The 288358-nt window shown below is 38.9% G+C and overlaps 5 protein-coding genes and 1 long non-coding RNA gene across 10 annotated transcripts; 4 read left to right on the top strand and 2 right to left on the bottom strand.

Annotated features, from left to right (window-relative positions):
- Window positions 1–8246: 8246 nt before the first annotated feature.
- Window positions 8247–20788, top strand: CYBRD1 (cytochrome b reductase 1). The gene is made up of 4 exons (XM_087709152.1): window positions 8247–8562; window positions 14532–14740; window positions 17133–17287; window positions 17390–20788. Exons 1-4 carry the CDS (start codon window positions 8376–8378, stop codon window positions 17664–17666), a joined length of 828 nt encoding a protein of 275 aa, XP_087565278.1. The 5' UTR covers window positions 8247–8375; the 3' UTR covers window positions 17667–20788.
- Window positions 20789–55783: 34995 nt separating this feature from the next.
- On the top strand, window positions 55784–95422 carry DYNC1I2 (dynein cytoplasmic 1 intermediate chain 2). 4 transcript variants are annotated; one of them, XM_014068207.2, is made up of 17 exons: window positions 55784–55978; window positions 58858–58975; window positions 61065–61179; window positions 65322–65466; window positions 71932–71991; window positions 73362–73477; window positions 81755–81844; window positions 82296–82458; window positions 82558–82657; window positions 82827–82952; window positions 83676–83822; window positions 85414–85527; window positions 87635–87768; window positions 88703–88847; window positions 90345–90485; window positions 92883–93008; window positions 94762–95422. In XM_014068207.2, exons 2-17 carry the CDS (start codon window positions 58868–58870, stop codon window positions 94873–94875), a joined length of 1944 nt encoding a protein of 647 aa, XP_013923682.1. In that variant the 5' UTR covers window positions 55784–55978; window positions 58858–58867; the 3' UTR covers window positions 94876–95422. The 4 variants fall into 4 exon arrangements, with proteins under 4 accessions (XP_013923682.1, XP_013923685.1, XP_013923684.1 ...); XM_014068209.2 differs by having other exon boundaries at window positions 55785–55978; window positions 65376–65466; XM_014068210.2 differs by lacking the exon at window positions 71932–71991.
- Window positions 95423–97632: 2210 nt separating this feature from the next.
- On the bottom strand, window positions 97633–148731 carry SLC25A12 (solute carrier family 25 member 12). The gene is made up of 18 exons (XM_087709114.1): window positions 148407–148731; window positions 146087–146140; window positions 138638–138780; window positions 135217–135332; window positions 130694–130833; window positions 130183–130329; window positions 127848–127986; window positions 125573–125666; window positions 124265–124349; window positions 118479–118563; window positions 115410–115568; window positions 114135–114187; window positions 113794–113874; window positions 105834–105974; window positions 102656–102794; window positions 101088–101246; window positions 100245–100335; window positions 97633–98248 (listed from the first exon to the last, which is right to left on the bottom strand). Exons 1-18 carry the CDS (start codon window positions 148416–148418, stop codon window positions 98059–98061), a joined length of 2028 nt encoding a protein of 675 aa, XP_087565240.1. The 5' UTR covers window positions 148419–148731; the 3' UTR covers window positions 97633–98058.
- Window positions 148732–161726: 12995 nt separating this feature from the next.
- On the top strand, window positions 161727–197987 carry HAT1 (histone acetyltransferase 1). Of its 2 annotated transcripts, none has more exons than XM_014054182.2 (11): window positions 161727–161858; window positions 166048–166119; window positions 167539–167614; window positions 173713–173833; window positions 178768–178947; window positions 179157–179278; window positions 179782–179886; window positions 180173–180279; window positions 195357–195508; window positions 197163–197279; window positions 197589–197987. In XM_014054182.2, exons 1-11 carry the CDS (start codon window positions 161852–161854, stop codon window positions 197754–197756), a joined length of 1227 nt encoding a protein of 408 aa, XP_013909657.1. In that variant the 5' UTR covers window positions 161727–161851; the 3' UTR covers window positions 197757–197987. The 2 variants fall into 2 exon arrangements, with proteins under 2 accessions (XP_013909657.1, XP_013909658.1); XM_014054183.2 differs by lacking the exon at window positions 161727–161858 and adding an exon at window positions 162134–162155.
- A 3578-nt stretch (window positions 197988–201565) lies between these two features.
- On the top strand, window positions 201566–282118 carry METAP1D (methionyl aminopeptidase type 1D, mitochondrial). Its single transcript, XM_014054184.2, has 10 exons — window positions 201566–201696; window positions 240660–240823; window positions 242556–242705; window positions 254469–254617; window positions 255426–255468; window positions 261439–261602; window positions 278720–278817; window positions 280387–280434; window positions 281635–281713; window positions 281860–282118. Exons 1-10 carry the CDS (start codon window positions 201651–201653, stop codon window positions 281936–281938), a joined length of 1020 nt encoding a protein of 339 aa, XP_013909659.2. The 5' UTR covers window positions 201566–201650; the 3' UTR covers window positions 281939–282118.
- LOC148049358 (uncharacterized) lies at window positions 206002–286966 on the bottom strand. Its single transcript, XR_015695902.1, has 6 exons — window positions 286911–286966; window positions 219304–219407; window positions 215923–216127; window positions 214790–214827; window positions 210503–210560; window positions 206002–206985 (listed from the first exon to the last, which is right to left on the bottom strand). It is a non-coding gene; the product is annotated as an uncharacterized LOC148049358 (long non-coding RNA).
- Between the last annotated feature and the right edge of the window lie 1392 nt (window positions 286967–288358).

Here is a 288358-nt window from a genome sequence, read left to right as displayed (position 1 = left end):
TTTGAAAATTACTCTGGACAAATTCCTTAGCAATATAGGCAAAGTTGTTAAGAAAAAAATGGGCTTCAACTAATGAATAATTGAAGTTTTATCAAATAGTTATCAAATAGTTTTATCTTCATGAGAATCGGGAGAAGGCTGCCTGATACTTTGTGCTACTTTCATGGTCTGGACTCAAGCCTTGTTTAGCTGATCATTGCCTTAGTGGTTGATAAGCCCATTATCCTCCAAGGACATTTCTCTTTATTCACTACAATTGTGAAATCCTGTGCAATCCCTCTAATTGGATGTGCCAAAGGAATAATTGAGCCAAGCTGAAATGGACAAAATTAGTTGGAAAACTAGGAAATTAATGACCATCAGTGGTGGGTTCCTACCTTTTCGGGCTGGTTTGGCGACCCAGGCCTGCCACGCCCCCAAACTGTTTCTCCCGGCAGCACCATGGGCACCGCCATCTTGTTTTTCTGCTTCTGCGCCTGCTCAGAGCAATTTTTATTACTCTGCACATGCGCGCACAGTGCATATCAAGCGCGCCCACGAGCGAACAGCCAGTAGTGACTGCCGGAACCTCCCCTGATGACCATATATCATGTGCTTCACCCAATAAACGACGTTTACACATATAGTAGCAGTAGAAAAGGAATGTAAAAAACTAGAATAAGAAAAATACAGTCTGAATGACTACATCAGGAAAACTAAAGAGGTTCTGCTTACAAAAGATTGTAAAGAAAGGCTCCCAAAGACAACAAAACCTAAACTGGAATTTAAAAAATAAATAAAAAATTAATATTTGAAAAAGAGCCAATTTATATCTAAACATTAAGTTTATTGACTCGAGGTCCCTGGAGATTTGATCCCAGTTTTATTTCCTTGTAACTTTCTACTAGGAAAGGGTCAGTTTTCCCAATTTATATACAACTCCATTAAAGTGGGAGTTAGAATTGTTTGTGAATATTCCAGCATCTTGATGGAACTTGGCTGTAGCTGCATTAAAGACCTTAGCAAATAATTCAAAGCTATGCCTCAGCCAGGGAAAAGAGCGGTTAGAGACACGTTAGCTTCCTAAATATATCAATACTCTTGATGTTACAACTTTGAATGCATAACTTCCTTAATAGAAAACCTGCCTTGTAAATGTCCCTGTAGTACTAAAATTTGTATCAAGATTAACATGAGCCTTATTTAGCTTCTATCATTAATTGCAGCTTGATTGGAATCCTACATACAGAGGGCAGACATAATGTGATCCTCAACCATCTTGCTAAACCATGGGTTAAATAGCAATAGCAACAGCAGTTAGACTTATATACCGCTTCATAGGGCTTTCAGCCCTCTCTAAGCGGTTTACAGATTCAGCATATTGCCCCCAACAACAATCCGGGTTCTCATTTTACCCACCTCGGAAGGATGGAAGGCTGAGTCAACCTTGAGCCGGTGAGATTTGAACCGCCGAACTGCAGATAACAGTCAGCTGAAGTGGCTGCAGTACAGCACTCTAACCACTGTGCCACCTCGGCTCTAAAGAAATGCAGCCTCGGCTTATGTGTGAACAAGTAAGCTGTAACTAAAGAAGCTATCAATGGTTTCTATATTATGCTAACAAGAAACACTTTGTATTCCTCCTGGAGAAAAACCATGGTTTGTTTTAGTAATCTTTATTTTGTTTTGAACAGATCAGAATCCCTGGCTTTCCCCGTACCATAACCTTGTGCGCAGACATATTGATATTTTTTTTAACTCAACTCATTGCTTACTTGCTGTTAAGTAAAATGCATTATCAACACTCTGAATATCACCAGATATATATCACCATGTTATTTTGCTGTACACAGAACAAGTGGTATAGAAAGAAAATTGGCCTGGAAAGAGTGGAAAATAGAATTATTTGCAAAATGTATAAAAATCAAATATATTTTGATAGAATAATGAAACAAAGTTATGCAAAAAGTAATATTGCCAAAGGTCTTGCAATTGACTTGCAAAAATTGTATTTGTAGAAATCACTATAACTAGAGGACTGAACAAGAAGGAATTAAAGTCCCAAGTTATTTTCAAGGCACTGAGATAGTGATTATGTGCCATCAAGTCATTTTCAATTCTTAATGGCTACATAGATAAGGACCACACAGATTCTCCACGATGATCTACCACTAACTTTTCTTTCACATCTACTAACCTCCTAACAGTGCACTCATGCCTCTGTTGTTGAGCCTATCCACCTCGTCCTCTTCTCTTTCTGTGTTTCCTAGAATTACAGCCTTTTCCAAGAATAGGTCTTCATATGGTGTATCAGAATTTGTACGAGTGACAATTATGGGTTAATTTGTTCAATGAGCCATCTTGGCTATTCACAAAATACTCAGGCATCTTCTCCAATACCAAAGTTCAAAGCATTGATAATCATTCCTATCCCGCTTCTTTAAACTCCAACTTTTGCTTCCATAGAGGGTCACAGATATAGCAGTAGAAAAAAAAATACATTTCAGAATCCAAAGCAATTCCTAGTGAAGCAGAATCTGGTTGGATCCTGAAATCACTTTGTCCTCAATCATGGGAGAAAAATAGACAAATATGGTTCTAGGATCCAATTGTGTACCTCTTAAGAACTATACTGAATCCAGAAACTCAGATCCAACAGGTGGTGTTAATATTTTTGTTGATTTTGTAAGAGAGCTCTTGTTAATACTACTGCCTAAACTACTCTTTGAATTTAAAAACTGGTTGGAAGCCATGTTTTAATGAAATGTCAACAGCTGTGTTCTCTGCTGGAAATACATTTAACTGTAGTCTTGTCTACAGAGCAAGCCTAATGCATATAGTGTTTGCATCGGGCTAGTAATGTAAGTATGTATAATTTATGTTTGAATTTTTTCATTGCATTTTTACTGTTTTCCATTGCTGACTGATATTTGCATTTTAATTTATTTCAAGATAAAAATTTAGACAGTTTAGAATGGATATGAACTCCATAAAAATGCTTAACTTTTGGCTGAAACTAGTACCCTAATATATATTTTTTTGTTTAAAGGTTTTTTTTTGTTTTTTTTTTTCATTTTGAGACTTTCATTTTTCACTAATCTGTGAAAAATAAAAAGTTAGGGTTTTTTTCCTGTGCAATCATACCCAGCAATCAGAGATTATATTAAATGGAGAAAGCTATTGTAAAAAGAAGAGATGGAGAAAGAGACATAGTCAGAAAGTTGAGGTAAAAAAGAGATCCTGGTTTGGGGTGAAAATTAGGGCCTGAGGATGTCTGAAAGTGGTTAACTAATCAAACACTCCTCTCTCTTTCAATGTTCTACAATGTTCTACAATGTCTTCTTTAAAAGTTTCCACCTCTTTTCACCTCACTCCTACATCATGCTCTTATTTCTGCTAGATTTACCTTTCCATGTTCTGAAGGACTACCTTGTTTTTTATTAGGGATTATTCCTTTCTCATTCTAAGCCTGACGTGGATATATTAAGATGCAACCAGACTTTTTTTTGACAGGCCTCTAACTTTAATGTCTTGCATATTTAAAGCTTTAAACTAAACATTCTTCAACCGTCTTAAATATCTTGTGCTACTCATAATAATTTTATAAAATCATATACCCTGTGCATTCGTGTGTCTGTGTGTGTACATATACATACATAATAAATTTAACTCTTTAACTCCCAAAAGTCTGGGTGACTTTTAATACCCAACTATAAAATTAGAACAGTTAAAAGCATAAAATAAAACATATCAGCCCTGTTCAAAAACAACCTTAACAATGAAACCATAATACACTACCTTCAGGCTTGTAACGGATCCAGATCATCAGAGCTCCTGGAACTCCAGGAGAGCAGGTACTCTACGTATCTCTGATGGATGTTGTTCCAGGTAGGGGCAACAATACAGAAGGTACAATTCATGGTCCCTAAATGGTGTTTAATTGAAGGGACCTGAAGCGCATTCACTCTACCTGAACACACCTGGTGGAGAGAAACAAATAGAGATAGGAGGCCTTTCAGATAACAGGCCCTAGGCCACAAAGGGTTTTATAGGTAACAATTAGCATTTTGAATTTCACCAGAAGCCAAGTGACAGCCAACTCAGCTCACGTAGCAGCAATGACACATTGACATAACAAGTGCCCATTACTGCTCTTGCTACTGCATTTTGGGCAAGCTGTAGCTTTTGGTCTTGGGAGTCCCAGGTAGAAAGACTTCAATAATCCAATTGTGGGTTGATGATGAGAACATGAGTCTGATAAAAACATGAGTCTGAAAGGTCTTTTGGCTGAGGAAAGGGTGCATGTGATGCACAAGAAGAACCAGTGCAAAGGTCCTCTTGGTCATGGCTGCCACCTTCTCATCAAATTCCTGAAGATTCTCAAGTTGAACGGGGAACTGTGACACATTTTTAAAGCTTTCCTCTTCATCCTTATATTTAAGTAAGAAGGTAGGTTGCAGCAATTTTGTTCTCACAATAGAGTTCTAACTTTCTGGAAAAAGGATAGGAGCTGAAACTATCACTAGCATGTACCTTTTCTGCAAATAAATAAATAAATAAATTCAAGAGTAAGAAAAAAAAGGTGTTGCAGTAAATGATTCTGACTTTTTGCGGAGGCTTAGATGGATGAAACTCTGCATCTTATCTATATCCACTGATCCAACCCTAAATACCTTATTAAGCACATAGGGTTTCCTTTGGCTGGGTTCACACAACTCACATCCTCAGGTGAAACGACACCATTATTTTCTTAATTCAACTTTGGAAGCTGAACAAATCAGTGTTTGCATTGCATAAGTTGGAATCACATAACAGTTTACCTAAGATGTGGTCATTCTTGGTTCAGTTTGCAATATAAACAGATATGAATTAATCTAAAAGCTATATTTTGTAACAGCTTAAATTATTCTGCTAGATAACATAAATAAATGGATGGGAATGAAAGAATACAGAAAAACTTGACAGAGATTTGGGGGATCTAAGAATGAATGACAATAGTGATTATTTTGTGTTTAAGCTTACATACAAATATCAAAGGGAAAAGCAGTTGAAAACAAAACTGGTTTAATATAAAGAAAGAGTTAGTGAAGGATAGAAAAGAATGACAGATTCTCAGAGTAAAACAGACCAATTTCTGGTGGGGTTAAGAGTGAAAAAGAGAGAAATTGTTGGAAAGGAAAGAAATGGGAATGAAAGTAGAACTGCAAGAGAAAAAATGAATCTATAAAAAGTATTAGAAGACAAATTGCTGTCAAAAAAGAATGAATGGTATGCAGACAAAAAAAACATGGAAACTGCTTGGAACAAAATGAAAACAATGGTACAGAATGCCAAGAAGTGTGTTGAATTGCGCTAATGGAAAAGTTGAAAAAGGATTTTTGGTAGAATGATCAAAATGAAAGGAAGAGAAAGATTGCTGCTAAAAAAATTAGAATGACAGACAGAAATCTAATAAATATGTTTGCAAACAACATATTTAAACAGAACAAGAAATACATGTTTTGGAAACAGATGAAACAGTTATACAAAAGAGCTTCCAGCAGAGTGATTAAAATTAAAAATGAAAGTGAGAATATAATTTGGAATGAAACTGGAATAAGGAAATGTTGGAAGGCATTATTTTAAAAATTTGTAAAATTAATTATATTTATTTTTAAAAGTGGCTTTGAAATGAATACTATAAATGCTAGCATCCAATAAAACACTGATGAAAAGCCAATTATAACTACTATAAAAATATTGAAAAATGGTAAAAGTAATATAGCTTGAGAAATGATAACATACATGTGTGGTTGGCTTGCAGAGTGGCAGTAAGATTTGTTCACTGTGTATGTACATATGTGTGAAAACTGCTTCTGTACCTGACACTTAGAACAATAACCTTTGGGAATTTTTCTAAATAGAAACGTAGCAAGCATGAATGTAAAAACTGCAGGGGAATAGATTTGTTTATGTGCTCAGAAAAATGTCCAACAAAATTCTGACCAAAAGGTAACAAAGAGCAAAGTCTGGAAAATTAGGCAAAGGGGTTTGCTTAGCAAATGATTCAACATTATGCATGGACTTAGTCAAGCATTAGGCTTACAGAATAACAAGAGTTGGAAGGGACCTTGTAGGTCATCTAGTCCAACCCTCTGTTCAAACAGGAGACCCTGTACCATTTCTGACAAGTGGCTGTCTAGTCGCTTCTTGAAAGCCTCCATTGATGAAGCACCCACAACCTCTGAAGACAAATTGTCCCATTGGTTAATTGTTCTCACTGTTAGGACATTTATCCTTAGTTCTAGGTTGAATCTCTCCTTGATCAGTTTCGATCCATTGTTCCTTGTCTGGCCTTCTGATGCTTTGGAAAATAGGTTGTCCCGCTCGTCTCTGTGACAGCCCCTCAAATATGCATATTCACTTGTTCATTTATAATTTATACAGAAATGCTTGTGATGGGGGCCACAGGTGTGTTTGGTTTAGACAGGAATTTGTGCACAAATGATGCTATGCTGGTCAAACATCCAAGTGATTTGAAGCAGATATTAGATTGTGTGCTGCAGCAAGAGGTATGAATCTGAAAATTAATGTATCAAAGACCAAGATGGTTGTGCTTGGTAGAAAAAATGGAGTGAACAAATTGCAAGTTATATATGAATACCAAACAGCTAGAGCAAGCTGATTAAAATGTATATTTTAATACTGACTAAAAATAGAAAACCATGAAAAATGTTTAAGGATCGTTCAAATGTATCGTAAAAAGGGAATAGGTACTTTATGGTCTGTTGGAAGGAATGTTTGTCAAGCGAACAAAAAGGATTGTGTAAAAGAGTGTACTTCTGCCTCTTTGTTATGGGAAGAGTTGGTTTATGTCAGGAGAAGGGGAAAAAAATAAGTTGAATACACAGGGTTGGATTCCAGGTGTGTGTCTGTTAAAATAGGAAGTGGTAAAAATGAATTAATGTGGAATGCAAGTGAATTGAATACAAAGTGACAGACCAATAGCAAAAGCATACAGAATGCTAAATTAGTAGCTACCTAATTTAAGTGCGGAGTGAATGAAAGAGTGGGACAGGCTGAGATGAAATAGAAAACTGAAAATAATAGCTGGACTTGATGCGATACAAAGGGAAAAAGTGCTAAGATTAAAGAGTAAAAGATAATGTACAAATGAGAAGGAAGCAAGGATACAAGGGCATTAAGAAGTATAGCAAGCTCTGTTGGTGTAAACCAGATTTTCCTTTTCTTTTATTTCATGCTCTTTATTCCTAGACTTATAATTGAACTTTTTTTCCGTACACGGAAGAGTAATACACACCCCAAAAGGGAACTTAGCTCAGTAACGAAGACACTGAGCTTGTCAATCAGAAAGGTCAGCAGTTCGGCGATTCGAGTTACTTGTCCCAACTTCTGCCAAACTAGCAGTTTGAAAGCATGTAAAAAATGCAAGTAGAAAAATAGGAACCACCTTTGGTGGGAAGGTAACGTTGTTCTGTGCACCTTCAGCGTTGCCGGCCACATGACCACGGAGACGTCTTCTGAGAGCACTGTCTCTTTGGCTTTGAAATGGAGATGAGCACCGCCCCCTAGAGTGGGGAATGACTAGCACATATGTGCGAGGGGAACCTTTACCTTTATAGTATGCATATTTGTACATATGTGCACAGCGAACAGGGCCAGTTTTGGGTCCTAATCCTATACCAAATACTTACAAGGTGTGGAGGGATTCTGGCTACATGCTAGAATGTCATGGCAGAAATAGATCACAGGAAAGGCTGACAAGTCTGCATCAGAAGATAGACGGCGCAAGGGAGGGAGCACAATATTACCTGAAAGCCACATAACATCCAAGCAGCTTTCGGTGCAAAAGGTACGGTAGCTTAGAAGAGCTTATATTGTGTCTTTTAAGTAGTGTCTTTTGGGCACCTACAACCCTACAATTTACTCCTCAATAGCCAACCACAGGCTTGAGCTTGACGCTGCCGTTTTCGGGTTACCGATATCAGCTCCGCCAGCCTCCGGGGGTGGGGGACAAAAAACCGCCTGGAGAGCCTAATAGTTCTTAAGCCAAAGCAATTTAGAAGCGCAAACTTTTGAGTTCGGCCGATTTCAAGGCCGGGGCGGGGGAGGGAGAGGAGGTGCCAAAAAAAGCGGCGGGTAAGAATGAGAAAACAGAGGAATCGAGTCTTGAAAGTCCCTGCCCGGTGCCTGAACTTCCTTCTCGATGTCCTCGTCATTCTCCAGCCCGGTCCAAGTGGGAGGAATCGCTTTGCTCGCTCTCACACCCCTTTCTCTCTTTTCCCTCCAGGGTACGAAAGAGGAGGCCGCGCCCCGCCGAGCGATCCGACTCCCGTCTCCGCCCCGCTCCCGAGTTTGTTTGGGTCCTCCGCACTTTCGCCCTGGTGTGGAGGAAGATGGAAGGCTACAAACTGTTCCTGGCCTTCCTCGCCTCCGCGTTGCTGCTCGGCGTCCTCTCCGTCGCCTTCGTCCTGGTCTGGGTCCTGAACTACCGCGAGGGGCTCGCCTGGAACGGGGACTTGCCCGAGTTCAATTGGCACCCGCTCCTCATCATCACGGGCTTCGTGTTCATCCAAGGGATCGGTGCGTAAAGGAGGACGGAAAGTGTGGGTGGGTGGCCTGGAGGACAGCCGAGCGATCAGGGGCGGGGGTGGAGAGGGAGGAGGTCGCGAGAAAAGGCTGCTGGGCGTGTGGGGGGGGGGGGGCTTCTGGCAGACTGACGAGGGTCTGTCAGCTCTCGTGTGTGTGTGTGTGTGTGTGTGTGTGTAGGGGTGGTGGGGGCTTCTGGCAGACTGACGGGTGTCAGCTCTCGTGTGTGTGTGTGCGTGCGTGCGTGCGTGTGCAGGAGTGCTGGGGGCTTCTGGCAGACTGGCGGGGATGTTAGCTCTCGTGTGTTTTGTTTGTGCGTGTGTGGTATGTGTGTAGGGTTAGGTTTAGGTGGGGGCTTCTGGCAGGCTGACAGGGGTGTCAGCTCTCTCGTGTGGGGGGGGGCTTCTGGCAGACTGATGGGAATGTTAGCTCTCGTATGTTTTGTTTGTGTGTGTGTGTGTGTGGTATGTGTGTAGGGTTAGGGCTAGGTGGGGGCTTCTGGCAGCCTGAACAGGCGTCGTCAGCTTTCCTGCCCTGGGTTGCCACTGCAACCTGAAAAGGCGGCTTGGTGGCAAGCGGGCGCTCGCGAGGGCTGCGGTGCCAAGTTTAGAATCGCAACTCCCAAGATGAGCAGATCTCCCTTCTCGCTGGCCCGTGCAATTGGACCTTCCCCAGGATGAGAGAAAATCCCGCAAGAGTTCCGGGAATTCTCTTGCCTTGGCGGACCGGTCCTTCCGCATCCTTGGTTCTGAAGCGGGCTCTCCAGACCCGCTGGCCCGGGAACGGTGCCTCATAACGCCTTTTAGCTAGAAAGCAAGCCTCACGCCCCCATTGCGTCCAACGGAAGGAATAATTCTGAGCTTTGCAGTGGGAATTGGAGTTGGGGAGTCCTTGGCGCTCCCCGAGTTTGCTTTGCATACGTTTCATTACCCAACAGGGGAAAACACAATTAAGAGGTGTTGCAAAACTGCCAGCCAGATTCCGAAAGCAGACTGTCGCCTTTTCTGTTTACCCGTATAATTGACCATATCTCTCCCAGAGCAAGAAGGGCGTGGGGTATTCAGGCCTCCCTGTTTTGTTTCCCCCCCCCCTCAGTGACTCTGCATTTTTAATAGCAGTTTTTGGAACCGTTAATTCTCTGCGGCGACTGTTTCACTGACGCCTTACCTGAGTTGAAAACTGCAAACGTCACAACTCAAAACTGCTAGTTGAGAAGCAGTTGTAAATATGGGCGGGGAGAGGGAAGATTGCTACAAAGGTGACTAATCGGGATGGTGCAAAAGAAACGACAGTGTCTGGTTTACTGAACAACCCCATTGTGTTCTGATGACTATACACTTGCTTCACTTTCTGTAGGATTGTTGTGTATATTTGACCATCTTGATTCTAGTTTGGAAGCTTGCAATAATTTTATTTCACTGATGATGCAGGAATCAGCTCTGTGGAATACCTTGTAATTTATAATCCTCTTGCACTAAATGCTAGTTTTTGAGTTATTTAAAATAGATTTAATACTGCAATGGGAGGAAAACCCAGCTAGGGACTAAACACTTGGTAAAGTAATATGAATGGTGAAAGAAAGGAGTCTTAATGGTAGAAAAACTCTAGTAGGAGAAAAAAAACACCCTAAAAATTAATACACATACAGTGCATAGTATTGATACTATATGAGGTTTATAGTTTCTGATAAGTACAGGAAATCAGATTTGGGCTTCTAAATTAATTGTACAAGCTGGGAGTTGTTAGATCTTCAGAAGAAGAAAAAAACGAGATTTTAAAAGTAAAAGCAAATCGTAGAAAAAGTTGTGTGCTTAATTTTAACAAATACACTTCTGTTGATGGAAGGATCAGTGTGCAATTTATCATTCACCTGTTAGAAGGCGTAACTGCTAAATCTTTTAAACTACAATATGCATAAGTCAGGCACTAGATACTTCATACCTTGCCCATTGGCATCTGGTTATTCTCACACCCAGATCTGAATTGATTCTTCCTTCTGACATGCTGCGCAATGCCTCCCTGATATTATATTCATTTTCAAGAACACCTTTGGAAATCAGATATTTTTTAGAAAAGAAATGTGGTATGTTGCAGTTTTGTATGAAATTACGCTCACCTATCCAGAAACAAATACAAAGAGAGGTAGAACTGTGCATTCTCAGACTAAAGGGGAACAAAAAAGCACAATTTACTTCCTGGTAAATAGGAGTGTTGCCAGTTGCAATGTCACAATGGCATAGCCATTATGAAAAATTTACACAGCATATTCTCATATATAGCCACTAGATGGGTCCCATTTCATCATTGCCTGATCTTAGTTCTCTTTATTTCTCTTTCTATACAGATACACACACACACACACACACACACACATTCATTGGGGTTAGAAAGGCACTTTAAGCAGATATGCTGGCAATAGTTAACATTCTTAAGGGATCCCCCCCCATTCAACTGGATTTTATTTTGTTTTCCCATTGTTACATAAGCAATATCCATTGTGTATTGCTCCCAATATTATTTTACCTGTACATTATTCATGCCAGTAAAATAATTTGGTGGAACTATTGCAAGCCTGTGATGATGTAAATAATTTGGCAGGTGTGTTTTATCCTGGATTTAAGATCAGGGATTACTGTGATACTGAAGTTGGAGTTTTTTGGTCTTGGTTTCTGTTTGTTTTTATACACTACCCAGGTCTGTGGGGACTGGGGTAAATTATAGGCACTGTTAAAAAAAACAAATAAATACTCTATAAATTCATATAGGAATAAATTTGTTGAAAGTTGACAGAAGTGGATTAAGTTTATAACACTTATCACACTACACAGTGGATTACTGTAAATATATAATTCTTAAGTACTAAACATAGTACCATACATGTAATAGAAGCTATTTGCACAAGTTAACGGAAGGAAATGTGCATAGCATGATTGTGAAAACAAAGAGTTGTAAAAAACAAGAGCATGGGGAAAATAGCTAAGTAGTGAATTTTTTGTAACAGTTTATTTTCAGTTCAGCAAAGGTGCTACTATTTAGGAAAACTTGTGATTCCAGTTTTTATTAGTATCAACTTTTATTATAATAAGTATATCTTGGCAAAATCATACTAAAAAGGGAGAGTCTAAATATTCAAATGTTATGAGTATTGGAGGACACATGGGCAGAATTACATAAGTATTTTATGAATGCTTACAAAACTTCATATGGGGAATACATACCAGAATAAAATATATATACAGGAAGTACAGATTTCATAATTGGAATCATAAGTTCTTAAGTGAGTCATGCCCAATTTTATAACCTATTTAGCCACAGATGTTAAGGAAATCACTGCCTTTGTTAAGTGAATTGCACTGTATTAAGCAAATCTGGTTTCCCCATTGACTTTGCTTGTCAGAAGCTGTCTGGGAAGGTTGCAAATAGCAATCACATGATTCCGGGATGCTGCAACTATCATAAATATTTGCTGATTTCCAAGCGCTTGAATGTTGATCATGTGATGGCACAGTCTTAAGAGTGAGGCCCGGTTGTGAGTCATTTTTTCCCCAACACCATTGTATTTTATTTATTTATTTATTTACTTATTTACTTATTTATTTATTTATTTATTATTATGTAACTTTATTTATTATTATGTAACTTTATTTATTATTATGTAACTTTAAGCAGTTGCTCAATGGATGGTTGTAAGTGGTAAGTTGTTTTATGCTTTTTTACATAATACTTATTATAGTGGTGCTAATAAAAAGCAATTGACTGATAAATCAAAATATTATTTGGTAGCAAAATACAAACTATTTAAAACCACCATTTTCCCTATCAGCCTCTTGAAAGATTTTAAAGTAAGATTATCCCTTTTTTTTCATTTTGGGAAAAGCTATGAAACTGGAGTGTATGCAGTTAACTTAAACGGTGTCAAATGTCAATATTATATTTCATATAGGCATGGGGAAATGGACATTGAGCCTTTTCCCAGGACATTCCTTTTGGGGACAGAGATTTATTTAGGACTTTTATAGCACAAGTCCTTGGCACAGGCAACATGCATGTTAATAAATATTTAAAGATATGGCGCTTAAAAAATATGTATTAGCCCAGATGGAATACTTCATTTCTTTCTTTTTGTTATCAAGAAGTTTAGCTTACTGTTAATATCTACCTATTCATGTACTATGACCAATGTATTATGGGCTGCAATTCTCTTTGATTTTTTTTACTGCCCTAATTAGAAGATAAATAAAATAACGTACTCCGGTCATTCTGTGACATATGGGCCAGTGGTGAGATTCTATTTTTTTTACTACCGGTTCTGTGGGCGTGGCTTGGTGGGTGTTGCGTGGCTTGGTGGATGTGGCAGGGGAAGGATACTGTAAAATCTCCTTTCCCACCCACTCCAGGGGAAGGTTACTGCAAAATCCCCACTTCCTCCCCATCAGCTGAGACTCAGGAAGCAGAGAATAGATGGGGCAGAGCCCATCAGAGGTGGTATTTACCGGTTCTCCAAACTACTCAAAATTTCCACTACCAGTTCTCCAAAACTGGCCAGAACCTGCTGAATACCACCTCTGATATGGGCTGCATAAGATACACTTTTATTCAGTCACTCTTTCTCAGCCCACACCTCACAGGATTGTTGTGGGGAAATAAGAGGAAAGAATATGAGGGATATTTGCCACCCTGAGTTATTTATAAAAATAATAAAGTGGGGTAAGAAAGTAATCCCACCCATGTAAATTTTAGTGGAAGAATGACAGTGCTTTATCAGGTTGCATTCTGCGGCTTCCTCCCCCAGAAACCTCCTCTCAATGGGTAAACTCAGGTTTCCTTCCTTTTTTTGCATATTTCACTATGTTGTCTTAAGGCAGGGGTAGTCAACCTTTTTATACCTACCGCCCACTTTTGTATCTCCGTTAGTAGTAAAATTTTCTAACCGCCCACCGATTTCACAGTAATGGTGATTTATAAAGTAGGGAAGTAACTTTACTTTATAAAATTTATAAAGCAGAGTTACAGCAAACCCCTACCGCCCACCATGAAAGCTGGAACGCCCACTAGTGGGCGGTAGGGACCAGGTTGACTACCACTGTCTTAAGGAATCTATTTGCAGAAGCTTAAGCCATTTATTTCGCTCCAAAAATCCCCCAAAGTTCTTCTGGCCCAATCCACTTCTAGAAGGTAGCCATTTACTTGCTATGCATAATCCAGTGAGGTTAACATGCATACAAAGTGCCTACTTCTGCCTTTTTTAAGGTGAAATGTGGACCAGATTTGTTTATTTTTAACAGAGTTCCTTGTTTTATGAAAGATGGACGTGCTATCTGATTTCCACATAGCATTTCACCCAAACAGTTTAGTAAATTGTCACAACTATAGATTCTGGTTTGTCAATCCCAACAATAACATCTCAGAATATATAAATTGGTTGAATCTGGTTTAGAAGGAGCACACTAAGCCAGGAATTTTAATTTAAAAAAAAAAACAGAAAAAGTTTTTGTTCAATGTGTTGAGTCAGGTCATCTATCTTATCTAGCATGTTTGCCAGTCAGTCAAAATCTGACGTACATAACTTCATCACTCGATCTCTGAGATACACCCTTTTTCTTCTAAAACAAGATCATTTTAAAAAGTGTGTGTGTGTGTGTGTGTGTGTGTGTGAGAGAGAGAGAGAGAGAGAGAGAGAGAGAGAGAGAGAGAGAGAGAGAGAGAGAGAGAGAGAGAGAGAGAGAGAGAGAGAGAGAGAGAGGAGAGAGAGAGAGAGAGAATGGGAATATTTTAATTTCCAATTAACCTGAATTCTTTCCTTCAGAAAAGGGATAAACAGTAAAATGAGAATGCATGACCTATTTGTTGAAGGAAATTCTCAAAAATGTCATTAGAATAATGCAAGAACAATTTTAACGTTCCTAATAAAGTTAGTTTTTTTTTTTTAACCTTAATAATTCTTCCTTATTTCCCAATTGCAGCCATTATTGTATACAGGTTACCATGGACCTGGAAATGCAGCAAATTTTTGATGAAATTAATCCATGCGGGGTTACATACCGTTGCTCTGACACTTGCTATTATTTCCCTGGTGGCTGTTTTTGATTTCCATAATTTTAAGAAGATTCCTAACATGTACAGTCTACACAGTTGGATTGGATTGACTGCTGTAATTCTTTATGCTCTACAGGTTAGATGTCATTTATAAAGTATACTTAAAAACAGAATAAGATTATTTTAACTTCAATTAAAAATGTGCTGTGTGTACATTAATTTTAACAAGGGATTTTGTATTTTGCAGTTCTTAGACATAAACCTTACAACTCGATAAATTAACCTTTGTCAAATGAAGGCGAATATACATGTCCCAGGATAATGTTGTAGGATCCAATCTGGGCGGTCACCAGCACTGAAGTTTTGTCTTCCAAGCTTAAGACTTGTGCTGGAGCCTCTAGAGAGAAATTCCCTGAAGATGGGCTCCAGCACAAGCCCGAAAGCTCAGAAGACAAAATGTCGGTCGCAGTGATTAACCCAGATTGGATGCTTCATTAATCTTTGTGTTCATTGTAAACAAAATAAGAGATATAAGGTATTTTAACTTTAAGCAATTGGCATTCTGCTGCAGAAATCTGTCCAGGAGCTTAGCTTCTTAAAAAATATGATAAGGAACAAATTATTTGCCAAGAAACTAAGCCAGCATAAGTGTTGTGAGACAATCTTTCTCACAAGAGGTAAATTTAAAAAGATATTATACACCACGTTTTGTGGATTCAGTAGTCCCTGAAAACATTCTTTCTATTTTGAGTACTTTTAGTAAGGAACTTTTTGATTCTCCAGCTTTTATTAAATTTTTGAGAATGCTGCTCTTTCTATATTCAGAAGTGTTTCATTTTACCACCTTTGTAAAGTGTCTTTCATATACTGTAATTTTTACAGAGTATTCTAGAAATACATTCAGAATTTCTTGTTTTTAATAGTAGGGAAGGAAATGTATATTGTTTAATGTAAAATTTTAATATATACATTGGGGAAGCCGTTGCTTTCTAGAAGAGCTCCATGGTAATGGTGAGGAATGTAGTTTACGGTAGTTCAACAGAATTTGGGGATTCAAACATCCTTACTTCTTCCCTAAATCCACTTAGAGAAGAGGATAGGATCCAAAAGGATGATTGCAGTTTTGAGCAGTTTGACCCAATAAGCAACTAATTGCTCACTGTAGTAGAAAGCACACATTTTAAAAAGGTGGCAAAAGATTTGGCATTGGTAGCCACTCCCAAGTTTCAGGATTGTGGCCCAAGACCACAAATTTAATGGCAGTATTTTAGAGAGTTTCTATTCTGATTCTGTGGCTTGTAAGATGCAAGATTTTGCAGCCTGGCGTATCAAAATAATACACACAGGCTATTCAATTTTTTTATATTTATCTGTACTTCATGCCAAATGTGTTAAGATAAATGAAAGAAATAGGAAATAAAAGAAATGAAAGTAATATCAAGATCATTTTTTAAATAATAATAATAAAAAGAAGAAGAAATAGCCTCTGCTCTTTCTGTTTAGATCAGCCATAGGACTCTTGGCCTTTTAGAAGAGTATAAAGACCAGGCTCTGCCAACTGCCCCTAGGGTCCAAGAATGCTATGCAATTCTGCATGTGGGGCGGGTGGGGGAGGTTAGGTTTGATGAGCTGAAGGTTCTCCCTCTGCCTTTTAGCTTACATACCATATTTTTCAGACTATAAGACACACTGGAATATAAGACACACCAAGATTTTGAAGAGGTAATTTTAAAAAAAAATGTTTTTGCCCTCCCCGGACCCCAGGAGCACTCTGTAGGCCTCCCAAACCCTCTGCACATCTCATTTTTTGTGAAAAGGGGACATACAGATAGTTTGAGAAGCCTGCAAAGTGCTACTGGGGGCGGGGGAGGGCAAAAATGCAATGTGTGGGGGGTTGGATGGTGAAAAATGGACCTGTTTTTCGCAAAAACGGGGCGTGCAGAGGGTGTGAGGCCTGTAGAGTGCTCCTGGAGGCTGGAGACGCCAAAAAAACTATTTAAAAATGGCGGGCGTGCAGAGAGTTTCGAAGGCCTGCAGAGTGCTCCTGGGGCTTGGGAGGGCAAGAACAGCCCAGTTTTTGTGAAAAACAGGACCATTTTTCACTCGGTTTTGCCCTCCCCAGCCCCAGAAGCACTTTGCAGGCCTCCCAAACCCTCTGCGTCCGTTTTTGCTAAAACCTGGATGTGCGGGACAGGGTTTTGGGAGGCCAAAAATGTTGTATTCAGTGTATAAGACGCACCCAGATTTTCAGCCTCTTTTGGAGGAGGGGGGGAAGGTATGTCTTATACTCCACAAAATACGTTAGTTTTCCCTTTTAACTTCATTTTAATTGGCTTTTAGCTTGTTTTTAACTATAGCTTTTATATCATCATGTGATGAATGGTATAAAATATCCCGATAGGTTTTCAAAGATTTCAGGAGATAATTTAGGAATCAAATTTGGCACTGCCCCATAAAGATTTATTTTCATGCTTGTTTTTCAAATAATGGATACCGTTGCCATTTACTAAGTGTTATCTGTGTATCAGCTTGTTTTAGGCTATATGGTCTACCTACTTCCCTTTGCCCCAACTTCTCTCCGGACAGCTGTTATGCCAATACACACATATTCAGGTCTTCTCATCTTTGGAGCAGGAATTGCCACAGCCCTAATGGGAATTACAGAAAAACTTTTTTTTGCTCTGTAAGTATTTATTTGCATGTCACTAATTTTTTTTTACAATAACATTTACTAATTGAGCATTGTTAATTTGTTTCCTTAATTTTAACTTTTTTTCCCCTGAAGGGTAAAACCAGTCCCCTATAGCCAGTCCCCAAAAGAAGCTATTTTTGTCAATGTTCTGGGTGTCCTGATTGTCGCCTATGGGGCTGTAATTTTGTGGATAGCTACAAGGCCTCATTGGAAGCGCCCACTCGAACACGTTTTCGTAACCCATCAAAGAATTGGAGAAGGATTCGGTGAAGATGACTGTCATAGTCCAGATTTGGAATTCAACAGTGATGCAGCTGCTAGGAAAAGAAACCCCAAATCTGATGAAACTGGACAGAGATCAACTATGTAAAGAAAGTATATAGCAAAATTTGCAATGAAGAAAACTCACTCTCCCTTATTCTCTCCCAGCTCTTTGACACACTATACTTTGCTTTATTAATATTGTTAGAATTTCCTGAATAAATGAGAAGAGTTAGTAAAGAGTTTAATTTTAGAAGTATCTATTTTCATATGGTGCCACTATGGTAACTTGTACTGTATTTCTTGATAATTTTGAAAAACAAAATCTGGAATTATAACCAGGTCAACTACAATAAACGCTTTTTCATTGATTTTGACTGATGGAAGTACAAGATGAACAATTAGATTTCAGATATTGGAAGAAAGTTATGAGAAAGGGAGGACTCCATTGAATAAAATGGCTAAAACCCTTGATATTATTTTAATGTTGTTCAAACTTGTTTCCATAACACTATGGAACTTCTGGCCATCTTGGAAAGCTGAATGATTGATTCCACAATTCATTATTTTTCATTTTTTCTTGATTTCTGATGCTGCCTTCCATTGGCACTGGAGAACTATATGTTTTGCAGTTCAATATTATGATTATGGTGGCCAGAGAGAGAAGGGAGAGGCAAAGCAGGTGGTTGTGTGGATGATAATTTGATTACCCTGTGTAGCTTCTTTTTTCACATAGGTGCCAGCTTCTCATACAAACACATCATCTGGTATCACAGCAGTCTCAGACATTATTGCTATAAGGTAATCATTGTTTTTGCACAACCACATTTCAATGAATATTGGCTTTATACAGTAACTCCATTATTTGGAATAGATACTGTGTTGGAGTGTTTACAGTTGGTTCAGATTATAAAGCAATGTAATCTTGACTTGACTAGACTAGACTAGACTAGACTAGACTAGACTAGACTGGAAGGGACCTTGGAGGTTATTTAGTCCAGCCCTTTGTTCAAGCAGGAGAACCTGTACTATTTCAGATAAGTGACTGTCTAGGCCAGGGGTATCAAACTTGCATTGACACAGTGCTATCATGTGACATATCACGACTTTTATCTCCTTCGCTGAATTAGGCGCGTGTAGCCAGCGCATGCCACATCCGAGCTGTGAGTTTGACATCCCTGGTCTAGACTCTTCTTAAAAACATCCAGTGATGCAGTGCCCATGATTTCTGGAAGCAAGCTGTTCCACTGCTTAATTGTCCTCACTGTTGGGAAGTTTCTCTAGACCTAACTAAATTAAAGCTGTGTGGCTCTAAACACTTACTCTTAAAGAATGCCATTTCAACATGTACATTCAGGAGTTTTGCAGGGGAGGAAATGATTTTTTCTTGGGCAATATATGGCCAACATTGTGTATATTTGGCAAAGAGCAAGCATTCTCTCTGATCTCATTTTCCTTAATGAACAAGTGAAGCTGTTGCATTCTTTTAAATTGATGGCAGTTACTACCTATTTCGATAAGCTACTTATTTTTAGGAGGAGGAAGAACATTTCCTTTATTTTATGCATAGAATTCAACAAGCTTTCTTCAGAAAAACTATACAGTATTGAAAGTAATCAGGACATTCAATCTCCATTTTATGAGATGATGCTGTGTTTTAGGATTGTCCAATTTTTCCAAGGACATTTAACACAGGCTTATTTATATAGAGGATTCATGGCATTTTATTTATGCTCTTCATAACTTTATTTAGAAATTATTGAAGTTAAAAATGCTATCTACTTTTACTTTAACAATAAAAAACTCTGGACCAGAGGTATCAAATTCAAGAACTGTGGGATTGATCTGGCCAATGGGGTGTTTAGATCTGGCCCATGGGGCCACTCTGGAAACAGTGAAGGACCAGCCCGTGGTGTCTCTGCCAGCTCTGTTTTTGCTGGCAGTGGGTTGCAGAAGGCCATCACAGCCAAAATGGAGCTTGGGAGGGGCGCTTTCGCTGGCAGAGTGCTCAGGCCACCACAGGCACCCTCAAAACGAATGACGTTGAGTTGGCCATGCCTACCCTGGTCCCCTGAGGTCAAAAACAACCCTGATCCGGCCCTCAAAGAAATTGAGTTTGACACCCCTGAGCTAGACTTGGTGGAACCCTTTAGCTATTGTTATAGAGTATGTTATACAAAATAAAAGATGAAACATAATCTTATTCTAGGCAATATTGAGAAAATATGTTCAGCACATCCTTGATTACGTTTTGAAAAGAATATATCTAAAAGTATATTTGGACAGTATGGCATGAAGTACAATATGTAATTGGACTTTAGGAAAGCTAATCCGATTTTTGAATTATCACTGCAGCTCATTTGGAGAAAAGATCAAAACGGCAGCAAACGGAGAGCCTTTTAAACAGTACTCTTTTCTCAATACTTTTAACTGACTTCCCAAATCGGTTTGGCTTTCACTCTAATTTGTTATGTAAATTAAAACATTCATTCTAGTGACATCTCAGAAAATTACTTAGTTTCTGAAAGAAAACAAGAAGATATTTCATGTCAGTGTCCTTATCTTGACTAGCTTGCTATTGTGGACAGGAAAAGAAAGTGAGCAGTCAACTTTCTGTGCCAGAAATTGTCTTTTCTATCCTGATTTGCTGCTGGTTGCAGTGTTACTGTGAGCCATTATAAGAATGATCTTGGGAAACAGTGGCCCTTCCTCAGACTTGCTTTTCAGACAAGTTGGGATTGCAACTTCCAAAATGAAGGATAATGAGTTAATATCTCAATATTAAGTAAGAACTGCTGTACTGTAGATGATAAGCCCCATCCCAAACATCTTCATAGCCATTTTCTATGATAACAGCTTTAGAGAACCCAAAGGCTCTCAGCATATTAGCCTGAATGCTCAGTAGGGTAACAGTAGAAGATATTAAAACTTGGCAAACACCGATCTCTATAGAAGGCAATGGGAAAGAAGAATGTGCATTATGATAGCCTTTATATTTTGAAATTTTAAACTAACATAGCAGAATTATGGACACCAAAGATTGTCTTGTGGACATCGTAAAATTGCCAAGGCTGAGAAACACGAGTTTTCTATATCAGCAGCTGTATGTGATCCACATTTCTTAAAAAAATGTATGCTGAACTATATATTTGAATATGTGGGATCGGTAGTACTTTGTAAAGTAAAAATTTTGTAACTATTTTTATATTACAATAAAAGATGTTTGAAGAATTTACAGTGTTCTGTGCTAGTAACAATTGCTGTAACCGTATGCTGATTTGAAATAGAAGGTGGAAATTGCAGAGGGTGAGTGACAAGCATTTTTTTCTCTGTTTGAATAAGTGGCAATTCCTTCTTATCTGATATTATTAAGATCTATTGATTCCTGAGCCTCTGAGTTGATTTTGAGGATAAACAAAGGGAGAACTCTGTTACACTAAGAGTTTACTCGGGCAAGGTTGGATTTCTGTCCTAGACCTAGAATGTTTCAGCTGAATTCATCATTTAGACACATTATTTTTTTCCAATTTATAGGAACCATAAAAAAAGATCCTGTTTGCCAAGGAGTCATGATACCACCAGGATCTGAACACAATGCATAGCAACCATGGCTAGTTAGGCATATTGAATATTAAACACATGGGCTGTTCAGGAATTAATACAGGCAGCATATTAAGATTGTTAAAGTTATAATACCAAAAGTAATTGGAGACACTTTTTTTCAGCTGGTGAGAAAGAGATGGCAAAATGCCACTAAAAAAAGATAATATATATTTGCTGATTTATTTTCCTGTAATGAAAAAAAAAACCTTACTGGCAATCATATATTAAACTGGATATTAATTTTCACACAAGAAATTACAAGGAAACAAAGTAACCCAGCAGTGTAATAAACTACAGTGATTTCCATTCTACCAGCAGTGTATGGTAAGTGGACCACATGAAGATAATTAAACTGTCAGTTATTTATCATACCAACTCCCTTTATTTTCACAGTTGCAATTTAAATAGGTTAAAGTACAATACTTTTTATTGTAGCAAAAAATTAAGAAAGCGATTTGAGTTTATTTTGCATTGATCATATGTAATCTTTCGGAAATCCCAAATAAGGATTTTTCTCCAGGGGTAAAATTAACTTACCTTCGCTACCAGTTCGCAAATGTGAGCATGCACGCAGGACCTTCCGTGCATGTGCAGAGCATCAGAGCATAAAAAAACGGGACGTGATGATGTCCGGGTGGGTGGGCACAGCCTCCTGCCACCACCACTTCGCCCAAACCGGATAGAAATGGCTGAATAGCACCACTGATTCTCTCCCTATATTGAGTAGAATCAGGGTCATGACCTTTGTGATTATACCGTATATATACTTACAAAATGTAAACTCTTAATCAGGATAACAGCAGAATGTAAATGATAAACTTACAGTCATAAAATTCCCTTGCCAAGAAATCTTTATTGATATTTTGGTGCCTGAGGAAGATTACCCCATCCCACCCTCCCCCAACAGTAGGGCTCTAATGTTTGGACAAAAAGGCTGGGCACTGAGAGAGGAGAATTACTGTAAAGGAAATGGAGAGCAAATAGAAGAGGACGGGAGTATGACAAAAGGAAGCAAAATGACGCAAGGATATGGAATGAGGAAGAAGCTGCACACAAACTGCTCCAGCCTTTTTAAAACAGGCCAGCAATCCCAGGCATTTTGACTGCTTTTAGATTCCCAGTGAGTCTTAAAAGTGCACTAACTGGGAAAAGTTAGTGCAAATTAGCACTAACAGATCAGCAAATCTGATCTGTCTCCCAGAGTTGAAGGCCACTTCGTAGAGCCAAGAATAGAAAGAACCCCAGAGATTGTGGGGTGTGAGTCTCTCCTCTTGAAGTTGGACCTAGGGGTTCAATTGGGCTTGTTCTTGACGTACCTACCTCCCAGCTGCGTCACAACAGCCCTGCCTGCGCTCCTAGAGGCAGTAGCCGGGTTGGCGGTGGAGTTCCCCAGACTAATGGTACTGGGGGACTTTAATCTGCCATCTCTTGGTGAACACTCTGACGGGGCGCAGGAGTTCATGGCTTCCATGACAACGATGGACTTGACCCAAGTAGTTCAGGGTCCAACTCATAGAGTGGGACACACACTCGACCTTGTATTTCTCTTGGGGCAGTAGAGACGTGATCTTGAGTTAAGGGGAATAGAGATCTTGCCCTTGACATGGTCAGATCACTCCTTGCTGAGGCTTGACTTTAGGATGCTACTCCCCCATTGCAGGGAGGTGGAGCCGATTAAGTGGTTCCGCCCCAGGCGACTGATGGACCCGGAGGGACTTCAGAAGGAGATTGGAGGGATACCTGACTCCCTTGTCCACAATCCGACGGAGTCCTTGGTCGCTGCCTGGTATGTTGCGGCGGCTGAGGCACTGGATCAGATTGCGCCTTTGAGGCCTCTCCGCGGCAGTGGATCCAGGAGGGCACCTTGGTTTATCGAGGAACTCCGGGAGATGAAGCGCCAAAAGAGATGCCTAGAGCGATGCTGGAGGGCCAGTAACTCCGAATCTGACCGGACACTATTAAGAGCCTTTATTAGGACTTATTTAGTGGTGATACGGATGGCAAAATGTACACATTTTTCCGCTCTTATTGCATCCACGGAATCTCGCCCAGCTGCCCTGTTTAGGGTGACCCGCTCCCTCCTGAAAGGTGAGGAGGTGGGGGAACCCTTGCAGGGAAGAGCTGAGGAGTTTGTTCAGTTTCTGTCGGATAAAATCACTCAGATTCAGACAGACCTGGACTCCACTTGGACAGTACCAGCTGAGTTGCCAAGGGAGAGTCTTAATTGGACTTGCCGGGGTGAGTTCGAGTTTGTCACCCCTGAGGAAGTGGACAAGGCCATGGGAGCAATGAGTGCCTCTACCTGTTTACTGGACCCGTGCCCCTCTTGGCTGGTTTCGACCAGCAGAGAGGTAACACAAGGCTGGCTCCAGACGATTACGAACGCATCTTTGCAGGAGGGGTCCTTCCCGCAACCATTAAAGGAAGCGGTGGTAAGACCCCTCCTCTGTCTCCAACCTTCCTTTTTTGGGGAAGGTTGTCGAGAAGGGGGTGGCGCTTCAACTCCGACGGACCTTGAATGAAGCGGATTATCTAGATTCCTTTCAGTCTGGTTTCAGGCCTGGGTACAGCACAGAAACTGCACTGACCGATGATCTCTGGCGGGCTAGGGATAGAGGACATTCCTCTATCCTGGTGCTTCTTGACCTCTCAGCGGCCTTCGATACCATCGACCATGGTATCCTTCTGCAACGGCTGGAGGAGGTGGGAGTGGGAGGCACCGTTTTACGGTGGTTCTCCTCTTACCTCTCTGACAGGTTGCAGTCAGTGTTGGTCGGGGGGCAAAGGTCGATCCCTAGGCCCCTTAAATGTGGTGTGCCACAGGGGTTGGTCTTGTCCCCCCTCCTATTTGACATCTACATGAAGCCACTGGGCGAGATCATACGACAGCACGGGGTTAAGTACCAACAATATGCAGATGATACGCAACTATCTTGCCAGCTCAGTGTAGCGGCGGACGTGATGTGCTGATGCCTGGAAGCTGTCAGGATCTGGATGGGGGTGAACAAGCTTGTACTCAACCCCGATAAGACTGAGTGGCTTTGGATGCTGCCCCTGAAGGACAGCCCAGACAGTCAATCCTTAACCTTGGGGAGAGAAAAATTTACGCCCCTCAGAGAGGGCTCGCAATTTGGGAGTCCTGCATTCGCAGCTGACACTGGAACACCATTTGTCGGCTGTGACCAGGGGGGGCCTTTGCCCAGGTTCGCCTGGTGCACCAATTGCGGCCCTATTTGGACCGGGAGGCACTTCAAACAGTCACCTCAAGCCCTTGTCACCTCAAGGCTAGATTACTGCAACACGCTCTACATGAGCTACCCTTGAAAAGCGTTTGGAGACTGCAGCTAGTCCAGAATGCAACCACTCAGCGATATTGGGTGTACCGAGGTACACCCACGTTACACCTGTCCTCCGTGAGCTGCACTGGCTACCAATTGGTCTCCGGGCGCAATTCAAGGTGTTGGTTATTACCTTTAAAGCCCTACATGGCTTAGGGCCAACATACCTGCGAGACCGCCTACTGCCACATACCTCCCTACGGCTGGTGAGATCCCACAGATTAGGCCTCCTTCAGACGCCGTCAGCCGGACAATGTCGGCTGGCGGCTCCCCGGAGGAGAGCCTTCTCTGTGACTGCTCCGACCCTTTGGAATGAACTACCCCCAGAGATCCGGACCTTACCCACTCTCATGGCCTTCAGGAAAGCTGTTAAAACCTGGCTATTCCGGCAGGCCTGGGGCTGTTGACCTCATTGTTGAGGTCCAGCCCCGATCAGAATGAATGCATGTGTGGTAATTTTACATTTGTTTTTTTTTTTCTTTTCATTATCCCTTTTTCCTTCTTTTTGTAAGCCGCCCAGAATCCTTTGGGATTGGGCGGCCTATAAATTTTATTAATAAATAAATAAAATAATAAACAATAAACAATAACAATCCCTTAAATGCAATGTCATGGCACAGAAGAGTTAACAAAGAAAATACAGCCAGCATATACCAAGACGCTCTAAGAAAATATCCAAAAAGTTAAAACAAAGAAATACAAGCACAGATCTTGGAAAAATGTGGGTATATGTGAAACCACAAATATTTTTGAAAGAGAATATTTGGCACTCAGGGTTGGACTGTGGAGTCCTTGGGCACACTCTGAGCTTGGTTGTTTGCTTGCAGACATTTCATTACCAAACTAATTAACAACATCGGTACTAGGAGGGAATGGGATTTGCTCTCATTTTTTATACTATGACTTGCCCTGTCAATGTTTTTGGGAGTCAACTTGGTGTTGATGAGACTGTTGTTTACTAATAACTTGTTTGTGTGAATTCATAGTTGCTTGATTGGGGTATTGTTTTCTTCTTGATGTTTGACCTAGTGTTGATCTTGTTTATAATCTCTGTTCATCAGGATCTTGATTACTGGCGATGAAGTGTTTTGATCTTTTTGCTTCTTTTTGGCTTTTGATTATCTTTTTTGAATGTCTGGATGCCCAGCCCTGCTTTGGAATGCTCTAGCAACAGAGAATTCCGGAAGCCTGACACTCAGACAAATCAGCCATCAACAAGCACATAAAGATAAACAACATCTACATACCACTCAAAAGAGACAATCAAAAACAGACAAAAAAGCTATCAGTAAACAACAGCCTAATCAAGGAATCACCAAGAATTCCCCCACCAACACTGACAGGGCAAGCCACTAGTAAATAAAAACAAAGCAAATCCCGCTCCATTATAATTAATTTTTAAATCACTATCTCATCTTTTGAATTTTCACTTCAACCTTCACCTTGGTGCAAAGGTTATGCAGCAGCAATAATATTATTAACAAAAAAAGCATAAATAACAACGCAGATGAGTTAGGGACTATAGTATTATGTGTGTATTTATATATGGATATTGTATCATTTCCCCTTTTAGTTTGTTATACCTAATTTTTACTTCAATTAATTAAAGACAAAAATTGGGGGATGGAATATGGAGTAGATGAGCAATTAAACAATTTCAGTATCTTCATTATGCCGAATGTGTATAATAAGGCAGATCCCATTCTCTATAATCCAGCAAGAACCAATTCTCTTATTTCAACAATACATACCTTCAACTTGTATTGACAGTGAGTGAACTATCCTTTTTGCCAACAATTGAGATATGAACTATCCCAACAGTTAAAATAAAATCTAAGACGATGAATCTTTTCTTTTTCACTTAAAAATAGTTCTCTCCATAAACAAAATTCAACATAGACTGAGGATCAAACAATATGAGTTTGATAAACATAATAATTTCTCCTGTTAAGTTATCTTTGGCTTCTGTCTGTGGTGAATTTCCCAAAGCAACATGCCTAATATTCTAATATTATTTCAATGCTTCATGTGATTCAGTCATGATTGTTAAATGAAACAACTTGTGTGACCACAACTTGCGACCTCCTGCCAACTTCCTCGTTGATTTTGCTTGTTTGAAGCCAGGTGGGAAGGTTGCAAATGATAATCCCATGTTTGCTGGTCAGTGCTACCACAATAAATACACAATGGTTGCCAAGTATCCAAATCATGATTATGGGGCCACGGTCGCAAATGTGAGATTATAATTCACTTTTTTCAGCGCCTAACTTGAACCTTAACTTCAAACACTCACTAAATGAATAATCAGTGAGCAAGGACCCTGTTTCAGGTTTACTTTGCTGAATTCATGGGTATATTAATAAAGTTTTCTTGGAGATGATAGAAAAGTTGTCTCTCCCTTCTTACACAGGCAATCCTAGTTTAGCAACTGCCTTGGTCAGCAACTGTTTGCAATTACAATGATGACAATGTAACTTTGCGATCAATTCTCACACATACATTATTTGCAATCATTAATTAAAGCAAAGGAAAGCTGAAATAAGATTGTAAGCACAGTTGATGACTGAGTCCCCAGTCCCAAGGGTGGTAGGCTACCTGCAGAATGCTTTTAATCAACTAGTTGGCAATTTTGACATTTCTTGGTCTTTCCTCTAAGGTCTAAGCATTAAGAAAAGGTACTTAGCATTCTGATATCAAATGATATCAGCAAAGAATTCCTCTTCACTTGTATGATTTGCTTGTGAAATACATCCTAAAACCCAAGTTGGTAATCTTTTTAGAATTCCTCTTCTCCCAATTGTTCTTTTTTTTAAGGCCTGCAATAGCACTACTGTTTTTTTAAATAGCTTCTCTGTACTACTTAATGTATTTTGTTATTGTATTTTTTACAGTAATTTTTTTTCCATGTAGTGTATATATAAATAATATCCACTAGATGGCAAGCATCATCAAGCTTCTTTGTCAGCTATCTCCAGCCTTCAGAAACCCCTGCTCTTGAAACATCTTATGGTACAAAAAAGAGAATTGTTACACTAACATTTATAGGGGTGTATCTATAAATAATCCACTGCTCTCCAAATGTTTTGAGTCGCAATACCTACAATCCTTTGTATCTGAATTTTCTGAGTAGGATTGATGGAGAGTGAAGTCCAAAACATCTGGAAAGCATCTGGTTGTCTATAACCCTGGCCTATATTTTGTTTGTTTGTTTGTTTGTTTATTAATTTGTCAAACGTGCAAGATAACAAGTATAAATATGAACATGGACACGAATGGAAGAAATGAATACAAATAAATATGGGCAGTAGGACAGGGATGGTAAGCACACTGGTGCGCTTATGCACACCCCCCCCCTTTATGGACCTTTTAGGAATGGGGTAAGGTCCACGGTACAAAATTTAAGTTTGAAGCTGTGAGGGTTTGAGGATATAACAACGGAGTCGGGTAGTACTTTCCAGGCATTGACCACTCTGTTGCTGAAGTTGTACTTTCCGCAATCGAGTTTGGAGCTTCCATTTTCTTTGGAAGGATAAATACTGATGCTAAAGCTCACTGAATTGGCCACCAAATGAGAGGAGAGCACTCAGTGGAAAAGACCCTGATCTTGGGGAAGATTGAAGGCAAAATGAGAAAGGGATAGCAGAGGATGAGATGGTTAGATAATGTCATTATGCAATGAACATGAATTTGGACAAACTCTGAGAGACAGTATAGTGCCGTGATGGCAAACCTAGGGCACGCGTGCCAGAGGTGGCATGCAGAGCCCTCTCTGTGGGCACGCACGATGTTGCCAGCTGCTCTTCTGCCAGCTGGTCTTTGCGGGCGCTGGAGCGCCAGAAAAATAGCCCCCAAAATGCACAAAAAATAGGCCATTTTCCGGACCTTTTTCAGGCTATTTTTCAAACCATTTTTGGCCCGGAAAATGGCCTGTTTGGGGGGTGGTTTGGGGGCGTTTTCAGGGTGCTTTTCAGCCATTTTCACCCCAAAAAACCAGCCTGAAAACGGCCCCAAAAAGGGTCTTTTGGGGGGCATTTTTCAGGCCATTTTCCGGCGCTCCGGCACCTGCGAAGATCAGCTGGCTGGCATGCATGCACATGCGTTCCGTTTGGGCACTCAGTGCTGAAAAGGTTCGCCATTACTGGTATAGCGCATAGAATGCCAGGACTGGGTGGCCTGGAGTGCTATGATCCATGGAGTCACGAAGAGTGAGAAATGGCTTAGCAACTGTACAACAATATATTGTCTATTTATGCTTCTTTCTTCATAGTTGGAATGTCAGCTGCCTTCAGGATACGTTTAGTCCAATGTTCTTGATTATGTTGCTTGTATTAGTCCATGGGAAAGGAACCCCATGTGTGAGATGGATCAATGAAAATATAGTTGAACTATATGATTTAGTTGAACACTCAAGTGAAAAAATGAAGTCAAATTAGTTTGCAGATACCGTATATACTCGAGTATAGGCCGACCCAAATATAAGCCGAGGTACCTAATTTTACCACAAAAAACTGGAAAAGTTATTGACTCGAGTATAAGCCTAGGGTGGGAAATGCAGCATCTACCAGTAAATTTCAAAAATAAAAATAGATACCAATAATGTTTTTGAATATTTATTTCAAAGAAAAACAGTAAACTAGCGGTGTATTCAATGAAATACTTCACTCACCTCATGATGCTGATGTCCCGCTGTGATGATGATGTCCCGTGCAGCCGCGGGAGCGATGTCCCGCCTCCTATGACACACGGCACAGTGATTCCTATCATTGGATCACTGTACCAGAGGAGGTGGGACATCGCTATGTGGCTGCTTGCCATAACAAGGAGGAGGTGGGACATCGTTGCAGAGCGGCAGGAGGGGGAGGAAGAGGAATCCTAAGACAGCCCTGCATTACATTAGAACGTGAGGAGGGGGGATGGTGCGGTGCGCGCTGCGCGGCAAACTGACACAGAGGGAGGGGAAACTCACAGGGGCGCCGGGCCATTCACGAGCCTCACCCAGCGGCATGGCCCCGCCCCTTTTTCTCCTCCATTTCGGGCAAATTTTTCACTGACTCGAGTATAAGCCGAGTCGGCTTTTTTCAGCCCAAAAAGTGGGCTGAAAAACTAGGCTTATACTTGAGTATATACAGTAAGTATGCACACCTGACAGAGTGATTAAAAACCAGGCTACTCTGGATTACAAGAATGTCTTGATTTAACACCAAAAAGAAATGGGCATACATCAGTGCAGTTCCCTATAAACAACTACCAAAGTAATAGAACATGGGTGTCACGTTGCCGTCACGTGATATATCACGACTTTTTTCCCTTCACGGAGCTGGGGTGGGTATGGCCTACATGTGATGCATCCAGCCTTTGGGCCACCAATTTGACACCTCTGTCATAGAATGTATATTTTAAATAGTTGTCTTTTTGACACTTTGTTATCTCTCAGGCGTTGTCATTTTCTGCACTCTACAGTGTTTCTTACTAGTTTTAATTCCACCACTTTTAAAAGTTGTTTTAATTGATAGGGATTTTTTTTATTATACCTTACTACACCCATTTTTTGACTTGTTTTTATTCTGCCCTTGAGAGCTGTAATAGAGCAAAAAGATGAATAAGTAGCTTATCATATTTTAGAAATCTATGGTAATCTTTTAAAAGGTTAACACCTGAGCATACATTAAAAAAAGAAGAAACATGAAAAATCAGTTACCGTATTTTGGGACTATAAGACGCACTGGTGTATAAGATGCACCAAGATTTTGAAGAGGCAAATTAAAAGAAAACGTTTTTGCACTCTGCAGACCTCCCAAAAACGGCCTTTTATTCCCGCAAAAACGGGCCTGTTTTTTGTAAAAAAAAAAAAAAAAAAGGGCATGAATAGCCTTTAGGAGGCTTATAGTGTGTTCTGTTTTTCGCTCATTTTTGCCCTCCTCAGCCCCCAGGAGCACTCTGGAAGCCTCCTAAAGGCTCTGCATAGCCATTTTTACAAAGGGGGCGGGGTTTCAGAAGGCCAAAAATGCTGTATTCAGTGTATAAGATGCACCCAGATTTAATACGGTACGTAAAAATAATAGTCATCCTCACCATTACAGTGTTATATCTATCACTTACATATGCATACACATATATCTGCTTTATTTAAATTTAATGGCTAGTTCCATGCTTGCTGTATATTACAGTCTGATCACATTTTTAGTCCAAGGAACCCCACTGAAATGACAACAGTTACAAATGGTTTTATGCAGAAATGAAAATTGTTCCCTTATTAACCTAGGCCACCAGTTCCAGATCCGAGACCTTTTTTCTGGCTTTTATTAGATGCAGCAGAACCCAAAATTGTGGCTTGTGGAAAATAATTGAATAGAACAATAGTATTGTTTAGCTCCCGCTCTATTTGCTTTTATTCTCTCCCTGGGGGAAAAGTCATTAGGCATCGTTCTGCTCAATAAAGTTGCTCCTTCTGGCAGTCTTGTAAATCTTGGCATCTCTCTCCGAACAGAGCAAGTTAAATCAGCGGGACGTTTCTTCTAAGAGCAACAGGTAGCGCAGAAAGAAATGCCCAATCTTTCTCAGTGTTTCATTTATGTCTGTTGAAAAATAAAAAAAATCAAAGCACCTTTCTTCCTGGAGACACGTAGATATTTGGGGGGGGAGGGGGTAAAGCCTTTGATAATCAGCTTCAGGGGAGCTAGAGTCTCTGAAATTTTGGCATCCCTTCATTTGAAGCTATTGCAGTTCAGATCAGTCAATAATAAGAAAGGGCTTCCTTTTTTGTGCAAGTTCTCAGCCAAGTTACCCAAACTAAATTCCCCGCCCTGATGATAAAAGAGAAAAAAACAGTGTGGTCCTGAATTGGATAGTAATTACAGTATCAAGACTACAAAGGAGAACCTGTTAATGCTGTCAGTTGATCACCACGTAGAAAAAAAGGGGGAAACCCTTGGGGTACCATGGTAGAGGCTTGTAGCAAGAAAGGGAAACATTCTGGCTGGATTTGCACAATTCACACTGATTTAATTATTCAATTCATTAACTTATTTAATTTATATTTGAAACAGGCTTTGTTTTGTACCATGTTGTATTCACCCCCCATATTATACCCCCCCCACACACACATGTACACACACACACACACACACACACAGGTACAGACACACACACACACACAATTTAAACAAAAAATAAAGGAACCTTGATGCAAAAACAAAACAAAATACTCAGCCCAGATTCCATGATCCAGACAATACAATGAACCATAAATTAATCCCAAGGGTTGGGTTAGCAAAATACATTAGTATCAAAGGTACTTGGCTTTTTTTTATAGCTGAAAGTATTTCATGGGTGTAGTTACTTAATGTAATGGAATGAAAAGGAGAGATTAAATAAAACACCAAACTGAGAAAAATATGAAAGTCATATACTGGCCATGAGGCGAGGCAGGTGTCAGGGCGTGGATGCCTGGCTGTGAAGGCCCTGATGTAAGCCGGTGCAAGGCACATGGGGCAGCTCCACCCCCCGCCTCATGGTCGCAGCACCAGCGCATCTCTCAGTTTCCTGCTTCGTTGAGGCTGTGAGCAAGTGGAAGAAGTGGGCCGGCAGCTACAGGGGATCCTGCTGGACGGAGCTGCTAGAGTCGCTACTGCGAGGTGAGGCAAGTATCAGGGGATGGGTGGCCTGGCTGTGGGGTCCCTGAGGTAAATGGGTGAACTCCATCCACCACCTTGTAGGTGTAGCACTGGTGTGCCACACAGCCTCCGCCACCCTCTGCGAACAATCAGAAGTGGGTCTCCTGTACATGGGGAAAATATAAGACACCCCCCAAAATAAGCTTTACTCCTTATTTGGGGACTTAAAATAAAGTAAGACCCAGTCTTATTTTTGAGGAAACACTGGTAATAATTTTTCAGATATGCATCTGTAGGCAGTTAATAGTAGGTCACCATGATAAGTATTTAATTGATTAATAAAAAATGAGGTTGTTGTGCATTTATTCTAATATATTACAGCTATTATTTTGTGCCTGATGTCAACAGGATCATTCATATTTCCACAAAGCATCAGTGGTTCTCTCATTTTACTGAAAGATAAATAGTTGATAGCACTACTAGTAGTGCTACACTACTAAACATATACCCAATGTAACTTTTTAAATAAACAACTTGCCACTGTGGAAATCCAGCCACACAGAGAAAAGAAAATTACAGAATAAAAGATTTGGAAGGGACCTTTGAGGTCTTCTACTCCAACCTCCTGCTGAAGCAGTAGCTCCTGTATCATTCTGGACAAATGACTGTCCGATCTCTTTTTAAAACCTCCAGTGATGGAGCACTCACAACTTCTGGAGGCAAGCTGTCCACTAATTCATTGTTCCCACTGTCAGAAAATTTCTCAATTCTAGTTGAATTTCTCTTTGATAAGCTTCCATCTGCCTATGGGTCTTTGGAGAATGGGTTAACCTCCCTCCTCTTTGTGACAGCTCCCCAAATATTGGAAAACTGTTATCATGTCACCTCTTGTCTCTTCTCTTCATTAGACTAGACATACATAGTCCCCTCAATTTTCATTGTATGGTTTAGCTTCCATTAAACCATTAAAGTCTCAGTCTTTAGCTTTTAAGAAACGAGGTCTTCGTATTATTTTTCCAAATTGCAATAATAGTCCAGGTCAAGATAATGCACATAACATTTAAACTTCATCTTTAGTTTAAAGCACTGTAGTAATTATAGATTCAGGAAAATCTGAAATAATATCTATTTTGCAATGTCAGTTATAATAGAAATCACACTTATACACTTAGAGGTATACTTATGGTCTACTAAGACAACAGTAAATGTACAGCTTGCTGCTCAAAGAATAAAGTAAAGATTTCTTTAAAAATATTTTTGTATTAAATCCTTGGGCATATAACCTCAGTGAAAATTATAGGGCATCCACCATGTATAACTTAGATTAGAGGACATCCTTTACTCTATAATTACATTTTATACAGTAATGCACTAAGTGTGTAGGCTGAGAGGGAAAAGTTAATAAAGCTATTAATTCAACTTCAAAATTTTATGCTTGCCAATTATCAGCAAAAAGTGTCCTAGAATTACAACTAATAAATTGTAAGTAAAGCAAATTCTTTTTTTTTAAAGTACTCCATATTGTTGATCCACTTTGTTTTACAAATATGAAATTCTTTGAAACAGCAAAAATGGAAATGAATGCCTAATGATTTTAAACATTGTAAGGAGTGAAATCTGGTATTCAGACTGATAGTTGTGATGTGTCCATGGTTCTAATAAAGAGAATCAATAGCTTGAAATTATTTTACATATACATAACCTTGAATACTACCAGGGACCAGATAGGACAAACACCTAATCTAAATAAAGGCTGTCTTTTGATTAACACTCACAGCCCAATCCTCATTCACTTAAAAATGCCCTGGGACTTTAACACTGGGACTTAAAGAAAGTAATGCAGACATGGGTTGCTCCCGGTATGTACTCAGCCATGGTGACAAGAATGGAATGGTTGACTGAATGATATGTTGGGTCAAACTGCAAATATCCTAGAAATAAATTTAGCAGAGATACTTCCAAAGTTGGCAACATTTTTTGCCTTCTTTTATCCTTGGAAAAGGGATGTGGTGGCTCAGTGGCTAAGACGCTGAGCTTGTCAATCAGAAAGGTTGGTAGTTCGGCAGGTCGAATTCCTAGCACCATGTAATGGAGTGAGCTCCTGTTACTTGTCCCACCTTCTGCCAGCCTAGCAGACTTGCACACAGAGAACCTCTCACAAGGCTTTTACAGAGGTAGGAGATGATGTCCCTAGAGTGAATTCTGTGACCACAAGGAAACATTTGTGGAGAGGGGGGGAGGGAGGGAGAGGGAGAGATAGAGAGAGTCTCCCTCTTCATTCAGGAAGTTGGAGGGGTTGAACTCATTGGGAAACTTCCACTGAGATTCATCACAATGGGCAGACTGGATATTGACAAAACCATGGTGTCCTGCAGAGGTCAAAACAATAAGGTTATCTTGAAGAAAACCCTCATTGTCAGACATGGCTCTGGATGAACAGAAAAAACCCCATTGAGATGAGGTTGAAGACAGAGACAGAGACACAGAGAAAGACACACACACACACACAAAGAGAGACAGACAGACAGACAGGCAGACAGACCCAGAGAAACAGACAGAGAGAGAGACAAGAGAGAGAGAGACAGAGAGAGAGAGATCTCACATCAGACAACTACAGATTTGCCTGGAGAATCACCAACACTACACTCAAAGGTTTCTGCCTTTACCTTGGGAATTTTGTTTCCAAAAGTTGCACATCATTAATAGTTTTACGAGATAGTCCAAGTGGAACAATACTTGATATGTGTTGGATTTCATGAATGACATCATTTGTGTAGGCAACCTTACACAATCCCTGTGTTTCAGTCTCGCCTTGTTTCCCAGAACTGTGTCTATTTCCTTCTAGCATTTCTCTGAGGAACAAACAGTTCACTTACCTTCACTTACCTGGAAAACATTTCATTGATTTTAAGTAGACATTGGTTTGCTTCCAAGTACTGTACACAGTTCAGTGAGTTTCCTGCCATGATACTAACTCCCTTCTTCCCCATTTTATGTAATTGGTGAAGATATTACTATTTCTACTAAAGAGCACAAAGAAAAAGTATCTATTTTCAACCTTTTTCAGTGCCATTGGTTACTAAATGAATGGTTGTAAATGAAGGACTACCTGTATTGAAAAATTAGCAAACAAACATTCATTTTGAAACTTCCTTTTGATTAATTAATTCTAAAATTTCAACTGATCACTCCTTCTCTTATTTGAGAGTAAGTAATGGTAGCACTCAGAGGAAAAAGGAGAGAGGACATTAGATAACAAAACAATTTTTTCGGAGTATAAGATGCACTTTCCCCCCTCCTAAAATAGCTGAAAATGTGGGTGTGTCTTATACTCTGAATGTAGCCCCGCCCACCCACCGGCCCCTACCCTTTGGCCTCCACGCGTCCTCTTCCTGGCTGCAGAGGTTGCCACCAACAATGGCTTGTGTTTTTGGGTTCCGCACGCTGCATTTTCAGCCTCCAAATGCTCGATGCACAATGCCCAAAATGGCTACCTGGAATAGCTGCTGCCTTCTTTTACCTCTTCCCCGCTTTGCCTGCTTTAGTCACTGGAGCACCCTCCGAGGATCTGCTGTGCTTTTGAAGCTATTTTTCAGCCCACACACGAGGAAGTGGACAGAGGAAGTTTATTCCCTCAACGCTGGGAGAAGATTGGGTAATTGCACATTCGACGGTGTAGCTGGGACCAGGACTTGCTTGTTTTTCATGTTTTAATCTATTCAGTTTTATAGTATTAATATAGTTTTGTAAGTTTTATCTTTTATTGGGAGACTTCCCAGCAGAGATGGTATTCAGCCAGTTCTAACAGGTTCTAGAGAACCAGTAGCAGAAATTTTGAGTAGTTTGGAGAACCGGCCAATAGGCTGGCTCCCAGCCTCCCAGCTGATCTTCTTTTGTTGCCCTGAACAGGAGAACGGAGCTGGAAAGCAGGTTAGTGAGACACCGCCTCCTGCCAATTACCTCCTTACGACCTATTAGATCACACAGATTAGGCCTCCTCCGAGTTCCATCTGCCAGTCAGTGTCGACTGGCAACTACGCGGAGGAGAGCCTTTTCAGTAGTAGCTCCGACCCTCTGGAACGATCTCCCCGTGGAGATTCGCACCCTCACCACCGTCCAGACCTTCCGCACAGCCCTCAAGACCTGGCTATCCCGTCAGGCCAGGGGATAAAGATTCTAATCCGTCCCCACCCGAATGATGAATGAATATTGTGTTCTATTTTTACTTATGTACTGTCTCATGTCTTGTCTTGTATTCCCCTCCCCATAAATTGTAAGCCGCCCTGAGTCCCCTCAGGGAAAAGGGCGGCCTATAAATAATAAACAAATTCAAATTCAAATAGTGGGGTGGGGAGGGAATGGGGATGTTGCAGTATCCTTCCCCTGCCACCAAGCCACACCCACAAAGCCACACCATGCCCACAAAGCCACGCCCACAAAACCGCTATTAAAAAAAATTGAATCCCATCACTGCAGTAATGGTATCCTCAGTTCGGTAGCGGGAGTGGACACTGGGCAGAAGGTCCATGATGACGTCTGGGTGGGTTGGCAGAGCCTCACACCGCCCCCACTACTGGTTCGCCCGAACCAGTGCAAACCGGCAGAATACCACCTCTCCTTAAAGATAACATAGATTTTCTTTTATATCATCTTTGCAGTACAGGCTGATCTCAACTTATGGCCACAATTGAGTCCCAAATTTCTGTTGTTAAATGAGACATTTAAGTGAATTTTGCCCCATTTTATGACCTTTCTTGCCTAAGTTGTTAAGTGAATCACTGCAGTTGATAAGTTAGTAACCTAGTTCTAAATGAATTTGGCTTCTCCATTGACTTTCCTGCGAGAAGGTCGCAAAACATGATCACATAACCTTGGGACACAGCACACACTGCCCGCTCCGCTCTCACCAGCCAAAGTTGGGGCTCTGCGCCGCCTCCTCCCAGCTGGAGCACCACATTTGTTTGCTTTCTGGTCGTCTCCGAGGCGGAAACTGTGCTCAGGCCACCCAGGCCCCTAACAGGATCCAGGTTGGAGTTGTCTTATTTTGCATGGATCTCTAACACTTGGCTTTGCCTGCCAGCCCAAGTAGTTGGATTCACATGACACATGAAGCTGGTCAGGAGAACACAGACAGACAGACAGACAGACAGGACAAAGAGAGAGAAAGAGATAGGGAGGGAAAGAGAGAGAGAGAAACAGAGGGAGGGGGAGGGAAAGAGAGAGAAACAGAGGCAGAGAGGAGGAGGGAGAGAGGGGGAGGGAGAGAGGGAGGAAGGGAAAGAGAGAGGGAGGGAAACAGAGAGGGAGGGAAGAAAAGAGAGAGGGAGAGAGAGGGGGAAAGAGAGGAAGGGAGGGAGGGAAAGAGAGAAATGATATTACAAAAGTTTTTCTTTTTTATTGTTGCTAAACATAATATTTCAAAAGCAGAAAAAAGGAAGGAACATAAAAATGCATTTATCACGTTTTTCTTAAAACAATTAGCTGAACTCTGCCTTGTTTATCATTATTTTAGGTAATAAAACCTAAAAATTCTGGTCAAATTGCAGTGTTGGCACTTTGCAATAAATAAGTGGGTTTTGGGTTGCAGTTTGGGCACTCAGTCTCTAAAAGGTTCACCATCACTGGTCTAGGTATTGTGTGTTCTGTTATGCATACCCTTGGATTACCTCATAAGCCTCCTTAAAACACCTTGAGAAAGTAATGGCCAATTTGTTGCCAAGTGGGATGGCTTCTTTGATGCTTTGCTCCAGGGATGTGCAGTCAGGGAAGGAAGGGGAGGCAGGGCCTCACCACTGTCATCATGAAAAGAAAAGAAAATGTAAAAGGAAAAAGGCTGAGGTAGTTGCTGCCAGAGTCACAGTGGATGACTCTGCTTAGTGCTTAAATGTGTAAAAAAGCCTCTAAAAAAGTGCCCTCTGCAGGAGGAGGCGAGAGAACCACATGCCTCATTTAGTCTATCTTTATGATCATTTGAGCAGAGTTAAACAAGGGTTAAAATCCGAAAAATTCCTTATGTAGATGAGGCACGTGGTTCTCTCCCCTACTGTACAGGGCGTTTTTAGAGGCTTTTTAGAGGCTCTGGGAGCAACTACCTCTGTCTGACCTCAGAGCTCATGCCTTTTTCCTTTTACACTTTTTTTTTCTTTTCATGATGGCAGGCAAGAGCAGCGTTGAAATCCTCTCTGAAACAGCTGAAAAAGGTCTGTGTGTGGGAAGGGGGGGAATCAAAAATTTTGATTGCATGCAGAGCCACGTTGCCTTTTCAAACACACACACACACACACACACACACACACACACACACACACACAGAGCTGGATAAAAGTATATAAGCCCAGCTTCACTGATTACAAGTTTGAAAAGGCAATGTGGCTCCACCTGCAATTAAAGGCTCGGATTGGAAGGCAGCAGGGGAATGTGGGGGGGTATGGCAAAGGAGTTGCTTTCAAGCCATTGGAAAATATATCCAATCCAACTTCTGTGTTTGTTTGAGAGTGAATGAGTGAGAGAGGCATCCAACTTCTCTGTGTGCATGTGTCTGTTTAAGAGAGGGGGGAGGGAGGGAGAGAGGGAGGAAGGAGTGGGAGGGAGAAGAAAAAGAATGAAGGAAAACTTATTTCACAAGGGGGAAAAATGCTGTCACTTTAAATCGGAACTGAGCATGCCTGGCTGTGGAATTCTGGGAGCTGAAGTCCACAAGTCTAAAAACATTTGAAACCCCTGTGTCAGTGCCTCACCAGCCATAAACCTCACCGCACATCACTGCTTTGCTCTGTGTTATCCACATGGATTTCAAGACCACAATCCTCCTCAGTAATTACAATTTTACTTGTGAGATATGCCTGAGATAGAGCATCTGTCATTGTGAAATCTTTGGTGGAGTGTTAATTAAAACTAATTTTCTTGTCAATATGATGATCTTCTGTTTAATGATTTTCTGCTATAAATTTCTTCCAGATGGAAATGAAATTGTTTGCATCCAAACTGTGATCCAAGTGCCTCTTTTTTATGTCAGCAGACATTTGTTCTGTAAAAGTCAGTGCATACGGTGAGGATATGAAAGGCTTTTGGTGTTCCTGGAATAAAATAGTATCAAACTACCGTCGGACTTATATAAAATTGCAGAACAGGTACTCTTCTTGGTACATTATTTCATGTTTATTTTTATGCTTATTATTATGCTTGTTCTATTTGCCCAAACGAATGTCGTAGTCTAATTGAATAGGCGTTGATTTCAGTGATTCTGATCATAGCAAAGAACCGAAGAGACTTGGTAGAATCACCATAAAATGTATGCTGTTCCAAGTAAGCTCAGCTTTTGCAAATCCTTATGGTATTGCACTAAGAGCGTCAATTGCAATCGGTAGGACAATCAATTTTTTCCTCTGTAATACTTCAACCTCAATTTGTATATCATGATATTTTGTTATTTTCTCCTGCTGTTTTTCATCAATTCGACCGTCTCCAGGTATTGCCACATCAATGAGCCACACATTTTTTTCCCCTATAACAGCAATGTCTGATGTATTATGCTCTCAGTTTGAATTTTGAAATCTCACACTTCGTTCTCATTTTGCAAAACTTTTTCAGGTTGCAGGGTCTCAATGGTTTTTGCAAATGGTAAAACAAAATCAAATTTTCCACATAAATTGCGGTGGACAATTTTTGCAGTCCTATTATGGTGTTTATACTGTGTTTGAATGATTTCACCATTGCCATTAATGAGATTAGCTACAATGCTCTCCTTAATTTTACATAATACATTCCATTTCAACTTTAATAGTATTGATTTGCAGAGCTTGTTCTTGATCTGGCATGATTATTTGTTCAGTTTCTTTTTTAAATATTCCAGATTTCATTTGCAATCAAATTTTGATCTGTTTTTAACTTTCAATGGCATATGCTATATATGACATAATTTATTTGTTTTCAAGAACTAGGTGATGGCTAATCCGGTATGGAAACTATTCTCTGATTTTCACCATCGTTAATGGGTTGTGAGGTGGTATGGTGGCTCAGCAGTTCAGATGCTAGGCTTGTAGGCTGGAAAACTGACAGCCTAGGTTTGAGACCCGAGCTCTACATGATGGGATGAGTTCCCAGTCTTGCCCTAGCTCCTGCCCACCTAGCAGTTCGAAAGTATGCAAATGTAAGTAGATAAATACATACCACTTCAGTGGAATGGTAATAGTGCCCCGTGTGCACCTTTGGCATATAGCCATGTTAGCCACATGACCACGGAAATACTTTCAGCTAGCACTGGCTCAATAGCCTTGAAATGGAGATGAGCACCGCTCCCTACAATTGCCAATGGTTGGTGGAGTACAATCCGTAAGGCCTCCTTTACCTTTTTTATTTAATCGGTTGTGGGATGCCTTAATCTTGGTTCTCAGTTGAGCTCTTTCTGGCATGAGTGAACTTCTAGGAGTTAAGGTCTCACCAACATCACCAACATCACTGGATCATGCAAACCCACTACCACAAAAAGATTTTTCATAATATTAATGCTACTGTTATTATTTTTACTACATGTATGACGTTCTACTTCCATAGACTCCGGGGGGCTTACAGTAGTGAATATAACAAGATAAAAGCCAAAATCAATTATAAACAGAAAATCCAACATGCCACCATTGAGAGGTTGTATAATCTTATCTATCTCCAAATACCTTTTTGAATGTTTTGCTTTTATAAGAAAGGCCACTGATAATTGGAAGTAAGTGGTTCCTATAAGAAATATGAGAAGAAAGTTTGACCAAAGTTTTTGAAGATTGTCCTCTGATAGAGCTATTCTCACCTTCTGGTCAAGTTGCCTTCTCTGTGGGAGCGCCTTCCCTCTGGAATGAGCTGCCCCCGGAGCTTCGTATAATCCCCGACCTCCGGTCCTTCCGATGTGCCCTAAAAAGTTGACTTTTCCAGCAAGCCAGCCTGGCCTGAACAAAACAAAATAAATTATTGATCATTGTTAATTTTAATTGAATTTTTTTTAAAAATGCCATTGTTAATTCTAATTGGGTTTGTTTGAGATATTCTATTTAATTCTTTTTAACTTTTGTAATATGTGTTTTTTTTTAACGTTGAGTCCTTGGGAGAAGGGCGGCATATAAATTTAATAAACCAAACCTAATAAACCAAACCAAACCATTTGACCCTACATCTTGTTGGGCCTGCAGGAGAAATTGCAGGAATAAATTGGTCCCTGAAAGGGTTCCACCACAAAACCGCGGACGACAAAATCGCGCTCGACGAAAGCGCGCATTTGACATCATCACAGCGCGACGAAAACATCGCGCTGTGATCGATAAATGTAAAAATAAAGCGAAAACCTTACCCTAACCCCCCCCAAACCTAACCCTAAACCTAACCCTAAACCTAACCCTTAACCTAACCCTAAATCTAACCCTAAACCTAACCCTTAACCTAACGCTAAACGTAACCCTAACGCTCTAAACCTAACCCTAACCCTTAACCTAACCCTAACCCTAACCCTAAACCTAACCCTAACCCTTACCTTTATGTGAATCGGCTTGCTTTAATTTTATTTTTATTTCAATTTTTAATTTTTTTCGTCGCGCTGTGATGACGTCAAATGCGCGCTTTCGTCGAGCGCGATTTTGTCGTCCGCGGTTTTGACGGGTCACGCCCTGAAAGGCATCTGCCGGATGAAGGGCTTCATGTATATACACAAAGGTAGATGATCACTTTCCAAGTGAGGTAGGATTTCAAAATTTTCTACGTAGTGTAATAAGTCCATAGAAGTTAGGATATAATCAATGGCATTAGTTTTGGACCCTGCCATAAATGTAATCTTACCAGGATAGTTGCCAGCCCAAGAGCCGCTGGATATAAAAAAGTTGAGTTTATTCACCATCTTTGCAAGACAAGAGGCCAGCAAAATTTTCTCTCTTGCCTTTAGAGAGTTATGTGAGGGAGGAGCTGGTTCTTATGGGAACCTCCGATGGTGGATTATGATGATATTTCATATATGGTGTATAATCATCTGCTTCCAATCTAGCATTGAAGTCTCCCCCTCCTCCTTCAACAAGACTCCATCTTACAACTCACTAGAAGTCTGCCTTGGAGTTTTCAAACTGCTTTTTTTTAAAAAAACTTCAGACTATCTTAACTCATCATTTTAATTGTTTTCCCTTACACCAGGGGTGTCAAACTCAAGGCCCGGGGATTGGATCCAGGCTGCGGAGTGCTTAAATCTGGCCCGTGGGGCCACTGTGGAAACAGTGAAGGACTGGCCTGCCGTGCCTCTGTATGTGGTCCTCCTGAGCTCTGTCTTTGCTGGCAGAGGGTTGCAGGAGGCCATCGCAGCTGAAAACGAAGCTCGTGAGGGCTGCGGGAAGCACTCCCAAGTTCCGTTTTCACTGACAAAGGGTTGCAGGATTCCATTGCAGCCGAAAACGGAGCTCAGGAGCCTGTTTTCACTGGCAGAGCAGTTGGGCTGCCACGGGGGCCCCCAACATAGCCTAAATCGCATTTTGCCACCTTCTGTACTAGAATATCATGAGAGACAATGTTGAGTATTTGTTGAAATCATTTTGAATGGGAACAAATAAAGATACCAATGAAATTATTTTTTCACTATTCCCAGTAAGGCCATATTTTCTGTATGATCAGAAAACCAATGAAACAGTGAGAATAAATATACTGAATTCTATGGACTAGACGCTGCTACCAGTTAACAAAACATTAGCGCCGCATCAGGAATCTGTTTCCAGCTGCTATTGATTTATTCAGCAACCTTCCTTCTGGGGAAAATACTTCCCAAATAGACCCAAATTATTTTGCCATGAAACATTGATGCGTACAATGTCTCCAGGCTAGAATGTGCCAAGCCCCCTTCCTGTTTAATTGGTGCTACAAATTTTAATTCAATTTCAATACTTAACTGGTCTCTGGGTATCCATTATGACATTGTCACCCACCACTGAAGCACTACTGATGATATGTCGTTTAAAACAGGCATTTTAAAAACCCATGGGATTAGTTGGGTCAGAAATTATGCACTGTGCTTCATTACCATATTATTGGAATTACATGCAGTCTAAACATTGTGTTTTTCCTCATATATATATATAATCACATCACGTTAAAGTTTGATTCTAGGAGACTTGGCTAATTAGTTTTCATCATCTTCATCTTATGTTTACATTGCCTCGTTGCTGCGACATGTCTTATGTCAGCATTTTTCCAAAGAGTTTGTCATATGGAATTAACCCTGCCTTTGCTAGTTGCTTTCAGAGAATTGTGTGTATTTGCTTCAGAGTCAAGTTTCTTTTCCCAACCTCTCATTCTCCAGGTGAGTTTGACCACAGCTTCCATAATTACATGAATCACGTGGCTTTGGAATTATGGACATTATAATCAATGTATCTGGCAGGGTAGATGATTTTAACTAGTCATGTCTATCTATCCTAGGCTACAATGCAAGATTCATTTAATAAAAAGCACTACCACATATATGTGGTATTCAGTTCATAATTCACCTCCAGCAAATGTTCTGGCATGCATATAGTGAGGTAGTGAAATAAAATAATTTGATTTGTATCTATTCTACTATTCCTTTCTTGTCCTCACATCTCTTACATTTGCTTGGGCAAGTGGGAAAACAGTATGGAACATGATGGTCTATACCTGGGATATCAAACTTGATTTCATTGAGGGCCGCATCAGGGTGGTGTTTGACCTGGGGGGCCTGGCCAGGGTGGGCATGGCCAGCTCGACATCACTCCTGTCAGGGGGCACCTGTGGTAGCCAAATGCTAAGGCAGGACTTCCCTCAGACTCTCCCTCACTCTCATTATAATATCCTTCCTCTCTCCCTCCCTTTCTTTTCTTCTTCATTCTCCTTTCTTCTTCCTTCCCCTTTCCTTATTTTTCCTTCCTCGCTCACTTCCCAACTTTCCTTCTTTTTCATTGTCTTTCCCTTTCTCCTTTCCTGTTCCTTCTTGCATGCTCAAATGCAAAAGGGGAAACATTTCTCCTTTTGTTTTGTTTTTAGTTTGTTTTGCTAGCCCACTGCCAGTGAAAACTGAGCTCAGGGGGGTGGGGTGCATGCTATTTTTGCTGGCAGAGGCACTGCAGACCAGTCCTTTGCTATTTCCAGGGCGGTTCTGTGGGCCAGATCTAAGCACCCCATGGGCCATATCCGGCCCATGGGCCTTGCGTTTGACACCACTGATCCAAAGGTTCTCTTGATTCAACAATTTCAGTGATAATATTTTGGTATTATTTACTCACAGCTGATACTTGCACAACCAAGTTTTTGTTTTACAGGCCCTGCTCTAAAGAAAGAATGAAAGAACCGGTTAACAAACCAGGAGGCTAGAACATCACTGAACAACTGGAATATTACACTGTGCAGCAGAACAGATTTGAAAGACTGCCTTTACAGGTGGTCTTTGACTTATGACTGGTTGCTTAGAAATCGCTCAAAGTTACAATGGACACCCCAAATGTTACTTACAACCTGGTTCCGGAATTCTAAAGGCCCACTCGTGGTCACATGACTGCATTTCGGGTGCTTAGCACCAGTCTGCATTTACAGCCGTTTGCAGCATCCTGTGATCACATTTACATTTTTGCCAAAAACTGGTGTTTACTTCACTCCATGGCAAACAGTGCATTCGCTTAATATTGCAGTGCTTGCTTAACAACCTTAAATTCACTTAGCCCGATGTTTTCCTTAACGAGTGCCACAAAAATTGTTGCAAAATCAGGTCGGTAATGACCTCCTTTAAGACTGTCACGACCTACCACCATAATGGGCAGGCTCCTCTTCAGTCCTAAGTCTGGGATTACCTGTACTTTTCCCCATGGTAAGAATGGAATGAAACAGAACGGAACGGAACAGAACAGCGACTTTATTGTCACTTTAAATGCACACTAATCAGCATACATTAAAATGAGATTTTGTTGCATTCAGCTCTCAAAAGATAATCATTATGTGTAGACACCCCTCACACACACAGACGTATATGACCTAGAGAAACATCACAGACTAGTTCAAATGTGTACATATACATGGTGTAAAAAAAGAATCCTGTCAGTTTACAAGACAGATGGCATAAGGAACAAAGCTGTTACGGTTTCTAGTATATAGTCCTGCTATAGATACTTCAAACCTCCTCCCAGAGGGGAGCAACGGAAACAAACCATGAAGTGGGTGTGTGGGAGCTCTAAGCATATAGCGCTTATAAGCAGTATCTTGGATAACAGGCAGAGAGCTAATGTAGTATAGTGTAGTGTTTCTCAACCTTGGGAGCTTTAAGATGTGTGAATTTCAATTGTCAGAATTTCCCAAGGTTGATTAAACACAGTTTATAGGGGTTAAGCTATTAAATTAAGGTTAGAGACCCCCAGTTACCAAAACTACCACGGGATGACTGTGGGCCAATCACTTTCATTCTGGTATATTTTCCAGCTTGTTGTGGCAGGGATAAAATGAAGAGAGAGCCTTACTGAACCAACTTCAATTCCCAAAGAAAGAGTTGGATGTAAATCTAACAGCAACTAAAACAAACAACAATTCATGTATGGAGGAGGCATTAGAATGGGGCAAAATTCATTTAACAAATGTCTTGCTTAGCAACAAAAATTTGGGGCTCAAATGTGGTCGAGAACTACGTGTATCATTTGTACAAAACAGAAAAAAACAGTTCAAGGTTTATTTTGTGCTGACCAGTGAAGCCCATCCAAACCCACATATGTAGAAGAATCATTCTTAAGGTCAAGCTGCTAATATGATAGCATTAAGGGCAAGAGATCAAATATTGCTTCTTTCCAAATACTATTTGTTGAGATGCTGTGAAAATAATCAGAATTACTGATCTAAAGTGTTTTTTTTAAAAAAATCCCAACTGTATTACATGTGTGTGTTATTTACAGTATATTTTCATTGTTGGTTAAATTGCTTGTCAGTTTTCTGACACAGTAATTAGATTATGGTAGATCAGCCTCACTTGATGAGAAGCAAATGTTCAGACTCTGATTGCTTATTTAAGCAAATTAGTTTGGATTGGAAATAAAATGTTGGTGCTGGCTTACACTTTAAAATAACAGTGAGGAAACATGCAAGAAAAACTGTAGTTCTTGCAGTACTACAACAAATACTCAATGGATTTAGGAAATCTTATTGCCAAATTAAGCTTCTCTGGTAATGAATAGCACATCCAGAATGGTTTAAAACCAGATCTTCTTAACAGATTTGGTGGGGTGGAACTAGGCAAATATTTTGTCCATCTGCCAAGTAGCCACATCAAAAATAAATGTATTCATATTTCTATGTACATGCATATACTGTGTTTCCCTGAAAATAAGACAGGGTCTTATTTTCTTTTGACCCCCGAAATACGCGCTTGGCCTTATTTTCAGGGAGTCTTATTATTTTTCAGGTGCGGGAGGCAGCGAGCGTGGTCACCTCATAGCTGCTGCTGTGTTGCAATATTTTCAGGGAGGGCTTATTTTCGGGGGAGGGCTTATTTTAGCGCATGAGCTCAAAAGCCTGTTTGGGCTTATTATCCAGGGAGGTCTTATTTTCAGGAAAACAGGGTATACATATATAGCACTGAGCATGGTGGCGCCCAACAGAACAGTATTGCAGCCAATCTTGAGCTAGAACATGGCAATCCTTCCCAAATCCAATTTTGGCTTGCTCTAGGCAGAAATAGCAATGCCAAGGCCTGTGAGTTTGAAAAGCCAACAAAGAGTGGCTAATAGCAAGGCCATTATCTCAAGGATGATAAACGTGTTATGCCATGATGTCAAAGATTGCCTCTCCTGCCAGAAACCGTTACTTTATTTTAGTGCATAATGGAGACTCATGATGAACATTGCTTGATTTCCCTGTTGCAATGGTGTTGAAATATTTCTTCCTTTCTAAAGGTCTATTTGTGTAATAGAATGTGCGGATGACCTTGGGGAATGAGGGGAAGAGACGCTGCCTAGAAAACAATAAGACAACAGGGGCAGGAGCCCTTAACAGATTAACCGTCAATGGAAGAAACCTAGGAAATATCTGCCATCATGGATCAAGCAGTTAAAAGTGGCAGTAGGAAGTTTCCGTGGCACATCAAAACCATGGTCCACTAAAGCGCGCCCGATTAAAGCACGTACGTGACATCATCATCAGCGCGACAAATACAACCGCGGAGAAAAAAGGGCGCTTTAAAAAGCGCTTTTAAAGCAAGCCGATTCATGTTAAGGTAAGGTTTAGGTTTAGGTTTAGGTTTAGGTTTAGGGTTAGGTTAAGGGTTAGGGTTAGGTTTAGGGTTAGGTTAAGCGTTAGGGTTAGGGTTAGGTTAAGGGTTAGCGTTAGGTTTAGCGTTAGGTTAAGGGTTAGGGTTAGGTTTAGGGTTAGGTTAAGGGTTAGGCTTAGGGTTAGGTTTAGGGTTAGGTTTGGGTTTGGGGGGGTTAGGTTTAGATTTATGCGTTAATTTTAAGTTTTAAGCTCACAGCGTGCTGTTTTCGTCACGCTGTGATGACATCACGTACGCGCTTTCGTCGAGCGCGCTTTAGTCTACCACGGTTTTGTGGTGGAACCGGAAGTTTCTGCTTCCAGACTGGCAAGATTCTGTTAATGAAGCCTTACAATAAAGTGTCTGGTTTACTCAGGAGGACTAACAAGTACAAATTGTAGCAAACCATTCTGATTATTTTCAGATTAATATTTTTATACTGATGCCCAGTCCTTTTTTTGGAGAGAAAAAATTGGAAATAAAAGCACAAGGGAAGATGTGGAACAAATTCCTTTTGAAGAAGCAATGGCATTGCAAATACCCCTGCACTAAACCATTAACCACAATTTACCAGCCATGTTTACATAGTCCCACATTTACAAATACCTGTGTTGATTGAACTACAATCTGGTTTAATGGTTTTGCTGTTTAGTCCAGTGTACTGAACATCATGATGTAAGACTTGATGGAGATCATGGGACACCCCCACACACACATATAATGTAAACATTAGCAGACATAACAAAGCCATATTTAAGGTGGACCCCAGAAAACGCTGGAAGCCATTACAATTGCAGATAAATTGCACAAAACACAGTCCTGGCAGGGAAGGAAATAAGCTACAAGGCGCACAAACTGTGCAAGAATTAGAAACAAGCTTTCTGTTCAAACTGCTGCCTATTACAATTCTAAAAGAAAGAAGTGAGAAAGAAGCAATAACTATCTATAATAAAGGATAAGGCTGTTCTTATCTAAATCAACTACTGTGTATTCCCAACGAAGTATGCAGGAAAAGGTAATGAAATGTTTGAAAACCAACATGATAAATTGCTTGAACACACTATGATCACTGATCGATAAACTTCAAAGCTCTCTTCAGCTGTTGGTTTTATTGCATTTAACAACAGGAAAGTTTTCCTTCTGAACAGCTATAACCTCCCACCATAATTACACTAACTAAATTATTTGATGGGGTCAATTGATTCTAATGATACTATTATTAATTACCACAATAAAAAGCAGACAGTATCTGTATTGGTACTTGTTAGTTAATGATTTTGTATGATCCAGCCTCGCCAAATTTGTTACCAATAACTATGTAATGAATCAAAAAATCAGGTCTTTTTTTAGACACACTACAAGTAGGGGGGGAAAGACAGTTTAACATGTGCAAATTTATGCTTATAAGTATGTCTCTATATGTGTATATATAAACATACATGTGTCCTTGTTTACCAATTACTCTTCAATGATTGTTCACTTATATGTGAATAAGGGGCAGGAACTACCTGTAGATATAGGTATGATTTATATAATTGCCCAATCTCATGGCTACGACTCAGCAACATCTAAAGACTAAAATAAACCAGGAAAAGCAACAATCTACATAATAAATGTTTTGAGGCCACAGATGTCAATAGTCCAAATCAGTCCTCTGCAGATCGATGGTTATTTCACTAAAGGTTATAGACCATAATATACCACACACAGGTGCAGATTAATAAAATAATTTATTTTTACATCCCAATGTAGAGTTTAAAGAATAATAAGCCCCAAATCATCCAGCACTTCCATGCCTAAAGGCAGAGTAGAACCTGGGTTTTTCCACTTCTGATCCAGTATCTTAACTGCTGCACCTTACACCTTACCATACCTACGCTGTCTACATACAAAAATATATACATACAGAGACCCATCTCTTTCCCTCTTTCTCTTTTTCATATCCACCCTACAGTATACAAAATAGACAATTGATGCTATGGGGTTGAAGAAACACTCCAATCACTTAAGGAAAGCCTTTGCTTTTGAATGTAGATTAAATAATGTGCACTCACCAATAAATAATGTAAACATAAAGAATTTTCTTCATTGCTTTGTAGAAATATTAACTCCCAAATACCCTGATTCACATACCAGAGACCCAAACATCTCAAGGTTACTGGAGTGAATGCTGTTTTACATCAGTGTAAAAATCAATACAGCTAATGGTGAAAGGCAAATTAATATCAGGAGAGCCTCACTGTTTCTGGAATAATTATGTTGAAATAATCAGCATTTGCTGCTAGAGAATAACGAAGCAGAACATCTCCTTATGACCCCCACATTCACCAGCTTATCCAAGTAAGCTAATTATTCCCAAATATTTCCTGCTCTATATTCCATTCAACCCAGTAAAGGATCAGTTTCCTTTGAAGCCCGGCAAAGCATATTTCACATCATCTTATGCAAAGCAATGACCTTACTGATTCAAATGCAAAATTCACCGGGACAAAGTGTTCAGTAGAAAGATTTCATTTCCACTGAGGCAGAAAAGTATTTGCCAGTTTCTCATAATGGCTCTGCTATAAACAACCTGGATTCTAATCAGCATGAAGATAGAATGGCAATAAGGTTCTAGTTGAGGTGTTGTCATCTGAAACATTACCTACCCCCCCCGCCCCCCACCATATACATCTATTTCAATAAAATCTTGACTACATTTCAGGAAGAAAGAGAAGGAAATAACTTTCTACTCATTTTAATGTCAAAAATGTGATGCGTTTAGCAGTCTCTACTTTACCTGAGAACTGCAGATGTGCAACCGAGGCACAAAGGTTCCGTCATTTATGTTATTTCCAGGAAAAATGAAAAGTGCTCAATTCTCTGAACTGGAACTGGTCCATCAATTTCTCCCACCTCTTACACTTCCCTTGTTATCATTACTATGGCGTATCCCTTCTGGGATGCCTTTGATTCTTTCTGTCAAAAGTAATTTGTCCCCTTAATGGAAATATATAAAATTTGTATTAGTATTATAAGTTTAAATGAAAGGTCCTCGGGAACATTTTATAGATGACATTTCAAGAAAATGCCCAGATGGAGTATTTTCAAATACCTTGGTTCACAGTATTGTTTAGCCCCCCCCCCCCCCGGCAATTGTCTGGGAGATGCGTGGAAGCCTTTTTAACATATTCTTTGTTTTTAATATTTATTTAGTCAGATAGCAAGAACTACAAGAATTAAGTCAGTAAAACAAGTTTGCAGTTTTTTATAAAAAATTTACGAGATAATCAGGTTTACAAACAAAAGTGCTTTAAACTTTATGAAGGCTTAACAGACCTATTTTTGCCTCATATCCTATTGAAAACAAGGGGGAACATGTAGTGCTACTGAAATTTTTTGGTCAGGGCAATCAATTATTCATACTCCAGCAAATGTTCATTAGTACATAAAATATCTATCTATATACTACTAAAACTCTGTTTGATAGTTTGTAACCTTTATGTGGGGAGAAAACGCTGCATCATAGGACAAAACAAAGGTATCCCAAATGGAGTAACTTACAAAACTCTGAGACCCAGAACTTCTGAGGGAATGATATTTGGAGACTTTTCTGCTTCAGCAGCTATTCAGTACGTGATCCTCCTTTTCAACGTCCACTGACAGCTTCTCATAAGTCAGTAGGAAACCCAGAGGGAACTGATATGATTGCTGACGTTCTGTGTCACCTTCCCATTTGTGGGAAGCTTGCAGAGTGGAGAAATAGTGCACCCTTCACCAGTTCCTCTGTGCTCACATCATGTTGACCACACACACAAACACACTTCTTCACTCAGTCCTCCAGTCAGTAGTGCAATTCAGCCAGTTGCATCTGGTTTGGGCGAACCAATAGCGGTGGTGGCAGGAGGCTCCACCCACCCACCCGGACGTCATCACGTTCTCGTTTTTGACATTCTGCGCATGTGCGGAAGGTCCTGTGCATGCGCGGAGGTAGTGCAAGCGCCCACGTTTGCGAACCGGTAGCCAAGGTAACTTGATTTCACCCCTGCCTTCAGTCCTCCACCTGGCAGCAGCCACTTACCTGCCTGGTGGAAAGAGGAAGGGAAGGAATGGGAGGATGGAGGGAGGAAGGAAGGGATTTTCAATACTCTCTGCCAGTTTCTCACAAGGAAACCCAATGGGGAAGCCAAAAGGAAGTGAGAAGTCATGCCTGCTCTTACTGGATTTTGCCCAGCCACGGTTATACTATTTCTCTGTTTAAATAAGGAAATATTTCTGAAATGTTGTCATTTAGTAGTAACTAAAAATAATGTTCCAATCCAATATATTTACTCAAAAATAAGGACAAACGGTTTAAGTATGTCTTCCTAGTATCTGATTTTAAGATTAGAAATTATATCCACTATTATGGAAGTATTGTTACAGACACATTGATTAGGTTAAGTATTTTCTTGCAGCAGTTTTAATAATTTCAGTAATAGAAACCTAGAATCAGTTGATACCATTTAAATTCTACAAAACAATATAAATAGGCAGAAATCTAGACAATAATCTAGAGGAAATAAAATGACCCATGAAAGGGAAAGGTTAATATTTGACTTTGTGTTGTCCGTTTCCTTCATAAAGTTTAATAAAAAAATTCTGGTGAATAAACCTTTCCTTTCCTCTACCAATAGCTTCTTTCCACCCATAAAAAAACTTGTGGATCAGCACCAGCTGAACCTTCATTATAGGATTCCTTGTAATAAACAAACATTTCATACCAGTATTTAAATCATATTTCTTCTGTATGCAGAAATATTATGGTGGGTGATGATGACAGACTCCACAATACCAAATATCATATATAACCATTTATAGAAAATGATGGACAACTGAATTCTTGACATGGTAATAAAGCTACTAACACTGTCACAAAGACTGACAATGTTTAAAAGATATTTCTTCAACCGACACCAGGATTACAGTTGCCTCACCCTAACCAGAAGACATAAAATGCTTTTCAATATCTCACTGTCATCCTGCTTTTAAACAGTATTAGCTGCCTACTAAGGCAAGAGAACAAAAGGATTGCCAACTATTTCTGGCATTGTCATCCAAGGTTATTTCCCTACTGCTGACACAAATTATTTTTTGTGAAGGTCAAAATATGTAATTTTCAATTCTGGTTAGTTAGTTTTAGCATATTTAAACATCTTAACAAAATTTAAAGCTAAGATATTGAAGCAAATGTTCTGAAAAGCCCAGGTCATTTGTTTGGGTTTGTCTTAGTGTGCTGTGTAAACCCAGCCATTGTGGTTTGTGAGCCATTATTTATGGTTTAGCATGTTATATGAACCTGACCAATAAGATATTCAACAAACCATGTATAAGCAAGCCATAACTTTTTAGTATACCCATGTTCCACAGCTCCTTTATTAGATCTCTTCGAAGATAATCAGCATCCTAAAATATTTGTAAAACCTGAACTCAGTTGTTGAGAGTTCTAGTACTACCACAAAAGATGGTTTTTTTCACTCCATTCCTGGCCAGGAATTAATGGGGTAAAATTGCTCATTAACTATGATAACTTTTTGCAGCATATAGTCTGGAGGCATTTTAAAGATTTATGATGATGATGAAGTGGTTAATCTTTGGTGAGATTCACAGCCTTTGGGGCTGGTTGGTAGCTCAGCAGCTCGAGTCCTAACCATGGACCTAGGAACTGTTAAGGTAACGTCGGAGGATATAAGCTGTTCCAAAAGTAGGGTGGTTTTTTGTAAAATCAGAATGTTCAAGTCTGATAAATTTAAAATTTCCAAATAGCGACGTAGCCCTTTAGGTATTGCTCCAAAGGCTCCAATTACAATCGGGACAACACACGATTTCTTTTTCCACAGTCGCTCAACTTCAATTTGCAACTCCTGGTATTATTATATTTTTTATTATTATTGTCATTGTCGTTGTTGTTGTTGTTGTTATTATTATTATTATTATTATTATTATTATTATTATTATACAATTGTATCACAATGGCCAGTTGTTTTGTCTTTCTTTTAAATAATCAGCCAGTGCATGTTTTTCTTCTTCAACTGTTTGCTTCACTTGTAATAATCCTCTGCCACCTGATTTTCGGGGCAGATATAGTCTATCAGTATCACCACGTGGATGTAAACTGTAGTGCATTGTCATTAGTTTCCTGGTTTTTCGGTCCAAAAGGTTCAAATCAGCTTGTGTCCAGTTAACTATACCAGCTGTGTATCTTATAACTGGTATTGCCCAGGTATTTATGGCCTTGATTGTATTTCCACCATTCAATTTAGATTTCAAAATTTTCCTAACTCTGTTGGTGTACTCTCGCCTGACAATAGTTTTTACTTCTCCATGCTTAATGTTATCCAACTGCAGAATGCCTAAATATTTGTAGGCTTCATTTTCTTTTTAATTAATTGGCCATTGGGCATTTCAATTCCCTCACATGCAGTGATTTTGCCCCTTTTTATGGATACAGTGGCACATTTTTCCATGCCAAACTGCATTGAAATATCGGTGCTGAATAATCGGACTGTGTTTGTCAATGATTGGATTTCTATTTCTGACTTTCCATAGAGTTTCAAATCATCCATATATAGTAAATGCGAAATTTTTTCAGCTTCTTTGGCTGTTTGATAGCCTAATTTCATTTTTTTTAAAATTACTGATAGTGGGATCATTGTGATGATGAAGAGAAGAGGTGAAAGTGAATCACCCTGGAAAATTCCTCGCTTGATATTAACCATTCCGTAGATCTCATTCCCTACCGCCAACTCAGTTCTCCATTGTTTCATCGCCTTTTCAGTAAAGGATGTAATATTTTTGCTAATGCCAGTTGTTTCTAAGCATTTTATGATCCAACTATGTGGCAGTGAGTCAAATGCCTTTTTGTAATCAATCCAGACCATATTATTATTATTATTATTATTATTATTATTATTATTATTTCATAAGCACAAAACATATTTAGAAATGTTAATCTTGAGAAAAGGCATAGTTGACAATGATTTGCTCTGTATTATTGGTTTCACTTCTGTCCTACATAGTATACATAATATCCATATAATAAATTGCAAACTTCTGAATGACCCGGATTATTAGTGTATTACCAGTAGCTAACATTCTTGCAAAATTTTACCCAGCATTGGCAGTGTGATTTTTTGAAATGGTTAATGTGAAGAATTCTTATAATATTATTTTGCTTTGAAAGTTAAAATACTGATGGTTAAGATTCCAGTTAAAAAAACAATATAAACATACTAAACAACATTATTGGGCTGGTGGATATATTTGGGATGTTGGCAATATGCCATAGAGGATATAGGTAATTAAAAAAATTAAATCTAAACAAAGGATAATCCGAGATGCTAACTTCTACCAATCTATGGTTGCATCTGGCATTACTTACAGATGGATGTGACTACTGATTTTTATAAATAAGATTATTTACTCCTGTTATATGCTATTGACACTTTTCTGTATAGACTCAGTTGAATACAGAAATATTATTTTTGGTCCACCAAACAGCCCCCAGAATTTCAAATCCATGATTTGTTAGCTCAGAGATAACCATGTTAGGATGAGGAGGTTCTAGATGCAGTAACTTTAGCTTGTAGGGACAAAACTTTAATATCAAAGCCAAACATATTTTTCTTTCTTTCATATTTTTCTTTCTGTGTCCAATTCTCAGAGATTGCCTGAACTAGTCCCTGGAGTTTTTTTGGCAAGGTGTTATAGAAATACCCCTTGCCTCCTTCCCAGAATTGAGAATGAGTGACTGGCTACGATCACCCAGCTGGCTTCCTCCCTAAGGCAGAAGTAGAACTCACCGTCTCCTGTTTTCTAACCTGATGCTTTAATTATTACACCAAACTGTCTCTCTTGGTTGAATTTACTTCTGAATAAAGAAGTAATACAATGGCTTGAACTCATAGACAAAAATCCTAGGGGAGGGGAGATAAAAACCCAGAAGCACTTATCTACATTTGCTGGGGAAAATTTCAGAGAGCCCCTAGCAAAACAAACTTTCCAATATCAGCATATCACATATTTCCAGCAAAGACGGAAGATGGGCTCTGAATTCACATTGTCAAGCCGGCTACGTAGACGGGGCCGCAGGAAAAATCCCATTGACAGCATTGACTTGCCGCATCGCATGCCGGGAACTGTAGTTCTCTTTCCGCATCGAACTTATAACATTGGAGACATTCGTGGACATGCTTTTCTTTTCTTAATCTAACCGTATTTCTTCGCTTCTTTGGAAAAAGATGTTTAAAATAATTAACAAACTCCCGGCCACTCGTGAAATGTAAAACGCCGTCCGCAAGGCCCGAAACGAATAAGGACGAATTTCTCCATTCCTTGCGCATGCGCCCTCATCCTATGTATAACTATGCGACCGAGAGCCATGACCGACCTCCTGTTCCGTCGACACCGGTTATTTCCGCGCATGCGTGCTCCTTCGGAGGATGCTGAGCTGTCGCCTGTAAGAGACCCACCTACACGGCGGCTTTCCCCTTATTTGAAAGTCCGGCGGCGGCTTCCTCTTCCGTCCCTTCCCGTTTTTGTTGAAGGAGCGCCTGGAAACAAAGCGGCAGCGGTCTGAACCAGAGGAGGGCCTAAGTGACAGGTTAGCCTCGGGCAGGATGAGCCAATGCCGGTTCGCTAAAATCAGTGCCTCGCGGGCCCAGGGTGGCCTCTAGCAGTCCCGCATCGCCCAAGTGGCCCCTGGATGAGCGGGGCCCTAGAGGATGAGGAGGACGCGAGCCACGGCCGTTGGGGTGGGAGGGGGAGGAGGGATAAGGCGGGCGGGGTGGGGGAAGGGGCGGGCGCTTTTTACGGGCAACGCCCGGCAGCCGACCCCTCTGTTTATCTCGGCCGGGTGTCTTTGGGGGTGATTCCTCCGGTCATTCCCGTTGAGTTTTTTCCGAAGAGGCCGCTGGGTGAGGCCTCCTATCTCGCCTCCTTCTGGGAACTCTGTTCACGGCTCTCCTCTCACACTCGCGCGCGCGCGCGCGCACGCGCACACTCACACACACACACAGAGACACGGCGGAAACACTCCTAGTTCTGGAGCGTTTTTTCTGAGGGAAATACAGCTAGTCCTCGACTTACAACAGTTCATGTAAGGACCTTTCAAAGTTGCAACGGCACTGGGGAAAAAGTGACTTATGGCCGTTTTTCACAGTTATAACCTTTGCAGTATCTCAAAGGTGCTTTTTCAGAAAGCAACTGGGCTTTCTTGTTTTTTCTTTGAAGAAGTTTCACTTGTCATCCAAGAAAAGTCTTCAAAGAAAAGAGAAAATAAAGGAATTCCAGTGGTGTCCTGAAAAAGCACCTTTGGGACAACCATTACCTGGATGACTGAGTATAGACTTGACCTTTGCAATATATTCAAAATATGTAGATATATGCATATTTTTTTATTTATTTTGTCATGTTTCTGTAGTGTACATCGGACCCTTTGCAAGCTGTATGCAACGGAATTTCATTTTAATGCATGACGATTATTGTATATTAAAGTGACAAAGTTAGTCTAACTCTTAAGTTTGCAGCATCCCCATGATCATGCGATCAAAATTCAGATGCTTGGCAAACTGGTTCATATTTAGGACATTTGCATTGCCACAAGGTGATGAGATCACTTTTTGTGACCGTCTGACAAGCATAGTCAACGGGGAAGCCTGATTCACTTAACAACTAAGTTATTAATTAATCAACTGCAGTGATTCACTTAACCAGTGAGGCAAGAAAGGTTGTAAAATGGGGGCAAAACTCACTGAACGAATGTCTCACTTAGCACCATAAATTTTGGGCTCAGTTGGGATCGTAAGTCAAGGACTACCTGTAGAGCCAAGTGTCTTGAGCACTTAAAAGAGCAACACAGTTATGTCTTTAATTACAATTAAAATATATGTCAACACTAGGCGTGGAGCAAAAGAGATCCCAATAAACATCTAGATTCAGAACTGGGAACCAGACAGATCCAGATGCCAAATGTATTCTGTAATTTACAGCCACAATATGATGGGACACTGGTTTAACAAAACATCAATAGTAATGTATGATTAGGGTCTGAATGTTTTACCCACTACAGAATGAAAGTGCTGCCTACCCAGTTAGCTGTCTTTGTTACTACTAGTCCCTACTATCCTGCCTCTGTTGGCTTTGTCTCAAGGCCTATGGTCACAATCTGGAGAAGCACAAACCATAAAGGAAACTGTGTGTTTTGAGTTCCTGGAAGGATGATTTATTAAGTCACCTTGTTTAAAAATGTTGACCCAAAGAAGTTTTCTAATATCTTTGCCTAATAGTAAGGGCTTCTTTGCAATATGTATTAAAGGAAAAGGATACGTTTATGGCAAAGAGAGATTTAACTGAATTTATATATATATATATATAAATTCATATATGTATATGTATATGTTGTATTTGTGCTGATAAATAAATAAAGGGAGACTAGTATAGATCTATTTCAAGCTATTTAGCTCTCATCAGCTAGCCATACCCTTACTGGGATTTGAACCTGGGCTATATTACATATTAGGCAGACATCTTAGCCATTAGGCCACAGGCTCTGATCCGTTATCAGCCAAGCCAGGGTGAAAGGTATCTATTAGATTTTACAACCCCCGGTATGCCCAAATATGGGAGGAAGATCACTACTTCCATTCTCTGTCCTTCGGCTCGTCACAAGAGACCATCCAGGCAGAAACCCAATATTTTTTTACTGTTGCCTTTTTGTTACATTTGTTGTATTTGTGCTGATAAATATAAATATATATATCACAAAAATATTAGCTGGCCTTTCAGAAACATTATTATAAATAACTTTTTAAATGAAAGTAAAATATTCCCTATTCATCAGGGTGGATAAAATCAAATGATTTTTTTTTTAAAAAAATCAAAATATTTTTTTGATTTAAATCAGATTTTTAAATTTAAATTGGATTTTTTTATCAAATTTATTCTAATAAAATGCTTTTGGAGTAAACATCTATCTAAATATAGTTTTCTATTTAAGATACATTAATAATTTAGTTTATTCAGCATGAAATGGAGCTTAGTTATGTAGGATGAGGCTGCAATATTGTGACTGGGTCACAGGAGGAGCAGCTGCGGAACAGATGATAGTTTCCCTTTAAAAATTATGATTTAAATCGAGTCGATTTAAATCAAGCCATTTTACTAGTAATTTAAATTATGATTTAAATCATGATTTAAATTGACTTGATTTAAATCAAATCCACCCTGGTATTCATATGCTATTTTGTCATCCAGCTTCATCTGTTTCTAATTTTTATGTAGCTTCTCTGCATTTTTATTAAATTCATCTAGAGATAAATATGTTTACAATTTACAGTTTGGTGCCAAAAGTTTGTTTCAAACCAGGTGGTACTCCTTCATACATTATTTCCAAGGAACCATATTTTGTAGTATGCCTCTTTTATTTTAACAAATAGATATAGAAAAATACTTAATTTTGTATTTGATTCATGTTATTGACAGGATTCTAACTATGTCTGATAAAAGTGAACTGAAGGCAGAGTTAGAACGTAAGAAACAACGCTTGGCTCAAATAAGGGAGGAGAAAAAAAGAAAAGAAGAAGAAAGAAAGAAAAAGGAAGTAAGGATTCTTTTTTCAAATTATACCTAACAGATAATTTGGTTACATACTAAAATTTAGTAATAGTAATTTTTGTTAATAACAGTATATGTCAAGTTTTGAATGCAGTTAGCAATCTTATCTTTCAGAAACATCAGATAAATAACACTAATAATTTCATAGAATCATTTTTCTCCCCAGACTTTACATAGCTCAATATATGCATTGTTTTATCTGTATCACTACATTACTACTAGTAATTAAAATATTTCTGATTAAATATAATCAAGGCTTTATGCTGATTTATGTTTAAAAGATATCTATTTTTGTTTCACACTTGAGTTCTTGGTGCCAGTATTTTTTCATTCTTAATTTGTTAAGGCGGTTCAAAACTACTTATATGCTCCCTGTTTGATTCAGTTCTTAAGATTCTCTTCTTGGAAAAAATAGGATTCTTCTCTATAAAAACAAATGCAAAGAGCTCTGCAAACTTCTTTAAAGTTTTAAATCTATTATTATTTGCTTTTCATTCACATTTTTAACCAATATTCTGAGATATTTATTGGCTATATTAATATGCTTAGCAATATACTCGGGTGGGGTGGGGTTCCGTCTTTTATCTGTTTGCATTTCTTGCTAAAGTTTTGTTCTTTTCTATTTCTATTTGGCCAATATTGAAGGAAATCTTACCAATTTTTCATTTCTACAAAAAGCCTTTTTATCTTACAATAGCTTCAGTTAGTGACACTTCCAAACTGACATCATCATGCATCTTAGTGGTATACTTCCTGACCAGCAATATTCTTCTGAGATGAGCCACTCTGATTGCTGTATTGAGTAATTTTTAAGGATCCTATAGATACACGAGAGTCTTTATATTTCATTCAACTCTTTTTGATTTTTGCATTTTAACAAGTGTTAAAATTAACACTATTTTTCTGTTTGGCATAATATTTGCTGTTAATATACAGCTGATAAAGTCAGTTAAAGCATACATGAATTTATATCACAATAAATTGGAGGTGATCTTCATGAATAGTGATAATGGATGAAATCTTTATGAACAAGTTTAAATTCAGATTGTTTGAAAAACTTAAGAATTATTATTGATATTAAATTCCTATGAGATCTCTTTCTAAACTGAGGACCAGGATAATAAAATTTGCTATGTCAGAGCAAAAGAAAATAAATATTTCTAGATTGTGGACAAATTAATTTGTTACTAAGACTTGTTCCATAGTAAAATTATCTTTTTTACCAAATTCTAAAAACTCATGGGAACTTACTAGGAAAAAAAATTTCTACTTATAATCAATAAACTATATAAAGGTCGTATGAAGGAGTTTTTGAATAACTATAACTGGTGGCCTGGAATATATTTTTGTTTGGCCATGTACGGTATTTTACTAGTACAAATACTAATTTACAGTATATCAGTAAATTATTGGTTGCAAGTCTACCTTAGTTCTTATTACTGCTATAGTAATCTGGAAGCTGAGCCTATTTTTCTGCATTGATCTTTAGAAATAAAGTGTTGAAAGTGTTTGTCTTGGCTTATAATTATATCATCCCCACTTACCTCAGCATAGTTACTAAGGATGTGCAGTGTTTCAGCTTCAATTTGGAATAGGTATTTTGGAACATATAGTACCTCTGTGAGTCATTAAAGCAGCCATATCTTATTTCCATTCTATGGAATATCTGTGTTTTAATGAATCACATTAAAGTGGCTTCTTCACAGGTGCTATGTTTGCATTTCTGTGTGTTCAAAAACAATGCACAGCCTGAATTATTATGTTCTGCTTTTCAAAAATTGGCTAAAACTAATATAGTCCTCTATTTCAATTTTTTAAAATACTTTCTGTTATCAATTTTAACAATACTAAATCATAATGCAGAATAATATAAAAATAGAAAATAAATATAAAGTGTAAAAGAAAAGAACCTTTCTCTTCCTTCAAATAGGATTGTTGCTATAAAATTTATTATCCAGATAACAAGGTAAGACTTTTAGTAAAATATTACAGATTTATTATCACCAAATATTTTTGTTTTAAAAACATTTTTTTAAAGATGTGAAATGACATATTCATTTTAATAAAATGCATAGACTGATCAGAAGAAAGATGCCGTTCCTGCACAAGATGAGTCTGACCTTGAAAAAAAGAGACGGGAAGCAGAAGCTTTGCTTCAGAGCATGGGTTTAACACCTGATACTCCCATGGGTAAGAAGTGTACAGAACAAAATGTCATGTAAATGTCTTTCATGCAATTAAACCTTAGCATGAAACTTGAATTACTCACTCATGCATGTACCTGATATGTGTTCATTATCACTACAGTTAACTTAGGAAACTTCTCAGAACACATTGTTCTGTCTGATTTAGAATTATTTTATTAGAATAATATTACTGATTTCTAATTCTTGCATCTCTTTATATTTCATCAACTAAAACTTTTAAGACTATTCCATTAAAATATAAAAATCAATGCAGCAAAAGGATTGTCAGCCTAGACCTCCAGATGTTTTTTACTACATCCAAATTGTTTAAGATTGCTACTCCTAATTTAAATGTTGCCAAATAAATATTTTCATTCTTCTTTTTCTAAGTAATTGAATGAAGAAAGGACCTATCAGTTCATAGAGTAGAAATATGATCCAGCAGAGACTTTTATTAGAGTTTGAGAGGAAGCTGGTTTTAGCTAAGTGTACTTCAGAGTTGAGAGAAACTTTTGAAGAGATTGTACCAGAAAGAACGGATATAAATTAACTCATTTTATATCATTTTCTCCAGTGGAAGCACGATGACTCCAATTCTATTGATAGAACCCCTCTTGTGAAACCGACATTTCTATTTGAAGTTTTTTAAAAGTTATTTTAAAATTCGCATCAGCCTAATACTCTTTTAAGTAAAATAGTTAACTAGTGTAGATAGTTACTGCCTATTAGCACAGAGTTAGAACTATGCCACAAGAGGGCATTGCAACATTGCAGGAAACTACCTCATTCATTTATTCATTCAATTTCCATAGCCACCAATCTCAGACAAGTAACTACTACTTGTTCAAGTTGTTTGAATGGGCCAATTTCTTAATGAATAAAGTAGTTTATTTGGGGTGCAAAAATGATTTATTTCTTTTAATATGAGTCTTAAAAATGAAGGATGTAATTTGGAAACAGCTGTCTAGAAAAATAGCCATATTTTAAAAAACAAAATATAAAATTCTATTTTTTTTAGCATTAGAAGCATTTAGGAAATCTTTTAAGCATTGGTTTCAAAAGTATACATTTTGTTTGTTCTAAAAATTATTTATTATCTGAAAAAATAGTCAAAGATAAATTGACTATAGTTCCAATTTCAAATATTATTTGGCTGTGACATTTTTAAATGTTAGATTAGAAACTTGGGGAATTTCACTGCAAAAGGTAACATTCCTGGTTATCTTTGTTCATGCATATATATAATATCAGGATAATTAAGAAATACCAGGGCTATATATATTTGAATATAATATGTTACCTACCCTGGAACTTCTAAACTCTGGAGCTTATTTTCAAATGTGTTAAAGTATTCTAATTAAAAGGAAGTTCTCAGCCTTCATTAGAGCACCAGAAATTACTGTGCTTGATTTCTTTGGATCATAATTAACTACATAATTTTCTGCATCTTTATTTGGAAGTAAACATTGCTTTGTTTGGTAGTCCTTATTGCTTAATAAGTTCTGTGAGGGCAAATATTTTTGATCCCTTATATGAAATATTGTCATTACTTTATTATTTTAGTTAGGCAATTCATATGCAAGAGCACCATTAACTACATATGGTTCCCATCTGTTAATGAGGGTTCTCATTATCCTTAATACCAGGAAAAGGAAAATATTGAAGCAAATAGCCAAAGTTCTACCTATAGAGGCCAAGAACCATAATCCCATAGTAAGCAGTTTCATATCAAAATGAGAGATTTAAATTTTAAAAGTTTAGTTTTTAGATCATGCATTAATTTAATTTTAGTTTTTAGATACTGCATTAATGTAAACTAATCTATTAACTGTTTAATTTAATAAACAATAGTCAATTGTATTAACCCTTACTGTAAGTGCTAATTCAGCAAGATCTTTCATTTTGCTTTGTTAATGCAAATTTTCAATATGTTTTGAAATTCTAAAAGCAAAACTAGTATGCAAATAAAATAATGCTATTTCCACTTGGTTGCATTTTTTAGTATTACTTATTGTTAAGTAGACTCCCTACAAATGTGAAATTTCCATTCAGAGTGCCATGAACAATAGAAAAGCTTTTGAAATTGAAAAAAAATCACATTGTTAAGTATTTTAAGCATTTCAATCTAAAAATATTTCATGAGCATTACTGGGAATGAGAGAAGCTTAGTTTACTATGAGATTATTCCTACTAATATAAAATAACCAGTAGATGGCAGCAGTGACTAGTTAAAATATTTAGAGTTACAAGGCCTCTAATTTGACAATGACAGAGTATTGTACAGATTAAAAACATATAATATAAAAAAACAAAAAATAAACAGGAGTATATGTAAGAGGAAAACAAACATGCCCTAATCTGAACAGATACTGCACACCAAATAGTTATACCATCCTATATCAAAGCTTGGGGGGGAATACAGATTTTCAGAAATCATTTAAAGGCTTGCAGGGGCAGGACACAGGACCATCCAAACCTCTATTCCAAAGAGCAGGAGTCATAACAGAGAAGGTCCATTTCCTAGGTTCCATCAGATAATTGATGCAGCTCATGTGACAGAGGACGTATATGGGCAAATCAGCATGTAGCCATTATTGCTTGTACTACTGAATTCTAGATCAGTTGCAACTTCTAAGTTATTTTCAAAGGCAGATCAAGTAGAGTAAATTGCAATAATTCACATATGAGATGACCAAGACATAGGTTCCCGTGAGAAGGGATCCTTTATCCACAAAAGGTTGCAATTAGCCTGTGAACTAAATTTGAGTGAAGGCTGTCCTAGCCATAGATATTACCTCCTCTTTAAGCAGGATGTCCAGGAGGATGCCCAATTGTGTGTTGGTTCTGTATGGGGAAATACCACTAATTTAGAACCAAAGATGAAAAATTTTGAGCTCCAGAAAGATTATGCACCCATAGTCTCTCAGGCTTATCGGGGTTGAATATCCTGCCTATCCTACCCTCACCCGTATTCCAGTTTTAAACAAGGACTCTTGACTTTAAGTCAACTGTCTCTTTTTAAAGTAATCAAATAATTAGTTGAACTAATGCTGGTGGTGAGGTGGTTTTTTTTTTCAAATTATCATTTAAGGTACAGTGGTGAAAGAAATAATGTATGCAAATTTTGGTAAGATTTTATCAATTTCATCAGTTCTATAGTAAGTTTCAGCTATTTAAATATATTTCACCCTCCATCGGTACCTATATTTTAATTATCTCATAATATTGAGCAATGCTGCATAGTGCAACACTGGAATAGGAATTGGCTGTCTCCCTTTTCTTTTATTGAGGCATACTGTGAGTATGACTTTTGTAAAAGGACACTGTAGATCAAAGCCAATACATTTAACCACAATAATGGTGAAAATATGTTTAGTGTACAAATAATTTTCTGTGAAAAATTCTGTTTTCTCTAAAATCAAAACAGTAAAGAACGTACAATCCTACTCTCTTCAGTAATTAAAAAAATCATTTAAGGCTAACCACTGCCACTTGACATTTCAGATTTTTTTAAAATTAAAATTAAATGTGAGAACTGGGAAACAGAATGGACTGAAAATAAATTATTTCAATACATAATAGAACATTTTACAAGTCCTTATCTGCAAAATGCCCTAGGATTCACCATCAACCTCTTCTAAAACTAATTGCAGAGACGTAATTTTCATAGAACCTGTAAGCCGCCTAGAATTACTCTGTAGAAGAGATGGAGGCATTAAAAAAGCAATAAAATTAAAATAAAATAAAATAAATAACCTTGCCTGCCATTCTGTTGTTCTTGTGTAGCAGTTTTTCAAGATAATGTCTGGAAAGGATAATAATCTTAGTTCTTTCTCTCCTGATTCTTTCCTCAAAACATATGGGAATTCTACGCAATGCATTGCATTTTTAATTACTTAATTTCTAAGAAAAGGTTATTGCCATTATATTAATAATCTATATTTTCCTTGCATTTTAAGTAACATCTTTTAATATTATCCCAAAATGCATTTAATACTGCATGAATCTCCAGCATGATATGTTAACATTGTCTTTTCCCCTTTTTTTCTATTGTTCATTTTCATCCATTTTATTTATTTTTGTTTTCTTTTGTTTACCATCACTTTTTAATGCTTCCATGTTAAATTAATTTGGAAACATCCTAAGCTGTGCAACCTCTACGACTAGTAACAGCGGATACCTGTCTGTTTCACTATTTAGTCCCTCCTCCTATGTCTCCATCTTCGAAATCTGTGAGCACACCAAGTGAGGCTGGAAGTCAGGATTCTGGTGATGGTGCTGTTGGTTCAAGGTATGGTTCAAGGTTTTCTCGGAATAATTGATATTGTGAAGTATAAAATACTTTGTTAGGGTATTTTTCAGTAATATAATACACGTATCAAAAGATATAGCCCATTCTTCTTGGCATGTCACAAGACATCCCAATGGCTTTCTCCTCCCTCTATTCAGCAGAATTTGTTTGAAAATGGAGGCCAGTGCTTTTCAGTTTCTCAAGGCAGCTTCTTTTCCATTAAGCATGCTTGCCAAAATGTGTCTTGAATTGTACTAAATTCTCAGCTAAAACTCTGGAAAATCAAATAAGAAAATGAAAGTGTTTAAGTTGAGATAATGACAGGTATGCCTATACTAAGGAAAGAGAGTCCATGTAATATGTAATTTTCTGAAGGTTCCTAATGTTTCTAATTCCTCTACTGATATTTTCCTAATGTTGCATCTTGGATTGACACTCATTTGAATAAAATACAATTTAATTAAATCATTATGTTCTTTCATTTCTACAGGCAAAATAAATAATCAGATATTTATTATCAAGTATATTTTTTTGCTGCTGCAGTATGTCAAAATACTCTAATGCTTGGTTTCACTTTATAAAAAAGTTAGTATGTCTGATAATCGACAAAATTGTTATTGGCATGGGGTGAGATGGGAAAAGAGATAGAAGCCTTGGTAGCTTACTAAATAGATTTGAAAATAATACTATGTTTTCTTCTATGGCCTTCTGCTGCTTTGTATTTATTGATTGTGGTGATATCTAATTGAGTGTTCTTCTCCTGTTCATCATTCCTTGTCTTTTTGAGTTGTGCCATTAGATTTCTTATTTTAATGTCCCAGGTTTCTACATTTCTACCACTGTACTAGTGTTTCTTTCTTTTAAGTAGCTGTCTTAGAGGTTTAAAGGATCAGTTAGAGCAAATTTTGCAAGAAGTAAAAAGGGAGAGAAAGGCCTGCTTCTATTAGTGTAAGTAGCTATGTTTCATAGTCTACAGGTTGAAACATAATGATTACTACTTGATTTTTTTAAATCTCTGGTTTACTATTAATAAACATAGTAATCTCTAGATTTATTTAACCACAGCCAGTTTAACATCATCATGTGGTCAGGTTAATATGTAGAGTAGGAGTTAATTATGCCTTTAAGCTATAAGTTTCACTTGTACCTATAATACTTGTATGAGTAGAAGACAGGGTGTGCTGCAGGCAGATGCTATGGAGTATGAGTGGGTGTTACAGGCAGGCACTATGGAGGGCAGGTGAAAAAGCAGCAGGAACAACGTGCAACCTCCTCCTGACTTCTGCCTTGATTTGGTTGTGGGTAAGTCAAGGAACATTGCAAATCACAGATCACATGAACACAGTTTGCTGTGATGTTATAAGCTGGGCACCAAGTGCTTAGACTGGGAATATTTGACTTTGAGGCTACTGTGCCAGTCAGAACTCTGAGGACTGATTGTAACTCCCAGTCATTCAACACCATTATAACTTTGAATTGTTGCTCAACTAATAGTTGTAATCTGAGAGCAACCTGCAGCCTGATTTCTTTGTATTAATTGGTGTTACTACTTACATCAAAGTTCTCTGCCACAGGATAATATCAACAGGATGTGTTTATTGTAGGTTTCTTCTGATAAACAGTATATAGATTCAAATGTTATAGCAAGTACAGTTCTGAAGGTAGTATATATTCTTAGTATTTTGGTATAAATTGGGGGAAAAAAGCTTATAGATTTTTTTTAAAACTACCATTATATTTGCTTAGAAATGCTAAATAGAATGCATTTCTAAGCAAATATGCAATAGATGCATAAGAAATTGCTGAATTTTATAGTTATAGTTGTAACAATCTTATTAAATTTAGTCTAGTTTGTCTAGAAAACCCACTATAATCAGTCTGGAAGCTAGTTAAGTGTATAAGAATGAATTGGTTAAAAGGCACTTTAATCCTGCAAGATCAGCTTTTAAAAGAATCTTGTGGATTATTTAAGATTACCGTGGTGTTAAATGTATACAACAAATAAAATATTGATAGGGCCCAGCATAACCTTACAGGCATTCCTAAAGACTCTACTTTTAAAGTTTTTTAAAAGTATTTATTTAACAAAACTAAAAAACATAAAACTAAAAAAATCATACATATTGACAAAAAAAGGTGAAATACATAATTTGAAAAGATTATTAAATATAAAGATAACAAAAACATATTTAACAATTCATTTACCAATAACAAGAAATCAGGAAGGTGACAGAAGCATTAAACACTAGTATTAATAATAAAAGATTTTAAAGAAATGGCCTATACAGCTGCAAAATTATAAAAATGAATTATTCATCTTATCTTTTATTGCATGTTGTTAGTAAAATCTCCGAATACACAGTCACATATGAATTTTAAATTGCCCTTGGGAAGTTTTCAGCTGACTCAGAAAGCTTTCTTGTCACTGATATGGTTGATTTGATAAATTTGAGTGATCTTTCTATGATTGGTGCCAACATCTGCATGACTTGGCATGATTGCTGCCAACAGTATTTAAAATATGCCCTAGATAGATAGAATTTATTATGACCAGATTTCAAAATAAAATGTTAGAAACAATGCAGGGTAAGAATGTTACATAAGTAATGCTGCATTTAGCAAAACATGTGAATATTTACTTTCCTCCTGATTTTAAAACTGCAGCGATGAGTGGAATCATCTAGGCAGTTGTATGGTTGGGCAATATCCTAGTGTAGGTTGCCATCCTGTCCAACAGTTACTGGGAAACTACTGTATTTTTCTGAGTATAAGACCTCCCAAAAACAGCCCGTTTTTCACGAAAATGGGCCTATTTTTTTTTTCAAAAAAGGGCATGAATAGCCCTTAGGAGGCTTGTAGAGTGCTCCTAGGGGGGTGGGGGCAAAATTGAGCAAAAAAATTGTCCATTTTCTGCTCATTTTTGCCCTCCCCAGCCCCCAGGAGTTCTCTGAAAGCCTCCTACAAGCTATGCACGGCCATTTTTGTGAAGGGGCGGGGTTTCAGGAGGCAAAAAATGCTGTATTCAGTGTATAAGATGCACCCAGATTTTCAACTTCTTTTTTGAGGGGAAAAGGTACATCTTATACTCTGAAAAATACGGTACATGCTAAAGTTTACCTCAAAGTCTTAGACATGTAGATCAGTTTGGCAAGGCTTCTTTGCCCCAGCCACCATTCCCCCCTCAATCTTTACCAGGAATTCCCACTGCTTTTTGCTTAATAACATGCACATTTTAGGGTTACAACGGCAAGCAGGATTGACTAGACCAATAAATAATGCAGTTGGATGATGTCTCACTTTACAAACAGATAGTTTAGCAATGGCATCCCAATCCCAATTGCCATCATAATTCAAGAACCAACTGTTCATTTTTGGGGGTGGCTAGTCAGAAATCCAGTCTCCCTAGAGAAGAGCCTAATGCTGGGAAAGATTGAGGGCAAAAAAAAGAAGGGGACGACAGAGAATGAAGTGGCTGGATGGAGTCATTGAAGCAATAGGCATGAGCTTAAATGGACTCTGGGGAATGGTAGAAGACAGGAAGGCTTGGAGGAACGTTGTCCATGGGGTTGCGGACACGACTTTGCAACTAACAACAACAAGAAGCCAGAAATTACATAGCTGATTCCTTGCCATTCTTCAATAAGATTTGCTTTGTGTTTTTCAGTGCAACTAGGAAGTAAAATGCAATTTATAGAATACTTGGAAATAATCTTACTTGCTTACCAGCCTTACTTTGTCCTATAGCGGTAAGCATATTGCAACCATTTCATCCACAATATTTTATCCAGTAGAGATATTCAAGCCTGATAAGTCAGCTTTTCAATAGAATCCCACTAAAATATGTAGTCTGCTATGATTTATTTGCTAATTATACATTCATATAATAATTCTCTTTTAATAAACTTGTAATTCATCAGTTTCAAAGATAATAATAATCCTGTCTTACTGATATAGTTTCTATGAATTTATTATATTAAGATCATTTGGCTGCTGATAAATTTACAGTGATTTCACTTGATGGTGCAGCTTGGGCTGTCAGGCTATAATATGTCATTTTTTCCTTCTCTTTGTGTTTTCCACAAGTGCAGGGTCTGCTTTTTTTGGATCAACCAAATGTTAATCAATTGGTTGCAACTGGAATTGATCAAATAGCTTGTTGCCCAAGCCCGACATCATGAGCTAACAGTAAAATGACTCACCCTAAATCACCCAGCTGTCTTTCATATTTTAGGCAGGACTATAACTCACAGTCTCCTGATCTCTAATCTGGTGCCTTAACCATTAGACCATACTGGCGCTCTTACTGTAATAAGCCTTCTCAATTCATATTCATTTAAATTAGTAGAGAGTTAGGAATATTTACAGAACAAGTCAGGATAGTGTTTGACCTCTTAATGTCCCCAGAAAGCACAGTAATGTAATCTCTTATTAAAAAAGCGTAAATAGTTCTATACCTGCTGAAAGTTTTAAGATCAAAGAAATCATAGAGTACTTACTGGTAAGCCACCTGCTTGATTTTTTCAAATATAGGTGAATTAATTGAGTTTAAATGAATAAATAAATGTTTCCCTTTTTTGCTACTAACAAAATTGATTAAAAACAAGATTTAAAATATAATAAATATAATAAAATTGAAAATATAATAAAATCAAGATTAGACACTGCAATGTATATTCTTGAAACTTTGGGTAACTGGGAGAATGAGAACTAATGAAAAGTTTACCTACTATGTATTTACTGTAATGTTTTGTTGGTTGCTTGCTTTTTGTGAACCTTTATTAAGATCTCTTAAAGAATATACATGAGAATTATTGGATTTAAATTTTTATAGATTTTGAATAATGGAAAGTGTAAACCAGTTATACTCAATATACATGAGTCTCAAATTATTTTCAGGTTGCAGAAAACCAATTTCAATATTTATAATAGGGAAGAAAATCTGTGTATTCAGAGTGTAAAGCTGGTCTTTTTGCATACATTAGAGGAAATGGGAGTTAAAGAGATAATTGAACACTCCTTATACTGAAGGTAGGACAGAAAGCTAAAAAACTGTGAGAAAGAGGCAGAGTAAAAAAGGAAACAGAAAGGTAGAGGATTTAATTAATTAGGATTTAATTTAATAAAAGAAAGAGACACTAGTTGCCTTTGAGAATAGTGTTTTGTGCCTTATTATTTATAAACAACTGTTCCTCTGAGTAAATGAGAGACAGAAGGTAATAATTCTACCCAATAATGACAATGACATTCTTCAAAGAAAAAAGCTGATAAAAAGTAACATTAATATAAACACTTTTTTGGGGGCCTTGGCAACATGATTATATCCCAATAATAATTTTTGGAATAATTATGCCATTTCTGACTCCAGACTATTGGCAGTATACATAAAAATAGTTAATAAAATGCATATGCATATTTAAAGAAAGTATTCAAATAAATATATTAAATATATTTGCTTTTACATTTTCATTGCAATATGTTGCATTGTATGTTTATTATATGAATATACTAGCTTCTGCATCATGCTCTAAGACTACTTTTGATTCACTGGAATTTAAGCATATGTAGAATAAGTTTATTAAACATGCTGTTTTCTTGACATTGGATGTCTTGGGTTGGTTTTAAATTAAATGGCATAAGCCCAAGGCTGTGCTTAACCCGTAATTATAGCAATGTCATGTCTTGGAAACACTAGCAGTAGTATATCCCAGTGGAAAAGCATTTTTTCTATACCCAAAGGTTTATGTGTTGACTCATTTCCTTTACCAATATGACAATTTCCTGAACATATTTCATGCTTGGGGCAAGATTACAATATGTTAATGAAATGGATCAGATGGCACAACTAAATCTGTGTATCTATGTTATCAATGTGCTAACATGTTTTTCATGGTTTTGAAATTATAATTCTTCCAAAATATAATGTATCTAGTAATACTATCAATTGCACCTAATTAAAGAAATCTTTGTTGGCTAATTTTAAAACATTTACTTTGCATGTATTTTGACATGAATAAAATTGATGAATCACAGATTTTATAAATAATTAATTTATTTAACATTAATACTTTAAAAATGTAGCATATTAATACGCTTATGAAAAGGTACTGTAAACTATTTGATTAATATAATATTGCAGTCATAATTAGGGGTACCATATATGGACTGCAGAAATCTAGGCAGCAGCAAAAAGATACCGAAAACAATTGGTTTTCAGATGTTGTTAGCCCGTATATGATATTACTAGCAATGCTAATTGTTTGTATTTTAATTGATTATATATTGCATGTTTTCCTGTAGCACTGAATGTCTACTTGATTTTCACTAACTGACCTTTTGGCATTTCTTTGTTTTTGAAACCATAATATGAGTAACAATAGCCTTAACAATTCATAGACTGTACTTGCTTCACTAATCTATGGCCTTTTTTACTAATGCTGCATGGTTGTCCTTCAACCTATGTATCAGGACGCTGCATTGGGATACTGATCCATCTGTTCTACAGCTCCACTCTGATTCCGATTTGGGGTACAGCAGAGTTTTTTTTATCTTCCATCTTTATGTAGCAATTGTTTATATATGTTCAAAGTAAGATTCTTAAAAATAACATGTGAAACCATTTTTCTTGTGATTATGTTTTAGTAAGTAATAATATAGTGTTGAATTTATTAATCAGCAGGTTTTTAGAATACATTTCCAAACAGTAAAAAGCTAGAAAATATGTGTTTGGGAAAACTGACTAACAGAATTGGAGGGGAAAAAAACCTGTAAATACAACATAAATTACAATTCTGGATTGTCACTTTTGAATTTACATTCAGCACTTTAAGTTTTACTTATTTACTAAATCTTCTTTCTAGTTTTTAAAAAATAATTTATTACCTTTTGATATTTGTAATAAAGTATGACTCTGCAAATAAGTCTGTTTACAAACTTATAGTGCAGCAATTAAATTGGCCTATCATATAGGAGTAAAGAATAAACAATTGCACTGGGAAGAGTATAATATAAATATTATATTTATACTTTATTACAGTGGGTGAAATAGAACAGGACTATAGAACAGGGCTTTTCTATCTTATAACATGTTTGAGAAGCATAGGTGCATTATGACCAAAATACAGTAGACATATATTCAGATGCTTAATGTGAACTATCTCGTGATGTATTATGATAGTGCATGCAATACTTTGGATTTAGTTTTGAAGAGGTACTTTTCAGGAATGCAAACATGGCTCTTAACTGCAGCTCCCTAAAGATGTCTGGTCTGTTTCTATGATCACACAGCTGTAGCAGGAGCCCCCCTCTCCCCTGCTCAATAGTTACATGTTCCTTTGCATTCCGGCACACCTCTCTCAAATCAAATCTGTGCATTCCTATCATGAAGTTCTTCAGGGATTTCATGAATCTAATTCAAAAATCATTGCACAATGGTGTCTTAATTATAATTGATTTCAACATGATAAGATACTTTATAAGCTAAATTATAACTATTGAGTTAACATATAAAGCACATGCTTTATATTAGGTCTTGCACATTATTTATTGTTGTTATTAGCATTTCTATATGGCAGAATAAGAGAGAAAATAATCAAGTAAAAAAATCAGTTATCCTGTAGTGATGTTTTAGAATTCTTTGAAGGTATTTTGAGAGTATGGGTCTGTACATGACCATCCATAAAATTCTGGAATGAATCCATTTTATTTACCTTTAATAGCAACTTATCCAAAATCCACTAATATTTATGCCAGAAACAGTATAAGAAATTGTGATCGATTTTAGTATAGTTATATTGATTTTCTGTCAAATTTTCACATAGAACTTCTCCATAGAATACTTGTGTTGGGCACGGTGTTGTAAACACATTCCTTAAAATGTCCCACTTCATTTTCTTTAGACGTGGACCTATTAAACTTGCAATGTCCAAAATTACTCAAGTTGACTTTCCTCCTCGAGAAATGGTCACATATACAAAGGAGACCCAAACTCCAGTTATGACTCAGCCTAAAGAAGGTAAATATAAATATCATTCTTACTGTTTCCTTATACATCAAGAACATATTTCTATAAAAAGACTTATATGTGACAAGGTAAGTATCATAAACCTTGATATCGAAAATAAATTCAATACTTTTATTGTGGAAAATATTAAAAAATATTTGCAGAAAGGAAAACAATTGTGTCAAGAAATTTGAATTGACAAAGAATTCTGGCTTATTTCTTAGATGCTCTTACCTTCATTTGATATTTTGATAAAGTATCATATACAGGTATTTTCCTCTTAGAGAAATAAGGCTTTGCAGAGTTTCCTTAACATAAAATAAATTGTAGAACCAGTTAGGGCAACAAAAGGCACATTTATAGACAAAGTGGCCATGCACAATTATAGCTTTAAAAAAGTTTTTGAAAAAGTTAGCATATTTAGAACATGCAAAATGGCTTTCTATTTTGACACTGGGATGTGCTGTGGCAAAAACTAAAAACAAAACATTTTTGACATTTTTTTTTTGACATTTTAATTAAGATTTATAGGCCGCCCTTCTCCCTGAGGGGACTCAGGGCGGCTTACAATCACAGGGAAGGGGGGTGCAATAACAAAAGACAAACAGTGAGTGAACAAAATAAAATAATAAAACACAACTTGCATTCTACAGTCAACACTCGGGCGGGTAAATTAAGAGCCTATCCCCAGGCCTGCTGGGAGAGCCAGGTCTTAAGGGCCGTGCGGAAGGTCTGGATGGTGGTGAGGGTACGAATCTCAACGGGGAGATCGTTCCACAGGGTCGGAGCTGCAACAGAAAAGGCTCTCCTCCGTGTAGTCGCCAGTCGACATTGACTGGCAGATGGAAACCCCTGGAACTATGTCTCTGCATGTTAAAAATGTGTTCTAAAAGACTGGGTAACTATCTAGAACACGGGTGTCAAACTCACATTGCTCTCACATGACAAATTGCAACATTTTCCCCCTTTGTGAAGCTGGGGTGGGCATGGCCTGCATATGACGCATCCGGTCCATGGGCTGCCAGTTTGACACCCCTGATCTGGAAGAAACTGGATGGTATGGGAGTGAGGTGCAATCATAATTGCCTCTCATCATTCTTTCTAGTTTGTATGCATAACAATATTTAGTTCTGACAAAAAACACATTTTCTCTCCCTCCCTCCCACTCCCTCCCCCCCTCCTCAAGGCAGCAAACGTGCCTAATTTTTGACCCCCATTTTTCCACAATAAGCCTTTGAGGAGTGGGGATGGGGGTTGGACTGAGAGTGATTGGCCCAAAGTCACCCAGTCAGTTTGTGTGTTTGTGTTTAAAACTTACAATATCCTGGTTTCTTGGCCAGCATCTTAACCACTGTAATAAATAGGCTTTGTTATAATTAACAATTAATTCCCTATATAGATGGTCCTCAGTTACCAATCACTTGTTCTGCAACTGTTCAAACAACAATACTGAACAAGTGATACTTATGATTGTTTTTGAAGTTCTGGTAGGTGCAGTATCCATGCAGTCACATGATTATGGTTTGTAGCCTTCCCTTCTGGCTTCCCACAAGCAGAGTTGGAGGGGAAGCCAGCAGGAAATCAGAAGTTGTAGTCATATGAAGTCCTCATTTAATGACCCACAGTGATTAACTTAACAATGGTAAGCTAAGACAGCTTTGCTAAGCAACATGTTCATGTGATATCACACTTTACAACTGCATTACTTAGTGACAGAGGTTCTTATCCCAATTATTTTTGTTAAGTGAGGACTACCGGTAATTGTTCTCTGTTTCTTGTCATAGATAAACAGATCCAATTTTTATGTATGTGTACTGATGTAGACATGTAGACAAAATTCCATAGAAAGTGTTATGAAGGTTATGGTTGGGTACTTGAAGAGAAAAATGGACGTTGGCAACAGATTCATAGTGCATCGGTATGGTTAGGAGAGCGCTGACTATTTGAGCCTTCCCTGTTTACATTTTGTGATAAAATACATAGCAAAATCCCATTGGGGGGGAAACCCACTTAGGGTCAGGTCAGCGTGGAGTCAGAGAGAAAATTGGACATAGGTGTGTATAAATATGTAGAATGATTGCTCTTTTAATTATCAAGTAGTCTGGTTAGACTCTCAATATGGATTACAAATCTATTTTAAGATTAAAAAACACTTCTATTTTTCTTCTGTTCAATTGTGCTCATTTCTTGGAGACCACCTGGACAAGTCCCTGCACTTTTCTTGGAAAGTGTTTTGAGAAGTGGTTTGAAATAGCCTTCTTTCTAGGGTCTGAGAGAAAGTGACTGGCCCAGCATCACCTAGCTGGCTTCATGTCCCAGGTGGGACTAAAGTACATTGTCTCCTGGTTTCTAGCCTGATGCCTTAACCACTATTTTATTTTATTTTTTATTTATTTATTTATTTTTATTTTATTTATTTTATTTATTATTAAATAAATAAATAAATAAATAAATAAATGTCCCAGGTGGGACTAAAGTACATTGTCTCCTGGTTTCTAGCCTGATGCCTTAACCACTATGCCAAACTTGCCCTCAAATATGTCTTAACTTTATATTAAAGAGTTATACTAAAAGGTGTCCTGCAAAATATAGTTTTTATGCTATATATTCTATTTATTTATTCATTTGTGCATTATTTATATATTCCTATTAGACTAAGAACTAAAAAAAAATGTAGAAGGCAGTGGTAAACTTCTTCCTAACTGTTGGTTACAGGGATTTTGAGTCAAACTCAACTCAAGAATTAAAGTGGGGGAAAAGTAACAAAGTATCTTGCACAATGTAAAAAAGCAAAAAATAAAATAAGGAAGTAACAGGTCAAAAGAGCAGCTATACGAGAATATACATATAAGAGATCCAAACATAAAGAAAGGAAGGAAGATTACCTTTCTTGGGAAGGAGGAAGGGGAGGTTCTGTTTTGAATCTTACAGTTTTCCCAGAATAGCTTATGAACTTCAGCAGAAGCTGTAGGGAGCAGATTTGATGCTCAAAAGGCATATGATGCATGCCCATTGCATGGTCTGCTTGAAAAATTGTCTATAAAAGCAAAGATGTCCCCTTTTTTAGAAACTGAAAATGATTAGGAAGTTGTAAAGACTTGGTTCATTAATTATCTTCTCATTCTTAATATTTTCAGGTTTTAACAATTGGAAAACAATAACTCCATAATTGCTCTATATTATAGCTCTATATTATAGATATATTTGAGCTTCCATTTCTGGATGTATTGTTCAGTATGAAAGTACTAAATTATTACCTATACTTAATTCTTACAATGTTCCCATAACAAAATAATATATATGGACAGAATATTGTGTGTTAATAATTGTAATTTCCAGTCTTGTACTCTATTGTATATGTAAGACACAGTAGACCCCTGATATGAATAAATAGTCCCAGAACATAGGGAAAATAAAAGTCACCATACGTACTCCTTTTTCTTAATTGCCTGTGCAATGTTTTATAGTACTTTAGTATTGATCAAACTGAAGATTCAGTAAAATATTAGTCTCATGTGTTTCTGTACTTCTTTCCTGAAAGAAAAATGTATACAAAGGAAAAGTAGTCAAGTTAACACGTAAGTTAGAGGTTTGATTGTTGATGTGTATCTTCAAAGTGACTTCAGATTGCCTGTCTGTTATTCCCCAATACAAGTAACAATCAGTTAGCTTCCATTGAATGAAAGCTTGTCGTTATCTTGCAGTATTACTGATAGGTGTCACTGTCAGGACTTTGATGCATAGGATTTTTAATAGAATGAGAAAAGAAAGGTAAGCAGGGATGCAAATGAGGCCTCTAGCAGAGAAGTGAATCTAACCAAATTATCTCAACTTAGTGCTTTAATATTGTCAAACTTTTATCATTTGAAAAATTCTAAATCTAGAAAAATTCTAGATGTAATACAAAAAGATTTGTCCTTCCTTCTACTATTTTTAAGAAGTATCTGCCAAAAACAAAATAAAACAGATAGTAAATGTGATCTGAAGACACTTCGGCTTAACAAAAGACACCCATTTCACAGATGATTTAACTTTGATTAACCTACTCTGCAACAACAGACCACGCAGACAACTGGAACTTCATTCTCTTAGAGTTGTAGCAAGGCGCTGTCTAATTTACAGTCTGCTTTTCTTCTCATCTCAACAAAATATAGCACAATTTTGATGTTAACACTAAGTAAAAATTCACTGGTTCATTTACCATTCATTGAGAAGAGATTTGGCATTTTTAAAGTAACTGCTACTTTTACAGATTTTTAATGCTTGCCTTGTAACCTTAGATCCTCTGTCAAGGAAAAAAACATAGTAACCACTTAGTATATTGTAATAAATATTCATCAGTAAAATGATTTGACATGTAGTTTCACTCCTCATTGTTATGTTCTTGCGTGGCAGTGTAGCTTTTAATGTGAAATAAATAAAGCATTTCTGCACCATTGGGGTAAATCTTGAATGCTGAATAATAAAAGAGATTACAGCAATGAAATAAAAGAGCTGGACATTTTTTCAAAATATTTTTCTGGGCCTAATCCAGAATGGTACAACTGGTGCATATATATTAGATTGTAAGCAATACTGTTCAACTTTTGCTGCTGTTTAGTACTCTGATTTTAATTCATACATAATACTGTATTTGTAACACCTTGTACATAAAATATTAGTCATGAAAATTGCCATTTTAAATAGTACATTCTATAGGACATATATATTGGCAAGAAAAAATAAACCTGTATGACAATTTAATTATAAAGTTTGGATAATTTTGCATTTTTATTCTGTGGTCCGTTTTTAGTAGAACCATTGATGTATATGAAGCTTTATTGAGAAGCAAACAAAAATGGATACTTATAGCTGCACTTGAAGATGGAAGAGGGAAGTGAGATCAATAAGGGAAAGATTTTGTGTTCATTGATATATGAATAGGCTTTCTTTTAGCAAGGCAAGAAATTAAAGTAAAATTGAAACAAAACAGGATATTGGAAGGAATGAGAACAATTGGTATGAACGTTAATACCTACATTACGAATGAATATTATAGTATGAACAATAATAAATATACCCAAAAGAAAGGATATGTTAATTTAAGAGAGCAGGTGTCATTTGGATACTAAGGTGACAAAGTTGGAGAAGTAGATTTTATAGATCAGTATATATGGGGGTGGGGATTAAGTAGGTCTATATTTTCACAGTGTTGTACAGGATTAAGCAGCTTAATTTGGCAATGGGTTGAATACAAGGAACAAAGAAGGCAGAAGCAGCAGGAATTTCAGATGTGCTTGCCATTATGCCAGCACAACTGCATCATTTAGACTAGTGAGTAATAGACAGAAACCTCATCTCTTGGATCACAGTGATGTTTAAAAGCATCAGGCACTGCTTGAAGTACTTCAAAGGCTCTGTGTACTATTGGGTAAAAAGCAGGAATAGGACTTTTGACAGCTAGAGAATTTTCTGGTCACATAGTTAGCCCAAATTTGTTGACCTGCAGAAGGATGATTTAGAAAAAGCTATGGCTTCTTGCCAGAATAGTAGGTTGTTCTAAAATAAATACCGTGTGTGTGTGTGTGTGTGTGTGTGTGTGTGTGTGTGTATAATGAAGAGAATTTATAATTCTGCTGATTTGTTTCCATATCAATTTAAATTTAAACTACCAAGGAATAACTATTCTTGGCTATCCACTTAGTTCTCTTAATTCCGTTGTTAGTGCGCTATTAAGTGATAAAACATAAGATTAATAGGATTAAAGTTTGTTATTTATTTAGTGGTGTTTGCATATATCTTAAAAATAAGTATTAAACTGAGATGAAAAATTGCTCCAGTGCTTGCAAGTGTATTTATGTAATTGCGGAAATACCATTTCTAGGGCTGAGATTCAATAATAGTTATTCCTAAGCGTTGACAATAAATAAAGAATAAGGACGAGGAGGAATTTGTTTATACATCTGTCATCTACACTAAAAATGTGAAAAGGAGGAGGGGCAATTGATTATCAGATTTCATCTCTGTAATATATGTAAATAACCAGATCGCTTGGGCAGTAGTAGAGAGCTGCCCATCTGCTTTTGACAAGGATTTGACTTCTATCACAGAAAATGGTACTTAGAATTAGAATGGAATGGCAGAGCCAGGAAACTGAGATTTAACTTCTAAATGTATGGAATTTGAGCTTTGAACAACTTATAAAGGTTAAGGGGACATTCCTGTTCTGAAGTCATAGTGACATTGTTTGTTGTAGCGTGTCTACATACAAAAAGAGAAGTCCACACTTAATTCAACCAAATTATTTAATCTAGTCATTGCTTTGTAATTTGCTATTCACAATCTCTCATTATTAAGAGAAAATTATGCATTTATCAATTTTCTCTTCCCCAATGCTTGGGTGGAAATCTAGTCTCTTGTTTGGGGCACATGGCATAGAATTGCTCTGTTATCCAGTTTTCTGATTAATAGTCCATTGTATGTACAAATTCATCTAAAAAGGAGCAGTGTCTTTCCGTTTCTCTGTGTGATTATTTTGTCCAAAAAAGCTTTCATTTTTTTTAAGTAGCACAAAAGCTGTAATTGGCAGGCTTTGTAAGGAAATGTCAATGTGCAAGAGAGTGGAGATCACTAAGAATTCTTTTACGCGTTCTTTCCCCTTTGCACCACCGCCTCCTCAGCAGGGTCACTGAGATCACTAGCTTTTCTTGAAATGGCCATTTTCACTGGCAGGTGCATTATACCCTGTATTTTCAGATTGTTTTTCCATTCTGAATGTTTGGCAGGTTGATTGCTCTGGCTGCATTGACGGAGAAAGGGCTGACAAATGTGGTTGGGCTGGTTGAAAAGACAGTGATTACTGTTTTCCTTTGTGGCTGATTGAGGCCCTTGAAAGGAAAGATTTTAACCTTCACCATTTGGTTCAGAAGTATGAGCATATATTGAAATTGTTCATGCCATTTATCCTAGTTCTGTAAACTTGTCAGAACGTAAAAATCACTCGATTTCATATAATGTGGGATTGGCATACGTCATTATCATTTTGATTAAGTTGGAGTTTGTATTATTGTATGCATTATATAGTGTCATTTAAGACATTTGTTCCTTCAGGTATAGATTTATATTTTTATTGACTAAACTAGAGTTAGAAAGATTTTTTCCCCCAGATTTTGCTTCAGCCTATCACTATGTGTGTGGCTTGGCAGCTGGTAGAGCCTACAAGCTGTATTTTTGTTTGCAGGGTAAAGGCTTGTCTCTGGACCTCCTGGAGAGTTGGTAATTGCACAGACTTGCCATTGGAGAAAAAACATAATTGGAAGCAGTCAAGCAGAAAAATGCTGTGCCATCCCATTGCCACCTCAGAGCAGGGATAGACAATCCCAGCAATACCATCTGGTTGCTGCTGTCTAGTCAGCTGGCCTGGCTGCTGGGACCATAGCTTGGCAGCTGGTTTGTACCTCTTGACCACTCTTCCCCCCCCATGACTTTGAACATGGGTCAGGGGAATGGCTGTAACAAATAAACCCCTGTTGAATCTTGCCTCATTACTTGTAAGAAGGCAGGATGCAGGCTTCTGCTTCCATTCTCTTCTAGACAGATGACATAGCTGGTTAATGAATGAAATAAGTATTTTAAGAAAGATACTCTGAGAAGCAGAACAAAAAGAGGCAGGAAACATATTCTACAACACCACATTGCTCTTTTTTAAATTTTCTAGGGACTAGTACTATTTACAAAATGTAACAATGCAAAAAATGCTACATATATTCTCAGTATTTCAAGGCGTCAACACTTCGTACAGCATTCTACTTTTAAAATGCTCACTGGCAAACATAATGATAATGTGACTTGTAGTTAGAATGATAAGGAAAAAAAGATAATTTCTCTTGCCATTGTCTTAGCAAAATTTCCCTTTCCAGCTAGCATCATCAAAACTAAAGCAACTTCTTTCCCTTATGAAAAACTTTTTGTTATTAAATCTATATCTAAAGAAGTTCTGAGGAGCTGTGTTAAGATGCTTGATTTTCCTTATTTTATGGCAGGTATATGTGAACATGCAGTGTAAAATCACATGGATGAATGTTTCATCTGCAGTGACAAAGCTGGATAAAAGTTAAGAATTTAAAGTGACAATCTCTGAAAAGCTCCCCTGTACTGTATGTTTAGTTCTGATGCTGTGTTAGAAAAATCACTAGATAAAGTTTACTGACAGTGACAGTATATTTGACTGATTATTTTTTTTGCTATTTAATAAATGTAATCCCAGATTCCAACTGGCCAAGCAATTATTGATAACTTTCCTCTTTACAGACGAGGAAGATGAAGATGATGTAGTTATACAAAAACCACCAGTTGAACCTGAGGAAGAAAGCATTTTGAAAAAGGAAGAAGAGGAAGAAGGTATAAATATTTTATTTCTTTACATCCATTCATATGCCATTTTTTCTAACAACTCTAGGTGACTTTCAGTATATAAAACTAGAACTAACCATAAATACTAAAGCAATAAAGAAACAATTAACTATCATAAATAAAAACTAATCCTGCCAACAGGAAGTTTCCCTACTTCGGTATTCTCTTAAAGAGTGTTATGTTCCTCATTTTTAATATGAAGGAGGAAGCATATCTGACACAAATTTCTGTTTTCATTTTGTTGTGTATATTTCTCTTTACTGTTTGAAATTTGTATTAAAGTTTAAAGACTAAAAACATTAAATAAAATTGCAGCTGTTCATTACTGTTGAAAATCTTAATACCACACACACACGCACACACACATATCATTCTAATCATTAAATATATTCATTTTAGTCTCTTGGTTATAAGTCATATTCCAAATCTGTCTCCACAGTTGCCCCTCATGAACTAACAGAAGAAGAAAAGCAACAAATTTTGCATTCTGAAGAGTTTTTGAGCTTCTTTGATCAGTCTACAAGAATTGTAGAAAGAGCTCTTTCTGAGCAAATTAATATTTTCTTTGACTACAGTGGCCGGGACTTAGAAGACAAAGAAGGGTAATATGGGAATTTCAAAAATATGTTACTCCATTTGTTTTAATTTTACTGGAAATGATCCTAAATCCACCCTCTTTTATTGTTTTATTTTTTTCCCAGAGAAATTCAGGCAGGAGCTAAACTATCCTTAAACAGACAGTTTTTTGATGAACGTTGGTCAAAGCATCGTGTTGTTAGTTGCTTGGACTGGTCATCTCAGGTAACTTTACTTAGCCTAATAAATCTTCCTTAGTAGATATTATTTTCCTTACTCTTTTGTCAAAATAGATTTCCAAGAAATAAAGTTGTGTTCAGTAACTTAATTTGGATTTATTTGAATGTGTCTTATTTAAAGCCAATAACAGAGAATCTCTTATTTTTTTATCTAGTACCCAGAATTGTTAGTAGCATCTTACAACAACAATGAAGATGCTCCTCATGAGCCTGATGGAGTGGCCCTTGTCTGGAATATGAAATATAAGAAAACAACTCCAGAATATGTCTTTCACTGCCAGGTAGTGCAAGTTCTTATCTTGCAGGGTTAAAGATTTGGTATTAATGAAAGTGGACAAGACTTGCCTTTTAATTATCACCATAATGATTTAATTGAGGAGACATGAACTTCAAATGTAACCCATTCTAAACACATGTCTGAAGGATCCAGCTATCTTCTTTTTAGCATAATATACCTTATTTAAACTTACACAACCTCATACTATATAAAAGATGACATGACGTTCTGTGCATTAAGTACAGAATCAGCATTTATTATTAAAAATATATAATCACATCTCAACCCAATTTGTATGTTGAAAACAAATATACATAGCCTAAAATTTAAGGGAAATAAAGTTAATAAATAAAAATGATCTAATGTAGATGTACAAGTTGGCCTCAATATAGGCTACTGTAAAATATTTACTTCTAATGAAACAACTAGTAAAATAATAAATGTAAGACATAGATAAGATAATATGACAGCTGAGAAAAACAGAACAAACTCATCTGGGCTCAACTATCTTCCTGACCCCCATGCTTACGAAAGTAACCTTCAGCATAACAATGAAATTTCATTTCCCTGTGTTATATATTTAATATGATATAACATTTCATAGGTTAAAAGATGATCCATTAATGTGCCTTTTTCTGATATAATCATTCCTGAAGTCATTTCGGAAATATTTCTAGTAAACAGTCATATTCAGAAATAACATTTACATTCTTTTTTCACTTTACAGTCAGCTGTTATGTCTGCTACATTTGCAAAATTTCATCCAAATTTGGTGGTTGGTGGCACATACTCTGGACAAATTGTGCTCTGGGATAACCGTAGCAATAAGCGAACACCAGTTCAGAGAACTCCCCTTTCAGCTGCTGCTCACACGGTAGGGAACAGAAGATCCATATATCTTCATCACCCAATTTCCTTTCAGGATAAACAGTGTTGTGCAAAGTGCACAGAAAGAGTGTGAAGTAGTGACAAAAGAAACTAAGGCAAGACATAAGAAAAAATTATTGATTTATTCAGTAATCTAGGATAGTGTTGGCTTAGAGCATGATGGGATAAAATTCAGAATGTGTGAAGAAAAAAAATATAACATTCAAGAAATGAGTGTCTTATATAAAAGATACTGTAATCCTATTTGAATTAAACTTTTTGCTGAAAGGATCAATTCACCATTTCACATTACTTAGTTCTATGGTATTTCCTGTCATCTATATTTGTCTCTCTCCAGGTTCCAAGATGTCTGAATTTTTCATTATGAATAGGAGATCATATATTACTTGTTCCTTAGCTCTTACTTTCCCTTGAGAAGCACATTTTCCCTGCTGGGAAAACATGTAGGCCTGAAATGAAAATATTAGCTATTCATATTTTCAAAATCTAGACTGTCTGGTCATTCCTTTGCTCTGTGCTTAGGAATGTTGATAGGTATACCATGCTTTTGCATCACTATAGCTGTTCGTGCCATTTCCTTTTGTTTTTCTTTTGTTCTATTTTTATTAATGTTCAGCTTTTCTTTTGGCATAACTTCACCTCCTAATGTTGGCTTAGAGGTAGTATTCGCTTACTGACCACTCATTCATCGGTTGTTCAAAATTATAACAGTGCTGAAAAATAACTTTAAGGCTAATCTGCGATCATTTGCAACCCTTTGCAGCATCTCTCAATCACATAATTGCCATTACTATAAGTAGACTTTGTGATGCACCTCACCTTTGGATTTTTTCCACCACACACCCCCAAGCACTTTCCAGAGAAGAGAGATTGGAGTGGAAAGGATTACAAGAGTAACCTATTTGCCCTTCTAACTATCCAAAGCAATGCAAGGATCAGGCAAAGATTTCTTGATTGCATAAAGAAATCAATCGTTTCCCCCACCCCACCTTATAGAGCAGGGAAATTGGAGAAGAAGAGATTTCAAGAGAGTACTGTAAACTATTTGCATAGTGGCCCTACAGCTCCCAGCTTTGGGCTGCCATGCAGTCACATTGCTTTCAATGTGTACAAGAGAGTAAACAGGCATTCAAGCATTCTAAAGGGCAGGGGAGTGGTTAAGAGGCAAACAAAAGCCAAAGATGTGGAACTGAATAGTCTTGTCTTTTTCCAGCTTGAAAGAACAGTCACATAATTTCCCATTTTGTGTCAGAGTTGCTGGTCCAAATTAGTATCAGTGGGTGAGGACTACCTGTATTCCAAGAATGAACTTTCATCCTTCCTATACCAGCACTGGTTTTTGTACTTTCAGAGAAGTGATTAATCTTGCAGGAATGCTAAGCAACCAAATCTAGATCTTAGTTTCTGGGGAAGATTTGATGATTAGCTGTAGAAAACAATAGGTTGTTAAGTCCCTGGATATCTTTCTTGTCCTTCTTGTCTGATCATTTAAAATTTAGATTTGCATTTGATATTTGAAGATATTTGAAGATATCTTAAACAGTTTTGTTAAACTGTGCTATATGATTTTACCTTAGCATCCTGTATATTGTGTAAATGTTGTGGGGACACAGAATGCTCATAACCTTATCAGCATTTCTACTGATGGGAAGATTTGCTCATGGAGCCTGGATATGCTATCACAGCCGCAGGTATATTTCTTATTAAATATGTCAATCATGTATTGTTACATCTGTTTCAGGAAAGTTCTGCAGATAAAATATATGCTACAGCATATATGACTGATATCCCAAGATTCGCGCTTAAGACAGCGGTGGTGAGACCCCTCCTGAAGAAGCCGTCTCTGGATCCAGCTATTCTTAATAACTATCGTCCAGTCTCCAACCTTCCCTTTGTAGGGAAGGTTGTTGAGAAGGTGGTGGCTCTCCAGCTTCAGCGTACCTTGGAGGAAGCTAACTATCTTGACCCCTTCCAGTCTGGCTTCAGACCCGGTTACAGCACAGAAACCGCTTTGGTCGCATTGACTGATGATCTCTGGAGAGCTAGGGATGGAGGCCATGCTTCCATCCTAGTTCTCCTTGACCTCTCAGCGGCTTTCGATACCATCGACCATGGTATCCTTCTGCGACGACTGCGGGAGATAGGGGTGGGCGGCACTGTCTTGCAGTGGTTCTCCTCCTATCTCTCGGACAGGTCGCAGTCGGTGTTAGTGGGGGGGCAGAGATCGTCCCTGAGGCCCCTAACCTATGGGGTGCCGCAGGGGTCGGTCCTATCCCCCCTACTATTTAACATTTACATGAAACCGCTGGGCGAGATCATCCGAAGGCACGGGATAAAATATCACCAATATGCGGACGATACACAGTTGTATCTGTCCGCCCCGTGCCAACTCAATGAAGCGGTGGACGTGATGAACCGGGGACTGGAAGCCGTTAAAGACTGGATGAGAGCGAACAAGCTGATACTCAACCCAGACAAGACCGAGTGGCTGTTGTGTTTCCCTCCCAAAAATTTGACCACCATACCATCACTCAGGCTGGGGGGACAAAATTTAAACCCCTCAGAAAGGGCCCGCAACTTGGGAGTCCTCCTGGATTCACAGCTAACTTTTGACCACCATCTCTCAGCTGTGACCAGGGGGGCATTTGCCCAGGTTCGCCTGGTGCGCCAGTTGCGGCCCTACCTGAATCGGGAGGCCCTCACAACAGTCACTCGAGCCCTTGTGATCTCTAGGCTGGAATACTGTAATGTGCTCTACATGGGGCTGCCCTTGAAGAGCATCCGAAGACTTCAGCTAGTCCAGAATGCGGCCGCGCGAGTGATCGTGGGCGCACCACGGTTCGCCCACATAACACCGATCCTCCGTGAGCTGCACTGGTTACCTGTTGGTCTCCGGGTGCACTTCAAGGTCTTACTCACCACCTATAAAGCGCTCCATGGTAGTGGATCTGGCTATTTGAGAGACCGCCTTCTGCCAATCACCTCCCTGCGTCCCATCAGATCGCATAGAGTTGGCCTCCTCCGTATTCCATCCGCCAGTCAGTGCCGACTGGCGACTACTCGGAGGAGAGCCTTCTCTGTTGCGGCTCCGACACTATGGAACAATCTCCCCGTGGAGATTCGTACCCTCACCACCGTCCAGGCCTTCCGTACAGCCCTCAAGAACTGGCTAACCCGTCAGGCCTGGGGATAATCTTATTTTGCCCCTCCCGAATGCTGAGTGAATGTTGAGTTTTATAGTTTAATTTACTTTGTGCACATTTCTTTTTTTGTATTGTCCTACACTCCCCTTCCTTTTTTGATTGTAAGCCGCCCTGAGTCCCCTCAGGGAAAAGGGCGGCCTATAAATAAACTACAACAACAACAACAACAACATTCTAAAGATTCTTTTTTGAATTCTGAGAGCTGGCATACAGTTTAAAGTAGTATAAAATTTGTACTGAGGATATTTCAGTTCACATGCTTGTTTAAATATAGAAGCTCATTAAATGATTTTAAGTGATAAACTTTCAGTTTAAATTATGTCGCAGAGCATCTGAGAAATATGTAGTACATTTGTCTTACTGTAGATATTAATAAAATATACATTCCATAGGTTGAGAAAAAAATCCTACGTTGTCATCATCTACTCTGTGTTGTTTTGTTGTGTTAAATACTTTCAGCTGGATAATATGAATAAAGCAAGTATATAGAATAAAAATGTTTTGTAGAAGTCTAGTATCAGAAATACTCCATGATCTTAACAGAAAAGTTCTTTGGGAAAAACAGAAAACAAAAATATGATATCCTTCTCTCCAGGATAGCATGGAGTTAGTTCATAAGCAATCCAAAGCTGTTGCTGTCACTTCTATGTCTTTCCCTGTTGGAGATGTCAACAACTTTGTCGTTGGAAGTGAAGAGGGCTCTGTCTACACAGCATGTCGCCATGGCAGGTGATTAGACCCTGGGATTTCATTTTTTCAGCCACAAGGTGTTGCATCTTGGGTCATACTTTAAGGAACATTAATTTTGGGATTACTGCTCTTTAATTGTCATAGGATGATTATATACAGTTGCACTTCTCTAAAAGAAATTGTGTAAGGATTTTAAAAGAGTATTTAATAATTAAAACTTTCAATTAACATCAGCATCTCATTTTTTTCTAGATAGGAATAGCTTTTGAGCTTTGATGCGGAATACGCTGATTAATCAAATTTGGAGGGGAATGGTGACAGAATATCCCAAATTCTTGGTTTTGTTGATAATTATACAGTACTATCACGCACCAGTCATAAATTGGGCAGCTTGTCTCCTGCTGTTCAATCTGTTTTGAAATTGTATAGCTGTAGCTTATCTATTGCTTTCTTAAATGAAATTGAGACTCCAGTCTCTTCTCAAACACACATCAGCCCATGCTGTCCAGTGCTTTGGGTTAGAACTAACCAAAATTGGTAGTTTACACTGATACGGTTGAGGGTTTATCATCCCTGATTTCAGACTGAAAATTACCCAAGGAGGAAATGCATCTCTTGGGAAGCTTGATGGTTCTTGGAAAACAATAATGTCTTAATGTTTGCGGCCCTAATATTTAGTTGGAGTTTGAAAAAAATAATACACCTATTTAGAATATGTAATATTTTGTAAACATTATCTTTCAAAGTATATGTCTAGTTATTTAATTAATACAGTTTTTAATTTATAGTGCTACTGAGCTTAATTCCATTCCATGGATGATAATGTAGAGATAATTTGATAATTCCAATAATGTAGAGATAATTTGTGATGCACTTTGTGAACTGTTAAATAGTACTTTGTATCTAGAGTTTTGCATCAGTATTTTTTTTTGCTTTTAGAGTAATTATTTTTCTTTGTATGCATTTTAAACAGCAAAGCTGGAATCAGTGAGATGTTTGAAGGCCACCAAGGGCCCATTACAGGTATCCATTGCCATGCAGCAGTTGGACCTGTAGACTTTTCACATCTATTTGTAACCTCTTCTTTTGACTGGACTGTAAAGCTTTGGACAACTAAGGTATCAGTAGATAAATATACACAATCTTGACTTGTATAAAAACCCATCTTATGGAAATTGTCTATGTAGAACTAAGTTTTCTGTCAAGAAGCTTCATTGAAGCATCCATGTCTTAAATCATCAGTTCCATAATTCAGTACATGATTGCAATATAAGAGTAAAATGTGTACGGATCAGATCTATCCATTACTCAGCCTTCTTATATTGGCTGAGGTAATTCTCATAAATATAAGATCCCTATAACCATTGTAGCAGTTTAAAGTTGCTGTTAGTATGTTATGTTTACATAGTGCATAACAGCGTGACACAGACACTACATGCACACACACAAAATGAAACAGTAGTAACTTGTTTGTTTCATGAATATTATCAAATTCTGCATGATTAAAGTGGAGGTCTTCTAGTATGCCCCCCCTTCCCCCGCTCAAGCTAGAAACACTATACTATGGCTAACCTTTTTGTCCTCAAGTGCCCAAATCGTGGGTGTGCACACACCCACAATGTAATGCACCCTGCCACCCTGCGCATGAGTGCAGACCCCCCCTCCCCCTGCGCATGCATGTGACCTCGCTCCCTGCTTTTGGCCTAGCAGGCCTTCCTGAAGCCTCCTGGGACCAAAAACGGGGCACAGGGGACAACTGACCCCCCCATGCTCCTCCCACCCCTACACATGCACGCGATTCCCCCTCGTGCATGCATGCATGCATATCTCCTGCATGCACAGTAGAGACCCGAAAATCAGCTGGGAGGTGTGCACACATGCGTGGTGGAGCTGAGCTGGGCGATGAGTAGTGTGCCCACAGAGAGGGCTCCGTGTGCCACCTGTGGTATGCGTGCCATAGTTTTGCCATTACGGCACTATACCATTTCAGACAAATGGTTGCCCAAGCTCTTCTTAAAATCTCTTCTGTGTAAGTTCTGGGGAAATTAAAAATTGCAGCTTTATTAATATCTACTGTTATTGTTAAAATTACATTACTACACTTATATAATCAAATTTAGTATAAATCTCAAGAATGACTCACTATTTTTTCAAATTGAGAAACTTTAAGCATTTATTGAAACTTTGCTACTAAAAGAATTACTTGATGACACACAATGAATCAACAATCAAAAGACAAATCATAGCTAAACTTTGCTTTGATGTCCTCAGGATTAAATACAAGCATTGAGTACCAGAGGTTCATTTTGTTCCTAGCTCATTTCTTCAACCAACAAATTGTGTTACAGATAGTCAGTTCGCAGCACTGTAATACTTTTTTTCTAATTTGAGTACTAAAAGATGTGTTATTAACTCCACTACCTCCAAAATACACAAACAGGATTCAGTATTCCATATCCTCTCTGCTGACCATCAGCCATCCTTTGGTTCTGAAGCCAGAAAATGTAATTTAATAATAGCGATTCCTGACTATCACAAATCTTGCCACCGTGCCTTAATTATTTTTGTATTTTACAATTGCAAGGTATATTAATGCTAAAGGATTTTTTCCCTAGAACAACAAACCTCTATATTCCTTTGAAGACAACTCAGATTATGTTTATGATGTGATGTGGTCACCCACTCACCCTGCCCTCTTTGCTTGCGTAGATGGAATGGGAAGACTTGATCTATGGAATCTCAACAATGATACTGAGGTAAAGCAAAATTGGTTTGGTATCCCAAGACTGCATGGTAATAGAGCATATTTTCAGAAAAATATTATGTTAAAAAGTTGTACATTTATTTTATCTTCCTTGGCTCTTCACCTAATTACCTCACAAAGAGGTCTGTATGCTAAACCTTTAATGTTATAACTGGATAGTTTTTCATGGAATCAGTTGATTTGGATTATCTTGATCCTTTTCTGTTAGGATACAGACTGGATATGGGATGGAAACAGCACTAGTCCTGCTTTTGGAAGACTTCTTGCATGCCATTCTTGACCTCTCAAAGACTCTTGATCCCCTCAACCATGTTATCTTTCTCAGACGGCTGGGGTGGGTGGCATGGTGTTGTGCTGATTTGCCACCTTCCTTTGGTGTCAATCCGATTTGGTGATAATTAGGAAGAAAAGGTCCCATTGTCAACTATGTGGGGCAGCCCAGGGTGGTACTTTCTCCTTTCCTTTTTAACATCTACATGAGGCCAGTGGGTGAGCTCCTGCATTGCCATGTGTACCAATTGTATATCTCTGCCCCTGGCAAATTAAGTGATGCCATGACCCTCTTATCCTAGTGCCTCGAGACTGCAAGAGTTTGAATGGGGAACAATAGGGTTCAATTGAACCTTGGCAAGACTGAATGGCTTTGGGTTTTGGGACCCTCTGATTCCAGGACTATGCCATCTTTGGTGCTAGATGGGGGTCCCTATAGATTCACAACTCATGCTCTCTAAACAGATTTCACTCATGGCAAAAAAGGCCTTTGCACAGCTTTGCCTTGTGCACCATCTGTGCCCCTTCCTGGATCAGCAGGCCCTGCTTACAGTCACTCTTGCCCTAGTCACCTCCAGATTGGACTACTGCAATGGGCTTTACATGGAGCTGCCCTTGAAGAATATCTGGAAGCTTCAACTAGTTTAGCATGCAAGGGTGTGGACAATTATGTGCACTCCTACAGTCCATGTTAGACATCTGCTCTGTAAGCTGCACTGGTTTACTTCCAGCTCCAATTCAAAACGCTGATTTTAACCTATAAAGCCGTTACGGCATGGGCCTGGGCAATTTAAGGCAGAAGCTTCCAACCTTTTGAGCACCAGGAAACAGTTTTGCAGAGAGAGGTTTTTCCATGGACCGGAGGAGGAGTGGTTTTGTGTACTGTTTGCATTCCGTGCATGCACAGATGAGGCTTTGCTCATTTGTGCAGCCTGGGTTCTGGTGCACTACAGATCAGGAGTTGGGAAGCCCGATCTAAGGGACATCAGCCCTTCTCATCAGACTTTGCAGAAGAGGCATATTGCGGGTACCTTCAGCTACAGATTTACATTTGGTAGATGTGTCTTCTCTATTGTAGTGCCCATCTTACGGAACAGTTCTCTCCCCCCCCCCCATTAGATTGGGTTTTGATCCCTTTTGATATGCTGTAAGATCTTTAAGACTTGGTTATATGACCTGGTCTGGGCTTCTAACAGAAACAGAGACTTGGCTAGACGGCTCCATTGTGAGGGGGGCATTTTTTTATTCTCCCTTTGCTTCTATTGTATTTTTTTTTAGGGTATTTAATACTATTTTTTATATTTGTCTTCTCTGTTTTGATATTTTTATCTATTGTTGCATCTAGAGTCTCCCTTGGTGAGTTGGACAGCTATATGAATTTGATTAATAAAATTAATAATATGTTTTAAATGACCCGAAAATGAATGACTGTACATGTGGCTTATGCTGACAGGAATATGTCATGACATTGTTTCACCTAACTCTAGTACAGGGAAAAACCAGGGCTTTTTTGCTATCTGGCATGAATTCAGGTTCTTTATGCTACCACATGCATCGTATCAACCTAACAGATAGTTGGAACAATTAAGCTTCATGAAGCTGGTATTCCATGTATTGCTGAAGAATGCAGTGCTATCAGTTGCTGAGCACGGAGCAAAACCTAGGCATGATGTTCTCATTGAATGCTTTAAAGCATCAGACTCTGAGTGTATTTAGCACTACTTTTGTGCAGCAATCAGTTTTGCTCCCTATGATGTGCTTGAGTGGAAGAGTATTACCTATAATAAAGTAATTTTTCCAGTGTAATTCAAACTCAGCATATCCAGGCAAGGTTTTAGCCAAGCAAGGAAGAACTCAGTAACTTGGAGCTGTCATCTTTGAAGGCTTGGGGCTCTAATTCCTATCATTACTAAATCCATCTTCCATTGGACCTTGTGTGGGTATATCAGAGAGATTTATATTGTTAAAGGTAAAATATTTCCTTCTCTGTTGTGTTAGGATAAGGGACAGCTAGATAACTTTAATGGTCATATTGTCATCTGAATATTTGTGACAAATCTAGCAAAATTCCAAAGAGGGCATTAATCATGATGAAGCATTGTTGTTTGAACTGGGATAGGTACCAACAGCAAGCATTACCGTAGATGGAAATCCAGCCCTTAATCATGTAAGATGGACAAATTCAGGACGTGAGATTGCTGTGGGAGATTCCGAAGGACAAATAGTAATTTATGATGTGGGAGAGGTAGGTAATTTTCTAACTTATTTTGCTTTGCTTCAATAATAAAGAGTGCATAGGAGTCATGTTTTTTTTCAATTTAGAAAGTGTGTCTCTATTTAAAGTTTGGGCAGATTTAAGTGCGAGTGTGTGTGCGTGCAAAGATGAAAATTTAAAGAAATTATCATGAATATAGTTTTGTGAAGCAGCCTAAGACTACTTCAACCCGTCCCCCTATTTCTTGGAAACTACTGCCCAACTCAATTTCCCATAATGCTGCTGCTCATTCACCATTCCTTTTTTATTCTGGGGCATCTGATGGCAACAATTGGCAGGACTTTCAAATTACAAACTTTTTCAGAAAAGATTGCAAGTTATCCAAAATCTTTCATGTTGCAAAGTAATGTAAAAAGTTCTCTGTATCCACCAAGTTTAAAACTGGAGAATATGAAAGGAGAGTTACTATACAATACAACAAAGATACAGTTTGTAACTGAGTTCAGGTCAGAAGGCCAAAAAGAGTTGCTGTTTGACTGCTTTTGTGTCACTTCAGAATCCTTTATATTTGAGTTTGGGGAAATACTCCAGTGCTTTCAAAGTTGTTCAAACTAATAGTTGTGGCTTAGGTTTGCTTTACTGGTTTGGACAAGTAAATAGTTTTCAAATTTCTTTTTCTTATATATGGTCTTAACCAGACAGTAGAGCAGCAGGTTGGAAGTACAATTCTTCTAAAAACAGAAGAATGTGAAATATATTATGAACTGTTTCTGTCCAGTTAGACACTGGCTAGATGCTATTGCCTAGATCTGGGATGGCGAACCAATGGCACACGGAGCCATTTGTCATGGCATGCGCGCTGGCCAGCTGAGTTCACCATTTTTAAAGCCATTTTTCACCCTCCTCAGGCTCCAGAGGCTTTACAAGAGCCTGGAGAGGGCAAAAAGAGCTCCCCTCCCCCCCCAAGGCCCTCTGGAGGCTTCATGAGCTTCCCTGAAGCCTCCGGAGCACAAAAAAACGGCCCTATGGGCAAACCGGAAGTTCGGGAACAGACTTCTGGTTTGCTCGGAGGGTCGTTTTGACTGTTCCGAAGGCTTCAGGAAAGCCTCCTGAAGGTCCCTGAAGCCCTCAGAGCGCTTAAAACGACCCTCCAAGCAAACCAGAAGTGACTTCCGGTTTGCTCAGAGGGTCATTTTGACTACTCTGAAGGCTTCGGGGAAGCCTCCTGAAGGTCCCTGAAGCCCTCAGAGCGCTTAAAACGACCCTCCAAGCAAACCAGAAGTGACTTCCGGTTTTCTCGGAGGGTCGTTTTGACTGCTCCGGAGGCTTCAGGGAAGCCTCCTGAAAGTTCCTGAAGCCTCCGAAGGGCTTCGGGGGGGGGGGGAGGCCTCTGGAGCCTGGGGAGGGCAAAAAAAGCTTGCAGAAAAAGGGGGGTCATGTCTGTAGTGTGCACATGTGCACTGGGGAGGTAGCGCATTGCATTATGAGTGCGGCATGCCTGCACACGACCCCCCTGTGCTCCCCCTACTTATGGCACGTGAGCCAAAAAAGGTTCGCCATCGCTGTCCTAGATCTTTGTTCACTATGATTTCCTCATTGTAATAGTCATGGAGCCTACTCTTTGTGTTGAAATAAATGTTTCATATGCATAAAAATTCAGGGAACCTAGAAATGTATGTTTGTTTCAATTCTAAATTTTGGGTACAAACCAATGATTTTTTTTAAAAAAAATCAGCATATTCGTATGTTTACTAATACCTCCCATATAACTATTTCTCCATAGCAAATTGCTGTTCCCCGAAGTGATGAGTGGACCCGTTTTGGTCGGACGTTAGCTGAAATTAATGCAAACAGAGCTGACGCAGAAGAGGAAGCGGCAACTCGAATTCCTTCTTAAAATTTTACAGTGAATTTTGGAATGAGCTACAAGAGCTTCAATGTAGTAGCATGTTCTAGCCTGCAGCAGCAACTTGAACGTGAAAACGGGCAGTCAACTATGGATTTGAAAGATTACTGAAGCAGATCTTGTGAAGTTGCTTTTTAAAAGCTAAATCACATATTCTTAATCTAATCTGCATAAATTAATATTTATCCTAACTTGGCAAATTGTATCATCAGTTGAAACACTACTTATATTGTATATTTAAAGTTACTTAGGCTGTCCAACTTTTAATGGGATTTAAGTAAGTTATGTAAACCTATCTGGGATTGGGGGGGGGATTATGGAACTGCTTAGACTTAGTTACACATGTATCCGTTCACAGCAACCTTTATCCTATATGTTATACAGTAGGCTCCCATGGTGGTAGATCATGAAAAGGAATAAAAATAATCTATTAAACTTTTTTTTAATTAATGGAAAATTTCTAAAATCCCTTGAATTTTTTGTCAAATCTGTGTAGTTAATAAGAATTCTTTATAAATAAAATACGACATTTTTCTCACATGTATCCATTTAAAAGACTTGGGTTTTTTAATAGGATTGTGTTACAGGCTAATAATTCACACGAAATTTGTAGGGGGAAAAGGAATCTAAAATGTACTTTCTATTTATGCTTATAATAAAAATGAAGGGTACAAATGATTTTTAGATTTAAGACTTCATCTTAAATTATTGAAATGGATATAGCTTGCACAATTCTACCCAAAAAGAAAATCTTTTTGAAATCCATAGAATAATCTCTAATTTTGTAGGCACTTTTCTAAAATTTAAGAAGCAACACTTCATTTTTGTATAGTAAACTCGCAATCTCATGTAACCAGGAATAGAACAATTTCTCTAGTTTCTAGCCAGTTTAGATTACTTGTAGAAATATTAAAAATAAAGCTTCAAATATTTTAGTACAATTGTAACATTTTGTAAATTAACCAGCAAATTGGCCGTAAAGTAAGGCATCTTAACCTTCAAGATTTTGCATTGCTATAAAGTTGATTTCGCCATTGATGGTAGTTTCATTTTTTTGTAAATGCCAGTTACTGTCCTGTGCAATAAGACTTTTTTACATTTGTAATTTAAATGCTTTGAAATAACTGCTTACAGGCTTTTACATATAGTTGCTTAGAATGAGTGGGCAACCTGTGGCTTGAATGTCACATGTAAACCTTTTCCTGTTCCTTCTCTCCCCTCCCTCCATATACCTGATTTGTGTTGCCTTAATTGAGAAGTAAAATGGCATATTTCAGGGATATGTTTGGGAGTGGGGAAGAATGTGTAAAATAAGTCAGTATATATTGGAGAAAAGCTGCATATAGTCACACAGATAAGTCCATTGGCAGATTTGCTGACTCTGAAATTTTTAACCCAAATGTCATGAAAAATGTGCCTACCCTCAATATTTTTGTATGATTTAGTTTTCACAATTGCCTTATCAGCAGTTGGTGCATTTTTCATGATATTTGGGTTAAAATTTTGAGGATCTGCTCATCCAGATTAGAGTATCTGCAAGTATATGAGAGATATATGGTATTTTAAAGAAGTTGTGGGAACAATCTAAAATACATAGATATAAAATCTAAAATATACTGACAGATAAGGCCATCTGCAGATAAGCCAAAACTATTTTTGGGGGTGGATTTTCGTCCCTAAACTCTTGCGTTATCTGCCACTATATACAGAAGGCTGAACATTTCAATCCTGTTTCTCCCATCATGGCATCATGAGGCACTCTGCAGCCATCAGTGTTATTAAAAAAAAGGGTAGCCATTTGAAGAATAAAGTTGCTTACTTCCAAGATAGGACACAGGATAGTCTCGTTCAGGTGGAACCTTTAAAATGATACGCATAGATACAAAATATTGTCTATAACAGACAAATATTTTAAAAATGATTTTGTATTAGTAATCAGATTTTCCAGCCTTTGGGAAGGATGGGGTTTTTTTTGCAGGCTTTTTGCCCCATTTTTCTATGAGGCTTCCTAAGTGTAACAATTGAGAAGTGAGGGGAGGGAGTTGCCTTACAGTTCTGGACTTGAGGGTAGTTGGTGGTGATTGGCAGTTTCCTTGGAGGGATCCATTAATTGGTTGCTGGGAATGGTGTCTCTATTTTAATGGGTTTACTGCATTCTGCCTGAGATCTGGATCAGGCATCTGAGTGAGTGGTAGATTTTAACCAGGTCTATTGAACCGTTGATAGTTCATTACCTCAGTATTGATCTCCCAAAGACAGAGAACCTCATTCTAAGTCAGTCTTGCATTTTGTATCTAGCACTTTTATATTCTAATTTTTGGAACCTGTGTCTGCCTACAGGACCTTATGGATGGGCCTTATAACAGAGTTCCTTTTGTAGATAAGCCCCCAATTAAGGAGGAAATAGTCACATGGGTACATTGCCTGAAATTCTGTTGCCCTTGCATATTGCCATGACTTCATCAAGTAGCTCTCCTTGCATTCACCTAATTACTGGCCAGACAATGAGACCCCATTTCCAGGTCTTAAAAACATGCTTCATTCCCCCCCCCCTCCATCTATAATGGGGTGACCAGAGAGATTACTAACTCTTCAGCTTCTTTGGGCTTTTTAAAAATTGTACACATACTCCTAAAAAAACTCCCTAAACATCAGAGTATTAGAATATTATTGAGCAGTAACGTTGGTAGGTTAATTTTACCTTCTTTAAAACTTAGTCTCTTAAAGATTTGGTGTCAAAGAAAAGGCTCTGGTTTTAAATACATTTTATTGTCACATGATTTTTAGTAAAACACTTTCAAAACAGTCTGTACATTTCAAACTATTTAGAACTGCAATATCTGTTTCTAGAAATGCAACTGCAATTTCAATGCTGTAATGATGTCTCTGTACAAAGATGTACAATATGTACAGTAACATGGAGTGCAAGCTGTGCAAAGCCAAGCCCTGTGTACTAATTCAAGCCATCAGAAGAGGAGAAACAATCAATAGCTTGATCGTAAAGCCCGAATCAATCTCCCATGTGTGAACAACAATTGTATCTTTGTATAGAAAGAAGCAATGATTCAGTCTCCGTTCAGTAAAGTGTCATGCAGCTGGCTGGAGAGCCAAGGATCTGTTCTCGGAACTGTCCTTTGTGACCGCTTTTGTCTGCTGGAAAAGTCAGCTCGGGATTCAAGCCGCTGCTTTGGTTTGCACAGGAGTGGCACTCACTGCTCGAAATTTTGGAAGAGAAAGCCCAAATTTGTTTTCAATTCCAGCAAAAGTAGCTGTGGCAAGCCGGTACCCACCAAGGTGATCAGGATTAACAGGAGGCAGGCCTGAGATTCGAGACTTGGGATGAGGTTCGGAGCCGGCGGGCTTGCTAGTAAGAGAGAAACAAGCAAACATTGGCCACATTCAGCTACTGTTAGTATAACTATTACAGTATGTTCTGTTCCTAGTTCACTGACTATAAGAGTGGCTTGGCTCACAAGTATATACAACCCAATAGCCATGGTTTACACCACCAAAACCAATAATTTGAATCGATTTTTTTGTCACTAAGTTTTACACTTATGGCTTGTTCGCCAGGTGTGTATTTTATCTGAGGTAAGTAAATCCAGGCCGGGGGAATCCCTTAGGAAATTCATAGCCACGCTAATCTATGTAAGATCAGGCCAAATGTTAAAACTACCTTATTTTTCAGAGTATAAGATGCAACGGTGTATAAGACACACCAAGGTTTTGAAAAGGCAAATTAAAAAAAAAAGTTTTTGCACTCTGCAAACCTCCCCAAAACGGCTCATTTTTCACAAAACACCTGTTTTTGTTTTTTTCTTCAAAAAAAGGCATGAATAGCCTTTAGGGGGGCTTGCAGAGTGCTCCTGGGGGGTAGCCCCCCCCCCCAAAATGAGCAAAAAACAGCCTGTTTTTCATGAAAACGGTCCCATTTTTTGTCAAAAAAATTGCACGCATAGCCTTTAGGAGGCTTATAGAGTACTCCTGGGGGCTTGGGGGGGGGGCAAAATTGAGCAAAAAAACGGCCCATTTTTCACTCTGCCTTCCCCAGCCCCTAGGAGCTCTCTTGAAAGCCTTCTACAGGCTATGCATGGCCATTTTGGTGAAGTGGGCAGGGTTTCGGGAGGCAAAAAAAATGCTGTATTCAGTGTATAAGACGCACCCAGATTTTCAGCCTCTTTTTTGAGAGAAAAAGGTGCGTCTTATACCCTGAAAAATACAGTATGTGTTTCTTCTTTCCCTGAAGCACTGTTTTGAACAGATGGTTTACATCAGTGGTAGTCAACCTGGTCCCTACCGCCCACTTGTGGGCGTTCCAGCTTTCATGATGGGCGGTAGAGGTTTTGTCCGATACTGAAGCACTTTCCTTTTTTAAAATTTAATTGACCTCCCTACTTTATAAATCACCATTATTGTGGAACTGGGAGGCAGTTAGAAAATTTTACTAACAGAGATACAAAAGTGGGCGGTAGGTATAAAAAGGTTGACTACCCCTGGTTTACATTAAAGCTGCGGAGGTTGACCCAGGCAAAACAGCAAGAATAAAATAAGCAAGCTCTGATCAATTTCATTTTCCTTTCTGCAGCAGACAAGCTGCATACAAAATATCAGTCTGCCTGGAATTTTTATTTCATGTCCTTTTTCCATGAAATAGGAATGAAAACATTTTATGGAGTCCTTGGTGCTCTCTGAGCGTGGTTGTTTGCTTGCAGATGTTTCAACAGCCAACTAGATAACATCATCAGTGCAAGTGAGTATAGGGTTTGCTCCCTGTTTATATACAGTAGCCTATCCTGCTGTTTTTTTGGGGGGGAGTGTGTTTAGTGTTGGGTGTAAATAGCCTTAACCATTTTCTGTAATTCGAAAGTACACTGTTGCTCTGTTCTTCATTTATTACCTGACTATTTATCCATATTTATAAAGATTCTATTTAACTTCCAATAGCATTATGACAATTATCAAATCTGGGGATGGAAGTTCTTCAACCTTTGTCATTTTACAGTTGTACTTCACTCTGTGGCACTACAGAACCATTGTCGACAAATTTTGACTTGGAATTCTATCCAATCCAGTCCTGTTTTAACTAGCTGGTTTGCCGTACTATGGCACCATGCTCATAAAAGCATTTCATGAAACATTTAATTGTATACTCTTCGATACAGGTGCTGCTCTCTATGAATAGGAAAGCTCCCTCTGATTCAAATTGATTATTTGAATCAGATTATTAACCTGATTATTTTCTGTACTTATAAAAACAAAGAAAAGCAGAAACACTAGACAATTTACTGAGATGCATCAGTGTTGTAATGAGCTGGTACATGTCAACATCCTTTAAAATTTAGAAGATCGCTTATACTTACATGCCTCCAAAATCCACATAGAGCCAGCGCTGCAGAAGTTCATAAGTCACTAAAGTAACACCAAATTGGGGTGAGGATCTGAACACTCGGGCTGTTGGGAAAAACAAAAAAAGTTCAATGTAACACACATATACCGAAAACATTATTCCCCTCTTTCATGACCACTGTTATGGAAAGCATAAAAAGAACAAGAAATAACAAGCAGAATAAAGATAACAGAGGAGAGGGGAGGAAAGTTAAATTTAGTTTGCATGACCACTGTTCACAAATACCCCTCCATAGTTTTTGGTACTTGAAACTGCAGTTGCTTTCACCATATCCATAAACCACTTCATGAATTGTTTTTCGTCCTTTCAATTTCTACTTCTGTTGCTTGGTATGTGTGGATTAATATCAGATTTTTATTATTTATGAGGTTTTTATTGTTTTGTTTTTTTTATGAGTTTTAATCCTCTGCTGAGATAGGCAGATGTATTAATGCCTTAATTAATAATGACATTCAACTCTCTTAATAAAAACAGTAGTAATCAATCAGCTTCTATGCGTATTGGCCAGCATTCAAGCACAATTAAAGCCAAATTTTAACCTAAATCTCTTTATGGTGTTCTGTGAAAACCAGAATCTCTAAATCTATCCTGCAAATTCGTCATCTTGTTTTCCTCATTCCCACCAATGAGGCTGTACATTCAAAGATATGAAGATGGCTCTGAAGTTGCCAGAGGTGGAAACAGCTGCAAGACTGGATCCATCACTCTCACAATTTTAATACCATTCATTCATATACGTTTCTCTACTATTAGTAGACGTTTCTCTACTGGTCAAGATGTGAAATCCTTTTCTTGCCTGCAGCTCCCTTCCAAAAGGCAGAAGGTCCTTCTTCCCGAAGTATCTTCACAAAGCAATCAATAACTCCATTGTAGGTTGTCTGACCAGCACGAGCAGCCACTTGCAGTCTTGTCTTGATGACATCAGCAGGAGTCACCAAAGAAGCCGCAGGCACACCTGTGGGAGAAATGGACTTCAGCTGAGTCTCAGTACTACCAAAAGTGAGCAATAGTGCCTAGAAATACCTCCGGGAGAGGTTTTAGAATAGCTTCAGGGTTTCATTCAGAGCTGTGACAAAGGAGGAGTTCCCCATAATTTTGAATAACACTGACAGGTTTTAAATAGCACTGTACAGGTAGTCCTTGACTTACAACAGGTCACTTAATGACCGTTCAAACTTACAACATTGAAATAAGTGACCTAATGACTGTTTTTCACATTTACAACCGTTGCAGCACTCCCAAGATCATTTGATTCAGGTGCTCTACAGCTGACTCATGACGGTTGCAGTGCCCCGGAATGATATGGCCTTCTGACAAGCAAAATCAATAAAGAACCCAGATTCACTTCGCAAGCATGTTGCTAACTTAACACCCGCACTGATTCACTTAACAATTGTGGCAATTTTTTTAATAAAATGGGGCAAAACACACTTAATAAATATCTCACTTTGCAACAGAAAATTTGGGCTCAATTGAGGTCATAAGTCAAGGACTGTATTGGACAAGGATGAGCCTACAAAATGTTTGGGCCACATTTCTCCTCCCTCACCCCCACTCTGAATATTTTTCACTGCAAATCTAGCAACACAGTAGATTGCGCCAATTCTAAAGAGCAATTCCTCCAAGCAAATGTCAGTCCTTGCTTGCTCTCAATCAGTTTGAGTGCTGTATGCACACAGGCTTAGAGAGGAGGAGGTTGCTAGGTAACCATATATGAAACTTAGGGGACCTCACATGATCAACAAGAACTGGCTTAATATATTGTTCCTAACTGAGTGGCAATGCGCCTAAATGAGAACTGCCAGTGGAACGGAGGGGAGAAACTTCAAATAGACAATAAGTGTCATTTTTTTCCACACCAGGAACAAGGACGAATTTCCTTCCTTCTTTTACAGAAATATTTTAAAAGTTTCTCCTTCCAACTAATATGAGTCCAGCTTCCCAAAACTGAATTGAAAACTGCCTAAATTGGGTCTTTCACTTTGCATATCCTGCCAAAATTAAGAATTCTGCACCAAAACTTAGGAAAGGGGCATAAATTAATTCTTGCTGCCTTCAAAAATGGTCAACCAAGCGGAGAGCTTTGAAACCAAGGGCGAGCCCCAGCCAACCCGCCAACCCAATTTGACTACATGTTGCTGAGCTGCATTAAGCTGTTTATCCACATTATGCAAATGTAATTAGCCATCATCAAAATTAGGCTACCACCCACCAAGGATAAAGGTGATCAAATTTGGATTAAGTTAAACACAATAGTATATTAGCTTCCTCTACGTGGTCTAATGAATATTAAATGTTGCTAAGAATTTAAATGGGGGTGGGTGGGTGGGTGGACTTATTTTGCCAATTACTCAACAAAGTTACCTGCAATAGCGCCAGCTGTAAGGAGATTAAACCCTCCCACGTGACCATTTTCATCTGCAAGCATCAGTTTACAATGAGCGTACACAGGAAAATAGATGCCAGAAAAGGGAATGTCTCGGAGAAAACAGGCCTTGGCTCCCTGTCACGTGAAAAAGAGAAACAACGAAGGAGTCAGTCACGCATACAGGAGAAATTCTCACCGCCTCTGCTCACAAGGGGACAGGGCACACCTCTTCTATGGAGATGTGGGAAGTGCAATTTATTATAGTGCCTAGAATGCGTTGAGCAAAATGCTTTTGTGACCCAGTAAACCAGCTCGATGATCTTCAGCCCTGTGGATCTAAGAAAGTCCCAAACAACTTAAGATACAAAGATGGTACCAAAGAAAAGGCTTTGTGCTTAGATTGTGTTGAGACAACAAGGCAAGGAACAGGAAGACCTTCTTGTCTAGCTAAAAGAGTTTTTAAAGGTATTCTGAGATGGCAGGTCTCTTTGGTCATTTGTTGGATGGAAATAGAACATGAGAGAAGAACAATCCCATTCTAAAACCAGAATGGTTTTTTGGGAGGGCAATATGGACCAGATGGAGCTTACATCTTTTTGCCACATTCATTCATGTTTGCCTCGGTTTGACACATGAACATTTGGGATGAAAACTCTACTTGAGATCCTCCAATTATGCACACACACACACACCTCAAATCCAATTCATGTACATTGATTCTCTATCATTCTTCTAATGCACTACAGCCAAATCCAAAACTCAACTGATGGGAGAAAGATCTTCAAAGCAGGAATTATGGGGTGCTTAGGCCAACACCCATTGGAGTTCTCCTCTTCAAAATCCATTATTTCAGATTAAGAAAGTGGTAGGGTGAGGAGTCCTTAGTGCTCTCTGAGCTTGGTTGTTTTCTTGCAGACATTTCATTCTCTAAACTGGGTAACATCATTAGGATAGTGATGATATAGCCTAGTTTGGGCAATGAAAAGTCTGTAAGAAAACAAGCTCCAAGAACACCAAGGACCCCTCATTTCAACCCTGAGCCACAAATATTCTCCTTTATTGAAAGGAGCAGGCTGACAATCTCTGCAACCCTCCTTTCAGATAACATGCAAGTAAAACAGGGCATTGTTCACATGCTTTTCCTTAAAAAAAAAAAGCAAACTGCAGTGAAATGTTGTTTGAAATTGCCCTTAAGGAAAAAAAATAGTCTCTGCGTGAATTTTAAGTTGAAAGGGAAGTGGCTGTGCAACATTCTTGTGCTGTCGTCACAAAGCCATGTACTAACGTGGGATTCTATTTTATATCGAACCAACAAATTCTATTTTATAAGAGCACCATAGCTGCTACTATCCGCTGAATTTACATATTAGCCCTTTGCCCTGGCGAAGGGTAAAGGGATACCTCTCCTGGTGTAAGAAAACGAATAGCTTTTGCTCCATTACCTCTTATTTGCAATGATGGAAATAAGCGGACCTGCAGGGAAAGAATCTTGCCTAGCATCTTTCTAAAGAGCAGGGCATCTTGGGTCTGGCTATTTTTTTTTAATTCATTCTAGACAAATCCCTCCACTTAACTCCTAAAAGATTTGAATCCTGCTAAATGCTACTACCACTTTGCTGTCGTCATATTAAGACAAAGAGAGGAGCCTGCTGTGAATACAACAATAGAGACAGCATAGCTATAACAGAAATGTTCAAATAATTTGGGGGCTGCACAACAAATATAAAAGAAAAGCAAGAAGAGTCTTTCTTTCTTTCCTCCCTCCCTCCTTCCCCAACCAGAAATGGAAAGCCGCAGAGCAGTGTCAATATCCAGCAGGTCGGCCATATTTCATCCCTATAGCATTGGGAGAAAGTGCCCATGGAATAAAGCGGAGGAGACTTTCCACACACGCTTTGGCCACCAATATAGAGGTAGCCAGGGGTGGGTTTTAACCAGTTCGCGGCGGTCCCCGCAAACCGGTTGGTCAGCGAACCCGGAAGTAAGTAACTTCCGGGAACAGCGAAGGGCCCACCCGCGCTCCTTACCGGTCTTTGAAGGCTTCTGCGCTTCCACGCAGGCGCATGGCACATACAGCTCCTGCACGATTCTCCACGAGCAACTGGATGGCACATACAGCGCCTGTGCGTGTCTCCGCGAGCAGCTGGAGCATCGCACAGGCGCTAAGACACATGCGTGAACTGCACGCGTGCACGAGGACGCCACCGGCCCCGTTCCAACCGAACCGGTTGGAACGGGATTAGCAATCCACCCCTGGAGGTAGTCTTCAACTTACAATCACAATTGAGCCCAGAGCTATGGTCATATAGCATTGTGCTCATTAAGCAAACTGGCCATGTAATCCCAGTTTTCCTTGTGGTTGTTATTTAGCGCATGTGGTGCCTCAGGGGATAGAAGAGAGTAGCTGGGTAGCTGAAGGAACAGTGGGAAGTCAAGGATCCCCTGTACAAGTGGATTTGTTTTCTCCCATTCTTCCCGTGCCGAAAGAGAATGTTTTCAAATGTGAAAAGATTCCCCTATAGCCCATCACATATAAAAGTTTCCTTGGGATGGAGGGGGAGATTGTTTGTTTCTTCCAACAGCCTTCCTGGCATAGTGTTATGGCCCGCCGTGGCCAGCGGAGCTGGCAGTAGATTCGGACAATGAGGAGGTTGGGGGGGAACATGGGCCAGTCCTGGAGTCTGGGGAAGGCTCTGATGAGGGCTCCGTGTCGGAGGCAGAGAGGGGGCCAGAGCCCTATGCCAGCTATCAGCTGCCCTCAGAGTCAGACCTGGAGCCTATTCCCAGTGTGCATATGATCAGAGTTACCAGACTGAAGGGTACAACTAAAGAACAGGGGTAAATAACAGATGATGAATGGCCCCTCACAGAGGAAATAAAAGAGGAGCTAAAGGGGAGTGGAGTTTGCAGGAGACAATCAGTTTGCTTAATTGGTTCGTGACTCTCTGAGACTCCTTGCCAAGTTTTGCAGATATCAACCTGTCAGCTCTCCAAGCCAGATAAGGTCTGTGACCGTAAATCCTCCTTTGAAAGACTTTGCTGGATGTGAACGAGCAGAATTCACAGTAAATCAATAAAAGAGGTTTTTGTCAGGAAAAAGGAGTTTGCTTCATGCTCTTGGGAAGCCTATATATGATAAAGAGAGGGAAGAAGCAAAACCAATAAAGGATGTACCTTATACAGTCCAAAAAGCCCCAAGTCCTTCAGAACGGTGAGGGCGCTAACTCTGGGTCCAGTGGTGATTTCTCCTGCTACTTGCAAGCGGATCTTGACAATCTCCAGTGGGTTCGTGAAGATGACTTGTGAACCTCCTGCCTGCAAAACCGTAAGAAAGGCAGCTCAGATCAGCTTCTTCCCAAGGTCTGCTACTTCTGACCAAGCTGCCAGGCCTGTGCTTGTAGATGCAACCGACTGTGTCAAATACACTATCAGGAAGTGGCTAGGAATCCCATGCACCTTGTTAACTCGAATGAGAGTCTGTAATTCAGGATCAGGGTAATTTTGCAGGACCAATAGGAAAGGAAAAAAAATCCATCTACATCTCAGATGCCTGTGTTTATTTTAAACAATTGGTTCCATTACTTAACAGCAGCATTTACATGATTTAGTTATTCCAAATGATTTACCCCAAACCAATAATGCAACAAGTTTGACAAAATTGCAAAAGCTACATTGGTCGCCGCATTATAAATTAAATCAACCAGTAACTAAAACAATATGAATTGTACTAGTACAAGTGGGATTCTTTCCATCTGCAACAGTGTTTCTCCATTTTGACCATTTGATTTGAAGACATGGGGGCTTTAGCTCCCAAAATTCCCCAGCCAGCAAGGTGTAGAATACTGAAGAAAAGCCCAAGGCAGGGAATAAAAACAGCCAGGTATTGGCTGGGTCACAGGCTTAATAAAGGTAGCAAGTCAAACCCATTGTAGGGCCATTGTAGAGCCTCATGCTGGCTCTACATGCAGACCATATTCAGTCCCTGGAGTGAGGAAGAGTGGAAACATTGGATATGTAGCTTACCAGCTATTCCAATGAGGAGTTTGCTGCCACCTATTTTAACAAAGATGCAGAAGCAGTCACAACCAGTGTTGAGCAAGCATATAATCACTAAGTGAGATTTTGATATTCCAGTATGCCACCTTTGTGCTAAAACCACTCACCACAAGGGAGAATAGCAATAGCACTTAGACTTATATATCACTTTCATAGTGTTTTAACGCTCTCCTTAATGAGTTTACAATGTCAATACATTGTCCCCTACAATCTGGGTCCTCAGTTTACTGATCTCAGAAGAATGGAAGGCTGAGTCAATCTTGAGCCAGTCAGGGTCGAACTTCCCAGCTTTGGGTAGAGTTAGTTTGCAATACTGCATCCTAACTCTGCAGGACCATTGCAAAATAGTCCACTGTCAACTTCCTGTCCTTCTGGAGCCAGGCACAAAACCATCTCAAAGACATACCACAATTCTTGACAGAGTGCTTCAAAATCTTACATGGTTTTACCATGTTTCCTTGAAAATAAGACAGGGTCTTATTTTCTTTTGACACCCCACCCCCCGCAAAAAAACCCCCTACTTGGCCTTATTTTTGAGAGGTCTTATTTTTGAGATGCAGGAGGCAGAGAGCATGGTCACCTCATGGCGGCTGCTGCTGTGTTGAATATTTTTGGGGAGGGCTGATTTTCATGGGATGGCTTATTTTAGCGCATGCGTTCAAAAGCCTGACTGGCTTATTATCCAGGGAGGGCTTATTTTCAGGGAAACAGGGTATTTATTTGTCATATTTAAGACCCACCCATTTCTCTCACAGACATCATCCATGAGAGGACTTCCTTTTTCCAAAACTGCACTGGAGGTTTCCCCAACTCTCTGCAACCCATGGCATGGAAGAAGATGTCACAGCAGGTTTCACTGAAGAACTGATCTACCAGTATTCCCTTTTCTGTAGGTGTCCAGAAACCCCTGGGTAGGAAACCAGGACATGTAGTTGTCATGACAGATGGAAGATGAAGATGGTAAAAGGATAGCTTGACTTCCCCCCCCCCCCAGTATCTAACCAACCCGTTTGATAGTTAATGACGAGCAGAATCATGATGACATTTTGTTATTTTAAATAAGTGGCATGGCTCTTAGGCTTGCCTGTGAAGCTTTTTACCATTTCCCCCTGAAAATTCACTGTTTAATAGTGAATAATGGGTGCATCTCCATCACCACATCTGTTACAATAAAAAAAACCAGAAATGTCTGTATGTGTGGGGAGGAGGGGTAGATACAGACAGAAACAAACACACTTTAACAATTTTTTCTAGTCTGGACATGACACAAATTTAACAGCTGTCAAGTTTTTTTTTTTATATTTCATTAGTAGAGCAGGAGCATTACCCCTCGCAAGATGTTGCTGCATGAGCTATTCCCTCCTAAGTTGTGCATTTTAAGCCAAGGCATCCACAAAGCTGCATTTCAAATTTCACAGGAAGATTTAATGTGACAGTTTTGCTCCAGAAGCACAGAAACAGACCTGGATGGGGTACGTTTGGGCTCTCCCTTGGTAAGATTTACTCCTGGCAAAATGGAACAGATTATGGGACCTCCCCACCTACTTCAATAAAAACCCTTTGTTGTTTTCTTAAATGTATTCACCAGCTTAAAGCATGCGTGGTGCTCTAGTCGGCCCCAATTAGTTAGCATTTTTTTCTGTTCTGATTGAAAAGAGAGAGAGAGAGAGAGATGCTTTATTTGTATGCCGCCCTTTTCCCTGGGGGGACTCAGGGCGGCTCACAACTCAAGGGGAGGGAGGACAAACAAGTCACAAACATGAAAAATGATACATCATTAAAAAACACAACAGTCATGCAATTCGAGTGAGGTTGAAATCTTTAGCCCCAGGCCTGTCGGGACAGCCAGGACTTAAGGGCTACGCAGAAGGTCTGGAGGGTGGTGAGGGTACGAATCTCCACGGGGAGTTCGTTCCAGAGGGTCGGAGCAGCCACCGAGAAGGCTCTCCTCCGGGTAGTTGCCAGCCGACATTGGCCGGCTGATGGAATTCGGAGGAGGCCTAATCTATGGGATCGTATCGGCCTAGTGGAGGTTATTGGCAGTAGGCGGTCTCTCAAGTACCCAGATCCAATACCATGTAGAAACATTTCTCAACTTCTTTACACTGAGGGTTGTTGGAGTGGAGGGGGGGGGGGGAAATGGCATGTTTGTAGAAATAGGATCTGATCAATACGGATCTTTCACTGATCAGACAGAAATTACTGTAATTTTTTATCTTTGTTGATTAATGCCATTCTTTTATTTATATGTATATTTTTATACGCACACATACACACTAAAAAAATTTAACAATGACTTGTTGCTTTTAAAACAAGATGCTTAGTTACATAAAATGAATGAGCTGAAAATTCTTACTTAACAAATACAGCCTTATTTGATTCTGCGAGGCCTGTAAATTCCTGCCTATTGGCTTTGTGTTTTATTTTTGCCTCTTTCTTGTTTTTTTTTTTTTAAATTACGTTTCCTTCCTAAAAATATTCCATAATTTTTCTTCCCTCCCTGTGTCTCCTGGTCAAAAGCAGGAATAAGAGCTGGCCTGCATAAACAGACCGTCATCCATTTAAACTGTTGCTAGTCTATATTATTCACACTATGGGCAGTGGAATAATGTGCCATATTGGTCTCAGCATGATAAGGCATGGCTCCTGCCAATGCTTGAATTAAAAACTGCCTAGGAAGTCTATAGCCCCTGCTTGAGGTCTGTAATAGAAAGCAAGTGTGAAGTAAATAACTCCAGAAATAAACCAGCCCTTTTCAAATGGGACATTCTCCATCACACGCCTAGCCTAAGCCTCCCTATTTTCACACGAAACGCAACTCCTAAACTTGTCAGACAGCGTTTAAGGCTGCACATGACAAACTCAATTCTGAATGGAGGTTATTCATACCACTCAGGCATAGGAACAATCCACAGCCTTCCTTAAGTTAACCTCCACGTCGTGAAAAATAAAGTCTCCGCTGCGAGGAACAAATAACAAAGAACTGGAGCTGACGGCAAAGGTTACGAGAGGAGATGCCGCCCCAGATCCACCATAGACACTTCTCCACATGCCAGAGGCTGAAGGAAACGCACCAGTGACCTTGCAACAGGAGACCTCTTGCCCTTTCCAATTCCATCCCCGAGGCACCAGCCACAAGAGACAGGAGGGTGGACAGTGGGGGGGCCTGTTCCCAGCTATTCCTCTGCTGCTGCTGCTGCTGCTGTTCAGGCCAGATCATCCCAGGCTAACGTATTTTCCCTGCACAGGAAGTAGATACTTCCTTCAAAGGCTTCTAGGTGCTACATCCACTGCCTCCTCCAAGCCCTGGAGTCCCTCTCTCTTTTTCAGAGGCTCGAGTAAAAAAAAAAAAGTGACAAGGAAACATTTCAGAACAAAGTCAAGTTATTTGGAATAGGCAAAGTCTTTGCAGCTCCTGCATCTCTTGGGAGGGTTTCCGAAATTCAAAAATCAGCCTTTTTTAATGTTTTAAATTTTTTTTCCCCTAGCCTGCCCCTTCACCCATTGAGCTAAACCAATTATATTTTAGCTGGGGTGAACCCATTCAACATAACCTTATGTGTATTTTAGCTGTGTGTGGGTTTTTTTACTGGCAATTATCCCATGAGCTGCTGTTATATGGTAATTAATGCTTTTATGAATAAGTAAATAAACTGCATATTGCACATCTAAACATAGGTATATATCCTTGTAGAGCTCAGCATTTTTAAAATATAAAGTAGGATCCCCCTGCCAAAATTTTTACTTGTCTATTACCAGCTATAGAGCAAGCATGCCACACACATCTACACACACATACACACACACCATCTGTTTGTCTGTGTACTTATCTATCTATCATCTATCAATCTTTCTACTACCTACCAACCTACCAACCTACCTACCTACCTATCTACATCTATCTATCTATCTATCTATCTATCTATCTGTCTGTCTGTCTGTCTGTCTGTCTGTCTGTCTGTCTGTCTGTCTGTCTGTCTATCTATCATCATCTGTCTGTCTCTATCTATGTATATACCCTGTTTCCCTGAAAATAAGACCTCCCTGGATAATAAGCCCAATTGGGCTTTTGAGCGCATGCACTAAAATAAGCCCTCCCCAAAAATACTGCAACAAAGCAGCAGCCATAAGGTGACCTCGCTTGCTACCTCCTGCACCTCAAAAATATCAAGACCTCCCCCCAAAATAAGGACAAGTGCTTATTTTGGGGGTCAAAAGAAAATAAGACATGGTATCTATGTATCTATGTATGTATCTATGTATGTATCTATCTATCTATCTATCTGCCTATCTATCTGTCTATCTATCACAACTTTTTGACTTCTCACTTCCGCCATTTGAGTGCCAGGATAAAACATTGAACTGGTAACTGGGAAGTTACTTCATGTTTGCCATACAGGATGCCATAATCAGATAAAAGTAATCCAAAGCTCAGCATTTCTGCTAAAGGTAGAGAGAACTAAGAAACATCTTAATTATTTTTTTTTGCTGGATTTACAATCCATTCCCAGGTTGGCAAATTATGGAGAAGGAATGGAGAACATGCTTAATGGAGGCTTTGCTAAGTGTGAAACATATTGTGGTACAAAACGATATTAAGTTAGGAGCCTTGATTATCAGACTTCATTACAAAAAATGAAATTGCTAACATTTGTGACTGAACACAAGTCACAGCAGGGGGGGAAATATCCTAATGAATGCATACCTGAAAACATCTTTAAGCTGTTTTTTTTTAATATGAACCCAGTCTAATTTAAATGTGCATATATTTCCATAAAAATTGCACTGCTTTTAACTGTGCAGATTTCTTCACACAACCTCAGCAGACCTTTCCTTCCCCCATTACCCTCAGCAATGCACCCAGTTGTTAGAGCAGAATTACAAAGGGGAAAGGGTTAGCAGATGTGCTGAGCTTGGAAATACTTTTATCTGCAGCATGGAAGGGATTCCGATGTATATGATGGAGACATTCAATGGGCCTTCCAGAACAGATGAGATTCTCTCATAGTAATGAAAGACCGCTTGTTTGTTCCCTTTCCCCAAATTTAGATTTACAAGTGGACAATTAAAAGACTGAAGTATCAATAGAACTGCCACTCATAATCAAGAAAAACAAAAAAGCAAGTGTTACTTCAAGGCTGCCTCCTTGAATTTACAGTTGGCAAAGGTCAACAGCTTTCTCATCCAAAGTTTAGATAACAAGCCAAAGCAGTTTATGAGAAGACAGATATTTTCATTCCATATTGTTACTGAAAAGGATATGTACTACAAATAAGTTAATATTAACATAAGAAAATTGCCAAGGTTTTTAATGTTGATTTTGTATTATTGTATTTCTCTCAGTTTAAAATCACTTTTGTGGTAACTGTGCCTTTTGAAATTTGCCACCATAAAACCATTCTCATTTACACATTAATTGCTATGGTACAAATTATTGCTCACCACCCCCACCCCCGCAAAAAAAAACCACCAGTTGTAGGTTGTAGAAATAAAAGTCTCCATATCAGCACCTGCCTATTTGTATTCTTTTCCCCCAACTACTTGGAGAATGGTATTGCTTTATATTTTAAATCATGCATACGTGTTTGTCTATATGTGCATAGTCTACAAGTTGCCAATCATTGGAAAACCTGCTTTAATTACATGTCTCCAGAAGTTGGAGAATGTTCAGGTCAAGCTAGAATCTGATTTGATCCTAATTATTTGTCCAATTTGTCTTAATTGTGGATTAATCATGGGATTTAATGGTGATATATTCAGACAAAAATCTCCAATCTTTGTGATTCTCTCAACTACCCAGATTTTAGTGGGAGAGTGGGAAAGACCCAGAGGATATAAAAGTCAGCATACTATATGTCCCTCATTGATAATAAAACTTGTCAATTTCTTATTGGGAAAAGAAACCCCAGAAACCAAACATGTATATGAACAATTGCTTTGATTAATCTTCCTTCTGCAATAAAAGCTGCATAAATACAGATATAATTCATACCCCATATTTATTAATCAAATTTATGTATTAATCAAATTTATGTATTAGTCAAATTTATGTAGTAATCAAATTTATGTATTAATCAAATTTATGTATTAATCAAATTTATTTAGCTGCCCATCTCAAAAGTGACTTTGGGCAGTGTACAATAGTAAGTAAAAAAGAACACATATATAAAAACACACACTAAAAATAGAAAAATCAAAATTAAAAATGGAGACGATTAAAACTAAAAATATGTGAAGAGGGAGGGTGAGTATATCTAGGTACCTCAATAATGGACCCAACTAAACAATCTATGATTCCTGGGACCCTTGATAGCCTAACCAGGTCTTGAGGGGACATCCAGGACATTAAAAGGGATGGAGCCCATCTAATGTCTGGTGCCATAGCAAAGAAGGTCCACCATCTGGGACCCATCAAAACAAGGTCCTTGACAGATGATATCTGCACCATGTCTCTCTTCTGGATCTAATGGGATAGCAGTAGCACTTAGACTTATATACAGCTTCACGGTGCTTTACAATCCTCTCAAAGCGGTTTACAGAGTCAGCCTCTTGCCCCCAACAATCTGGGTGCTCATTTTACCCACCTCGGAAGGATGGAAGGATGGGTCAACCTTGAGCCTGGTGAGATTTGAACTGCCAAATTGTAGTTAGCCGGCAGTCAGCAGAACTGCATTCAAACCACTGCGCCACCACGGGATGATACAGTCTGAGGGAGGCATCCCTCAGATGACACAGTCTTGTCCATGAAGGACTTTAACAGTTAAAATCAGCACCTTGAATTGGACCTAGAAGCAAACTGGCAACTCATGAGGCTTGTAGAGCAGAGGTATAATATATACTAGGAGCACACGTAACTGCCCGCACTGCTGCGTTCTGTACTGGTTAAAGCTTCTGAATACTCTCCAAGGGCTCCTATTTAAGCATCATTGTAGCACCAATAGGAAACGCTGATTGGCACATTCTCACCTTGAAACTCTAGCAGTTCTTCCCATGATTTAGTTAATATCTGTATTAAGCTGTCACTGCAATACAAACAGAGAGCAGACAGCGGAATCCTTTCTACAACATTAGTACTTACACAGCTGCCTGCGAGGATCTCTGCAAACAGTGGGATGGAACCATCTTTCTGAGTGAATTTATCTCTGACAAAGTCATTGACCTAATTAAAAAAAAACATACATTTTATACTGTTACGCCGCTTCCCATAGTTTTCACTTTCAATTTAATACATTAAGATGACCTGAAAATCAAAAGCAATTCCTTTTAAAGATAGATTACAATATTTGGGGACTATGTGCATGTGTATTGCAGAGGTGTAAACCCCAATGAATTAAATTTCTGAATGAATGCATATATGTAGCATAAATCTTTCTAAAAGAAAAAGGGGAAAGGAATTTGTTTGCTCTTTAACAGACTTACTGTAAGCTTTATGGCTTTTTCTGGAGCAACACCAATGAGCTGTGGAAGTAACCCTGTATAAATAAAAAAAAGATTTATCACAATCATTGTACCTAGACATACATAGACAGCACAAATGTTTGGGTTTTCAATTAATCCATTCACTTCCATATGAAGAACTTCCATGGACAATTATCTTCACAAATATGTTGACATAACTTTTTTTAAGAAAAAATTCTCACTGTAGTACATCTGGCAAGTCTGTTGTTTGTAGGTAGGCAGTCTGATGATGTATCAGTTCCTGCTGAAATCAACTACACTTCCTTCCCCCCAGGATTTCCAAACTCTTCTTGCAACATATTCTCCACATACATTACAATGCTCTTTTCAACAGAAAAAGACTCCTTGTTAATTTGATCAATTGGCAATCAATCTTTTGGAGACTTCATTCATTCCCATCAAATTATGACTTCTTTTTTTTTTGACTCGGAAATAACACAACAAAAGTCCTCTCATGTTACTAATTTACCAGATAACAATGGTGGGGCTTGAATTCCGGGAACCAGAAGTCATTATACAATCCCTGGTATCCCTTTGCTACCCTGAACAATGGGGGTGGGAGGATTGGGAAAGCTCCAAACCAGCAAAGATCTGCTAAACATCAAGTTATTTTGTCCAATTTGGGACAATTCCTTCTTTCTACCGTAATCTTCCCTAGCCTCTTCTACTACTAAGGAGATCGGTCCACTGAACCACTCAAGGTTTTGCAGATACTGTGACCATGTAGTAAACAGGAAGAGACGGGAAGCATCTTCCATGAGGAAAACCTATTAGGTTTTTGAGACGCTGCATGTTTGCTACAGTAGCCTTTCAGACCAATACAATATATTAAAAGGTAGAAGGTTTTCATGAGTTCATGTCATCATTTGAGAGGGCATCTGAAAAATTGCCTTTTAATAAAATGGGCTAGTCTGAAAAGGTAGGGCCAGATTCCATTCGATTATTTTGGCTACCAGAGACTAACATTCTACAATGTGCACTTTACAAAAAAGGAACTGTTTACAAGAGGACACCAGGCCAAAGAAAAAAAGATATGTTACTCATGTTCCCCCCACTCACAAATCAGTTTCTATAGTTATTTGGTGATGAGGATGTATCCTAATGATAAAGCAGCTCAGTGTTTTGCAATCTTTGCCAAAGGCCCAATCCCATTAAAATAGGTGTGATTGCTCCATTTCAATGATGCCCTTCAAATCCCCTGCAGACAAATTTGAAACTCGCCCATTGCTTCCTTACCTCTGTAAAGGCCAAAAAAACCCTCATAGCGCAAAACCTTCTTAAAACAATCGAAACTGTTTTTGTACATCAGCTCTCCTACCACCGAGCCAGTGGAGCGCTGGTTCTGCATGCGAGTCTTTACCAAGTCAATAGGATACACAGCGGTAGCTCCCACAGCTGAGAAGAACAAGCAAAAAAGGACATTCTGATTTCTCATTGTGCACACCCACAAAAATAGGTCCTAGCCAGTGTTGAAATTCAATTTTTTTACTACTGGTTCTGTGGGCATGGCTTGGTGGGCGTGGCAGGGGAAGATTACTGCAAAATCTCCATTCCACCCCATTCTGGGGCCAGCCAGAGGTGGTATTTGCCGGTTCTCCGAACTCCTCAAAATTTCCACTACCGGTTCTCCAGAACCTGTCAGAACCTGCTGATATTCACCTACGACCTTAGGTGACTGTAATCATGCCAGCCTTTCTCCTTTCTCCACCTAGTGTCTAGTTCTTTAATACTACAAATCCCATCACCCCAGACATCTCTGGAGAGCACCAAGTTATGGGAAGTTCTTCTGAAGCAAGAAGGAAACCCAAGGAGGAAAAAGCAAGGAAGGTTTAGGAGAGTAGAAAGTGAAATGGCTGTTTCTGAAATCTGCTTCTGAACTATAACCCTAAACAGTTTAGATTCAGGGTAAATATTCACATTTTCTATTTCATGTTGCTTCTGAGATCTGGCATTAAAATGAGGTTCAGGTGCCATATCTCAGACCAAATTAAACCTGTGGCATGGCCGAGGAATGAACTTGCTTCAATCTTCTAATTTTGTATGGAGACATTTCTATTTTGGGGGGAAATTCTCAGGTCACATGGAAGTCATTTGATATTAATATTATATGGATCCCCTTTTTCTTTCTATTTCTGCTTTTTCCCCTTAGTTTTTTTTTAAAATCACTGTAATGCATATATTTGCTACCCTTAATGAGTTTTGATTGTTTGCTTTTACTAACACAAATATAAAAGGAAAAAGTGGGAGGGAACAGCAGATGGAAACTCTGGCTTTACTTGCTGAAGAAAGATAGGTCTTTGACCGCATTTCTCATTTTCTAACAAATTAGAGAGCCAGTTTGGCATAATAGTTAAGACATCAGTCTAGAAACCAGGAGACCATCAGTTCTACTCCCATCCTAGGCACAAAGCCAACTGGCTGACCTTGGGCCAATCACTGTCTCCCAATGAGGCGATGGCAAACCACTTCCGAAGAAAAAACTTGCCAACAAAACTGCAGGCATTCTCTGAGAGTCAGATATGTTTGAACTGAAGGCAAAGTTTAAGAGGTGACTGCCTTTGTACTTTTTGAACAAGTACCCCAAATCTGGAACGTCTTGTCACTGGAGGTGAGATCCACAATCACCCTTTTGGCCTTCAGGAGAGCCCTTAAAACCTGGCTTCCAAGATGGCTTGGGACCCCAACTGACAATGTTTTTTTGCTGGAAAGGATTGGTCGAGTGATAGATAAAAGTCCTTGCCCATATCATTCATGTTTTTGATCTTTAATTTTAATTTAATTGTTGTTAATTTTAATACTTTTATATTTATGATTTTTATGACTCTGCAATAGTGGTGGGTTTCAATTTATTTTACTACCAGTTTGCTTTCTCGTGCTCGCGCAACATTTCTGCGCATGCATAGAAGTGTCCAGCCAGGTGGGCGGAGCCTTCTGCTGCCGCCACTACCGGTTCACCCGATCTGGGGTGAACCGGCAGAAACCCGCCTCTGCTTTGTAAGTCACTCAGAATCACTGCAGATAGTGAGATGGGTGGCATATAAGATGAATGAATGAATGAATGAATGAATGAATGAATGAATGAATGAATGAATGAATGAATGAATGAATGAATGAATGAATGAATGATTCTTTTTGAAGATTTGGGGCCTCCACATGTGGCTTTTGTACCTATAATGGGGATTGAAATGATGCCACTAAGTTCCTAGGATGTCGTCAGGCTTCCACATTTCTTCTTAGATGTGTCAATTTACTTCCTCTGCAGTATTAAATATGGAGGAGCCATCAGAGTATTAATTAATTAATTAGTTCCCAAATGAATTTTCAAATTAAGTGACCATTTCTCCCCAGGCCTTGCTGTAACAACAACAAACACAGCAAAATGACTCTGAAACTGCACCTGAGAAGATTCCTCACGTCATTCCTCAAGTTTGGCTTCAAAAATAGTCAGGAGCCAGATCTACTAAAGCCACAGTCTTCAATTATTATTTTTTTAAATTATATATATATATATATATATATATATATATATATATATATATATATATATATATATATATATACATGTGTATGTGTATGTGTATGTGTATGTATGTATGTATGTATGTATGTATGTATGTATGTATGTATGTATGTTGTATTTGTGCTGATATATATATATATATATATATATATATATATATATATATATATATATATATATATATATATATATATATATATATATATATATATATATATATATTTGAAAGAAAGAAAACGAAAGAAAGAACAATTCAGACTTCTCTTTAGAGCCCTGGGGGCACATTGGTTGGAATGCAGTATTGCTAGGCAAACTCTGTATTCCACATTCTAGAGTTTGATCTTAACCAGCTCCTAATCAGCAATATGCTGACTGTAAATGGCTTAGAGAGGGCTGTAAAAGCACTATGAAGCAGTATATAAGTCTAAATTGGTGATTCCCAATGTGGGGCCCACACCCCACAGGGGGCAATTTGATTTTTAATGGGGGTATTTGAATCTTGTTTAAACCAAGCTAATGATCTGTTAGGCTTCCTCCATGTGAGTAGAGTTCACTTTTTGAGTAAAGTAAGAATTATATGTTAGGGGGTGGGGCATCAGGATTTTAAAGATGCTTAGGTGGGGCATGGCCATAAAAAGGTTGGGAACCACTGGTCTAAATGCTATTGCAATTTATAGCTTTATCAATCTGGGGGAGCAACCAACTCTATCTCATCAGATCTACAACTACACTAGCCAGATAATAGTACAACAGTCTTGAAACATTCACAGTCACGTGTTACTTACCTCCAGCAACTGAGCCCAAAGAGAACCTGTAAGCTGACTCAGCTATCTGGAGCCAGATAGGCCTGCCCCGATCGCCATAAGATTGCTGTGGGTGAAGAAAAGAATAGGGCAGAAACAGAGAGAGCAAAGGAGGAAGGAGTGGGGGAAAGGAGAAGGCAAAGGTAAGTAAGAGTCATATATGAAATTGGTCAAAAACTAATTAAGGGCTAAAAACAGTTGTGGCCTGAGTGAAGGTAAATATATTTTGTTTAAAATCCATTGAAATAATTGCCTTTCTTTCAAGATACAGTATTGAATCACAGCTTTATTTTTTCATAGCAAAAGTAATATCTTTCAAAGATAATAAACCTGACTGGGACTAAGAAATAGGCACATAGTTAAAGTACCGGGGCTTGCTCTATTTTGTAAAAAAAAAATGAAATACATGCTATAGACCAGTGGTTCCCAAACTTGGCAACTTTAAGACTTGTGGACTTCAACTCCCAGAATTCTCCAGCCAGCTGGCTGGAGAATTCTGGGAGTTGAAGTCCACAAGTCTTAAAGTTGCCAAGTTTGGGAACCACTGCTATAGACAATAGTCTGATCAACATTAAACCAACTTTGCTCCAAAAGAAGGCTTTTAAATATATCTGATGAAAACAGCAAATAAAGATTCTTCCAAACAGGTTTGTTCCCTATTCCTGTGATAATCTTAGTCATCTGTTTTGTGAAAAAAGGGTCAACTGTTTCACAGTTGACAACAGTTGGGTTTTTTTTTTATATTGCCTTATAAACAAGGAATGTGTGAATATAAGGTTCTGGATACCTCATATCCTTTTACATTCCAGCTGAGTTAAACCCTTCACATTCCTGAGAAAAGATTTGACGTGATACTATCAGTAGCAAAGTTTTTATCCCAAGACCTTCATATGCTATGATACTTGTGTAAAATTCCTACACCCAGCAGCCTCTCCACTGAACATATCCACAAGGAAGATAGCACCACTTTCTTCCCTGGAGGGGCCATTCTTCCATGCAAGAAGACTCTAAGCCAGTGTTTCTCAACCTTGGCCACTTGAAGATGTGCGGACTTCAATTCCCAGAATTCCCCAGCCAGCGAATGCTGGCTGGGGAATTCTGGGAGTTGAAGTCCGGACATCTTCAAGTGGCCAAGGTTGAGAAACACAGCTAAGCAATCATCTGGATTCAAAGCAAATGTGATGCCTGTTAGGAACAGCATGTACTTGTGCCAATATGCCAGAAAAGAAGTACTGTAATCTGTACACTACTTGAGTTACAATGAACATATGAAGAACACTGAGAAATGAAGAACCAACATGAAGGAGTGGGTTAAGAGGCTAGACGGGACAGTGAGAACCAGGTTCAAATCCATCTTCAGCCATGGAAACCTCATCTAAAGATCTAAAGTCACCCTTCCTCAGCCCAATCACTCTCACAAGTTTCTGGGAATGAAATTAAGAAGGGCCATCATGAAGGGCTGTGTTTCTCAACCTTGGTATCTTGAAAACGAGTGGACTTTATGCTGGCTGAGGAATTCTGAGAGTTGAAGGCCACCTATTTGAAAGTCACCAAGTTTGAGAAGCACCGGTTTGGAAAATAAGACATGATAGAAATGCAATAACAGAGAACAAAAAAAAAAGATGCCATATGGCTGGGAACTAACAATCTTTACAACAGTGGAAAGGAAGAAGTAATCCTAAATGGGAGGTTTTTTTTCCTGATTTCCCCTTTCTCCATCTCAACCTTGTTCTCAGTGCAGCCTCATTTCCTAAGGTTACTACTCAGGCAATAAAAGAGCTATAACAATGCAGATACTCTTTTTTCTTCTGATGCAAATATAACTTACAACCTATTTATGAAGGTGCTTACTACATCCCACGTATTGCCTGCATTCAGACAGAAGATGCAAATTAGTAAAATTAACACTATGGCTTTCAGAACATGAATATTTATAAACAGAAAATGACTGTGACAAGCATCTCTCCACAAAGCTCCCCGCACATGGATATTAACCAGCAAAACAAAGACGTTTTTCCAGTGATCATGTCAGCAGCCAGTGTGATAGAAAGGCCGGCTTCTATTCTTGTTTTGCACGTAAAATAGCCATAAAAAGTGGAGAATTCATCACGGATAAGCAAGTTCGGGCTGCATTCTGCTCCCTATTTCTTTGTTCAAAAGCCACTCCACAGAGTGCAGAGGGTGTTCATCAGTACTAATCAGAGGTCCCCCACAAGGCCTGCTCCCCCTCGCATTGCAGCCTGAGCCTATCCAAGAAGCAGTCAACAGTGCTATGACACTGACATAAAGTTCGCACAAGGGTCTTTCCTGAAAAGGCAGAACACAACAGAAATGAGGGAATCCTTGGTACTCTCTGAGCTTGGTTATTTTCTTGCAGATGTTTCATTACCCAACTAGGTAACATCATCAGTGCTAATCAGAAACAACCAAGCTGAGAGAGCACCAAGGACCCCTCATTTCCACCCTCGGCTACAAATAACCCCCTTTACTGGTACAGCACAAATATCCTGGGTGTCAACTCATAAAGTTGCCATGGTGAGGAAAGGCGAAGGAGCGCATTCCACGCATACCTTTGGCTCGAGTCAGATCTCAGATTACTACAGCAGGCTTGTGAGGGGTGCACCTCGTTGGAAAATGTGATTTATGACACAGACTGAGGGGAGGGAAGGAATGGGGTAAAGTTCAGCCATAATTCAAATGAGGCTTAGATCTGAATGCAATACGGTATTGCTGGAATGGTGCTCCTAATAAATGACTGGGGTTTTTTTTGAAACTTGGTTCGAGGCTCATGAATCAATTAGGGCATCTTTCGGAAACCTGACACGGGGTTCATTCTATCTCAACCTGAGACTGCAGTTTCTAACAAGTCACCCTAACCATAGGCCACAATAGGAAGCCCTGAATGACGTCTCTACTGCCTACTGCAATTCAGTCAGGATTAAACTTGGGGGCTCTGCCTCCATTAGTTAACATGACTATAAATCCACTGTCCATCACTTGCTTTTAGGTGAAGGTGTTGTTCAAATCCAATGCAACTCTTCCCAGCAGGAACAAGCAAAAGATCTAACTTTCCTTATCTGTTTTTTTTTTCCAGCCAGAAGATATTTACGATCAAATCCAATAGCAACGTAGGAAATCACTCAGAAAGGGTGCTTTGTAACCCCATATCTCTCAGAGGAGACCATAAAATAAGGACAGTACATGGCTAAGCCATGAACTGAAGCCATATTGTCCAGAAGTATGTCACTCACTCCACAAAGCAGAACTAAATGAAAAAAATAATTCTCTCTTCACTAAATGTTTGCTCCAAACAGCATTTGTATGAAACGAGCTCTATAAAAATCAATGAAAACAAATCACTTCTTTGTCCCGTTTCTCGTGCTCTCAAATGTGTTAATTTTGCATAAATGGCAAAAGACTGCATTTTACCTACTCATTCATTGGAAGCATTAATTGCAATCTCTACTTTCTCACATTAGGTATTCTTCCTGCAGACAACATAGATGTTGTTAGTCCTTTCCTGACTCACAAATCTATCTAGTGGCTGCTTCCAGAGTGACCTGTTAATGGGGAAAGCACATGGTTCAATATAATAATTTCACAAGGGATCCAGACATATTACCTGCCTTTAGCTATCAACCCATATTATTTCCCTTTATGTCCTTTGTGGCTTAGCAGAGATAATTTGTTTAGGCAGAAAGACCCAGACCAGAAAAACAAACCTCAAAAAGTATAGATATTCAATGCTAGTATAAAACTGGATGGGTGGAGGTGAGGGGAAAGCTTAAATGTGAATAGTCATATTGATCAGCTGCTTCACATGTTTTCACTCCTTTGAATGCCTCAGTTGTGAACAGGATTTAACAGTGATTTTTGCACCTTTCTACAATACTGGGATTTTCAGAATTTTGAAATGTTATAAATTTGCTTTGAAACTAGTTTTCATCTCTTCCCTGTTCATCTTTTCATCTTTCATATTTAAAACAAACAATATTTTCCTGATATTACCGTTTCCCTAAAAATAAGACCTCCCTGGATAATAAGCCCAATCGGGCTTTTGAGCACATGCGCTAAAATAAGCCCTCCCCTGAACATAATCCCTCTCCAAAAATATTGCAACACAGCAGCAGCCATGAGGTGACCAGCTCGCCGCCTTCTGCACCTCAAAAATAGTAAGACCTCCTTGAAAATAAGACCAAGTTCTTATTTCGGGAGTCAAAAGAAAATAAGACCCTGTCTTATTTTCGGGGAAACACAGTACAAGTATGAACCTATCTACTAATAAAAACTGCTTCTTAGCAATATACCTTTACATTGTGATGATGCACAGGAAAAATAATATGGCAGTGGTCTCTTAAGACAATGACTTCATGCAGTTTTAAGGTTTTAGTGGAAATTACACATTGTTTCGTTATCCGGAATCACGACATGTATCATTTTATAGGAGGGATTGACAAGATGGATTTACAAATCTCCATTTAATATTGTTTTTAAAAGTAGCTGTGCGAGTATCAGAAATGAGTGTGCAACTTCACAACATGTACAATGCTTAGAGAAATTAAAAGAGGTGAATAAAACAAACAATCAAAATAAATTCCAGTACGATCTGTCCATTAGTAGCATTTACATTAAATCACCCTGAGTCAGAGCCAAGCAATGCTGAATCCTTTACTGAATTCAATAAAATAATACAGACACCCAATCTATTTTATGTAGTTTTTCATCTCAAAATGACAAGCAGAACGCAGAACATACATTACTATTCATTTTAATACAACCAATTTAAGCCGTGTTTTCCCACAATGAAAGTTTAAATAATAAATGTGTAGCATTGCTATGGCAACAAGTTTTTTTTTTAAAAAAGCTAGCAAGTAAACCTAAGTAAAATTCAGAAAGACAGTCTCGCTAAATTGTCCTGGTCAATCTCCATGATAATTAGTTTAACAAATCTTTCATATGTTGATTGTTAAAGTATAATAACTGAGTGGCATTATTGGCCAACAACAGAAATAAACTGAAATATTACAGGCAACTTAATTTTGAAAATGAATTTTAACACAAATAGATAATGCAGTCATTTGCAAACAGAGGAACTGGCATAACACAGACTCATAAAAATAATTCCACTAGCCTGTGTTTTCTTCCAGAACAAATCACACTCTGGCAGTTTGATTATATGCTGTGAGAGCTAGATTTATTCCTTTTAAATGATCACCTCAGAGATATTTCTGTTATTGGGAATTATTGGTTTTAAGAAATATAAAAACGCAAGCTTTTGCATCCACAATTGTCAGAGGTCAGGAAGAAACACAACTGCTTATTTTGATGATAAAGAGCAACTTCCTTGAAAATTTGGGTTGGGGGCCTCTCATCATCTGAGAGTTGTCTACATCCTCCTGTAGGCAGCTACCACACCTCAAAGGCTTAAAAAATATTAAGACTGGCAGAAGAATTGTTTGAAGAGCTCCTTAAAAATATGGATCAGCTTTGCTTACGCCATTCACCACTTCAGTCAATCCTTTTATTATTGTTATTATTATTTGGAACACTATGAGAAGCTGTTCATAGTAGCCATAGCAGTTTTAGTAGTTGAGCAGAGGGGTTTTTTGAAGAAAAAAAATCAGTGGAATGTGCATTTTTTCAACAAACGTCAATACAAATGCCATGTAAATCTTTAAATGGGGAGGTATTTAACTTAATCTCAGGAGTTTTAACGTCCAACCATTTACCAGAATTAATAGACTCAGCTTTTCCCTGAAAGTACCTACCTGCCTCTGCAGTTCTGCCAGGTTGTAAGGTAGGGCTCCTTCAGCCAACGGTGCAATTCTCTCAATATCTGCCAGTGTCAAGCGTCTACATATAAGTGCATGGAAAACAGATCACTGTTAAAGAGAATTGTAAATAAAAGGTACGGTATATTCATTCCAGCACCCAGAAAACCGTTACTTCAATAAGAGTTTTCCTCCTAGTCTATCTGTCTTTCTTGTAATGCATACAGAGCCTCTTATATGACAGTAATATTATGATATGCATTCATTACCTGTAATTCATAACTAAAAAACTCCAATCAGACTAAAGCTGTCTCTCAATAACCAATCTGCCATGGCTATATACCAAAGAGCCGAGGTGGCGCAGTGGTTAGAATACAGTACTGCAGGCCACTTCAGCTGACTGCTATCTGCAGTTCAGCGGTTCAAATCTCACCGGCTCAAGGTTGACTCAGTCTTTCATCCTTCCAAGGTGGGTGAAATGAGGACCCAGACTGTGGGGGCAATATGCTGACTCTGTAAACCGCTTAGAGAGGGCTGAAAGCCCTATGAAGCAGTATATAAGTCTAACTGCTAAAACATGAAAGCCTATGTTGTAGTATCCCCTACTTGTTGAAAGGTATAAATATTCTGTATTACACTTGTGTAACAGGCCCATACCTCAAAATCTCTCAAAACTCATCAACCTCCCACAAAACCTTACAAGATGGTGCGAAATCCATTTCTTTCATTCTGTGATATCAAGGATAATACAAAAGATGTCGATTATGCAGGAAAGCTATCTCTCAAGCTGCTCCCTATGTTCAATTCAATTTATTAAATTTCAATTCAATTTATTAAATTTATATGCTGTCCTTTTCCCCCGAAGGGGACTCACTATGTTTCTTTCATAATTCCCAACCTATAAGGTCTTTGCCCAATTGTGTAGCATGCAACATCTAAAGGGTATAAAGTTAGGGAAAAGTGCAGTGAAGAATATTGTGGGACATCAGATCTCTAATTTTTAATATTAGACAATCAAACAAAATTTTGTTTAAACAAATTTGCCAGCAAAAAAGAGTTTTGCATACAGTAAGTTTTCAATCTTTCATGCATGTAATATAAAATGAATCACAACACAGACTGAATGTCCATATTGCTCCCCTTTAACGTGGGGGAAGGAAGTAGGAAAGTAGATGTGTTCTTGTGTATTATTGTCCCCATGCCAAATTACATGTACTCTGGCTAACATCTTGTCTTCTCAACATTTCACCATTCTGTGCCACCATTCTATTTTCTTTCTTTTTTTTAAAAAAAGTTCAAGATTACCCAGTAGCATTATACAAGTCAGACATCTGGTAGAGAATATCAATTTCCAAAGGTGTAACTTGTCCAAATTTGATGGCAGACTGAGAGAATTCCTCTGTTTTTAAGATATTTTCAAAAAGAGAGAGAAAGAACCAATTATTCATAACGGTTAGATTATGCACAATCTAAACTTTATCACTTAGAAATTCTTGGTATTGTTCTTCAAACACATTGCTTGATCTCTACCATTTGGCATACAAATTTATACATCAAAATACAAAATTCACAAAATGAATCAACCAAATAAGCATTGAATACTATACAAAAGGGCAGCCTTGAAACTCTGAATAGAACTGACTGTGGTTAACATAATGTAATCTCCTTCAAGTATATGTCTATGGAGATTCTCAGTCATCCAAGTCATGGTTGTCCCAAAAGTGCTTTTTCAAGAGGCAACTGGACTTTCTGGATTTTTTTGAAGATGTTTCATTTCTCATCCAACAAGCTTTTTCAGTTCTGAGCTGAAGAAGCTTCTTGGATGAGAAGCGAAACGTCTTCAAAGAAAAACAAGAAAGTCCAGTTGCCTCTTGAAAAAGCACCTTTGGGTCCTTCAGGTATAGTAAGTGCCATGTGGCAAAAGTAGGAAGCATAAGTTTAAATATAAGTCTCACAGAATACCTGACACAATCACATTCATTTATGTTTCACATCATTCTAAAACTGCAAAAGCAGAACTTTCTATCTAGCAATATGATCAGTATTATTCAATATTTGGCTTTATTTGATTCATATAAAAGTCAATTGAGATTGTCCTTCAAGGGAGGACAATCTCCCTTGACAAAGGAAGGAAACTTCTCAAACGCCAAAATTTGTAGCAGCCAGACATTACCCTACAAAGAGAAAACTTCCAAAGGAGTATATACCCATTGTCCAGGATCTGACCTGGACATTATGACATCACTGAAGGGGTACAGCCATTTTCAGCCTGATATTTGGTAGTCTTGCAAAACCAAAAATGGATTGTTCTGAACCTTCTAAGGGTACTTTGGAGGGACAAAAGCAGGGTTGAGGGGGCCATCAACTTTTTGTAAAACCCGTCTTTTTTTTAAAAAAAAAAAATCACAATACAAATAACAGGGGAGAATGCAGATGTCTGTCTTTTGGTTTCTCTCAGGATGACTCTATTAAATGTGTTGTACTAAGTAGATTTACGGGAGAGGGAAACACACTGTTCAATAATGTCACAGGAATTATCCGGTTCTTGCGAGACAAATCCTTCTTGCAGAGGATTCATGTTTTAAAGACAATTTTATGTGATTGATTGATATAGTTGCCCATCTCACACACATGACTCTAAGAGGCCTATAGTAAAATAGACAAAATACATAATATTAAAGAAAAACACATAGCAGTCAGGCACCAGCTCAACAACTATCAACACAATCAGGAGATGGGCTCTGTCAACACCCCCCAAGTCCCCAGGGTCAGGCACAAAACTACGTTTTCAAGGCCAGCATGGATGGGGCCAAGCCAATCTAATCTCAGATGATGTTTCAAAGGGCAGGCAATTATATAATATGATTTGGATTCAATTAAGCTAACTGAAGTCCAAAAGATCTGTATCATCTCTCAAACTTATATACGAGCCAAGGTGGCGCAGTGGTTAAATGCAGCACTGCAGGCTACTGCTAGATCAGCAGGTCAGCGGTTCAAATCTCACCGGCTCAGGGTTGACTCAGCCTTCCATCCTTCCGAGGTGGGTAAAATGAGGACCCAGATTGTTGGGGGCAATATGCTGACTCTCTGTAAACCGCTTAGAGAGGCCTGAAAGGCCTATGAAGCGGTATATAAGTCTACTGCTATTGATATACAATCCCAAAATGTTTCCCATATTCCCAGACAACTTAAAATATTTAGAAATGGAGCTTTATTCTGCCAGACCCACTAATTGTTTGGGGTACAGCCCCCAAATCAAGTATGGTCCCTGTACAATCCTGATTTGGCTCTTTGACATCTCAGAGAGAAGTCTTTCTCCATTAACAGAAACTTAATTATCTTAATTTAATTAAGATAATTAAACCAAATAGTTTCTCCAAATACATAAAAAGGGCAAAAAAGGGTTGAGAATGCACATTCCAATAAAACTCTACAGGAGACTTACAGGTTGGGTGGGGTACCATTTACTGACCATTCCTGCCCTTAGGAGTCTGGCGTTAAAGATAGGATGCTCCAGCTTTGTTTTCTATATAGCATTAAACGTCAGTAATCTAAACAATAATGAGGTTGACTCCTTTACCTTTTGTAACTTCTACATCTTTTCTAGTGCCTGCTAGGAGACTGTATATCTTTCGAACAAGTTCCATGTTGTTCAGCAGAGCATTAAAAGCATTGAAATAGGAAAAGCTGACTTGATGCGAGACAGATCCACCTGCAGCCTTGGAGAAAGCAAAACACAGTAAAATCACACAGAGAAAAGAATTATCATCCGTTTAGAACAAACTCAAGGCCCACAATGTGGTTGGATCCGATCCAGGGGGCCATCCTGGTCTACTGATTATGAAAAGGAAAGACTGGGCTAACATGGCTTCGTCCCAGTCTACCTAGTGCAAAGAGGAAAGATCAGGCCAACATAGCTTTGGCCCAGTGTATCCAGTGCGAAGTGGAAAGATCAGCCCAGTGTAGCTTCGTCCCAGTGTACCCAATGAGAAGAGGAAACACGCCAGCAGTTTGGAGAGTGTTGTCAGGCTGGCCACACCCACCCAGTCAGTCACACCTACCCAGTCAGCCACCCCGCCTAGCCGCGAGGTCAACCACAGTCCTGATGCGGCCCTCAATGAATTAGAATTTCTCCTTACATTTCAATTCCCAAATAAGCAGGGAATGAGAAGATTGGAAATACTGTGACAAAAGCAAATTTCATTCGGTAATAGATTTATTAACAGACCTAGAACGTGCTAAGATATACAAGGAATTCCAATTAAAGGAATTTTTGCTACTGAAAAAGAGGCAAATGAAAGCCCTCACCCCCACCAAAAAAATTCTTGGATAATTAAAAATTGGAACAGATATCTAAACCAACTCTCAGAGGGTAAAGTATACATCTGCATATTATTGTGCTCAAAGCAGAATAGTGAGCAGAAAATCCTTTAGTCCTTTATAGGAGAAGGGCAGGCAGAGCTGGAGAGTGGAGATAAACCCATCATCAGTTTAGAGTCCTTGCATTGCCACAAGAGATCCAAGTCCAGACCCCCTTGAATTCCTTTGGCCATTTTCTAGTGCAAATTTAGTGCTGACTTTTAGCTGCTCAAATTCTTATGTACAAATGTGAGCAATAAATCTTTCTGAGCTACAACTCAGGCTCTGGCTCCAATCCTTCGAGCCTAACACTAACATTTAGGCCAGTTAGGAAAATCTGTGGAATTTTTGTATTCCCAGAAAAGTCCATTCCACCCAATCAACTAGGTAAATGGAAGTGGTTCTTCAAAAAGTATCTAGAAAGTCACTGAATGTCTTCTCCAGATTAAATGTGCTAGTCTTCAACTCAATGGTCTGACATTAATTAGTGACATTCTAACATAACAGTTGTCATAAACCATACAAATGTATGTTAGGAAATATGAAGAGGAGGATTTGGGTGGCTGATTGATCCCAAGTCTGAAAAAAATTAAATGAAAAATTTTTAGTAGTGAGATTATATACAAGCTTTCAATTTTCATTGGGGGGAGGGGGGTATTAATACTTCAAAAACAACAGACGACTCCAAAATGTTACATGGGGCAGCCCTTGAAGAGTGTTTGGAGACTTCAGCTGGTCCAGAATGCAGCCGCGCGAGCGATTGTGGGTGTGCCTCGGTACACCCACGTTACACCTATCCTCCGCGAGCTGCACTGGCTGCCTATTGGTCTCCGGATACGCTTCAAGGTGCTAGTCGTCACTTATGAAGCCCTACATGGTATTGGACCTGGGTACTTGAGAGACCGCCTTCTGCCAATTACCTCCCATAGACCCATTAGCTCCCACAGATTAGGCCTCCTCCGAATTCCATCTACTGGCCAATGCCGGCTGTCGACCACCCGGACTAGGGTCTTCTCTGTGGCTGCTCCAGCCCTCTGGAACGATCTCCCCGTGGAGATTTGGACCTTCGCCACCCTTCAGGCCTTCCATATAGCCGTTAAGACCTGGCTGTCCCAGCAAGCCTGGGGTTGTTGAGTTCCACCCCTACTCGAATTGGTTGTGCTTGTTGTTGTTTTTTTAATTGTTTGTATTGTCTTATTTTTTGTCTTACTTTTTTGCATTTGTTTCCTCTCCCCTTGGCTTTTGTTCAGCCGCCCTGAGACCCTTTGGGAATAGGGCGGCATACAAGTCGAATAAATCCAAATCCAATCCAATCCAATCCAGTTTTATTTTAATTGTACCAAATTCTAATTGAAAACGCTTGATTCTCCCACCAATATTACCATTCTCCTATTTTCTAGTTCTGCAAATTTGTATCAGCGTTGTTATGATGGCCTCATTAAAACAATCCTAGTAGGGCTAAAACAATGTTGCATCAGTGATAGATTCTTCTTTATTTCCAAAGACAACCATTACAATCTGAGCAACAGCTGATCCAGAGATTGCCGGCTACTTACTGAGACTAGGTTTTCTTCCACAAAAGGAGTAAGCATGTGTGGACGGATAGTAACCATGATCTCACTGAAATCTAGGCCGGTGATTAAGCCAGATTTGTTTTTGTCTTTCAGCGCAAATGCTTGTCTTGCGTGTTCTGACTGCAGCTCCTGAAATCATAGTACAAGGAACAATGTTTGGTAAATCTTATTCTAAAAACCTATGAGAATAATGCATAGAATCCACACTGATTTTTCTCTGGTAACTGTAACCTTGCATTCTTCCAACCAACCAACCCACCAACCCACCCCACTAAAACTAATAGAAGAAAGCTACACATATGGAGTTCATCATCATGTGTTGTCATGTTGTAAGGATAGCAAGATTATTAACAACCATTTTTCTATTTGCATTAAAATGTAAAATACTGAAAACTGAAATAGCAATGCAATTTATTACTATTTTGCAAATATGATCTTGTGTTCAAGAAACATACATTATGTTACAGAGAAAAATAAATAAAAAGCTACTGACCTGCAAAAACTGAGTGAATTCTGAGTATGTCAGATGTTTCTTTCTATTATGTCCAAAGTGCAATCGAATGAATTCACAATCCCAGTTAAAAGGGATGTGATGATGAATAATGGTCTGTCCAAATATTTCTTTTACATTTTCTTTAAAAAGAATAAACATGTTAGAAAATAAAAAGTCAGCCCTGCTTTACTTTCTTTTAACAGAAAATGAAATTACTTTTCAGGAGCTGTTCAGAGTTTTTAAAAAACATATAGAGGTTAGAAAGCTATTTATTTTTGCAACACAAAAACAAACTTCATATAGATTATTTCCAAATTCCACTTCTATGTTTATATTATGCAGATCCGTGAGAACCATGATTTTTCCTTGTTCAACTTTAATTAAGGAGCAATTTATTTTGTTCATTAGAAATACCTGGCATGCTGATATAAAATCAGTGTTGTGTTTCTTGATTCTCCAATGTGTCAAATTAAGACCTTATTGAAAAGCAATGAACACCCATATTTCTGTATACCACAATATTTTCCAGGCTATGCGTGCAGTGATTGAGAGTTGATTATCGTATTCACGCTTGTGCAAATGCCACTATTATGTATATGTATATGAAACGTACGGCAAATTGTGTCATTAACAGCATGAAAAATACATTAACTGTTTCAGATGATTGCTCTGAAAAAACTGACAGAATGTTATATAAAGAATCAAACTATAGTAATATTTAAAATATCCCATTATTGGGTCTATTTTGCCTTGGTCAGTGAGATGGTTGACACATAAATGTAATAAATAAATATTTGCTAAAGAACATGAATTTTCAGTCCTGTAAAGTATGTTGGGATCTCACTCTTCAGGTGAAATCTTCATTATATCTGATCCAAGATATTTTCTCAAAGTTGCCCATCAAAGCATCTTGCTGGGCATGGGTTTGGGTTAGGGAGATTTGTCTGTCTAAATAAATAAAGAATGGCCTACATACAGTTGTTTTGTGTTGAAAGAGGATGCATAGGAGCTAGAAACTATTTTATTTCTGTTATACTTCCATACTAATCTCACATTAAGCTGTCATTAATGTCATGTGCTCAATGAGCTTCATATTATCACCTAATATTTCATAAGCGAAGATTCTTACCTCTTCATGAAAGGGACTGACACTAAAATTACACAAGTGACAGTACAGAAACCTCAACTTGTAAACATTTTCTTTTAAGGGTTTTTCTCCCTCTTTCAAAATATTAAACTCCAGAGTCCTCCAATGAAGCTGGAGTCAGTATATACACTGACCTTCATTAAACCTTACAGGTCTCTCTTCAGAGACATAATTGTTCAAAGGATTAATCTGCAAGTTGATTCATTCTCTTGAATGACCTGTCCAAACCAACTCATGAGTCCAAATGTCTGAAATTCATGCTTAAAGTCACAGCTACCTATTTCTGGAATTGTGTTCAAAACGGCCACAAAAGTCACAGAATCACGAGAACAGGATCGGAATGGAAATCACAGTGAAAATGTTGAGAACTATTGGAGCCCCTTTACTGAATATAGTACTTCATCACACCCTGTGGTGAATGCTGGGTGCAGCTGCTTTGTTTTATTCAATTTGAAAAATATACTGTGTCAGAATAAAATATAAACAATATAAATGTAACTATATGCTCAAATTAAGCCTGATGGTGTTAACAGGATACAGCCAGGCCCTTTTCTGGCAAAAATTACAGAAGTCGTTCACCTGCCCAGGAATAAAAAGGCCATCTAGTGCCTCAACCAATCATAAAACAAAAGAGTTGGGGAGAAGCAGGGAATCTGGAGTGCACCGAGATTTCCACGGGTGTGTTGAACACTATACTGACAAACAACTTCAATTTTTTCAGCTAGCTCAGATATACTTCTTGTTCTTTGCAGTTTTACATGCAACTGACTATGAAATTTCCTCAGAACTTTTTCTTAATACATTATAATGTACAATTGGAATTATAATTTCATGTTATCTTGTGATACTCTATGTTTCCAAACAGTACACTGGGACTTGACTCAACTTGTATTTCCTTCAGTGAGAAAAAAAAAAAAATGGAATGTAAGATGTGCCCACAACTATAATCCTGTCTCAGGGGGAAAAAATGAGCTGAATGAGAAGAAACCTGCCATTGTTTTTATAGGTCACTTCATGAATTGGCAAACAAATAGGAGGGAAATATCTCAAATTCTTCATCAATAAGCCTGGCCGGATTATTTTTAATCCACAAACTATGTTTACTTGATTGAAGCAGCCCATTCCCAAATATACATTCAAAACTAAAACTTCTGAGGGCCTACTGGAAAAAGGAACGCATTCTGCTGCATATAAATTCAACAATGCTCCCACCACTTCATTGTCTTCAAACAATAAAGGTAGGAATTATATACAATACAGAAGTACCCCTGAATTCTTTCCCAGCAAATTATCTCCAGCAAAGGTGCCTTTTCATCCTGGCAGCCACAAATAATACTGAAACATTCTGAATGGTATTTGTTTCATTATTCCAGCATTTTACAGAATGGACAATCAAAGTGAATCAGTTTTGAAGTCAACTCAAACTACACTGTTTTCTGCAAAGTTACCAAGAGTAGTAAAAATGCAATAGAAATATAAGGGATGCCTGATATTTTAGTAGTTTCTAATATTTAATGAACCAAATTACACCTTTCTTATTCTCTTTTAATGTCAGACTTCTCTATTTTACAGAAATTTCCATTCCTAGAAAAGAAAAGGAATTATTGCACTATGGTGATTGCACAACTACTATATAGTGTTCTGTATCTTACATCAGAGTTTCTCAAGGTTGGCAGCTTGAAGGTGTATGGACTTCAACTTCCGTGCTGGTTGAGGAATTCTGCTAATTGAAGTTCACACATCTTCAAGGTGCCACTGTTGAGGAACATCTTCTTAGATGTACCGCCCAGATGTCTAACCTCCTGGCCTTCTAATGTGGTGAGACAACAATTTCTAAATCCAATCTTGCGGTTCTAGAACTGTACATTTAACTCATTGAAAAGTTTGATATGGCTTGTTTATGCTTTAGAAGAGCCAAGGTGGCGCAGTGGTTAAATGCAGCACTGCAGGCTCCTGCTAGATCAGCAGGTCAGCGGTTCAAATCTCACCGGCTCAGGGTTGACTCAGCCTTCCATCCTTCCGAGGTGGGTAAAATGAGGACCCAGATTGTTGGGGGCAATATGCTGACTCTCTGTAAACCGCTTAGAGAGACCTGAAAGGCCTATGAAGCGGTATATAAGTCTACTGCTATTGCTATATTGCTATTGTTTTGTTGTAACAGAGCAACTAATTAGTGTGGAAGTCTTCAGTAAGGGAAATCTGAAACTTGTGCAGACAGCAACAATTTCAAGAAAAATCAGTAGAAAGCATATCAAATACATGGTTAAAACTATTTTTTTTTCCTATTTGGCATACTTAATTAGGAAAGCAAGCATGTGCACAAATCAATCTACTTAGTACTAGCATGTGAACACAATTTTTGTTCTATATGCGTAGGGACTTTGATCTCTATAGCATGATTAAGTTGCATTGTATGCAAAAAGAACTGGAAAGGGAGACACTCAGGTGGACCTCCCATTCCTGGTGTTTCCCAGCTGTGTTGTGCCAATTGGACAGGATAAATGGGACTGGTTCTTTTTACACACGTATAAAATGTTCAGAGGGGACTATTAATACAGAAAATAAGTGACTTACATCCTCAAGCATAAAGTGTGGTACCTTTAACAGAAAACATTGGATAATGCCATTAATTTAATTACATTATAGGCCTATCAAAGCCATTAACATTCAATGTTTACCATCATAAAATACTAGCCAGGAGCAAAGCCATCTGAGGTCTGATTTTAGTGTTAATGAATACATAAGAGAACAAGTGAAAAATGCAAAATAAACCCAGAAACAAGACAAGAAACTCCATACTAGCAAAATATCCAGAAGGAAACTTGACATGCTAACTTTCAAAGTTTTGAAAATGTAGCCCATTCTTATTTCTTGCCTTGTTTTTAAGCATGCTTCTTTCCCTTCTTCCAATTTAAAGCAGCAAAAAAGACCCATCTTTTTTTCTTTACACATGGATCCATCAGTACTATGACTGATGTCGTGAAAATGGAATGCTGGGGGAATATATTTCTGGGACCTTTGCAGAGCAGGGGCAGTAAATAACATCTCACATCAAACAGCTGGTGTTTTGGCAAAAAATGAGTTGATAAGGAAGCTTTCAAATGTTATTCTGGAAACTCAGGGAAAACTAATTACTTGAAGCTAGATTGGCCCAAAGACAAGCTTTGTACCAGTTATTTTAGGAATGTTCATGCACTGCAGTTAGACTATTATGTTGTGTTTTTAGAATGACTTATTACATAGGTCCTGCATTTAAATCTAAAAAGAAATATGCAGTTTGTCCTGCAATGTTTATTCTGAGATTTCTGAAATAAAAACTCAAAATATTCTCCTTTCCCATGACATAAATAATATTTAGCCCTAGATAAGCTCTTACCAAATGTCACTTCGCCATTGCCACTCTTGTCAAACAACTGGAAAGCAACAATGAACATTGCATCTGGTGTACATAAAACTGACTCAAAGGCCAAGAACTCTTGGAAGGAAATTAACCTGTGAATCAAAAATCACAAATTTTAGAGCGAAAGGAAGTGCAAAGATGGGGTAGAAAATATTTCAAGAGGTTCAGTTATGAAACAATCAAATCTTATCAAATCTAGACGCTGGGCAAAATGCAGCAAATCCTAGGAAATTCAAACTCTAAGCAACTAATCAAGAAGTGGAATGGGATAGCTCACCACAGCCAACTCACTGTGGGACAATTTTAACAATTCTATATAATTATTTAAAAGAAATGAAAAATATTTTAATTTTTGCCTTTCACGTGTCATTCTGTCCCTCCTTTTGCATCCTTTCTTTAGTGATTCTACTCCACCATTTCTTTGATATAAGTGTAACTTTTGTCCTGCAGCGAATTGCCACAGACCCAATCAGAAGCAGGAAGGTTTTCTTCCTGGTTTGCTTTTAAAAAGGGACAAGGCAAATTCCACTTTGGCTTTGACCTTCCTTCCAACAGCTTCTACTGGATAAGGAACACATCCCAATCAGGAAAAAGGCTAGAAAATCATTTTAAAAATGACCATTTATTGAAAATATGGAGCTAGATACAAATTAGCATCCTTTTAAAATTTATGTTATGGATTTATCTGAGCTGGAGTTATTTGGATCTTTAGTCCTCCAGTATTTTGTTCTGAATTTTGTGTTTGCCTAGATGCATATTTGTCCTGGAAATTTAGATATTTAGGCCTCCAGGATTTAGTGTACTTTCCCTTTTCTTTTCTTCAATTGTCTTCAATTTTGCATTAGCTCCTTACTCTTAATCTACATAATAAACAACACATATCTTTCTATTGAACTCAGCAGTTGTATTCCCTTACAAATTGGCCTTATCGCACATCTCAGCCACTCCACTTGCTATATATAGCAAAGAAGAGGAAGGGGAACACTGAAGTAAAGACATTCAGAAAATTTTACTAGCCTATAGAAAAGAAGGCAGAGTTCTCCTTTAAGTTTGTAATGAAGCCAGAGACAAATCAAATTTTTAAAAAGTGACAAAAGAACAGAAGTTCCCAACCTGAATTCCTAGAGACAACCCAAAGGCCCAGATACAGCCTCCAGGGACTTCCAAAAGTTGTCCCCAAAGGTAATATTCAAAATGAATAAATACATAATTGTTCATATTAAATTTAAATCAGATCAAGCTTAGTCTTTATTCTTTAGCCAATGACTATTTTAGAGATATAGCTACCAATATGTTAATAAAAGATGAAATGCAACTTCCAGCCTCTCAAAAATGCACTTCTATGTAAAGGAAGAAGAGAGGGATAGGAGAAAGGGCAGAGGGGGGAGAGGAGGAGAGAAAGAAGGAGTGGAAAGGGGAGAGAGGAGGAGAGGAAGGGGAAGTAGAGAAGGGAAGTACTACAGAGGGAAGAAAGGAAGCACGGGGAGGAGAGAGGGAGAACAAAGTGATGGATAGAGTAAAAATACGGTGTAAGGAGACCAGAAGAGACCAGAAGAGCCAATAATTGTTTTGGGGAGTTGATGTTAAGACGAATTGATGTAAACATTTAACAATATGATATGATGTTGGTTATGTAATATTATACATGTGGTTATTTGTTATGAAAAAGAAAAAAAGAAAAAACTTTATTTAAAAAAATGTACCTCTATCCTACAGCAACATTTACAGCCCCAGTAAGGAGATCTAAGAAGAAAAGCCAGCATGTCCTTTTATTGCAGTGATAATAAGGCGTCATTTCTGGCATGGTTAGAAATTAATTTAACTCATCTACTTGGCAACTTATAGCTACTTATGCTTAATGAACAACACAATGAAAGAAAGAATAATTTAGAATAGCAGCAAAGGTCATATGTGCCCACCAAATAACCCTCAGGAATTTAAGAGGCTTTTAATTTTACAAAAATGAAATTTAGAGATATTTATTCTGCCAGTCACCCACAAAAAAAGGCTACATTTAACTTTGCAAGTAACCTTTAATTGCCTCTCTATCAGTGTCCTCCAATGGTATTAGTGGCCTTTGCACCCCACTGTGTTTAATTCCTGAATATTGTCCAGAAACATCTGCCCTTCTCGAAAATAAAATTGGAGATCCAAAGAAAGCAAAATGAGAAAAGGACGCCTGCTGAGCTGCTCTAAAACTGCATGGGTTAAAAGGTTATGTCTGAAGAGAATGGATAATCTGTAAATTAGTTTCCATAAGCAATTTAAAAATAAAAATATTGTTGGCAAGAAATACTTAAAAGAAGCATTAACTCTGATTCGGCAAATAGTTTTCTTGCCACGTATAACAACATTTGTGATTCAGACTCCAGAAGCTTAGCTTGTCAAATTATCCTATCTTTTGAACGCCCAGAAATGTTATGGCATCACTAAAATATGCAAGGTTTTGGTAATCTCACGCTGAGGCTTGTAAAGGAATATCAAAATCCAATAAGCTGTTTTAAGATTTCAGTACTTTTACAGTTTATCAAGATTTTGGCATTTTTTAAAAAGAGTAATTTTAATTTTAATTCATTTTAATTTAACTGTAGAGGAGACCCAGGGCCACTGTTTCAGGATAATATATTGTCCCAACATCTGCTGAGACTGGGTAGTTGATCCCTACCTTAGAGACTATTATATCATGCTGTTATTTACTCTATTTCCCCCCTATATTCACATGTCTGCTCACAGAAACAACAAGCACAGTATGGGTCCTCATTTATTAAAGAAGTAATCCAAAGATGTTACATGTATTCATAATTTAGACCATAGCATCTAATGGCTTAATCTTCAGTTTTTAAATTGTTCATTTATTAGACTGATACCTGGCTTTTCAAGCAGCGTGCATACACCTGTCTTCTCCCATATTTCCCCCCAACAATTATTTAAGACAGGCTGGTCTAAGGAAGAAAGACTAGCATGAAGTCACTCGGAACTTCTGTGGCTGAGGTTGATCTAGAACAGACATGACCAGCTCATCACCCATGTGTTGCATGTAGCTCTGGATAGCTAGTAATGTGGCCCCATAAAATTGTAACTCATGTGATTTTTTATTAAAAGCTAATATACTATATATGTTATACTTAGCCCAAGACTATTCATCTTCATTCAATGCAGCCCAGGCAAGTCAAAAGGTTGGATACGCCTGGTCTAGAGCCTGGGTCTCTCCAGTCCCAGTTCAACCCCTTAACCATTATAGCTGAAGTGACTGTTTTGAAAACTAAATAATAGTTTCTTAAACCAACAGAAACTGCTGTAACATGTGATAACCTTCACACGCTTCTCACTTTTGGATTGCAATTTAAAATGACATCATTCCCTATCAAAGGTTACAATTAAGTGGTAGATTGCTCACCCATCTTTTGTCTGATCTGCTACTCCTGCCAATAAATCCACTGTTTTAGGATTAAAATGAGGTTCAGTATACAGTCCCAAGTATCGCCGGACAAAATCTTCAGGTGTCATGTAACGTTCTCCACTTTGTTCAACAGTGGCATACTAAAGACAAAATCAAATAGAATTATTGTATACTTTTTCAGCGAATAGAATAGAATAATAGAGTTGGAAGGGACTTTGGAGGTGTTCTACCTCCTGCTTAGGCAGGAAACCCTATAGCATTTCAGACAAATGGTTATCCAACATCTTCTTAAAAAATTCCAGTGTTGGAGCATTCACAACTTCTAGAGGCAAGTTATTCCATTATGATTATTTGTTTTAACTGTCAAGAAATTTCTCTGTAGTTCTAGGTTGCTTCTCTCCTTGATTGGTTTCCACCCATTGCTTCTTGGCCTGCCCACAGGTGCTTTGGAGAATAGTTTGACTCCCTCTTCTTTGCGGCAGCCCCTGAGATATTGGAGCACTGCTATTATGTCTCCCCTAGTCCTTCTTTTCATTAAAACTATAGACATACCCAGTTCCTGCAACCGTTTTTCACATGTTTTAATCTCCAGGCCCCTGATGATCTTTGTTGGAAATAGAAATGTTAATATCATAGTGCTGTCATTAAGGTTATGCAAACTGCTTTTGCATAACCTTAATCTCTCTTTTTAAAATCTCTCTTTTTAAAATTATTAGGTAAATATCAGTGCTTCATGATCAGAAATCAAGCTTTCCCTTTTCTACTCCAGGCGAAGAAGTGATAGGAGAGATGTCTAGAGTACTGCAGGATGGTAAAGAATAAATCTGAGTTAACAAATGACTACAGATTCCAGTTGGATTAAAATCCAGTAAATGTCATAAAAAAGAAACAAATATAAATCAAATCTGTACAATCTATCAGTCTGAAGTACAATATTATAAACTGTTTTGCATTAAAGGTACAGAATTAAGACTGAAGCAAACAATAGAAAATGGATGACATACATTACAAATGAAAAAGATACTTCAATTTCAGGGTCAAAGAAGTTTCGACTAAAAACACTTATTGGCTTCCACGCAACATCAAATTCTTTTCTATCAAGTTCTTGGTTACATGGAAAAGAATGCATGCATACACAATTGTTGCCCTCCTTCAGATATTGTTGCTATATGTGGATCTTCTGAAAGAAACTGACATCATCTAAATAATGTTGGCAGGAAATGGAATTTACCATATCTGTTGGCCTGAACAGAAACCAAAACAAATGTTCACATTTTGTTAAGCAGTCCCTAAAAGTTGAAATAATCATTCTTCTTCAAACTGAAGACTCCTGGATAGAAAATGCAAATCTTGAAGTGCCTAGACAAATGAATATAACTAAGGATATTTATGTTCTGGAGGCGGGCTGGGAGAATCCATGTAAACAACATGTCAAGTAATCCAAACTATACAGAGTAAGTCACATAAACCAAGAAAGTAAACCAAGTGATTTTTTTTTACACTGTTTATTCTGCTGCTGAGGCCCAAATCAGTTAACAAACATGACCAGAAAAGTTGTAAAATGAGGCAAAACTTTTCTGGTCATATTTGTTAACTGAATCATTGCAGTTGTTAAAATGAGTAACACGATTGTTAAATGAATCTGGCTTCCCCATTGACTTCACTTCTCAGAAGGTTGCAAAAAGTGATTACATGACCCCACAGCAACCATCATAAATGTGAGTCGGTTGTCAAGCATCTTAATATAAATCACGTGACCATGGGGGTGCTGCAATGGCCATAAGTGTGAAAAATGGTCATAAGTCACCTTTTTCAGTGTTGTTGTAACTTCAAATGGTCGCTAAATGAACTGTTGTAATTCAAGGACTACCTTTATGATGTTTGTCCACGTTTCTGTGAGTATTCCCTGCCACTTCACCTGCAGTCACAAGCTCTGCCTCTTTTCATTCCACATGCAGCTTATATATTAGTTGAACCGCGTTCAACATGCAGCTTATATATTAGGAAACAAACTGGTAAGGGAACTTCTTTTTCAATTGATGACAACATTTCTTCTATTGAGACTGCATAATGGGGGGAAGGAGGAATCTGAAGCTAGAACAGGAGCCGAGATGGCGCAGTGGTTAAATGCAGCACTGCAGGCTACTTCAGCTGACTGCAGTTCTGCAGTTCGGCTGTTCAAATCTCACCGGCTCAGGGTTGACTCAGCCTTCCATCCTTCCGAGGTGGGTAAAATGAGGACCCGGATTGTTGTTGGGGGCAATATGCTGACTCTGTAAACCGCTTAGAGAGGGCTGAAAGCCCTATGAAGCGGTATATAAGTCTAACTGCTATTGCTATTGCTAGAAGTGTGACTAAATCTCTAACAAACTTTTCTTTCTCTCTCCCATTCAAGTAGCAGGCTTTTAGAGAAGGGACAAATAATTTCTTACCAGAGATTCAAATCAGTCTTCAAGAGAATTTTGGAAATCATGACACGGCCCAAATGAAAATAAGCTCAAGGATGCATGACAGAGACTTAACATTCACACTCCAATTGAAAAGCGATTTGTGTGTTTGTGTACTCCATCCAAATAACGTTTGTTCACTTTCCACAGTTTTAAATCTTTTACTTGAAAGACAGGATGTGCAACTTAATAAACAATAATGAATTAAAGCCATATTTGAAATGCACAGCTGATTTGCAGGAATGACAAGGGCTCTTAGCCACCTTGAATGGATATTGTATTTAGAAGTATTCAAAAAAATGAGAAGAAAAAAAAATACAGTGGCCTTCCTGAAGCAGATTCCCTTGTACATAGGTCAGACTGCAATACTTACCATCCCATTCATACCAATGGGAGCTATCATCCAACATAATTGGTAGGCCCCTGGGAGAAAGCTGATGTACAGTGATATGGTAAGTCCAGAACCTTTTTCTGGACTTACCATATCACTGTTATTGAACCAATAACCCACATATTAAATGGAAAGTTACAGAGAACTCTGTCTAAAAGCTAACTACTGAGCTTTCCGCTGATCCGATTAACACTCGCTCACGTATGAAGGTGATTATACATGCCCCCAGGACAATGTTGCAGGCTCCAATCTGTGTCGGTCATTGGGGCCAAAGGTTTTGACTTCTGAACTCTGGACTTATGAGTCACCTCTGGTCCCGGTTAGTGACCCAAATTGGATCCTGACTAACACTCACTAAAATTTCCCAATACAACTGGAGCAAAGCATTCGATTTTTCATTTAATCTGATCTACCATATTTTTCGGAGTATAAGATGCACCTTTTTCCCTCAAAAAAGAGGGGGAAAATCTGGGTGCATCTTATACACTGAATACAGCATTTTTTTGCCTCCTGAAACCCTGCCCCCTTTGCAAATATGGCCCTGCATAGCCTTTAGGAGGATTCCAGAGTGCTCCTGGGAACTGTGGAGGCCACAAATGAGTGAAAAACGAGGCATTTTTTGCTCATTTTTGCACCACCACCCAGTCCCCAGGAGCATTCTATAAGCCTCTTGTGAAAAACTGGCCTTTTCTGCTCATTTTTGCCCCCCCCCCCCTAGCACCCCAGGATTCTACAAGTCTTCTAAAGGCTATGCCTGCCCTTTTTTTGGAAAAAAATGGGCCTGTTTTCGTGAAAAAACGGGCCAATTTTGGGAGGGCTGCAGAGTGCAAAAACTTTTTTTTTAAAATTTACCTCTTCAAAATCTTGGTGCATCTTATACTGCGATTTATACTCTGAAAAATACGGTATTCTGGTTTAATTTAAATGGCCACTCAACTCACGAAATGACTCCAGGCAGCTTACAAATTATATACAAGCTGAAGAGAAAAGAAAGATGTACGGGTGCACCTGCTCCTTGCTATGCTCTTCCAGCAAGAGTCCTAGAAGAGACCTCAATTGCTTATCATTCTAATGGAATGCAAGCCTTTCTATTCTAAAGGGGAAAACCCCCAAGACCTCACAACTCACAACCACTACTATCCACACCCCAACAGCCTCCAGACCAGAGGTGGTATCCAGCAGGTTCTGACCAGTTCTGCAGAACCAGCAGCGGAAATTTTGAGTAGTTGGGAGAACCGGTAAATACCACCTCTGACTGGCCCCGCCCTCATCTATTCTCTGCCTCCCGAGTCCCAGCTGATCGGGAAGAAATGGGGATTTTGCAGTATCCTCCCACTGCCACGCCCCCCCCAAGCCATACCCACAAAACTGGTAGTAAAATTTTTTGAATCTCACCACTGCTCCAGACATCAAGAAATAACAGCATTACTTGACTGGCTTATGGTAGAGATGAACAGCTGGTATCAACAGCCTTTGGATGATACCTGAGTCTATCATTGGAATGGATTACGCTAAACAAGGCTACTGGATGCAGCAACCATAGAAAAATAGCTAGATTTCGCCACTCTTATTTCTCCAATGTAATTTTAAGAAATAATTTTAACCTTACTCAGTCAAATTTACTCTTTACCATCCTCCTGCAGCATTCCACATCTCTCTTCTATGACTTCATTGCCTGGATATCTCAGAAAGTCAAGGAGCTCTCCAGGATTTTCATGAGGAAAGACTCCGCACAAGTCCAGTCCAAGGCCATGATTACCACCTCATTCCATGGAGCAATCAGGACATCAACTGAACTATGTATCATAGCCTCAGGAATAGCCCCAAGTTCCTTCTGAAACCCAGTTAGGTTCATCAATTGGGCGCATCATTCAAACAGGCGCTTCCTCGGTCTGATGAAGTGTGGCTGTAGAAAATTTGTGGCTTAATGGAGCCATTTTGTTGCTCATTGAAGCCTGCATATTAATTAATTATAAAAGGAACAAACAATGCCACCCAAAATGGGGAGGTGGAGCGGGGAGAGAATCTGCACTGATAGAATACATAGTTAATTACAATTACAATTCATTTAATAAATAATTCAATATTCAATGTTTGGATTCTCATCTTTTTCCTCACACACCAAGATTATATTTATTAATGTGCACATTTACTTACTAAATTGATGCATTGTATTTTATTGGTGTTTTTATAGGGCACTGGAAAGAGTAAAGTATTAAATGGCCCTATATAATTAAGAACACACACACACACTCATTTCAAAAGATTACAGCTTGCAAAATACCCAGTTTCCCTGAAAATAAGACCTCCCCGGATAATAAGCCCAATCAGGCTTTTGAGCACATGCTCTAAAATAAGCCCTCCCCTGAAAATAAGCCCACCCTGAAAATATTGCAATACAGCAGCAGCCATGAGGTGACCACGATAGCTACCTCCTGCCGTTCAAAAATAATAAGACCTCCCCAAAAATAAGGCCAAGTGTTTATTTTGAGGGTCAAAAGAAAATAAGACCCTATCCTATTTTCAGGGAACACGGTATTACACAATATGATTAAGGTTAATAAAGAACAAGAACATCAGTCACTTAATGTACTACCCATGGTACAACAATCAGGAGAGATATGGTATCTGAGTTCTTCCTTTCCCTACTTTCTGGAGCTCCCCAAGATGACCCCTTGTAATTTTGTGACAGATCATAAAAATAATGCCTAAAATAAGTATGTTAAACAGAAGTGCATTTAATGCACATGTTTTGATTAAAACTTCCAGAATGAAAACATCTGCCCTGAATGAAGCAGATGTAGAATTGAGGGGAGCCACTGGAGTGTGTGTGTGTGTGTGTGTGTGTGTGTGTGTGTATGTATATGTATATGTGTATATATATATATATATATATGTATATATATGTGTGTGTTTTTTTTATTTGTGCTGATAAATAAATAAAGGGAGACTAGTATAGATCTATTTCAAGCTATTTAGCTCTCATCAGCTAGCCATACACTTACTGGGATTAGTGGTTAACACATCTGCCTAATATGTAATACAGCCCAGGTTCGAATCCCAGTAAGGATATGGCTAGCTGATGAGAGCTATATAGCTTGAAATAGATCTATACTAGTCTCCCTTTATTTATTTATCAACACAAATACTACACACAGACACACGCACAGATATATATATGTATACACACACACACACACACCCCTATGGAATGCAGATAACATTGTTGAATTAGACCAAAGATTTAACAAGATTAGTGTCGTATTTCACAGTCACCAACCAGATGCATTTGGAATCAGCTCTAGTGAGCCAAGGTGGCGCAGTGGTTAAATGCAGCACTGCAGGCTATTGCTAGATCAGCAGGTCAGCGGTTCAAATCTCACCGGCTCAGGGTTGACTCAGCCTTCCATCCTTCCGAGGTGGGTAAAATGAGGACCCAGATTGTTGGGGGCAATATGCTGACTCTCTGTAAACCGCTTAGAGAGGCCTGAAAGGCCTATGAAGCGGTATATAAGTCTACTGCTATTGCTATTGCTATTGTTAACCATATTACAGTATTGATAAAGCCTGGAAGCTGTAGTTATTTATTAGTAGCTCCATTGAAATACCAATAAATCACTAATTAGTTTTTTTCTCTTGACATGCTATAGTTCTAGAGGTTGTCCCCTATTGTAAGGAACTCTTGCTTTCCACTGCTGCACAGCCGCTTTTCTCATCATTTATTCTCCATATTTTTACATAGTGAAATATAACAGCCTTGAAAATAACTACAAGTTGGTTTCACACTGTTTTGGAAGGACTGGAATATGAAAACACTGGTAGAACTGAAGCACCCAGAGACCAAGAAAATGTAAATTGAAACAAAACAGAATAGCACTGAAAAAAGATTTGTCTACAAATATATCAGAAAACAGGTACATTCCAGAAAAGGATACGGGTAAACGTGGACTTTGAAATCAGAGAAAAAGATAAATAGGGACAATTTTCGGTTAGATGCAAAAGACAAGAAAGAAAAGTATGTAATAGAAATGGATCTGAAATTTCACACATATGAATGCAAGTATAAAAGGAAACACTGTGTTAATGTGTAATGTCATTTTTTTTCATGTTAATTCTGTGGTTCTCTCCATCTGACTTAGTAAAAACCTAGACCCTGTATTTACTTTACCACTGCAGATCATGGATAGAAAGGAGACATATGTCTGCAGTCCCATAATGCTTTAAAAACAGCCCCCTTCGTCGTTTTGTCTCAGTCCTGTCTAGACAGGAAAGGCAGACAGATATTCTTCTTGGATGCTCCCAAAAGAAGTTAATCCCTATGGTGTCTAATTGATAGTGCCAGTATCAAATTGAGCAGAATACCTCATTGAAGCTCTTTCTGCATTATCCTTTGTAGAAATATATTCACTAATTTTCTGGCATGCCACCAGAAAACAGCACATAGAAAAAGGTAAAAATATAGAAGCCTGCAAACATCAAACATTATCTGCATCTGATGAAAGAGATTATACTCTAAGAAACCTTATAAAATGTTTAAGGACTACTAGAAGTCTCTGCATTTCTGTTATCCACAGCTATCACAACTCTCTCAGAAAAAATATTACTCACCTGCAAAAATACGTTACGCAGTTCATTTGGATCTGCTCTTTTGGTTGCCTGAACCTATAAAGACAATATTGGGGGAAAAAATTAATAGTTCACTGGTCAAGTTATTCAACAACCAAGAAGTAAAGCCTCTCATAGTACTCTTTGATAAAGGCAGCAAGTTTCTTATCTAAATGATAAAATGTTTACAATATTTATATACAGATTTGTTTTATTTAACTTAAAGGTGCTCATATAATTGTCAAACTCAAAAGGAATTGCCAAGAAAAGAATAGACCGTGTAACAAAGAAAAGTAACAGAATCAACAGGATGCTTCTTGATGGCCTTCCTGATGCTATCAGTCAAACCACATTGCATTGCTATTTCATATTTCTCTTGAATTGACTTTTTGTGGAAACAAAATAAAAATAGAACTGTGAAAAACAAAGAAAAATTTGACAGTAACATCTGGCCTGCAATATAAAATTCGATGAACAAAGTAAGACGGGGTTATGATGAAGTCTCATGTGAAATTATCAAAATGTTCTAAACAGAAGGCAGCTGTGTTCTCAGGCAAAGACAACAGAAACTCAAACATGATCTTGTAGATGCCAGAAAGGACAAGCAGGCTTCCTCAAGTAAATTAATCTCATTCCTGTTCCAAGAAGCAAGATCATATAACCTCTGCAATACAGCATGTGTGAGAGAATATTTTTCTAGATGGACTTCAACTGAATAACCTAAAAATCTATAAAATGACCTTACACAGTCTTTTGCATTAGCCACCTACAAACTTTGGGGAGAAGAGAACATCAAAATATCCATGTTTGTTATGCATTAGTGACCATTTCAATCCTAATTCTTTTTTTTCAGAATCCCCTTTCTGTTCAGAATCACTCACGTCTTTACATTACTCTTTATCATGTGGGTGTCTTCCAAGATATGTTGAACTACAGGTCCCAGAATTCCCAGCTACATTGGCCAAGAATCATCTAGGCCAGGGGTCTCCAACCTTGGCAACTTTAAGCCTGGTGGGGAATTCTGGGAGTTGAAGTCCGCCAGGCTTAAAGTTGCCAAGGTTGGAGACCTTTGATGAAGGCATCCCTCCAAAAACCAATCAAACCATAGAGTAGGATTGGAGGGAGGGGCAGGGGTAGATATTGTAAATTGAACTCTCACCTTCTTCTATATTAAATTAGAAAATAAGATGGTTGGTTGTTCAGTTCCACATCCAAAAAATGCAACATAGCTAGCATGTATGTAGGCTGCGAAAATCAGATTTGTTTCCCTTACAAGACTATCCAAACCTAAATTGCTAAATGAGCACAAAGCTTTACTTTTATAGATCAAAGACCACATGGAGCATTAAATAAAAATTGCCAACTCCCCCCACCCCCAATAATCCACACCTCAACATTCCACTGGCCATTAAATCAGATTAGAGCACTACTCCATTATGCCCACAAATCTGAGGCTGTGAAGAATGTGCTGTGTGCAAGAAGAACCTGGACTCAAACTCAGGTGTATCCAGAGGCAGCTTTTAAACACTCCTCCCTGAATCTGCTAAGAATTCCTTACAGTTCGGGAGACTGGATACTGAGCTAGATGAACCACAATTCTTTAAGCCATCTCGATGTCAACCAGGAAAACCCCAAGAGGCAAAACTCTCAGGGAATCCAGGAGAGGCAGGGAGAAGATTATTCCACCTTCTATGGTGCATGGGTGGATTTGATCGTTACACCACACTTTCCACTAAGTAATGGGGAATGGCACATATACAGTTTACTACAGTTACTAAAAGCAGGCTGCAAGAAGGTGCAGCTTAGATACATTTGGCAGCTGAGAAACCAAGTCATCTGGAGTTCATGCTTAGCCAACGTGTCCTCCACCAGACCTCTACGATAACCTTCCCCAACTTGGGACTCTCCATATATGCCAGACTTCAACTCCCAGCCTCGGGGACGATCCTATTCTGACCAAAATTCCCGGAAGACACCGGTGGGGAAAACTGCTGCCCCTTCCCTTGGCTCCAACGGCAGGACACCGCGCACCCCCCCCCCCCGTTCTTTCTCTAGGGTCATTTTTTAAAATGTCCGGTTTTTGATAGAATCCACCGCCGTCCCTCTAACTAAAACTATTCCCCTTCCCGCTGCGAGGGGCCCAGGAGCAGGGTGGGGTGGTGGTGTCGAAGCTCTACTCGGGGCTGGCGGGACGGAGCCTCCTGTCCCCCTCCCCGAAAGGCGCGGGTTGGCCCCGAACAACCTTGCCCGCCGGCTGGAAGAAGCCGCTCGCGCCAGCCGGCTTCTTAAGCAACAAGCAGAGAGAAGGAGAAAGGGGAGTCACCTTGACCGCCATGCTGCGCTCGGGAAAGCGGATGGAGGAGGTAGGGGAGGAGGAGGAGGAGCCTCTCGACGGCGTTGTCAAGCAGCGGGCCGCGCCGCCGCCGCCGCCCGCCTACCCTCTGCGAAGGAGGCGTCTCTGCTAAGTTCGGGCTCCGAGCTTGTCCCGGGGTGACCCCGGCTTTGGCACTCCGTCGCCGGAGCGGGCTTGGTTCTAGAGTGTCGGCGTCCTGGACACTCCGCGGAGTGGGACCGGCGGGGAGAGAAAATCCCGAAAAATACGTTTGCTCCGCATTCCCAAAACGTTGAGGCCCGCAAGTCGATTAGCCTCCCGAGTGCCACCTGGGCGCGGAGAGGGCGTTGTCGCTCCAGTTGCATCTGGAATGCAGTGGGAATGCCGAGCCCTCATGATCGGCGAAGGAGGAGGGTCCAGATGGTTGAGGGCAATAGGCTGACTCTGTAAACCGCTTAGAGAGGGCTGTAATGCACTGTGAAGCGGTATATAAGTCTAAGGGCAATTGCTATTCTGCTTCTCTCTCTCTCTCTCTCTCTCTCTCTCTCTCTCTCTCTCCCTCCCTCCCTCCCTCCCTCCCTCTCTCTCTCTCTCTCTCTCTCACACACACACACACACACACATACTTTATTGCTGATGGGGGGAATCAGCTTCGGTTTATGTAATGAGGCTTTCATCGAAGATGGTGTGCTGGTAAAACCCACATGATCTTGTGTGGATTAATGCAGTTGTGCCAGGATTATCATTGGGATCTCAAGTTTAATGCTCACTGTACAATGTCCACTGAAATTGTTTCCACACTTATACCCAACTTTTAAAAAGGTCACATTCAAGGGCAGCACTACTACATTTAGAAGGTTAAAGATCACTTCCGTTCAGAAAAGCTAAAGTGTGATGGTCCCGTTCCATAAAATCAAAATTTGCCTCGCTTGAAAAATAATACAGTTCTATCAAACAATCATGAAAAGCTGTAGCAGCAGCAAATGTGTTGGTTTTTATTTTTAATATGGTAAATATTAAATATAACTTGTATAAACAAAAGCTCTTTTAGGCTCCTCCAGCATTTTTTAAAGTGCAGAAGGTCCTGAGAGAGAAAAATTAAGAATCACTGATTTAAGGTATCAATCAGGGCCTTATCCCCCTACCTTGAATCTAGCAAGCCTTTGCAGAGGCTTAGATAGTTCAAGAGTCTAGACTAATAGAGACCAGTAGTTAAAGTACCTCATTTCCATTGTTCATTGGGAGGGATTCAAACTTGCAAGCCAAGGCTTTTGAGTCATAGATGCTTTTCCCACCTGCATTTAACTATGGTACATATATCCCCAACATCTTTATTCTCTCATGTCCCAATGATGTATGTATTTATGTATTTATGTACTCTGTGTGTGTGTGTTTGTGTTCATTTATAAAATGTATTAACCATCCATCTTACTTCAGGGTAACTCTTGGCAGCTTACATTCATAAAAACTGCAAAAATAAAAGCACAAATAAAATACTACACACAGCCAAATACAGCAATTGGAAGATGGGGAGAGCAGGAGCAGGATGGGAGAGAGGTGGGATCTATTGTTAATCAACCCCTACCTGTGATTCTACTGTAATGCTCCCCTATTGGAGTCCGAAGTTAACTGGCAGAGCCAGGTCTTTGAAGGTGTTGCCTTCATTTCATCATCAACTTGTGTATTAGACAGCCTTAAGCAGTCCTTGGTTGTGATTTCCCTTAGACCAGCAGTAATCAGTACCAGTTCTGGGGAATATCAACTCTGATAACATTCATGCTGTCAGTAAGCCAGTCACATGTCCCACAAGACACAAGGTCCCTCAGTGTCTGTTGGCTATCTCAGGCTGATGTAACACACCTCTTCCCCTTTCATCCCTGGGTGCTTTCTTCCAATGTTGTTCCATTGTTCTCCTCCGGATGCAAGGAACTGCAGAGGAGCTAAGTTTTGAATGAGTCACGCTCTCTTGGAAACTTGTGACAAGGGTTTTATGAAAGCCTCAATTTCTGGAAACCACACTGAACAGCTATTTGGCGGGCTTGCCCATACACATGTTTATAATAATTTTAAAAATTCTTTAGAAAGCCAGCCTCCTGGTGAATCTACTGGATTGTTCAGTTGACTTGCCGATGAGCGCAGTTTTGAGAGAACTGCACTTTCATGCTGTTGAAAAGGTGTGGGGAGGCTGGGAATTAGAACCAAGCTATCCTGCTTTCTCCTGCTTTACCATCCAAGGCTTCTCATCAGTTCTGCAAACCCTCTGAAGAGCTCTTCATTGGGCTTCTTGGGGTTCTCGCACATCAAAAGTAACAATGTGATAAAAGATAACAATAAAGGTTCCCCTCGCACATACAGTATGTGCTAGTTGTTCCCAACTCTAGGAGGTGGTGCTCATCTCCATTTCAAAGGCAAAGTGCCAGCACTGTCAGAAAATGTCTCCATGGTCATGTGACCGGCATGACTAAACACTGAAGGCGCATGGAACACAGTTATCTTCCCATCAAAGTGGGTCCCTATTTTTCTACTTGCATTTTTACATGCTTTCAAACTGCTAGGTTGGCAGAAGCTGGGACAAGTAACAGGAGCTCACTCTGTTACGCAGTGCTGGGGATTCGAACTGCTGAACTGCCGAGCTTTCTTATTGAAAAGCTCAGTGTCTTAGCCACTGAGCCACTGCGTCCCTCTCAACAATTTGATAGTCATTAGCAAAATAAGGATAAAACAGGAGCTGCATCTCTTGGCCAAATAATAGTTTCCAGCCCTTTGCATGGAACAAGTGGGAGAAAGATGTACAGGAAACCTAAATGTTAATTGTTACACAGTGACACAATTTCATAGCTTCATAGGTTTGCTACATTAAATCTTTCTGATCTTTGTGTTCTGGGAAATATATTGTTATTACATTTTGCATCCAGCCAATTACAGTAATCTAGCAACCTTTTCATGTTATCTTCACAAAATGCAAACTTTGAGTTTTCTTGACCCAGACTATAGCAAACTGACTCTCTTGTCATGCCTTTGACTGCTTTAGCACTGAAACCAGAGGTGGATTGCCAATTTTTCTACTACTGGTTCAGGCATGCTGGTGCGCAGAAGCGTCCAGGTGGGTGGGCAGAGGCTCCTGCCACCGCTACTACCGGTTCGCCTGATCTGGGCCGAACCGGGAGCAACCAACCTCTGACTGAAATCATATTATTGTCCTAAATAACTATATGGTGCAAGTCAGAGGTCGGTTGCTAATTTTTTTTACTACTGGTTTGGGTGCGCTCCCGGCGCGTGCACACGCACACAACACTTCTGCACGGAAGCTTCTGGTCGGGTAGGCGGAGCCTCTTGCTGCCGCTACTACCGGTTCGGCCGATCCGGGGCAAACCGGCAGCAACCCACCTCTGGTTCAAGTAAGGAACCAACCAGCACACCAAATATGACGGATTCAGGAATTGTCAGATTCTGCACAACTTCCTGTGACAATGTTGCTTTGTTCCTGGAATTCCTTGCCAGATATAACTTATGATGCTCCAAAGACCCTTATTGCTCTATGACAGGACTGTCAAACTCACAGCCCGCAGTCCAGATGCATCACACACTGGCCAAGCCCATGCCCAGTTTAGCAAAGGGGGAAAAAGTTGTGATACATTGCATGATGCCACCATGATGTGCATTTGACACCCTTGCTCTATGAGATATATTCCTGACAATATCAGTTTTCTGAATTTTATTACTAACATTGGTACTGTATTTGTAAACGTTAGTGCCTTAATTTAACTCCATCTTAGAGAAAGTCTCAATTTTATATAAATTTTTTAGTATCTGTAGTTACAAATGCCCGGGTTTCTAAAATAGCATATGTCTGTCAAGTGCTCGTATCTCCTTCGTTATCGAAGCTGTTTAATTCTGCTGGATCATTGAAGGTGATGAATGGAAAGTTCTGAACTGTAAATAAGATCAACCATAGTTTGCTGCTTTCAGATCTTCAAAACCTAAGGACTGGAGATTTTTACAATTTTAAAATTGTGTTATCTATCTTCAAAATTAATTTCTTGTCCTGTAGCTTTAAGGTGCTGAAAAAGGGAGGAAGTGGCACAGTGTTTAGAGTGCAGTACTGCAGGCCACTTCAGCTGACTGTTAGCTGCAGTTTGGCGGTTCAAATCTTCCGGCTCAAGGTTGACTCAGCCTTCCCTCCTTCCGAGGTGGGTGAAATGAGGACCCAGACTGTGGGGGCAATATGCTGACTCTGTAAACCACTTAGAGAGGGCTGAAAGCCCTATGAAGCAATATATAAGTCTAACTGCTATTGCTATTGTTTTTTCTTTTTTTCTTACTGCGTTCTTGTGTTCTACGATGTGTGCATTTATTCTCCTGTTCGTTTGTCCAATGTATGTTGCAGGGCAGATTTTGCATGGTGTTTCGTAGACTCCTTGGTTTTCTAGCTGGATTTTGTCTTTGGGGTTTCTTAAGATGTTGGCTATTTTTTTGGTCAGTGCCGGAGGCTGTCTTGATATTGCATTTGTGGAGAATTTTGCTGATTTTATCTGTGGTGCCTTTGATGTAAGGGAGGCGGGCGATGCCATTGTCCTGTTCTGTGTCTCGGTTCTTGGGGGGAGTCTCCCTTTGGATTAGGTTGGTAATTGTTTTTCTTTGGAATCCATTGGAGATTAATACGTTTGTGAGAGTATGTAATTCAGTTTTCAGGTGGTATTTGTCGGCTAGGCATTTGGTTCTGGAGATGAGGGTCTTGGCTACAGAGTTGATCTGTGCAGGGTGGTGATGGGATTGTGTGTTTAAGTAGCGGTTAAATCTAAGAAAACACACACACACACACACATATATATGACACTCCTTGGGATGTGTGTTCTGTTAAGATACAGCCAGTTGTGCCTTAAAATGGCTTGTACTCTACTGCCGTAAAATGGCTTCTACTGTACAGTGCAGTGGAGTTGCCATGGTAATGGCTGCACAGTAGTCCACAAGGGGTCTTCCTCTGGTAAGGGGGAAAATCCAACATTAGAAATTACATTTGGTCCAGACATTTCCCCCCTATAAATAAATACCCAAGCAACACCAGGTTATCAACTAGTTTTAAATAAATACATATTTTCAATCAACAGTGTTATGTGGAGAAAACAAGAAAAGTAGAATCAAGAAATCAGTAATTTGAAAGCAAGATTTGATATGTTACCAAATCAAATTCTACAAGGCAAATTGAGAAATATTCCACATATTAAAAAAAAAAACTACCCCTGTGAAGCAGGAGCAATTAAAAATGAAATCCATGTGCTTTTGTATCGTAATTTATATAGAGATAGTTTTAGGTACTGGGCACCAGTTCAGTTGGCCATTATTTATACTTCCTTTGTTCTTTCATATTTCATCAGATAAAGATGAACCCATTAATCACAACATGATGAAAGTTTGTGTTACAGTCCATAATGTCAGAGAGAACAATGGCTAATGCTCTTATAGTGCACGTTAGTAGATTATACTGTATGTTAATTTTTAAAATAAGGATTTATTAATTAGCAATCAATAGTTGTTTTAGTTTATTAAAAACTGGATGGATAGCTTTTGATTGTGATAATAATTGATTTGAACTGTACAGATCCATGGGTACAGCCCTGTATAATGAGAACTCAAAGGCTTGAGGGATGAAATTACTCTCTGGGGAAGAATTACAGATCCTTGCTTCAATTCTTCAAATTTCAACATTGGTCCGAGAGACAAAAATAACAACAATCCTGCCTTGAAGTCTGGAGAAATTCTGATGATAAACATCCAACCTTTTCTAACCTCTGTCATTTAATCCATTCCTACTCAATAAGCAGTCTTCTTTAATAACCATTAAATCATGAAAGTTGTAGAAAACAAATCATGTATTCTATGTTAGGAAGACAGCTTAACTATTTTTCTGTGAACACTGTAATTGTTAGACTGAACATACTCTTAACAATTAAGAATTTCTACTGTTTGTAAAAGACATGATTCCTTTAGTTTGCATGACCCTTTTACAGTACTTTGTCTGAGAGACGATTAGGCTTCATGTTCTGACCTTCTATAACTCTTCAGCCAGTAGATCGTGGCTGTAGCAATATGATTAATTTTGAATATATTGGAAAGGAATAGTATAAAAGTAGCATGTGTATCGTTTAAAAAATACCAAACTTAAAACATATTCTAAATTCTGCTCTATGTGTATTTAAAGCCTCAAGTCTAAATTATGGTCACGTTTAAGCAAACATTTATACAGTAACGGCATTTAAATACAGAATTAGCATATGTTATACCTTCAACTGCATTTCCCAATTTACTTCCCATTATTGCTCACTTGTATCTTTTTCATTAAAAAAACTATGCATTCCATATTCATAAATTTGTTACTGAAATATTCACATCATTATATCTCCATTTGTTATTTCTTCTTGAATAGTGTTACTTGTGATTGGCATATTATCCTACAACATCAGATGTCTTTATTACACTGGATTGGAAATTCAGTAGGAAGATGAAGTTTAAGTCATTTCAACTGTTTAATATGCACATTAAACACTAATTTCAGCCTTATCAAAATGATCCCATACCTATGATACTCTTGTTCCAAAATAACCGAACTAGAGCAAGTATAGTAATCAGAGAATCTGACTGGTTTGCTTAAGTATGTTGCCATTGTATGCAAAGAGATGTGAATAATTGGAGATCTCTGACCTTTAAGTACAGGTAACCCTCGAATTACAACAATTAATTTAGTGACCGTTCAAAGTTACAACAGCACTGAATAAAATGACTTATGGCTGTTTTTCACACTTACGACCATTGCAGCATCCCCATGGTCATGTGATCAAAATTCAGACACTTGGCAACTGAGTCATATTTATGACGGTTAAGTGTCCTGTGGTTATGTGATCACCTTCTGAGACCTTCTGACAAGCAAAGTCCATTGAGAAGCCTAACAACCATGTTTCTAACTTAAAAACTGCAGTGATTCACTTAACAACTGGGGTAAGAAAGGTCATAAAATGGTGCAAACCTCACTTAACAACTGTCTTGCTTAGCAACTGAAATTTTGGGCTCAGTTGTGGTAAGTCCAGGACTACCTATATAAAAGACTTGTGCTGAGGCAATTTATCGTTACACTATAGTTTGTAGTGACATGAGGCTTTTGGACATAGCGGCAAGGCTTTTGGACTCCCTGGCGCTGTGTCCGCCATAGAGGCAGGACGCCTCTATGTTGGACACAGCGGCAGGGCTTTTGGACGCCCCAGCGCTGTGTCCGCCATAGAGGCGGGACACCTCTATGTCGGACATAGCGGCAGGGCATCTTTTGCCTGCTTTCAAGCGCCGGGGAGCGCGCTATGTCTTTGTTTTTGCCTCACCAGCCATAAATCTCACCGCACATCACTGAAATCGACATACCATCTATTTCACCAAGAGGTAAATATAGGTGGCTTAAAACCAGAGGTGGTATTGACCTACCTTCCCTACTGGTTCGCAAATTTGAGCGCGCGCATCTGAGAATTGGCAAATAAATATTTCTCTTCTCTCTTGCCATGTAGACAGTAGTTTAGCATTTTCTGTTTATGTCTACTGTGCTCTTAGTTCAAGATGAGTGTTTGGATGGTTTGTTCCTTTCTACTGGTTATTGCAATTATTCTCCTGCTTTCCTACTATACCTACCAACTCTTGCAGATCCCTTCTTCTACCAAGGGTAAGTCCAGAGAAGTTTGTCCAGGAGGGTTTGTTTCTACCACCCTTTATTACCAGTAGCTACTAGTAGGTTTGACTTTTTCATTGGCTGGCTGTTTGGGGAGATATTCCTGCATGGGGTCAGCAATTGGTTCTTGTTTGCACTGCTGTTCCCCACTTGTCCCAGCTTTTTGGATACCAAACCGAGTTAAGCTCTTCTCCCAACTTCTTCCTATGAAGCTTTAACTAGTCTGCTTTGGTGGCCTTCAGTTCTTTGGCACTGCTTCAGCCTAAATGATAGACCATGTGTCTCAGCTGCTGCCTCAATGCTCAGCAGTAGAATTCACTGTGTGGGAGGAGGTTTGTCCTCCCTGAACACTACAACAAAAAATCTATGCATGTCTTCCTCTGGATCTGTGTCTTCCTGCAAACTGTTTTCCAAATCTTCATATGCCAATACTATACCACCATTTCAGTCCTTCCCTGAGTATAAGAAACTCAGCCTTTAAAGACTTTCAGTCTTAGATATGCTGGCCTGGGTGCAATCCGAGACTACATGCTTTGTGCAGAACTGCGCAGGTATTTCCAGTTGGAAATGTTGACATAAATTTAGTCCTTATGAAATGCCTGCGGCCATGATTTTGCAACTACAGTAATTGCAAAACTACTTACTGCACTTCTCATCCTATATTAACCTCAACTATTGACACTTTGGGGGCAGGGAATCACTATTTTTTTTTACTTTATAAGCAAGTAGATTTGCAACAGCAAAATCCACTATATGTGTTTGAGGATATGATTTTCAGGAGAACGTTCTTAATATTTTCTCCTTGGGACACGGGGAATTGCATTGAAATGGCTCTCTCTATATTCCTCCTTCCCTCAGGGAAGAAGATTTATACTGTCTTTTGGCAATAAAACTGTTGGTCATTTTGGATTTTTTCAGAAATACAACTTTTGCTCCAACATTTTTTGGTAGCCTTTCATCAGAGATTTTAGAGGCATGAAATCTTCTCTCTCTTCTTGTCACATTTGCTAATATCCTAAGCCCGTGAAGGCGAACCTCTGGCACGTGTGACAGAGGTGGCATGCAGTGCCCTCTCTGTGAGCAAGTGCACTGTTGCCAGCTGCTCTTCTGGGTTCCAGCTAGTCCAGCATGCATGTACACCGGCCAGCTGCTGTCTTCTGGGTTGTGGTGCGTGCATGCACGGCAGACAAATGGTCTTTGAAGACATGTGCGCACTGGAATCCGGAAGAGAGCAGGTGGCCAGTGCGCATGTGCGACAGACCAGCTGTTCAGCATGCATGCACGTGACAGAACCCAGAAGAGCAGCTGGCTGCCACACACATGTGTACTGGTCAGCTTCTCTCTTCCGGGTTCCAGTGCATGCGCACTTTAGTTTCAGCACTTAGTGACAAAAAGGTTAAGTGTCCTAAGCCTTTAACCACGGAACCAATTGGACTGTTACATCCTCTGATTTCCCCGAACTTACGGTAGTACAACAACATCTAAAAAAAAAACCTATGAAACTACCTAGATCTTGTCAAGGCTACTTTCAAACGTATGGCTGTGATTGTCACCTTCAAAAAAGGCCTACTTTTTTTCTCTCTCTCTCCATTAATCCTTCTAGAAAATTTATTGTTCCCTTTTCTCATAGAAGTTGAATAGAATCATGAGGGAAATAGATCACTTTCCATTCAGAAAGCTGCCAAATTGCTGCACATTACTTCGGGGGGAAAAAACAACCATTTATGTTATATAAAATATATCTGCATTCTATGACCCAAGAATCTGTTAAAGGTTAAGATGCTCAGGGTTGCCTGAACCATAAGATAGGTATCAAATAAAATTGATAAATAAAAAAAATAAAGAAGTTACGTTCTGGTGCCAGTCTGAGTTTGCAAGGAAACCAGGATGACTAGATAACAATGGTTTGCAAGCCTTCAATTCTAATTGAATTCTACCCTGCTTTCCCTGAAAATAAGACTTCCCCAGATAATAAGCCCAACCAGGCTTTTGAGCGCATGCACTGAAATAAGCCCTCCCCCCAAAATAAGCCCTACCCAAAAATATCGCAACACAGCAGCAGTCATGAGGTGACCATGCTCGCTGCCTCCTGCACCTCAAAAATAGTAAGACCTCCCTGAAAATAAGGCCTAGTGCTTATTTCGGTGGTCAAAAGAAAAGAAGACCATCTTATTTTTGGGGAAACACAGTAATTCCTACACTGAATTCTTACAATTTCATGGCTGGCTGATATTTGCTTAAAAGGATCCTTGATGTTAGCTCTCAACTGTTACCAAATTAGCACTTTGCCCAAATCAGGATTAGCCGCAATCAAAGGTTATCTGCTTTGCAGATTCCTTAGTCTTATACAGCAATTAGGGTTATCACAAATCCTATCCAAACCGGATTTCTTGAGAAAGTCTTCCTATCTCAGGGAGTTTAGAACTTACCTTGATTAAGGAAAGCAGTAAATTTGGCTCTTCCTCGTTTGTCCACAAAAACATTTCTGTCCATCATTGAATTTCATATAGCAATTGATTGAGTTCATTCATTTTGGCTTCCTTGCAGGGGTGGGCTGCTGGGGGTTCGCACACAGTCCATTTTGGATACAGGTAAGTGAGGGGCGCACACAGAGGCTCAGAAAGGGTGAAAAACAGGCCTACCAGAAGTTCGGGAAGGCCAGAAGTGGGCCCGTTTCTGGCCTCCAGAGGGCCTTAGGAGCCTGGAGAGGCCATTTTCGCCCTCACGGATGCTTGAAGAAAGCCTCTGGAGCCCAGGGAGGGCAAAAAATGCCCCCCCCCGGCCTGGTGCAGGAGGCCGACTATGCCACGCCAGAATGGGTTTTTGCTGGTTTGCCCTGGATCGGACGAACTGGTAGTGGTGGCAGCGGGAGGCTCCGCCCACTCACTCGGACATTTCTGCACATGCGCACAAGCAAACCAGTAGCAAAATAAATTGAAACCCATCACTTGGTCATGCCCACCATAGCCATGCCCACGCAGCAACCGTGTGAGAATCTGTTGCTGAAATTTTTGAAGCCCACCCCTGCAGTGCCTTGTGCTCTGTTTCCCACCAAATTTATTGGGGTTACTAAATGATGATTGAGAATTATCTCTGCAGTTTTCTGTACTCACACTATAATTGCAATAAGGATTTCACATCATTCAATTACAGTGGGGGTGGACATGACTTTTTGGACAAGAGATTTTAATCTAATTGCAGACAAAAAAGGAACAAGGGCTGTAAATTTGCTGAGATTTTTATATGTATTTGTCTGATAACAAAGCAAACTTTTGATATTGAAAGGGTTTTAGGAATAACAGTGGTAATTGCTCTGGTAGCAGCTGCAGAATAAGCTTGTGCTCCCACAGTGGGTGACAGCTTATGGAGTTAGCTGATTTTATCTGCTCTTTTGGGTTAATTGATCCATCATCTGAGCTAGTTAGTTCACTTTGATAGCTTTCTGAGTCTAATATTGATACTTGCAACTTAATCAACGGTTAATAATAGTTCCCAGGAAGTTGGTAGCCATTATTCACATTGTAAAGTAATATTTGAATAGTAATGGAAGATAAGGACTATCAAAATGACACAGTCATTAAGGCTTTGAAACAATTTCCCAGACTCAGCATGATTTGCCTAGGCTCTAGGTTGATATATATTCTGTTTAAGGCTCTCCAACATTTGGCATCATTAGATAAGAATCTTTATTACATAGTAAAAAGAAGTCACTAAAACAATTGCTTTCTATCAACATGAAAGTTTAATTCCGGTTTGTTTTTTTCTGCCCTTGCCTTGCAGTTTATCAGACTATTTACCCTATGCTTCTTAGCCTCAAAGCTGGATTACTATGGATTGCTGTCATAATTAAAATCTCCTCTCTGAAGAATTCTGGATGTTTACATCTGTAACGGGGCATCTCCAGAGAGCACCTGGCGAAACATATATTTTACTCTTTACATGTGCAGGAGTGTAAGCCACTAAAATATATATGAGTGTTCCAAAAATGTCACTTAATGTGGGAGGAAAACACAGCTGAGCCTTATCAAGAGCAATACCTAGAGCAGTGTTTTTCAACCACTGTGCCGCGGCACACTAGTGTGCCGTGACATAGTATAAGGTGTGCCGTGGGAAAATTACTTTATATATAGTCAATATAGGCACAGAGTTAAATTTTTTTAACATTTTCTAATGGTGGTGTGCCTCGTGATTTTTTTCATGAAAAAAGTGTGCCTTTGCACAAAAAAGGTTGAAAAACACTGACCTAGAGCTACAATCCCTTAACAGTTGATATGTCGTTACAGTTTGCTCTCAACGTATGACCACAATTGAGGCCAAAATTTCTATTTCTAAGACATTTGTTAAGTGACTTTTGCCCCATTTCACAATCTTTCTTGCCACAATTAAGTGAAACACTGCAGTTAGTAACAGGGTTGTTAAATGAATCTGGCTTCCCCATTACTTTTCCTTGGCAGAAGGTCACAAAAGAGAATCACATGACCTCAGGACAATGCAACCATCATAAATATTAATCAGGTGCCAAGCATCTGAATTTTGATCATGTGACCATGGGGATGCTGCAATGGTTGTAAGTGTGAAAAATGGTCATAAGTCACTTTTTTCAGTTCTGGTTCAAACAATTGTTTGTTACAACAAACAATCATTTGTTGTAAGTCAAGGACTGTCTGTACAGGTAAAAGCATCATGCTGCCCAAAAATATGAAAATGTCAATGTGTGTTGCCCTAAAGACAGGAAGACAACAATTTTGATGAGCAATAGATGCCAGCAACTATCCCACAAGTAAAAAAACTCCCAAATCTCAATTCTTCCTTTAGCCATGGCTTGTACCAGAAACATTGCCATGATTGGTTTCTGTTTCAGAAAGGGATTCTGCATTCTCCATCAGAACAAGTTGGGGTTATATCTCCCAGCTTGTCCCCCAGAATCCTGCCTGTGAAGCCAAGTGCCTCTTGAGCAACTATTATTAAGCAGTCAGGTAAGTTAAATAACCTAGAGGACCGCTCTGAGTGTACATAAATATATATGCATGCACATACAGAGAATTCCTTCTTTTTGCAATCTGTGTTACCGTTATTTATAGATATATATTTAAATTTATATTGAAAGAAAAACAGAAAGTCGAGTTTGCCTACTTTAAAACAAAAACACCTTTGGGACAACCATGACCTGGATGACTGAGAATCTCCATAGACATTTACCGTATTTATAGCTCACCCAAAATTTACAGTATATAATATAAGAAGGTACAACTAGAACAGAGATCTTCAAACTTGGCAACTTTAAGACTTGTGGATTTCAACTCCAATTCTGGGAGTTGAAGTTCACAAGTCTTAAAAGTTGCCAAGTTTGGGACCCCTGAACTAGAGCGACGGAGAAGCAGCATGAGAAGTACGAAAAATGACAAGTTCTGGCGCTGGAAATTTCCTCGGAAAAAGACTGGCTGAAAAAGCGAGTTGGGCGGGGCTGTCCCGATCCCAATTCTTAAGGGAAGGCCATCAACAATAGGGAGATCGATGCCCAAATTGCGCATGCGTGTGGGGGAAAAAAAAGCGCGGGCGTCGCTCCGGTTCCTTCAGCGCAGAACGAACGGAAGGGCAATTTCTTTCCCTCCCCGCCCCTCTCCACACCACCCGAGTACATCATTTCCGGCGTGTGGGCGCGCGGCTTGATTCGTTCAGTTTGGCTGGGTCTGTTGACTTCGCGGGCGCCGAGGCCGCCGCCGTTTGGGAAATGGCGGGTAAGGAGGGTCCCTCCGGGCGCATAAACGGGGCGGGTTGGACACCCGGGTCTCCGCGGTGTCCGCTCGGTGCCCTCTCGGCGAGGGAGGTTTCCAAGCCAGAGTCTGGCAGGTGATGAGCGGGGAAGCCCACTCCGCTTCGACTCTTAACCTGCGGTCTCGGAAAGCTCTGCTGGGCTGGGAAGGAGAACCGTCCCCGCTGGCGGAAACGGGAAAGGCTGTCTCGTCCTCCAGTTCGTGGCTGTTTCTCAACTCGCTTTGAAGATCGTCCGCTGACGGCCAATTCCCCAATGGCTTGTAGGAGAAAGGGGTGTGCTCAGTCCTTCAGGGTTATTATATGAGGTTGATTAGCACAGGTAGTCCTCGACTTACAACTTGTTCATTTAGTGACCGAAGTTACAACAGCACTGAAAAAAGTGACTTAGGAGGTTTTTCACAGTTAACTACCTTTGCAGCGGCCCTGTGGTTACGTAATCAAAATTTGGAGGCTTGGCAACTGCTTCATATTTATGATGGTCGCTGTGGTCATGCGATCACCTTTTGACAAGCAAAGTCAAATGGGGAAGCCCAATTCACTTAACAACCATATGCCTAGGTTTAACAACGGCAGTAGTTCAGTGAACAAAGGTGACAGAAAAGTTGTAAAATGGGGCAAAACTCACTTCATACATTTCTCATTTAACAACAGAAATGTTGGCCTCAATTGTGGTCGTAAGTCAAGGACTACCTGTAATTAGGTTGCACGGTTAATGTAAAGCAGGGGTCCTCAAACTCTTCAGCTCATCGACTCCCTTCATGAAATTTCAGATTGTTCGTCCACCTCCATGCATTCATGATGTGAAAATAATTTAGCAAATATTACTTTAATAGTCCTATGAATAATTATAACATCAATTCCTTAGATTGTTCCCTTGGAGATTGATGTTGACCACTTTGGATAAACCTGCTGTAAACTATTTCATATTATAGCCCTTACCTTTTAAGCTGTTGCAGAATAATAGACAGCCAAAATCGGCAACCATGGTGTGACTATCAAATCATTATCCTAAACAAAAGATTCTCCAAGTAAATAACCACTTAAATGTGGGTATCATGTTTGAAAATATCGGAGCATATTACTCTTAACACAGTTTTTCCCATACTGGTGCTCTCACAATGGCAGTTGGCAGTTTAATACATCTGAATGTCATTAAGTTGAAGAACAAAACAAGTATTTGACAACAAATATCTGAGTGCCTCAGTATAACTTGGGAAACTCAAAAGCCCTCTAATTTTCCTGCTTATGTTCTTTGAAACTTATTATATTATAAAATCTGTTCTAGCATTAGGCATAGGTTTTGTCTCTTTTTTGAAACAAAAGCTTATAGAATCTGCAATAATTATAAGATACGTGCTTTTACATATCTAGAGATTTTAGAGATTTTAGAGCAGAAAACTAGCCCTTCTAGGGTGGTGATCTCTAAGTGTTGCAAAGTCCCTGCAGCCAGGAATTGATGAGTGATGGGAACATTGGGATAAAACACTGAAACACTGAATTTGCACCTCTACCTTGTTTCTGTCTTCATTCTCACAGGAAGGATGAAAGTGTTGGAAAATAAACAGTGATTGAAGCTAAAAATGTAATTTGCTGACATGGATCTTTCCAGATATTTTGAGCTGCTGTACCTGGTAGTCAGAATGGGAGTTGTAGGCCAAGGCCTCTGAGAAATCCACAGTGCAGAAAGCTGATATGAAACATAAATAATTAACTTCTTTCATGGGTGAAGTTATGGCAAATGTCACAAACCTAAGTAAGGCTACCCTCCAAAATTCTATTTGTTCCAATGCAAAGTCAAATGAGTAGTGGTTTGTGTATCTTTGCTATAAGTTTTCAAGGAGATGTTAGGTAGCCATATTTTTGGACTAGTTTAGTAAATTTCTGTGCTGAGGAAAGATGTGGACTAGAGAGCCTTCGAGGTTTTGTCTTAATGCCTGCATTCTATGATTTAATCACTTTTAGAAGTTTTAGGGTGCCATCCACTGTTGTAATACTTTGAACTAATATATATAGGTTCTGAAGCAGTTCATGCCCCTTTTATTCATTACTTGTATTGAAGGATCTTTGCATAATTATCAGAGAATAGGATTGCACTGTTCTCCTTTCTCACAGTCTTAGGTCCAATATTGGCCTTACTTCCTTTGAGTTCAGTGTATTAGAGATGTCTTTGCTAAATCTCAGAATAGCATCTGCTCATGTTACATAGGAACAAGATACAACAAACAAGATACAAGATAGCATACAACTAGAGGACATTATCACAAGGTCTATATGGTCATAGATTGAGAGTCAGTATTATGCTGCTGTTTCTTAATTGCTACAAATGTTATTGTGCTAAAGCAGTGTTTCTTAAACTATTTTGGAGGATCCCAAAAGAGCTTTTGTTGGTATGGGTTATATTTATTGATATTTACCATATAAACTGTTAAACTTGACACATTCCTACAATATTTATTGAGTATCAAAATAAAGTATTAAACCAATTAACATAAATACTTTTCATAAAAACTATTTTAACAAATTAAAAATAGTAATAGTAACAAATTAAAAATAGTAATGCCACTGTTTTACATTTTTGCAAATGTAAAACAATATCTGACAAATAATTTTGAATTTATAGACTCATGACAAAGTCTTGGGGGTATTGTTAGGGAGCCTAGGACCACACTCTAAAAAACACTGCTTTAAGGGATCATTCATAGATACAGTAGCTATTTCGTCTTGAAAATAGATCCTATGCTGAATCGCATAATATATTATAGTTGTGAATAACTAAATATTTAGAAAAATTACAAGGATGAAATTTGTTCAAATGCATTTATGTCAATTTTCTAGCCTAATATAGGATGATTTATAAATAAATCTGTTAGTGGAGTATATAAATAGTTAAGTCTTCAGGTGCCTGAGTTAGTTTATTCCACTGTGGAATAAAGCAGTAGTAGAACAGACTTGTGATTGCTGCAGTTGAAATTCTGAGATAACTGGGCAAGATGAAGTGATCTTCAGAGTCTAGGCATAGGATTTCTAATAACCGAGGAAGGCAATGTACTGTGCTAAATCTTCAGTTTAATGGCTTTCCATATGCAGAAAGTAATGAAAGGACAATTATCTTTCTGCAACCTGAAATGCATAAGTAAAAGTATAATCTCTCCCAATTTGTTGAGCTTCTAAAAGTACAATGCATCTGTAAGGAATCTGGGGAGGAAAACTGGTCCTGCTCCTTGCTTTGTGGCAGTGATCTTCAGAATATGGTGTCTATTATTGGTTGCCAGCATTGGTAATTGCCAGCTTATGAAGCCAGAGAAAATATAATTGTGATAAGACCTCTGAAGTTTCAATCTGTTCACAAATTGGATTTTGAGAAAGAGAACAAAGAATTACTCTTAATATTTTTATGGGGATGGATTGAGTGTATAACCAGCCAAGTCCAATTCTATCTAGCCCTAATTCCTGATGCACTTTTACCTCAGAGGCACTGAACTGCTCTCAAAACAAAAGGCAACTGAACTATGTTTTTTCCCCTTGAGGAAGAAGACATTTCCCTTCTCATTCAAGAAGCTTCATCTGTTCTTGCTGGATTGGGGAGGAGAATGGAAGTATTAGTTCTGACATTAGTTCCTTCAGTCCTCCCCCCCCCCCCCCCCGCAAACATCCACCCAGAACTGATGAAGCTTCTTGGATGAGAAGCGAAACATTGTCTTCCTCGAGAGGAAAAAACAGTTGTCTTTTGAAAAAGCACTTTTGAGATCATGATCTGGATGACTGAGAATCTCCATAGACACTCTCAAAACAATACCCACTTTTGGAGTGTAGTCTTCAACATGTTGTTTTGGTATGATGCTCAATCCAATAGAAAGTGCATACTTTCACAGTAAGAAATTTGATCCCTAAAAGAAAAACAAGAATCCACTTGATTAGACATACTTTCTTGACCACACATTTTATTTCTTTTGGACAAATGGCATAATACAAACATGACATACTGTATGAACTCCAAGATCATAGTGAAGAGTTGTGCTTGTTAGAATATCTTTTAAGGTGCTTGTGTCCTTCCTTGATATCCTTGCTTTTATTTAAAATAAAATAATGTGTAAACTAAAATATTTGCTTAAATACGTGTGGCAAAAACTGATTTAAAATTTGTTTCCCTAGGTCTCTCTGCTATGGAAAAGAAATTGGCTGAGTACAAGTGTAGTACAAATGAAGCAATTCATCTAAAATTAGGTAAAATTTTAAATATAATTCTGATGTAACCCACTATTTCAGTAGTTTTTGCTAAATAAAAATTAATTTTTAAAGACTAGCAAAGTATCAGTAGTCTTTCATTATTATATGTGCAAGCATCTTTATAGAATTACTACAACAGTAGAATAATATGGTTCCTATTTTATTTACTTAATGATTTGTTGCATCTCTTGTTATGTGCTGGACATATTTGAAAGTTATGTGGTTGTCTTTGAACAGAGAAGTAGGCATTTTCCATCAGATTCGTGTTAGAACTGGGCTTAAATATCACTTCAGGTCAAAATCATCTTCAGGAAAGTTGGTTAATTAGCAAAGCTAGAAATGTAAGATTTATTTCACAGTCTTCTGCTAACACCCGCTTCATCTTGGAATTGCTAATATTTTATACATTTTCTTAGTCTTGTATAGTTAATTCTCGATTAGCAGTAACTCCATTGCTAAGCCTTGCAATCAGAAGCCAGAGTGAAGGTCACAAATGGTTATCATGCTTATCATATTACTGTGGGGCACAGTGAGCATAATAATTGTGAGCTGGTTGCTCAGTGCTGGAATATATGACTTGTCATAAGTGTCCCTCGTTCAACAATGTATAACTTCAAATGGTTGCTAAACAAGGACTACCTGTATTTAGTTGATTTGTATACACATTTTTGTTTTTTGATATGGAAGCGTGTGAAGAAGTCTTAGGAATTCAAGACTGTTTAAAAGATATATGTCATAAAACATATGGAGAAGATAATGGAAAATAGATTCTTCTCCATATCACTACATTCTGAATCATAAATTGTAATAATGTCAATCTGAGAATTTGCATAGGGCCTAATTATTTAATGGACTATACCTGCAGTAGAGTCTCAAACTGATTTTCTGTAACAAAGAAAACCTTGCTGTGACATGTATTTGAAACTGAAGAAAACATGTATCTATTTGGGTTTGAGCAATTCTGTGTTCCCAAAATGCATGGCTAAAGCAACACAGAAGGTTCTTCACTTCCCTCTTCCAAGATGTTTTCTTGGTGGTAACAGAAAGCTGTGCTTGCATTAGCATTTATACCCTGCCAGTAGTGGGATCAGATAAAATATATTGTAATATCCTAATAAGGAATGCTGAGTTTTACAGATTCCTAGATAACCACAATTCCATTGTAATAATGCCAACGGAAGTAGTTGACTCCATCCTATTGGAAGTGGGTTGTGGGTGAGTGAATTTAAGGGTTGATAAATATTAGCCCAGTGGTAGATAAGATTTCAGACACCGTGGTGTAGCCCTCTCTAGATGCAAAGATACTCCTCTTTTTTATACTGCTCTTCCCACTGATACGATTTCTGTAGATTAACCAAATTATGTTGGCAGATCACTGTTAGCTATTCAAATGCAAACAACTGTTTTTCCCATCAGTACGCTTCCCAGAGGATTTGGAAGATGATAGTACAACATTTCATCCAGAGTTCAGCCATCAAGTTTTTGGGGATGAGTAAGTGAGAAATAAGATATTATATAAATAGTTTTAAGACATTGGATTTTGTACTGATGCCATAAAATTTAGCACTAATGTTTATTAAATTGCATGCAGCTCTTTCAATAAATATACTTATATGGGTCTATAATTATTTTTGCCATATAATTAGCTGTGGTTAAGATCTATAGAACACTTGGCATTGCTTCTGTGTTATAAGATACTGCAATTTTCTAAAGTTGTAAGAGGTTTTAATTTCAATTTATTGAAGATTCTAATTACAATAATAATACAAACTAAATTAAGAAAGAAAGGAAAATAAAAAAGAGTAAATGGTGAAAAAGAAAGCAAAAGAACACACACACGCAATCATCATCACAAATATTTTTAATAATGGTATTGTTTTTTAAAGAAAAAAAGATAAAACTCAAAAATACTTTTGCTTAAAAATATTTTTAAGCAAAAACTTAGAAATAAGTGAAAAAATCCATCAGACAAATATAAAGTGTACTATCTTGTTACAGTAAACAGTTACAATTCTATATTCACTCACACACACCTACTGCATATACATTTGCAAGTGATAAAACATTAGAATTGGATGGATTCTCTAGAGTGATATAACATTTATATAGCTTTTGGTGGCAAAACTATCAATTGTATCTTGAGGTACTTGATAAGTAATATTATAAGTGCATGTAATCAGGCTTATATTACAGTAATATCTAAATCTTTACCCAGGTAAAGATCATACCTAATGTGCTAATTATCATCCAAAGTCATTTATTAATATTGACAGGAAGATCTTAACAGCAGTAGAGCAACTGTTATTCGTTTTTAAGAATGATCAAGTAGGGTTTATAAAAATCAGGCAAGCAGTAGGTACTATTAGGTAAGTTGTAGATTTAATAGACTTGAATACAAGGAGTCCTCAACTTATGACCAGAATTGAGTCCAAAATTTCTATTGTTAAGTGAGACTTTTGTTAAATGAGTTTTACCCCATTTTATGACCTTGCCATCATTAAGGGAATCACGGCAGTTGATAAGTTAGTAACATGGTTGTTAAGTGAATCTGGCTTCCCCATTGACTTTGTTTGTCAGAAGGTTGTAAAAGGTGATCACATGACCTTGGACACTGCAGCCATCTTAAATATGAATCAGTTGCCAAGCGACTGGATTTTGATTACATGATCATGGGGTGCCGCAAAGGTCATAACTGTGAAACTCACATTTTTCAGTGCTGTTGTAACTTTGAACAGTCACTAAATGAACTGTTGTAAGTCGAGGACTACCTGGATCAGTAACCAATTTGTAATCTTGTCACTATAGTGAAAAAGCTTTGACCAAATATATCAATAACACATACTGTGTTAAATAAGTTTGGATTTCCTTTAAAATTCATAAAATTGATCCAGATACTATATGACTCACTCACATCTAAAGTAAAGATTAATGGTTTGTTTTTTGAAACTTTCCCATTATTTAGAGGAACTAAATAAGAATGTCCATTTTTACTTTTTTGTTATTTGTGTAGAACATTGGCTTGTGTTATTAGACAATTAGGTAAAATTATCCATCAATTTTCCTATGTTTAGTTGAACATATACTGATTTTATTTGCAAATGACGTTCTTCTATTTATTTCTAAACCTTACACTAATATTCCTGTGTTTATGCAAATGTTAAATGCTTTTAGTAAAATAGCAGGATATTCCATCAAGTGATCCAAATCAGAGATGATGTCAATAGGTGGAAATCCATCCATTTAAGAAATATCAGTTCCATATTTGTACCAAAACCATTAAATATTTAGATATGGGTATACAGAAAAATATAACTCCTATATGTAAAGATTTCTTCAGATATGGGTAAGTGGGAATCATTTAAACCTCACTCTTTAGGTGAATAGCCTCAAAATAAATATTTCCATGTTAATTTATATTTTGAGAGGAATTCCTGCTCAAATATGACTTGCTTCACATCTGTCATTTTTTCATAAGCATCTTTTGAACATAGTCTATCCATAAAAACAGATATTGTTGCTGACATTGTTAATATTGTGGCTACTAATTTCTGACCCCATTCTTTAAATATCTCCTTTAGTACTTAAAATGTTAAAGCATTTTGTGTCATTTTATAAATGCCTGATCAAAGCCAAAAACAATTTTATACTTTCCCCCCTTTTTGCCTGGAATCTTTAGTCCTCTCTTGTGTCCAATTTCTAAAAATATAAAGTCTCCAAACTCTGTTACAAAATACAGTAGACAAAATAATTTTAGTTCTCATAGAAATCTGCTTATTTTACATAGTTGGTAACAAAATCTTATTCTAAAAGTTTCAATATTCCAAAATTATTTGGCACCTTATTTTGCTTATGCTGTAGTATAACTTTCTTAGATCAAAATCTTCTTTAGCTTTTTGGCATTCATTTTAAGTTCTTAAACTTGTTAATTTTTCTTTTGTTAAAAATGAAGATAGAGTCACCAAGTAGCTTTTCAAACTTGTTCTAAAGATCTCTAACAGCTTTAAGATGATTAAATAGGCAATTTCTGAAAGTCCAAGCAATCAGAATCAGAATTGAGCTGGAAAGGACCGTGATTTCAAAACAAGGTTAGCAAACCTAGTGTCCTTTAAAAGGTTCCATGTAATTTTGAGCTTGATAACATATCTCTTTGTCTCCTGGTGCTTGACACTTTGTTCTAGAGTAGGGGTCAAACTCATGGTGTCACGACGGCATCATGTGATATATCGGCACTTCCCCCTCACCCAAATCAGGTGTGGGCGTGGCCAGCGTGTGATGGATCTGGCCTGCAGGGTCGGGAATTTAACAGCCCTGTTCTAGAGTTTCCTCATGAGGAGCAGCTGTGTAGAGCCCATGTGGGTGATCTCCTGTCCTCGTTCAATCAATTAGAATCAGAATAGAGCTGCAAAGGACCTTGAAGATTTTCTAGTTCAACCCCCTGCTCAAGCAGGAGTCCCTATACAATTTGAGACAAGTTGCTGTCCAGTCTCTTCTTAAAAACCTCCAGTGATGAAATATCTACAACCTCTGGAGGCAAGCTGTTCCACTGGTTAATTATCCTCACTGTTAGGAAGTTTCTCCTTAATTCCAGGTTGCTTTTCTCCTTGATTAGTCCATCCATTGTTTCTTGTCTTACCTTCTGGTGCTTCGGAAAATAAGTTGACCCCCTCTTCTTAATGGTAGCCCCTCAAATACTGGAATACTACCTCCCACAGACCCATTAGATCACACAGGGTTGGCCTCCTCTGGGTTCCATCTACTAGCCAATGCCATCTGGCTACTACCCGGGGGAGGGCCTTCTCTGTGGCAGCTCCGGCCCTCTGGAACGAACTCCCCGCAGGGATTCGGACCCTCACCTCTCTCCAGGCCTTCCAAAAAGCCGTCAAAACCTGGCTTTGCCGGCAGGCCTGGGGTTGATGAGTTCCCTCCCCTCTCGACTTGTATGGTTGCGTGACTCTTGCTTATTTTAATTATCTGTATTTCGTTTTATGTTCCCCTTTTTCCCCTTTTGAATTGTTCGCCGCCCTGAGTCCTTCCCGGAGAAGGGCGGCATACAAATAATAAAATTCAATTCAATTCAATTCAATACTGCTATCAAGTCACCCATAGTCCTTCTTTTCTCTAGACTGGCCATACCCAATTCCTGAAACCATTCTTCATATGTTTTTGTCACCAGAAAGCCTCAACATCTTTTTTGTAGTGTGGTGACCAAAACTGATTGCAGTATTCCAGGTGTGGAATTTTCCTAATCTGTACTTGTATCTTTGGTTTTTCGTGCCTCGGTGTAAAACTTTGCTTTTTAACAAAACCATGCTGGCTATTAGTTATAACTTCATTTGTTTTTAGATGTTCACAGATGTGTTTTTTTCTTCTTCTAATAATGTTGGATTGATGTTAGGCTGATTGGTCTGTAGTTTCCTGGGCCTGTTTTTTTTCTTCCCTTTTTTGAAGATGGGAACCACATCAGCTCTTTTTCATTCCTCTGATAGTTTCCACAGGGCTCTGGGATTTTTTTTAAAGATATGGTACAATAGTTCTGGGATAACATCTGCCAGCTCCTTCAGAACACTGATATAATCCATTAGGACCCAGTGATTTATATTCATCAAGATCAGACAGATGTTCTCTTACCATTTTCTTGCTTATTTTAATTTAATTTCTAGTCTGCTTTTTACAGTTATGTTTTGGGTAGGTTGGGCTATGCTAGTATCTTTTTGCGTGAAGACTGATACAAAGAATGAGTTAAGCAGCTCTGCTTTCTCTCTTCTGCCCTTTACTCCCTTGCCATCTTCTCTTTAGTGGACCTACTGTTTCTTTGACTTTTTTCTTGTTATTTATATGTTGCAAGAAACTTTTTTTTTATTGTCTTTGACTTTTGTTGCAAGTCTTTGTTCATGCTGAGCCTTTGTTTTCCTGATTTCATCTTTGCAGATTCTGGCTATCAGCGGATATTCTGCCTTAGCAATGTCTCCTTCTTTCCATTTTTTTGTACTTATCCTTTGTGTCTTTCAGTTGATCAGAGAGATCTTTGTGCACATTACAGTGTTTTTGGAAGTCCCTTAAAGTTTAGAAGTAGTTTTGTCATGTGAAACAATAGGCTGCTATTTTAGAAATATGAACCTTAATGTCTTTTGGGCTTGTAGTTCTTTAGATCCAGATAAAGCTAGAGCTTAATTGTTATGAATGTCATAGCACTCACTTTTTCTTATTGTTTTAACCTATAGACCAACATAATCTATTTCACTCCAGAAAGTTAACAGCATTAACAAAAAATCCTCAATGTAGTTTAAGCATCTATGGTAAACAGGAACACAATTACTTTAAATTAAGTTTAAAATCAAAATAAAACTGAGCAGCCACCAACATTAGCAAATCAATAAGTCTACTGTGTGTGTGTGTGTGTGTGTGTGTGTGCGCGCGCGTGTGTGAGTGAAGAGATATAAATCATACCAGGAGATGTCAGCATTTTTATGCAGTATTGGGAACTACTGAATTTGTGGATGAATTAAGTAGAATCCAAACAAGACTGGGTAATTTTTGTCTATCACATGGTCTGGCATCTCCAGTATCATTGCCCAGGAAGATACAAGTTTGCAAATTGATTCTGTTGGATGAGAGTTTCACCCAACCTCAGCAGGTGCATCAGTTGCTATCTTACCTAAATGTAAGGACCTTGCAATACGACTTACACCCTCATTTGCATTTGCCTGAATTTATACAATGTGCTATATATCTTTTCCTGTGAACACCACCCAGAAACCTCAGAATGCAGTACCTGACTACTAGCCAGCCTGTGACAATATAAGCAAATTACAACTGTGCTCTAGGCTGTGCACTGGCTTTCTGTTGGCTTTAAAGTGCTATTTTTGACCTTTAAAATCCTGGGCTTGGTTCTGAGGTATCTCCTGCTACAACTTTTGTAAAATGCTTAACCTGAGTCACTTGGAATATTTGACTCTGATTGCTGCCATCCATTTATTTATAAGGTTTTTTAAAAAAATATTTTTGAACTTGTTTTTTATATGTTATATGTGTATTTCATTGATTTTTATGCTATAATATTACAGCATAATTATTAACATGTTTTGTTGCTAATGCCTGATACATTAGGGAATCTTATAAAATAATATTAAAATATTTTTTTCTGGGTACAAATGAATTATAATCTCAATGAGAAATAATAATTTTGTGATTGTGTTGGCACATCTCAGCAATGATTTGCTCTGTGTTTGAAGCTGAATTGTTTTAGGTGAATAAATCACAATTTGAAACAATTATTTGTCAATTGCATCTCTGACTCAGAATGATATATAAATATTAATGGTTTTCGTGTTATTTTTGGTTCATTTTTATACACTACTAAATACAGAAATAAATTCCTAGAGGTACAAAGTAGGAACAACTAAAATGGAAATATTGAAATCAGAAGCCAAACATCTCAATTTCTCATCTATAAGATTGTCTTGCTCAAGAAACTATAATTAATTAAAACAAATTGTGGATTACTGTGATGTATGATAATTGTTTTAGGAATTTACTAATTTTCAACTGTAGAAGAGCATTTCAGAAATTCAATTTGTGTTTCTCCTACAGTGAAGTTGCCTTTGGTTACAAGGGACTGAAGGTTCTTTTGTATTACATCGCTGGTAACTTGTCAACGCTGTTTCGCATTGATTATACATCAAAAGTTAATGAGAACTTCGAGTGTGTGGAGGTAAAATCAAATATTCAGATGTCATCTAAACTTGTTAAGGTTGCTTCTCTTCAGCTTTTTATGATCACATGTTTATTTTTAAACTCCTTCACTATCACAATCCATATATCTTTTATTATTGTACTGGGAATAATGTTTAATGAGTATTATAAACAAGCTTTCTAGAAATTTGTCATCCTTTGTTGGAAAGTCTGCTTTATACAAGTAAATTGCATACGCATCAGAAGTCTTAATGTTATTTCATGCTTCAAGTATATTTGCCTGAAGAAATTTTCACTTATATATTTGTATTTATTTGTATCTGTTAGTTTGAAATAGAACTGATGTAAAACTATAATTTGTCTGACCGCATGGGCCACTTCAGAATTACCACATGGCAGCTCTAAACATAAGAAGTGCTATTTTACATTGTTGGTCATTTTTGAGTATTCTGAGAATGTGATGATGCTAGGTAATAGGTTTACTCTAAGGTATGCAGCTACATCTCTCTTTTAATTAGGACCAAAACATTGTTTCTTTTCGGCATTTGATATTGATAACCTTAATCATCAGGACTAAAGTAGACTGTTGGGCTCAAGAATTCAAAAAGTTTCCCAGGAATCTTTTTATTATGTGTTGCTGCTCTTTTTTACTTTGAATAATAAAACTAGGAAGATGGGCAGAGTGCCTGTGGAATGTTTTCCATATTGCAGAGTAATTTAGATATATTTCAGTTTGTATTTTGACAATTTTTGAGATTGGAAATTAAGGTATAGAATATAGATTGTTCATTAGGCTAACAATATGTGAAAAAAAAACGGACCCGTAAGTATATTGTTTTATTTTTAATGTGGCGGAGGGGAGTTGTAAAATTATTTTAATAAAACATTACCTTAGTGTTTACATTGAATCTGCTTTTACTTGTTCACAATTTTGGCAACTTGGACCAATTGTTTCAGTTGATGGAAGAAAATGGTAGACTGTTAACCAGTGCACAAGACCAGAAACATTAGTCTGAGTTTTAACAATGGCTTATTTTATGGCATTTTACCTGTATCTATAGTTGGCTAAAGTACCTTGTAAGCAGAAAGATGCGATTTAAATCATAAAAGAGCTGTCTTTTTTCATTCAGTGCTGACTTCCATGAGCCTAATAGGATTTTTAACATGTAGAATAAAAATGTACTACAAGGTAATGCTACATTAAAAATAGCTTGGTTTTCATCTCTTAGCCTTCTGTTTTTATTATTATTATAGTCTCTAAGAGTTACTTCGGCAATTCTAGAACAGCTAAATAAAGGCAGGCTTGTATCTTTATACACATAGATTTCATTTAGAAAAATGTCTTTTAGCCTTGTCTCTACCACTTTAATAAGTTGCATAAGATGAAAGCAAATTCGTAGAACCTTATACATTAATTACACAACAGCATCTTATAAATATAAAGCTGATATATATGAATGTTAATAGCATCAAGGCATTAAGAATGAAGTATGCAAGGGCTGAACTCCATCCATACTCTATGTCCCAAAATATAGCTAATAGTGAAGTATTATTCCTTTGCAGGTGCATTGCTTCTACTTAGGGGGATAATAGTTGAAAGGACTGCCATTAGCAGTGTGTTGTATTAGCCTTTTGTAGTGTATTTTGTCCTAAGCATCTTAATTTCCCAGTTTTGAATGCTAAGTAGCAAAGGTCTTGGTTTAGAATTAATACTCATCATGCATGTAAACGGTGTGAAAGAGCTGCTTAGTAAGTTAACACAAAGTGTTCTTGTGTCAATCCTTATGGAAATAGATACAATACAAACATTACAGCTGAACTCATGACAAACTCCATTAAGTAAAAACCTGGGCTCCTTGTTCAGAGCATGGTTGAATAGAATGTAAGCTCATTTTGTTGAATGTAATGTCAGGCTTTTAGGAGTTGTACTGAGGGGGGAGGGTTTTGTTAAGTTGAGACCAATTCATTAAGTTTTATTGCCTGGTGAAAAGCAGCAATACATTATTGTTAAACTTCATCAGATATTCATGGCTAAAGAGAAGTAGTAAATGTATTCAATCAAGTGGCCGTTTGGGGGCCTGAAAAGGATTATGATGTCTGGTCAGCTGATAGTCTATCACATTTACTTTGACTATTTAATAAGGCTACTCTTAATTCAGTTTTGCTTATAAAATGTGTATGGTTTTCCTCATCCTTTGGTTAAATTAGATTTAAAAATAAGTTCTCTAGATATAGTGGTTTGCAGTCTTTATTAAATTGCTAAAGTAATTTGAGGTAGGACAGTATTTTCTGGGATTTCTTGACATTTGCATGATTGGATTTTTCTTGGATTCTAGTTGATATATGAGGATGGGAAAAGTGTCGATCTTTAAACTGGGGCTAGCAAGCCCTAGTTTGTGTCAGTTGCTTTTGCTCTTTGCTCCTAGGGTATAAGAATGGATTGAATATGCACTGCTCAGAAATAGCAAATGTATGGAGAGTATGTTTTTTTTAATTTACTTTTTGTTACTGGATAGTTACATAGTTGTATTTTATCAGAGGTTTTCAATTAGCTATAAATAAAACACCAGTGCTATTTTCACAATTTTTATTTCCCAATACTATATGGAAAAACATTATTATTGATGCTCCAGAGCAAACTCGTGTATCAGTGTCGTCATGTGATGTATCGGGACTTTTTCCCCCTTTGCTAAACCAGGTGGGGGCAGAGTCAGAGCACATGACGCATCTGGCCACAGGCAACGAGTTTGACATCCTTGCTCCAGAGCAAGCGTGGATAAAATCAGTTATAGCATGGTTTCCTGCCATTTTCAGGAAAGACAGATATAAAAACTGTAGTGTAAACTAATACATGTTATGTTTTGTTTTGTTTTGTTTTAAAAACACCTTTGAAAGCCCAGGAAGAAACCTGAAATCTAGTGCTGCCCAAGTGTACAACATAGTCCCATCCACATGCCATTTTTCTTCCCACTGCTGCACTCAATTTCCCAAATATTGATCATGCTATTGTAAATAATCAGTATATTATTAAGAATATACAGGTAGTCCTATACTTACAACAGTTCATTTAGTGACCATTCAAAGTTACCTCGGCACTGAAAAAAGTGACTTATGACCATTTTTCACCCTTATAACTGCTTTAGCATCCTCATTGTCACGTGATCAAAATTCTGATGCTTGGCAACTGGTTCATATTTAAGACGGTTGCAGTGTCTTGGGGGTCACGTGATCAGCTTTTGCAGTCATCTGATAAAGGCAATAGGAAAGCCAGATTCACTTAACAACCTTGTTACTAACTTAACAACTGCAGTGATTCACTTAACAACTATGGCAAGAAAGGTCGTAAAATGAGGCAAAATTCACTTAACAAAATGTCTCACTTAGCAACATAAATTTTGGGCTCAAAATGTCGAGGACTACCTGTATTGGGACTATGTATTTTTTCTTAAAATAAAAATGCATATGGATTCTTCAAAATCAATATTTTTTTTAAAAAAAACCCTTTTCTATAATTTCTGTTTTCTAGGGTTTGAGGTTTTTTATTATGACTTTGATTTATAGGTACTCCTTGACTTACAACCATAATAGACCCCGAAATTTAGGTCATAAGTTGTTATGACAATTAACTGAGATACCCACATGACTGCCTTGCTCAATGACAGCAATCCTGGCTGTCACCATTGCAGTTGTTAAGCAGACCCAGTGAAAAAGCGGCAGCTCTCATTCTTACATAAAAGGGAACTGCAGATTTGGGCTGGAGAAAGAAAAAGCTTACAACTTTGTGGTCCAAGCTTCTTTTCTCCAGCCCAGCAGTTCAGTTCCCTTTCCCTTAGTGGGCAGAAGGGAACTTTGCCCATATTCCAAGCAGAATTTTGTCACAAAGCCTTTGCAGTATTGCCTGCCCCCACAAAGGAGAGGGAATTGACTCATTTCTGAGGATTGGGTACAAACACTGTGCTGCAAACGCTCCATGCCAGAATTCTGTTTGGATTTCAGCCTGGGCTTTTTCAGCCAGTCTCCCTGAAAGCAAAACTGCTTGGTGAAAAGACTCCACCCTATGTCAGGTGAAATCAATTCCCACAGGCAGCACTGTGACACTCAAAAGAGGCTGGGTGACAACGTTCCTTAGTTAGGGGCCTTCTTCACGCAGTGTCCTTGATAGCAAAAAGAAAGTTTGGCAAAAAGGCTCCAGCACCAATCTGTCAGACCCTGCTATTGCTCTCAAGGAGGCTGGGTAAAAAAGCCCTCCTGAAAGCCAAGACTTTTTCGGCCATCTCTAGGCAGGCAGCAGCAGCAGCTTGCAATCTTCCCTGCTGGCTTCCCCACTGACTTTCTGGGGAAGCCAGTAGGGAAAATTTCACATGGTGATTTCAGGTGCTTGGCAATCTGTCTTAAGTACAAACAAGTTGCCAAGTGCCCAGATTGCAATCATGTGACCACAAAGGTGCTGCAATGGCCATAAATTTGGGCTTGGGTTGTAAGACTGTTCAACTCTATCATAATTTTGAATGATCACTGAACAAATGGTGCTTAAGCCAAATATTGTCAAGCCTCAGCATTTTCTTTTATGACCTAGCTGACACCTATTTCTGTGAATTTCCTCAAAGGATTTTGAGGAAATCATTTTATCTATTTTATTACAAACCTCTGTCCTCCGACAACCAAAAAGCATAATAGCTATGGTAAATGTTTTACTAAACTAAATGTTTTGCTTAAGTATCCATTATTGAGCATTAGTGATGATATAATGACTGGGACTTTTTTGTTTCATGTTTTTGAAAGTGGAACTAAGAGTTTCCCTTAGTGAAACCTCTAAAGTAAGAAAAATACAGAAACTTTCTGATGAATTTTAAAAGGATTCTTTCACAGGGTAGATATGAAAAATATTACTTTACATTTAACTTTCCAGTAACTGAGCTTACATTCCCATTGCTTTTCCTTCTTTATTTTCAGGCGGATGATGTGGAAAGTAAAATTAGAGAAATTATTCCCCCAGGTTTTACCAGAAGTATAGATGACTTGGTATCTCTGCTGGAAAAAGAAGTTAACTTTAAACCATTTGGGATATTGTTGCATACATATTCTTTGCATAATGAAGAAGCAGGTGAAGACATAACATATCAAATATACAAGGTAAAAAAAAAACATTTGCCCAAAGTGACAAATTTTCATGATAACATTTAAATGGCATTAAAGTTAATTGTTCGCGATATATGTAAAAAAAACTTATTTGGGGGTCATATCACTTTTTGTGCCTGCCAAAGAATCTGAATGTACCCTTCTAAGAGCTCTTTTCACATCTGTGAAAAGTTTCACCTGACTTTTTCTAGCTTTTTCCCTAGGCTGACATGACATGCCCAGGCTTTCGAGAGTATCATGAAAGGCTTCAGACCTTCTTGATGTGGTTTATTGAAACAGCGAGCTTTATTGACGTGGATGATGAAAGATGGAACTACTTTCTAGTGTAGGTACAATTCTAAAGCAATAGTGGACCTTATTACTTCCATAAAGGCTGCATTTTAATTGTGGCTGGCCAATTATTGGGACAGTATAATGATATTTTTCTCAGGACAGGAAAAAACTATTGTTTATCAAGCTGGAGTTTGCATCCATTATGTTTCGCAAGACCTTGAGAATAGAGCCAAATTAAATACTGTTGTCCACTGGAGCTCTGAATGTAGGGCTTAAACAGTAAAATGAGCTTTGCCTGTGTTTTCTTTTACTTGCCACCTATTCATCGTTATAATAGGCAAGTGTGGTGAAGTGCTGTAAAGAGGTCTGATTTATCCAAGTTGCTGCACACCAATTAAGTGAATTGTACATTCAGAACATAGCAGGTGTACCCATTGGGCACGCACGGAGTAGCTTGCTGACACTGAAAATTCAGTCACAGAATAGAAAAGAAAATGGACACTGCATGGGAGCGCGACTGTAATTGACCTGCTTGGCTTTCTGTTTTATCTGCAGATTTGAGAAGTATAATAAGGATGGAGCGACACTCTCTGCGACTGTAGGCTATATGACAGTCTATAATTACTATGTGTACCCAGACAAAACCCGGCCACGTGTAAGGTAATTGGAAGCATAACACGTGCCTTGCCTTTTATTTCAGAAGAGAGGACTGTTGAAATTCCCAATAATGGTTGATAATGGTTTTAATTTTGGTTTTAATTTGGGAGGGGGGATATATTTTTTATTGAAGATTTTGGTTGGCTTTGCGTTTTTTAAAATGTTGTTCTTTGCATCTAAAATGGGAAAGAATCTCAGAGTTACATGTATACGAACTCCTTTTTATAGCAAATCATTATAAATAATGATGTACAGCTTTCAGTTAACTTTTTTCCCCTTTGTCCTGTAGCCAAATGCTGATATTGCCTCCGTTCCAAGGAGAAGGCCATGGAGCCCGGCTATTAGAAACTGTCCATAGATACTACATGACGTCTCCTACAGTGCTTGATATAACAGGTATGTGAAATGAATCTTCATTGAAGCTATTAGTCTTTTAAATTCATTTGTCAAAATGAAGTGAACTTTCAAAGTTTTCCAGAGGAAGGGAGGGAGTGGTCACGTGTGGGTATTCTCAAAGCCTGATTGGTCCAAAGACTGAGAGCAAACTCTTAAATACTGGTGCCTTTCAATCCTGGCCCAGTTTCCTCTCAGTCTTTCTTGGTCCAAGAACTGTAGAGCAGTGGTCCCCAACCCCCGGTCCGCGGACCGGTGCCGGGCCGTGGAGTACCTGGCACTGGGCCGTGCAGCGGCCGGGGGACATGAACAGCTGCCCAAAGGTCCGCGCGCGCGCTGGTGGAATCCCCGGGCGCTGCTGGTACCGCCGCCACCGCCGCCCCCTGCGAAACCCAAGAGTGGCTCTTCTCCTGCGAGGCAGCTGGCTGAACAGCTGTCCAAAGGTCCGCGCGCGCGTTGGTGGAATCCCCGGGCGCTGCTGGTACCGCCGCCACCGCCGCCCCCTGCGAAACCCAAGAACGGCTCTTCTCCTGTGAGGCGGCTGGCTGAACAGCTGCCACCGCCGCGCGCCTTCCTGCCTCAGCCGCTCCGTCGCTTCCAAAGAACGGCGTCAGCGGCGGCAGCTTTACTTCTGAGGCGCTGCACACTTCCCCAATAGTCGTCACAGCCCAGGTAAGAGAACGGGAACTTCCCGCCTGGCTTCCAGCCCGCACCGAAAGGGGGCCGTTGGGGTTTTTTGTGGAGCTCGGAAAGACGCGCGTCAGCTGTGCGCGTCCGCCTCCTCGGGGCCACTTTTGCCCAAGCGCCCGAGGCAGCCAACCCTGGTAAGCAGGTGGTGGTTAACTGGCGCCTTTGCTGCAGGTTTTTCTGGAAGGGGCCACTGCCGCTGTCCGGAGGTGACCTTGAGCTGCTCGCTCGCTCTATGCGGGGCTGGTGGGGCTGTGACGCTCGGAGGTGGCGCGTGTGGGAGTGAGAGGCGCGGGGACTGGCTTTCTCCGGGGGGGGGGGAGGCGAAGGACCAGGCTGCAGCGCAAAGGCTCCTGGGCCGTGCGCAAAGGCTCCAGGGAAGAGAGCCCCGTGCGTCCCTGCGCGCGCTCAGCGGGCCACGGTAAAATTATCAAAGGCTGACTGGTCCGCAGCGATAAAAAGGTTGGGGACCACTGCTGTAGAGAATATTCCTGGTAGGATTTCTGTTTATTTCAATCTGGTCTCTCATTTGGTTTAATTGGGCATTTTAAAAGTTTTTCCTAAATTCTAAATTGTGCAGCTGCGGCCACAAGGGACAGTTCTCTGCCTCGGGTGGTTGGGGAGGGCCCTGTGGGGCATTTTGCCTCCCCCCCCCCCTGCGGGCCCGGAGCCTCAGCCCTATCCCCGGGATTGTGGGGGTGCCAGCTCCAGGATTCAGCTGCGGAAGGGGCAGCTCTCCTTTAAGGGAACGGTGGTGAAAGCAGCTTCGACGCCACGTGGAGCGCACGAGCTGCCAATTGATCTGGGCAGCTACCACTTTGACTGGTTCCTGCTTGACTTTGTGGGGGACGAGTGGGGGTGAGGAGTGCGTGCCTGGTTGCCGCGTGGCTCTCCTTGACATAGTTTTGAGCAGCATCGGCTCTTGGAAGCCCGGCTGAGCCGCTCAGGTTGCCTGCGACTCCTCGCCCACGCACAGAGCTCCGGCAGCCATTTTGGCTGCCGCCACGTGCGGGGGGCTTCTGATTCTTCCTGCGACAATCGTGAGGCCTGGCCAGGGGGCGTTTTTGGCCTAGTTCCTCCACAGTCTAACAGGCCCTGGTCCCAGCGGGGCCTACAGAGGCCTGTGTTTCCTGCTTCCTTCGTCAGACACGTGAGTAGGCTATGGACGAGGGCGCAGAGATTTCCCAGGGCCAGGTGGTGGGCCCGATCAGGGGTGGTGAAGACCTGGAATGGGGTGGGGCAAGGGGTTCCCCCCCGGGTTCTTTGGCTGCCCAGTGTCCATCTAGATCCTCCACCAGGGAGGAGGCCAGGTGGCACAGGGCAATTGAAAAGACATTTGCCAGGGCAGAGAGGCAGGCTAAGTCAGCCGAGCCCTCATCCCGAGAGAGGTCCCGTTCTCCTCTCGGGCCTATTTCTAGGGGGTTTAGCCCTTCTCCCTCGGTCTCTCCCGACAGGCCGCATGTCTGTTCCAGGAGGAGGGGATCCCCCTCACCCTCTCCCTCAGGTGATCCTTTGGAGGGTACGTCTAGGGGACCCTGCACTTCGCGCAGGTTGGCTCCTCAGGGGCCTAGTTCTGCTTATGGCGATAAGAGGATTTGGATCACCTCCCTGAAGGTCTTAAAAGACTTATTTCTGCAGCCATTTCGCGTGGCATTGCCCAGCGGGATAAGTGTTCTTTTTCTTCCAGGCATGGGGGTCTGGGCCGGACCCAGTATCGTGCTTCCTCTCCTTCCATGGTTAGCGAAGCCTCGGTCATGGGGGAGGAAAATCTCCAGGACATGGGTTTCTCGGAGGAGGATGCGGCCCCCTCAGATGAGCTGCCTGCTTTGGGCCTCTTTGTCCCAGCCATGTTTAAGATTCTCTTGGGCAAGGCAAGGAAAACTACCAAGATGGGGACTGAGGACCCTTCGGTGCCTCCACCTAGGGATCCTGACATGGCCATGTTTTCTGCCACGGCCATGAACAAGGAGGAGATTCCGGCTCGTCCCTTGTTTATGGAGGTCCTGACCAACCAGTGGGCGCGTCCCTCCAATTTCTCGACTCCTGGGAGTAATGACCGCCGGCACTATAATGTGGAGCAGACCTTTGCTCGGGCCACTCAGTTGCCGGCCATTGACACTCCGGTAGCCGCCCTGGTCTCCTCCTCTCCGGTGGTATCGGTTGATGCGGCAGATAAATTGAAGCCGGAGGATAAGCACGCTGAACTTACCTGGAGGAAGAATTTTAATGCCACTGCATAGGCTATAAAGTCCACGGCCTCGGCCTCCTATTTCTACCGGGCCGCGGTCATGTGGCTTAAGCAGCTCCAGGAACACATTCCCATCCAGGATAAGCGGCTCCACCAGGATTTAATCAAGATCATGGTGTCTCCCAGTTTTCTGCTGATGCGACCCTGGACACGGTCAAGTTTGCGTTCAGTGCTTTGGCCACTTCTGTCACGTCTCGCAGGCTCTTATGGCTGCGTCACTGGCATATGGATAACAAGGCCAAGTGGAATTTGGCGGCCGCTCCGTTCAAGGGGCCTAATCTTTTTGGGGAGGCTCTCGACCCCATTCTGGTCGAGAAGGAGGACAAAAAGAAACTTCTGCCATCTAACGCTAAGAAGCCCGAGGCTAGCTCTCATCCTTACCGTAGGCAGCAGTATAGGGCTACAGATTACGACTATAACCAGTGTTTTTCTTCCTTGCACTCTGACAGGCAGTTTCCCAGGTCGTCCTTTCAGGACAGAAACCATTTCCAGCACCAGTCCAGGCAGCCCTTTCGTGGAGGAGGCAGCCGTCCCTACCGCAGGGGGAAGTGACTCGAACCCGAGTCATCCCATCGGCGGCTGCCTTTCCCTCTATGCGGATCAATGGGACGAGATCACGACGGACACTTGGGTCCGAGCCACGGTTCGTCATGGTCTCAGGTTAGAATTTCTCTCCACCCCGCCGAATCTTCAGGTCATTCCCTCCGTCCCGGAGTCTGGAGTGCCGCCGCCTGATGGAACAGGCTATCGCCCACCTGCTCAACATTCAGGGGGTGGAGGCGGTTCCTCTAGAGGAACGGGGCCTGGGCCACTACTCCAACCTGTTCGTGGTTCTGAAGAGCTCAGGGGGCTGGAGGGCGATTCTGGACCTCAAGCGCCTGAACTGTTTCCTGGTGTACAGGCGATTCAAAATGTCCTCCCTCAAGTCTATCCTTCAGGGCATAAGGAAAGGGGACTTCTTGGCTTCCGTGGACCTCACGGAGGCCTATCTTCACATCCCTATCCTGCCCAGTCATCGCAGATTCCTGAGGTTCTCGCATGGGGAACTCCACTACCAATACAGAGCTCTTCCCTTTGGGCTGGCCTTGGCCCCCCGGACCTTCACGAAGATTCTGGGGGCCCTGGTGGCTCATCTACGCTCCATTCCTGTACGGCTTCAATGTTATTTAGACGATGTCCTAGTTCAGGCGGGGGTCTCTTCCTCAGGTCATTTCGGACCTTCAGCTCACCATCCGGAGTCTTCAGAGCCTAGGTTTTTCGGTGAACTTCCCCAAGAGCCACCTTTCCACCTCCACGCACATTCTTCACCTGGGGACGGTCATAGACTCTGTGTCGGGGGTGGTGCGTCTGTCCCAGGAGCGCCAGGGCAGCCTATGTCAACTGGCAGAAAGCGTTCGCGGAAGTTGGTTAGTTTTGATCCTCACTCTGTCGCAGTTATTGGGCAAGATGGTCTCTTGCATCGGGATTGTCCGGTGGGCCAGACTTCACCTTCGGCCTCTTCAGTGGGAGCTCATCCCCTTTCAAAGGGGGCAACTGAGCAATTCTCTTCGGACTCTCCGCCTCCAGGTGGGGGTCCAGGCCTCGCTGGAGTGGTGGCTTTCCCTGGCCATTCAGCCGGGCTGCTGCTTCTGGGAGCCGGACAGGGTGACCGTCACCACGGATGCAAGTCTGTTCGGATGGGGGGCCCTGGTGGGTTCCTGGATGGCTCAGGGCAGGTGGACGACCTCGGATCTCCGCCACAACATAAATTGGTTGGAGCTGAAGGCGGCCCGCCTGGCTCTGCGACACTTTCAGGCCTTGGTGGAGGGGCGTCATGTGCTCCTCCTGATGGACAATGTGGCCACCAAGGCCCACATCAGTCGTCAAGGGGGACCCACTCTCGGGCTCTCTGGCTAGAGGCTTTGAGGCTGGGCGCCTGGGCGAAAAGGCACCTGTTGTCGTTGGTGTTGGAGCACACTCTGGGCTCTCCAGCATCCAGGCGTATTGGCTGAGTTGGGCGACTCTGGACAACGGCGAGTAGCAACTCCATCGTTGTTTCGGGTGATCTGTCACAGGTTCGGCACTCCTCTGGTGGATCTGTTCGCCTCACCCGCGAACTCACAACTGCCCCGGTTTTTCACCCGTTTCCAGTCCAGGTCTGCGGAGGGCACAAATGCCCTCAGGAGCAGGTGGCCCTCGGGCCTTCTGTATGCATTTCCTCTCATCCCTCTCGTTCCAGGGACCATCAGGAAGGTGGTGGCGGAGAAAGCCCTGGTCATTGTGGTGGCCCCTTATTGGCCCAGGAGGCCTTGGTTCGCAGACCTCCCCTCCGTGGAGGATTCCATGGGAGGAGATGGTCTTGCAGCAGGGGGTCCTGCTTCACCCGGAGCCCCAGTGGCTCCATCTGACCACCTGGCTCTTAAATGGCAGCTACTGAGGGGGGCTAACCTGTCCTCCGGGGTCATTCGTACAATCGAGGCGTCTCGGCATCCATCAACGACCCGCATCTACAATTCCACCTGGGCGGCCTTTGTCCGGTGGTGTTCTCCTCTTGGCATCTCTCCCGACAAAGCCACTATTCCCAACGTCTTGGATTTCCTGCAGAAGGGCCTTCACAACGGGCTTTTGCAGAATACGTTGTGCCGCCAGGTGGCAGCTTTCTCTTCGGTCCTGGGGGGTGTGGGGTCTTCTTCCCTCTCCCATGTTCCCCTGATCAAGTGTTTTCTTAAGGGGGGTGGCTAATCTCAGGCCTCCCCCCGTCCACAGGTTCCCCATGTGGGATCGTCCCCTGGTTCTTAGGGGTTTGATGGGGGCCCCGTTCGAACCTCTCCGGTCTGTTCATTTACGGTTCTTGTCTCTGAAAGTTGCTTTCCTGATGGCAGTTATGACGTATTTCGGAACTGTCTTCCAGGGATGACCTTTGCCATTTTCACCAGGACAGGGTGGTGCTTCACCTTGATCCTACCTTCATCCCGAAGGTGAACACTCATTTTCATAGGGCTCAGGAGATCGTCCTGCCCGACTTTTGCCCGGGCCTGTCCAATGATAGGGAGAGGCTATGGCATTGGTTGGATGTGCACCATGCTCTGTGGATCTACCTCCGGCGGACCGAGGGAGTTCGTAGGTCAGAGGCCTTGTTTGTTTCGTTCCAGCCGGGAACGTTAGGATGTAGGGTGTCCTCGGTCACCATTGGCCGTTGGCTGCGTCAGGCCATTGCGGAGGCCTAGGGAGCGGATGGTTGTCTGGCCCCGTCGGGCATTATGGCCCACTCTACTAGAAGTGCCGCGACCACGGTGGCGTGGGCCACAAGAGCCCCTTTTGAGGACATTTGTCGGGCGGCCACTTGGGCTTCTCCGACGCCTTTCATCCAACATTATTGCCTGGATGCCTTTGCTGCAGCGGACGCGTCCTTTGGGCGGAGGGTCTTGCAGAGGGTGGCGGCTGATGCTCCCCTTGGGCCTTAGGGGTCTATTGTTCTCCCTCCCTGGGACTAGAAGCTTGGGTATGTCCCGCACGTGACCACTCCCTCCCTTCCTCTGGAAAAAGAACGTTGGTCTTACCTGAACGTGTCTTTTAAGAGGAAGGGAGGGAATGGTCACGACCCGCCCTGAGGTTTCCTTGTTGGGGCCCAGGGGAGGACCCGGGTGGTTCCTGGTGAGGGGGGGGGGTTGTTGTTGTTTTGTTGTTTCAGTTCTACCGTTTGCCTTTGAGGAAACTGGGCCAGGATTGGGAGGCACCAGTATTTAAGAGTTTGCTCTCAGTCTTTGGACCAATCAGGCTCTGAGAATACCCACATGTGACCACTCCCTCCCTTCCTCTTAAAAGACACGTTCAGGTAAGACCAACGTTCTTTCAACTAATCAGAGGTCAAGATAATACTATCCTTTCTTACATAAGAACTGTGTATAATATAATTGTTCAAATCCTTTTCTTACTGAGAAGAGTGCATCATGGAAATCCATCCCTTTGCTAAAGGATTACCAGATAATTTTGGTTGCAAAGTACATAGCTGGCTTGACAAGGGATCTAGGTTGTTGGAGGGGGGGGGCAGTGGTTAATTGCCTTGGAGAGATTGTTTGCTTGAGGCAAACAAATCAAAAACTACTGTTCAGGAACTTATTTCTCTTACACATACAGTTGTGTTTTTAAACATGAGAGGTTAAATGTATGTGTATCTGAAGGAAATGAAACAAATCCTGTAAAATAATTTTGGAATCAACTTTTGAAAAGCTCCAAATTGACCATAGAACAAATGAACCATCACTTTTAAATTCCCCTGTACCTTTTCTGTTGTAGTTTCTTTGTGTTTACCTTCCCCACCCCCGCTTGGCTTTGTGAGCCGCCCTGAGCCCCTCAGGGAATAGGGCGGCATATAAATAAAATAAACCTTCAACCTTTATTTTTAAATTTAAAAAGTAAAATATGCTAGTTTCTCTAAAAGGAAAATAAAAACTTCTGTGTAATTTGTCTCTGATAAATATCAGAAATATCATGAGGAATTCTTTCTTCAGGAAAGAATCAGACATTTCTACTATGTTTATCCAGAACGTAAGAGGGAAATTAATCTTTATTGATTCTTTTCATTTCATTGTCTGAATCAGTCATTCCACTTCCAAAGAAACTATACGGAATAAGGGAAAGTGGTAGAAATTGCTTCATTCTCATTTCAGTCAATAGATAATATAGTTTGACAAGAAAACTCTAATAAGACACTGCTTCCATGGATGTTAGTCTCCAAACCATTGTTTTCTGATGTAACATACAGAAGAGTACCCTCTACATGTATATAGTAAAAATGATATGGTATGTTAGCAAAATAAATATAAATAAATTATATTCATATGGATCCACAGATTCCTCTTATTTATCTATTTGTTAAATTTATTTGCAGCCTATCTTGCCATGTGGCTACTCTATCTCTTTGCCAGTTACCCTTCATGCTGCAGATTTTGCAATATTTCACATCTTTTTGTAAGTTCCTGTCTTTTAGAAGGAGCTGTTAGAAGGGGACAGTCATAAAACTATTTTCCTCTTTAAATATTTATGATCCAAGACCCTTTTGTGAAAGGAGCAACAATTAAGCTTCTTTGGTATCCGGTACACTAGTTCATTTGAACTCATATTTGTCCCTGTGCTATACTGAAAGCATGAGATAGTCTTTATAAATTGTTTCTGTATGCTTTCAAGTTTTGTGTTTCTTAAACAAAAATTGATATACTTTCACAAGCCACTTTTCAAACCCTACAGGGTCATTCTTGCATTATAATGTAGGGCTGTGCGCATGCTTTGGATTCAAAGGCAAAGGAGCGTTTTGGAGTGGGCAGGCTCCTTATATAGCACTTGTCTGCAACTCAAAGCAGCTGTGTCTTTTTCTGGGATTGCATGTCTGCTCCCTGCAGCTGCTGAACAGTCTTGGGAAAAGATCTATTTGGTCTCAGGGATTGCAGACAGGTGGTACATTGGTGCCCTTGCATGCTCCAAGTCACCCTTTTGCCTTTCAGTCTGAAGTATTATGCAACCTTATTATAATATGTATTTTAACATATTCCTCACAAATCAGTGAGGGATTACATTTGATGGCAGGATAGTGGTGGGGAAAGAAATGCTGGTAGCGTAAGTGTATTGGAAGCAAATCACTACCATGCAAATTTTCAGTCTCATTATGTGCCTTTTATGCAATTGAATGAATGTGCTCAGAAAAGCTAAACTCTAGATTACGTCTAAACTGTATGATTTAAAGTTTCTAGATTTTAAAAATGGCTTCCCATTCGATGGTGGCAGGGTAAAAACACAGAGAGATTCATGTAGAGTTAAATAATGTAATTAATGTAGACATACATATCTGAATGGCGATTGCATATCTGTACTTGAATTTCAGTCTCATTTATAAAAGCCATATAACATCACACAGGATACCATTAAAAAAAAAAAAAAAAACTACCCTAGCTGGTGTCTGTCAGACCTCCATAGTAAACCAAACAGGAAACACAACTAAGTGTACTAAATCTACTTTAATGAAGTCTTGTCATAAGACTACATTAACAGAATTGTGTAAGTCTGAAGTTACAAACTTTCCCTTGCCACATTTAGGGTGTTTTTTCCCTAAGTTTCTTTCTCTGAGTGTTAAGTGGCTGTAGGCTTCTTTTTTCCTGTCTGATTATTCCCTAGCCAGCATCTCTTCCCCTTGTCCCTCAAGATCATCCAAATATTCCATATCATTCACTAAGGGTAACGTAAATGTCAATTTTTAAAAAATCTATCTGAATTTTTTTAATAAGATACATATTTACTGTGTTACTTACAGTAGATAGAAATGGAACTGTCAGTACACATTGTAGCAGACAAAACAGGGCTCTGTCTCATTACATGGAGCGTGATGCGCATTTTTCAGTAAAAGTACTCTAAAACAGATTAAATTGCCCTGTAGAATAATTTGCTAGGGAGCGTGCCGTTTTTTTTTACTAGGAGCTTGAAATGCAGAGATGGATCTCTTTTTCATCTATTTCTCATTGCTATTGTTAAAAGACAACTGGGTTGGACAAATGGGAACAGGATAGACAATTAGGAAACTGAGATGATATTGAAAATTATCAGGTGGCTATATAAAAAAATACATCAAACTAAGGGAGATACCCAAGATAATCGCATTTGTGAAATAGTTATTGATGAGATGAAATTCTAGCAGTTTCAGGGAACATTTTTTTTATTGAGAGCTGCAATACACAATATGTAATAGCATAGTTTTGGTATAAGAAAACTACCTGAGCAAACTAATGTTCTGTTAGGGCTCTTGAGTTTCACTTGTAGTGAGAATGGTACATCCAGCATTATACAAACAGTATCCCACCCCACTTCATGTTTGAGACCTGTATTGGTACCCTACTTCCTCTCAATCTTTTGAAAGCACAGGCATGAAGAGGAATGTGTTGTGCTGCTGAACAGATAGTCCTTGGCTTACAACAGTTCATTTAGTGACTGTTCAAAGTGACAATGGCACTGAAAAAGTGACTTAAGACCATTTTTCACACTTATGACCATTGCAGCATCCCCGTAGTCATGTGATTTACATTCAGATACTCCACAACTTTTTTATATATATGAATGGTCACATTTTGTGACCGTCTGACAAGCAAAGTCAATGTGGAACCCAAATTCACTTAACAGCTATGTTACTAATCTAACAACTGCAGTGATTCACTTAAGAAATGTGACAAGAAAAGTCATAAAATGAGGCAAAACTCACTTAACAAATTTCTCAGCAACATAAATTTTGGAATTAAGTGTGGTCGTAAGCCAAAAACTATCTGTATATTATTCTGTCAACAGAACTGCACCATTTCATACAGCCTAGCTTCCTTAACTTAATGGTATCAAAAGAGATAAATTCCTGACATTAATGCTTAGGGAAGAAAATGGTTTTATTACTTAGTATGGTTTCTATCCTGGCAGGTTCTTGATAGTAAAATGTTTTGTCACAAGGGCTTGCTGTAGATTCTCAAGTTTTTAGAAAAACCCAATATAAGGTGTTTCAGATTATTTTTCCTTTTATTCGAAATGCCAGACATAAAAACAAGCAAGTTACTTTGGTTAAGAATCTAGTCTTGATTTCCTAATTGCATTCCTTTATAGATTTAGCAAGTTTATTTACTTCCAGAAATGTTAAACTTGGACCTTTCCACCTATGCTTTAAAAAAAAGGTATAAATTTTATGAAGATTTTAACATACTAAAATATAAACATGGGAATATATAAATAAGGTAGAAAATAGAAGGTAAAAGAAAAAGTAAAAAAAAACAGTACAGCTAGAAAAAGAAACAGGATAATTAAAGAAGTGATTTCTTTATAGCAGCTACAAACTTTCATTTTCATTAATTTTATTAATTGGGCCTTGGGCCATATCAAAGTGCAGAGTTCTAGAAACATTATTACTAAAATTTCATAAAAGCAAAAATAGAATTGGATAAAATACAATTTAGCTACAAACCTAATTATCATTACTCCCTCTTTAAAATTATATTACAAAAATTTCTCTGTCCCATACTCAACCTTTTTTTCATTCAGCAAATCCAGAAATCACCATTTTATTCTTTTTTTCATTTTCTGGAAGAAAAAAAAAGTCCATAAAAGGTTTCCAGTCTTGTATAAAATTACTTGTTTTACCCCTGGCCAGACAGATCCATTTTACCATTTCTACTAATCCACCTCCTCTTTTCCATTTCTAGATAAACATAGTTGGTTGAAGATTCTGAACTGTAGAGTGACCTAATCTTTCCTCTCTGCTTAATATAAGGTGACATAAGTATTTTCTGACTGGAATGCGTATGCACTCCATAATGTTGACTTAATATATATGAGCGCTACTTACTTTATAATTTAGGAAAATCTTACAAATACTGAGAGCAATTTTCCCTCTGTGAGTCTGGCTGCCAGCTGGTTCTACTCTAGTTGGTAAAACCTTTGATCTTTCATGCTCTTCTATCCCAGGAGGCTCATCTGTCCAACTATGTCCCACAACACATCTTCCTCTTTGGGTCTTCAACAGTCTTCTCTGAATTTACCTTCAAATCAACAAGGCTTCAATGTAGCTACTGCCCAATTTAAGTCCAGTTTCACAGCTCACGTTTTGTTTTTTGTTATTAATTTTACCTCATTTCTTTTTCAAGTTCTTCCCCAGTTCTTGAATTTTTAAGATAATGCATCTAATGCCAGTCTAGTATCTGGAGGCCCTCTGTTTTTCCCCTGCGGGAACACTTCCTCTATAACACTAAATCTCTCTCTTCCCATCTTTTCCTTATCAGAAAAACTAGCACAAAGTGTGTATTTGAATATATGAATAGCCAACAGAAAGCTATGGCTAAATTCAGGCTGTTGCACATTTGTTACATTCATTGTCTGATCCGAATACCCTCATGGCTTCTGAAACTTTGGATGCAATGAACATTTATGAGAGGTCTTTACTGAGACCATACTGATAATTTGCTACATCTTTTTACACAAAAATAACTTTGGATCAAAGAATGGAGTATTCCATAATAGTTAGTGGCTTCAATTTTTAGTAGTTTCAATATTTATTATGCCTAAGTGAATTACATTGTGTTATTTTGCCTCTTTTTTGACTCAGAGTTAATTCAAACACTGGAACTGGCAAACTTAATTAAACCAACATAATGGAATTGATCAAACCAGACTACATAAACACTTTTTAAATAAGAGTCCAAGCTTAATATTCATTTCGTTGCTCATAGACTGAAAGAGTTCAGAATTGGAAGGTATAATTCAAAATTCAACAAAAATGTATTAATTGGATTAATTTGGTTTCTGAGACCATGGCCCAAGTTACCAGGATGAGGGAGCCTGGTATGAGAAGGGCTACACCTTATAAGGATGAGTACAAAAGTCTTTTCTGCCAAAGACTGACAAGGTTGGTCATGGTATCTTTAAGTAAAATCCTAGGTGGAAGGAAACCAAAAATATGTAGGGAAAAATGCTTATTCACCCCAAGGGATTGCTCTTTACAGTGGCCTATTAAATCAACCTGTGAGAAATCAACAAAAAATATTCAAAATTCATGGCTTTCATTATCAAATATGGATGCATACATATGTATGTTTGAAAAGTTAAATATGCAAATACAACACTCAGGGGATGTGTGGGATGTAGACTAGAAATTCATTTAATGTTCAGTGTTTAGAATCATCTTGAAAATGATTATTTAAAAATGTTTTAATTGTTAAGATCATCTTCAGTTGCAGATACCTAAGAATGACACTAAGTATTATGATACATTGTTTTATTGTGTTTGTGCTTATATTGCAAATCATTACGAGTTTTTGAGAGTGTAATAGTTTAAGCATAATGAATGTATACATGTATACGTTACATTTATCTAACTAAATAGTTTTGATGCATGTAGAATGAAATGGGATATTACTATTTCTGAGTCATTATTGAAATATTCAGAAGAGGAAAATGGGAGCTAGGTTTTACAACCTATTATTTTTTAAATGTGCTTGTATAAATTTCCTTGCAAAGGGTTTTTTGTTTTGGATTGGGGCAGTACCAGGGTTGGGTATGTGTTTGCAGGACTCAAAATAGATTTTTGAGGAGGGCTAAGCATGTAGCAAAGAGTTAAAGTTTTGAAGTGAGGTCAGGAACTCTTCCGATGTGCTGGAAGCTGAGGAATAGCTGTCCTGGCTCTTCTTGATACAGGGAAACAGAATGTTATGGTGATTCTTCTCCTTTCTCCAAGGCCAATCTAATCATTATTAATAGGGAAAGGGGGTTGAGCCTGGAGCTTCTACTCTGTGGGGTTCCTCAGGACTGTATACTCTGTATTCCTAACGCATCGGTTCGGCCGTGTGCGCTAGTTGTTGTTACATTATCCATGTGTTGTCCTGCCATTGGGTTCTCAGCTTGTTTCACGGTTCCATCGCCACGGGAACCAACACTCCCCATTTATCCGGGCTTGTGACCGGCTATGGTTTCTCATAGACTTAGATGGTTTGGACACGTTTGCCGTATGGACAATAGCCGATTACCTTACCGATCGATTAACTCGCTGCGACCGGATGGGTGGAAAATCGCACTAAATGCCCCAAAGAAAACGTGGATATCCCAAGTGGCTCACGATCTTCAACCACTCCATTTCTCGATAACCGATGCCCAACAAGCCACCCTAAATCGGAATCAATGGCGTGCTGTAATCCGTGACGTCCTGCCCCTGGCCTTCACAATGCAACGGTCACTGCCTTATGGACGTTGACATTTACGAAGATTAAGTCCAAGTCCAAGTCCTGTATTCCTAACAGCTAAATGAAGCTAACTAGATGAGGTCATCCATTGAGATTTGGCATGGTATTACCAGTACATTACTAAGTCTGGAGTTCTTAGTGTCTGATGGCTGTGAAGGTCTGGATGGAGAATAACAGGCTGCATCTCAGTCTGGCATAACTGGGTAGCTATGAATTGGGGAAGATTAGGAAACTTTTCATCTTTTGCTCTGAATAGATTGCACTTCCTCAGACAGAACTGGTGTGCAGTTTGGAGGTCTTATTGTAATAATAGTTCCGCTCAAAGAGTAATTGGCAACTGTAGCCAGGAGAGGCTTTGCACAGATTTTTATAGATTTATTGTATTTACAGGTGGTTCTCATTTAATCATTCGGTGACCATTTGAACTTGGTATTGAATGACACTGAATAAGCAGCAGTTACAATTAGTCCTCATATTTGTGGCTGTTGCAACTTCCCATGGTCACATGTTCATGATTTGCAACCTTCCCTGCTGGCATCCAACAAACCAAGTCAATGAGGAAGCTGGCAGCAAGTCACATAAGGTTCTTACTTATGGGACTGCCGGAACTGTCATTGCTAAGCAGTGTGGTCACATTATTTTTTTCAACTTACAACCACATCTCTTAATGGAGTTTCTAGTCCCAATTAGCTTCATTAAGGAAAACTACTTGTATTTAGATTTATTAGCTGCCCAAGTCTAATGGATTCTATCTCGTGCCAATTTCACCTTTTTTCTATATGAGGAAACACTCCTCATAGTAATAGAAATGGGAGGTGCACTTCAGTATCCTGCCCATTTCCATTATGGTAATATACGCTAGTTGGGCCTGCCCTTGAAAAGTAATCAGAAGATGCATCTTGTCCAGAATGCAGCAGGATGCAGCATTTCAGCAATTCCAGGCATTTTGTAACACATTGTTGCCTGCCACTTGCGTTGCAGTAGTTTCCACTGGGTTTCAGATGCACCAGCTTCCACGAAGCTACCAAGTTAAAAGTGCTCGTTATTGCCTGTAAAGCTCTACATGGCATAGGACCATGTTACTTGCAAGGCCACTGATCTCCAATTGCTTGTGCTTGTTGTTTGTGCTTGTGTTGTTCCACCTGCACACTGGAGCATAAACAACCCCTACCACTTTGATAAAGCAATGAAGATATCTTGGGTATTTGAATGAGAATATTAAGCAAACCCTGGTGATAGATTTGTTGGATTTTTTTTTTTAAACTGACATCAGCTATGGAATGGTTTCAGGCCTTGGGTATGGGTATATGGATAATCTCAGGTATTTCTCTCACTGTTTTGAATTGTCTTGTAGTAGTAATTCATAAAGGGAAATTTCTGGTTGAAAATCTAACAATTATCTTTTCTTCTTTTAGCTGAAGATCCATCTGAAAGCTATGTGAAATTGCGAGATTTTGTATTAGTAAAATTGTGTCAAGATTTACCCTGCTTTTCTCCAGAGAATCTTCAGCAAGGCTTCAGTCAAGATATGGTAATAGAAGCTCAACAGAAGCTGAAAGTAAATAAGGTATTAGTAATATTTTAAATGTAGCCAATATTAACCAAATTGGTGTCCTGTTTGAAGACGTATTCTATATCCAACCTGGGACTTTGCTAAATAAGATTTTCGTTGATTTCTCTTTTCCTTTGCAGCTGCAGGAATGTAAAATGATAGAGGTATAGGCTATCCTCAACTTATGACAGCAGTTTCTGTTGCTAAGCATGCTCTCATCATCCCTAGGGCTGGCAATCCTTACAGTCCTGGTTGCTGCTGTTAACTGAATCCCATTATCATTAGGGGAGGCAATTTCTTGCCCACTCCCCACAACTAAAGTCAGTGGGGAAGCTGGCAGGAAGTTGCATGTCCCAGACTAGCAGGCATGGGGAGGGAATAAAGAGATGTGGGGGAGGGTCAGGGCAGGTTCACAAGAGCCACAGATCAGGAAAGGTACATGAGAGAGTATGCAAGAGTCATGGCCCAAGTTGGTGAGAGTATGAGAAAGGCATGACAAGGGTTGGGAAGAATACATGAGGCTCATGACTGACCAATGCAGTGCAAGTGCAGAAGATCTGCAGAAGGGAGCATGGATACTTATCCCAGTGACTTTTAACCTTCCCAGATTGATGGCTTTCCAATTGACTGAGTAAGCCAGCAGGGAAGATTGTGATCATGGGATTGTAAAGCACTGCAACTGGTTGCAAGTGTGAACTGCTTGCCAAGTGCCCAGATTGCAATCATGTGACCATAGGGGTGCTAGGATGGTCAGAATGCTGAGGACTGGTTATAACTACCATTTGTTCAGTGCTGTCATGACTTTGAATGGTCACTGAACGAATGGTTCTGGGTCTAGGACTATCTGCAAAGTGTCCTTAGATAAGGAATTATTTACAGAAGGACTACATTGTAACCAAAACTATATATGATCGTAATTATGTTGAAAACTATTTAGTACAATACAGCTTTTTTTACGGATAGGTTCTACAAACCCCATGTGTTTTAAGGTAGCTTTTTGAATTTTTAGACGTTTCTAGGTCAAGATACTATTTTTTTCCAAATTCATGGTAATATTTGTATTGGTTACCAACAGTCAATTTCAAATTATTGTTGAGATCTGACTTTTGTATAGTTATTCAATAAAGCCTTTGAGGGATTTAGGACACCAATTTTCTAGGGAGAAAAGGTTCAGAAGGCTTGACTATTTGAAACTTACAGATTTCAAAATGAAAATAAATCTTTTGCCTAGAACAAAAATGTGAGTAAATTGTAACACACACCTCATCTAACCACCCACCCCAGAATTATTTATTTGCTTATTAGAATTATGTGCCACTTTTTGATCAGGAGCTTAATGTCTGCTAACTTTTTCAATTTATATCTTGCTGAAGTTAGGTTTTGATATGTTTGAGTTTTATGTATTAATCTTACTATTTTAAACAACCTGGAGTTATGTAGGCTAGGTGGTATATAAGTACTATAAATGAATATCCAAGATTTGAGAAAGTTAGGTCTTTGAAAAAGGAGGATAGGTTAAAATGGATATGATGAATTGTACAGTGACTGCTGAAGTTTAAGGAATGGAAACAGTAGTCAAGAAGAAAAGATAATAGGCAAGATTTTTAACTTTGTACATTGGGAGCAATAATTTTGACTCTTTTTATCACATTTTTCCTTTTACTCTTAGCAACATACACGGCGAGTTTATGAAATTCTCCGGTTACATGCAACAGACATGAGTAATGCAGAACAATCCAGAAGTTTTCGATTGGATGTAAAAAGAAGATTGATGGGCCCATATAAGGTGGCTTTTCTATCATTTTAATTTTTTATTTGAATTTGTCATGAGGGGAAGGAGTGAATGAATATTTTGTCCACCACTCAGACTTTCCCAAATGCCAACTTTCTTTCCTTCTTTTTATTTTGCCTGAATATCCCTTCTCCAAGTTCTTTTAGTTTTCTGCTTCTGTTCCTGGTAAGGAAATCTCCAATTAATCTTTAATTTATTTTAGTAGAATACAAATCTATCATTTTAGCACAGTGTCAATGAACTGGCAGGAGGTGGTGAAATGTGGTAATGTTGTTCATATGTGTAAATGCTTTTGTTTTCTAGAAAAAACAGAGAGAGATTGCCAAGATGAGAAGATGTTTAAGACCAGAAGAGTTGACCAATCAGTTGAACCAAATAGACATAAATTTACAACATAAACAATTGGAAGAGACGTACCAGCAACTTATTTCAGATTATCGACGAGTCCTAGAACGACTTGCTCAGGTCTGAGGATTCTCTGTAAGAAACACGCAAACTTCTGCCTATTGCATTATGAAATACATTCATGATCACTGCTCCACTGCAAAATTTCATGTGACATTTTAATCACTTTCGAAATGACTGTGGTTTTCTGTATTTTGGATTTTTTATATTTTTGTGTTGTAGATTCTAAAAACCAGTACTTCAATTTACTGGTACTTTGCTGAAATAAAGGAAGTAGATTACAAGCATTAAAAAAAACTGGTCTGAATCCCTGCATAGTATGTGTATGCTTACCAATTGAGATGATTTAACAAGATACCAAAGTACAATGGCCTAAATATTAATACTCTGTGAAATGATGCTCAGTAATAATGAGTAAAACAAATAATGGTTTGCATCAAAAATTGAACTCCAGGAAGGAAAAATAGTTTTATTTATTTAAAACACTTATATAACACTTCGAATTAAAAATATCAAAGCAGTTAATAATTGCATTTTAAAGAGTCATAAATAAATGACAAGCTAATATCAGTTAAGCATCTTTTTCATTAAACAATCAAGCCTGATTCGGGCCAGTCCCGACGTATATAAATTCTCAGACTTTAGTTCATCTAAACACAGTGAAATTCTCTCTATACAAATTGCAGAGACAGATTGCACTCCTACTAAAAAGAAGTGCCCATAGACCTCTGTAAAAAAGATTACCTGCCTATTAGCGCTAGTTAGTAAATTATTTCTAAAGCTTATGTCTTAATGTCATGGTCTGGGACAACAGTGAATTTTTCCAAGTGTAGCTCTCTGTCAAAGTCACACCAACAGCATAATATCAGATAGGCCAGGAAATCGCGAAGGACCCCAGAACAATAAAAATTGCAAGCCCTCTTTCACCTTTGAGAATATTAGGATCCATGATCCAAATCACTAAAATCTACAGCATTTCATAATAGTAAATGGTTTGACTGTCATGTAGAACTTTAGGTGCAACATAGAAAGGCACGGTGGGAAATTTAAAGACTAAAATTTAAAGTAGCGCACCCCCCCCCTCAAATGTATGGTCTCTGTCGTTCTAATGGACCCAATGCTTAAGAGTATAAATTGTGATGAATTGGTGTCCCAAACTGAATAAAATTAGCACCTAACTACATTTAATGACTGTTACCATTTGTGGCTGAAGCTCACAGATTACAGATAGTTTGCTACTTTCTTCCAGGAGTTAAAATTTAATGGTCAAAATTTGGTATAAATATGAAGTCCATTTGGGAACTAAAATTTTGTTAACATTATTTATAGATGCACCCCATGAGAGAGCAGCAGATTCTGCTTGACCTTCTATGTCAAATCCTTGCCTTAAAACTAATTTAGCTTGATATGGCCTGAATGGTAGATTAGCAGAACTAGGAAAGCCACAACATAATTTCCTTTGGATTGCTTTTTACCCAACAGTATTTGAAATTATTTGCCAGTGTTAGGTGGGTCAATCCAATCCAGCTATTAGCTACAAAGTGTTAGTATATTTCTGATCTCAGTTCAAAATCATGTAGAACTTTAGGTGCAACATAGAAAGGCACGGTGGGAAATTTAAAGACTAAAATTTAAAGTAGCGCCCCCCCCCCCCAAATGTATGGTCTCTGTCGTTCTAATGGACCCAATGCCTAAGAGTATATAAAATGTGATGAATTGGTGTCCCAAACTGAATAAAATTAGCACCTAACTACATTTAATGACTTACCATTTGTGGCTGAAGCTCACAGATCACAGATAGTATTAAAAGTTTGCTACTTTGGCATTAATTGCCAAAATATGGCAATTAATATACTTAAACTCATTTGTAATTTGGTTGGTAATTTGCCTGGCAATGGAGGGACATTAGAGACCTTGTTCAGGTGCCTCATCTTCCTAGTAAGATTCCTCAAAGTAGCAGGAAGGACAATTTCTTGATTGTATTGTGTTGTATTTCATGTGACTGTGGAACTTCACCCCCAAGAACAAGAGCTTAAACTCAGATACTCTTCAAAAAGTTTGTAGACCTGGTGGTTTGTAATTCAATGTATTTTAATTACCGGTGTGTCTCCTCTCCTGGTATTATAGTAAATTTGTGGCAGCTTACTTCCACACAAATACTTTAATCTCTGTAACAATATTTTGTATGTTATCATTTGCTTTGCACAGTCCTTATCACCCAGAAAGATGGAATACACAACATCAATAAATGCAATTTCAAAACTTTTGGGGCAATGGCAGGAGAATGTACAGAAATCCATCATGCAGTGATAGTTGGCAAAAAGATTTTTGGAAGTGGTTTGCCCTTGCCTGATACCTATAGTTGAGAGAGGACTTGCTATAAGGATCACTCAGCTGGCATGCTTCCTACTTCTACCCTGATGCCTTAACCACTGTATTAAACTGGCTCTTAAGTCAATCAATCAATAAATCAATCATCATCATCATATGGCATTCTTCAAAGAAAAAACAGAAAGTCCACTTGCCTCTTGAAAAAGCCCCTTTGGGACAACCATGACCTAGATGACTGAGAATCTCCATAGACATTTAAGTGTACAACAGTTGCAACCCCTTTTGCATTTAGGCAGGCGTCTTTTCAGCAGGAGTCTTAATGGAAAGGAGAAGAATACATGTCAGAGTTGGTAAGGACGTGTGTGTGTATCCTGTAGACAGATATAGATATCAGGACAGAAACCCAATATTTTTACTGTTGCCTTTGTTATATTTGTGTTTTTTATTTGTGCTGATAAATAAATAAAGGGAGACTAGTATAGATCTATTTCAAGCTATTTACCTCTCATCAGCTAGCCATACCCTTACTGGGATTAAAACCTGTGCTGTATTGCATCTTAGGCAAATGTCTTAACCATTATGCCACAGGTCTCCTCCTTATCAGCTGAAGCCAGGGAAGAAGGTATATATTTAGTGTCACAACCCCTGGTAAGCCCCAGCACATGTTCGAATCCCAGTAAGGGTATGGCTAGCTGATGAGAGCTAAATAGCTTGAAATAGATCTATACTTTATTTATTTATCAGCACAAATAAAAAACACAAATATAACAAAGGCAACAGTAAAAATATTGGGTTTCTGTCTGTATGGTCTCTTATGACGAGCCGATTGACAGATGATGGAAGCAGTTAGCTTCCTCCCATAATTGGGGAGGAAAACCTCCCCATAATTGGGGAGGTGTGTGTGTGTGTGTGTATATATATATATGTATGTATGTATGTATGTATGTATGTATGTGTATGTATGTATGTATGTATGTGTATATATATATATATATATATATATATATATATATATATATATATATATATATATATATATATATATATATATATATATATATATATAGACAGATAGATATACATACACACGCATTGTTACCAACTCTGAAACGTATTCTTCCCCGTTCGTGTGTGTGTACAGAAAACCCAAGTTTGTCTTTTTTTCTGCAACTTGATACCGCAATTAACGTCTCTGTTCTTTGTCTAAGGAGATTTTCAGGCATCTGGTCTGGTGGTTGTCCCAAAGGACAACCTTAGCATATTTTGTTTCAAACGGCAAGCACCTGGACTTTCTCGGGTTTTCTTTGAAGACGTTTCGCTTCTCATCCAAGAAGCTTCCTCAATTCTTCAGAGAAGCGAAACGCCTTCAAGGAAAACCCGAGAAAGTCCAAGTTGCCTTTTGGAAGGCAACCCCCCACACCCCCACCCCAACTTCGCGCTCCCTGCTTTCCAAGCAATCGTGTGAAAGGAAGACGAGCAATCGCCGAGAAAGGGGCGTGGCTTCCTCTCGGCACCTCCCCTTCCCTTTCGCGCGCCCGTTTTTGCCCCTTTCGCTGAATTGCCGGCTCCGTGGCGGGCCATGGGTGGGAGTGTAACGCCGCTCCCACGTGACCGGCGTGTTCATGCAAAATGGCGGCGCCCAGGGGTACTGTTGGTATGTTGCGGCTGTTCACGGGTAAGTGCCTTCTGCCGTTGCCTCGGAGCCGACTGCGAAGAGCTATACCACAAGCGAGGAGAGCGGATGCCTCGTATGCACGCCTGCAAGCTGACTTATAATAGCTTTTCTGTCTAGAAGGAAGGGCTCGATTTAAAAGTCTTTCTCCTTTTATTTAGTAATGCTATTATTTTAGAGAAACTCAGAATTTCCTAATCATTGTCGGGGGGGGGGCGGAATCCAAAGAGTTACCACAAAAGTAACTGATGTACTGTACAACATCCTCTTCTTCCTACGGTGAAAGTTTTGCTTGAAATTTGCTGCTGGAATTATACCTTAAGCATGCTTTCTTGTTATTTGTGCTCCATTCTGAGTGTAGAAAATATGGTAAAGTATCCTGTAACTTCATAAACGGAAAATATGTTTTCATCTGAATTGAAGTTTGCAAATCTTGATCGGTGTCTGGTTATCTAAAGTATGAATGATTGGTGAGATACACGTACCTAAAATACTTTAGCTCCCGTTTGCTCAAATGCGATTCCACTTCGTGTTGCATCAACAGATTTTGTTTAGTATAAATAGCTGATTTTCAAAATTTAAACAGGATTGGAGTTGGTTAGTACCTGAAGGAGGAACGACCAGTGGCAAACTGCTTTCATATTGCTGCCAAAAATCCCATGTTCTACTGTATCTATGAAATCACCAGGAGTCAGATTTGACTTGTAGGAGTGGTTGCCTTTATAGACAAGTATATTATATTCTTGGACTGCCACTAAAGACTCTTATTTCTAGATAAGTATAGGCAATTGTAGCCAATGTATAAGTATAAGCAATTGTAGCCAATGTATCTCTTTGCAAAGTCTAACTTTTGTTGGATTGAAAGTTATGTATAATAGTTTGAAAGAGAAGTTTTATGATGAACCTGGATACTTTTTCTTTAAGAAAGCAAATGTGAATATAAATTTAAAGCAAGTTGTCTGTCTAAACTCTGGCACAGCCTGTCTACGGGAATATGATTGATTGCAATATTGGAGTAGATTGTAAATGTTCTGATTATGCATTGGAACAGTTTTCAAGGATTAATAATTTCCTTAGAATAATATTCTAATTTCCTAATAACAAAAATCAGGATAATACTCTTTGAAACACATCTTAATGGTCATGAGAGCCTGCAGTATCCTTATATGCACTGATTTGCTGATTTTAAAAAGCTAAATCATTATGAAGTAGGCACTCTCCGCATCTTCTGATAAGTGGCTCTCAATCTTTTAAAATATTCTGTTTCAGACAAAAACTCGATTTATATTTTAAATTCAAAAACAAATAGGAAGGCTATAGTTGTATTTGTGTCTCCTTGAAAGTTCAGATGTTGACCTGTAAAAAAAAACAACAATTGTGTTTACAAGAAGCCGTTTAATGTATCACTTCTTCCTTCTATATTCATGCTAGTAAAGCATGTTTATTTCTGTTTCTGAGGGAATAAAGGTTATTTAATGAGCTGCCAACTGATAGTTAATATGCTAGTATGTATTTCCAGTCTATGTTAACGAGTTGAGTGCCCATATTAGAGTATAGAACATAGAATCATAGGACTGGAAGGGACCTCAGTCTTCTAGGCAGGACAGCTTATACCAGGGGTGTCAAACTGGCGGCCCACGGGCTGGATATGTCATACACAGGCTATGCCCACTTCAGCTCTGTGAAAGGAAAAAACGTTGTGAAATGTCATGTGACAGCAATGTGGTGCCGCAAATTTGACACCCGTGCCTTATACCATCTTGGTTGTCCAGTCTGCTTTTGAAAACATCCACTGAAGGGGTATCCACAAATCTGGGAAGCAAACTATTCCACTGATTATTGTTCCCACTGTTAGAAAAGTTCTCCTAGATTGCATAGAATTTCTGTCGGAACCCAGAATATGAACTTAAGGCAGAGCTTACTTTTGGCCATTTAAACATGCAAACCTGTATGTACATAGAAATAGATTGCATTTGTCGTTATGTATTCTGTACTCTTGCACTGGAAAAATAGAATCCCTCTGATGAACTGATAATTAACGATAACAATTAACAACAATAATAAACAAGAGAATAGGAATATTGGCCTAACTGTGAAATCATTCAGTGCAACATTAAAAGAGAAATAAAGTTGCAATAACATTGGAGTGTATTTATACAAATGAAATAAAAAGGATGGAATTCAGCAAAAGGGAATCTGGCTTCCCCGTTGACTTTGCTTGTCAGAAGGTCTCAAAAGGTGATCACATGACCTTGGGACACAGCAATGGCCATAAATATGAACCAGTTGCCAAGCATCTGAATTTTAACCACATGATCATGGGGATGCTGCAAAGGTTATAACTGAATAACCGTCATAAACCACATTTTTCAGTGCTGTTGCAATTTTGAACTGTCACTAAATAAACTATTGTAAGTTGAGGACTACCTGTACTTAAATCTTATTGTAGTACCATGTTGTGTCTGATCTTTTTAAAAAATTTATTGTTTTAGCATAAAAGATAAAATACAAAACAGTAAAACAAACAAAACAAAAAGCACATATTCAATCCTAACAACAACAACAAAGAAAAAAAACACCAGTGTGTAATAAAACAGGAAAAAGTGGTCAATTAAATTTAACATTTAACATCTAGGATCCACTCTGGCTGTGTTGTGTTTGATCTTTTTATAAGTAAAAATAATATACCTATATCTACATCTCTTATCGGATTATTCTTTTTTCAGGAATCCTTCTCTAATCTAATAATTTGCACTGTTTTCATTCTGTTGATGATGGATTAGAGGATTAGAGGAAGGTTTGGCAACCGATGGGCCACATGCAGCCAGCAGGTGTTTCCTCCAATTTTCCCTAATCAACTGGGAGAAGTGAACAAAAAGTCTGCCTTCCTTCCACTAATGGGAGCAAAGAAGCAGCAGTCTTAAGTAGAATTGTTGGGAGGAAGGACACCCAGCAAGGCTTTTCCCTATTTCTTCCATGATCCTGAGGTTGGGTTCCCTCATCACCCTAAGCCATGGTTCGTTGAGCAAGCCATAATACCTCACTTAAAACAAAATACTGAGCGGTAGACAACAGTTAAATGTTCATAAACACAACACCTGGATTTACAATTTGTGCTAAGTAAACTAACATAAGCGGCATTATTATTGTTCTGACCTAGACTTCCTTAAAAAGCATGAAGCAGAGTCTTGGTCCCGGTAAAACCTCTTTTATTTACAGGACTGGGAATTCCTTTCATTCACAGTCAGCAAGGCTTGGCAAACAGTCGTTCAGAGGAATATTTATCAACACGAACCTTATCTCGCTTGGAGAACTGTCAGACAACTATTTTCTAAAAGCAGGGCAAGGCAACACTTGGCACAGAGTCTCTTATAGTCACAAACACAACCTGAAACGACCGAAGGAACAAATTGTTTTCTGCAAAAACTCCCTCCCCATTCGTTCCTCTTTTGTTTCCTATGGGAGGGGCCAATCACCTCCCAATCCAATCACCTGTGGCTTTGCTCCCAAGTCGACCCTGCTTTCTTAGTTATTCTTGTCTTCTGGCAGCTCTGTGCATGTGCACACTGGGAACAGGCTCCAGCTGTTCCTCTGCTTCACTGCTGTCTAGCTCCCTCTCTGCTTCCGACGCAGAGTCCTCGTCTGAGCTTTCCTCAGCTCCCAGGACTGGCCCATGTTCCTCCCCAACCTCCTCGCTGTCCGATTCTGCTGCCAGCTCTGCTGGCCGCTGGAGGGCCACAACAATTATTACATCTGTGAGAGGGCCACAGGGTTGCTTATTCCTTACTCTTGTTAGTTGTGATAGAGTAGAAATCTTGAGAGAGAGAAAGGGAGGGGTTGCTAGAAGGGCAGAAAACGTCTCACTGCTTCTTCAGTCATCCAGCGCAATAGCACAGTTTCCATTAAATTTAAAAGCAGTGAACTCACATTAGGGGAGAGGAGAAAGCCATGAAAATTCCTCACTGCATCCCAGCATGCCTGCTGCTTATAATCCAGACAAAGCATAATCCTGAGCAAAGCTTTCTTGGATGAATAAATGGGGGACCCGAGTGCTAGATACCACTTGGGCACCTTTGGATAGGCAACCTTCAGTTTCTCAATGCATTAATGGAATTTGGTGGCAAATTAAAAAAAAATGACCATTTCCCCTGTTTTTTCTTAAATGAGAAAATAAAGGCAAGCCTTTGGAAGATTTAACAGATTAATTTTATTTCATTAAAAAAGTAGACTAAACATAGCAGGAAAAAAGAAAAGGCATGCGTGTGATAAAATCCCAACCCTGTTTTTATAGTGACATCGCTACCCTACTTGCTGCCCTAAGTGGCCCAAAAATGAAATAGAAAAAGAATGCAGTAAAACCAAAGGGAGACACGATCCATAACCTCAAAATAATTACCCTCCTCTAGTTTCAGGGAAAATTGGATGTTAGTTTGGGGAAAACAATTTCTTCATTTTGAAAAAATAAAGATGGTATTTTAATTATCATTATGAATTGTTTTGCTTTTAATAAATGTGCTGGGCATGGGTTTTATATCTGTGCTGGATATTCCATTTATTTGCCAACCTCACCAAATTGGAATTGAAAAGTGCATTTCACAAAACCGAGAAGAGGAACAGATGGTGATGTTTGACTGTCAACTCCTTAGTCTGTATCTTCCTGTTATTGCAGGCTGTGGAAAGAAGACCTTTAGTTAAAGCAGTGCACTAATTTCATTTGTTATCAGTTACAAGCTTCTGAAAGGGCTTTCTGATCACTACTGTTATTCGGTGGCGCCTAATTTTTCATCGGTATTAGACAGGCAGACTAACTGGATCTGAGCCCAAATTTACTGTTGTAAGTGATGAACGTGATCCCTTGTGTTAAGGAATTCAGGGGTGAATATTGGAATTCACAAAGGAATTGGAAGCAAACTGTTCAAGGCTCAGCTCTCATTTCCAACCTTCTCTTTGTAGCTGTTACGCATTATGTTACAATCTTGATTTATAGTACAGGATGAAATCCTTTTTTCAGGTGTTAGTTAAGTCTCTTATGTAAAATAAGTACAACCCATTAAATGCACACTGAGTCTTGATTGCTGTTTAGAGATGATCTGACAACAGTGACTAAAGAAAGCAGAGCTTATTTATGTCAAAAACAATTAATGACAACATTAACAGAATAATTTTGATCTACCCATTTACAAGGCTCTCATTCCTTTTGAAATCCAGGTAGCTATTCAGATTTCAAAGTTGAGGAACTGTTGTATGATTCTTAAATTATACACGTTGAGCACTGAGGCCAAGTAGGATAATCTATAATAGAAGAAGATGTGAATACATTTGGATGCATAATATCTGAGGCCTTTCACACATGATTATTACTTTTATATTGCCGTAGTTAATTTTTTTCTGGGTTGAGGGAAGTTGTAGAAAAATGTTATGAAAAACAACAGAAGCAACAACTGCATATCTAAATTAGAAATAATAGCAGAAACAATATCAAAAATAACAACAAAGAACGAACAAACAGTATCAATAGCCTACCTTGGGTGTTAAGTTGCATACTGTCCAGTAGTTGACTGACTATATCTGGAACCATTTGTTAATGGGATAAGATTATTATGTCATGTCTGGATGTGCTTGAAGGAAAAAAACAACAACCAGAATGCAGAATTGCATAGTTCAGGTTCACTAAAATGGAGCTGCATCCAGGTTTACAAAGCAGTGATGAGATAAGAAAATAATAGGTTATCTTTTTTTGGTAAGGTTTGTGGTGAGCTGCCTTGAGTGAGAATATGCCAGTAGAATAGTTAATGAGGAAGAAATTTAAGTTTCTGTAAGTAGAAATCCAACTTGTAGTTTGAATCTACATTCATGTACAAAGTATGAAAACAAATATTTTCTTTTTCCAGTTTTCAAAAAAGTTGTTTTGTTTCATAATGTAATAATGGAAGATCAGATGAAGTTCATAAACAAAAATACTTTTCTTCAATTGTTTATTAATAGCAGGATCCCATATGTCTTCTCTATGTTATCCAGAATCTTGCTAACTACATAGAAAAGGCTTCTCATCTTTTTAGTAGTTTTTTTCTTTATGAAATAACTGTTTAGGCTGCAGTTTTAATTATTTAAAAATATTATAATGAAACAGGAAATTGATAGAATGAAAAACACCTTCCAGCCACATTCAGACTTCATGTATTTAAGAATTTTTAAAAATTGGCTTGTGGCTGTAAGCCAATCTGCTGTGTTTGCAAGTAAACCCACCTACCCAGAAAAAAAGTATAAATTAATTGTAAATTGGTGTGGTCAAGAACATCCTGGAGAGTTAAAGTGGGTGGCAAGGAGCTTCTGAGGCAGCCCCATGTAGAGCAAATTGCAGTAATCTAAGTGACAAGGTGTTTGTCACTTTGCCAGGGTTTTCTTCTCCAGGAAAAGGTACAAAAGCTTCAGCAACTGAAGCTGGGTACAGCTCCTCTAACCACAATAGTAACCATGGATCTAGGATGACCCCCAAATTGGACAACTGCTGCTTCAGAGCTAGTATTGTCCTTCCAGAGTAACAAAAGCCACATAGTTTCTGCTGGGAATTCATCAGTTGAATCATTATTCCCTCCCCTCAATCATTATAGCTTCCAGATATAAAGTTAGGACTTCTGCTCCATCAAGGCTTGACCTGCTCCATCAAGGCTTGGTTTACTTTTTTTCAGTGGCTTCGTATGAATGTTAAATATTAGGGAATATATTTAGCAGAAAACATCTTCTCTAACAGATGTGTAAGACTCAATTTCATTGAGGGCCACATCAGGGCTATGGTTCATCTCGGGGGGAGGGCATGGACAACTGGGTGGGCATGGTCAGCTTGGCGTCACTCCCCAAACTGCTGGCATGTTTCCTTTCTGCATTGGGTAGATCATCCTGGAAAATGTAAGGGACCGGATCCAGCCACATTGCAGGCCCGCCGGCCTTGTGTTTGACACCCCTGTTCTATAGCATTCCACATTGCAGTAACCAATTATTCTCCAATTATCACTGACTGGAACCATCTACTCACCACTACAAAACAGTGCTCCCAGTTTTCAGCCTGGGATGATGATGTGGTGAGGAGCCAGAAGGATACTATTGTTGATAGTACTGAATACCACTGAAAGATTTCACAGAACAGGAGGGATAGAGTCATCCTATTGAAGCTTTGTTTCATCCTACCCACTAGTGCGACCATTACAGGGTCTGCATCATGCCCAAATCTGAATACTGACTGAAATGAACCCAAATAAACCACTTCCAGGATGCTTTGCAGTTGGAAAATCACTTTTTTAGAAGCTTCCCTAGAGGAAGAAGTTAGTTGATGAATGAATAATAATTGTTGCACCTGACTGATCCAGAAAGGTATCTTCAGGAGGAATCTACCCCAGCACCCTGAAGGAACCAGGAAGGACAGGGCTCCAGTTCACAAATGGCAGCACTCATACTGCCCAGTATCCTTTCTATTTTCTTAGGATTCACAGAACAAGAGAAATCCCACCAATATCATAGGGCTCTTCCTTGATTCTGCCCATGGAGAATCAAGATTTGAGTTATTCTATCAGCAAAACTCTCACAGCAACCCGTTACCAGGTTTTGCTGGTTCTGGGGTCTTACAAGGGGAACGGTATATTTATTATACTTGAAATAATTTTGTATTTTCCTGAAAAAAAATATTCACACTTGTGAAATTAAGAACTGGAGACCTGTATCTTATGCTTCTGAGATGCGACCTGTAGCACCTTTACAATGGATCACAGAAAATAATTAAAAACAATTAACATAGGAAATCAAGACCTAAGGGTCTTTTTTTCCACTTCTAAGAGCTAGGATATAAAAACTAAGTTTTCATTTGTGTTTTGCACAGTAAGTGTATAAACTTCATAAAGAGTTTAAAGACATTTATTATGTGTTTGTAGGTGCTCTAACTCTGTATGCGTCTCAACTTTTTCTGTGACTTCGTTTAAAGAAAGCTATTGCTTTACATCTCTCGTGTGGAAATAATCTTTGAGTTTGTAGAAAACCAAGCAGCTGTGCACCATACAGGTAGGTCTCGATTAGTGTAGACAATGAATCCCATGAAATGGTTGCATTATTCAAATTTGCTCTATTCAAACTGATATTTCTATGGGAAATAGAGTAATTGGTTCCAGCTTGATGGAAATAGGCAATTAAAAATGTTAAGCATAAATTTGTATATGGTTATTAATGAAATCCTGTATAATAGTAAAAGAGGAGAAACCCATATCTAAAGTGTACTTGTTATCTTCTGTATTCTGTTGTAGTTCTTCAAAATGGTCCTCCTCTTTTTTTGAAATTTCCTCAGCTGAAACTGCTTTTTCCCCAGTTTCCACACACAACAATTAGCATCTAAAACTTCAATTACAACCTACTGTATGTACATGGAGCAGCCTGCGAATCCAGTGTGTATGCATAGCTTCTGGAAAGGCCCCACACTTTTGGTTGTTAAATTGAGTACCATTATCTGCTTTGAAACGGCCTTCTTCCAAATATATTGTTTCCATAAATAATGGGTCATCTATATCACCCACATGTGCAAAGAACTGCCACTATTCTCCATCTAACAAGAGTGCATAAATCTCATTTAGATAAGTGGCATTTACATCACCAAGCAGCCTTTACATGATACACTGACCTTCCTAGGAGCAAAGATGTTAGGACATCTTACTTTTGAACTGGAACTCAGGACAGAATAAAGATTTCACAAATAATATATCAATTGAGAAACATACAGATGAAGCATGTGTTGGAATAATGCAGAAGTAGTATTGTAGTTACTACTTACTTATGGTACAGCAATATCATCTTGTTTGAGTTGATGTCTCTTGGGATTTGGGACATGGCTGTGAAGTTATTATACAACAATAATGACATTGTAGCTAATACTTTCAGACAGATGTTTGCATCAAGTTACCAGTGTTTGTAACTGATGTATTTCAGACAAAACTGATTTTTTTTCTTCAAAATTGATGTGAATTAAAATCATAGTGAAAGAGAAAAACTTGCTACACATGTTCAACAACTCGCTGATATATTCTTAAAAATAGCTCCGGTTTTAACCTGGACAAAGGCGCAGTAGCTGGGAATGTATATAATTTCTTTAGATTTATATTCTGCCTGTAATTTGTACAACTCAAGGAGGTGTAGGTAGTGTTCAGTAGTTCCAAGAAGACCACGTTGGGGAAGAATACATTATCTTCCCCCTCCCCCCGCTACTTAATATAATCTACACAGGCCTAGACTTTATCTTTGGAGTTGTGCCTGTGGCTCACCTGTGGCTACTACTGTATTTTAAAGATTTTAAAATTTTTAAAGAGGCAAATTTTTTAAAAAAGTTTTTGCACTCTGCAGACCTCCCTCCAAACAGCCCATTTTTTGTTAAAAAAAAAAAAGGGCATACATAGCCTTTAGGAGGCTTATAGAGTGCGCCTAGGGACTGGAGGGGGGCAAAAAACAGCCTGTTGTTCACTCATTTTTGCCCTCCCCAGCCCACCGGAGTACTATGGAAGCCTCCTAAAGTCTCTGCACAGCCATTTTTGCAAAGGGGGTGGGTTTCAGGAAGCCAAAAATGCTGTATTCAGTGTATAAGATGCACCCAGATTTTCAGCCTCTTTTTTCAGAGAAAAAGGTGTGTCTTAAAAGTCCAAAAAATACAGTAATTGGAATAAAAACAGCTAGTCCATGATGATACTTCACTTTGAAAATTCAATTAGTGTAAGTCGTTAGTTCTGCAGAAAGCTGATCTTGATTGATGTATTCCCCATATTAGTAAATTGGAATCAAAGCTTGAGCCTCTGAATTACACCAAAAATTAGTTATGGTTTACTACCCATTCCTTCAAAGGTGCAATTCACCCTTCCCCCCAACCTGATCTTGTCAAGATGTGCTTTGCCATAAGTGCCATATGTTGTGTTGTCAGTCCACTAATCTGTTCTCCTATACCTAATATTGGTGGCCCTTTTCATACTAATGGCTATAACCATTCATCCTAGCCATTTAAATCGTAAAATTTTCTAGTGCAACACTGGAATGAATTAAGCTGCCCATGGAATTCCATAGAATAAAGATCAAATTATTACCTCAGGAAAATACTTCAAAATAAATTGGTCACAGATACTAGAAGTTTTCTAGTATCCAAACTGTATTGGAATGGCTGGTGTAATTTTAGATATTTCATGTAGCTTACCAATAACCAGCATGGTGCAGTGATTAAACTGCTGGTCTAAGAGAGAGAGATCTGGGTTCAAATCCTTTGTAGGACTGAATAGTCAGTCATTCTTTTCCAGCCCTAAACAGCCTCAAGCTTTGGGATAAACCAGCTGAAAAACAACCCCCCTCCTCAAATCATATATTGATAGGCTGCATTGTAAGAAAATGTAGGACAAGTGGTAAGAATAGCAGCAAAACATATTTAATATTTGGTCAAATTTTTGGTGTATAATTATACATAATTAAATATTGAATTTAAAATCATGATATTGACTTTGAAATTTACAACAGTGAAGGAAACAGCTATTCTTTTAGAGACATACCCATAAATGTCCTGAGCATTGACCTAGGAAACTTCCATCAAGATGAATAAAGCATCGAGTAGTAATGTTAGGTTTCTGGTTTCTATTTCCATTCAGATTCAACAATACACCTCCCTCTGAAATACACAAATTGATTGAATAAAGAAATTCCTTTCCTTAAGGATACTGTGACATGCAGGTAGTCCTTATCTTATAATCATTCATTTAGTGACTGTTCGGAATTACAACAGCACTGAAAAAAGTGACTTATGACTTGTTTTTTCACTTTTACAATCATTGCAGCATTTGGTGATGTGATCAAAATCTGGATGCTTGGCAACTGGCTCATATTTATGACGGTTGCATTGTCCCAGGGTCATGTGATCACTGTTTGGGAACCTCTGACAAGCAAAGTCAATGGGGAAGCCAGATTCATTCAACAACTTGTGTTGCTTACTTAACCACTGCAGTGATTCACTTAACAAGTGTGTCAAGGAAGGTCATAAAATGAGGCAAAATTTACTTAAATGTCTGCCTAGTGAGATAAATTTTGGGCTCAATTGTGCTTGTACATCGAGGATTACCTGTACTAATCACACAAAGTGCATCTATTGTGTTTTTTAGTCTTCCTTTTTACAATGTTGTGGGGTTACACTGTCAGGAAAACAAATTGCAAAAAGTTTCCTTAAGGTCCAAAATTGTACGATGCTAAACATTAGCTGCTGAAATCCTGAACCATATTAGGAAGGAAGGAAGGAAGGAAGGAAGGAAGGAAGGAAGGAAGGAAGGAAGGAAGGAAGGAAGACAATCAGTTGGGAGACCTGAAAAGAATGGGTTAAGGATAGATTGTCATGGAGAAAATCTATGTGGTCACTAGGAGTCAAAGCAACTTCACAGCACATAATAAATCATTGTTTTCATAACGTTTATAATAAAGACAAACATGTAAAACCCCAGGCAAAGTTCCAGGTGGCCACTTGCAGTCCAGGAAACATGTCTTATTATTGTGCCCAAAGTTGAGTGCTGCTGTCTTACAGCCTTGTCTATGCAAACTGCTGCAAATGAAAAGTGTAATTAAGACCAGGGACTTGTTTCTGCACGTTGTCACCTTCCTTTTGAATAAAGTCAGACGATAAAGTTGCTCTTTTGTGAACCACCCATGGCTTCCAGAAGGCCGTCTAATGCATCAGTGGTTAAAAGCTGCATTAATTCTTTAGCTAGTCAGCCTGTAAATTTTGAATAAGATTGGGGTTGTTGAATTCAGAGATAAAAGCCTAATCAGAAGGTTTCTGGGTACCACTGGAACTTGCTTCCTTTCTGGTTCTGTTGTCAACTCACAAAGCATCCCTATGCTATGCTATGCTATGCTATGCTATGCTATGCTATGCTATACTAATACTATACCATACCATACCATACCATACCATACCAAGACGGCACAGTGGTTAGTGTGCAGGCTACTTCTGCTGCCTGCTGGATGCCTGCAATTTGGCAGTTCAAATCTCACCAGGCTCAAGGTTGACTCAGCTTTCCATCCTTCCGAGCTCAGTAAAATGAGGACTCTGATTGTTGGGGGCAATATGCTGACTCTGTATACAGCTTAGATAGGGCTGTAAAGCATTGTAAAGTGATATATAAGTCTAAGTGCTATTGCTATTGCTATACTGCTTTTTTCAGCATTATTGTTCTCTTTGATGACCAATTTTAAAGATGCTGGAAGGGGAGCATATACAGTTTGGGGCAGAAGAATGAGTGGAAACAAATGAGTTTTCAGTTCCTTTGTTTATTGGTATAATAAAGATAAGTCTCACAGTAGTTGTGCCTACTTTTGCTTCTAACTGTGACCCCTTTCCCCCTCTGAATTTTCCTAGAGAAATACCTGTTCACAATATAGATGCTATTATGGATGTAGCTACCATTTCATTCATTTAATGGGTTTGCACATTGTGATGAGCATGATTTGTTTAACAATGCTTTACTTTAAAAAAAAACACATTAATTGCATATTACATTACATAAATTACATTACTTAAATTTCCTTACTTGCATATTAATAAATCTTTATTATTTCCCTAAATATTTTCAAGCCTAAATGGTTCTTGTATATACAGGTAAGTCCTCGACTTACGATCACAATTGAGCCCAAAATTTATGTTGTTAAGTGAGACTTTAAGTGAGTTTTGCTCCATTTTGTGACCTTTCTTGCCACAATTGTTAAAAGCGAATCGCTGCAGTTGTTAAGTTAGAAACACAGTTGTTAAGTGAATCTGGATTCCCCATTGATTTTGCTTGTCAGAAGGTTGCAAAAGGGGATCACATGACCTTGGGACAAAGCAACAGTCATAAGTATGAGTCAGCTTGCCAAGCATCTGAAATTTTGATCACATGATCGTGAGGATGCTACAAAGGTGGTGTGAAAAAACCATCACATGTCACTTTTTTCAATGCTGTTGTAACTTTGAACAGTCACTAAATGAACTGCTGTAAGTTGAGGACTATCTGTATTTTTAGATAAAGATAATTCAATTCAACCAATTATTTTCACCTAGAAATGTGCTTACCTGTTCAGAAAAAAAGAGGCAAAGTGCTAGAAAACTTCCTAAGGGATAGAAGTAATTTGAGATGGGTTATGACCAACAAACTCCAAACAGATTTAGCAGCTTACACTTAAAAATCCCCCAATGAAATAAAAAGAACAAAAACATTACACAATCAGAGGAAACAAATACATCACACCAGAACAAACGTATAGGGCAACTATCTTTCCCATTTTTCCACCTTGGTGGACCAACGATAATGAAGGGGGTGGGGGAAGGATGGTTTTGCTTGCATGCTGCTTTCACAAATGCAGCTTAGTGCATGCGCATGCATGCTCACCCACCACTTCCACAGCTCGTCTGCAGCCTGGTAGAGAGAGAGCCTCAGGCCAGGGGTTGTGGACCCCTGCAATAAGGGTCTCAAAAACTACTGCCAAGCCTGACAGAACGGACATATTTTCAAGGATTTTCAGAATATCATCAGGGTGAGGAGCATGCAGATCTTGGGGAGGATGCTGTTGTGATGGAGAAGGGCCTGATAGACAAATTGTTTAATTGAAGGGACCCAAAATGTACCCACTTTGCCTACTTTTGTTGGGAAGACTAAAACTGTTGGAGAAAAGCAGGCCCTATGAAAGGCTTTTGGGGTAACCTGGACAAAAGTCTGTCTTGTCTAGCATTATGTTCCAGACTGATCAATGCTGGCTAGTGACAACTACACAGACAATATGCAGTGTGCCCTGCTGGAAATATGCAAAACCAAAGATGCAGAACCTAAGGAAAGGTTCTGTGAGCTTCAACAAACACAAAACTGCCTTGATTGTTACTGTGCTATGAAAGTTCATTCTTTGGCAGGAACAAATTGCCTCTCGGACTGTTTCTCACTGGTTTCTTCCCTATGAAAATTAGTTCCATATTGTTTGTACTGAGTGGTAATACATTTTCCCTGAAATATGCCCCAGTCTCTCTCTCTCTAACACAGATGATGGACTTAATCGGTGGAGGACCGGTAATGCAGAGCAGCATATTAAATGCATGCTGTTGGTGCTGCAATCCAAGCATTTTAACTTTATTTTTAATACATCTGTTTTGAATAAAAAGGAGTCACGAAATAGGGTCCTCGGAGAAGACTGTTGGATAGATGATTAATTGCCTACCTGCTGATTAAAGAGATTGGAGCTGCTGAAGTTATCTAAGCCATTTTCCATGGCTGTTACAATACATGGCAGCAAAACACCAGCTGGTCTTCTCTCTCTTCGAAGTACGAGTTGTGGACACCTGTTCTTTGCCCATCCCATTGTTTAGTCACTAGGTTCTTCTTCTGACCCTTGTGCCTTGGCACTTAGAAGCTTGCTGCTTGCTCTAAAAACAAATTTACAATGTAGATGTGCATATGTATTGTGGTAATCTTCAGGTGCTAATTTCAGAGCTGACTGTCTACACAGATAAATCTAACCAGACTTTCTCCACACTGGTTATCCTATCCCCATGATGGCGAACCTATGGCTTGCATACCAAAGGTGGCACGCAGAGCCCTCTATATGGGCACGCACACCATTGCCAGCTGCTCTTCTGGTTTCTGGCATGCCGGCCAGCTAGTCTTCATGGGCACTGGAGCACCAGAAAACAGCCTGAAAAATGGCCTGAAATACACCCCAAAAAACACCCCCAAAATAGGCATACACATGCCATCCAGCTGGTCTGTGGGCAACAGAAAATGGCCTGAAAAATAGCCACAAAATAGGCTGTTTTATGGGCCTTTTTTTTCAAACAGAACTTTTTTATTTTTCTTTAAAAAAAAAACACAAATATGTCATCATTTGTCAATCATTAAGACATTGAAGTACAGTTTTTTTTGTTGTGTGTACCCCTCCCTCCCTCCACCCCCCCAGCCCCCCTCCTCCTTCCCCCCCCCCGACTTCCCAGAACCCGTACACGGTATGGATTTTTAACTAACACAGTCTAAAATCTATTGAGAAAAAAGAAATAAAGAAATTAATGACATTCTAGATTGACCTTAGCTTCTTCTTACTGAACTGACTTTTAACAGTTTAAATCATTTCTGATCTTAAGCATAGGTTAACTGGAATTTCTTAGTCCCGTATTTATTTTGTATATAGTCAATCCATTTTTTCCAGTCTCGTTTATATCTCTCATTTGAATGATCTTTGAGATATGCCGATATTTTAGCTTATGGGCCTTTTTACGGGCCACAAATGGCCTAAAAACAGCCCGAAAAATGGCCCAAAACGGCTAAAACAATAGGCATGTATGTGTCAGTCAGCTGGTCTTCGGGTTGCCGGTGCTCCAGTGCCCATGAAGCGCATGCACATGCATGCACACACATTCTGGTTTGGGCACTTGATGCCAAAAAGTTTTGCCATCCCTATCCTATCCTTACCTCCCTTCTTTTCCTAAAGAGAAGAGGCATTTAGAACAGTACAGTTCTTGAGTTACAACAGTTCATTCTGTGACCATTCAAAGTTACAATGCCCCTAAAAGAAGTGACTTGCGACCATGTTTCACACTTGCGATCGTTGCAGCATCTCCATGGCTACATGATCAAAATTCAGATGCATGGCAACTGACTCATATTTATGACGGTTGCAGTGCCTCGGGGTCATGTGATCAGCTTCTGCAACCTTCTTGCAATGGGGAAACCAGATCCACCGAACCACCGTGTTACTAACTTAACAACTGCAGCGATTCACTTAAGAATTGTGGCAAGGAAGGTCGGAAAATGGGGCAAAATCCACTTAAATGTTTCACATAGCAACAGAAATTTTGGGCTCAGTTGTGGTCATAAGTCGAGGACTACCTTCATCAGAGCTTAGAAGTCCTTTCTATTTTTCCTGGTGTTGAATAAGAACAGGCCATCCCCAGTTTCTGGGGTATAATCATGGGGTAACTTGATCCCTGGGTATCTGTTGCTAAATGTAAATTTATGCTTAGGCAGCAGGTGAGAAGCCAGGTTGCTGCAGGTCTCTGAAAGAGTTCTATTTTGGGTGATTAGTAAACCGTGACCCGTCAAAAGCGCGGACGACAAAAGCGCGATCGACAAAATCGCGCCTTTGACGTCATCACAGCGCGACGAAAAAGATCGAAAAATTCAAATAAAAATTAATAAAAATTAAATTAAAGCAAGCCGATTCACATAAAGGTAAGGGTTAGGTTTAGGTTTAGGGTTAGGTTAAGGGTTAGGGTTAGCTTTAGAGCGTTAGCGTTAGGGTTAGGTTAAGGGTTAGCGTTAGGTTTTTCGTTACTTTAACGGTTAGGTTTAGGGTTAGGTTAAGAGTTAGGTTTAGGGTTAGGTTTAGGGTTAGGTTTGGGGGGCTTAGGGTAAGGTTTTTGCTTTATTTTTACATTTTTCGAACTTTTCCGTCGCGCTGTGATGACGTCACAGCGCGCTTTTGTCGAGCGCGATTTTGTCCTACGCGCTTTTGTGGTGGAACCTAGTAAACTATGGCTCCTGAAATATTGCAAAAATATGATAATTTGGATACAGTGGCGTCTCTGTCCTTTTTTGACTATAAAAGTCCAATGGACTCCAAGAAAATATTGGCAAGGTAAATATTTATCTTTGTTTTTTTTTGCAATTCCGCAACTCCAGTTAAGTTTTGTCATTCTGGGTGACTCCACGGAAAAAGAAACCAGCCTTCCACTTATACCCGTTACTGTTTAACAAAGACCTTTCAGCCAGTTTGGGTTAAAGTGGCAAGTTTGCCATCTTAATCAAAAAAGTGAAATGTCACCAGGGGGGTGACTCGTCTGATCAGGTTTGGACTAGTTTTAACGGGTTTGTTGCATGACTGCAAAATAACGAGATCAGGTCAGCCCAATCGCTTCTCTGCCAAAACAATATCCCATGGTGGCTTTTCAGTGTTAGCAATTGTGTGAAATCTCCCATCAGAATCCTTTGTGTGCTTTTATAGAGATGTAGGGTCTTCTATTTCTCTCTCATTTCTTACCCAGGCAAGTGTCCTTCAACAGCTCCTTCATCACCAGTTAACCTAGCAGGGGTTGCGATCAAATGTCATCATTCCATGCCATTGCACCCAGTGATTTGATGCAATTTATTTTTTATGACTCTATGTGGAGTTTCGAGGCTGCTTCAGAGTAAGGGGGGGGGGGAAACATGATGGGTGAGATAATGTAGCAAAATCCTTGTGCTATATTTCACGTGGGTTGATGTACACAGTTCTCTGCTCATCCCGTCCCCAGGGCAGGGAGTAACTTTCAGATATTTGGAAGATAGCATATATCTTTCTTATTTTTGGGGGGGCCTCAGTTAATGCAGGAATAGCCCATAGTTCAATATTACAGGATATGCTTTATGTACAGAGGTGTTCAGTTCCTCAAGTTCAGTTCCTAACTTCTCCAAGTCAGGGGATCAAGAAGCAGATGATAGGAAAGATCTTAGCCCGGGGCTCTGGAGAATTGCTGCCAGTCAAAGTAAATTACTCTTTTCCTGAATGGGGCCCCTCACAACTCTCCTATCTTCATTTGGTATAACCGATAGATGATGAAATCCAACATACCTACATAGACTAGGTTGAGAAAGGTTGGAGAAGGCAGTAGCAGGTGAAGCAGGCAAACAGGTTATCACACAGCACGGCCCTTGACTGAACACCTCTCTGGAGGCCTGGTTCACACAAAATATAAAAATATAAAGCACGATTTACCAATTAAAATGGTTGAGCTCACACATTATGTTAAGCAGAAACTATATATAGCAATAGCAATAGCAGTTAGACTTATATACCGCTTCATAGGGCTTTCAGCCCTCTCTAAGCGGTTTACAGAGTCAGCACATTGCCCCCAACAATCCGGGTCCTCATTTTACCCACCTCGGAAGGATGGAAGGCTGAGTCAACCCTGAGCCGGTGAGATTTGAACAGCCGAACTGCAGTCAGCTGAAGTAGCCTGCAGTGCTGCATTTAACCACTGTGCCACCTTGGTCTAACACATTAAATGATTAGGTGTGAAGTAGATTGCACAGAAACTGAGCTGGTGAAATGGTATGTATGTCTCTATGAATTAAGTAGTTCCAGTAGGTCATTGGTGAAATTAACGTAATCAATGACCTCTGTTGTGAAATGAAATTGGTACTGAGCTGTGAAATGTGTGTGAATTTCAGCCAATCCTCAAAACAAAGAAAAAAGAATGTGCAAATTAATGCACTAGATAATTAAAGATGGTAATGTGAGGGAGGAAAATGTAGGCATTTAGAAGGAAAAACCAAAGTATAGATTAGGCGAGACCTGGCTGAAAAACAGTAAGTGTGAGGGGCCTTGAAATCCTAGTGGATGATCACTTGAATATGAGCCAGCAGTGTGCAGCAGCAGCCAAAAAAGCTAATACAATCCTTGGTTGTATTAGCTTTTTTAAACAGAGGCATAGAATCAAAATCACATGAAGTGTTTTTTTTACCCCTTTATAAAACCTTAGTAAGAACCATACCTGGAATACTACGACTAATTTTGGTCACAACCCTACAAAAAAGATGTTGAGACTTTGGAAAAAGTTCAGAGAAGACCAACTAAGATGATAAAAAGGCCTGGAGACTAAAACACATGAAGAACGGTTGAAGGATTTGGGTTTGGCTAGTCTAGAGAAAAGAATATCTAGGGGTACATGATAGCAGCTTTCTAATATTTGAGGGGCTGCCACAAAGAAGAGTGGGGGTCAAATTATTCTCCAAAGCACCAGAGGGCAGGACAAGAAACAATGGTGAAAAGCAACCTGGAATTAAGGAGAAACTTCCTAACAGTGAGAACAATTAACCAACAGAAATTATGGGCGCTTCATCACTTGAGATTTTTAAGGAAACTGGACAACCTCTTGTTTGAAATGGTATAGAGTCTCCTGCATGAGCAGGGGGTTGGACTAGAAGACCACTAAGGTCCCCTCCAGCTCTATTCTAAAGGAGGGTAAAAGTGCATTGCTGTGTGTATGGTTGAAGGAGGAAAACAAGACTCCAGTGTTTTGAACAAAGCCTACTAACTGGATTAAAATATGTGAGTTCCTTGGATACCAAGAGGAAATCTTGCAATGTCTGAATTAAAGATAGCAACTGGCCAGGACTGAAAGAGTCAGTCTGTGAGAGCTGGATGCTTCTAAATTTGTTTTCAAGGCTGCCTTTATTTGCATGACCACTGCATGCTCAGTCCATGCTCAGAAGACATTCACTTCTGCACACTAATATTTATTTACAGATTACAATGTCCTAGCAAATCAATTTGCTATGTGTAAAAATTGGCTTTACACATGACAGTTTCTTCATTTGAGAATGGAAGCTGCAGACTTGATGCTTTCTGGGAACTACTCAGCTTCATCTTATTATCTTCAGTCACAACCTGAATTCTTACCAATAAATGTCTGTATCTATTTTGTCACTGAGGCAAGTTTCCTTTGAGAAAACAAACAGTGGACCTGTGTGTGCGTGGATATGTGTTGACAATCCATTGATCCTACCCATCATAGTGGAAATATAGTCCCTCAAGTGTAAATACAAACACCTCCTTTTTTAATTTGCCTAGGATTTGGAAGTAGTACAGGCGAGTGGTTTTAAAAACAACTCTAATCTTTTCAACACTTTTTTTACATTAACTGTTCGAGTGATTAATGTTAATAAGAAAATACTCTTGACCCATTTAACATTGGATAATATCCAGTGTTCAGCTGAAAAATGAAATACACACCAAACATTAAATCCTAAGCTTTCGGGCCAGTGAACTATACAAGTACATTTTAAATTATGAAATAATTATATGGCATTTAGCACTAATAATAGTATAAAATATTACTCAACCATGTTTACTGTCAGCATTAAGAAGGGCTATATGCTAAAAATACTATTATTAATTTAGTTACAATGGATAATTCACAGCACAATCCCATATGTGTCTCCAGAGAAATAAGTCGCTTAGCTTTTCTTTCTCCTCCTCCTTTTTGTAAAAATTCCTTGTGATGAAAATCCATTTGTGATAAACCAACATTTTGAGGTTAATATTTTATATGCCGTTTTGTGTTCCACTTTAATTTATTAATATTAATTTGTGAGAATAAAACATATTGATTTTTTTTTTCATAGTGCACAGTTTATCTTTAATTTTAAAAAGCAAATTATCAATAATTGAGATGGGAAAAAATCATTTTCAGCTGCAGTTAGGAAACAAAGAAAACAGTCAGAGGCTTTAAGATAAAGCCCAAGAATGTTATAAAGGAGGACATAATTTGCAGCATTTTAAAACATATGTAAACTTAAGGATGCTGAACTTATTCTGTGGGATTTGGTGATTACCCACCTTTTGACAGTTTTGTAAGATGCGTAAGTGATTTATAATTATTTGTTTCTTGTATGTTATATTGGGGACCTTGTGTTCAGTTTGCATCTAATATAGTTCCCTTCCCGTGCTTGAGTTTATGTATATTTTACCTTGTATGATTGACAGTGATTGAGCAATTTTTATGGAGTGCTTGCTCTTTATCTATCAGAAATGATGTATGTTGATAGTGCTGAAAAAGTAAACAATTTTACCTGCATCACAATTTTTGATAAACATGGATTCTTTTTATGCAATAAAGAAAGAAAAATGTATAGCTATAACAAAGTGTATTATTTGATTTTTTTTTCCTGCTTCAATCAGGTTTGTAACCCTGTCTGTTAAATGTATTCATCTAATCAAATGCCACACACGTATGGATAAATATTTCTAGATATCCAAAAATGAAACACTTTAATGGTGTTATGACATGAAAACAAACACTGACAATAAAGGCAACAAACTTTGGTCCCTATTGGACTTTTGCCTGGTACATTTCCCTTGCACAATATGTGATTTGTGATACAAAAATATATTTTCAAACTCCATCTGCATCTTAAAAATGTCAGACAGCTTGTTGCTTTCATGCACCACATCCCTGCCCACCCATGGCCCTGTTAGTTTGCACACTCCAAATGACATGTAAATGACCTTGTTTAATTTTTTTTTTGGGGGGGGGATACTTTAATTTTTGGTGGAATCAAAGTTATCTAAAATATACTTCTTTCCATGGGCATGCTGAAGAATTTATGACTGTAAGTTGCATTTGTAAATTCTTTCTCGATAGGAGGTTAAGCCCATAATGTATAAAACAGTGTTTTCTGATGTTTCAACTGCTGCTTATAAAACAAGATAATGCAGGTAATTAACCAAACCTGACACAGAGGAGGAAACACTCACTGCTAGATATCATTTTCAAACAAGCAGCGTTTTATTAAAAGCTTCCTTTCAGATTTGAACAACTGTTATTGCAGTTGCTCAGGTATATTGAAGTTAGTATTACAAAGTTGTACTTGCTGAATTATAACATGCTTTATTTGGTGCAAGAATACTTACAATCACTTGGATATGGAAAGTCAAAAAAATATTCACCTGTATCTGTAGCACCCACTTACAGTTTTGTTCCTTGGTGTTTTTTTGTAAAGGAAATAATATATTCATTAAAAGTGTTTTAGGAGAGTACAGTATTATGAACTAATCTTAAAACAATGGCATTGAAGGAATTACTCCCGTAAAACACATAGACAAACACATATGTATTAGCATGCTGGACTACAAGTGTAATGTTACATACAGAAATAGTTTTTATAGTTGTAATTCTTTTGGTTGTTTTCACTTTTACAATAGATAGGAATTTTTCTACATAAATTGTATGGAGATCTGCAAATATGCATTAATAGGGTCCCAATCTTCTAACCATTATTTACCTTAACACCAGTTCATTAGGAGGATTGTGTACATAATTTACAAAATCTAAATATTAGACCTGATGGGCAGTGGTTCCCTATTACAATTGACAGAGGGGTTCATGAGTCTTGTAATAGTGACAGTGGAATTTTTTACTTCCTGCCATGTCGGATGGATTTTAAATCCTTTAATGCATTAAATATAGGAACAATCTGTACTTTCTCACAAACATGTTAAGGTTTCCTCATTTTAAGTGAAGTGCTGGCAGTTTAATAGGCTGTTTTTAACTAGGTTTTTAAAAGTTGAAATTTGCCAGATGTCATTGGCTTGTTTGAGCCTTTATTCCCTTGGTAATAACCATGTGTGAAGCTTTTTTTTTTTTTAATGCTCTGTCCAGCCTTTGGACCCAGTGTTTCATTTATCAGCGCTGCTGCCTTATTCTGTACAAGACTAAAATTTGCTATTTATGTAATCTTGGCAGGGCAACAGATATTGTTGCTTTCTTAGGACTCTTTTTGCTATGCTGAGAGTAAAGATATATATCTTTCATCAAAGAAATACCAGTGGCGTTTTTTTTAAAAAAATGTTAAGAATCTCAATTTTTAAAAATAGAAAGCCCTTCACATCTAGTCATGGTTTTATTAATAGACAATGGATTCCCTTTGCTGAATATATGAATGATAGAGGCTCATAAAGCTTTGCTAGGGTTATTTTCCTCGCCGGCTGCTAGAGCATTATGTTTAATGAAGCATTAATTTAACTAATCTTACTGTCTTCTCTAAAAACAAACCACCAAATTCTGAACAACTGCTAGTGCAATCATGGGGGGGGGGGGATTTCTGAATTTGTTTTTAAGAGTGTAAAACGAGACGTCTTCTATCTTCCAGGCTTGTTAAAGTTGCACAGTATCAATTGCCATTGATAAAAAGCGACTCCAAGCCAACTTCCTGAGGGGACTCTGGGGGAAGGGTCATAATTTGTCATGACCTAGGCACGATTACTTGAATGTTGTTATTATTGGAGTAGAAGACCCTTAGGCTGTCATCCTTCCTGTTCAGCAGCCTTCCCCAACCCAGTGCTCTCCAGATGTGTAGTTCCAGAACCCAACCCCCATCACTCCTATGTCTTAGCTGGAAATGCGGGATTGCATGTTCAACACATCTAGAGGGCACATAATTAAGATAAATATACATACAGATATATATTTACATCTATATAGGAGTTGGATTCTCTAGCATGTTCCAAATTTTCTGCCTTCCTATTTTTTTCCTGCACAGCAAAGGGAATTGCAAAAAAAAAAAAAAAAAAAACCCAAACCCAATCTCAGACACCATGCTTTCCGAAGAATGATAAACAATGGAGTGAAGAAATTAAAATAAGCTGTATCACAACTGGAAATGTCAAGATGACATGTAGTTACTACATAAACACAAAGGAAATTTTGTACCTAAATGTAACCCGGTGACTTTTGAAGATATTAACAAAACTATTTGTTCGCTGAGAAGAGGATCTGAAGAATCCTTGTTCAATTTGAGGCTGTTGTGGAGTCTAATAAGTTCTGAATTAAACTTTGATAGCTGCCTCAGTTTGGTCATAAAACTACCTCTAGATAAGATTAGTGGTCTATTATACACTGTGGGTGGTCAGCCAGAAGCATGACTGCCACATGTGTTACAGGAGCAGAAATACATTGCATGCTTAGACTGGTGCAAGGAGGCGTATGGGTCTGACTCTGAGATCTCAAGACCTATGCTCCTGCATCTTCTCTATCATACTTTGGCTTTGCCAAACTGTACAATCACCTGGAAGGAAAGGATCAGAATGGCATTCATGTCTACGCACTCAGTGCTAGAGAGATGCATTTTCATACTTACTTTTTTGCCCAATATTTGACTGCAGTTAATCTGTCTACTCCAGAAGCCTTAGTAAAATATTTGAAGAAATAAGATAGTGTCTTGCCCATTTTCCATGTTGCCATGCTCTACAAATGGGATAGAACTTTACTTCCCAAATTTCTCATTGTAATGCTTATCAGAGATTGCATTGTGTTGAAATAATTTCACATTCCAGAGAACCATCAAGAAACTATCAATGTCCAGGATCAAGAAGGATACAATAGTAATAGATAATAATCCTTTGTTCACCACATATCAAACAGCCACACTCCTCCTAATCTTCTCAATCTGACAGCCCCCAAGCATGTAAGATTGCCTCTTATCATCAGTGCAAATGGCCCTTCCACATATTTGGAGACATCAGTCTGAAGAAGGTTGTCCTAGACTTTAAAACAATTTTGCTTGAGAATCCTTCTAGTTATGCATTAATACATTGAATAATGCTAGATTTGACAAACCCTTTCAATTAATATGAAAATAAACCTAGGCTGGTCCATTTTCTCCCACTTTTACTTGCATTTTAAATAATTTACTTTAAAATGCATTATCCATCTGGTTCAAACTATTGACCTCTGGATTAATAATTAGTGGGTAATGGAGTAGTATAATAAAATGGCTGCTTTGCATATGTATTCCAAATCACTATTTTTGCAACCATGTTTGTGTGCCATTACTTTTGATTCCATTTCTATTAAATTACATTTATTCTGCCTAGCCAAAATAGCCATTATGATGGTGGAAAACAGCAGAAAGGTTATAGTGTATTATTTGGCCTGTATAGAATAAAATGTATGCATTGCATTATATGCTGTGTGTATTATGGAGCCTGTATTCGGAATTTGTGACTAAGTAGGCTATGCAATTTTGCTTATCTGACTCGAAAGAAGCAAAACAAGACCCATCTGGCAGCTATCCGAGCAAGACTATATAACCCATTTTCTAGAGCTATCAAATATACATCATCTATGTAATTTATGTTTTGATATCATCAAATCTTGATTTTAAGTTTTCTTGAAGAGAAGCATTTTATTTTACAGAGAAACTAAAAATGTTTCTGAGGCACTCCTGGAGTGGAAGTTACCTTGTTCTTAAGGTGAATTGTTTCAAGGGAAGAAATTAATTCAGCTTGGTAGCTGCCATATTTATTCTTGCAAATAATGGTAGAAAATGAAATCATCTCTTCTTTAGTTCAATTTATTTAAAAGTATGTGACATAACTCTGGTTGAAAAAATTACAAACCTTTCAAAATGAATGGTTTATTCAGACCTAATCTCCATTTTTTTAATGTTATCAATAAAATAGTTGCTAGATGATTAGCTTCTTGGCTTCTCTCAACAGGTGTTTTTCCTGATAGAAATGCCTGATAGATGGTTAAAATAATTGTAAATCTTCCTCAGATGGGAAATTTATATATTCCTCCCAAATTGATTTTCTGTTTATCCCAATGTTTACTTTTGTGTTGTTTTCTTATCATTCTGTTCTTTTTAATCCAATACTTTGCTAAGCTACTACTTCAGTTAATTTAAAAATAAGAAAAAGACGTGACCAGGGTATGATAATTAGAAATTGTTTGCCTCAATTTAATGACACGCTAGCTAGCAGTTCCACAGAACTGAAAATGGAAGAACAAGTAGATTTTGACTCATTACCACAGTTGGGACCAGAACCTCTGTCACTAAATGATTAGTTATTAAGTGAGTTACACCTAATTTTATGACCTTTTTTTTGTTGTCATCATTAAGCGAATCCAATTTCTTCCATCCACTTTGCTTATCAGAAGCCACCTGGGAAGGTCACGCATGGCAGTCAAGTGGCCCCGAAACATTGCAAATCTCATAAATAAATACCAGTTGCCAAGTGCCCAATTTTGAACTTGGCCATAAATGCAAGGACCAATTCTGGGTCACTTTTTTCAGTGCTATCATAACTTTGAATGGCCATTAAAAAAAAATTCATAAGTCAAAGACTACCTGTAGCTCGTTCTTTGGTATGCAGATTCTTCGGCCTGTGCCTTGCTTCTTGATGGGACAATCATAGGTAATATTGGATATAGATAGAAGGTGTATTTTCATAGCGTTTCCTAGTTTTCTGAAAGGAGCAGTATCTAGGACCGTGATGGCGAACCCATGGCATGCGTGCCAGAGGTGACACATAGATTCCTCTCTGCTGGCACATGCGCCATTGCCCCAGGGGAGATCTCCATGGCGTTTCTTTTGTGAGCTTCTATTTCCCTGCAAACGACGAAACAGACGCTCATGAAAAAAAAAGATCTTACCTCTTGTAAGGTGTTGGGATGCCCTGCCTCCCGCCGGCAAACTAGTCTTGGGGTCTCTGCTGCGCATGCGTGCATGTCAGTGCTTGTGCATGCACATGTCTGCGCATGTGCATGTTTGCGTGCATGCCCATGTGTACTCACATTCATGCGCACATGCACGTCTTTCAGTTTGGGCATGCACACGCAAGCAGTTTGGGCACGCAGTGTCTAAAAGATTTGCCATCACTGATCTAGAATAATGTGGGCACATAGTAAGCGCAAGAGTGAAATTAAGACTTCTTTTTGATAGCCGAGCCCTTTTAATCAGCACAGACACTATATCAAAATAGTAATATGCTACTCGGGCCAGTGTCTATTTTTGTTCTGATCTACAAGAGAGGAGACTTCTGGCATTTTTGACTCATTTAGGATGGATTTGCTATTGACTAGCATAATCTGGCCTAACTTAATCCATGTTTTTGATTCCTCCACCTTTTGTCCTGAATTCCAAGCTGTTTTAGGGAGAAGGAGATATGTATATATACAGTTGAAAGAGTTCCACAAACTTCCTTGCACTTGGAAATCCCAATGAAGAAATTTCTTCCTGATTAGGGATAGGGTGTTTGGAACACACTTTCAGTCGTCTTCTCCTATCCCAGCCAACTTGAATGGCACCATCTGTGTCAGGGCAGCCCTTGTCCAATGGGTTGCACAGCTTCGTATCACTTGCCCATCTTTCCTCCAGTTGAATAAATATCTAATATGTGAGCTTTGGCACAATTTATAGCTTTGGAAGTAGTAGGCAGTAATTCTGGCAGTAATTCAAGAATTAATGTAGGGTCTAATATTAGCTTTATGGACACTGGGAAGAAGACATTTTTGATCATAACCTCGGGGATTCATTGGTGGGTCTCAAAATCCCAACCCCAGGGCTGGGAGGTCCCAAATATTTGGGATTGTGAGATGGAGTATTTCTTTTTGAACAAAAATAAAGAATTCAAAAACTGAATTATTCCCCACCCTGTCTTGGGATATTCACCCCCCCCCATTTTAGGTGTTAAGGCCTCCTTTTGCTTCTGAAACCCCAAAGGTTTACTTGATTTGGTTGGTTATTGCTCTTGGAAATCATGCAGCTAATTGTGATGTTCTCTGCATATTTTCAATTATGCTGTGCTTTACTTTTATTTTTACTTAGATGTTAATACCAGATATAGGGAGCAATGTCTGCCTCACTGGCATCCAGCATGCTCAGTGCTACTCTTGACCCTGTTCACCCTGCTCAAATTGCCACCTATACTCTGAATCATCCCATGGCAGCATCCAGGCCTTATGACAAAAAAAGATCAAGACACCAGTGCTCCTAAAATATCTGCCACAGTGTGCATCCCTACAGGGGAGATCTGCTTCTATGGTCTTAAGGTCAAAGCCCTCTTCCTTCTTCTTAATGGCTCCCAATTCACCAATGTGGGCAAACAACGTGGGAAGATGCGAGAGATGCCTTGAATTATTTCCTTCTGGACAGCTATAATTACAGTGACCATACATTCCTTATTATAAAGGACAGTCCTTTATACCAGAAAGCTGCCCTTTAGGTTTATTTAATTGAATGGTTTATCCATTCAATCATATGTTTCTTTTTCTCTTTCAGATTTTCCCCTTTTTCAAGATTGTCCTTTATTTTTTCCATGAAAAATGGTCAATGTGTCTATAATGTAGAGCAGTGGCCCCTAACCTCTGGGGCACCAGGGACCCATTCTGTGGAGAGAGACTTTTCCGCAGACCGGAGGGGGCTTGGTTTCATGTGCTGCCTGTATCCTGTGGATGGGACTTGTTTGCGCGGCCCTGTTTTAGGCATGCTGTAGCCTGATGCTGGTCCACAGACCAGTGGTTGGGGACTTCTGATGTAGAGGAGCCAAGGGAAAAATTAAGCAAATACGCAGCCATTATTAGTGACAAGGACATGGCTTAATTCCACACACACACACACCCAAGTCTATGGGAACAGCTATTTGTAAGGCAAAGATGTGATTGGCATTTTGCCCAATGGCCTCCCACTCAACAACTGATGACTTCGGAGATGTTTTAGACGTTCTGTGCATATCTTCTGTTAAATTAAGAAACTGAAGGCATGAAAGTGGTGTTAAGGATTTTGAATATTTTTTCCTTAATACAGATGCATGAGAGAGGTAGGGTAGGTTGGGGGGGTTCGTGCCTGCTGGATCAGTCCTCAGGGAGGGGCAGGGGGAAGAGAAATGGAGAATTATCTTCCTTGGGGGCTAAACATTTCTTGTAAGAGTCTGTCCATAGCATGATTTCCGGCCACAGAGAAGAGTGCAAAGCATCTGGAGAAAAGGAGACTTTCTTTACCAGCTTGTTTCCTGCAAGTTAAATTGGAAGACCTTGTCTGTGCAAATAGATTTCAAAATAGAGCCTGCCCTTTGACTGTGTCTGTAATTGCACAGCTCACACAGTGTTTTATTTGGCTGCCAAAGTAGTTAACCCCTAGAACTTAAAGGCTATGGATGGCGTGACCAGCACGGGTGTGCAGACATGACCATGTGAATGCCTTGTTGTTTAAATAAGCCTGCTTACGCCAGACTCTTCTTATAAATCTCAGGGTGGGTGTGAGACACACAAACACACGCACACACATCTAAGGTATAGATAAAGCTATTAGATATGCAGATAATGAGATTATAGTAGCTAACTTTCAAGAAAGAAAAAAAGTTATTTCATTGCTTTGATGTAACCAACATCTGTCAACAGGGTAAATTTGCTTTTCTTTAATTTCAAGAGCTCTTGTGCTTCCTTCTATGTCCAATCAGTTTAAGCTTCTGCCTGAGGCACTCCCTGTGTTGTTCTTTTCTTCCACCAATGTGCAGGTTATTGCATGTGAAATCTGAGCCTCACTTCTCTTGCACAGGTTACAAAGAGTTGCAAATAGCCTTTATCATTTATATGGCTTTCAAGCATATGTGCATTAATTCCTCTCTTCTATTTACACAGATTGTTGTGTCACTGAGCATTTTGGGACTTCCTTCATAAAATGTGTGTTATTTCTTATTTGTTGCAAGATTTGGTAACTTTATTTTTTAAAAAGTTGAATAGCTAACCAATTAAAATGTATATCTTCCAATTTAATTTGTTAGACTCCACAGTCATTCTGTTCTTTTTCAAATTTAAAATTGCCATACCTGTTGCAAATAATCTTATTTTTTCTAAAGAGGGAGAATTAATCAAGAAACCAGATTAAACTTGTGTGGGTAAATGTTAACTATGTCAGCATGATAGTCGTAGATAAAGCAAGTAATTTTATGCTTCACTGCGCAAAAGTCTGTTCATCCAGTAATCAGTTGCTTATCTTGGATAACTTGATGGCCATTGTTCTGAATATTATTTCAGTTATTTATTTGTGATTTGGTACATGGATTGTATTTGCAACTTGTAGTAATATAGTTTAGCATTTTGAAGAGTTCAAATTTTTTGCATTTGAATATATGTGGGTGGTCATAAATGGATAGATACTGAAATAGACACATAAATTATATAAAATTTAGTTCCTGCCATTACACTGAGAATCTACTGTGGTAACCTTTTAGCATGTTGATTGAAGTTTAAACAAGTTTTTAAATAGCTTGATGAAACATGAGAGAATTTGCACTATTGTAAGTTGAAATTATGTGGTTTTCTGATTCTTATAGCTCTTTAAAACATAAAGTAATTATTGTTGCTACTATTAAATTAAGTCTGTTGGGGTAGGGTCAAAATGAATCTTGTTGACCAGAAGAAAAATCATATGTGAATTACTAAAATTTCCTTCATTATGGAATACACATAAAAATCCTTACTACTAAGTGAGTGAAATGGGAGCATTTCATTATATACTTCAACACGCATGAGCAGATAATGATTAAAATAAACCTAGAATAAAAAAGGATAATAAATGTGACACATACTAAGTGCAATAAAAATAAAATATATATATATTTTCTATGTTTATTGTCAGATCATTTCTGTGTACAACATCTTTAGTCAAGAGAAATTATTATCTAGTATATATTTCATGAATGGAATTGAGGAAAGTGAAATCTTGAAGATGAAGCCTAATAACAAAATATTATTTAATATCATAAATATATATTGAGAGCTATCATATTAACAGAAGGCACAAAAATATTTTTATGATTTATTATTTCAGCAGTAAAGAAATGCTGATGGGTTTTTTAAATTAAATTTCAAACACATTCTAAATATTTTGTTTTGTTCACCAGCATCTGCCATGTCTTGCTGTTCCTAAAATAAGATGATAATAATCAAGACACAGCACTACTTTTAAGGACATTTTTCTCAAAGGAAATATTAAACCTGGTAAAATATTTTAAAACTAAAATGTTACATAATATTTCTGAAAAATAGAAGCGTTTCTTTAAAAACCATGTACAATTTCTAAAACAATGTTTGATCCACTTAGAGAATTGTATTTAAGACACTAAATGGTTCAATACACGAAAAAGGTATTAGATATTGGTTATCTTATTTGACATAATTTGACAACAACTGAGATTTTTATAAAGTAGGAGGCAGAATTATGGACTGAAGAATGCAGTGATTGAAGAAGCCAGTATGGCAAATTGTTGTGAAACTTGGCAGATTTGAAGATTTTAGAACAACATTCTTTGTCAAGGAAAAAAATTCTAGTGCAATTAAGTTTTCAGTGTCTCTAAAAAGCTCTCCTCAAGATGACTTTCTTCAACCAGCCTTTTTAATTGTGTTTTCTAATGCAACATTTTATGTTAACACAATGAAAAAAAGATTAATTTTTCGTAGTTTGGGTTGCATTAGATGACATAGTGCTTTCTGATATGGTATGCCTTGTTGCCGATGGTTGCATTCTGTGGTTTAAATCAAAGCAGGTTTCCATTTGTGCCTAAACAGCTGCTGTAGAATCCTCTGAGAAAGGAAAAAACAGCGCTTTGTAAGTTGTTTTCCGCTTGCAAGTAAAAGCAAAGAAAAATCCCTTGCTACAGCTCTTGGCAGTCGCAAGAGGGAGCTGGGGACTTGATCCACATCTAGAGGCCAAGAAACGTATCTCTTATCAATACCCACCCGATAAGATCTGCTAAAGCAAGTGGATGCAACCTCTTTGGACCATCCTGATTATAATCCTGTTTTATTCTACTTTTATACAGCAATTCATAACATTTCGCCCTCTGTGCAGTGTGTTTTAAATCCTATATTATAAGTAAACAACCACAGAACAGGAATAATTCCCTATGTTCTGCTGTCCTCTCTATTTTTTTAAAAAAAGTCATTCCTAAAAAGTCGTTCCTGAAATTTTACCAAGTTTCCAGTCCCGCAAAGCACTTTGGCCTTCTGAAGAAAAGAAGATGATGGAAAGAAAACAAAAAAGGGAGGGCAAGGAAAGCGGCAAGATGAGAAAAGGGGAGTGTTCTCCCAATAAAAATAAAAGGATTTAATGAAAGGAGAAGGCGAGGCAGGTGCAAAACATCATCAGCTTTCCACATGGCCCAGATTGCACACTGCATTACTTTCTGTGCATTTTCCTTTCATTGTCTCCAAAAGATTGTCCAACTTTTCCACTCTTGGTCCTCTCGTTAAAAGTTTTGTGGTAGGAAAATTGATGGGGAAGGGGTTGGTATCCTCTAAGAGAATTACAAATAATAGACTTTTTTTCCTTCAGTGTTGTCCCATAACATTCCATGAAGTACGCAAGACACGGCTGTTTTAAAATCTTCCAGAGGAAGAATATATCTATTCACTTACAGAGAAAATAGGACAATTCTCCCAACAATTTCTATTAGTTGTATGTTTCCCAGTCCATGGTAGATAATTGTTAGTAGTGCCAAGTGTTTAAATGCCCCCTAAAAAGTTGGAGACTTTTGGAGATGATAGACATTGGAGTTAAATATCTGGAAAGTTGCAGATTTTCTATCCTTAACCAGGAATCATCTTAACTTGCTTGAGAAATAAAATTACAAACTTTGTTCTGTCATACTCATCTTTATAGCAAGTTAGGCTATATAGGTCTATGTTTGATGAAGAATTTAAAACCTTAATGGGGGCAATTCTGAATTGTGATATCTCTTTGAATCGCATATCATTGAATTCAAAAGCATGCTGGTTTACTCCACCCCCGCCCCCATCCTTCCTTAAATTTTTATCCAGTCAATGAGGATATTTTGACAGAAACTTACTTTTTAGATAAGGAAACTCTGAAATGCATTCTGGCGATTAGTGGTTTAATTTAGCATGATTTACAGCACAATTTCATGCATATTTTTATAGAAAGAATGCCATTATGTTCACTGGACTTTATTGTTCACATAGTATTGGATCCTTGGTTCGGTGGACCTTATTTAACTTTTATATAATTTATTTGCTGTTGCTTTTGAGTAACTATAATTCTTCATATGAATCTCCAAAATGTTTAGCAGGTGGAATGAATAATTAGTTTTTACTGTATATTCTGATGATAGCCAAGGAATATAGTTGACTCAATTTGCAATAGCAGTTGCCTTTATGTTGATAATGCATTTTTGTCAGCATAATCATTGCATTGAAGAAAGTTTGCTGAGATGCAGGGTGAAATGTCGTTCAAAAATCCTGAGCAATATTGATCTCCTGGAGCAGGAGAACCTGACTACTAAGAGAAACTGGGTTATCTCTATTCCAAGAAATCCATAGTAACTCACCACTTTTCCAATTTGTCCCCTGATCAATACTTTGGTATTGATCTCCTGAAACCAGTAGAACCTGTATATAAGTATGTAGAAATGGTGACGGTTATAAACAGGGATTGGAAAGCATAACTGTGTTTATTGCTCTGTCCTGAGAATCTGCCAGTGTAGAGTTTAGTAATGAATAGAACTTTCAGTATCCAGAGTGTATTGACATTCAATAAGAAGAGAGAGAGAGAGAGAGAAAGGAGAATAAATCTTAACCATGTGAAAGATGCCTAATAAATTCTTAGATGCTCGATGAAAGAACATAAATAAGATTTCACTTTTTGTGCAGATTGGATTTAGAGGCATAGCTTAACCCTACTTATAATTAGCAGAATAAAATATACAAAATGATCAGATAATGAATGTTTTGACTATATGGAATGTATATGCACTATTTAATTGGTATTGGTTTGATTGTTATTTTTTGTATACCTGGTACAGCGGGACCTCGGGTCACGAATGGCTCAGACCATGATCAAATTGGGTGCCAACCAAAAAATCCGCTAAATGTTTCACTCAGGTCACGAACACATCCTCAGGTGCTGAATAAATACAGCCGCAGTGATTTACCCTATTGCACCATTTTTGTGTGCGTGCGCGCATGCACAGTCAGTCTTGGTTCTGGTCATGACCAAATCGGGTGCCAACTGAAGTCCTGGAAGGGATTACGGTCGGCACCCAAGGTCCCACTGTATTAGTTAATTAGTTTACAGTATTTTTATTTTAATGTTATGAACCTGAAGATGAATGTAAATGTAACACAGGATGGAGGAGAAGGATGTAACAGCAAGAGTAAAAGATGGTCTTAAAAGAGGCATGAAAATATGTTAGAGCTGGCTTCAGTAACCCATATGGAAGATAGCCCAATAATGTTTTTTGGTATGAGTTTTATAAAACTGCAAGGGTTGAATTTTTAGTTCTGGAGCATCTAAGCCAATAGGCACTGAAAAATATACAGAAAAGAGAAGTTGAATCAGATCAACCTATTTTCCAAAGCACCTGAAGGCCGGACAAGGAATAATGGATGGAAACTGATCAGGGAGAGATTCAACCTGGAAATAAGGAGACATTTTCTGACAGGGAGAACAATCAATCCATGGAACAGAAGTTGCCTTTGGAAGTTGTGGGAGCTTCATCACTGGAGGCTTTCAAGAAGAGACTGGACTGCAATCTGTCAGAAATGGTGTAGGGTCTCCTGCTTGGGCGGAGGGTTGGACTAGATGACTTACAAGGTCCCTTCCAATTCTGTTATTCTGTCTAGGTTCTCATGCTTGAGCAGGGGGTTGGACTAGAAGATCTCCAAGGTCCCTTCCTGCCCTGTTATTCCCATATTTTGGCTGTGATTGAGAATATAGGACAGTGATGGTGAACCTCTGACAGGCAAACGCACAATGTTTGAGGTGACTACGCCCATGTCCACAAACACCCGACAATAATTATTCTAGAAAGCACGCCCATTCTTTTGCAATTCTTAGAAGTTGTGGAGGCCATGTGAGAAAGAGGTGTGCTCTCGCATGGCCTCTAGAGCCTCCAGAAGTGCTATGCCCTTGTATGGCTTCCAAAAATCACATGAGAATGGGGTGTGCTTTCACACAGTTTCGGAGGCTGCAGGGGCTGTGGAAGAGCATTTTTCAAAGCCGTTCAAGAACAAAGGCCTTGTGTGACCTGGAGCAGCCTTGGGTAGGCCTCAGGAGCCTGGCAATAAAAGACAGCTGGGCTGTGAGGGCAGTTGTGTCATTCTCCAGGGCTCACACACCTTGGGGAATGATGTGAAGCAACCATTTTGAATGCCAGCAGTGGTGCTGTAGCTGAAGTCAAGGCCCAGGCCTCTACCTCAGGCCTAGGTGTCGCTATTCAGGGCAGGCCTAGACGTGTCAGAGAGAAAAAAGTTTCTCTTTCAGTGGAGTATCTATATGTGTGACATGCCAGAAGACTCAAGTTAGGCATTTTCCAAATTGTTGACACTTGAGTCCAAAAGATTTGCCATCACTGGTCTAGGAGAACTGAAGAATTAGTAGCATTTTATATAATCACAGAAAAATCTGTTGAGGAAGAAAGTTAAAGATATCCCTTATGTACAGGTTAGAATATGGGATGTTAAGAGGATTGCGATCAAAAGGCCACTTTATAAAGAAAGACAAAGGAGAATAATAGAGATTACTGTATGACATTTATGTTACATGAGGTAGTTTGCACTTTGAAAAATGAAGAGAAAAAGTCAAGCAAGAAATAGGTGAAGTTTGCAAGAGAATGAAAAAACACACTATTATAAAAATAATAATGTGGTTTTTTTCCAGGCTGGGGTAGGTAATTAAAAAGCTTCAAGTTTTCTTGAATCAAGCCTGGGTCTTCATTGAAACATAGATATATCCAAATCATATTTTGTGCAATAGTAGGTAATTGGGTTGCCATTGCCTTCTTCAGTATTTAATTTGCTTTTAGAAAAAATGTGTTATTCTCCATCAAAATTGTAGTTCCTGCTGCATGATACAGTGATGAAAGAATGCATCTTTATAGTGAGTCTGGCCATCTAATAGTCCAAGTGGGGTTTTGCTCAGTCCATGCACAGGACAAGAGATTTTATTTCCTAGTTGGGAGAAGAATATACAAAGTCTGTACAAAGAAATGATTAGAAAACATCTAAAACCTCTCCATCTCTAAAATGAAGGAGAAAGAAGAACCAAGGGATGCTACGTTTGAATCTTCCTCTCTCTCCAGTGCTTCTGCCATTTTGTCCTTTGAAAGGAGCACACTGGGTTCAGGAGACCATTATACTTTCCATCCCTGTCATACTATTGATCAGTGGGAGAAAATGCCACTTGTGCTACTCTGCTCATCAGTGTTGTCATTCATATTGTTTCAGCTAATACATGTCACTTCCACAGCTGCCGTGTTATCTACCAAGGAGGAAATGAGTCTCTGCAGATTTTACTCTGCTAGTCATTGCCGATTATAGGGGGCGATGTTCATCTTCATTTTGAGGCCTTGAGCCAGTACTACCCAAAGATGTTTTCACGGTCATGTGGCCAGCATGATGGTGCGGAACGCTGTTTCCTCCCCACGAAAGTGGTACCTATTTATCTACTTGCATTTGCTTGCTTTTGAACTGTTAGGTGAAGACAGGTGCTCACCCTGCTGCATGACACTCAGGTTTTGAACCCAGGCTGTTGGCTTTCCAGCTGACAAGCCCAGCATTTTAACTGCTGAGCCATCGTGTCACCTATCTGCCAGTGAGAGATTGCATGTGTTCAGTTGGCACTCTGAAATATTCAAGATGTACATACATTTTCATGAATCTGTTCAGATATCTTTCACATTTGTCATTTATATTTTTACAAACTTAGGAATGGTCTACTGACTTGTAGAAACTAAGAGGAAACCTCTTTTCCTTGTTACCAGAGAACGTTCCTTAATATTTCCATCTTGCTTGAAACATTTGGATTTAAGCTTCTCACAATCCATTTCCTACCCCATTAGTCCATGTACTAGGCCTATGGAATAATGGAGAAAAGGAAGTTGCCCGTAATATGTTGATCCTTGGTCATCCCTTGAGGCGCTATACAAACCTAAGCCATTTTCATTTACTTGCCTGGAAAGAACATTATGAACTCTGCAGAAAGTCTTAAAATGGCAGCTGCTATTCAGCCTGGCCTTTTGTTCAGTATTTTTTGGGCTCCTGAAAGGAGTGTCCCACTGCTCTAATTACAATAAATGGGTATATTTCATGTATTCTGTATTTCATGTGTTCTGTGGAATACTAGGAGGAGGAGGGAGCATAAAAGAAGCCAAATATTTTATAAATGTAAAGTGAAAATGTCTCTATAGCTACAAAGGAGAGAAATTAGTAGGATTGAAAAACTACTATCTGCAAAGAAACCCCTGTCTTTTTCTCAACATTCTAAAATATATTTTGAAACATTTTTTAAAAATCACTGCATTGGACAAGAAGATGCAGATAACTCTGGTGTCTGGATGTTCAAAATGGAAATTGTGGAGGTGATGCATCCCAAAAACTTCTTTTCTTGCCTATCAGGCATCCACCTGATTTTATTTTGGGCTATTTTTATTACTTTAATTAAAAAAATAAAATAAAAATCCATCATGTTTTGAAATCAAATTCCAACCTTGAGGATAATCTTTATGTCTAAGAATGTTTCTGTGCCCCTGTATCTAGTCCTAAGGCAGTCTTTGAAAATAAAACAATATGGGGCTACCACCACTGCTTTATTTGGAATTATGCCCATTTGCCCAGAAGAAAAGGGAATAAACTGAGATGATAGACAAGATGGACAGGAAGATGCCTTGTTTGTTTGCCTTTCATAAATCAGTAGGCATTTGTATTTAATCATACCAAATCAATTTTTTTACATTGATGAAAGCCTGCAATTCAGATGGAAATCCTGCAAATCATGGAAAATTCAGTTTATCTTATACTGATTCTGCAAATTGTAATCCTCAAATATCCAGTGTTCTGGTTCAAATCTGAATTCAGTGAGATTTCTTGCTGAATGAATGGACTTAAGATAAATCACAATTTTAAAGAATGGCAGTTATTTGGCTTACTGATTAATTAGCTTATCTTTGTCTGTATCTGTAGTTTTCCTTCTTATTTTTGGCAAGTAATCTATGTGTTTCTTTTGGCATAGCCAGACTGGTAATTTGTTTAGCATAGCTCACGTTATAGATAGGCAGAGGTGGTGGTGATAGCTGCCTTTGATACTATCATTATATGGTGTTTGTAATTTTTAGAGCCAGTTTGGTATAATAGTTAATGCACCGAGCTAGACATTGAAGGACTGAGTTCCAGTCCTGCCTGAGGCATGGTCAGCTAGGTGACCTTGGGAGAGTCACTCTCAGGCTTAGGAAGCAGGCAACGGCAAACCAAATTTGAAATCTTGCCAAGGAAACTGGAGGGACTGGTTATCAGTGCTGACCTAGGCATAAAAAAGTAGTTTTATCTTCAACATGGAACAGCGGTGAGATCTTCGGAACCAATATTTCTTGAAAGAATTTTGATATATTTCCTTGACTAAAGCGTAACCCTTCGGACAGTAAAATATTTTGGGCCGCTCGCTCCTGCTGCTCATTAGCTCATTACCGTGAAAAGTACACCAGTATTAGTTCCATCCTTGCTATCTTTTTGGACTCCCCTCTTCACTTTTTCCTTACAATATTATACAATTTCTATCATCTTCATAATAGCAAAGAGGCTTATATTCAGAGTTTTCTTTGGCTTGCACAAAGCAGCCTCACTCTCTATTTTGTTACAGCCCCCTTTGCTCTTTTATCTTCCTGCTAAAGATGTGTCATCGCCCAAACAGAATTTTATTTGTTTGTTGTGAAATCTAACTTATTATTGGTGTTCTTTTCTGTAATATTATACTGTGTGCATATGCATGCTGTGCAGGCATTTTGGAAATGATGGCTAAATGAAGTAGAACTAGTAATTACCAAAAAAAAAAAAAAATTCAGAATGCCAGTAGAAAGAGTCTATCTTTTTACTGTAGGGTAAAATTTAGATGAAACCTTTTTTGTCATTGGCAGGGGATGGGGGATCTAATATATTTGCTTTGATTGGTCTGGAGGAAAGAAAGAGAGAGGGAGAGGCAGGGAGGGAGAGATAGAAAGGGAGAGAGGGAGAAGAAAAGAGGGGGAATAGATGCCATTGAAAGAGTCGCCTTTGAATTATGGCTCATGCTTTCTTCATAGCGTTTCTCGAAGTATAGTTTTTGAGCTTCTCAATCCTGAAATTTTTTGGTGATCTCCCATTCAAATCTGACCTTGCTCAGCCAACATTGCATAATCGTTTTTCCCCTTAGAAAATAAGAGATGCTTTTACTCACAATAGATGACCTGTGATATTAGACAGTATTTACTCTCCTTTTATAATACACTAAATAAACTAGCTTCCTTAAGGCTGCTGGTTGTAGATTAGAAGAATGTGATGTATCTTAGTTCCTCCCAGGTTTTCACTGGAATTTAATATGATGTGGCTGATGATAAGCCACAATCCTCTAACAGACATGTTAATTGATTAAAAATAAAAGCTGGTTTTGTTTTGAGCCACACTAGATCTCAGTGTGACATATCAATGTCATATCGAGCTATCCTCTCCTCTGATTGTGCATATGATATATTTGCAAGGGTAGAACAAAGCCAAACTTTATTTTAAAAAGTATTAATAGTGTCATTAATATGATTACATGGTAATAAATGGTAATTTATTCCATTGATGCAGATACTGTACCATATATATTTGTCCACAGGCCATGTGACAGGCTGTCAGCGTGTTTTCTGCTCATCAGTTAATCATATCTACTTATACCAGTCAAGCATTCATCAAAGAAGATATCTTTTTCGTCACAAACAGAAAAATGCTTATAAGGTAGTTTGGCCAGCTGATGTTTCTCCTCCTCATCCAGTTCCTAAGGTACTATCATTTCTATGGTTTCTTTCAGTAGTCAATATAGAGATTTATTAGAAGAATAATCAAGTACATCCCAACAACTTGCAGTTTGAATCATGATTTTGTTACCAGGGCTGGGATTTGACACCAGAGCTTTGGTGCACAAAGTAGTTACTCCCTGCTATAGTAAAGAGAACATTCCGTCAATTCCTCAGCCATTTCAATTTAATACTCCTGCTCCCAATATTTTGGTTAGCCTCTTGTTTTAAAAAAAATGATGACATTGCTTATAAATCATGTATATAGGAATTGGCCATACATCACCAATTCTTTTTATATCCATTTTTAAATTAGGAAATACAAAAACAGTTCTCTCTGTCTTAAGTTTTATTGAATAGCAGGCTGCTAGCTAATAATGCTTCTGTTAAAAAGTTGTTCAGTTGTCATAATATGTAACTTAACAAACTTTTATTATACTGCTTATAACATGCAGGAAGATAAAGGAGCAAAGGCCACATAGTATGTGCTATATTTCAATGTTCAATTCTTGATTCAGACAGATTCTTAGAAAATGCAGGGTGCTGTTGTTTTTGTTTCATGTTCATCAACAGTTTTTGAATTATGATGGCTTTTATCATTGAAATTACTTTGTAATTTGTAAACTATTACTTTCAAAATATTGGACATATTTTTGTGTGTATTTGCGTGAGTGTCTGTGTGTGTCTATGTGTGTATCCTGTTGTAAACTTCTTTGAGTGGAATTTGATCTCCGAGGACAGCATGGATAGGTTCTTATTGTTTTCTTTGCCATAAGCGAATGAAAGTGATCTGTCACCGCCATCATCTCATTTATTTTAACAATTTGTGGGACTAGTCTAAAGCCTGGGATGTTGTGAGATTGGGAATGACTTGCCTCTCAGAGGATTCTGGTATTGCTGAATTAAGAAGAGTGAAGAAAAGTCTCCTGCCCACCTAGGCATTGAATGCTATGGTGCCATTATGGTATTGCACTTAGCCTAGGTTGAACTCAGCCAGCCATGGAAGGTCCTAATGGTTTGGGGCATTATTCATTATCTTAAGTTCCTTAAGAAAAGGAAGGATAGAAATCTAACTCACAAATAAAAGAATAAAATACTGAGGTGTAGTGTCTTTCATGTAAGAAACTTAACAGATCAGGCATAGCACACACACAACACACAAAGAGAGAAAGAGACATGAAGACACATATCCATCCAAACAGACTTATATACACACTTTATGTTATACATGTGCAAGAGTATAGAATAATTTTGAATAACTGTTACATTGGTATTCTTTTGAACAGAGACAGAATTCTTCTTCACTTTTATGGGATTCAGAATTTAGGGGTTTCCCTTTTCATTTTCATTCATATATCAGTTCAGAACTCTGTGAAGGTACCTGGCTTGTTTTGAAAACATGGATTTTTCTTTTTTAAAAAGGCAAACTAGAAGTGAGAGTGCCATTAGGAACCTTTGATCTGAGCGAAAAGCTGTTGTGATACCCCAAATTTCAGTGCTGTGGGGCTAACAGGCTCTGCAAGTAACAAACACTGTGAAGTTCAAAAGGGCAGTGAGACAAATACTGGGGCAGGCTTCAGGGTTTGCCCTGATGGCTTAGGAAGGTCACTCAGACAACCAATAGGACGGGCTGGTGGAGGAGGGGGGGCTATCTGAGAAAATGATCCCATTGTCATGCTCCATGTTCTGATCTTCATTTTTGTTCCTTCATTTCCAAGCATATAAAGCAGCCAGACTATGTGACGACAGGCTCTCTGCCTGACATGGGAGACGAAATAGACCTTAAGAATGAAGATCAGATTCAACGGCTTCGTCAGGCTTGTCAGCTGGCCCGTCATGTCCTGCATCTGGCTGTGAGAAGTGTAAAGGTAACACAGGCTTGGCAGCTCCTGGCTTTGCTTTTTGAAACATTTCCTTTTACATATATGCATTTCATAGTTATGTATTGTACATCATAAACTCCCCAGACTGATTACAGTAGAAGCCCTACTTTTCACATGCTTCATTCAACAAACCAACTTGATTATTCATAAGCTGCCCTTGGTGATCCATCTCCCCCCCCCCCGCATCTGTATTTATACCAAACAACCAAAATCTAATTCCAATATATGCCTTGAAAATTAAGCAGTTTCTTTTCAAGTATTTATTTTATTTGGCTTATATGTTTGGAATTTTTAAATTCCTGTCCTTCACACTGTGGAAGGCCAGAAGAAGACAACAATTTGTGCATATGAGAAATACAGAAATTCTACTGCCTTAACTATAGGAAAAAAGGAAAATACAAGCTTGTCTTTATAAACTGAACAATTAAAAGCACATTATTAAACTCTGAATTTGCTCTACTCAAAGCTGTGTATCCAAAGCTTTCTAAAATCCTTGTGGTTTAATAGTCAGAGTTTGGTGTCCAATTCTTTTGAATAAATGTATCAGCAATTTGTGTTACTTATCTCTGTGTGAAGACAGATGGGCATCTCTATTGTTTGGTCACAGACAGATTCGTGGTTCAAACTTGCTGATTTTCAGCTGTATAGGTATTATGTTGGCTTCATTTACACAGTACAAATAGTCCTCTATACATGACCACAGTTGAGCCTAAATTCTCTATTGCTAAGCAAGACAGTCGTTAAGTGAGTTTTGCTCCATTTATGACCTTTCTTGCCAAAGTTGTTAAGTGAATCACTGAAGTTGTTCAAGTTAGTAACGTGGTTGTTAAGTGAATCTTGCTGTCAGAAGGTCGCAAAAAGTGATCACATGAGCCCAGGACACTGCAACCTTCATAAATACATAGCAACTGCCATACAGTCAAATTTTGATCATGTGATCACTAGTGATGCTGCAATGGTCATAAGTTTGAAAAATGGTCATAAATCACTGTTTTAAGTTCCACTGTAACTTTGAATGACCACTATACAAATTGTAAGTTGAAAAGTACCTATGCTGTTTTGGTAGATATCTTTCTGCCTTCCTCTTCCTCTAGACTAATTCTGAATTTGTTACTTGTTTGTAAACGCATATCATGGCACAATGTCTAAACTGTTTATTATATTAAATCTATAAAAAATGCATCCCCCAGGCGGTGAATGGGGAAATTACATTTTAAAACACACATTTTTTAAAAGTATGGTTAGTGCATTTACATTCCACATTTTCCCCACATTTTTCAAAGCACATATAGAAGGACTTCTCTCATTTTACCTCCACAACAATACTATGTGGTAGGTTTGATTGAAAGGGAAGGGCTAACTCAAATTCATCCAATGAGCCCCATATCCTAGTGAAGAATTAAATTTGTCTAATGCTTAGCTACTTTTCAACATATGTTGATGGTAATATTGTGGCAATATTTTAAAATCGTGTATTTTAGCTCTTTTAAAGAAGATTTGAGGCAGAGAAAAAAGCCCTACATGCTCCCTTCAGCACTCTTGGCCAAATTAATATCTCATTATTCCTAAATTGAAGACACGCTTTCAAAATTATAAACTGATGAATGCACAACAAGGGGTACATCAATATATGTACTCGGGGACCAAAAGGCCACCTAACCCCCAAATTTTGCTGATCCTCTTTGCATGAAATGGACAGTAAATGAACTTCTGTAGTGGGAAGAGGCTCTGCTTGTCTTAATCAAAATTTTGCAAAGTTCCATTCATACAGTCCAAGTGGTAAACATGATTGTGTTTGAGCTGTGCTCTCCTCAGAATCTGCATTTCCTGCATCGGATGAGGAGAACACATCTTCTCCTTCCATCCTGGCTACTTTTTACAGAGGCACGATTGAGAACGTTTTAACAAACTACATCACTGTTTGGTTTGGTGGCAGCAGCGCCTCAGATAGAAAGTCCATACAGAGAGTGGTAAGGATAGCCGAGAAGATTATAGGAAGCTCGCTTCCTGTTATTCAGGATACTGCATATAAGTGCTATGTGCTTAGAGCTCATTTTAGAGAGCACACATAGCCACTTCACGGTCTGTTTCTGTTGCTCCCCTCTGGGAGGAGATTTCGAAGTATTTCTAGCAGGACTACCAGATTCTATAACAACTTTGTTCCCTATGCCATCCGTCTGGTAAACTCTCAGGATTCTTTTTTCTCACCATGTACACACACACACACACACACACACACACACACACATATCCGAACCAGACTGTGTTGTTTCTCTGTGTCATATAATATATGTGGCCATATACATAATTTTGTATTTATTATTCTGTCATGGTTATGTAGTAATTGGCGGTGATGACCCTTTGAAAGCTGTATGCAACAAAATTTAATTTTTAATGTATGCTGATTAGTGTATATTCAAAGTGACAAAGTTATTCTATTCTATTCTATTCTTTGCTGACCTATCCTTTAGGCATAAAGTATTATCAACAAATTAACTGAGACCATCTAGCCAAAGAAGGGGGCAGAGATGGAAAACAGAAATGTAGGGCAGTGTAGAAGGAAGATGAATTAGAATGAGCAGCATGAGCCTGTCAAGATGTAAATGTAACCTAAAGAAGTTTCTAGTGAAGATGAAAGGAAAATAAGAGCTAGAATAGAGAACAAAAAAAGGAGAATTAGATGGCTGAAATCACAAGCACTTGAATATGTCAAGCAGCTGGATTAAGGACCAAAACGAAAGGTACAAGATATGAATAATGAAGCCCTAGAAGAATATTGCAGTAATGGAGATGAGGCTTCATAAGGTTTTAGATAGGTTGCAAGGTAAGGACCAATTTTTCCAATGTTCCAAAGATGAAAACAAAAAGTTTGAATGAGAGACTGGCTGGATAGAAAAATTAAGGTGAGAATTGAATGTTACAAAGAGGTTATTGACTTGAATAGGTGAACAATTAATCATCTTAAGAATGAAAAAATGGTACGGTTAGATGGAAAAAGCAAAAAAATAAATATATATATCAGTGATGTTCAGAAGCTGTGAAAAAACTCCTCATCCTCAGAAAAAAACAATAGACAGGGCCAAACTTACAAAGGAAATTAAAAGATAGTTGAAATCAAAAGAGAAGGAGGGAAATCAAATGCATGGAAGCAATATAGAAAAGTAAGAAGAATCAAGAATTTGAGTTCAACCAAAGGGAAGAAATATATGAAATGGGTAATGGACAATTATAAACTGACATTTTAAAATGTATGTGTTAAAACCAATAAAGATAGATAAAAATCAAAGAATTCAAACAAGAGTAATAAAAAAGAAAGAGAAAATACATGCCACAAGGCATAGAAAGCTTTGTATAGAAGCATTGGTGTGTTGGATGTCATTCCATCAGCCAATGTGTGCCGTAGACACAATCCTACACCTTTTCAGTTTTGCCTGCTGTTGGAAACTACACAAGGTTAGTGCTTGGATGGAAGACCGTCAAGGAATTCCAGACTGTAAGCTAAATGAGAATTTTTTTAAAAAGAATATGCCAGAAGAAGGCAAGAGCAAGCTCCTTTATGTATATTGTTGCTAAGAAAACTGCATAGATGAATCCATTGCTAGCCAGACATAGAGCTTGACTCAGAGATATCTTTATTTTTTTATTTAAATGGAATGAAATCAGCCCACAGGATGTTAAAAACATTTATGAAGCGTAAAGAAGAACAATGAAAAGATAGAACCTTTATTACAGAAGGAATAAACAATTTTGAATGAGTAGAATATTAACATAAGGTCAACTTAGAAAGAAAGGAAAGGCTTTGTTAAATGACAGTTCAGACAACCCAAAGAAGAGAAAGGAGGTGTGTGTTTATATAGTACGATAAAATAAAGAACAGATGAAGAGGTACTTGAAATAGGAATGAGGAATGGGAACAACAATAAAAATAATATTGGATATTTCATTCTGCTGATTCCTGTTCAGTATTACATTTCACCATTCATACCTTTTTACAAGATAATGAATAAGAGGTAAAGTATTCAAATAGACTGATTTGTATCCCTTGTTTCCCATTTTTCTTTTCCATCATTTCATACCTCTATTTCTTGGTAGGTTGTATATTGAAGGGCGGGGGACTTTGATGGTTCTTGAAAAAATATGCTCTGTACTTCTGCAGACTTCAGGGTTTCCTCAAGCATGCCGAGATCCCCCTCTGGTTTCTCTGCAAACTAATTTTGCCTCCATTTTTCTTGGCAGTGAGTTTTCTATTAGAGAGAATGCAAGAACTGCATGAAATAATACAAAACGGGATAAAGAGGGGAAAAAGAACACTAAAAAGAGAATAATTTAACCCTTTCCCCATACTTCATTTTCTCTAAAAAGCTACCCTAGTTGAACTGTTACTTGACCTATCAGTAAAAGGATTTTGTTAGTTAGGAAGAACTTTTTTTAATGATGGCTTTAAAACCAACTGATACAGGATACTGAACATTGAAAATTGAAAACTCATTCCTTTTAAGATCACTTTTGAGTCACTGCTAGACACTGGAACTGAATTCTCTTCTTCAGAATCCAAACCTGAAATATTAATATTAGATTTTAGTTTTCTATGTCAAGCTGCTGTTGAATCTAATATTATTTAACATGTTAATCTAGTGCAGCCAAAATTTTGATGCAAAAGCCAGGGAATTCTGTATGAAAAAAATATCATAACAAAAGCAGTCAGTGAAAGTCAGCTAATGTTACTTTAGCTTCTTTAAAATGAAATATACATATTTACTAATATTGCATTGCATAAATAATGCAATATTAAAGTGAACTTAGGATTCCATATATTACCCTGGTTCCAGGGCAAATATATATAATATACAAGATTTAGGAGAATTTTTATTATTTCTATTCATAAATCTTTGATTCTAAAATAGTCTGTTTTGAATAAAACAAAGAATTACATTTGCAACAAAACTGGTATGGTCCAAAGATTTAATCTATACTGTACATATCTTATCCCCAAAGGTAGTAAATGAATACTTTTCAATTGTTTTGCGGTTGCAATTTCCATACAAAATCCATTGAGAAGTATTTCATTCAACTGCCGTAGCTGTTTTTTTAATCACTTGGATTATTTAAATTTGAACTTATTCAAAACTGAGTGTAATTTTTCTTTGTAAAATATCCAACAGATACTGTACCTTCGTTTATAACAGAAAGTGAATTTGTGTGTATGTGTTTGTTTCTACATAGACCAAGACCTTTTGAAATTGGCAGCAGAAAAAAAAAGAGAAAGGGAAAAATGTATAGGAGAAAGGAAAGAAAGAAAGGAAAAGATGGGATACAGAATTTTCACCATGACTGGAGTGTTAAAATGGAGGAAAAATAATAATAAGGCAGACTGAAAAATATGAATCTTAATTTTAAAAGGGACATGGTCTATAACTTAAATGAGGATCACATCCCTCCTATTTCATCCGCAAAAACAATTTCCACGAGGACAAGAAAACATGCCATTGGATTCCATGATAAACCCTAAATGTTAAGGAGCATGCTAATGGAAGATATATGTTAATCAAAGGTATTTTAGAAGATAGGATGATTTCTTTGAAATGTATTTATCTATCAAGAAATCCAACTGTGTGTTCTTTAATGTAATTGTTGAATCTGATAAAGGAGAAATCATGATGGTGAGTGACTTTTAACAGAATATGTTATGCTATTAAAGACAGTAAATATATTCCTCAGATTTTAAAAAAATGTTGGGAAAAGTTCCACTTCATTGAATCACTATGGTATGTTTTTATTTCTCTCAGACTGTATATCATACTTACACAGAATATATTTGCTTCTGGTTGCTCCTACAATCTAATACGATTCTATGACAATATATGAGATTTATTCTAGCATTAGAAAAGTTGAAAAAAATCTCATATATGATCATACTACATCTGCTTAATTTTGTCAATCAAAATTCAAGATTCAGCCTGCATACAAAAGAGGAAATATTAAGAGAATTTTTTATCAACATGTGATACCATATAAATTGATCAGCATACAATCCTGGGTATATATAAGATTTACATCATTTCCTTTGACTAAAAGAAATACAATGTGAAAGATAGTTGTAAGAAAATAGCTACAATGAAAGAGTTTTGAGATAGAACATATGTTTGAATCTTTGACAACAAAAGAAGTAGAAAATTGTGAACTTCACAAAAGCAGAATTCTTGAGGAGTACCAGATATATCTGGAGGAAAAAATGTAGAATGAATTATTCAGTATAAATTGTATATGTAACAAATCAGCAAAAAAAGAGGCTCATTTCATCAATATTATTTTCATGCAGTCTAATGATAATAAATTATATGAATTAATAAATGCATAATCTCTTTGAGGAATGATGCATCGTATAATGTGTAAACTAAAACAATTCTTTTTCTTAAAAAATATCAAAAATAAGAAAACTAAAAAAATCCTCAAAAAGAAAAGATTAAACAATAAAGAACTCAGTGTTAAATAAAATTCTTGGTCTTTATGGTTTTCCAGCTAAATTTGGTAAATATAGATGCTTTATTCTCTGCTCACAATTGAATTACACCACAAAGGACCCTAATTCACCCCAAAGATTTTACAATACAATATTGTAAAATGCATCTATTAATACATGCATCTATTAATTCAAATTAATTAGCTATTGCTTCTAATGAAGTTAATTCTGCTATGTCCAGCTAATAATGTCATTTAAAGTAGATTAATTAGAGCTTTGGTGGCATGGTGGTTAGAATGCAGTATTGCAAGCTAACTCACTGCTCACTCCAGGAGTTTGATTCTGAACGGCTCAAGGTTGTCTCAGCCGTCTATCCTTCTGAGGTGGATAAAATGAGGATCCAGATTGTTGTGGGCAATATGCTGACTCTGTAAACCACTTAGAGAGGGCTGCAAAAGCACTATGAAGTGGAATATAAATCTAAGTGCTATTGCTATTATATTATATATCAATTCTTTCTTTTCAAAAATGGCGCAAGAAGGTTCATTATATTTCCCATTCCACAGTTGGGGACAAGTCTTAAAACTTAAAGGGAAAAATCAGGGCTTAGATATGCTTCTCTTATTAAATATATTAAAGCTATATTAAATAACATCTATTATATGCAGGTGGCTAAATGAAGGCCTAGTATTTTATGACATCATGTAAAATTGCAGGTTATAAATTAAACAGAGCCAAGATGAAATTAATGGAAATAAATATTTAAGATTGTGACAATGAAAAAATAAACAAATGGAATAACATGAAATGATCAAGAAGCCTGAAATGTTCAGAATTACATCTTGAACAATGCTTGACTTCACAGGTTTGTTTGATTAAAAATGATATACTGTATTTTTCGGAGTATAAGACGCACCGGAGTATAAGATGCACCAAGGTTTTGAAGAGGCAAATTAAAAAAGTAGGTAGGTAGATAGAGGGAGGGAGAGAGAGAGAAAAATGCAGTAGGTAGTTAGGGAGAGAGAGAGTAGGTAGGTAGATAGAGGGATAGAGAGAGAGAAAGAGAGAGGAATACAGTAGGGAGAGAGGGTAGGTAGGTGGAGGTTTTCAGGTGTACTTATCCATGTGCTGGAGAAGGAAATTGCTGACAATGTGCAGCACCTAAGACTTTGTTTCTGCTGGCACAGCACTTGATCAATCTAATTCTCATAAATCACTCTAACTAAAGAGCTTTCCGAAAGGGGGGGGGGAGTTTTTGCACTTTGCAAGCCTCCTAAAAACAGCCCGTTTTTCGCGAAAGCGGGCCTGTGTTTTTTTAAAGCCATGAATATCCTTTGGGGGGCTTGCAGAGTGCTCCTTGGGGGGAAAATGAGCAAAAAACGGCCCATTTGTCAAGAAAACGGGCCTGTTTTTTGTCAAGAAAATTGCTTGCATAGTGTTATAGAGGCTTATAGTGTGCTGCTGGGGGCCGGGGGGGGGGGAATTGAGCAAAAAAACTGCCTGTTTTTTGCTCATTTCTGCCCTCCCCAGCCCCCAGGAGGTCTCTGAAAGCCTCCTAAAAGCTATGCAAGGCTATTTTGGTGAGGGGGCAGGGCTTCGGGAGGCAAAAAATGCTGTATTTGATGTATAAGACGCACCCAGATTTTCAGCCTATTTTTGAAGGAAAAAGGTGCGTCATACTCCGAAAAATACGGTAACCATAAAAATATCCCAGGTGAGATATCTTTAAAGACCTGGCACACCAGCAAAGTTAATTAACTGATCTTGTATTATCAGATAATAAATTGAGGTAGAACTTGCAATACAAGAAAGAATAAAACCTAAAAGACTCATGTTATATGCCAATATTATACAATATGATTCGTACTATATGGTAGTACTAAGGGAGATTACTTAAAACCAAGAACATGCAATTCTTTCCAGCCAAGAATTTCATTTCCAGGAATCACTTTCTAACAAATGGACAGAGCCAGAAAAGACAGTACATTATCAATAAAGTAAAATATGTGCAGCTCAAAAGTTGAAATGAGGAATCCTTGGTGCTCCCTGAGCTGGTGGTTAACTTGCAGACATTTCACTATCCAAACTAGGTAACATCATCAGTATTAATTAGTGCTAGACTAGCATTGGTAATGTTACCTAGTTTAGGTAATGAAACATCTGCAAGAAAACCACCAAGCTCAGAGAGCACCAAGGACTCCTCAGACGCAGTACATTTGATAAAAAAGAAACTTAAATAAATTACTTTTAAAGCAACTGCTCTTGTGTTAAGAATTAAATTGCTGACAACTTTTGGAGAAACTCTTCTAAGGCTTGGGCTGGGGAAGTAGCAAACTCATCTTAAGATACTAAATTGCATGTCCTCAAGTTTAATAAATATTGGAATGAATAGTTGTAAACAGCAACCATCAAAATTGTCTTGGCCTATCAGGAAAAACATCATAATATTAAGATTAAAAGGAATGGATTACGAAAACATACTTTTCATAGGCTTTTGTTAATAAGTTTTGATTGATAGCGTGCACAGGATTTAATAGGCAGATAGATACTGCTAGTTACCTCTGTAAACAAGGATATGTGAAAAAAGTGATTTTATGTGATGGACAAACTGCAGTGATTCCATTTTATTCAAATGGCAGATTATAAGTACCATGTGTATAATGTTATAATGATTCTTTCAAGTACTGACTTTAAGATTAGCATTAGATACTTTTTTAAAAAAATGAACTTTGGAAGTAAAAATATTTAAATGTCTGTTATCAAATATGCTGTCTGTTTTGGACAAAGGCAATTACAATATTATTTTAGTATATTAATGGAAATCGAGATTTACAAGTGTAATGTCAAACACTAGTTGGGTTACTTTTAGAAATAATTACTAAATCCATGATTAACGTAGTGTGTAAAATGTTACTTATATAGTCTTATTTGAAGATATCACTAAAGATTGGTTAAACAGGCTTTTTATCTAAAATCCATGTTATTTTTTCAGTGTGATGTATGTAAAACAAATCAATCAATGAAAACTAATTTTGATGGCAGCAAAATTAATCACAAGAAAATGCTAATTATATGTATGGATTAGTAAATTGGAGCAAGCAATACAGTTACAGAAAATCAGGCAGATTTGCACTAGTAAAATCCAAGATTTTTGAGCAAAAAAATTTATATATTGAATACTGTACTGATTATTCAAGGAAATTAATGCCTAAAATGTTTCCCTATCTCTCAGTTAACTATTTTCACAGAATTTTAATTGAATATTTAGATGTATTTTCATTTCATTATATACGAATTGATAAATTGGTTTTGTATATTATTTTGTATACTAAAATAATTAGTATCGTTTTCTTTTCCTTATTACAGTTTTACTATTGTTTACTCAGTGGTTTTATTTTAACCATAGCTTTAAAAAAAAACCTCCAAAGATTATACATATAGACTGACACATTCATAAAATATGAATTAAATATGTACAAAGGGCATAACTGGAGAATTAATTAAGCCATATATACCAATGGACAGCAATTTTGTTGCTTTGTTTATTTAAGAGGTTGCATCTTAGCTGGAAGGCACTGAGGTCACGGCCCATATCTGGAATTGATGGGATTTTTACTGTGAAAGAAAAGTAATAGATTCAAATTTTTGAAAATCATCATATTTTTACCCAAACTTTGTTATCCAAGTATGATGAGATAACAACTTATCTATTTGTTTCTCCCTGTCTTCAGTCGCAATATCTATTTTAATAAAAAACGGAATTCCTCAATAGTTTTGTTTCTAATTCCTAATTCTTTTGCTATGTTGCAGGTAACTGCACATCTTTGTAAAGTAAGAAAGCTACAGATAGTTTAGACCCATCATAATTCCTTTGTTAAAGCATCATATTCATGGGCTTATAGCTCATTCAAATCACAGCCAATTTTCGCAGGAACACTCAAAGCCACTTCTTGACAATGAGAGAGGTTTTTCTACTAAATTTCAAAGTTCAGCCCTACCTATTTCCTAGCTTGGCACCGTTCCAGGAAAAGGAGTTGCAATGATAATATTTAAAGTTCATTTTCCCATACTTTACTTATATTCAAACATGATATGGACCTTTGTTGCAAACTCTTACTAGAAATAATCAATTCCAGTATAACTCAAAATCTGGAAAATTTGAGCTGCAAAAATGAATTTCTAGAAATGATAGGTATCTAAAATTGGGGTGCTGGATTGGAAATGCTAATATAGGAATATAGCTGCTTACATTGATATAGACACTGCTTCCAGGGGCAGGTTGAAATATTAAAATGGGATGGCATTTCTAAAGGCAGGGAGTAATATAGTCAGCAATGCACAGGGGGAAAATCATGTAAATTGTGGGAAAAATAAAATTATTTTGCCTAAGCTGCTAAGAAAAAGATGATTGTATGGGAACATGCAGATGTAGTTAAAATAAAATACAGGAGAACCATATGGTTTTCCTGTATTTATATAGCACTCTCAACAACGTACACACAGGATTTTAGAACATCAGATGAGCAAAAGGGCAGGGCCTGAGACCAAGTAATTGCGTTTCTCTTATGCCTGACAGTGGCCTGGGAATGCAAAAGAGGATTGTGTGGACAGAATGCATTTGAACCTTGTGAACAAGGACAAAATGGGGTATTTCCTAGGACTCCGACTATTCTATAGCAAATGATTCACTTTCCTAAGAGTGGTGCCTTTCTTGTTCTGTATGGGAGCTTCCAAGAAGTCTGGATGGAGCATGACACAATATGCCATTTGCACTATCCATTTCTTCCACTTCAGGTCAGAGTTACAGCTGGAGCAGGATGCAGTGGCAGTATTTCCTCAAAAGATCTTGAAGCAATGGAATAGTGTTTGACATCTCAAATCTTCTCTGCAGCTAAAAAGCTAATACTTTATGTTGAGAAGAGAAGTTTCAAAATAGGTAGTTGTTTACTTGAGACAAGATCTTTATTTAGGGAAGCATTCATGTATGTTGCCTTAAAACGTGGTAGAATATATTTGATTGTACTTTCCTGACCTTCTGCTGCACATGTAAATCAGATCAAAGGAAGCTTGGAGAGGTGACCTTGCCTGTTAGTGGTATTTTGGAAGGGGATGATTTGGGGGGGGGGCATCCTAGAGAGGTCGAGATGCTTCCTGGAAGAATGCATTGATACTAAGCGACTCTATAGAAATAGAGTGTTTTAAAAAAAAAAGCTTTAGCCATATTCGTTTAATATGCAGACTACACTAGCCACTTAATTCAGCACAAATTTGAAATTGTGATCTTTCAGGTTGGCATGACTACAGAAGAAATAGATTATTTGGTTCACCATGAAATAATCAAGCACAATGGTTACCCGTCACCTCTAGGATTTAAAGGTTTTCCAAAATCTGTGTGTACTTCAGTAAACAACGTGGTAAGCCATGGAATTCCTGACAGGTACTCATGTTTTTGTTATTGCAAATTAAGATTATGTGGCTATCCATGTCATTTTTCCACGTTACACTCTCATAATGTACTATCCATTCAGCCTACTTAATATGCCACATTACAGATCTTTGCATATTCCATGTGGTTTGCATGGAAGTTCTCCTTTAACCCAAATGAATCAAGATGAATACAGCAGCCAGCCTCGGTTACTATATTTTATCAAAAACAAGTCCCACCGGTTGCTGTGCAGTAAGAAAATGATGTTGGCACTTATCAAAGGGGGATAATAATAATAAAAGCAAAGATTATTGCTTCACCATCTCTTTTCCCAGCATGGTACAGTACCTCAGTCTGGGATATATCATCAAAAACAGAAAAGTCACTCAACAGAAAAATTATACTAATTTTCTGTAAATCTAAAGGTGGAGTGTGTGTGTTAATTATACATGAATATGTTGCTAATTATTAATGAATATTACCTGTTCAGAAAATAAGAGGTGCCAAATGTCAGTCTTTCCATGATGATAAGATAATCATAATGGTGATTTTTGTTCCTTTGCTTCATATTATGGATTCTTTCTTTTATTTAAATTATTGTTTGGGGTTAACTTGAACTGGTAGGAATCTCAATATTAAAAGTGGTTATCCCCTTTGCCTCCTTCCATTCTACTTGGCAATTATATTGATGCTTTTCATGTGGCTTTGGGGTAAATGGGATAAAGTGTATTTGTTTTGTTACCCTGTCTTAACGAAGATTTGCCTGTCACCATTAAATAGTATATCTTTTTTTCCCCTTTCCTTTCTGATTATGCTTAAGCCGCCCTCTCCAGGATGGCGATATTATTAACATTGATGTCACAGTAAGTAATTTGTTTATTATTATTATTGCTTTGGATCGATTTTCAAAATTCATAAATCACAGTAGGAAGAACACGAAATTACAAATGTGTAAAGGTTTTATTACAAAGCTAAGGCAAGGGCAGTTAGTTTCTTCTTGTATCGCTGTTTTCTCCTCTCCGTGCTTATTCTGACTAGACCTAGGCTTGACTCGAATTTAGGGCTGGAATCAGATTCACTGAGATCAGTGTTGGCCTAAGTGAAATGTCACCCCAATCCTGCTATGTGTCATGTTTTTGAGAAGATGTAATTGTTATTGATCCACCGTGTACTTAATGCAGAGCGCCCCAGTACTGGGGCAGCAGCTGAAGGCAGATATGTATGAGATGAGCTAACATGAAGAAAGCCGGCATTTTTCCTTCACTCTGCCAAGATTGATCTTCCTCTTCCTGCTGATTTTGAGTGGGGCCTGTCATTATCTTACTCTGTCATTAGAGGCTACATTGGCCTGTGTGTCAGTCTATTTGGACAGCAACCCTTTGGCTGGCTGTGTTCCCTACATTTATTAAAATCCTCAAAGGTAGCGTTGTGTTCTGTTTGTGGCGTAAGAGCCTTGAACTCTTTACTCATGAATGCACAACCTGATCCACAGCCCACTTAATCCAAAGTACTCAGGTATCCCCGTGGGACTGATTCCGTTTCAACCCGGTTCCTTGACTTAGCTGGCTTATAGAACCCACTAGGGGCATAAGGTACATATGTAGACTTAAAACATGACAAAAGCAAACATTTGCTATGATGAGTATTCGTTATAAAATGTATTCATATATGAGCAACGAAAACATGATGAGTTTATGTCCTTATATGCATATCTTTAAAAAAAGTAAACATTTCAAAAGATGTTATTAACATATTTTTCTACAATTCCTGAAATTTTGAATATATTTTCCCTAGAATGTTGAAGATTGAAATCCTATGTGGATTGAATTTATAAATGTTGAAGCAAACGCTTCCTTTTATTTTATTAATGGCTTTAGTTTGATTCCATCCTACAGTACTTCTTTTTTCAGCTGTCTTTTTTAAAATCATAGTTATTGCTTTCTCAGTATTTGCTTTTTCTTTTTTTACAGTCAGCTAATAGTGACTTTTAGAGTATTGATCTAAAATGCCCACGTTTGTCTCTCTCTGTGTGTAACTTAAGAATTGTAGCCATGGCCCATACTTTTGATTATGTTTTAGATAAGACAGATTATTATATTATGGTAAGTATTAATTTGCTGTTGAGTGCAAAATTATGTGTTCTCATCCCCAGAACATTTTATATATTTTTTTCTCTCCAAAGAAGCTGATCCATCCATTTTTGTTCTTCATTAGTGTATCTTCCAGAAAGTGTTTCCTGGGTTTCTGTTTGGAGTACATCCCATTTTATTCAGAATATTAGAAACCCCTTCTTCTGGAAGAGTCCTTTTCAGAAAATTATAGCGACCACCAATTGACCAATATAGGGAGAAAAATAACATGTGTCTGGGGAATACCAGTATGTTCTATAACCAGAATGTGGAATTTTGCATGTCCCTTTTTGTGTCTCTGGGTTTTTGATTAAAAATGCCTACTATAATCAGTACAACATTAAAACTTTTAAATGCAAGTATTCAAAATGTATATATATATATATGGTAAACCTTAATCTCAAGCATTATAAAGAAGAATGGGGGTGAACTAAAATCAGCCCTCACCAAAATATACATTCCCAAAAAACTAAAGTCTCAGTTCAGCCATAACACATTTAGAACGCCAAGGTATTGGAAAGCAAAACAAGATAGAAAAAAACATATTCATCAAATACTGCCTCTTTGTTTTCTCAGAACCCCCATTGTCTTTGTAGTCCTGCCCCATCACCTCATGGTATCTCCTTATTGCCTGCCTTATTGAGTTCATCAGATACATGATGTACTATATCCAGTCAAATACTTGTTATTTATAGGCAATCAGATACTGCTTGCTAAATGTACTCTTAATTTGTTAACTCTACAAATGGGGGCTGTAGCCCCTTCCATGTTTAGACGTGTTTTTGCCTCTAGCGCTGCTATCACTAAACCAGATTTTGCTTCAGTGTAACTATGTCCTGGTTGCCAATTCAAATGTATTTTTGAGAAAAATTTCCTACACCCAATTTCTCCAATACATTATAATCAAGCTTATACAAATATATTTCACCTTGCTAAGCATGCATCTTTCACCTGACAGGGTGGGAGCAGCTTAATTGGAAGATTTGGAGCAGAAAAAAATGAAGACTGAGTAAGAAATAAACATTTTGTTCCTCACCCAGTCAGTGTGCATACACATTTGAGGAATCCAAATTTTACTTTATGAAAAATGCTTTTCTACACATTTATATATGTGTACCTACATTTTCAAGATGCCTTTGATGGGATAATGTCAAGGGTATGCTATCATATATTAGGGCACTGAGTTGGGAATTTCATAAACAGTGGTATAGGCAACCTGATGCTCTCCAGATGTTTTGACTCCTATAAGCTCTGATCATTCATCATGCTGACTATATCTTGTGGGAACTATAATCCAAAACACCTTCAGGACATCAGACGGTATGCATTAGGGTAACGCATATGGCCTTTTTTTAGACTTCAGCTTTCAAAACTTGGAGGGAGGCATACATGGTCCTGGGGCCTCCAGCTGTGCATTGCTGGTCCAGGTGTTTGTTGTTCATTTATTTATACATCCAGTGGCTTGCACATTCTCCCATGGGTTTGTTGCCTAAGGATTTTTCCTTTTAAAACTTGAACACCCTATACTCAGACATTTCCTGTAGTTGTCATAGTGCACCTAGTGGGTCACTACAGCTGTTTGCATGATGAAAGCTATAGGAACTGGCTAAAAATAGAAAGTTCAGCCTCTCTCCGGATCTAGCAAGGTAATCAGTTCTGCTTCCTACCTGTGATTACCGCTTCCTGTGTATGTTCACTGTTTCTTGGTTTTCTTTGAATTAGGTATATAATTTCAATGGCAGCTTTGTCCCAAAGATGCTTTTCAAAAGGCAACTGGACGTTCTTGGTTTTTTCCTTCAAAACTATTCACTTCTCTGACTGAGTCAGAACTGAAGAAGCTTCTTAGATGAGAAGCAAACATTTTCAAGGAAAAAAAAATCAAGGAAGTTCAGTTGCCTTTTGAAAGGCACCTTTGGGGCAACCATACATAATAGCACTTATGCTTGCCATGGAAACTAAAATCTTCTGAGATTGCATGTACCAGATTTTTACCACTTCTCCACTCATTGGATTTATTGCTCATGCCAGTTTCTCCCTTCTAAGGAGTCACCCATTTTTTCCCTAGCAATAAGATGTGAATTCTGTTGAATGCAGTGCCACTTCCTTTTGAGTAAACATATTTTGAAACTGAGAGCAAGAGTCAAATCACACAGTGCATTCAGCATATGAATGCTGCTCTCTTAAATGTTTTCATTTTACCCAGATGAAGACCCCAGCATGCAATGAGTGGAAGCTTAATCCCTTTCCATATGTGACTATTTCCCTCTATTAAAAAAAAAGCTGTGGCCAGATATGCTGCAGCTGAATAAGAAAAAAAAAATTTGCCTTGCACTTCAGCCCACATTTACTTGCTTTGTTCTCAATAAATTCTAGTTAAACGAACATTTGAAAAAAATCTTGTAAATTATAAATTTATTTTTGAAGTGACATGCCAATCTAACCATTTCTTAATTTTAATTTCAAATATTTCCTTAGCAGAAAATCTTTGCTCTTACAGTAAAATGATGGCATATTAAACATCCAAGGAAAACCACTTCTACAATTATTGTTTATCCTTTTTGTATAAAGATTGAAAAGATTGCTGCTCTGTAATAATTTGCTGAATTTAATGAATTTGAGGAAGCATTATTTGATCTCTGCAAACGGCATAACTAGGCCATTTTAGAGGTAGAAAAAACGTATGGGCCAAAAAGGGGACAATTACAGTAGATGACATTTTAGAATAATTTGTGATTCTACACAAGATAAAATGATTAAATAATCAATCAAATATAAATGCTCTTCTGTAACTGCAGAAGAACGAACTAAAGAATGAACTAAACTTCACTTACTTTTGAAAAAAATAGTGAGTACCTTGAAATGTGTTTCATTTGCTTCAGTCACCTGAGTTTCATATGTTCTTTAAAGAATTAGAAAAGCCAGTCAGTTTACTTCAGTGGTCATCAACCCATCACAGATCTTAACCCATAATGATCAGACTATTATTCTATATGTCAATAGACAATCATAATTTAGCAAATGAAATCAATTATTCTTATGACCAAGTTTTATGTATATTTACTTGAGAATCTGTCTCTCTGTATATAAGGAGTATTTTAATGGAAGCTGGTATAGAATATCCCAGATTTTTGCATGGGGTTGTGTTTACTAGCTTTCATTAATTTAAAAGGGAACATTTAAGAAAGCAAGAGGCAGCCAAAACAATGCTTCTGAGCTACTCGTATTGATTAGTTCTTTAAGTGTATTCTTTAATTCCAGATGTAAAGCTTTACAGTGGTTAGCACTAAGATCCTCATCCACTGAGGTATCTATAAAACACTCTAATATAAAATCTTTCAGTTATTGAAAGTTTCACTTCCATAAAATCATAGTGACAAGAGGAATATTTTATGTCTGAGAATGTTGTTTCCTGTTGCATAAAAATCCATGTCTAGACTTATGAAAGAAGAGTATCAAATAACCTTTTTTTTAAAAATCATCAAATGACAATTAGTTATAAATGCTGGCTTAATCTAAGTAACCTAATAATCTAATCTAATCTAATAATCAAATAGTCCAAAGGTATTGAAAGCATAGCTGTTCATACCGATAATGACTTAGCCTAGTTCTCAAATATAGTATCTCTTAATTTTAATAGACCATTGTTAGGAGGGATTCCATTATTCCCAAATGTCTGTTAAATATGAAAGCACCACTGTGATAATTTATCATTTTGCTTAATTATACCAATACCAAATTTCTATGAATGTGGCAAAATTAAAAACAAATGTAACTGCCTCACCCAAATTATTTCTGATGCAGCAGAATTATTCTTTATTTGGGGAAAATGTTTGGATGCAAATTTGGATCCAAAGTCTGCTGGGGGAGTCCATTAAATGGAGGCTTGGCTGCAGGAGAATAAGTGCCCTCTGCTGTTCTGCATAATGATTTGCTTTTTATTTATTTTGCACATGTGCTAATGCAAATGACAAGTGTAGTTCTTGATAGATTTTTAAAGGAAACTTGTAACCTGTTCCATAGGCCATAAGTACTGCCTGCTGTATCTTTTAACATCTTCTTGAAAGCCTACTGTTGTCTATTCTTAACTGACTTACTTATAATTTCTATCATAAACAGATCTAATCTGACATAACAGATAATAGGAGAATCATGAGATTAAAATGTGGGTGAATTCAGTCACTTGTCAGTAAATGAGGAAAGAATCTCAAATGAGAAGTACGGATGACATACAGATGTCTTGCCTTACACTGATGACCAGCTGTGGCTAAAACAGTGGATGAGGCTTCCCAGTCCCTACCTTTGCTCTTCCATCTTACTGGAGAATTTGTCCATTGTCAAATCTTTCTGCCTTGACAAATTTTATTTTTCACTATGAGATACTACGGACATCAATGGAACCTGCATAACCTAATTGTACAGAACCGTAGCCTTAATTTAAAATTATTGATTTTGTGGCTTACATCTGGGAAAGAAACCTATGCCGCCAATGTTTTTGGGATGCTGCTTGTGTGATCAGAGTTATAGAGACAATTTACTGTTCTTTCCCCTCCTTTTTCAAAAGTCTATTCCCTGTTTAATTTGGGTTTTGCAAGTTATGCTGAACTGCCCCTGAAATACACCCAAGATGTACCCAATTAATTAAACTTCCATCCGAGAGTCCCTGCCTGTAAAAGTGTTTCTTTTTACATTTCTGCATCTGTTTAGGTGTTTCTTAACGGCTACCATGGTGATACATCCGAAACGCTGCTAGTGGGGAATGTGGATAAAGCTGGTCAAAAGTTAGTGGAGGTTGCCAGGAAATGCAGAGATGAAGGAATTGCAGTTTGCAGACCTGGGGCTCCTTTCTCTGTAATTGGAAACACAATCAGGTAAGCCTTATGCTAAGGAGTAATGGGAAAGCTGCCCAAGTAGAACAAAGGCTATTGGTAGCTTGGTTTAAAGCTGATGGCATGTTTTATGATTCAGAACCATCATTTCAGTCTGATATCACCACGTGAACTCCGTTGTTCCCCCAACGGGGTTAGAAAAGATTTTAAATGGTGAATTATGCAAGACCAGGTGAGGAAAACTCTCTGTAAAAAAAAAAAATTAAAAATATTTCTAAAACTGCACTCTCCCTTTCCCCAATATAATCACTAGCTGTTTGGACTGCATTAATACAATATGGCTGTATTAAGATTTATATAAGTTCATCTGTTTCTTGCATGATAACAAATAGTGCCAAGTAAGGTGTTGGAGGGCTTAAAAATTTCTCCTTTATGACAAAAACGCGTGAGTGTAAAAAGAAAAGATGATTCCGGGGTGGGGTGGGGTGTTCTCTTCTGACCTTGGTAAAACCTGATAATGTTATATTGGCCTATCATGTTCAACTTGATTAAAATATATTAACAAGGATTTTCATAATTTCTGCACGGGTCATTTTTTGAAAGGGTCCATCTTGTTTTTTGCCCGTGTTTACTAACGCTATTAGGAGAGGCATATGTATCTTAAGGCTATAAATCATGCATTGCTCAGCATCCTGAGAATATGCTATTTTTATGTTTCCTCCCCTCCCCCAAATGCTTTACAAAAAATAAGAAAAGAGAGCAGCAAAATATCCGTTTGATGTATTTATAGCTTTAAAAATATTGTAACAGAGTCTGAATCAAACTTTAGTAAAACCACTTTGGGTTATATCCGAGAAGCTTTTATTGAAGACTTTGTATAAAATTGTGTTTTTGACAGTTTTAAATTATAGGCTAACTAGCCTGGGGAAAAAGGATAGTGTCTTTTCTGTTCTTTCATAGGAAATGTTGAATCAGACCCCTACTGGGAAAAGAAATTTAATGCATATCTCACTATCTTACTGTCCATGAATATAATAGAAGCGAATTCAAAATGTAGTTTTATTTTTGCAAATGGGATGAGTCGATGGATGCACCTCCCGTATTTTTGAACACCTAGAGTTCAACAAATTTACTGGTGGTGCGCTTGCATTTTAACAAAATTTATGCTCAAGTCGAAGGGGGCAGAGAAGACAAGATTCTTATTCAGTCGTTCTCTCGAGCACACGGCATTCATGGCAGTGTCTAAAGGGCATGTCAGCCTTTGATTCTCTCTGAGAGGTAATTATCCTTTTCCTGTCACAGAACAACAAATGATAGCTAACTACAGAGGCACATTTGCAGTAGTCACATTCATCAACTGCAGGGGGAAAAAAATTCAATTTAATTGTGCAACACAGCTGCACACAGGCTTTTTGAGCAGTTGTGTTGTTCTCCCTGTCTTGCTATTCCTTCCTACCAGATCTATTTTTTAAACTTTTTTCCCCTCCTTGCTTTTTTCCCCCTCTCCCTTCCCCCTCCTCTTTTTTTTTTTTTTGTCTCTTCTTCCATTTTTACTCTCTGTACTTTCTTGTTAAAGTAATTTTCCTTTGTGGCTCTCATTCTTTTTCCCCCCCATTGAAGGCTATGAATGTAGAAAATTATCACAATTACTCATATAATTGAGCCTCTTTGTAGCAAGTGCAACTCCAGTAGCCTTTCTCCATCATGAAAATGGTTTCATTATAGGGTTTTTCATATTCTCTGACACCATCTACCCAAAGGAACAGGCGTGCAGATGAGATGTGCTAGGAATAGGGTAGATCAGGAAGGTCACAGTGGGAATAATTAGCTCTGCTATGGAAAGAGCATCTAGGCCTTTTACTGCTACATAAATGTACTGTCCATGGCTTTTAGGCACAAAAAAACTTACTAACAAATGGAGCTCCCGCCTACTACTTTGAAAAAAAGATTTGTATCAACACTACAATTTTCCATCATTAAGACTAATAACACAGAGCCTCGTATACATCAAGGGGAATAAAAAGAAAAATCTCACATTCAAGTGGCGACTGGGTGCTGACCTTTGTTCCCCTTTTTTGTGTACGACTTAACTCTTTACAAAAAAGAGCCACACGCCACACCAACAGGCAGGTGAACTCCAGCCAGTGCTGGCGAAGTGCTGCGTTCAACTTGAAAAATTGGAGAAAGCTCCTTGTTGGATAATGTGTTTCATTAGATTCACTCCATTAATTCTGGCTACATTAAAAGTGAGAAAGAAGGATCAAAACTAAAAGTAGCTTTAATCTTTTCCTTCCTTCCTTCCTTCCTTCCTTCCTTCCTTCCTTCCTTCCTTCCTTCCTTCTTTCCTTCCTTTCCCCCATTTTTTCTTTATAGTGTTGACGCAGAGGTCAGTATTTTCGCAGCATGAAAATATGTATGCAAAGCTCTGTTGAAAAGCAAATTAAAGCAGATTGATCCATAGTCACAATTGCAGACAGAATAACAAATCACAATCAACTGGCTCTCCCCTCCCTTTCCTCCTTTGATATTTCCTTTTGAATTTATATATGCTACTTTTATTTAAATCTTCATGCAACTAAAGATTTTTCTGGCCTAAGCTGTCATATATCTCTGAGCATTGATATTTTTAAACTCCCGTAAACAAAACTACAAAGTGGTGGGGAAAATGTGTAAAATTTTTCTTATGTTTGTGGTGATACTTATTAAGCTATAACTGTACGCCTTCTATCTGGCCTGTGTTCAGAACATTTGTAGACTATTTTTAAACACACCATAGTGCATACTACATATTAACATATAGAATCGATGTGAATATGGTCTGAATTCCAGAATGTCCTGTCATTTTATGATTTGATCTTAAAGGCTTGTGGCTTAATATGGGCTAGATTCAATCAAACAAATGAAAATATTTATGAAATTTGTATTGCACATTAGCCAATTCTTAGGTGAAAAATCGCTTTTGTTCAAATCCCTTACGTTGCTCACCAAAATTCAAATGGAAAGTATTGTGATCATAACTACTTAGGAGTGTTCTTTACACAAACCATATCCTTTTTAATGTGATTATTACAACCACATACCAATTACAGTTTTTAAAATAAAGAATCTGGGTCTCTGAAAATGACTTGGAGAACCAAACAAATATAAGCATAGTTAAATCAAGGCAGTTTAAATTCTGTTGTTAACATTATTGAGATAAGAGTATCAATAAATGGTTTCTAAATGTTTTAAATTATAAATACAATGTTTTGATACTACCTTAGAACAATACAAAGGCAGGTTTTTTTTTTAAAAAAAAGAAATCTGTTTCTATCAGATTATGCACATTTAAACAATAAGTGGCTCAGGCAAAATAAGTCATTTTAATGTCATCAGTGATAGATTTTCTTTGACAGCTACTGTAAATTACAATTACACTCCTCTTTTGAAAGTAAGCATTGCAATAAATTATCTTTTATTTCAATCCATCAAGACTGCCTTTCAGAAATGGAACACCTCAAATAAAAGTTCAACGGCAGTGTAAGAAAAATATAGTAATTTGTGTTAGTTTGAAACCAAAAATGTACCTTTCTTTACAAAGAAAGTCCACAATTGTGGGTTTTCAAAAATATGGTTAATTATACCTCATCGTTCATTGTCATTAGAGGGAATCCCAGAAATTGTACACTCCATTAGTCTAGGAATGCTACAGAAGGAATACCTTAAAACTCCCCCAACAGACAGTTGGGTAAGCCAGTACAATACCGATGGCCCAATTAACATAAACTATCCTTTGTTTAAATATCTTTAAAAATTAGATTATATCTGCATTGCTATTTGTGCTGTTGATTTTTAGAGCTAAACCAAGGCAACTACTGAGACTATGTGGTCCTGGGGGCCTTCAAATGCTAAGAGGTAGGTCTTCATGTATTGATCTTCTGCTTGTACATTGGGGCATTCCTGTCCTGCCCATCCCCCTTCTGAATGGTCCCAGAACCCTTCAAGGAATCCTTTGAGGCTACCGTATATGGACAAATTTTATTTCTGATGCCACTAGTAGAAATTAGAATTTGATTTCATCATATAAATGATAACCATGGTTTGGTCTCCTGGAGTGGCCTTCATTTTTTCCCCCCTCTTGATACTAAATCACTTAAAAGGATTGTTTTAAATCTCATAGTTACCGTCATCAGATTTCCCCCCCTAAAGTAATGTGTTGTTAGCTGAAACAAGCAAATATTTTGTTCCTCTGAGAAACATATACAAAATATAAAGGAAAAAAAATATGTAAACTCATCTTTCAGACCATAATGTGGATAAAAAGGGGCGCTTGATTCCAGCCATGGGAAATAGATGTCTTATGTGTAGAAATATTAGTTCAGTAATATATTTGCATGGATAAATTAAAGCTACTTTTTCTTGCACCGTAATAATATGGTGCAAGAAAATATATAGTTCTAATTTAGAATCAGTTCACGCAGGAAGACGATACTGGTACATGGGAACATCTGAGTAGCATCAAGTAGTCAGATTTTTAAATTGTGGATTCATTGATGTAGTTGGTTTCATGAACATAATCATATTTTTAATACATTGTAATCACATATGTTCAATTTAAGTATTGTTAACATGAACTTTTTTCATTAAAAATATGCCCATTTATTTACTTTTAATAAAAAATATTTGCAGACCGTCCATTATCCAGGGAATCTTGTGACAGGCTGAAATTTGGCATGTGACAGATAATGCACTGTTTAAGCTAGAACAAAGGTTGCAAGATAATTGTATTGCAGATTTGCAATTCCTCTGTGTTTTCATGCAAGCCTCTAATTGTTTCTTTACCTGCACTGACAGTCTAATGCTAACAAAGCTTTGGCTTGACCTGTTATTTTTGTATGTGGAAGGCTATTAAAATCTTTCAGGAAAACAAATGCACTGTGAAGTTGTGTGAGATAGTACTGTTGTATGAGGAAGTTCCAAGGTATGCCTTGCAAAATTGCTTAAAAAAAAATGAAATGGCTCAAATCAATGTTCTAAATGCTGGGCTCATCCATATGTCCTTGTTGCCATGACATTAAGACATATCATGTTTGCAAAGGTACTCACTATGGTACCTCCATCTTCTTGCCAACCCACTGAAGTCAGTCCATGGCACTTGATTTGAAATTGATGCTTTCTCTGCTGTTTCAGTGGAAGAACTCTCTAATACAGGTAGAGGAGGTCAACAGCCAGCTGGAGTCCATTTGGCCTGTAGTCTGACTTCAGCCTGGTTGAAGGGCTCATAGCCATTTTTGGTGGAGTCTGGTATGGGACTACTAAACTCATCTAAGACCAACATGTCTACCAGGAGTTCAATATTCCCATCAGTAAGCAAAAATGAGAAAGACAGGTCTTTGACCAGCAACATTTTGGTGGGCAGGTGAGGTGAGGGAGAGGTGAATAGGAGTGAACAGAGCATCCTAATCATATTCTGGCTAAGTTCTGGAAGTAAGTCATGCTGAACTAAGGAGAGCTCAATCCTGTTTGTATATATATATTAAATGAACCATACGGTGGGATTTATGGAACTCGAAGATTTACTAGAGTCAGAGAAAAATAAAGAAAAGGACACACGTTCCTAAAACACCCTTATCTTTCCCCTTCGTGCCCTTGTGACCTCAAGACTGGACTACTGCAACGTGCTCTACATGGGGCAGCCCTTGAAGAGCATTCGGAGACTTCAGCTTGTCCAGAATGCAGCCGCACGAGCGATTGTGGGTGCACCTCGGTTCACCCACGTTACACCTATCCTCCGCGAGCTGCACTGGCTGCCTATTGGTCTTCGGATACGCTTCAAGGCGCTAGTCGTCACTTATAAAGCCCTTCATGGTATTGGATCTGGGTACTTGAGAGACCGCCTGCTGCCGATCACCTTTTATAGACCGATTAGATCCCACAGATTAGGCCTCCTCCGGATTCCATCCGCTGGTCAATGCCGCCTGGCAACCACCCGGAGGAGGGCCTTCTCTGTGGCTGCTCCGGCCCTTTGGAACGAACTCCCCGTGGAGATTCGAACCCTCACCACCCTCCAGGCCTTCCGCAAAGCCCTTAAAACCTGGCTATTCCGACAGGCCTGGGGCTAATGAGTCTTGTCCCCCCTCGAATGGTATGGTTGTTGTGTGCTTTTAAACTATGGTATTGTTTTGTCTGTCTTTTTTATTCCTTATTGTACCCTTCCCCTTTGATGGGTTGTGAGCCGCTCTGAGTCCCCTTCGGGGAAAAGGGAGCATAGAAATTCAATAAATTCAATTCAATTCAATTCAAATAAATACAAATGGGATGCTCCATTGGTTGCATTCCTTGAAAATTGACTTCTCTGTCCAGGTATATCAATTTGGAAGTAAGTCCCACATCTTTCTAAAGCAGGTGAGCAAAGAGGCAGCCAGAATAATTATCTGGAGAGGGTAGTGTACAATTTTCCAAATAGGAAGGATAGTTTCAATTGGGAGGAGGGTGTTGTGATAGCCATCTCTGCCCTGTACTATGTTCAGGGGACTGACTCATTCATTTTCCCATTGATAAGTATTACTAGGTGGGAGGGGGAAAGATGACAGTTTCCACCAATCACTGACCTAAAACTACTCCATGTTATAGTGCATATAGTAGTAGCCTCTTCCCATTTATATCAACCTACCTCGTTATATCTGACAGAGGAGGCATGCTGCAGACATCATCTGCCAGGGACTTACATTTGGTAGGTCCTAGGTGGCAAGATGTCTTTGCTGTGGCTCCCACATTATGGAACATTCTCCATAATGTTCCATAATGAAACTAGGTTCGGCTCCATCTCTTGCTCAGAAATCCCTCAAGACCTGGTTATGTCATCAGTCTTGGAGCTTCTGGGGAATTGGAGATATATCTCAGTGGCTCCATTCTTGAAGTGTATATATTCATTCTCTCTGGTGGCATTCGTATATTTTCAATTTTAATTAACCTACATTTTTTAATATTGACTTTTTATACTTTTTAAATGCTTACTTTTATGTATATATTGTTTTTATTTGATTGTTGTATGCTGCCCAGAGTCACTTCTCATGCAAAGGGATGCTAAATAAATTTGATGAATGAATGAATGAATGAATGAATGAATGAATGAATGAATGAATGAATGAACATTTGACTGACCCTGATCAGAGTCTGATTTGGGTTTTCCAAGAATGCAAGCCACCTTCTGTAACTAACTTTTTCAGAAAAAGCTGCTTTGTACTTCAACTACAAAAAATAACAGAGGTAACTGGGAACTTCTTAACCATAAAATGCTTCCAATAGACACTATTTCACTTCAAGCTCAACATCTCTTTCCCCAAAGTAATTGTCACTCCCCTATTGTGTTTTTCTATCTCTGTGAGTTCTGCTGAAACACAGACTCATGGGATGGGAAGGGATCTTGGAGGTCTTCCAGTTCAGCCTCCATTGGTTGAAAGCCAAGAGAGTCCTCCATTTTCTGTAGACATAACCTCCCTTGCTTGCCATTGGAGCCATCGATGCTATGGTAGCATTTTGAAAAAGAAAGGGAAAGAAACCCCAAACCTTTTCTCTGAAGTTTTTTATAAAGAATATTCACACTACCAGGTTGTTGTTGCTTTTTTCTTAGATCTTAAGTGAGGTGGGAAATGCCTCCATAGTGTCCTGTTTCTACACAAGCATAGAGCCCTTGGGCATCTTTCCCTTTAACTTCGGGCAACTTGCCCTAGGCTGAAGCTCTAAACAAGGGAAGTAGGTCAGCATCTAATCTATAGAGGTGCTTCCTAGTCCATGCAGGTGTCATAAGCAAGATCTTTTGCAGCATGACAGGATCTTATGTGTTCTGAATTGCTTAGAAGGTAACAATAAGACCTGGGTTTTGATGCCACATTTACTAAATATCAGTTTGTTACTATTGCAAACAACAGACAATTCTTGCAGCATACTGAGCCATGACGTCTCCCCCACCCCCTTATTTTGGGTTAGTCTGTTCCGCGATCATATCCATTGTGGTTGCAAGCCCAACTTATCAGGACCTCATCCAAAAAACCAACCTAAATTTGAACGTAGCTAAAGAAGGACTGGACAGCCTGAAGTATGCTGATTTTGATATTGGTCATTAATGAATAGTAACCTTTCCACAGACATTTCTTTATTTTTATATTAGGTTTTGCCACTGTAAAAACAAAACCTGAGGTGGGAGAGGCAGCAAAAAAATGTTGATTAAACTACCAGAGTAGGATAAGCAAAAATCTTAAGGAAAACCCTAATCATGTGCAATGTAAGGAAATTATTATTATGGCTGCATAGCCAAATAATAATTTCTATTTATTATTTATTGACCATTATACTACTACTACTACTACTACTACTACTACTACTACTACTACTACTACTACTACTACTTAATCTTGCATGCCAATTGACTCTCAAGGACTCTAGGCAACTCAAAACCATAAATGAAATTATAATAAAATCAGCAAGAATAAAGATAAAAGATGGTCTCCAACTCTGTGTGGAGTCAGGGCTTAATAAGTATTGAAAACAAATAAATGCAATGCTGCTCCTGTACAATTTTTGTCTATATGCATCACATTTTTTATTCTGTGATAATGTTAAACAGCCTTTGTCTTCAATACTGTTGTCATGCCAATAAAATGGAGCAACATAAAGCTACATATCTTGATCAGCTTGATCCAGTTCAGTTGAAATGTTTGTTACTTTACGCCTTGTTGACCCAACTAAGAAAATAGGAATGATTTGTTTAAATCCGAGTGTTCTAAATTCACTGATTTGGCATAAGCGTGAATAAAGTGCTGGAACTGAATTGGTGCGAACCACCATAATAGAAAACTTCACTATCGTCTTTCAAGCTGATAAAGATGATGATCCTAGTTCCAGTTGCTGGCATTTTGGGCCGCGTAACATTTTTGTAAAATAGTAAGCCAAATAAGAGGAATTTGTCCTCTTCAATCAGGTGTAATTTGCGGTACAGTAAAACAGCATGAGACTTCGCTTAGGCAGATACCCATCTATTGTTAGAATAGATGCTCAATAAGACACATCGTGCAGAAGTACACTACACTGCCGCTCTGATTATTTATACATTAGCCCCTGCTTGCTGCTGATCCACAAAAAAGAAGAAGAGGGGGAGCCTGGCTTGCAATAGACTTTATTTTCCATCCGGCTGGTGTTCTGGAAGGCCTTAAAGTTTGGTTGTTCTCCCGGGCCCTGAGGTAGAATGGGTAGAAGCCCTGGTTAGCTGGGCTTGTCATCATGCTGCCTATGTTTAGGGACTTCTCTTGAATTCTCTTGCCTTCATTTCCTTTATTGTATTTTTTTTAACCTGGTTGTGTTTTTATCTTGTCTTTTTTTTATTGGGAGCCACCCAGAGTCATTTTTAAATCAGGCAGTGCCGAAATCAAATCAAGTGAATAAATACTGCTCTTCGCATTCATGTCCCTCCCTCCTGCCTCAACCTGTTGATCTCTCAATATTTTGGACTACAAGTCCCATTGCTGTCAATGCAACACTATCGTGGAAAGTGGGAGAAACTGATATCATAAATGGAAGGTCCTTTAACACTGAATGTGTGGTACTGATTGCCTAAGAATCTTGTTCCTATTGCCCTGGAATCAAAAGGCTTCTCTGACAATTTTTTTTAGCAGAAAATACTGAGAACAAGGAAAGGAACATTGTAATCAAATATCTGCAAATTGACAGCCACAAATCAAATGATGTTAAAGAAATGGACATTTTTTTAAATGTATGGAAGGTTTTTTGATATTTTCATTATTCATAAGCCCAATTTCCTCTCTCAGTCATACACAGGCACATACATCATTACCTTAGCTAAGAACTGATCATCATCACAAGATAGCCTCCATAAAGTAGGTCTTCTCTGATGGTGGTGTAGTTTTTTGTGCTCCCAATATGCACAGGGATTTGGTTTTGGGGTATTAGCCTGTGCAAAGCATTCAGAGAGATGCATCACAAAAGGGTTTGAGTGTGAGCAAAGGCTCAGGGTGGTGGTTTCTGGGTCATTCCCAGGAAGGAGGACAGCTGTGTGTGCTGGGGCAATTGCCTGCAAAGATTGGTTGGGGGAGTCCACAAAAACCACAGCTGAGTTTTATGGAGGTGGCAGTTGCCCCAGTGCTTCAAGAAGGGAGCAATTTACTCTCAATAAATGGTTTTTGGAAGTGCCCCCTTGAATCATTTGCAGAGAGAACATAGCAGGAAGTGAACAAAAGTCCAGAGGACTTTTTTTCAGTGAAACAAAGATAGGGAGGCTTCAGTTTTATAGCCAACAAATGGTGTGCACACATGTTGTCTGTCACTGGTTTATTTATTCAAATTCTATATCTGCCCATCTCAAGCAATTGACTGTGTGACGAACAATCATAAAACAATTAAATATGGCTACAAAATAATACAAAATTAACTTCGGGTATTCCTTGACTTACAACCATTTGTTTAGTGACCATTTGATGTTATAACGGCCCTGAAAAAAGCGACATGACTGTTTTTCGCACAACCATGGTTACATGGTCAACATTGGAATGCTTGGCGTGTATGTTTTGATGGTTGCAGTGTCCCAGGGTCATGTAATCATCTTTTGTGACCTTCTGGCAAGCAAAGTCGATAGGGAAGCCAGATTCACTTAACAACTGTGTTACTAACAACAACTGCAGTGATTCACGAAAAAAAAAATGTAAAATGGGGCAAAACTCGCTTAACAACTGTCTTGCTTAGCAACAGAAATTTTGAGCTCAATTATGTTCGTAATCACAGGTATCAATACAGCAAGTAAATGGGGTCCTTCACACATACAGGGCTCCAAGCCCAGGCACAAATCCAGGTCTTTAAAACCTTATGAAAGGCCATTCTCAACCCATAAGAGAGAATGTTTCAGAGTGCAAGGGCTACGTTAGAGAAGGCACATTTTCTGTTCCTCGCTGGTCAACTTTCCATGTTAGGAATGCTTCATTAATATTATTCCAAATTAAAGAATCATGTTTTTCTTCAATACATTTAAAGGTTCTGTGCTTAATTTGACAAATTCTTCATATTTCTACAATTGGCTTTCACATCTTTGGTAAGGCATCAGCTAGAGGATTTTAGTCAAATAATTGTTGGAGAAATTAAAATTGATATTCACTTTTTCCTCCCTGCAAAATTCAAGTCTTACTCAAAATTGAGGATCTAAGAACTCTTGTTTCCTTGGCTTCTAGATTTAATCTCTCTACAACAGCCTTGCCACTTCATTCTGCTCTATAATTTGCATAACGTTTGGGATATTACTTTGCCTCCTTTCTCCTTGGGTCTTCTTTCACCTATTATTTCCTCAGCTTCCTGATTTTCAGTTCCTTTCCTATGTTTTTGGACTATCTAAATCTACAGATAGAGTTCTCTCTCATACCACTCATGTCTTCTCCTTCCTAGATTCTTGCTCCAGGTTCCATATCTCCTACTTTCTTGGATCTCTTCCTGCTTTTTGGATGGTCATGCAAACTATTCCTTTCCATAAGAGATTTATTCTAGTCAGAGAATTATCCTTTATTTCTTTTAGTGTAATAAGATTGTACATATGGACAGCTCTGGTTTGATGAGCTTAGTTGTAAAAGCTATTCCATTCATCACAATCATTGAATTAATACAGAAATACAATATAAAGCAGATTTATATATATCAAACTATATTGGGTCAGATCTTTAGACCCAATATAGGAGGTTAAATTGCTCTTGGTGAAGTGTGCTTACTTTTCGCCTCAAGTCAATCTTGCACAATAGCACATCCAATGGCAACACTAAATGACTACAGGATTCCCACTGATTTAAAATGGGCACTAGATTTCAGACACGTATTAGAAACTGCATCCAAATGAATGGAATTGCTTTGAGTGTAGTGGTGGTTATAATATATAAAAACCACATAAATCATTCATACTGAAATTTACACATCCCTTGTTATATCTGTCAACTAGGAATGTGCAAATTATGCAAGGGCTTATTTGAACTAGTTTAGCGGCAATTAATTAGAAGGGATGATTTAGTCAAAGCTTTGAATGGAGGCTTTACATAACCATAACATCATCTCTCTCTCAACCACTGATTTATTGCAGAGATGGGAGAACTTCAGGTCCCTGGATCTCTGTGTTTTAATTTCAACTCCAAAACTAATGGCAGCTTACCCTGTTTCCCCGAAAATAAGACCTTCCCAGATAATAAGTCCAATTGGGCTTTTGAGCGCATGCGCTAAAATAAGTCCTCCCCCCAAAATAAGCCCTCCCTGAAAATATTGCAACACAGCAGCAGCCATGAAGTGACCACTCTTGCTGCCTCCGACACCTCAAAAATAATAAGACCTCCCCCAAAATAAGGCCAAGCGCTTATTTTGGGGGTCAAAAGAAAATAAGACCCTGTCTTATTTTCGGGGTAGTATAAAGCTATGCAGTTAGGATTAAACAATTTGGAAATCAAAACTTATTTGAGTTTCCTAAGATTTTTTTTTTTTATAAAAAAGGCACTTTAATTTTACAAGGTAATAGGCATGAATAAATCCAAATAAAAAATTTATCCAATTATTTTGGCACCAGCAAACGGAGAAAAGTATAGAAATGTAAAAAGGCTGTTGCTCCATTGTTGAATAAACAGACTTATTATTTTCTCTTTAGCATGTTCATTTTTATGTGTAAGTGTGGACACTTAACTTTCTGGCTTCTTTTCATTCACATTTTTCTTGGGGACTCCAATTAAACCTTTCAAATCCCATCAAGACTGATTTTCTACCCCGTCTTTTAACTTCCATGTTCCTATTTCTTTGTGTCATTACTTAACTCCCTATGACTATTTAGGTGATCCATAAAGACATTTCAGCTATCATGCATTTGAGATCTATACTCTGCTGTGCACCAGAATCACGCAAAATACTGTAATCGCTAAAGATTTTTGTTGGTGTGTTGGTAGGCAAGCAGTAGCTAATCTATAGAACCTGTTCAGAAAAATCCATTCAAGGTGTTATCTGTGAACATAATGAAAAGCTATTGACCTACTTCTCCACTTTGCAGTAGTTGGGAGTCTTCTGTATCCTGGTAGCACTTGATTGTGGCCATGCACTCGTGAGCATTGGGGCAAAGGGCACGGCCTCATGTGATGTGTAAAATAAATGGGAGAAAAGAAACCAATTCCTCGCCTTTAGAGACACACAGGTTGGCGTCTTTGAAACAAAACCAACAAGAATATTGGGGTGGGTGGGTGTTGTTGTTAATATGAAAATTGTAATTTTGTAGAGCTGACAATATCTCATGGCAAATGAATTCCATCAACAGACATAATTCTACATATAGACTACATATGCTACAGACTGCTGTTTTTTGTGCATGTCATTTCTTTGTAAAAAAGAAAAAGCACTGGACTCAACTCATGAGTGCCAGTGGTCACAGCCATCTCTATCGTGTTCCTGGGGCAGTGTACAGAATGTACAAATATAGTATTATTTAATGAAAGACCTGGAGTAATAAGACTGTTTCTTCAACTGTCTTTCCTTTTACATGACAGACTTTCAGTTGCTATGGCAAAAATCAAGGGATATTTGCCTTGAACATTCTATAAAATACTCTATACAACATGGTTGCAGTCTTCAAATGTGAGGAAATTGGGAATGTGGGATGTGAAAATATAAAGGTAAAGGTTCCCTTCGCACATATATGCTAGTCGTTCCCGACTCCAGGGGGCAGTGCTCATCTCCATTGCAAAGCCAAAGAGCCAGCACTGTCTGAAGACGTCTCCATGGTCATGTAGCCGGCATGACCGTTATGTGGCACTAGGGATTCGAACCACCTAACTGCCGACCTTTCTGATCAACAAGGTCAGCGTCTTAGCCACTGAGTCACCTTTTGAAACTATATGTAGCACCAATTTTTCCCACAATGCATCTAAAAAGGAGCTAAAATGAGGCCACCAAGCAATAACAAATGTGTTACTGTATATGCATTCATACGCAATCTCAGAGAACTGTAAAAGGTCCTCTCTGTTTTTCTTTTTAAACAAAGAGCAATCCAAAAAGGATTAAACCCAGTTAGCAGCATTAGGAGCCACCATATGCTGAGTGAATTGGAAAATATAAAGACAATGGGAATTGTGGAATCCAGGGGCTCAATGGTTCAATCCTGAGCTATGTATGTTCTCTTATATCGGAACAGTAGGCATTGAATTAGCTTGAACCCTTAACAGTTTATTAATCCAGAGGAAGACACATCCTGTTAGTGATGATGAAGTGGTACTGCAATGGTAGGCAGCAGAGTGCCATCCAGTTGTTTTCAACTATTCCTCCTACTGTTCTTTGCTATTAATCAGGCTGGCTGAATTTGATCAACATTTGGAGTTCCTTACCCCAATGCGCTGCAACATTTGTTTGCATTCTAATCTCAGGTTGGTAAACTGATGTTTTCACTTCCACTCATAATTGGCAATCTTTGCCCTCATTCCTATTATGCTTTCGACATAATATATTGGACAAAAACTTCACCCTTATTTAACTAATGTAAAAGATCATTCTAGTACCGCATGCCTAATTATTATGTTCATTACATTTAAAGCTGTTTTTTGGGGGGGGGAGGGGGGAGAGGTAATGGCTCAGCAGTTAAAGAGTTTGTCTGCCAGAAAGGTGACAGCTTGGGTTCAAGACCTAAGCACCACACAGCAGGGTGAGCTCCCTTTACGTGTCCCAACTCCTGCCAAACTAGCAGTTTGAAAGCATGCAAATGCAAGTAGATAAATAAGTACCACTTTGGTGGGAAGGTAGCAGCATTTTGTGCACCTTAGCAATAATCATGGACAACATTGGCTCCTTCAGCTAAGAAACATTAGATGAACACCACCACCTAGAGCTGTGATGGTAAACCTATGGCACCTGTGCCTGAAGTGGTGCCTGGCATGCACGGTGTCATCTGTTCCTCTTCTGGGTTTCTTGCACACGTGCCAATCAGCTGGCAGTGCCAGAAACCGGAAGAGTTGGTCTTCCGTTTTCCGGCATGAGCATGCGCGCCAGCCAACTAATCGGCACATGCGCACCAGTAACTGGAAGTCTTGCTGGCTGGCATGGACATGCAGAAACCAGAAGTTCATTTTCTGCCCTGCACATGCCCCCTGGGCAGCTCTTCTTCATGGTCACGGCCCAGATGAGCATGTGCACAAAGTGCTCTTTTTTTGGCACTCTGTGCTGCACATGCACACATGTGCTGCCCTTTTGGCACTCGGTGCCGAAAAGGTTCGCCCTCACTGATGTAGAGTCAGACAGGAGTGGACCTGAAAAACCTTTACCTTTACTTTATATTTAAAACCACAAGCACACAAAGCTATTAACAGATCCCTAACCTTTGCAAACGCTTGCTAATGTGGGTAAGTGCTGCTTTTAAAAATATTTTATTTTAAAACTCCATAGGCAGGGTTGGCGACAATACTTTGCCAGGCCTTAGCTTCCAATGTAATCCAGTGGAGACAGCAACATAGTTTTTATTTAAGTGCATGAAACAGCGTTTGAGAAAAGAAGTTGCCTGTCATCTCTATTGTACTTCCTGCCTGTGCTCTGGGAATGCCTTTAAAGGAAAACGGCAATCTTCAGGTTGCTGAGTTTCTTTTGAATGAAAAGCAACAGTTGCCCAGCTCTTCTGATTCTGCAAATTCTGGAGATAGGGCCAACTCCACTCAACTAAAGGGAACTGTGGCTGTGGTTCTGTTTAAGACCAGAGATGAGCCTATCGATTTGGGCAGTTTCAGGTTGGGCCTTCCTCATTTTTGCAAATAGATTGCTTGCTTCATCAAATATATGAACTTATTTTGTAAAGAAATCAGAATTTAACATGTGGATGTATTCTGAAACCTATTGCTTCAAATGTGGATTTTTCTTTTCGGTAGTGCAGTGTATCTTACCTATTTTGATTATTTTTATTCATTTGTATCCCACCTTAAATTATTTTGACCAATACGTCAAAGCAGCGAACAGATCCAATACACCTTCCTCCTTCTGTTTTCCACACAACAACAATCCTGTGTGGTGGGTTGGGCTGAGAGAGAGTGGCTGGCCAAGGTGACCCAGCTGGCTTTCATGGCTAAGGCATGTCTAGAACTCAGTCTCCGGCTTTCTAGCCCACTGCCTGAACCATTTGATCAAACTGACTTTAATATAGGTGTTTTGTGTAATTTTTTCCCTAATATACTGTGTTTCCCTAAAAATAAGACAGGGTCTTATTTTCTTTTGACCCCCGAAACAATCACTTGGCCTTATTTTCAGGGAGGTCTTATTATTTTTGAGGTGCAGGAGGCGGCGAGCATGTTCACCTCAGGGCTGCTGCTGTGTCGCAGTATTTTCGGGGAGGGCTTATTTTCAGGGGAGGGCTTATTTTAGCGCATGCGCTCAAAAGCCCGATTTGGCTTATTATACGGGGAGGTCTTATTTTCGGGGAAACAGGGTATTTTTAATTATTGAGGTGTATTGTAAATTCTGCACATTTTGAACTATGGCAAAAAAAATTGGTTCAAATAATGCATTGAAACTGTGAAAGTAGGTAAGTTCATAGTCAAATACAAACTAAAATTCTCTCCTCTCTCTATTTAAGGCAGGATTATAGAAAGCAACAAATAAGAATTGAAAGCACTACAGCTGCAAAATCTTCCTTTTATAAATGCTTGTATGCCTAAATTACATAAATTTGGATACAGATTCTCAGCTTATGAGTACTGATGTAATGCTTGGTGGATTTGAAGTAATTCTAATTTGGTAATCCTCTGTCAGTTCCTGGACAAATGTAATTGTTTTTTAAAGTTCCTGATTTTTAGGGCCAGGATAACCTTCAAAAAGACAGGATTATCTTGCAAAGCTCTTAGCACAAGTTAATACCTTCCTAGGTCTTAATGGAGATCCCCATTAATAACATTCTCCATCTCAATTTCCCTTTTTATTATGGAGACTGAACAGCAGAGTATTCTGCTATTTCAGAAATGAAAGGAAGTCTTGAGTTTTAGGAATATACGAGAATGTGCTTTTCTGTCAGAAAGTGGTAGCGTCAGGATCATCAGCTGTGTTCTTTTGTGAAAAAGTGGTAATGATATATTTAACAAAATGCATTCTTCTGAATTTGGAAATGGTTTGTATTAAACATGTCTATCTTTTTTTTAAAGCAACATTGCCCATCAAAATGGTTTTCAAGTCTGCCCTTACATTGGTGGTCATGGGATAGGAACGAACCTACATAGTAATCCTGAAGTTTGGCATCATGGTAAGAGGGTCCCCTCCTTAATTTTTCCATGGTTCTTTGAATACCTTACATTATAATTGCATCCAACTGCAAAAGGGTTGTGCTCCTGCCAGTACATAAACTTTTTTGTCACTTTTCTTAGAAATAATTTTCCCTTTGCTTACTCAATGGAAGTTAATGGACTTTAAGGGAAAATTCAAATGAACAAATCAGAAACATGAGCAAACAGAATCAGTATCCAGAATTGTGGGAGACATTTTTCTTTCCACACCAATTCAAAATGCTTACTATTGGCAATAAGCCTCTAGGGCCGGGGTGTCAAACTCGCGGCCCTCAAGTCAGATGCGTCACACACTGGCCAAGCCCACCCTCGGTTACGACAACATGATGCTGTGCGTTTGCCACCCCTGCTCTGGGGGCCTTCTGGTTTCCCATAAACCAAGGCTTGCTTGAGAAATACAAAGGTTTTGTAGTTCCCACTCACCATGATAAATCATAGTTTGTTGAACCAGTCATAGGGATCAGGTGTTTTGAAAAACACTAACCTTATGACAAGATTTCCACTGTAATTGCAATGCTTATAACTAAGGTGTGTATGTTGCATTAAGCCAAACTAAATCGCATATGACTTCGTGCAGCCTTTTGCAAACTAGGGCCTTCCGAGTGTGTTGGAATTGCCCATCTCCAGGAGACAGGTTGGGAAAAGATAGCTTTCTACAATACAGGGCCCCAATTGGTATCTACAGCAATTGACTTAAGGCCATTAACTTTAGACGTTAATGGAAGAAAGAGGATACACTATGGCTCTCCTTCGAGACATGACTTCTGTGCAAAGAGCAGGATGGGGAAGCAGAATCAGAAATGCTAGTTTCCATTTGATACTGAATGCCACACATTTCTTTTGTCATCTGTCTTCAGATTTGTGCAGATTACTTATCCACATAAAAATGTATTGCTTAAAAGACAGCTCTTGACGATAATCCCTCAGCACCCCACACTTTTCCTACATTGGGAATTGGAACATAAGCAGCATTTGGGGCTAAATCTAAAATAACTAAATAAAAACTAGAGGGGAGTGGGTAGAGGGAGAATATTAGCATCTTTTCACTTCTACTTGGAAGTAACTTTGTGTTATTTATTTTCAAGTAACGATACTGAGGAATCCAGGTGTGAAGATAATAGGTGGACTCCACTCTTTGTGCAAAATAATCATTCACCTAGATCTCCTTTAGTTTCCTTGACTTTCCAACCAAGTAGGGTGATTTTGATTTAAAATCTGAATGAATTTCTTTCCTCTGATATTTTTTTTCATTCTGACTAGATGAATGCTTAGATTATTCCACTGTTCCCCCAAAGTAGTTTCAGAATCAAGTGCAAACCTCAAATTGGCCAGTCCTGTCTTCTGAATTCTGACAAATTGGCCAGTCCTGTCTCCTGAATTCAGAATACTCTAGGACGGATGAGCAGCTTTGCAGGGCAAAGATGGGCTTAGCTAGGGGATGGTCCTGTTTGAGAGAAACACAATTTCTAGCAAAAGACCATGTTTTTATTTGCCTAGGTAATTTTAAAAGTTTCTCTTTTATTTTGTAGCAAACGAAAACAATGTATTAATGGAGAAGGGAATGGCATTCACAATAGGTTAGTTATGGTTTGTATTGAAATGGTTGTTAACATCTTGGCGCAATCTTACTGTTCAATTGGATTTTCTTTCTCCGGAGTCATTAGATGCTATTGTTTTAATAGAACAATACCCAAGCACCTCTGTTTGAATGTTGAATGTCTTAGTATACTATAATGTCTCATAGTTATTCTAAATTCATTGGATATGATTTCTATTTGCATTTTCAACACTATCTACATTTGTTAGTTTTAATTTTTTTTAAAAAAATATCACTGACTTCTGATTTTAATATATATTTTCTTTATTAAATTGGCATGCTGCCCACCTCTCTATTCAGAGGTGAGATGGCTTCATTACCTGAGATAGTGTTCATTTGTCCCGAGCAGAACAGCTGCCCCCTGACTATTCTGTGCAGTAGAGCCTTGGTTGGAGACTTCAGGAAGAGCTGGCTCAGGGAGGCATCGAACAAGGGGGAAATTGGAGAGCTGACAATGCCTCAGTCCATCCTAAGGATAGATTTAGATGGTGTCATGACAGCCCAGTGGGTTTTGGGAGGAAGGGAAGTTGAGCTCACAGTAAGAGGTCAGTTTGAAGGCTGATTCCCCCCAAATATCAGATTAACCACCCAACTCTCTGGGAACAATTATGCCCCTTTATTGGAGCCCAGGAGCTGCCCTTCTGTCATTTTGGCTGAGTAGCCAGTCAGCAGCCCTCACCTGGGAGATTGAACACGCTAAATACCAATCATCAAGAGCTTATCAGGGGGTGGAAAGAGAGAGGAAAAAATGTATTCCTCACTCACGGCGTGCCTAAATGGTACAGCAATTAAGGGGAAATAAGAAAATTGTTGTTTTGCTGATTTAATGAACATTTTAAAACCTGCTTTTAAAAAAATCAAATATTTCCATCCTGCCTGCTCTTTGGAGGAAAGTGGCTGGGGGCTTTGGTTGTTATGATCCACGAGGATCTTAATTAAAGCTTGATTAAAATGCCCTTCTTCCACCTTTTGAAACAGGGACACGCATCCAGGTTCTAGCTTGAGGGTTGCTATGCTTTCCTCCACCGATAGCAACTGCTTTTGTGATTGGGGTTTTTTGAGCGATGGCTCAAGTAAAATTCAATATGGTTTATCTGGACAAACTGGCCCTTGGAGGGTTAGGAAGGACAAGCTTGCAAATCACTATAATACTTATTTAATTCTCTGTTTGTCGTATCAGAGCCTGTAATAATGGAAGGATTGACTGAATGTTATCTCCTGGATGATGATTGGACTCTGATAAGCGCAGACCTCAAAAGGTGGTAACTTTCCTGTTGTCATTTCAATTCTCAGTTTAATTGATAATTCCCTAATTGGACATTTTGCTGTTGGTTCTCATGCATTTTCCCTTCAAAATAGAATTCCAGGACCACCTTGTCCCCCTAACTAGCTGCTTCTCTTTCAGATCAGCCGTGTTTGAGCACACCATCGTCATTACAGACAAAGGAGCAGAAATCCTGACCCTCCTGGCTGAGGAAACTTAAGAGCCACCAGCTGGCAGAAGAACCTTTTTCCTGTGGTGCTCCCGGGAGAAGCTGGCACGAAGGGGCTGTATCAACCCATTTATTTATTTAGGGGAGCTGCTTTCTTGCAGGATCCTCAAAGGACACTAATGTAAAGTGGATAATCTTTGAACAAAGCATGTAGCCTCTTCTACTCTACAACCATTATATATATATATAAACACCCCCCTCCTTTCCTAAAAAAAAACAAAACCTGAGGATGTGTTTCTCTGCCCTTCCTTGTTTTGGTTTCTTATGTTTTGTTTCAAGGCTGTTCCTAGTTCCTGTGGCAGTGCCCACATGTTTACATAGCCAAATGGGTTTTTCCCCCCAAAGACATGAAAACAACAGCAAAGCAAAGGGGCAACTTCATTTCTTGTGGCTTTGCAGCCACTTACATTTTTAGCAACCGTATCAGAACCTTCAGACCAAACAACCCTCCTTTACCAAACAGAAAAAAAGTGGTTTTTACTGTATTACTGCGACTCTGAGTTACTCCAAGGGGTGACCTTATTCCTTGAGGAAGAAAGGACCTTGCCTAAACTGGTGCCCCTTTTCCCAGGACTCCAGCCTGAACCTCCCATCTTTACTGCAGAGGGATTGTTTGATCTGTGGCTTTCGGTACCCCAAATCCCTAGCAAGGAAAAGAGAATTCTGGAGGCTTGGCCATTGAAGACTTGGGGGGGGGGCAGTACTGACTACCCAGAAGAAGGACTGCCTCTGACTTTTCCCCCATTCCCTTCTGCCTGCCAGGAGCAGCCTGGCTGTGGTGGCTTCTGCTAGTTGCGCTCTAAACACACACCCTGGCCCATCTTCAGAACCAGGAGGGAGCAGACGTCTCTTGCTATCCCGGGTGTTAAGGGCCTTCCCGAGGGGAGCTGCTGGGATCTCCAGGCAGGCCATAAAGACTTCAGCGGGGTATTGGGGGGGGGCAAGCGGGAGTGGGTCGGGCGGAAGCTTGTAGCAGGATCGGCTGAGCTAAAGGCGAGCCAAGAAGGAAAGTTATGGGGAAGAGGGGAGGCAACAGAAATACAGGTACAGTTGCGATGCAAACGAGCTTGGATGGGGCAAATAAGCTGGGAAGGGAGAAGGGGGAATCCCCTGACTGGGCTCGGCGTCCGTCCATCACCTGAAATTCACTTTTCGGCTGGTAACAATTATGCCAAAGCCTGGAGCTCACACACACACACACCCCGCACGGGTACTCCGGCTTCGTTCACGTCGAGCCCAAGCTACGTTTGCCAAGTTTCCCTCTGTGAAGCCGACTCTTTAACCTGGCCCCTGGGGCTACTTCAGGAGTCCCCATCAAAGCGAATCGTGCACTGACGGACAACCCCAAAATTGGCTTCGTTTAGAAAATAACATTAAACCGGCAGGACTGGGCTTTGAAACCAGATTTTGACAAACTCGTTAACGAGTTTTTGCCCCCCGTTCGACGCCCTCCCAGGTGGGGTAGCGGGAGGGCGGTCACCAAAATAATAATTGACTTAGTTTTGTTTGAAGTTTTTATTTAAAAAATTATCTGCTCGTTCTCGGATAATCAATTATTTTCGGGTACTGGTCGTTGTGAATGAAACTTTGGTCGTGTGTACTAGGATAAGAAAGGTCTCCGGGACAGAAGTCAAAATTTTGATGAGGACTTTAGGAATATGCAACCTGGCGATAAGCTATGGTTGAGTAAATAAAATTGTCTCGATTCACACAAGTCTCTAAGTCACACATCCTAGTTTACGAATGGCTGAGATTCCACGATTACTTTGTAAACAACGAGGCCTCCTTGCATATAAATGATTGGAAAGATTACAAGTAGAGGGATTTTTTTTTCTTTCGTTTGAAGGAATCGTAAGGACGGTTTTCCAGACTTGCGCTCCTCCAGAGCTCCCCTATTCTCCTGGACCAATGTGTGCCTGTGTATAATGGAAGGTCTTAGAGTACCAGGGTGGAAGATCCAGCTTTTGGACTGGATTCTCACAATAGCTCGATTAGATCATTGACATTAAACATCTCGCGCATCATGTGAACTACCGGTAGTTATAAAGCTGGATGCGGACTGGAGCTTACCCAGGCTAGGCAAACTCAATTCAGGGGATTAATTCAGCAACCAAATTAAGCGAGTGCTGTTGGATGCTTCGGCAAATTTGATTCCCTCATTTCCCGGATAACTCAAGAGTGGGAGGGGAGACGCCCCCGCGCTTTAAGCAACAGAGAATAATAGAATAGGAATATATAATATAGAATAGAATAGAATAATATACAATATAGAATGGAATGGAATAATGGGATGGAATGGAATAGAAGAATAGAATAGTAGAATATAGAATAGAATAATAGAATACAATATAGAGTAGAATAATGGAATGGAATAGAATAGAATATAGAATAATAGAATACAATGTATAATATAATATAGAATAGATTAGAATAATAGAATAGAATAATAGAATAGAATAGATGGAAGGGATCCTGGGTGTCTTCTAGTCCAGCCCCCATGGGAAGGTAAGGTCAGGAACCAGTATGTCAACCCAGTCAATTGTGCAAAGAAAGTCTAAACCCGTTTACCTCAAAGGACTTGGGTGAAGCATCTGGCTTCACATTCTGTGGGCCCTTTTGAGTTCAGAGCACCAATGGGCTCTTCAAGAGGCGAAACTTCAGCCAGGCGATTTCTCAGGTCGCTTTTCTTTCTATTAAAGGGCATATACCAAGGACACCAGCTCCCGCAACCTATAGTCCATGTGGCACTGCAATTCACTAGCTCCCAACTATAATAAATTCATGAGGTTTCAAGGTGGCACAAGGCTCTTTGATTGCATCCGCTTCCTCTGGGAACCTCCCTGCCCCCACCATCATTAAACCATCATGCTAAACCTTGCATTTACAAACTATGTTTTATGATTTCACTAGTATCTGAAACCAGCCATTGTGGGTTAACACAATAAAATATTGATGAAACCAAATCAAGGCTTAGCAGGCTGTGTCAATATTTACTTGGCGTTAGATGAGAAAAAGCCTTGTTTGTATAAAATAGAACTACATCTGGCCTTCCACTCTGGGTTGGAGTGAAAAGATAATCCGACAGGCTTTTGAGTAGTTGCCCAAGACTTTCTAAGTAGGTAAGACTTTTGAAGTGTCTGGAGCAAGTTGGGTGTGAGGTCCTAGACAACACTATGCTTCCTACTTATTTCAGTGGAAGAACTAAAATTTGATATAAAAGTCCCAAGCCTTTTATGTATTTCCATGAGAGTGAGTGCTACGGAATCCAGAGAGATTGACTACTGAGTAGCTATGCCTAGGTTTAAGGGTACATCTTCTGCATTGGGACAGCATCTCTCACTCTTTAATTGCAGCCTTCCCAGAGGGTTACTCCCCCCCCCCTCAGGTTAATTTTATTAGGACTGCAGGATTTTACCAACTGCTGTGGTAACAAGCTGTTTGCCTAGCAATTAGACTGAGGTAGCAGCATTTATGATACACATTTATAATCCTAATGATTAAGGTGATTGCAGAAAGGTTTGTTTTGTGTGTGTGAGAGAGGGGGGGGGAGAGATTGCTGTCGAATAACGAAGTTTGGGAAGTTCTGTGCTTGGTTGGCACTTCCCTTTTCCAACTCCCTCCCTCTGCGGGGTCTGAATACAAAGTTGGTAGATCTCTAGATGAAACCACTCTTTTCCTTCCCTGGCCTCCTACCCCCTCCAGGAACATTTCTCAAGCACTTCGGGGCCTTCAGAGCACCAGCCTCTCAAAACGACTTTGGCCCAATTATTTCATCATAATGTCCCTTTGCTCCGATCATAAAGAAATGCAGAAAACAAGCAAAATTGAAGCCAATTTCAAAGCAGCACATTTTCTCTCTCTTCCCCACTCCCCGTATGCACAACGTGGCTTCTACACGTGCAATCGTTACACGTATTTTCTCAAAGCCCTTAGGGATAAACGGACTGTGAGTTCCACAGGAGAGAGTTAAACTTAAAACGAAGTTAAGCTTTGGGGCGATCGGTTTGGGGTTTCTGTCAGCCCCAGCGGACGGGGAAAGGGGAAGCCCCCTCCGCCCCCGTAGGGTCCCGGGTCCGCCCAGCATCATAGCCAGAGTTGGACAGGTTTTATTAGAATGGGTTACCAGACCCGATTCAATGTTCGTGGATTCGGCCACCTCCACCACTGAATTTCAAACAAATTCTAACACAAAAGTCGACGGAAAGGAAACACCCCCTTCCCCCCGATAGGTTTCAACTTAAAAAGCACGTCCGGCTAAGTTCAACGGGGTTAAATTCAGTGTAAGGGCCCAACCGATGCCGCCGCCTGAGCATCGAAACTGAATTGCGCGCAAATCAGAGGGACTTTTCCACCAGAGGATCCCGCGATTCAGACCAGCGCGTTGGCGCGGAATCGGGGCAGATTTCCAGCGCGTGAGAGAGTGCTATACCCCCCCCTGCCCCCCCTCCCTCCAACCCATTTGGCAAGGCCGGCGCAAATTTAACCTTCCTCTCTAGGGCATCTCTAGCAACCCCACAAGGCGCTTCCCCCGAAAACTCTCATTCTCCCGCAGGAAGGAAACCTGCGGGGCCGGAGACTGGGACGCCAGAACCGCCCTCCTTGTAAACGGGTTTCCCTCCCCTCTCTCAGCGCACCACCCCCCCGGCTAGGCTGGCTTCCTCTCCATCGCAGCTGGAAAATCCATCCGATTGCCTCAATGAGGACTAGGAGACTGAGTCTGCACTCCAATTGTATTCCAACCAAGAAGTGCCCGGACTCCGGGCTGGAAGGCAACTCGCCCCCCAATTCCCCCTCCCCTCCAGCCACCTCCAAACTTTCTCCCAGTTTGGAAAAACACTTTGGAGAACTTCAAAAAACACCAACTTAAGGTTCGATTTCCAGATAAAAGAAAATCTTCCCTTCCCTGCTGGGCTCCACACCGCTTCCCTTCTCCCCACCCGAGCAAGACCCCACCACCACTTACGCGCTCCAGGTCCAGGTGTGGACAAGGCGGGCTGAGTCGCCAGGTGCGTTGCGGTGGGCACCGAGGGCGCCGCTCTTTCCTGCTGTGGTTGGAGGGGGGGGGGTGGGAAGGCAGAAGGGGCTCCAAGCCGCGGAAAGAGATCCAAGGAGGCAGGTGGCCCTTGCTTAGCCCGGCTCTCCAGAGCCCCTCGGAAGTGGCTGCTTATGGGGTGGGGGGCAGCGTTATAGTGTGGCCTTACAGCCCTCGCCTCTGCCCGCCACCGTCGCCTTCTAGTAAGCGCAGGCTTCTGAAAAGCAGCCAGCCAGCCAGCCAGCCGGCGGGGAGGGGAGGCCTCTCCCCCCCCCCCATTAATATCTATAACGCCACCCGCAATGCAATTTGTCTGCATGCTCATTTTTACTGGTGATCTCCCTTTGCCAAAAAAAAGGGGGGGAGTGGGCTTGATTACAGAGCCGGGGTTCCGTGCGCGCCCTCGACGCGCCGAGGTGGAAGCGAGCGGGGCAGGCAGGGAAGGGAGAAGCGGAGCTCAGGCCAAAGAGGAGCGCGTGCGTGTCTCGGGGGGCTCGTGCGTGCACGTGGGGGTGAGTGAGTGTGCGTGTGATACACACACATATATTTATATATTTCTCCCCCTCCCGTTGTTTAAAACACGCCAAAGGCTTTGCGCGCGCCGCTATTAGTGTTAAATATATGGCTAATTATGCGTATGAGAATTAAACATCAGTGTTATGCTAATGGGGGCGCCTTCAGCTGTGGATCAGAGCACTTGAGACTAGCATTTAATCAAGTGAATCAGTAACTAATACAGCTGCACGTGTGAACTTTCCGCAAGATCAGCCCTCTCCCCACCCTTAACCCCCTCCCCTCTCCCCCAGGACGGCCCGGCATCTCAATCTATACACATACACACAAGCACGGATCGTGAAATGAGGAGCGAAATAATTAGCCGCCGATGCTTTCTAATTATTAGACCTCGGAAAGTCAGTGGAGATTGCACCCCGGAGGCCTCGCCTGGCGACGGCGTGGAAACTATTTTGATGCTTTGCTCAACTGGAGGCAATGGGGGGAGGGGGAATAGAGGAAGGAAGGAAGGAAAGGAGGAAGGAAGGAAGGAAGGAAGGAAGGAAGGAAGGAAGGAAGGAAGGAAGGAAGTTTGTAGAAACAGACCAGGTCACTTCAGCCCACAGCCTCCCCCTTTTTCTGTGCCACTTGTATTTGAAAGTAGCCCCGTTGTTCTCAGAGAGGGGGTGGAGACATCAAGTTGGCACCCCCCCCTTTCATTTTCAGGCCAATTCCTAGGAAAGCAAACGTTTCTTTAGAATGTATCACCAAGGGCAGGTTTTCCTTCTTAATCGCCTAGTTAGCAGTACTTTAGGTTGAATTCTGAAAAACCGTCCACGGTAATCACTACTCAGAACATTAATCTGCAACTAACCTGCTCCTGGGGG

The sequence above is a fragment of the Thamnophis sirtalis genome, unplaced genomic scaffold, assembly GCF_051295495.1.
Source record: "Thamnophis sirtalis isolate CommonGarterSnake01/CBP01778 unplaced genomic scaffold, rThaSir2_p1.2 scaffold_1, whole genome shotgun sequence".
In the NCBI taxonomy this organism is placed as follows: domain Eukaryota; kingdom Metazoa; phylum Chordata; class Lepidosauria; order Squamata; family Natricidae; genus Thamnophis; species Thamnophis sirtalis.
The sequence above is the reverse complement of the archived record's forward strand: the minus strand, read 5'-3'. Positions and strand labels throughout refer to the sequence as shown.

What these genes read in the sequence shown, in the direction of transcription:
- CYBRD1 (XM_087709152.1), top strand. Translation starts at nt 8,376, where the DNA reads ATGGAAGGCTACAAACTGTTCCTGGCCTTCCTCGCCTCCGCGTTGCTG. An exon ending in TAATTCTTTATGCTCTACAG is followed by an intron (nt 14,741 to 17,132) that starts GTTAGATGTCAT and finishes TCTGTGTATCAG; the next exon opens with CTTGTTTTAGGCTATATGGT. An exon ending in GAAAAACTTTTTTTTGCTCT is followed by an intron (nt 17,288 to 17,389) that starts GTAAGTATTTAT and finishes TTTCCCCTGAAG; the next exon opens with GGTAAAACCAGTCCCCTATA.
- DYNC1I2 (XM_014068207.2), top strand. Translation starts at nt 58,868, where the DNA reads ATGTCTGATAAAAGTGAACTGAAGGCAGAGTTAGAACGTAAGAAACAA. An exon ending in TATGACTCAGCCTAAAGAAG is followed by an intron (nt 73,478 to 81,754) that starts GTAAATATAAAT and finishes TCCTCTTTACAG; the next exon opens with ACGAGGAAGATGAAGATGAT. An exon ending in ATCTCAACAATGATACTGAG is followed by an intron (nt 90,486 to 92,882) that starts GTAAAGCAAAAT and finishes GAACTGGGATAG; the next exon opens with GTACCAACAGCAAGCATTAC.
- SLC25A12 (XM_087709114.1), bottom strand. An exon ending in AATTCACTCAGTTTTTGCAG is followed by an intron (nt 130,330 to 130,693) that starts GTCAGTAGCTTT and finishes CTATGATTTCAG; the next exon opens with GAGCTGCAGTCAGAACACGC. An exon ending in TATGTGGATTTTGGAGGCAT is followed by an intron (nt 98,249 to 100,244) that starts GTAAGTATAAGC and finishes CTCTCTTACTAG; the next exon opens with CAAGCCCGCCGGCTCCGAAC.
- HAT1 (XM_014054182.2), top strand. An exon ending in CATCAAGTTTTTGGGGATGA is followed by an intron (nt 167,615 to 173,712) that starts GTAAGTGAGAAA and finishes TTTCTCCTACAG; the next exon opens with TGAAGTTGCCTTTGGTTACA. An exon ending in AAAACCCGGCCACGTGTAAG is followed by an intron (nt 179,887 to 180,172) that starts GTAATTGGAAGC and finishes TTTGTCCTGTAG; the next exon opens with CCAAATGCTGATATTGCCTC.
- METAP1D (XM_014054184.2), top strand. Translation starts at nt 201,651, where the DNA reads ATGGCGGCGCCCAGGGGTACTGTTGGTATGTTGCGGCTGTTCACGG. An exon ending in TTATTAACATTGATGTCACA is followed by an intron (nt 255,469 to 261,438) that starts GTAAGTAATTTG and finishes GCATCTGTTTAG; the next exon opens with GTGTTTCTTAACGGCTACCA. An exon ending in ATAAGCGCAGACCTCAAAAG is followed by an intron (nt 281,714 to 281,859) that starts GTGGTAACTTTC and finishes CTTCTCTTTCAG; the next exon opens with ATCAGCCGTGTTTGAGCACA.